This window comes from Myotis nattereri (assembly GCF_964212035.1).
Source record: "Myotis nattereri genome assembly, chromosome: 5".
Classification (NCBI taxonomy): domain Eukaryota; kingdom Metazoa; phylum Chordata; class Mammalia; order Chiroptera; family Vespertilionidae; genus Myotis; species Myotis nattereri.
In genome coordinates this window covers 80,449,823-80,699,319 of record NC_138080.1, presented here as the reverse complement: position 1 = coordinate 80,699,319, position 249,497 = coordinate 80,449,823, and the positions used below count along the sequence as shown (strand labels likewise).

The 249,497-nt window shown below is 41.8% G+C and overlaps 2 protein-coding genes and 3 pseudogenes across 6 annotated transcripts; 4 read left to right on the top strand and 1 right to left on the bottom strand.

Annotated features, from left to right (window-relative positions):
• Positions 1-5,996: 5,996 nt before the first annotated feature.
• Positions 5,997-191,376, bottom strand: CTNNA1 (catenin alpha 1). 2 transcript variants are annotated; one of them, XM_081090774.1, is made up of 18 exons: positions 191,281-191,376; positions 152,263-152,369; positions 149,995-150,190; positions 132,109-132,275; positions 131,472-131,591; positions 123,518-123,787; positions 121,137-121,340; positions 53,740-53,820; positions 48,779-48,931; positions 30,734-30,826; positions 23,765-23,921; positions 15,556-15,756; positions 14,658-14,809; positions 12,191-12,301; positions 10,914-11,095; positions 10,703-10,808; positions 9,117-9,251; positions 5,997-8,487 (listed from the first exon to the last, which is right to left on the bottom strand). In XM_081090774.1, exons 2-18 carry the CDS (start codon positions 152,365-152,367, stop codon positions 8,200-8,202), a joined length of 2,721 nt encoding a protein of 906 aa, XP_080946900.1. In that variant the 5' UTR covers positions 152,368-152,369; positions 191,281-191,376; the 3' UTR covers positions 5,997-8,199. The 2 variants fall into 2 exon arrangements, with proteins under 2 accessions (XP_080946900.1, XP_080946899.1); XM_081090773.1 differs by lacking the exon at positions 191,281-191,376 and adding an exon at positions 189,008-189,084.
• LOC308518961 (H/ACA ribonucleoprotein complex subunit 3-like) lies at positions 21,340-21,535 on the top strand (annotated as a pseudogene). The gene has a single exon. The product of its transcript is annotated as an H/ACA ribonucleoprotein complex subunit 3-like (transcript).
• LRRTM2 (leucine rich repeat transmembrane neuronal 2) lies at positions 75,405-79,715 on the top strand. Its single transcript, XM_081090775.1, has 2 exons — positions 75,405-76,095; positions 76,437-79,715. The coding sequence occupies exons 1-2, from the start codon at positions 76,092-76,094 to the stop codon at positions 77,984-77,986; spliced, it is 1,554 nt and encodes a 517-aa protein (XP_080946901.1). The 5' UTR covers positions 75,405-76,091; the 3' UTR covers positions 77,987-79,715.
• Positions 138,399-138,822, top strand: LOC308519242 (U1 small nuclear ribonucleoprotein C-like; annotated as a pseudogene). Its single transcript has one exon. The product of its transcript is annotated as a U1 small nuclear ribonucleoprotein C-like (transcript).
• On the top strand, positions 174,097-175,800 carry LOC308518960 (large ribosomal subunit protein uL4-like; annotated as a pseudogene). The gene is made up of 2 exons: positions 174,097-174,679; positions 175,101-175,800. The product of its transcript is annotated as a large ribosomal subunit protein uL4-like (transcript).
• Positions 191,377-249,497: the final 58,121 nt, after the last annotated feature.

Genomic DNA, 249,497 nt, shown 5'->3' with positions numbered 1-249,497 from the left:
GCCAGAACATCCACAAATGGGGCTTATCCTGGGAATGCAAGGCTAGTTCAGCTCAATTCCCATATTAATAGATGGAAGAAAGAAACAATCATCTCAATAAATGCAGAAAAATCATTTGAAAAAATTCATTATCAATCATTTATAATAAAAACTCGCAGCAAATTAGGACTAGAAGGGAGCCTCCTTAACCTGATGAAGGGAAACCACATAAAAACCTACAATAAGCATCAAACTTAATGGTCAAAAGACTGACTTCTTTTTCCCTAAGACTGGGAGCAAGGTAAGAATGCCCACTCACCTCTCCTCTTCAATATTGTACCAGAAGTCCTGGGCAATGCCTTAAGGCAAGAAAATGAAATAAAAGGCATTCAGGTTGAAAAAGAAGAAATAAAACTGTCTCTATTGAAGGATAACATGATTTCGAATATAGAAAATCCCGTGAAATGTACAAAAAATGCCCAACTAACAATGAGTTTATCAAGGTCACAAAATGTAAGGTCAATATACAAAAATCAATTGTATTTCTATATGCAAACAATAAAATATTGAAATGGAAATTTAAAAACAATATCACTTATAACAGCATTAGAACAGATGAAATACATGTAAGTCTGACAACATATGGGAAGGATTTTAATGCTGAAAAGTACAAAACACTGATGAAAGAAAAAAAAAAGATATAAATAAATGGAGAGACATACTGAGTTCCTGGGTTGGAAGCCTCAATGTTGTTAAGATATCAGTCAGTCCCTCCAGAATTGACCTATAGAGTCAGTGCAATCCCAACAGGAACTTTTTAGATATCAAGACTCTGATTTGAAAACTTCTATGGAAATCCAAAGGAATTGAAGTAGCTAAACCAATCTTGAAAAAGGAAAAAGTTGGAGAATCACACTTGCTGATTTTAAGACTTGCTACAAAGACTATAGTAATCAAGACACTGCCTAAAGAATAGACACACAGATCAATGAATCACAATAGAGAGTTCAGAAATAGACCCATACAAATATATTTAGTTGATTTTTGACAAAGGTGCAAAGACACTTCAGTGGAGAAAGGATCATCTTTTTAGTAAGTGGTGGTGCAACAACTGGAAAGCCATATTTTAAAAAACAAACCCTGACCTATATCTGTCATGTTATACAAAATTGAACTCAAAAGTAATCAGACCTAAATGAAAAATTATAAAACTTTTAGAAGAAATCTTTGTGGCCTTGAATTAGCCAAAGAGTTCTTAGTTACAACAACCAAAAGCATAATTCATTAAGGAAAAAAAGATGATAAAATTCACTATGTTAAAATTTCTGTGAAAGGAAAAAACAAAAGGCAAGTTACAAGTAGGGAGAAAATATTTACAAATCACATATCTGACAAAGGACTTATATTCAGACTATATAAAGAATACTCAAAACTCATCAGTAATAGTCAATCCAATTTTAAAAAGGCAAAAGATTTGAAATCATTTCACCAAAGAAATGTAGATGACAGATAAGCACATGAAAATATGCTCAGCATCATTAGTTGTTAGGGAAATGCAAAGTAACACCACAAGGCACTACTACACACCCACTAAAATGTCTGAAAAAAATTTAAAAGCCTAAACAAACCAAAAACCTGACAATATCATGTGCTGACAAGGATGCAGAGCAATGTTGCTGGGAATGCAAAATGATGCAGCCACTATGGAAAAACAGTTTGGTAATTTCAGATAAAATTCAACAAACGTATACCTTGCAACACAATCTCACTCCTAGGTGTTTACGCAAGATAAAGGAAAATCTGTGTCAGCTTTACTTGTAAAAATAAAACGACCTGGAAACAAAATGTCCCTCGATGGAGAGTGGGTAGACAAACCGTGGCCCGTCTGCACAGCGCAGCCCTGCTCCACAGTGGGAATGCGTGAACCGCTGCACACAGCTACCTGTGTGCATCTCAAAGGCATTATGCTGATGGAAAGAAGGCAGACTCAAAAGGCTACAGATTGTATAATTCCCTTTACAGGACATCTGGAAAATGCAAAATTATAGAGGAAGGTTTTTGCCAAGACTTAGGATGGGGGAGGGTTCCACTACATTGGTGCTAGAACTGCTCTACACCTTGAATGTGGTGGTGATTACACAACTCTATGTATTTATCAAAACTCACAGAATTGTCCCTTAAAAAGTATAAATTTTACTGTGTGTAAACTTAAAAAATTTTAAAGGTAATTACTACTCAACTTTCCTAATTATTTACAGTCAACCATTATCTATGCTCTGGAGAGGACGTGTCTGTCGCATCTGGGTGGTGCAGACATGCTCCACTGTGGGCACCTGTGCTCCCACGCCCCCTTCCAGATGCCGCCTTTGTGGCGGGAAATCTGATGTGGGAGAATTTACACCATGGACACTGGGAAACGCTACAAATCAAACCTTAAAGTGATGAAGAAAACGTTTTTAAAATGTTAATAATGCTGATTAAAGTGTCATCTATCAGCACAAAAATCTGAAGAAATTGTCTTAGAGTACTTGACAGTTACATGACTTAGCAAAGAAGTCATTCACTGATGAACAAGTGAAACTCCCACAGATGTTTTTGTTTTTTCACTTTGCTCTTACTCCTTAAGGTAAACAAAGTATCAACCAGCATTCCTGTCAGAACCAGGCTCCTTTGTCAATTACAACTGTCAGTTGGCTATGGATGCAGGATTTCAACAAAAATCAGTAGAAGCCTGGTGAGAATCAGTTGGCCATATGGAAGTTGCAGTAAAGAGCATTGTGTATTTTGTTGTTATATGTGAATTGTGTGCCACAATCCTGTTACAGGAGTAAAATGTATATAAACTTATCTCTACACATCCATCCCCTCCCGACTCTGCCCTGGAGAGCTGGTTATGACCCATTTACCCGCACACCAGCACGGCCGAGGGCCCGGGAGAAGAGGACCAGCACCTGACGCCTGGACCACCTCAGCCTCAGAGGTCAGGAGGAGAACGAAGAGATGAGGAGCAGGGATTGGTGAAGGCGGGTCCGCTGGCCCGCCTGATCGGGGCCAATCAGGGCCAGCCGGGCAAGGAAGAGGGGCCACTGGCCGCAGGTGTTTGGCTGGCCCCGCCTCCTGGTCAAACTCCCAGTTGAGGGGACAATTTGCATATTGATTGTGATAGTGGAAATCTAGAGGTTTGACGAGGAGCGGGTGTGTGGGGGGCACCGACTTCACATGCTACTTAGAAGGGACTGGACAGAAGGTGTAGCTGGAGGAGCAGAGGAGGGAAGTGGAGACATGGTCTCAACACTCAACTTAGGCGTCTGTGTCAGGGATGGGGGGGCGGGGGGCGACATGGACTCAAGGGAAGCTTTTTGTATTTGTTTTTTTTTTAAACTATGGGGCCCATTACAACAGTGGTCGCCAACCTTTCGGACCTCACAGACCACCAGTGGTCTGCGGACCACCGGATGGCGGCCACTGTATTAGAACATGTTTTGTATGCTGCTGAGAAAGATCCAGGAGGAAGGAAAACTTGGCAAGGCAGGAAATAGAGGGAAGATTGTGGGGCAAAATCCTTGACCAGGCCCGGATCCAGTGACAAGCCAGGGGGTGCCTTAGCCAGGGACCTGCAGAGTTCCTGCATCTTAACAGACATAGTCCTGAGAACCCCGTGCAGGGATGTGGCAGATGTGGTGGGAGGGAGCATGAGGGAGTTCCCAGCTTGAAGAAGGTGGCGGGGGGAGAGGGGGGGAAATGGAGGGGGCACAGGCCCCTGCACTGCCCTCTGGAACTCCAGAACCTGGGGGTTTTGGAGGAACTGGATCTTGAAGCTGGAAGGGGGTATTGGCTGCTTGCAGCTGTGTGACTTGGGTGTAGCGATTGAGGGGTGGTGGTAGCACTGACACCTCACAGGTTGTAAAGATGAGATGGGGGTGTGGGTGAAGTCCTCCTCTCTTCTTTTAGTGGAGTGACCCTGGCCTGGGTGGATGGAGGTTGAAAGCTGTGCGAATTAAGACAGCAGAGGTGAGAAAGGGCCTGGAAGTATCTGCCCAGGAGTCGCGGGAGGCGGTACAGGGTCAGCAGGCAGCTGCTGCCAGCAAGGAGGAGCGAGCTGGCTCTGCGGTCCTGTGTGCAGGTAGGAGAGCAGGTGAGAGGAGTGGCACACCCAGTGCCAGGCTGGTGAGACGCCGTCGCATATGGAGGTGTCGCTGAGGGTGTGTCAGCCCTGTTGGGAAGCAAAAAGGGGCAGGATACAGTGAGGCCGTCCTGCTTCAGGCTGTTGTCTCTGAGAAGATGGAGGATTTCAGGATGTCTGGGGGGGTGCCTCCTTTTTGCCTTCTAGTACCTTTCGGTTTAAATCAATAAATGGTTTGAATGGTTCAACAGCTATTTCTCAAGCATGTAGGAGACCCTTTGCTGGATAAGGGGGAGCAAGACCAATGCTCTTTGTTCCTCAAAAGAATTCAGGTCAGGCTGTGAGGGCTGGTGCTGCAGTACCAGGGGCCATGCCCAGGGCCAGGCAGCAGTGGCAGCTGCGGGCCAGTGTTTGCAGAGGTTATACTTGGATGATTTTAGGGAATACATGAACACTTATCAAAATGTTATTTTGATATATATTAGAAAAAATGTAACCAGCCCATCAAACATGATTTCAGATACTGCTTAAAGGAGGTACCGTTAAACAAAAGTTAGTCTAAGTATGTAATGGCATTATATTTGGGGTGATGATAAGGGAAAGGTGCTGACCTGGACATCAAGTAATGGGCTCACAGGGGGACCACAGTGTCAGGAGCCACTTCTAGGGGCTCAGTGGGCACAGGTCAGGGGGCAGCCCTGACAGGGGGCGTCATGAGAGGCTTTACTCCTTGGAGGTGTTTCTGGAAGATGCGTTTGCTGCAGGGAGAGGATGGATAATGGATGCTGGGGCTGATGTAGGCCAGTTTAGGAGCCTTTGCAGCACTGAGGGGTGGGGCCGTGGCCTCTGCTGAAGTGGATGGGTTGAGAGGAGGTGGACTGGGGGCCGCTGGGCTACTGGGCTGTAGGGCTTCCAGCAGATCAGGTGAAGCAGCTGAGGACAGACGGGGATCTGGGCTCAAGCCTGGAAGACAATTTTGGAATATGACAAACTGATGGCAACAAAAGCCATGAGAACGTTCCAGAGTGTTGTCATGGATCCTGAGTTGGGGTTGGGGGTGAGTATAGGGAGGCCAAAGCCTTCTGGGTCCAGCCCTATGGGAGTTCCCCGAGATTCAGTCCTTGTCCTGGGCTTTGGAGAGTTGGTGATGAACAAAATCAAGATCCCTCTTCCTGCAAAACTTACAAGAGAAACAGGTGGGCTTGTAACGGTAAAGTTCAGTGCTATAAAGAGAGGGCATGGTAGGATTTTCCGAAGGTCTTTTGGGTAAGGTGATTTGTGGACACACCTGAAGATCTTAAAGCACATGTGTATCTCTGGGGAGTGTTCCAGGCAGTGGAACCACAAGTGCAAAGGGCAAGTGACAAGGGAGAGAGGAGAAGCTAGAGGGCCAAACCGTCACTTCAGACTTTGGCTTTTACTGGGAGATAGAAACTGTTGCTGGTTGGAGCTGAGAGAATGACACAGTCTGACTTGTTTTATAGGGATTACTAGAGGCCCGGTGCTCTGGCGGGGTCCTGCTGGCCCGCCTGATCGGGGCCAATCAGGGCCAGCCGGGCAAGGAAGAGGGGCCACTGGCCACAGGTGGTTGGCTGGCCCCGCCTCCTGGTCGAACTCCCAGTTGAGGGGACAATTTGCATATTGATTGTGGCTGCCCTGGGGAGTAGGGTGTGGGGAACAGTCAAGCCCAGTGGGGAAGTTACTGCAGTGGTCTGGGTTCAGGTGACTGGAAGTCCACCTCCTGGCTTTGGCCTCCTTGTGTTGTGCCCCTCCCACAGCGTACCAGGGGTGGTCTGTGTGACCAACAGAATATAATGGCAGTGATGGGCACATATATGTGGATGTTTTGTGTTAATCCTCACCTGAGGATATTTTTTTGCTTGCTTTTCAGAGAGGATGGAAGGGAGGTAGGGGGAGAAACAGAGAGAAACATTGATGTGAGAGACACATTGACTGGTTGCCTCCCCCATATGCCCAACCTAGGGCGGGTAGTGAACCCACAACCCTGTGCTCTAACCACTTAGCAACACTGGCCAGGGCAGTGCTGGTCATATTATCTTTGAGATCAGGTTTTAAAAAAACCACGACTCCCATCTGGTTATTGTCCTGGATGATTCACTTGAGGGGAGCCAGTGAGCACATCATAAGCTGCTCTGTGGGAGGCCACAGGGCATGGAACCGAGGCCGCCTGCCAGCAGCCAGGAGGGAGTCTGGAAGCAGCTCCCCAGCCCATCTGGCCTTCGGAGAGAGACTGAGCCTCACGCGAGACGGAGTCAGGACCTCACACAGAGCTGTTCCTGGATTCCTGGCCTTCAGAAACTGAGGTAGTAAATGTTTGTTGTTTTAGCTGCGAAGTTTTGGGGTAGTTCGTTACACAGCAATAGGTAACTAATATGATGACCAGGTGAAAGTAAACAGGTGGTTGGACCCACCATACATTTTAAAGATAAGAATTTGAAGAAAAAAAAAATAATTTGGACAGATCGAGAATGAGATATTAAGACATTTATATGGAGAGTTTAGGAGGCAGGCAGTTATAAGTCAGGATACAGGAGAAGGCAGAATTTGGACTGTACATAAAGCCAGGAGTCTGGTTAAGTTTGGAAGAGTGAGTAGAGCCAAAGAGACCTGGGTATTGAGCCCAGGGAAGCACAGCTTTTAATGACTAGGAAACGGCGGTGAAGGAAGACAAAATCAGAATGGAGTGTTCTGGAAGGCAAGTGAGGAACTTCTGAGAGCGGGGCCGTTCACCTGGGCACTTGCACGGTGAGACTGGTAAGATGAGGAAAGAGCCAATCAATCTGGTAATGCTGACAGCTCCCTTAAGGGGGGCGGGAGGAGAGGGGCTGGAATAGTAGAGACACTGCAAGTGAGGAAGAGGGGACAATACACACATATCTCTAAGGAGCTTTGCTGGGAAGGGACATGGCGTTAGGAGGGCTATTTTGGAGGCAGCTGTTATCCTGGTGTGGTAATAAGCTGACAGAAACAACTCAGACGAGAAGGGGGTGATACCCATGGAGGTTCTGACCTTCCCCATGAAGGGTGAACACTTGAGTTCCCAAGGAGCCATAGAAAGCGTCTCCTTGTTGGGACCCTGGGGGCAGATCCGGGAGCTGTTTTATGTAAAACGTGACTGCTGGAGGCAAAGAAAAACGACTTTAACTTCTTGAGCTTGGTTTCAAGGTGGAATTTATTGGGAAAAGTTAGTGTAAAAAAAATTCGAATTCATAAAATTTAAATAGTAAAATTATACCTTGTAGCTATAGTAATCGCTGTATTAATCACAAATAAGGTAATGTCTAAATTATTGCCTAAGCAAATGCTACTTTGTTAGGCTACTGTAGTAAGCCCAAGGCAGGAAACACTGCAATTATTAGAAGTGAGCCCAGTGATGTATCTGCATTTTGAGCTGAACAAAGGGAAACAAGCAAGTTCTGATTATGGCATCATAACATTCTAGCCTGAGGAAAAAAATAAGCAACTTTTTAATACATCCTGCAGCAGAGCACATTAGTGACTGTAACCATGCATCACAATTCTCATTTCACGTCATAGAGAGTAATCAGTGTTCTGCATGATACACTGTTTTACTGAGTTTCATGTGGTTTGTCCCTCTCAGGACCTTTCTAGAAACATATCCTCTCTGGGGACCACTTCCTAAAACACCCAGTTTGCTTGCCCTGGTCATCTTTGGCATTTAATACCAGCCAACCTGCCCAGACCCTGGGCTGGTGGAAGACCCCTCCCTGAAAAAGGGGTGAGTCAGATCTCTCCTTTTCTCAGACCGTAATGCCACACAACTTGGTCAAGAATGTCACTAACAAGTTACTATGGGATTCTCTTTGGTTATGGGATTTTTATTTAAGCTTATAAAAAAATACAGCTAGAAATATGCTCCTGAATTCTGAAAGTATCTGTGACTGACTTAAAGTATGTCCTTGCAAAATGCACCACCTGGCCGGGTCTAACATCTGCCTGTTTCCCGGTGGAATCTAACGTCAGTGCTCTACTTAGCAAATACATCTGAGTGAAGAACAGTGACTGATCTTAAGAGCCCCGATTGGGGGGGGGGGGGGCAGCTGGCTAGGGCAGCCTTAGATGCTGTCCATGGCTCTGAACTCGCTGAGGGCCTGCACAGGGTTCACATGCTTCTTCTGAGACGCCCGTTTAATCTTGGTCTGTGTCTCATCCTGTTTCTCTCTCTTCACCAAGGGCTTTTTCTCAGGCGCCTTCATCTTCCACGACACAGCCGGGAGGTTGAGGGAAGCCATGCCCTGCGACTTCTGGTACTTGGTGGAGGCCACGTAGGAGGCCTTCACTGTCTGCACCACGGCGTTCATCAGGTTCTTGGCGGCCTGGATCAGGGACATGGCGCTGTCCACCTGGGAGACACAAACGTGGGGCATGAGGAGCACAGGCCTGACCTGTAGCCCCAGGGGTGGGTGAGGGGGGAGCCCCCTCCTCCTTCCCTTCAGGGGTGGGCCACAGCCCCATATAATTGGCTGTTCTTATTCAAATACCCTGAAAAGGCCTGTTTCAGATCTTCTGAAGAAATAAAGGGAACAGTAACAAGAATGTATGGAGGCCTGAGTCATTCATGGCCAGGGGCACTGACGTTGTAGCAGGTGACCAAATGGTGTCAATTTCTTTGAAAGGAAATTCCGGGGAATTAATAGAGCCCAGCACACTGAGATCACCTCTTTGCCCTACCCCAGGTGACACGGTAAAGAAACAAGGGGGGGTGGATAATACTGAAGCACTTGGAGAGGTAGAGGAGATTGGAGAAAGCCTTGCTATATCATCTTTGCAATTTTTGAACAGGCTCAATTCTTCTGTGGAGGGAAGATTAAAAATATACCTGCAGCTGAGGTGCAGCCAGCCCTTGGCCTCCAAGGAAGAAACTTCAGGGTTTCCCACAGCTCGCCTTCCCAGTTCAGGGCAGGTAAGGAGTGTATGTGGACAAAGGCCAGACTATTCCCACCACCCACTTCTTTTCACAGATGAAACTTACCCCAGAGACAACCAGCTCCCCACCAAGGTTCTGCACCTCGGCCTTGACTTTGCTGCAGATGTTGAGCTGGTGGCAGTAGAGGGCGATGCGCTGCAGGTAGGCCAGCAGGTCCTGCTTGCAGGCCGAGTCTGGACACTGACGGGAGAATAAGTTTAGCAGAGCACCCAGGCCTGATCTAAACACACCCACCCCCGGGGGCTGTTTCTAAATCTCTGTGTGCCACCAAGAGAGGCGTCCTCTCTCCATGCTGGAGCAAAGGGCCTGAGAGGTGAGTTACCCAATTACCTGGGGCAGTTTGGCTCTAGGCTGCCCTCTGCTTGGGCCCAAGCCCCTAAAGGTGAAAAAAGCCTCAGCAAGAGCTTGGTTCTGAAGAAAAGCCAGAGTGCTCTGAGCTTGCTAACAACCATCCCAACAGCTCTTCTGCTCAATTATGATACACACTGTAAACACCTGGTGAAAGGAGAGGTTCACTTCAGGCAAAGATGGAGGATGAGTGAATCAAAGCGAGAGAACAAGCAGGGGGAGGCTGCGAGGTCTTGACCAGCCACTGGGAAACTGAAGGGCAGCCGCTGCCCAATTCCTGTCTTGCTGCCAAAGCTCAGGGAGCTTTACCCAGAGAAAGAAATACAGAGCACCTCTCAGGTATTTATAGCAAACATTTCCCTCTGGGAGACTGGGCACAGACAAACCTGTAGACCATGCTGGAAATTTTGAATTTAAGAATCTTACGGATCACAGCAGAGCCCTATCAAGACATGCACTTTAGATGAGCGTGTAGGAAGACTGCACTAGCAGCTGTGTGGAGGAGAGAGAGGGAAAGCAGTGAGGAGCAGCCACAAGTACTAGTCCAGGCATGGGCTGTGGAGGTCAGCCTGAGCTGGCTCTGGAAGAGGGGATAAGACTAGATGGTGGCCAGTAGAAGTGTAGCACTAGCACTGGATTGTGGGAAGGAGGGGTTAGGATGACTTCTGAATCTCTGGCTTGAGCGATGAGGCACTGCTGTCCCTCAGCCCAGATGCAGGGTGAGAGGCTTGATACCTCAGGGGAAGGGCTTAGACTGCAGGGAACTGTAACTGAGAAACAGCATCTCCAGTAAATAAGTCTTGTAGCATCAAAAGAAAATGTCAACTCTCCAGGAGGTAGGAACCACATTTTCTGACGTATCACTGCAGGGAATAAAGGGTTTATGAAAGCTGGGTAGTCGAGAACCCACAGCGCTGAGGACACATTATCCTGCTGCTTCTAAGAAGCAGATCCATGAGAAGAGGCTCTCGCACACCTGGGGTCAGCATGGTAGGCTCGGAAGCAGTGCCTGCCCAGAGCTCAAGTTCTGAAGAGAACTAGGAATACACACGTCCCCAGGAGAGGCTAGATTTTAGCTGTTATTCAGGACAGACACACCTCCAGGTATGTTCTCTCAAGAATTATCAAAGAATTATTCAGAAATTCTTAAAACTCTATGCTGGTTGGCAAGTTAAAAACAATTTTTGAGATGAGTGTTGTGTCCCCTGAAAATTATGGTTATTGCTGCCTCAGGAATGGACCAGGCTGGGCTGCCTGAGACCCACGTTAGGTCTGTTACTTACATGGTCTGCGATGGTGCGGCCAAGCTTATCCATCCTGGATCCTGCCTCTGCAATTTTCTTGGCAGCACTGATCACATCTGATGTGTTTTTGAGCGGTCCCTTACCTCTGAAAAAAGAATAAGGATCATTGTACGTGAAGCCCTTCGTAGTTGGCAGTGAGTAGAAAAGAGAAAACGGCTGCCTCTGCGGCTGCGGGCCAGGCACCGCTCACCGGGTGAAGTCGGTCATCTCCATCATGATCATGCACATCTGCTTGGCCAGCACGATGATGTCGTTACCACTGTCGTCCCACTTGGACACTTCAGCATCCAGCTTGCTCTTTTCTTCCTGGAAGCTGGCCACCTGTTCTGCAATCTTTGCTTTTTGCTCTTGGGGAAGCTGAGCCATGATTGCCTAAAATCAGAAGCACAGAAAGCTCTTACATGGAAAGAATGTGACATTCTCAGTACATTAGCCAAAAGCATTTCCACCGAGCAACCTATGACATAGATAGGATAATGCTTTAATAGGTTTCATTTTGCCTGAAGGGCCATTCCCAACCCACTTTTAAGAACAAATTTTAATGTGGAGGAAAACAAGAGTGTAATGGGTACAAGGCTAATGTGGATACTTCGGGATCGCCCAGGAACAGAGCCTGCTTAATTGAGTTCTGCAGAAGTTTCATCCTCTGTCTCCTGTGAGAGCGCAGATGAGAGATGGGCTAATGCTGGTGGCGCTTTCCCAAGCATTTCCTGTGGCCGCATTGCATCTTTAACTTTTCGAGGTGAACTGGAAGTGCCTTTAGAATGTAAATGTTAAAGAAGGCAGGCAGAGAATCTGCTGAGGTATATACACTTTGTATAGCTCAGTAGCATTGACACCTTATCAAAGTAGCACCTGGGCTCTCCCCAAAGTGCTCATGACAAAGTGGGGCCTAAACCAGGGATGTACTCGCTGTTCAAAATATCTGAGAAGTGAGAAAGGACTCCTTAGAAATATTTCTTGGCATCCTCCCCAAAACAAAAATGCTACTGATGGAAGATTTAATGACTCAAATGGATGAAAGGTTCTGACTGATTCTCTTGAATGTACCACTGTTATTTTATTTAACCCATAAGTAAATATTTCAGTGTAACTGACATGGGCTAAGACCGCAATCTTTTTAACCACCATTGTGCCTGATCCTCAGGCTCTCCTGATGCAGGATTGTCATAAACCAAAGCCCCAGGGCACAACTGAGGAGACATTTTGGAGAAACCTACAATTGACTAGCAGGTGCCACAACTTCAGTCCTATGGCCAGAAGAAAAGAGGGAAAATTGGGTTCTCAAAATAGAGTATTTTCCTGGAAAAGAAAAGCTAAGACCTGAGAGGGACAGGGAAGGTCTGCAGAACAAGTTTGTATTTTTTTTTGAGAGACACATTGATTGCTTGCCTCACACACACACCCCAGCTGGGGATTGGGCCTGCAACCCTTTTATGTGTAGGGTGACACTAACTGATTCCTTACCCGGGCACTCTGGCCAGCTATCAACTGGTCATCTTCTGTCTGGACGCTTGTCCTACTGCGGACATCGAAGTCTTCTGTCTCGAAGTCAGAGTCATCCAACTCCTCAGGAGTCTGCCATCAAGAAAGAGATATGAGCCAGATACAACGCAGGCCTCCCGAGCCACTCAGTCCACACCCTGCCTGATGTAGGGGACACCCAGGATTTTCATGTGCAGTATTCTAAACAGATGTGGGTAATAGCTAAAAGCACTTGCTATTCGTTTGAGACCTTGCCTCACAGGTGCACCTGTGGGTGGCTCATCCAACAAACAGTAGGCCAGGGCACCACACCACACTTGCCAAAGGGCCAAGGGATTCCTTTCTGGGGGTTAGGGCTTCAGTTCCCACCCCTGAGTCAAGACTCCCTTTGACATAAGATTTATACTTCTTAATGTACTTCTCCCACAGCTGCATATAAAGACAAAAGATGAGAACTGTCCATCGTAGAAAAGGTATTTTAATTTAAAAATAGAGGTATTTTACACAATATTAGGCAGTTTCTTAACTTTTCCACTTTATGACAAGAAGAACATTAAATGTATTAAATGATACTGGGCCTTCTCTTAGGGTACCAAAGGCTGCTTTGAGGGGTAAAAATAGTGAATTTTTATGTATTTTTTCCTTTGATAAAAGGAAAAGAGAATGTGGCAGGTAAAGTCTAAATACCAAAGGAACTAATTAATGGTCCTAGTTCTGCTTTAATTATGAAATAAAATTCTTATTTTGCACAGCCTCACATGATAAGCTGCTGACTTGAAACATAATGTCATCTGGAAGTCATCAGTAAGGGGGCAGGAGGCAGAACAGCTGTCTGTGACAGGAGGGCAGGCCCTCATCTGCCCCAGGACCTGATCCAAGCCCAGCCCCCAGATTCGCTGTGAGGCTCAAATGAGAGGACGTGTGAGAAGCACCTGAAACCGCCATGTACATGTGCAAAGGCCAGGCCTCTCCCTCAATGGGAAGAGGTGAGAAGAGCAGAGGTGCATGAGACACCGAGAGCACATCAACACAAGATCCCGGAGTGTCCCCGAGTTGGGAGCACAAAACACGACGTCACTATTGCCCATTTTATCCTTCCAGAGCTGGAAGAGGAAGCCAAGCCGGCTGCCTGCCCCTAAGATGTGGTTTCCCACAACCCTACTTGCTTCCTCAGAAAGGACTCTGGAATTCACAAGCACCTCCTGGAGTATGCGGTTTCAGCCACTCAAATCTCCAAAGGCATTAGCCTCCTTCATTAAGGTTTCTTTTACTGTTTCTAGGTGTCTGTCATCATGGAAAGGCTTCTGGAGAAATAGGGCTGTGTTCACTGGCCCCGGTTTATGTGATCCGGGGATCCCTTCACACCACTGAGCTATGGCCTCTGCATAATATGGGTTCTTCTTTAGCAGCAGCAGGACTGAAGAAAGCAAAAGGCTCCACAAGCTCCTGGCTCACCCCAACATGTCAGGGGTGACCTGGGGCCTGCAGGAACAGCCAACCAGGCCATCTCTGAACAGTTCTTTTCCTCCTCACCTCAGAGCAGTACAGTCTTACACTGCATATAAAATGGATCCAGCCTAATGCAACTGCCTTAGAAATGGTCTCTTTCCAGCTGACAGTCCAGCTAGGCTCTGCAGCTGTCAGGCTGAGGGGGTAAAAAGTGAGACAGATCCCCGCCTACCTTGAGGTCTGACTAGCAAACCATGAAGCTGTGAAGGAAGCTCCTCTGATCCAACTAGATCGACAGCAAAGCAGCCACCTATGCTGCGGACAGGGGCTGAGGATGGCTACACACTTATGCTCAGAACAGCATGTGAAGGATGACTGCTATGGGAAAGGCAGCTGCGAGACCCAGGCCGAGCACCCTGGGGATACATTACAGAGGGGTGGGAGCTTCTCAAAACCTGTTTATGCCAACCCAGAGGGGCTGGACTTTCAGATGGTGGGAACTGCTGCTCTCAGAGACGATGGGCCACATGGGGGCCCTGAGCCAGGGAACATGACCAGGGGCTGCCACAGTCGCTCATCCTCACCCTGAACTGGGGTTCTAGCATCCTGCACCCTTCAAAAGGGGGGGGGGGGCTCCATGTGAAGAATAACTTCAACCTGCAATAAGGAATATTCCCTTCTCTGAAATTAACTAAAAAGCCTTTATTTTCTATAGTTTCCCTCTAAGGCCAATGGAAACCTATTTGTGGTGATTGTGTGCTCTAAAACCATCAGGAGCAACTCATACTAGCTCCTGTTCTCAGTCTGAGTTTGGGCTCTAACTTGCAACTAAAAGTCATTTTAGACAATGTAATTAAATATATCTCATTCTAACAGCTTTTAGATTCATGGTTTTAATATATTGCCAATACATCTGCTGAGTTCCAGAATGATGCATTGTTCTCAAGGTTAGCAAATGATAAGAACAAGCTATTAAAACCTCCGAAATGCAGTTACTCACCCTTATCATCAACACCGCTTTCCTGATGTCCCGGATGCCGTCGTACACCAGGCGGGAGGCATCGATAAACTCGTTCTCATCCATGGGCTGGGCGGGGTCCGAGCTGAGGGCTTCCACGGCCGCTTCTACTTGCTCAGTAAAACGCGGCATAACTGCAGAGAAAAGAGGCCCAGCAGACATCATCATTCTAGAGCCCTCCCTGAATCTACCTCACTCAGAAAGAGGCAAGGTGTCTGAGAAGCGCTTCCACTTCTACCTAAGTGAGATTTATGGCTGAAATAAATTAAATGCCATATTTTACAATATTTCAACCAAGACTCGAATCATCCTCTTTGTCTCTGACCAGATTTTACAATAAAGGATTTTGATGGTTGAGAACATTGAAGTAAGGTTAATTTGAGGCCTTAAGAATGGGACCCTCCTTAAATTAGTATTTATTCACTAACAGAAGACTTAACTCCAAAATTAATCTTAAACAGTGCTTTCAGAATTATTTCCTCAGCCCTGGCTGGGCGGTTAGGTTGGTTGGAGCTTCATCCCTCACACCAAAAGGATGCAGGTTCGATTCCCAGTCACAACACACACCTAGTTTGCAGGTTTGATCCTTGGTCGGGGCGTGTATGGGAGGTAACAAATTGATGTTTCCCTTCCTCTCTCTCCAAAATCAACATATCCTCGGGCGAGGATAAAAAAAAGAATTATTCCCCTCATTAATCATGGGACCCACATGAAGGAAACGTGTGCGTGCGGCCTTAATTTGGCTGACCAACTTCTCACAAGTCTAGTGTCCGCCCAGAACACTTAAGGCCTGAGTCCTGGTCTACTTCCCACCCACAGGGCCTGGCCTAGCCCACCCGGGCTGTGTGCGAAGCACCAGTAAGGCAGGGAGTTCCCATACCTGTGTTGGAGAGAAGCTTGGTAGCTTCCAGCACCTTCTCTGTGTAGACCCCTGGCTCATAGTTGTCCATCTCTGAGGTGACTACATGAATGACCCGGGCTGCCCGGCCTCGGATTGCACCAGCTGTGCGGTCTAGCCCGTCCACATCTTTCTCTTGCAGAGCAATGACACATTTGTTCACATCTTCCAATATGTGATTCTCTGAGGAACAAGCAAAGGTGGAATGAGGGAGAAGGCCTTTCAAAAGAAGGGGACAATTTTTTTTTTTGCCTTGAAATTTTTTTTTCAATTATAATTGTTACATAATACATATTAGTTTCAGGGTACAACAGTGATTAGACATTTCTATAACTTACGAAGTGATCACCCCAAATATGTCCAGTACCCACCTGACACCATACATTACATAGTTATTACAACACTGACTGTATTCCCTGTGCTGAAAAGGGGACAGTAACTGTTAGTTGGCATGTACCACTCACCGAGAGCTCGCTGTGCCAGCCACAGCGCCAAAAGCTTTTACACGCATTACTGCACTGAAGAGAAGATTAACTGCTGGATTAACTGTCCCACTGAAACTCAACCTATAATCACCTCCGAGAACAACAATCTTTATTCCAGGTTTAAACAAAGAGCAAAAGGCCCATCTGTAAGGCACAGTTGTTCTGTAAGTCAAGCAGATGATTCAGATAACAGAAACCTCAAGAACTTCTCTTTCCCTTAAATCATCTCACTGACCTTACATATATCCCAAAGTCTAAATTAGAAGAAAAGGTTCACTGTAAGGCTACCTCCCAGGGCCTCACCCCTCCTTCCGGCAGATGCCAGTGGATCCCAAAGTCTAAATTAGAAGAAAAGGTTCACTGTAAGGCTACCTCCCAGGGCCTCACCCCTCCTTCCGGCAGATGCCAGTGGCCGTCAGCACAGCCCAGAGGAGCAGGTGCGGTCAGCAGGGGAAGCCTTCCTGAGGGAGTGTACGGAGGGAACATTTCCTAACCCTACAGGCTGCCGGTGGGCCTGTTGTGGTATTTGTGGAAATCCTTGAATTCTGTGAAGCCCAAAAGTGGCTCCTACCAGTGACAGAGCTGGAATTGGAAGACACACCAAAACTATTTTTCCGGAAAACAATAAAGCTTGACACTAGATCCTGGAGGAAATCTGGTAAAAACATCTTTGCTACAAAACTAAACTATTATCGTATGATCCAGCAAATCACATTCCTTGGAATTTATCCCAAGACAATGAAAACCTGCACATAGATGTTTCTAGCAGCTTTATTCATAAGTGCCAAAACTTGAAAGCAACCAAGATGTCCTTCAAGTGCGTGAACAGATTAACTGTGGTAGATCTAGACAATGGAATATTATTTAGCACTAAAAAGAAATAATGGGGTGGGGATGGGCTACAGGGGTGAATGGGGCGGGGGGGGGAATATTATATTCAACCAAGATTTTTTAAAAATTAAAAAAAAATTAAAGTGCATATAAAAACAATAATTATCAATCATAAATGAATATTACTAAGTGAAGAAAGACAGTCTGAAAAGGCTACATGCTATATGATTCCTACTACATGACATGCTGGAAAAGGCAAAACTATGGCGATAGTAAAAAAAAAAAAAAAAAAAAAATCAGGTTGGAGAGAGGAGGGATGAATAGACAGAGCACAGAGATTTTTTTTTTTTTTTTAGGGCAGGGAATATTTTATCTGATACTATAGTGATGGTCCATTTGTTCAAAACCGTATAATGTAAACCACCAAGAGTGAATAATAATGCACATTATGGACTTTGGGTTATTCAATTTTAACAGATATGCCGCTGCGGTGGGGATGTTGAAAATGGAAAAGGCTGAGCATGTGTGGAAACAGGTATTAGATGGGAAATCTCTACCTTTTAACTTTGCTGTGAACCTAAAAGTTGCTTTAAACACCTTCAAATATTAATAAAATTTTAAAAATGTCCAAGAAAACCCAGAATATAGTAATAACTCCTATTACAAAAGGGAAAAAAAATGACCACAATACAGCTAAGACGACCATAATTTAACGTCTACTAAATTAAAAATTAGACTTGTTCAGGGTACTATTCAAAGAGAAAACATTAAACCTTTTACATAAACAAATTTTAGGGGGGATATTACAAGAATAAATAGATTTGGAGTCCATCAGAAGCATCACTTACATACAAACTCTCTACATATTCATTTTAACTAAACAGAATGGTACTGCACCTGCCCACCACTCTAAGTAGACCTTGTGTTAAAAACTGCTGTGGTGATTTTTCAACTGAATCTAGTAATTTTACACTTGTACCTTATATCTCTAAGAAAAGAAAAAAAAAGTTAAGATGATACTAAATTATAAACCAATGTTTCCTCATATCACTGATTTGTAAGACTCATCCCTGTTTCAGGATTGTTAATACATGGGGGTGGGGGAGCACATCTTAGAATCAACGAAGCATGATTCTTTTTGTGCACTAAACAAAGTGGCCCAACTTCCACCAAGGATTCGCTAACCTTCATCTACACAGCTATGTTTTTAAAAATCAATTTAGACCTTGAATTTATACTGCCTTTCATCCCGATGAATGCAAACCAGGAAAGGGTTTGCCATTCTTTAGCGACAAAGGAAGCCTCTGTTTCAGGAAGCCAACTAAAGTCATATTCTCTACCCTCACCGAACAGCTGTGCCTAGGAAAACCCCAGCCAGCTGAGGCCACCACACACCCAGGACACAGCATCAACCCTGCCCTCCACACTGGTGCCATTGGACATGTGCAAACATGGGAGGGTTGGAGTACCCACACTAACCAGAAATTACTTAAGCTTTAATTGAAATTCCCAGGAAACTTAGCCTGGGTCCATTATGAGTAGACACACCAATCTGTACCCCATTAAAGGCTCTGATTGTTCATTACAGTCTTTTTTGTAGGTGCTTCTAACAAGGAAAAAAGTCACATACATACAACAGTCTATTTATTATGGACACTATTATGTCTTTTTTTCACCTGAAAACCTTTTTAAGTCTATCTCTACAGATCTCGCTCATCTATTTTAATGGCTGTGCAGTCCCTATTAAATAGCTGGAAGGGCCATAAATCACTTACCCAGCCTTCTCTTACACCTTTTGGTTGAAGTGAACATCCTAGTACAGATATTTTGGCAAACATTTGTGTAAATGTCCCTGGGGAAAGTCTCTAGCAACAGGATTACTAAATCAAAGGCATACACGTTTCAAGTAGATGTTTGGTACTTAATTGCCATCTAGGAACCAAGCCAGTTGGCACTCTCCAAAAAAGGATGCATAAACTTATACTTCAGTCTGCAATGCACAGCAGGGCCCATCCTGCATACCCTTTGCTCTGGATATCTTTATTGGTGCAATCTTATGCACACATAGGAGATAATATTAATGTTATACAAAGGACTTACTATATAATAGGAAATATTGTGAGTGCTTGATGTTTAACTAAATGTCAGCTACCTTTTTTTTTAAATCACCATTGCCCTAAACGGTTTGGCTCAGTGGATAGAGCATCAGCCTATGGACTGAAGGGTCCCAGGTTCGATTCCAATTAAGGGCACATGCCTGGGTTGCAGGTTCAATCCCCAGTAGGGAGGGTGCAGGAGGCAGCTGATCAATGATTCTCATCACTGATATTTTTATCTCCCTCACCCTTTCCCTTCCTCTCTGAAATCAATATATATATATTTAAATCATTATTTATATCAATATATATATTTACTTAAATCAATATATATATTTAAATCATTATTTAAATCATTAATTAATGAGGAAACTGAGGCACAGAAGTATTAAGTGACTTGCCTGAGGCCACACAGCTAGTGGGCACTGGAGTCAGAAATCAAATCTAACTTCATCACTACCTATGCCACTTCCTCAAAAGAGGGAAATTTCAGTTTTGCATTTTTTTAAATATATTTTATTGATTTTTTACAGAGAGGAAAGGAGAGAGATAGAGAGTTAAAAACATCGATGAGAGAGAAACATCAATCAGCTGCCTCCTGCACATCTCCCACTGGGGATGTGCCCGCAACCCGGGTACATGCCCTTGACCGGAATCGAACCTGGGACCTTTCAGTCCACAGGGTGACGCTCTATCCACTGAGCCAAACCGGTTTCAGCCAGTTTTGCATTTTTGCTATAAAACACAAAAACAAAAATTTGGTACAGTAATCCTTTTATTTAATGTCCTCCAAATCAGACCAAATTCTTTGGGCACACTGATACATAAGAAAAAAGTACAAATTACCACTCTTGTGTATTGCCCCAAAGTATCTAGTGCAGTATGTTATATGCTTCTAAGAGCATATGGTAAAGCAATGTAATAAACCAATTAGAACCACCTGCATCTTTAAAAGTAAAAAAATTTTAAAAGCAACCAAAACTTCCATGTGTAAGCAGAGTAAATGAATGAGAAAGTAAATTGCATTTCCATGGAAAACATTTATCAAATACAATTCAAATGAAATCCAAACAGTCTTTATCACTTTGTTAAATTTCAAACCACCATCCTTATGGGATCAGCCAATGCAAATACATTCATGATTTGCTGAATGCTCCCTAGTATCCTAAACCAGTGGTCGGCAAACTGCGGCTCACGAGCCACATGCGGCTCTTTGGCCCCTTGAGTGTGGCCATGAAGTTTCAATCGCACTGTACGTGCGTGCCCGCATGTGGTATTTTGTGAAAGAGCCACACTCAAGGGGCCGCAGTTTGCCAACCTCTGCCCCTAAACCATCTCCGATATTTACAAGGCAACATTATGAACAGAACAGCTTGGGGGAAAGGAATCCCCATTTCCTCTTCCCTGAGTGGGGCATGCATGCATCTCTATTTTCAAGTGACATATTGGATATGAGTAACCCAGGTTCTCCTTGCCCTGCAGATTCAGAAAACACTGGCAACAGGGTCTTGGTGGCTTTACAGATGATATGCAAAATGACCGCTACTTTTTGAGCCACAAATTTAGGATATGCCTTGTGATAAGTATAAGGGAAGTTAGGGATCAATGGAACAGAATATCCAGGAACAACAGAACTAACGCAGCATAATAGGGTCCTCTCAGTCCTGATCCCTAAATAACTTCCCCTTGGATAGGCTACAGCAAACATCCAGGCCCCATGGATTCCAAGAGGGAAAGTGAAGGTGGAAAATCATTAGTAGAAATAGTCTATATAAACCCTCACACTGCCAACGGGCCACAAGGCACCAGAATACAGTAGAGAACAACCACTCCAAGGAGTCAAGTGGCATTACCACTTTTCATTTGGCAACATTTTATGAAGCCCACCATCTTAAGGCCCATCCTGCTCGGTTCTCCCCAGACAACCATCACCCATGGTGGGACTTACCTGGTAGCCCCCTGCTCAGAAACTGATGGGACTACTGAAGCACCAGTGTGTGTGAGGGCAAGAGGAATTTGGCCAAGAGGGAAGATCAGCATGAGGCCAAGACATGGCTTCTCATCTAAAGAATGCCCATGACCATGCAGAGTGACACCTGCTCTCCATTCCTTAGTGCATATCCAGAGATGCTTAGCTGCACAAGGATCAAGAACTGGGACCAGTGGGGGCTGCCCAATTAAGTGAGGTTCTCCTCAAGGAGAGCCAGCCAAGACTACCCTACGAGGCTATGTGTCATGACATGGGGAGACCTCTCTAGCTGCCCCTCCCCACACACAAAAACTGCTAATGCTGGGTGAGACCCTCAGTAGACTGAGCTGCAGATGGAATTGGAACCTACTGCTTCAGCAAGATCATGTTTCTCCACTATCACCTCAATGAACAGGGAGACCAGGTCTATACCCTGAAGAAGTTTGATCCTAAGGGACAACAGACCTGCTCGGCCCATCCTGCTCGGTTTCACCCCAGACGGCAAATACTCTCGACACTGAATCACCATCAAGAAATGTTTCAAGGTGCTGATGACCCAGCAACTGCGCCCTGTCCTGTGAAGGTCCCTTAAATTTCATGTCTCTCCTGCCACCTGTGACCCCTCTGAGACTTTCCGAAACCAAGCTTTTCAGTCTTGAGCCTTGAAGCCTTCTTACCACCCTTAGTCTTTGGAATCGGTGTCATCATTACCTTTGATCATGCTTGTGTGAAGCAATCATGGTAGCACCCCCCCTTAACGGGAACAAGTTTAAGTCTGCTTTTCATATTTTGACTGCCACATTAAAATGATTTGAAAGGAAAAAAAAGTGCTAAAGTTGCCATGGATGAGGTAGATACATGAAGGTATAAAAGACTCTGAATGCTAAAAATTAACTGGTTAATGGAGAACTCTGCACAGGCATTTGCTTGTCTGTTCCCTTCATCCTGTGCCCCTAAAAAGCACATCAAAAAATCAGGAATTGTTCATTATTTAATTACTTGACATTGCTAAGCAAGTCTGTGACAAAACATTCGAAAAACACACCGGGGTACACCTATAAAATTTAGATGCTCTAAAAATACCACCACTTTTTGACTAGAAGAATTGTTCTGTGTTTTTATATGCTAAATAGAAACTGTCTAAACTCCTTTCCATCAAGTCAACCCTTATACTTTCCACCGTTGCATAAAAATTGAATATATTACACAGAAGTGCATCTGTTAAAGAACTTTATTTCTCTTTACCATTCTGTTTTATGTCACATACCCTAACCATACTGCCTGGATTTCACTAACCATTACTGCAGAATCCCTTTTGTTCTCTGGTTTGAAGATGTATGAGGGATATTTGATTCTCTTTCATTTTATTTTGCTGTAAGAACTGAAAATCCCTTGAGACAAGCCTGATACACCCACTCTAATCAGGAGAGGGGAAGTTTAGGAATGGCTTAGCTAACTCCAGAGGGGTGCTTTGCATTGAGAATTCTGAATTTGTTGTTTGCTTGAAAGTGTGCTGTGAAGGTAGAATGTTTTTTTCTAAACCTATGAAAAAGACTAATTCAGTACTTCATTGGAAAAACAACGGAAGGCCAAGATTTCCAAAAACAGCCATTTGCTGCATTTTTGGCACCTGCAAAGATGTGCTTCCAAATGAGTGTTTTAAAGTACCAGCATCTGTAATTTGGGGTTCCTGCAGCAGCACGGTTTACACCCTTTTTGAGGTTTATGGATTGCCTGTCCTTACTCTATCAAGTAGAGCCACCAATCCCAAGGAAAGCAGGCAGAGACTGGGAGACATCGGTATGCGGAGCACACTGTCACCTCATGTAGGTCACTGCAGGAGGCTGTGCCGTGCATGTACTTAGGCCCCGCTTCTGTTTCAAGCCCCACTGCCACTCGCACTCCCACATTCCAGCCTGTGGTTCCCTGGGGCAAAAGGTAGTTTCAGCCCTACAACTACCCAGCACTGACTGCCCACACCACTGGCCTCAGGATGTCTGGCATCTTCAGGCAGCAAGCAGTGCAGCCAAGGGCAGCAGAGGATCCATTAAAGGGAGAATGCATTTATACTTAACTCAAAGGAGATGGATTGAAATTTATCTCTGTGCGATAAACAGTGAATTGCAATTGACAGACATCTTCTATATGAATGCAATTTACCATGTTATTACCAGTTTATGTTTATATAATGAAATCAACTGTTTTTGTGAGGTGAATTACCCAGATTTATTTTTTGCAAGTTCATAATTAAAAGGCATTTAAATATTTCCTCTCTGTTTTCTGTCTTTTGAAAAGTAGTCAGTTCAACTATGATCATTTGTGAGGGAGAGAGGAGATTTCCAAGCAAGGAAAAATTGTTTCAAAAAAGAAAGTAAAGGTGATGGTGTGGGATTCCCTTCTCCTAAGTTTCCCTTCTTCACACAGCCTCTACTAGGGTACACGGCATTTTTCTAAACACACAGTAGGAAGACTGGTGGGTGGTCTGGTGCTGTACAGGTCAGTTGCAAAACCCTACTCTTAACAAACAGGGAAAACCCTCTGCCAGCCAGTTTTCTAACTGAAGCTTCTAAGATCAAGACCAGCCCCACCACATGGGAAACAACTCCAATGCCACCTCCCGCTGCTCAGGAGTCTGTGGTAGCTTTTCTTGTTTGTTTGTTTTTTTAATTAAAATGAAAACCAGCACAGTATTAGTGCTACAATAATTTACCTGCCCAGACTTGGGGGTGTTATGATTGCCCATTATTGTACCTTAGGCAAAAGTAATTATGCGCATCCTCACAAGTCTCTCTGGGGAACCAGCTGATTACCTGAGACAGCCAAGAAGTCATCAATGGAAGTGATGTCATCGACAGCATCTGTGAGAACACGGACCTGTTTTTCCCACTGCTCTTTAAAAAGATCCATGTTCTCTTGGGCCAGCTTACTCTGTGGTTTTGCTGCTAAAGCCAATGCAGCATTAATAACCTGCAAAGATCATCAAGTTCAATGTTTACTTTTCAGAGTCATGAAAACAAAACAGGTGGGATAACATGGTCAGTAGAGTGGTGATGGTTTTGTTTCATACGCATTTTACAGGACACATGATACCACACGTTTCACTATAACACAAAGCTGGAATAGAGAAATGTGAATGTAGAAGCAACACATTTGCAATAGAGATACAGTAATACACTGAAAATATGGACAATCACAAACAAATAAAAATATCTAATCTCCCCACTCTCTGATAGCAACTCTATTATATTCCAGGCTTTTTTCTCCTCATATACATATGTATATATGCATGTCAAAAAATACACAATTAGAATTATGTGCTACATAAAACTATCTTATTTCTTTTAAATACTTCTCCATATCATTAAATGTAAGTCTAAAAAATTAACTGTTTATTCCATCTTATGGATGCACATCACTATTTTCCTATTGGAGGATATCTACGTTTGTTCCAGTTACCCACCATTCTTAATAATCTTGTGATACACATTAGGCATTTCAGGTTCTTGATACATTATCAAAGCACAATTGTGAATAATATATTGTATTCTAATTCCAAGCATTTTTCTAACAGGCATATTTGACATATAACAACATAAAGTATAAAATTTGTGAAGTCTAAAAAATTATTTCTTTAAAAAATGGCTTCGAGATAGAATTCACATACCAAACAATTCACCCATTTAAACTGTACAATTCAATGATTTTTAGTATATTCACAGTTGTACAATCATCATCACAATCATAATTTTCATCACTCCAAAAAGAAACCCTATATCCATTAGTAGTCATTTTCCATCAACATTCCTTAACCCTATCTCCTGGCAACCACTACTTAACTTTTTGTCTCTGTGGCTTTGTCAATTCTGGATATTTAATATAAATGAAATGACATTAATATGTGTATTTTTATAACTAGCTTCTTTCACTTAATGGTTCTGAGGTCCATCCACATGCTATAAAATGTATTAGTATTTCATTCCTTTTTATTAATCAACTAGAGGCTTAGTGCATGAATTCGTGAATGGGTGGGGCCCCTTGGCCTGGCCTGCGATCAGGGCAGATCGGGGCAGGGGGAGGGATCACAGGAGGTTGGCCTGTCACAGGAGATTGGCTGTGGGAGCGCACTGACCACCAGGGGGCAGCTCCTGCGTTGAGTGTCTGCCCACTGGTTGTCAGTACATGTTATAGTGACCAGTCGTTTGGTTGACCGGTTGTAACAGCCACTTAGGCTTGTATATATATATATATAGATAGATAGATAATATGCCATTATATGGCTGTATTATATTTATCCATTCACCAGTAGATAGACATTAGAATTGTTTCCACTTTTTGGCCATTATGAATGCTGCTGCTATAAATACATGTTTTTGTGTTTTCATTATTCTTGGGATATAACTATGAGTGGAATTGGTGGATTATATGGTTAACTTTATGTTTAACATTTTGGGAACTGCCTTACTGTTTTCCAAAGCAGCTGTAGCATTTTACATTTCCACCAGCATGTATGAAGGTTCCACTTTCCCCACTTGATTTTTTTTCTAAAATTATTGTTATCCTAGTGGGTGTGAAGTGGTACCTCACTGTGGTTTTGATTTTCATTTCCATGATGGCTAGATGGGTATAGTTCTTTTTATGCACTTACTGACCATTAGTATAAATTCTTTAGAGAAATATCTACTCAGATTCTTGGTATTCACTGAATGAGTAATGAAAGTAGTATGAAAATGAGCTGAGAGAATAATAAATTAAGATTTCTAAGCTCTGGTAGGAAGGGAGTGCTACAGGGTTGGTGAAGGAATTAAGCAAAAGAGAAAAAAGAGAGAACTCAGGGACACAGACAACAGTGTGGTGAATGCGGTGGAGGGATTGGGGGTGGGGGTGGGAGTGGAAGAGGGTATATGGGGGATGAGTGGTGCTGCAAAAAAACCACCAAAATTTTAAAAAATACTAAAAAGTTTAAGTACAAGGTGCTTATGGGTTATTAAAAATAAATGTTTCTAATGCAACTTGAAAGGGAAGCAAAGATAAGAGGAAACTGATGGTGATGGAGTGGAGATCTGGATGAAGCAGAAAAATAGTTATCAAAGAGGCATTTGATAACACAAACTTGATGGTATGAGTTGGGGATGGTTTTTTTCTAGGTAAAATAAGAACCACAGCCCTAACCGGTTTGGCTCAGTGGATAGAGCGTCGGCCTGCGGACTGAAAGGTCTCAGGTTCAATTCCGGTCAAAGGCATGTACCTTGGTTGCAGGCACATCCCCAGTAGGAGGTGTGCAGGAGGCAGCTGACTGATGTTTCTCTCTCATCGATGTTTCTAACTTTCTATCCCTCTCCCTTCCTCTCTGTAAAAAATCAAAATATATTAAAAAAAAAAAAAGAACCAAATAACTACAGGTCATGTGTATAATTCCCAAATGATTGGAGGGATATGCCAAAGAATCAGCCCCCCAAAACTGCAGTTGTAACAAACTGAAGTATTAGACCTGCTAGACTGGTGCAACTGTTCCTCTTTCCCACTAAACAACAGGAAGTGAAAACTATCAAGACAATCAGTAAAAGATTCCAAGGCATATGGGGACTATGCCATCCAGTTAGTAATTACTAATAGCCCACTACTTTCTAAAGTGTATGGGTTTGAATGATAAATTATTTGGAAGAAAAGCCATCCTATCTCTCTTGTGTTATGCTGTGGTCTCTCATATTTTCATCATTTCAAGGCTTGTTTTTTGTCTCTTTTTCTTCTTGCCATTCATTACCACTAGGTGCTTCACCTAGTGGACTATTAACTTCATTAATTAACTCATTAATTCATTCATGTTTCAATGAATCAGAGTGAAACAAGGCCTTGTAAGAATATTTGTCTGAAGAAAATGTTTCCAATGAGAGCCAAGTAAACATAGACCAGGACTTAATTATATGTTTTAAATACTAAGATAATTTTCCCTCACAAAGAGAAAATTGCTTTCTTTTGTTCTGTAATATATCTTATTGCATACAGTATAATGGAGGGACAGCACCTTGCCTAAGGTTAACTTTCTCATTTGACTACAAAACTTTCTCATTTTTACAAAGGACACCTGATAAATGGAACTGCCTTATGATTCAGCGATCCCACTTCTGGGAATTATGTGAAGGAACCCGAACTCTAATTCAAAAGAATATATGCACCCCTAATATTCATTGCAGCATTATTTACAATAGCCAAGATCTGGAAACAGCCCAAGTGTCCATCAGAAGATGAGTGGATAAAAAAGCTGTGGTACATTTATACAATGGCATACTACATGGCCGTAAAAAAGGGAAACTTTACCCTTTGCAACATCATGAATGGACCTGGAGATTATTATGCTGAGTGAAATAAGCCAGTCAGAGAAAGACAAATATCATATGATCTCACTTATATGTTGAATCTAATGTACAAAATAAACGGACAAAATACACACAGAGACATGGAACAGACTGACAGCTGTCAGAGGGGAGGAGAGTTGGAGGGCTGGATGAAAAAGGTGAAGGGATTAAGCAAAAAATACAAACAGTAAACATATACATAACACACAGACACAGATGTGGTGATAATCAGAAGGAAAGGCGGGTGATGGTAGGTGCAGGTGGGCAAAGGGGGCGGGAGGAATGGGGCAGAAAGAGACTTTACTTTGGATGGTGAGCACATGGTGCAGTGTGTACATGATGTGTTACTGAACTGTACACTTGAAGCCTGTATGGTTTTATTAACCAATGTCACCCTGAAAAAGAGAGATCATCTCTAAAATGCCCTCCTCAAATTTTAAAGACTCGATTGTCAGAAACCTGTTGTTGGTGATGAGAACAGCAAATCACCAAAAATGTGGGTGCTTTCTCCCCTCAAACAACAAAATAAAGCCATTTTCAGATTACTTCCTCCTCAAATCAAGTTTAATCTCCAATATTTGAAGTTAAAGTCAAGTGACTACTAAAAAGTTATTATTTTAGAACAGAATTTCCCATTTCCAAAAGTTAATTTTGGTACAGGGGACCTGGAAAATGGGGACAAAAACTCTTCTCTCCGCTCCAGAAAGGAACAATGAGAACTAGGAGCCAACTCCAAACTGTAGGTGGGGCCACTAAAGAGCTGCCACTAGGGAAGCTGCACCCAGCAGAGGGGCCAGGGCTGCCTGAATGCAGGACCCTGGGCATGAAGCACAAAAAAAACCAGCCTGGAAAATCCTAACAGGCATTCCATCCTTAGACAGATGTTGACAGTAGTGTCACAATAAGGAAACATACACTTTAACCCCTAGAGTGCCAGGGAGCGCCATCGCGCTCCTGTCTTTCGCCAAAAGTGCCAGGAGCGCTATCAAAGCTTTGAAATGGCATCCAGTTCTAAGTCTGCTTTTATTAGTGATGATGATATTGCTAAATATGTCAATGTAGTAAAGGTTTCCTTAAGTTTTTGAATATGTAACTTCATTTACTTGTGATTCATAACTTTTTTCCTAAACTGCTGTAAAATCACCAAAAATGCCTTGGCAATTTTAGCATAGTTCCTAGGATATTGGCTGGCACTCAAAGGGTTAATGTAATAACTGTCTATATGCTATAGTATATTAAATACCACCTTAAACTCCTGGTGAATTAACTAACTAATCTAGTTTAGATCATTGGCTTTGACTCGAGTCTGTTATCAAACAAGCCACTGACTGCAGAAGAGAATACCAGAGGGCTAGAAACCCCCCACCCACCCACTCCCATGAGCCTGAGCTCAGTGTCTGCATCAGGATGAAGAGAAAGGAGAGGGCTCCACTCAAATCCCTCTTCCTCAAAGTAACAGCTACCTTGAAGGGGAGAGTCCTTGGAGCATGAAATACATGGACCAAGGCAGGCCACATGCAGCTCCCAAAAGTGTTTGGTTTACCCTCCTCAAAGAATTGCAACATTTTAAAATTTGTTACCAATCATTTAAAATTGAGACTTGACAGAAACATCTGAACTGCTGACTTCTCTTTAAAAATAATGAAAGGACCTCGCAACACGCACATCCCCATTTTCATTAGGCTCTATCTACTAGACTCCTCATGTGATTTTTTTCCCTCGGCTTTAAGATCATTTATATAAATATTCTTGGTAGGTGTGATCAGCATATGTTACCATCTGTTTCAGCCGATATGTGAAAGCATTGTCGCTTTTCAAACATTTAAAAACCTAATGGAGAACTAAAGACATTAAAAACAAATACTGATAGGGCAAAATGGCAAACTTAAGGAGAGAATGCCAAATCTTGAGAAACATGCTTTAAATTTATTTCATACAACTTGGTCATACATTAACTTTCTGGAGGTTATTCAATCCATTGTGTTTATTATCCATCTGTACAGCTAGCAATCACTAGTAGATTTCATCACTGGATTAAAGCTGAGGAACTGTCCATCACATAATGAGGATTCACAAACTGAGCCCATCACACTAATATTTAGATGAAGCAACTCTCATTGGGAAACTAGCCACATGATTGAGAATGACAACAAATGCCCTAAACTAACCTCCATACCAGTTAGGATCTCAAATTAGTAACCGGGTTTACTTATTTCGATCACCTGCCTTGAGTGTCAGGAATTATTTATATGAAAGAGTACTGGACAGAGTATATTTTAAAGTTGGTTGCAGACGTAACACAGAAACTTCCTTCCTGTGATCTCTATTCCATTACTCCAGTTCCCTTGCTTATTCCCATTTATCCGTGGCCACTGCCATCTGGCAGGCCATTTAGAGAGAGGTAAATGTAAATCCTCAAAGTATGCCCATGAGCATTCTCTATCTGGCAAATGGGAGAGGCAACCTCTTCCACTGAAGCAGCATTTACACTGCTTATTTTGCCTGGGAGTGGCAAGGATACCAGGCCACACAAATAGGATCCGTTCCCCTCATGGAATACACCCTTCTTCTATGTGCTTCAGAGTATTTCTCGCTTAACCTAATTCCATCCAGTGTCTTCCAATATGCCATTATAAATGGAGAAAAGTTCTCAAGCTTTTACTTTGGTAGCTGGCTTAATTACATCATTAATATCTATATCATAAAGCTACTTTAGAACATTACAGAGTAAGGGTTCCAGCTCTTGAATCTTTCTCCCTCCTTCCCCAACACAGAAACACCCAAATACTGGGCATTAGGATGGAGGGCAGGTGGGTAGCTATTATACTTTTAGGCTTGTGGGGTGGCCATCATGATTACAGGACTGCCAGGTGTTGCAGGTAGCCCTTCGTTCAAGAAGGATGTAGACTGAATAGTGTGGTCACTGCACACCCACTATTTGCGAACAGTGGAGGACATTATGCATTTTTATTTATTTAAGATGTTTTAATTGATTTTTTTAGAGAGGGGGGAGGGGAAAGAAGGGGGAGAGGGAGAGGGAGAAACATTGATATGAGAGCATAACATCGATTGGCTGCCTCCTGCACACCTCCTACAGCGGATCAAACCCGCAACCCAGGCATGTGCACTGACCGGGAATTGAGCTTGAGGCCTCTCAGTGCACAGGACCATGCCCAACCGAGTCAAACTGGCCAGGGTACTACGCATTTTTAATGAAGGGCAAGAGGATAGAACGTGTGATGCCCTGAGGGAATGTCACTTGAAGTTAAACAAATTTCTCCAAGATTTGCAGACTCTGAATCAGTGTTTTGTCTCTAAGACTTCTATCTAAAAACCTAAAAACAAAACCAACAAAATAAGCCTCATCTCCACTCTAACCAAAATTCAATCTGTTGGTACCTTACAGCATTGCTGGTCATACTTTACCTGAGGGCAAAGGGCTTCTAGCTGGCTCGCAGACATTCGAACAAGCTTTACACCTTCTTCATTGTTTGAAATAGAGCAGGCCAAGTTGGCGACCTAGAAGAAGGAACACATAAAAAGATCTTTGAAGATTTTTCTCTTGGACTGCAAAGAAAAACAAACATACACTTACCCCCATCCCTGACCTTTACAGCTTATAAGGACACGTTTGGTTTTTTTCTAGCTCTGTGCTGAGGAAATTATAGATTCGTAACACAGGTCACACTGTAAGCTGGTGGCCGAACCTTGAAACATCCCACGGCCTGTAACTCACAGGCTTTACGTGGGCTCTAACCTGCCTAAACAGTAACTTCAGACAGAGGTTCTCCTAGTGAGGGCAATAACATGAGAAAAGCTGTGGCATCAAGGGCATCAGGAAAGAATTGTTGATATACTCAAATAAAATGTACTTTGCAGCTGTTCTTGAAGTAAGGAAATAGAAATTCTAAGTTATTATTCTCATTTGACATGTGAATGGATGCTTTTCATTTGAACACAAGGTTATTTTTCAAATAAAAAAATAGCATTAAGAAAACATCAAGGCCATCCTCATCAGAAAAGGAAGAAGAAACAGGGATGATGTTCTATCATTAAGAACAAAACTGTCCTCCAGCTGGGTTCTCAAAAGCACTGACAGCTGGACTCTTTCCTGAACAATGCTATTTCACTCGAACTAAAATCTTTACCTTCCCCTCCAACTCTCAGTGACAGTGCTCATGCCAATCTTTCCAAGCTGTGTCATACTTCCTCTGCTGTAGCTCTGGCTATGCTGAGAATGCTGCTCTGTAGTGACTGCTAGGGCTGTGACCAACTATCCATGTTCCTAAATGAACAGGCTTGCTAATTCCATTAGTAACATGGAGACCAACTGAACACATGGTGGTGAGACACATCTTTCCCCCAGTTTCAAAGTGAATTATGAATGGCAGTTGAATATCAGAGGTACTTTCCAAGAATTTAAATGCCAGAGTAAACAAGGGCAGTGACAATAACCTTTGATTTTTTTTTTCACTCCTCCACCCAATTTAAGCACACAAAGGCACAAGAAAAATTATATACTATTATGGCTGTTGTTTGCTGTGTTACAGTTGGGGATTATCATTTTTCTGTAAGACTGCTAACTATCAGAATCCTGCAATGCTAATCACAAGAAACAAAAGAACGAACATGCATTTAAAAATAAAAGGTAAGGAAACAAAATTAAATCAGGTCTTTAATGTTTAGTGGCCTTCAAAATCACATAAAGAAGTAACAGATATACTCCCTGAAGACTACAATCCTACTTTCTGGTGTTGCCGGGACCTGAGCCAAGAGACACTTTGCTCTTTATGATGACAATTTATAGAGCTGATTGAAGATTCCTATTTGTTTTGAAATTACTACGAAATATGACTAAGCTAAATTTTGTAAACTTTTAAAAAACACTATCCCTCAATTATACATTTTATGATGCTATAATGAAGGAGAAAGCTTAAATTAGATGAGTTCATGAATCTACAACTTCTACTGTCATAAGAAGGAATTTTAAAAACAAATGTAAAATGTGAGGGTGACACTAAACTAGCAGTTTGGAACTAACAGAGACCCCTGTGAGGTGAGTGTACTAATGCCAAGCACCCCGTCCACGCCCACCATTGAAGAGACCAGCCAAATGTTAGCTGCAGAAGGCCTGTCACTGTGTTTCTGCCTTCCATGCTCTAGTCTCTACTCATACACTCTCCTTTCAATTTATGTTCTCCCAATTGTATGAATCTGGAAAAACATATTTAAATTAAGAAGCAAACAGATTATATAAAGTGTTTTCTACTATAGGTCAGACACATGAGTGTGTGTGGCTGAGGGTGAAATGGCTGACTTCTGTAAAGCATCTTTCCTGATATAAATCCTAACAAAACAAAGGTTATGGAAGACTTGTTCTTTATTTTAAAACACCGTTTAAAAACATTTCTAACGTACTGCTGAAGTGGTCATGTTCAACAGGAGCACGCTGCCTGTTCAGGAAGCCACCCTGCCTAACCTGGGAGGAGGCAGCGGGTGCCTGTCACTGACAGTCTTCTCCAGATGGATGCTCAATTCACCCCCCAGGGACAGGCTACTCACTTCTAACAATGACAAATGTGCAAATGCAGTATCTCAACCATAGCTCTCTGGGAGGCTAACCTCATATAGTAGTGCCAGGCTACAGTGAAAACGGGGTGAGGGGAGGGCTTCCTAAATGCCTCCTTCTGGGGCTCTAGGAATCTGGGATGGCAGCTAATACTGAGACTGTGAATTAAAAACACTCAGAGCAGCTAACTCCCAGAGAACTGGCAGAGCTGAGACTTAGTAATGAGCAGTATCTCTACATTTGTTCTGGGAATAAATTATTATATCTTTGTTATCACAGTAACTTGAGGTATTAACAATTTAAATGTCTTTGGTCCTGCTAATCCAAGAGGTAGGCTGAGACTGACACTATGACTACTAGCTTTTAAATGAAGAAGGCCTCCCCCCACCCCCAACTGATTTTAGAGAGAAAGGAAGGGAGAGAGAGCAAGGGAGGGGGAGGAGAGAGCAACAGTGATTTGTTGTTCCACTTATTTACGCATTCATTGGTTGTTTCTTGTATGTGCCCTGTCCGGGGATTGAACCCCAACCTTGACATAAACAGGATGACGCTCTAATCAATTGAGCTACCCGGCCAGGGCATGAAGGCCTCTTTTGCACTGCCTAACCCAGCCGTGGGCAAACTACGGCCCGCGGGCCGGATCCGGCCCGTTTGAAATGAATAAAACTATCGAAATAAAAGACCGTACCCTTTTTTGTAATGATGTTTACTTTGAATTTATATTAGTTCACACAAACACTCCATCCATGCTTTTGTTCCGGCCCTCCGGTCCAGTGTAAGAACCCATTGTGGCCCTCGAGTCAAAAAGTTTGCCCACCCCTGGCCTAACCCATGTAAGTCTGGATCTTGTTAAAGAGCAGAATATTTCAGAAAACTTGCAACTCACTGATAAAAAAAAAAACAGCCCTGGGTTTTTGCTGGTTTCAGGAGTTAGTCCAGTAACAATCTATCTGTGCTGTGAAGGAGACTGTCACAGCCGGGCTGTGTCAGATCAACAAATATGACAATTTGTACATGACAGAAAAACAACTTTTCAGACATTTAGAAAAGCTCCACCTTTACTCCACACCTGATTTTCTTTCCTTAAATAAAATTTATGAAACCAAGTTTGTAGTAATAAAATGTCCCATTATGACTATTTCCCTCTACTGTACATGTACTGATGACTTTAAATAAAGTGCAGATTGTTCAAGTCACATACAGTTCTTCCCACTGCTCTCAGTAACGGCACATGGCTTTACATTCGGATGAAATGTGACACTGCCCCTTACTCTGGAACCTGTGCAGGAAGGTTTTTTCTGTTCTTGGTGATAAATTAATGACCTACTCTAACATCTCATCCATTCTGTGGCATAAAACAAGTAGAAAACTGTGGAAAAGGAAGCTTTAACGTCTAAGTGGTAACATCACGACCTAGGTAAGAGGCCATAAGCTCACAACCTGCATCATTTGCCATTGGCTGCAAGTCAAGCTACCACCTGAGTTTTTGTCTTTAAAATGATTGAGTCTGAACTCTCAAAAAATCCAAAATAATAGTAACTCAACTTTTCCAAACTTGTCGTATATCTGAGAAGTCCCAACTGCATGTCATATAAATTTCAAAACCACTCAAGAAACTTCTAATAATTACTCCCCAACCCACAGGGAAAATGATGATGGAACAGGGGTCAAATCTGCATATTCCCAATTTCCAGAGAAGGGTGCTGGCTACCTTATTAGGAGGAACAAGGTATGTTACCAAAAAATGAAGTATGCATGGGTGATAGAAAAGTTCCACACTGGATTGTGGTGAAGTTTGCATCGTACTGTAAATTTAGTAAAAAAATCACTGAATTGTATACTTAAAATGGGTAATATTTATGTTACATAAATTGTATCTCAATAATGCTGTTTTTGTTTTTATTTTTTAATGCAGGTAAGTGATTAAAGGAAACTGTCAGAGGCTAGAAATGAGAAAGCAGAAATTCAGGCAGGCAAGCAAGCACTGAACACTGTTCACTTGGAGTAGGGTGGGTGGGAGTGGGGTACAAACTATTCTGTGATCAGAACTTGTTTTTTGTTTGTTTTTAATATATTTTTATTGATTCCAGAGAGGAAGAGATAGAAACATCAATGATGAGAGAGAATCATTAATCGGTTGCCTCCTGCACACCCCCCCACAGGGGTTAAAGAATAGAAATTACATTATTTACTTGGCCCAAAAAACTTTCAGGCTTAGGAGGTCATGTGTTAGTAGTACCCCTAAACACCGGGCAGAAGCAAATATAAATGGAAATTTTCTCGGATGAAAGGTGATCTAATCCCAGGCCTCAAAGAATCCCCATATACGAAATGCCAGAATGTGAAGTCACAATAAAAATGCAGAAAGTACATAAGGAAATAAGCCATCTGGGGTAGAGTAAGCAAAAGAACTGAGTAATCAAATCCACAATAACTACAGATACTCACTCAAATGATCACACATGGAATATTAAAACTATTTCTTATGTTAATAGACCTAAAAAAAAAAAAAGTAACCAAAGTAGAGACAAGGAAAAAACACACTCAAAATGACGAGGCAGATTTGAGCCCTCGCCTGTGTGGCTCATCTCATGCACAGTAGGGTTTCAGGTTGGATTCCCAGGCAGGGCACAAATCTAGGTTATGAGTTTGAGCCCCAGGCAGGGTGTAAACGGGAAGCATTTGATGTTTCTCTTAATGTTTTTCTCTCCCACTTTCTTCTCCCTTCCTCTCTTCAGAATCAATGCAAAACATATCCTCAGGTGAGGATTTTTTTTTTTTAATTACTAATGAGGATTAAAAAAAAAACAAGAAAACTAAGCAGATTTGAGAAAGATCAAAATTCAATTTTGCGTGAAAAGTTATAACATCTGGCACTTCCAGAAATTTAAAATAATCTTGACTAAACACTGCTGAAGGAAGAATTACTAACTTGTAAAGTCAAACTTAAGAATTACTTAAAAAAACAATAAAATAGAAATTTCTATAATATAGAAGTCATAAAAGAAATTATGAGACATGCAAGGTAAATTGAGAAGGACTACTATTCAACCATGAGGAATTTCAGAAGGAAAGACAGAAAAAAAATGGAACAGAGGCAATACTTAAATTTTTCAAAGTGAATGAAATTTAAATTTTAGATTTGGGGAGACAAATTCTAAGCAGGATAAATAAAAGAAATCTTCCCCTGGTTGGTTTGGCTTGGTGGTTAGGAGGGTCTAAGTTGGATTCCTGGTCAAGGGCATGTACCATGTCCCAGGGCGTGTGCAGGAGGCAACCTATTGATATCGAGATCTCTCTCTCTCCCTCTCTCTCTCTCTCTCTCTCTCTCTCTCTCTCTCTCTCTCTCTCTCTCTCCGTTCTTTCTCTCTCTCTCTCCCCGCTCCCTTCTTTCCACTATCTCTAAAAATCAATGGAAAAAATATCCCTGGGTGAGGATTAACCACCGCCCCCCCCCCAAAAAAGGTCCACACCCTGACACACTGTAATGAAGCTTTAGAACAACAATGACAAAATTTTTTAAAAAATATATTTTTATTGATTTCAGAGAGGAAAGGAGAAGGAGAGAGAGAGAGAGAAACATCAATGATGAGAGAGAATCACTGATCAGCTGCCTCCTGCATGCCCTCCACTGGGGATCAAGCCTGCACCTGTGCATGCACCCTTGACTAGAATGGAACCTGGCACCCTTTAGTTCACATTATCCACTGAGCCAAACTGGCTAGGGCAAGACAAGATTTTTATCAGCCAGAAAGTAAATACAAATTATGACTGATAACTTTTCAACAGCAACCATGGAAGCCAGAGATAAAGAATATCTTCAGCCCGGGCCAGTTTGGCTCAGTGGATAGAGCATCGGCCTGCAGACTGAAGGGTTCCAGGCTCAATCCCCAGTAGGGGGCGTGCAGGAGGCAGCCAATCCATGACTCTCAATTATCATCATTGATGTTTCTCTCTCTCTCCCCCTTCCTCTCTGAAATCAATAAAAATATATTTTAAAAAAAGAATTAGAGCACAATAAAGACATTAAGTTAAAACAAAAACAACTTAAGAGTATTTACTCCAGACATATCTTCCTCCTTCCCACTAAAGGAATTTCTAATGACTATGCTTCAGGAAGAAGGGAAATAATCTCAGAAGGGAGGTTTAATATGCAAGAAGAAATGGGAAGCAATAAAAATATGGTGTAAGATAAAATTTATGCAAACTTGAAAAAAACAAAGCAATACCAATAGTATCTAATTCAAGGGGCTATAATTTAAGAGAATCAAAATACTGGACAATATTTAAATTGGAGAATGGAGTTAAAACATCCTAAGACAGTGGTCACCAACCTTTCGGACCTCATGGACCACAGACCACCGGTTGGCGACCACTGTTCTAACAGACTTACATTGTTTCAGGAGAAAAAGATACTGATTAACTTTATCCTCTGAGTTAAACATGCTTGCTAAAATAGCCAGTTACCACTAATGAAACAGAGGGTATATGATTTCCAAACAAGAAGGGGGGGAAAAAGAAAAAAGGAAATGGGAAGGCTCAATCAATCCAAAAACAGGAGGAGAAAGAAGGATAGAAACAGAGGAATAAGAAGGAGAGAACAGCCCTGGCTGGTTTGGCTCAGTGGATGGAGCGTCGGGCTGCGGACTGAGGGGTCCCAGGTTCGATTCCGGTGGAGGGCACAGGCCCAGATTGTGGACTCGATCCCCAGTGGGGGGTGTTCAGGAAGCAGCCGATCAATGATTATCTCTCATCATTGGTGTTTCTCTCTCTCTCTCTCTCCCCCGCCCCTCTCCCTTTCTCTGAAATAAATTTTTTTTTTAAAAGAAAGCTTGGACTGTGATATCTTTTTTATTTTTTTTAATATATTTTATTGATTTTTTACAGAGAAGAAGGGAGAGGGACAGAGAGTTAGAAACATCGATGAGAGAGATCGATCAGCTGCCTCCTGCACACCCCCCACTGGGGACGTGCCCGCAACCAAGGTACATGCCCTTGACCGGAATCAAACCTGGGACCCTTGAGTCCGCAGGCCGACGCTCTATCCACTGAGCCAAACCGGTTCGGCTGAAATAAATTTTTTAAAAAATTATAAAAAACAAAAACAAAAAGGAGAGAACAAAATGCAATGGTAAAATGAATCCACGTGTCATAATAATGAATGTATATGTACTAAACTCTCTAACAGAAAAGAAAAATCCTGCTAAGCTGAATAACAACTAAGCATATGCTCTTTACAAGGTAGATTTAAAACATAACAAAACAAAGGTTGAAGTTTATTTTTAAAGAGAAAGCAATGCTGGGATGATCAGGAGAAAGCACACAGACTCACAGCCCTCTGTCCTCCCAATATTGTCACTGGGAGGCTGAAGGCCATATGCTGGTTACCCCTCACCAGATCACAGCTGCCTGGATCTCAACTCAGTAGCAATGGAATGTTATTATCTTGCCTTTTTAGAAGAAACTTACAAGAAAATCATATAGAATCTGTCACTATATGTTAAAATGTTGAGGACCCCCCCCCCACACCTACTTAATCATTAACTGTCCCTTATAGAAAAACCCTACGTAAGGATTCTTTTTTTTAAAATGTTTTTTATTGATTTTTTTTTTTTAAGAGAGAGATGAAGGGAGAGGAATAGAGGGATAGAAACATTGATGAGAGATAAGTGTCATCGATCGGCTGCCTCTTACATGCCCCCTGCTGGGGATCAAGCCCACAACCCAGGTATGTACCCTGACTGGGAACCAGGGACCTCTTGGTTCCTAGGTCGACACTCAATTGCTGAGCCAAGCCAACCAGGCTGTAAGGATTCTTTTTACATTTTATTTTTAGGATAGGCTTATTTTCCCTGGGGGAAAAAGCGGGGGGGGGGGGGGGGCATCCTTCCTCCATTTTAAAGACAAGGACTACACAATTAACTGTTTCATCCTTTTCTCCCTGCTACCAGGAAGTGCAGTGTCAAATCCGAACTCAAGATTGGCAATTATAGATCATAATTGTCTATTACTCTTTTTCTAGGGTCTGGCTTTCTGCATATAACTTATCTTATATGGTTTTATTCTAAATAAGCTATGTCAAATCTAATTTTAGGAAGAGGTAAGATATAACTGTAAGTATCTCTAGCAACAGGATTAGGAGTAGTGGATTTACTAAAACTATTTTAAACAACTTGGATATTTTGTATTTTTAAAAGGGTTTCATTTGTAAATCACCACCCAGATGATACTGTAGTTAGTTCCATTTATGTGGCAACATATATACCACTTTAAAAGTTCCCTATTTATATCTAACTACCTGAATTATCTATTAGTAAAGGTAGAATGGGTGCCTGTCTAAATATTAGTCCATCTGTTCAACTGATGAGGAAATAGGAGGCCTACACTCTTTCCTAAATCAGGGCCAAGGCTGGGCAGAGTGCTTCCTTAACCATCCTTATCAGTAGTCCAAGAGAAAAGAATCCTGATGCTCCTGAGAACAATGTTCACCCACTGCCTTCACTTGACTGTCCCAAAGTTTGACTGGGTGGTTAAGTTCAGCCAAAAATGTTTGTTAGGGGATAAGGTGCTAAAATAGCACATGCAAGACACTTTTGTCACACACAGCCCCATTAATCTGAACTTACTAGACCTTTGAAAATGTGAGAAGACCACACTCAATATGCTGAGAAAATTCTTCTGGCATCTAAGGCTAGCATTCCCCCCAAGAACACCTCACTGCTTTCATGCAAATGTCCTATAGTCCTAAAAAGTTGAAGCTTCATTTAATTTGCTATTTGCAAGAATTTCATCCTATAGTATTATACAGAGGCAATGAGAAAATACCCAAGATATCACAGGTAGATCGTATAAGGTCAGTGTTTAATTCAAATGCTCCTTCCAGTCTTCTTCAAGGCCACTTTACTACACAGTATCAGCATACCACAGAATAAAAGTTAAAATGCAGATCATTCAATTTGCAGTTCAAACACATTTCAAGCCAATAAAGCCATACCCTAGAAGTCCTGGATAATGGGAAATACTTGTAAGGTGGAAGGGGAGCCCCACAAGTAATGATAATCCAGCTCAACAGCAACCAATTACATTTACATTTTGGTTCTTAACTCAAGACAAAGAACAAGATATCATCTTACTGTAGCAAGTTCATTATAATAAGGGGCCCATTTTAATACAATGCCTGGGGCTAAAGGAAAAGAGATACTAAATGATATATAGTTTTTACAGGCAAGATTTCATGAACAGCATTTTTTTCTATTTCACTCTGAATTTGTGAAACTGAAAAGGGGCTCAGAAGAGCAAAATTAAAGGGGAAAACAAATTGATCTTCAGCTACTAAGCTGCTTACAAAGGTGGTGGGCAAAGAATGAAGCAAGTAAAAAGAATATATGGGTGTTGCATTATTGGCAAAAAGGTATTATTTCTGACAGAAAATAAATTTTCACCTTAATACACTTTAAATTGAAGAACAACTTAAAGAAATCATTAACTTAATGTGAGGAAGAGTCAAATATAAAAGGTAGTTATCACTTCCTGAAGTATAGCCATGCCCTTTTATAAACAAACTAGAGGCCCGATGCACGAAATTTATGCAAGGGGCTCAGCTCTAGCAGCCTCGGCTGGCCCATGCTCCGGCCCCTTGCTCTGGCTTTGTCCGGAAGATCGTTCCGCTGTTCAGTCTAATTAGTATTAGCTCTTTATTATATAGGATGAAAACAAAGCCCTCAGTGCTAGAAACAGAAGAAAATGGTGAAGAGAAGTGCTACCCAGCTCACCAACACTGACCCTCCGCTCCTACTCCCCTACTTCCTGGCCTTGGACAGCACAACCTCTACACACCCTTCACATAAGAAAGCAGGCTTCAATGCCTTCAATATGTAGGAAGGTACTGGATTTCACTGACAACTGCTGCACGTGAGTTAGTCAGAGGTCCTAGCCAGACTTTGTGAAAATAAGTTCAGAGCAACCTCACAGCAAACACTGTTACTTGCTTTTTCAAGTAAAATCACAAAAGTCGTTTAATAAGGATCCAATAGGTACCCAGCAGCACACAGCCTTCCGAACAACTGTGTGCACATAGAGGGACTGGAGAAATTTCTCTCTTCATACATAAAACCTCAAGAGTCAGTATGTGGCTTTATTCTTGAAACTAAGCTTGTATTTCCATAATGTGATATACAAAGAAGACACCACTAAAGGTTTCCCTTTCTAAGTGGGTGTTATCCCTAATACTACTCAAAAACTATTAATACATTTGAAGCAACTTTACATGGCACCCCAAATTAAAGCATAACCTTTTTATACTAGTTTATCTGGTCAGAGGGGAAAGTATTTCTATTAAAGCAATAAAGACTTCCACAAACCATATTAGCAAGCGCCAATACATCTGCTCCAATTTTATTTTGGTCACGTATTAAAATGCTGCTTAAATAACAGCTATTGCTAAGCTTCCTTTCAAATGCTGATAAAATGGATAATTTTTTTCACATATAATCTCAGCACCATTTATGCTACATTATAAAGAACATATACACTATATACATTTATTTTGATTGTCACTCTCTCTTTAGAATAAGGTAATCTTATGCTTATTACATTTGAGAACCAGTAGATTCATTCCTCTAATTGCTACTGAGCACCTACTATGTTCCAGGCACTGTTCTAGGCCCATGTTCTAAAAAAACTTACATTCTATTAGAGCATGGTGTCAGGACAGAGAAGAAAAAAATGAAACAAACCCAATAATTTCAGATAGTGAAAAGTGTTATGAGGGATATATATCAGGTGACAGGATGAAAAAAATGGCAAAGGGTGGTATGGAGGGAATGAGGGATACACAAAAACCCCTCTGCAGAAGTAACATTTGGGCAGAGACCTGTATGATGAGAAGTGGACAGAGCATTCCAGGCAGAGGGCCCAGGGAGTGAAGAAGATACGAGGTGGTGACATGTCTGGGTATGGTATGCTTGAAGAGAAAGAAGTACTAGTAGTCTAGCATGGGGGGACTAAAAGGTAAGAAAGACATAGGACAATAGGCAGTTGGAAAGGCAGTCAGGGTACCTTATGGACCATAGTTAAGAATCTGGATTTTAGGATTTTATCCCAATTTTGTCTAAAAGCCATGAAAGGTGATGGTGGGGAGGGTAATATTGATGGGTCCTGAAACAAAGGAATGACATAAAGGTATCAGACTATGCCAGAGAGAGAGAGAGAGAGAGAGAGAGAGAGACTGACTAGAGATGGGCAAAAGTGAAAACAAAAGAATCAATTAGGAGGCTGTTGCAGAAGTCCAGTGAGAGATGATGGCTTGGACTAGGGAGGTAACCATGGAAATAAAGGATATGGAGACTTGTGAATTAATATGGACCATGAAAAATAAATAGGGGGAAAGAAGAATCAAGGATAACAACTAGACTTTTGGCTTGAACAACTAGGTGGGACAATGGCAAATAAAAAGTAAAGGAATATTTCTCAGACTGCTATATGAAATCGTAAAAGACTAAAACAACCTAAATAACCTAGATGCCTCATGATAGGCGACTGGTTACATAAATGGACTAACAAATGTAAGCAATCAATATAAATGCTATAAATGAGTACTTCATAACACAATGAAATGGATATGATAAACAAGGCAAAAACACATTACATCATAAAACATTGATACCACTGGCCTAAAAAACCCCCCACAAATCAGTATATCAATTTTGTAAAGACTTTTCTAAAAAACCAATCCACATATAGATAAAATAAGCATGAATCTACTCCAAAATGTTATTCCTTCTTATTTTTCCAAATTTTCTAAAATGAACTTGTATTTCTTTTATAGTTTTTTTTAAGCTATATTTTTAAATGGTACTGTCCCCTAACGGTATCTAATCTAAATTGGTACTTTAATCTTTTCTCCCCAAACACCTTGCTGCATAGGGATGCTTTCAGAGGCTCTTATCTCTAATAAAGAAGTTGGGTGAATAAGCCTAGCAGTGTTACCATAGAGCAACCCTGGGCAAATTGGCTGGTGAAAGTTTTATGTACATCTAGATCCCTACTGCAGCAATCACACAGCATCCCCAAATGGTTCTGAGAAGAGGCCTGGCTTCACTTCAGTGTCGAAGGGCACATTTTCTAACACCCAATAAATCAGACTATACTCTTTAGGAATCAGCTGTAAGAAGAGTTCATCTATCTGATATACAGCAACATCCAAGTGTTTATGGAGAAAATTAGAGGGGGGAGATGGGGAGATAGAGAGGAAGATATAACTGGAAAGCATAACAGAACCTGCTCTGGGGAGCAGATAGGCATCTGGAATCTACAAAGAAGCTGCTAGAATATAGCTTAGAAATAGCATATATGTGATTTCTATAGTTACCCCAATTTTAATGAGGACACTAAAAAGGAAATGAGGGTAACAGGGTAGACATGTTTTATCTCGATTAATTTAGAGAGCAAGACAAAAAGAAAGGGATTCTTAACTGCCTGAAAGGCCAACTATATGCAAAGAATTGTTCAATCAAGAGAATGATTTCTAGTAGCAAGCTGAAAGGTTCTATTCTATGCCTTGTCCTATATAATAAAAGAGAAACATGCAAATTAACCACCACTCCGTCACTCCACCACACCCACCAGCCAATCAGAGCGACTATGCAAATTAACCCAACAAAGATGGTGGTCAATTTGCATATGCAGGCGTGGAGCAAAGACTGAAGACAACTGAAGATGGCAGTGGCTACGGAGCTGGAGCGAGCAGGAGGCTTGGGTTGCTCCCGGTGATGGAGGAAGCCAAGTTTCCCGCCAGCCCTGGACTCTGCTCAAGGAGTGGCTGGGGGCCTGGGTCACTGGGGGCAACCCAGGCTTCCAGCCTGCCCTGGGCTCCGCTCAAGGAGGGGTTGGGGGCCTGGGTTGCTGGGGGCAATCCAGGCTTCCAGCCAGCCCTAGCCTCTGCTTGAGGAGCTGGAAAACAGAAGGAGGGGCTGGGAGCAGCTGGAGCGGAGAAGCCAAGCCTCGCTGCTGCGGCCGGACCAAAGGCCTGGGTCCCGGGTGCAAGAGGAAAACCGGTGCCGGCAGCCAGGGGAAGGAAGGGCTATTGTGTGAATCTTCGTGCAATGAGCCACTAGTCTTATATAATTTTCTAAACATCAGATTGAATAAAAGAGAAAAGATACTTATTTAAAAGAGAGAAAGAGAGCGAGCGAGAGAGAGCACAGGCGAGCAAGAGAGAGAAGGAGGCCATTATAATACTAAGAGTAATGCCAGCAACATCCTGTCGGGACAGAACATTAGACTGAATCTAAGAAGTATATACTGAGTGACTGTCAAAACCACAGAGAGCCAAACAACAACTGTACCTACACAGACAAGAATGAAGCGGAGGGGACTGAACAGCAGCACCTCTAGAGGGAAAACCCTGGGCTGCCTGTGAGCTCGGTCAAACTACAGACTGTCACTGCCCAAAAAGCTAAAGCCAACCTGGGATACACTGGTCAAGCCTCCTTCTGGAATGATGGGGGCCTTGGTTGCTCTACTCGGTCTGCCTCCCCTCTGGCACAGGTGTTCATAAGGGCTTGTTGAGTGGTCAGCGTTCAGAGAAGAGGCAGGCCTGAGGAAATATCTAGATAAAGTTTATCTAATAGAAATACAATGTGTTACAAAAAATTTAAAAAATTTTCAGTAGCCACATTTTAGAGGGGTGAAGATTAGCAAAAATAATGTATTGTATTTAATCCCAAGATACTACATTTCACATGTAATCAGTATAAAAAGTTAATGAAAGTTTTACATTATTTTCCATACCACATCTTCAATATCTAAAGGGAAGGACTCCTTCTGTAGTGGAAAACTCCAAGAAAACATAAGTGACAATTCAGGGATGTTCCACAGAAGGGATTTATACACCAGAGTGAGACATAGATTCTGTGAGGAAAGAATCCCTCACTGAGGTGTAAAGAGATGGACCCAATTCCCTGGAAAGGACAGAAAACCTGGCTTCCAAATGGGAGAACCTAGAGCAGTGGTTCTCAACCTTGGCTGCACATTAGAATCACCTGGGATCCCTAATGTGCAGCCAAGGTTGAGAACCACTGACCTAGAGGGAAAGGGAGAACAAACAATACGAGGAGTACCAGGTAAGAGTATTAAGTCACTGGGAAATGGCCACAAACAGGAGCTAACAGAGCTGCAAGAAACAAACCTGCCCTGTCTTTCCTCTTTCATTAAGTGTTTATGGCTGCATTAGCAAGCTATCTGAAAACCAGGCACTCCATATACCTTCAAGATTGGGAGGTACTGTATAATAATGTTTGGTCTTAGGCCTGGATTCCTGGGAGAAAACTTCTAAATCTTTGAGATTTCATTAGTCATAGGAAGGTCCTCATTATTCATCATTGGCCCTGACAGTTTATGCTGATGAGGTAACTCCTGGTGGGGGACCTAGATATGTTATGCTAATGGCTGACTGAGGATTGAGACAGGCCACCATGACAACCAAGTTATTCAATCCAGCGGTTCTCAACCTGTGGGTCGCGAACAATGAAAATACATCCTGCAAATCAGATATTTACATTACGATTCATAACAGTAGCAAAATTACAGTTATGAAGTAGCAACGAAAATAATTTTATGGTTGGGGGTCACCACAACATGAGGAACTGTATTAAAGGGTCACGGCATTAAGAAGGTTGAGAACCACTGGTGTAGAGGATTGTGACATTCAGGAAAGCCCAAGCTTCAGGGAAGCAAGGGAAACTGGAGATTGAGTTCAATTAAATCACAGTTTTATCAATCATGCCTACATAATGAAACCCCAAGAAAAATTATGGACACTGAAACTCAGTGGAGCTTCCTAGTTGGCAAGCCATCACTGTATCGGGAGGATAAAGTGCTCTGATTCCAGGGAGAAAACTGTCTTTGAGACTGTTACAGAGAAAGCCACAGGCCCAAAATGGCATCACTCATACTAAAAGCCCACGATACCAAACCCAGACTTTAAATGCAGTTTCAACCTCTCCCAGAAACATAATCTTAATCAACCAGTCTGTGTTTTCTGGTCAACATCAATTAAGTAATCAGTCACATGGGCCCTTCTCCATAACACCCCTTCCCCCCTGCACAGAAAGAAGTGGCAATCTGTTTTTGGGTTCTCTTTCCCCCAGAAATAATCCTTTCTTTTCCTTTGTTAATAGTCCCTGGCCCCACTGTCCCTTCTATAAAACCTTCCATTTTGTACAACCCTTAGAGGGCCCTTCTAGTTGCTAGGTGGGATGCTGCCTGACTCATCAATCTCTTAATAAAGCCATTAGATTTTCAAATCTACTTGGTTGAATTTTGTGTGTTTTCTTAACAAGGCCTTTTCACACTTCACCCTATGTGTCTCTTCATTTGGCTGGTCCCGATTTGTATAATAAAATGTAATCGTAAGTAGCACAGCACTATTCTGAGTTCTATGAGTTGTTCTAGCAAATTATTGAAACTGAAATAAGCCATGGTAACCCTCAAAATCTGTCGCAAGTTAGAAGTGCAGGTGGACTGGGGACCCCCAAACTTGCAGCTGTGGTAACTCCAAGTGGTAAGCTAATAGAACTGTACTGCAGTTATTTTAGGAAAACAAACATCTGATAGAATTCTCAGTGGCTACAGAATCTTTCCTTTCCTGCCAGAGGCCTATCACCACCAGTCCTACCCAACTTTCACACAGCACTCTTACTTCCAAACCCCCAGGAAAAATGGCAAATCTCCCATCAAATCAAAATTGGCTCCATTTAAGAGGGAACTAATGAAAAGAAAGGAAGAAGCCAAGAGATTATCAAAACAGTAACAATGAAGTATTTTACCTTTGCTTGAAACAAGTTCGGGCGTTTTATTATAATATAAAAGTAGTGTGGGGAGGAGAAGCCTTGTCACTGAAGAATAAAGTTCTGCCTTGAGTCAGGAAATTGAGGCTTCTATAATACTTTAAACGCTCATTTTCTTTTCATGTACATATGCAATTATATATCCTAGTGTCTCTATCACCATAGATGTAATTAACTGTTTGCAGAATGGTGCTACAAAGCCTTTGGTTATGACTCAAGCAATGAAAAACCATTTAATACATACATCTGTGTGGGGGATGAGAAGGTGGAGGGCACAGGGAGGGGAGAGAGGTGAGAAAGGGGTCAGAACTGAGTTGCGAGAGGGAACCTAACTCTAAACTCCAAGGCGCCCTCGGTAACTGATGTTCAGAATGAAATGAAAAGTACACGTAAGCATGGACAAAAATCCTGGAAGCAAGGTCTCCAAGGCTACCAGGTCCACCGAATGCTTCTCATGGGAATAAGGCTGTCCACTAAGCCAATAAGCTCAAGTGGCATAGCCTTCATTGTTGGATGGATACAAGCCAGGAAGCCTTAAGACAAGTTATTTAACTCTAAGCTCAAGTTTCCTCACCTGAGAAATGTTGTAGAAAGTACATTGCAGTTGTAGGGTGCTCAGCAAGTGCCAGCTCTGAGACTGAGGATGACAAGGCAGGCCCAAAGGGCCCTCAAACGGCAGTACAGACTAGGGCTTCCCGCTGAGGTTCAGCTACCACACAGAGCCCTGTTCATGCCATTATTGGTACCTGTTGCCCAAGGCCTTGGGCTGGTAGTGTCCTTGCTTCCTACGTCACAGGCATACTTTCTAATATGTAGGCTACTTACAGAGGTTGGCTTTCTGAAGACAATCTTTATACATTTGGAGGTTATACCTCAAGCTGTCATGTAACTATTGTGAACAAGATTATGCTTAATGGAGAGAGAAAATGAAAGTCTTCCCATTTTAATTCCAAATGCCGGAATCATTCCCTTAAAATAGCACACTGACCTATGTATTATATACATAATTAATTCATAATGTTCAAAGAAAACTAGATGTAAAATTAGCAATGCATTTAATGTGATTACTGATGTTTTCCTTGGAATATTTTTATGGTATTAACCTGGCCTAATGTCACTATAAATCCAAACGTACAAGAGATAGATTTTACATACAAGCCCCATTTTCTGTTCTTACATAACAAACTTACAAAATGGTCTATGAAATATCTTTTCCAAATATTAGGTGTTTTACAAAAGGTTACAAAAATAAGTAACTTGGAAAAAAACAAACAAAAAAAGAAAACACACACACACACAAACAAATAACTTGGATATATGCTTACTATGTGTAAAATTTTTTAAATAAAGTAATAATGACTAAATTAAACAATAACATTATTTCAGTTAGCAAAAGGTAAAAGCAACCTAACTTACCTGGAAACTAAATAGCAATTCACTCCTCTTTCTTATCACTTTACAAACCAACCACTTACATACATATTTCTACTATTCAAACATATCTAATTAGCGGCACTGTTAAGGATCAGTGTCTTCAATTTTCAAACAAGCTGACTGAGTCTGTGTCTCAGGTAAAGTGCTAAGCACCTAACATACATCTTTTCTTTTAGACCTTAAAATAATTCCAAGATAGGAATTATTAGCATCCTCATTTTACAGATAAGAAATGAGAATTTGGGGTGGGGTAGTGGGGTAGGGTGGTTATTTGCCAGAATACAAGCCCAGACAGTGTGACTCTGGAGCTCTGCCTTCTAGCCACTACTCCCTTCTATTGTGTCTTGTGAGTTTAGTCATGTCATAATCTACCTTTATTAGCACAACATTAAATAGAAATGTTAAGTTTCCAGGATAGGAATTATCTATATTTAATCATGTACATAATCAATGTAACTGCCCAAAATGGTAGTTTTAGATAAATGTTAGGTAGTAATGATCTTATACATATTGTATATTAGGTGAGCTCCTAAATTTTTTAGCTGATTAAATAATGTGACTAAAAAAATCACCACATTCCATCAAGTTACTTACAATTAATAAAACTGCTAATAGACTTACCTCAATCAATTTGTTGGCATGTTCACGGAAAACTTGGGCATACTCTTTAACTTCTTTCTCATTTCCATTCTTTGCAGCTTCAATCAACACTAAAAGTGGAACGTTGGTTTCCAGGAATGAATCTGACACATGGTCCATGACAGCTTTGCGAAGCTAATAATTAAATTGTAAAAATTTGATTTTATTTTTAACAAGAAGTTACAATGCTTATTTTTCTTATACTTTTAAATCTAATTGAAGCTTATGATAGCTTCGCTGCACTTAAATGAGGATCCTCCCCCCCAATGTGATCCATTCAGTTATATAATCTGCAACATAGGAAACATGATTGCAGAGATAATAGTTTATACCAAGCATGTCAAACTCATGGCCCATGGACTGCATGAGGCCCACAATGAATTTTTTTTAAAATATATTTTATTGATTTTTTACAGAGAGGAAGGAAGAGGGATAGAGGGTTAGAAATATCGATGAGAGAGAAACATCAACCAGCTGACTCCTGCACACCTCCCACCGGCGATGTGCCCGCAACCAAGGTACATGCCCTTGACCGGAATTGAACCCGGAACCCTTCAGTCCACAGGCCAACGGTCTAGCCACTAAGCCAAACCGGTTTGGCACCCACAATGAATATTTTTTTCAGATCAGCCGATATAATGGTATCTAAGAAACATTTTAATAAAAATTTCGTAACTTAATTTTTACAATATCCTGTTACATATAATTATTAATAACAAACTACAACGTTCACTAATGATTGATTACTATAATCGTGTTGCATTCATTTCCCTTACGCGCAGGTACACTGTTTCTCTCCACTAATACTAGCAGTGAATATTTTAGCAGCCGATTGCCACAGCATTAGTCTTGGACTGACTTGTTTGGTGTGTGCAACAGGAAACATTTCGCTTTCGGAGAACAAGAAAAATAGGTTTATTTGCATCACGCTTATTAATTTGTGCAGTTATTCAGTGTCTGGTAAGTTAATGTTCAATAAAATATATTAATTTTTATTAAAATGTTCCATTGTTTTATGTTAATGATTAGTCATTTATTTCAGCCCTTTGTATTCAGCATGTCTCTATCGACCTACGTTTCTATGAAAATGAAGCTTTTGTTTTTTTGTGGCCCACATAAACTTAAACCTTGTTTATTTGGCCTGTGTTAGCCTTTGAGTTGACATGCTTGGTTTAGGCCACAGTTAGAGCATTCCAGCAACAGAATCTCAGTTTTCAACATTAAATTTTTTTCTCTTGGGAATTACAAAGCTTCTATCTTAAAGGAGAAGCAGCTCTGAGTTAAATTGGCACAGAGTGTTGGAATATAGGTATTAGCCTAAATGGCTAAATAAAAATGAGAGGAAAATGTCCTTTCTGGTTTATCTGAACAGGATTATCTCCCTGAACCTTAAAACTGAAAGCTCATCCACCCTGGCCAGGTAGTTCAGTTGGTTGGAGTGTCATCCCATACACTGAAAAGTTGCGGGTTCCATTCCCCGTCAGGGCACATACCTAGGTTGTGGGTTCGAGCCCCAGTTGGGGTACATACGGAAGGCAACCAATCAATGTTTCTCTCTCACATCAACGTATCTTCCTTCCTCTCTAAAATCAGTAAAGACATACCCTTGAGTGAAGAAATAAAACAAAATAAAGTAAAATAAAATAAACTGAAAGGTCATCTTATAACCATTTCTGATACTTCGTCAAAAAAAAAAAAAAGATACAGTCCATCTTTAATTCTGCATTATATCAGACATAACAATAAAATGTCCCTCCATTAAGTATGGAAATTGTATTACTACTACCACTCTTTACGTTTTGATACATTGTTTTATAAATTCAATTTCGGAGATTAGAAATGGCAGAAGAGCCCTAGCCGGTTTCACTCAGTGGCTAGAGCGTCAACCTGTGGACTGAAGGGTCCCAGATTCGATTCCAGTCAGGGCATATATGCCCGGGTTGCCGGCTCGGTCCCCAGTAGGGGGTATGCAGGAGGCAGCCAATCAATGATTCTCATTACTGATGTTTCTCTCTCTCTCTCTCCCTTTCCCTTTCTCTCTGAAATCAATAAAAATATATTTAAAAAAATGATAATAATTAAAAAATGGCAGCAGAGTAAGTGGGTGCTGCATGGACATACTCCCAGGAACAAACTGGTATTACAATTAAAATACAGAAAAACTTCCTGAATAATCAACGGAAAACTTGCAGCAGAGAACCCTGACACCCGAGGACCGAAAGTGGAGACCACATAGAGACGGGTAGGAGGGATGGAGGTGCGAAAGGGCTGGCCCAGTGCCCACAGACAGGAACTGAAGTCCCAGAGAGATATCTCAGCTGTGGGGGGGATGCCACGGAGAATTCTGGAATCCAATCCTGAAGCTGGGCCCTCCAGCAGAGAGCACCATTACCGAGGAGGGTACCCACATAACATCTGGCTATGAAAAGCAGTGGGGTGCTGTCTGCTAGAGAGTAACAGCTGAAAATTCAGGCATCCTGTTAAAGGACCAACGCACAAAGTTCCCTGTGGAGCCACCCACCTTGTGCTCTGGCAGAGGGAGGGTAAAGTGGACTGGAGCTGTGAGCACAGAAGTCAGGACTGGGGCCTCAGGGGATAGAGCTCAGAAAGCAGACACCCCAAGTTTCCTGGGCTGAGTCATTCCCTCAGAGCAGAGGACATCTTTCCCACATAGACATCTGCCTTGCCTGGGGGGAAGACAGTGACACACCCTATTGGAAAACACCTTGCCCTGAAGCCACTTAAGAGATTAAAAGTAACAATTAGCCTCCAGGCAGGAGTAACTGCCCCACCCTGTTGAAAAAATACTCTCACCATACCTGCATACCTGAGGACAATTGCAATGGGGGGGAAGGGGGGAGTTCAAATTAGAATCCTATCAGTCTGTAGGCGGAGGCGGTCTCTGGAAGCTTGATCTAATTAATCAGAAACACTGTCCTGCACTAGGGATTGAGAGGTGTAGAGGATTACCTAAAACATAGTCACAAACCCAGACAGACAACAAAATGAGGAAACAAAGAAACAACCCCCAAATGAAAAAACTACAGAATTCTCCAGAAGAATAGATAAATGAAGCAGAGATAAGAAATTTATCTGATACAGAGTTCAGAGTGATGGTAAAGATGCTCAACAGCATGAAAAAAGATATAGTAACTATGAAAAAAGAACAGTCTGAGATAAAGAATGATTAACACATTGGAAGGAATACACAGCAGATTAGGGGAAGCTGAGGATCAAATCAGTGAATTAGAAGACAGAGCTGAAAATATCACTCAATCAGAAAACCAAAAAGAAAAACCAATTAAAAAACAGAAAAACAGCTTGGGACAATGTGAAATGTAACAATATTAGAATAGTAGGTGTGCCAGAAGAGGCAGAAAGGAAGAAAGGAATAGAGAAGGTATTTGAAGAAATAATGGCAGAAAACTTCTCTAACCTGGTAAAGGAAAAAGTCCACAAGTTCAGGAGGCACAGAGAACCCCAAACAAGAACAACCCAAACAGGCCCACACCCAGTCACATAATTAAAATGACAAAAATTAAAGACAAAGAGAGAATCTTAAAGGCAGCAAGAGAAAAGAAAACTGTTACTTACAAAGGAGTTCCCATAAGGCTGACACCTGATTTCTCATCAGGAACTTCTACATCAGAAGGGAATGGCATAAAGTACTCAAGGTAATGGAAAACAAGATCTGAGACCAAGATTACTATATCCAGCAAGGCTATCATTCAAAATAGTCAAAAAAAGGATAAAGGAGTACATCACCACCAAGCCAGGATTATAAGAAATGCTAAAGGGATTGCTGTAATGAGAAGAAGAAACAGGGAGAAACCTAGCCATACAGAATTAAAATGGTAATAAGTAAATACCTCTCAATAATAACCCTAAATGTAAGTGGACTAAATGCTCCAATCAAAAGGTGTAGGGTAGCTGAATGGATACAAAAACATGACCCAACTATATGCTATAACTACAAGAGACCCACCTCAAAACAAAAGACACACACAGGTTGAGAGTGAAGAGATGGGAAAAAAATTTCTACGCAAATGGAAAAGAAAAAAAAGCTGAAGTAGCAATATTTATATCCAACAAAATAAACTTTAAAATGAAGGCCATCACAAGAGACAACAAAGGTCCCTACATAATACTAAAATGGTTGATCCAACAAGAGGCTATAACCCTGGTAAACATATATGCAAAAACTTCTAGAGGACTTTAATGAAGAGGCTGACAACAATACAGTGATAGTAGGGGACTTTAACACCCCTCTGACTTCACTGGATAGATCTTCCAGACAAAAACTTAACAAGGAAACAGAGACTCAAAATAACACACTGGATCAGATGGATTTAATTGACATTTATAGAACATTTCACCCCAACGCAACAGAATATACATTCTTCTCAAGTGCACATGGATCATTCACAAAGATAGACCACATGTTAGGACACAAAACAAGTCTCTACAAGTTCAAGAAGACTGAAATCATATCAAACATCTTCTATAAATTCAACCTTATCATTTTAAAGAGTAAAAGTTAATTTGATTCCAAAATGTTAATGGAATTATTTAACTTTAAATAAGAAGTTCTTTCCTCTATACCCACCATATGTATCCTGGAAATACATCTCCACCAAGGATCTAAAGGAACTATGAGTGTGTAATTAGAACTGGGCAAGTCAGAAAATAACTAGAATTTCCATATTTACTAATATGTGAGTATCACAAGATCCTTCAGGGTATTTTCAGTTCCCAAGTCATTTTAAATTGATTTTCTTATTTGTATATCCTTTTCACGCTACAGCTAATTTATGCAGTCCATCCCAGTGGGACCATATTAGTCCAGGTCCCCAAGACATTTGATTAGCCATTTAGAAGCTTATGAGCAACAAAACAGACAGAGATAGAACTTGGGAAAGCAATCGGTACTTTCTTTAGCTTACCTGTCTACGCAGGTCCCTGGTCTTCTTGGTCATTTTATCTATTGCAGAATTGAGTGCATCACTTCTTTCTTTACGTCCAGCCTGGAAAAAAAAAAAAAGAAATGCTCCTTTTAGTGATTCACAAAACATTTAATGATAGTCAATAGCTATTTATGTTCAAATTAACATTGAAAAAACAGTCAACATTTTTTAGCCCAAAGTTAGAAAATACGCTGAGGGGAAGTAAGGGAGGATGGGACACAGGGGATCATTTGGCTTTGTTCATAAAAACATAACCTTACAACTCTTACGCTTCACATCATCTGATGATGGGAATTGAGGGAGTTTTATCAAAATAAGAAAAGCCAAGGAACAAGACTAGACTGTCACTTAAAAGTTCCACTTGAAAAATTAAATTTATATTTTAATTCAAGGTTCAGCATACACAAATTTCATTAACAAACCAGCTCTTCTTGAAATGCAAGCTAAAACAGGTTACATCTGATTCTGATGAACTCTGAGATTTGAAAAATGTCAAAATATTAAAGTTGGCACCCAGCACTAAAACAATGTGAAAAACGAATTTTAAAACTAAGATGTACCATGGTGGGTCAAACTTAATAATGAATATTATGGAACTTGAACAAGAATGTGCTGTGAGATTATTTCAGCCATATTTTTTCTTAATTCACGGTTAAGCTTAATGCAGTTGTATTGCACAGAATCAAAATAGATGGTAACAGAAAGGAAAGGGACAAAGGCAATTATCCTTGATAGAGCTAGCCATGTGCTTAGAAATATTTAATAAGACATCTGCGAGGTTAAACTATGAAGTATATCAAAAGTTTTTCCTTATAAAATGCTCAACCAAAAAATGTGGCTCTTTCTGTAAAATACATAGTAATCACAGGAGAGAGACAAACAGGCAAAGGAATTTAACCCAGTTTTCTACCTTTGGGTGCCCTCAAGACATTCTGGTATGGATATGTCATTAGTACATAACCATAACAGCAAATGACTGGTTGGGGATGAGGAGACATGGTTTTGTTTTCTGAGTGCATTTTTATGTATGTTTGTTACTTGCTTTCTCTCTTATCCCCCCTCTCTTAAGTGGGAACAATGACACTTTCCCTCTGCCCCCACTTCTAATGGACTGCTGGAGAAGAGAAGGGATACTGAAGGATATAGGTTTGCAGAGGACAAAAAGGAGACTTAAAAGTTGAAATGTAAGTGATAAATTGATATGGTCACTATCAAATCTAGTCAGGGTCACATTCCTTTCCTTTCGCCGCAATATTCCTTTCCTTTCGCCGCAATATTCCTGTGTTGCCAATAAAATTAAGTAGTCCACTAATATTAATGGGTAAAAAATAAGAGTTTCAACAAAACTGATTTGGTGCTCACTTCAGCAACACATGTATTAAAACTGGAACAATATAGAAAAGATTAGCATGGCCTATGCATAAGGATGACACAAATTCATGAAGCGTTCCATATTTAAAGCAAAATAAAGCGATTCAGGTATGAGAATTTCTACCTGCAGGAATAAACTGTGATTTATTCATAGCCATTAGTAAGAAAAGCATGTGACAAGTATAATTAATTTCTGACAATCTCAAAGATCAAATACCAGGATCTCAGGGAAAGGTATCTGAAATTTAATTAAAAAAAAAAATCAGAAAGAATGTATGCAATCCTATGTTCATAGCAGGACAATATACAATAGCTAAGATCTGGAAATAGCCCACGTGCCCATCAGTAGGTGAGTGGATAAAAATGATGTGGTATGTTAATACCATGGAATACTATGCAGCAGTAATAAAGAAGAATCTCTTACCCTTTGAGAAAGGGACCTGGAGAGTATCATGCTAAGTGAAATAAGTCAGTCAGAGAAAGACAAGTATCACATGATCACACTCATATATGAAATCTAAGTAACAAAATAAACTGATGAACGGAGTGGATGCAGAGATATGGAAGCATGGAACAGAATGCGGAATCTCAGAGGGAAGGGGGCGGGTTAGTCAACCAAAGACCTGGTATGCATATATGTATAGCCCATGGACACAGACAATAGGATGCTGAAGGCCTAGGGCAGGAGCAGGGGAGGGCCGGGGGCAGGCTGGAGGGGAAAATACGTAATACTTTCAACAATAAAACATTTTTTAAAAATTTTAAAAATGGGGTGGGGGAACCCATCACTTCAATTAAAACAAAAAAACAAAAAAATGACCTCCTAATTAATGTTTTAATCAAGAAAGTCTCAGTATATTCCTTAGGTACTCAGCACGCCAAAAAAATTCCTCTATATAAATCCAGTAAAGTCTGTCATTGTTTCTAGCCATGATTTTTGGATATTTGTAATAGATCATTTATTCCAAAAAAACATCTATTATCAGAAACCCAAGGTTGGGTTCAATAACCTCATGAAGGCCCAAGTCCTTGTAACCTCAAGTGCCCAGAAATGTCCTCAATTTGGGTGGAAGGATTTCCTTGGAAAGTTATATAAAAGCAAATCCTTAAAACTGACTTTTGAGGGAATTATAGTCTCACAACAACATTCACTTTAAGATGCAAAACACATCATGAATCTGTTAATTCTTTGTCCAACTACCCTAAAAAATCTATTTGTCTTTCTTGTTACTTAAGGAAATAAGAGGTTTATGCCTCATGAATGAGGAGGGGGCAGTTCAGAAGCATTTATTTACTGAAGCGTTTAGGTTATACTAAAGTCCAGTGATGGCAAACCTATGACACGCGTGTCAGAGGTGACACGCGAACTCGTTATTTGGTTGATTTTTCTTTAAATGGCATTTAAATATATAAAATAAATATCAAAAATATAAGTCTTTGTTTTACTATGGTTGCAAATATCAAAAAATTTCTATATGTGACACAGCACCAGAGTTTTTCAAAATGCTGGCATGCCAAGCTCAAAAGGTTTGGATCACTGTATTAGACAGACCATCTTTTAACTCAAAGCATCCAATCATTTAAAATACAATCAGTGTGAGTATATATGCATACACACACTTATGATGAACCTGATGAAAGTAGAAAGCTGGTTGATTTGTAAAATAAAATTTTACTTGTCTTTGATATTAGATCTGTTTGGATTTTTTATTTCTAGTTTTAGATAGGCCAAAGTAAAGTTGCTCAATGAATCTTTAAAATAACTGACTTTCAGCTCCTGCCTAATTAAGAGACTCTATTCCACTGAGCAGAGAGACCACCTAGGTCAGGGGTGGGCAACCCCTGGCACGCGTGCCAAATATGGCACGCCAATAACTTTTGCTGGCACACGAAACCCTCTCTTATAATCTTCCATTTACAATTCTTTTCTTAATATCGACTTTTTTATTTTTCAGATAAATTCAGTGTAGGTGCATCTTAGATAAATAAATAATTTTACATAACAAGTTATCTTAAAGACCATAGACATAGATTGACGAGAGAGGGGAAGAGCAATTTCTATGCCTCTGCCTTAACTCTTCCTGCCTTCCTAGATCTGACCAGTGTTTTGGTTTCATCCACATACACTTGTGAATCTCAGTGATGAATTTTGTTAAGTCTCGTAATAGGAGTAGCCTGACAGATGAAAGTAGTAGCTCGTGCATATCTCTGAAGGTCACGAAATATAAACCTGATGTAAAATCTCTGTCATCAGTGATGCAGCAGCAAAAGTCCCACTGATATCAAACGGAGCCATAAAGTTTTCTGTCGGACTATCAGTGTACATGTATACATTAAAAAATAAATGCATTTTTCATCATCATCCACTGTGTTTTTGTCGCTCAAATGAATTTTATTATTTTTTCAAGGTTCTTCACATACATACACACCTTAAGCAGGGGTCCTCAAACTATGGCCCGCGGGCCACATGCACATACAAATATTGTATTTGTTCCCATTTTGTTTTTTTACTTCAAAATAAGATATGTGCAGTGTGCATAGGAATTTGTTCATAGTTTTTTTTTTAAACTATTGTCCGACCCTCCAACGGTCTGAGGGACAGTGAACTGGCCCCCTGTTTAAAAAGTTTGAGGACCCCTGACCTTAAGAGATATCAAGTAGGCGTAACATGTTCTCAAAAAATTAGGTTTGGCACGCAGAAGAATTTTGAGTCAGAGATTTTGCTGGTTTTGGCACGCACTCACAAAAAGGTTGCCCACCCCTGACCTAGGCTCACTCAATTTTGTTATGTATGTCCCTGCTAAGCAGTGAGGAACGGGCTTGATAAGAAAAAGATAAGGCATCTTTAAGGTTTTAACATAAAGTTTCTCCTCTGCGAGTAAATATAAGCTGAGCTGAAGAGAGGCAAAGGTTGTTAGCTGGGACAGCCTCTAGCAACAGTTCTGGCAGAGATAGGAAAGAGCTTTCAAAACCCATCTTTAACAGAAGCTTGACGAAGCTCCTCCCCCTTCCTTCATCCTATGTGGACAGACTTCTATTTCTTTAGGCACACTCTTTACTGGGCACATACTCTGCATCCATTGGAGTGGGCAGTATCAGTCATAATCCTTCTTTCAAGGGGTTTATAATCTGAGATAAAATGACACCTAAATTTAGCAATACCCTGTATCATGCTGGGCCTCACAGGAGTTATGCATGACATAATAGTGGGTCAAAGGAATAAGTAAAAGTTATGCAGAGGGTTACATTTAATTTAGGCATTGATTTTTAAAAAGTATTAACTAAAATTTCATGGAGGATTTTATAAATTTTGGAGGTAACATCCGAAAGAACAAGCCTTTTTTTTCTTCCAAAGTATTGCCCCATTTCAGAAAAAGTAAGCATTCTCCCATTAACAAACTCACGACCTCTCCAACCACTCAGACCTTTGCCACAGATGATACCAGGTCTCACTGCTGTGGCTGGCACATATGTCCACTAATTCCTCACCCATAACCTAATCTTCCTCTAAAGGCCCTGACTCCACTCCAACCCTTCCCTCTGGGAAGAGGTAAAATAAGTAACAGTGAGGAAGGGATGAAATATGTCCCTAGCATAGCTGGTAGCATCTCAAGGTGCATTTTAGTCCTTAGAAATAATGTGACAAAGGTTCCCAGGTGAGTCTACAAAAGACTAATCAACCTAAGCACAACATAAACTCAGTGCTTCCAGGGAAAAATACACTGTGAAAATGTCCACAGCACTTCCAGAGAAGGAACATGCTATATGCTAAAGCAGCGGTTCTCAACCTGTGGGTCGTGACCCCTTTGGGGGTCAAACGACCCTTTCACAGGGGTCGCCTAAGACCATCGGAAAACACATATATAATTACATATTGTTTTTGTGATTAATCACTATGCTTTAATTATGTTCAATTTGTAACAATGAAAATACATCCTGCATATCAGATATTTACATAACGATTCATAACAGTAGCAAAATTACAGTTATGAAGTAGCAACGAAAATAATTTTATAGTTGGGGGTCACCACAACATGAGGAACTGTATTAAAGGGTCGCGGCATTACGAAGGTTGAGAACCACTGTGCTAAAGGCTCTACATGGTCCCTTCAGGGAGGGATCTTCTGCCAAAGGCTTCCTTCTCTTCTTACTCTTCACTCTTCCTGTTGGAGCCCAGACATTACCATTACTTTAATGACTATTGTCACTCTTGCCATCTTCCATGCCACGATCCATCTACCCGCATTTTAATTCTTCAGACATGCCATGCTCTCTCTCACCAACCTGGGATATTCTTCCCACATTTCTTCTAATTCCTATCCTACCTCTAGGTGAGATATCATGCTTCCTCTAGCCACCCTCAACTCTGAGTTTGAGTTAAATGCCCCTGTGGAGTGTTCCCATAGCACCTTACACTTACCTTCACAGCCATTTTCAAATCATACCTGTCCCTCTCCCATTGGACATGAATGAAATGAGAAACTAGTGACCAATTAAATACATGTTTAAAAGTCACAGGACTTAAAGTGTGATCTATGTGGCAAATTACCAGACTCCTGATTTCATGTTATTAGTGAAAAGATAAGGCTTTTCAAATAACCCCCAATACTGCTTTCTATCTTCATTTTCATCTAAAGTAAGGCTGGAGAGAGTACCAGAGAATCCAGTGTTTTAACCATGAAACATTTAAGGACTATTTAAAAGAAAACAAGAAGGTGTGATTAAACTCAACAGGAAGGTCTAATTAGATACAATGCCTCCATCAGCCACCAGAACTTAAACCAAATTTAAAAAATAAGAACCATGGCATTCCACAAGACCCATGTCAGAATGGGCATCTGAAGTGCTCTCCATCCCCACCCCCAAGACAATGAGAGAAAGGAATGAAACAGCATCATCAAATACTAGTACAAAAGGGGGGTAGAGCCTTTAAGTAAAACCGGAGGGAGGAAGTGTTATCTAAGGTGCTGTTGGAAAGCTTCAGAAGAATATGGAGCTATAATATTAAAAATACACTCAAGAAAAATGCTTGAAAACCAAAGGAGACTAGCATCTACCTTCATGAGTACAACTAAAATAAAAGGTTGCTGTGGACTGGGCAACACATTCTCGTGCAATAAACATTTGGTGAATAACATGATTAGCAATTTGACCCTGGTTGGTCTACCTGGCCCACAGATGGCTGATGGGCTCTGCATAAGCTAGATAGGTGGTAAGAGTCCCTGGGAGCCTTAGGCAAAGACTAAGTAGCTCAATATTAGAATAGCATGGTTATATATACCTGCATTCCTAAATTCCTTTCCTAAATATTGGCTCTCTAACTGTTCCTAATCATGGAGTACCCTCTCCTTCACTTACAAAGAACATAAGTTTGCCTGTTACCTATTTCATCCTAAAAATTTAATTTAAAAAATGGTAGGGAATGCTAATACTATAGACACCCCATTTTCCTTCTCTTCCCCTCAATAGAGAACAGAAGCTTAGAAATGAGCTTTACTGGTTCGCCTGGGTATTTTCTCAGATGACAGCCAGGCTTGCATACCACCTTTAGATTTTTCTCAGCTCTAAATGTCCTATCAGTTATAATAATGAGCTTAGCTATTTTCAGCTCTGGCCACAGACACATGCTAGAATATGGCTTTTGAGGTATTCCACCATGGTATAACTACACCAGGTCCAGTTTACATGGCTGCTATAGCACAGAACTACAATGAACTGAAACACAATGAATCAAATATGGCACCTTTGCACCAAATTCTGGGATCTCAGAATGAGCATGTGAACTATTCCTTTTTCTTTCAGAGGGAGGGGTGGGGGGAAGAGAGATAAAAATCCATGATTAGCCGAAACCGGTTTGGCTCAAGTGGATAGAGCGTCGGCCTGCGGACTGAAAGGTCCCAGGTTCGATTCCGGTCAAGGGCATGTACCTGGGTTGCGGGCATATCCCCAGTAGGAGATGTGCAGGAGGCAGCTGATCGATGTTTCTCTCTCATCGATGTTTCTAACTCTCTATCTCTCTCCCTTCCTCTCTGTAAAAAATCAATAAAATATATTTAAAAAAAAATCCATGATTAAGAACAGAGAGCCAATATTAAAAGGTTCCTGGCACAAATTGAAGCATGTAGCTGAGATATTCCAAATCCCTTTTGAGACAATAGGTTTCTTCTTTTACTTTTTTGTTAATCCTCACTAGAGGATATTTTTCCCTTTGATTTTTAGAGAGTGGAAGGGAGGAAGGGGAGAGGGAGAGAAAGAGAAAGAGACATTGAGGTGAGAGAGACATCCATTGGCTGCCTCCCACATACACCCCCCCAACTGGGACTGGGATCGAACCTACAATCCAGGTATGTGCCCTTGCCTGGGAATCAAACCTGAGACTCTTCAATGAGTGGATCGACACTGTAACCACTGAGACACACTGGCCAGGGCAGGTTCCTTTCTTCTTAAAAAAAGACAGTAATTGCCCTGGCCAGTGTGGCTCAGTTGGTTGGGTGTTGTCCAATTCACCGAAAGGTTGCCAGTTTGATGCCCAGTCAGGGCACATGCCCAGGTTTCCGGCTCAATCCCTGAAAGGCGGAGTGCACGAGGCAGCCGATTGATGTTTCATTCTCTCTCTCCCTCTCCCTTCCTCTCTCTCTAAAATAGAAGTATTTTTTTTAAAGATAGTAATCATCAACTTGTAAATAGCTGCTATGCATAATAAGCTGGGAAGTTCTGAGAAGCACAAACAGGTATATACTAGTAAAGCAAACAGGTATACAAACTAAATACATAAAGGTCATAGAATAAGACCTCAATTTGGAACTTACTAATAACTCAGAAAAAAGAATCAAAAAACTAAACTGCGGGGATATTTCAAAAGGATTTTCAAATGCTCAGTTAACGGGTAAAATTGGGCTAAGACTTATTAAAAGCCAAGGAATTCTTGGTTTCTATGTTAATTTTTTTAAATAAATCTTCATTGTTCAGATTATTACAGTTGTTCCTTTTTCCCCCCCATAGCTCCCCCCACCCGGTTCCCACCCCACCCCAGGCCCTTTCCCCCTCACTATCCTCGTCCATAGGTGTACGATTTTTTTCCAGTCTCTTCCCGCACCCCCCCCCCTTTCCCCCTGAGAATTAACAGTCCACTCCCTTTCTATGCCCCTGATTCTATTATATTCACCAGTTTATTCTGTTCCTCAGATTATTTATTGACTTGATTTTTAGATTCACTTGTTGATAGGTATGTATTTGTTGTTCATAATTTTTATCTTTACCTTTTTCTTTTTCTTCCTCTTATTAAAGGATACGCCCCAGCATTTCATATAATACTGGTTTGGTGGTGATGAACTCCTTTAGCTTGTTCTTATTTGTGAAGCTCTTTATCTGACCTTCAATTCTGAATGATAACTGTGCTGGATAAAGTAATCTTGGTTGTAGGTTCTTGCTATTCATCAATTTGAATAGTTCTTGCCCCTTCCTTCTGGCCTGCATAGTTTCTGTTGAGAAACCAGCTGACAATTATATGGGTACTCCCTTGTAAGTAACTGTTTTTCTCTTGCTGCTTTTAAGATTCTCTCTTTGTCTTTTACTCTTGGCATTTTAATTATGATGTGTCTTGGTGTGGTCCTCTTTGGATTCCTTTTGTTTGGGGTTCTCTGCGCTTCCTGGACTTGTAAGTCTATTTCTTTCACCAGGTAGGGGAAGTTTTCTGTCATTATTTCTTCAAATAGGTTTTCAATATCTTGCTCTCTCTCTTCTTCTGGCACCCCCATAATTCGGATGTTGGTACGCTTGAAGTTGTCCCAGAGGCTCCTTACACTATCTTCATATTTTTGGATTCTGTTTTCTTTTTGCTTTTCCGGTTGGGTGTTTTTTGCTTCTTCGTATTTCAAATCTTTGACTTGATTCTTGGGATCCTCTAGTCTGCTGTTGGATCTCTGTATATTATTCTTTATTTCAGTCAGTGTATGCTTAATTTCTAAGTGGTCCTTTTTCATATCCTTGAGGGTCTCAACTAAATTTCTCAGAGGTTTCTGGTAGATATTTGAGTAACCTTATAACCGTGGTTTTGAACTCTATATCCAATAGTTTGCTTTCCTCCATTTTTTTTCATTTGTGACCGGTTTCTTTGTCTCTGCATTTTGGCTGCTTCCCTGTGTTGATAATAGAGTGGCTTTGTGTGCTAGGTGTCCTATAGGGCCCAGTGGCTCAGCCTCCCTAATTACCTGAGGTGGACACTCTTGGTGCACCCCTTGCGGGCTGTGTGTACAGTCTTGTTGTAGTTAAGCCTTGATTGCTGTTGGTATCACTGGGAGGAATTGACCACCAGACCAATTGGCTGTGAGGACCAGCTGTGTCCACAGTGGGAGAACTGCTGTGCTGGAGACGATACCCTTATGGGGCAGGACTTGCTTCAGTGGGGCTTTGGTGCTGAGTCTGCCCCTTGAGTGTATCGCTTATGGATACAACTCTTCAGAGTTGTAATCTGTTATGGTCTCACACTGACCACTGGGTACACTGGCTCTTGGATCTCCAAGGAGGTGCAAAGTCAGCCAATGCCTGTGGCCACCCAGCAGGAGCTACAGAGAGATCTGCAGATTCCTCCTCTTTGTTTGGGGTTTGGAAGTGCCCAGATGAGGCCCAGCTGTGAAGCAATGCAGGCTGCTGTCGAGCCTTAGGCCTGCTTTTGGAAGCTTTGATGCTCTTTGACCCAGCAGCAGTTCGTTAGGTTTTAGATCGCAAAAGAACAGGCAATTCATATGCCAAAGCCTCTGCTCACAGCTTGGGTGGGGTTGTAAAGTGGGTGGGGCAGGGTCTCAGGGAATCACCAGGGCAGAGCAAACAGCAATGGCTGCCAATCAGCCCTGCCTCAGAGAGTTCCCCGGGTCTCTGTATCCCGCAACCCCATGCAGTAACAATGATCGCTGCAAGCACCTCTGTGAGAAAGCTGCCCTCGCATTCCTGTCCCAATGCTAGATAGTCCAGTTTTTCTCTGTATGAGTCTGGGTCCCCAGAGTCTCACCTGGAACTGGAGTTCAGAGCAATTGGGAGCGTGCATCTCCCTCCCAATTGAAAAAGACAACAGCACATCCAGTTGCCACCCAGTTTCCACCTCCATACCTCCGCACTTGCGCACCTCCACACCTCCTACCTGTCTCAATGCGCTTTTCTCTTTTCTTCTAGTTGTAGAATTTCCACTCAGCCAGCATTCCCATGGTTCTGGATGATATCCATTTTGTCTTTTAGTTGTAGTTTTGATGTGGTTGTGTGAGACAGCAAGTACAGGTGTGTACCTATGCCACCATCTTGATTCCTTCTATGTTAATTTTTAAAAAACAAGTTTTCTAAAGGGCTCCGATCCTCTTTGCCCTACTTAAGATAATGGGTTAAACATAACAGGGAATCCTTGTTTACAGAAGATTCTACAACATCTTATGTTCACCAACTGGTGCTGGATCTTTGACATAATGTGGCAAGTGTGAGTTTGTTCTAATATTGAAAAAGCTTCTCATCAGTTTAGCCATTCATGAAAATTAAGAATACAGAGCAAAAACCATAAAACCTTTAAAAAACAATGACTACCTTAAACATATGTAAAATATTTGGCAAAGTTAATTTATTTAATAAGGGAAAATGCCTTAAAAAATCTTTAAGAAAATGACCAATTTTAGGAGTGGGGTGTGGGATGAGCAAAAATGAACTGCAGTTTACAGAAAAGAACAAAAATGACAATATACCTATATACAAAATGATGCTCAATTTCACTCATCATTAAAGAGGAACAAATCAAAGAGAGCATTTTTCACCTACTGGATTCCCAATATTTTAAAAGTTTGCTGGCTTCTAATATGGTGTTTGGGGTGGGTGGGCAGGAGAGAGTGTGGGTGGCTAGTACATACTATAGGAAGTATAAAACAGCTTAAAAATTTTTGGAAGGCAATGTGGCAATGTCTATCAATTTTAAAAATGCCCCATAACCCAGCAATTTTATGGTTAGGAACTTATGTCAATATAAACTTGCCTAAGAATGCAAAGACATTTAAAAAGATATTCATTTTACACTGTCTGCAAAAGCTAAAAGTCTCAAAACAAACTACATATCCATAAGTTATAGTATAGCCATATAAGGAGAAAACTGCAGTCTTAGCTACAAACTCATATCTACAAACACACTTGGGGAAAAACTATAAAGCCATTAGACAGACAGACAGAACCTCTCACCCTGCTCCCACATGGAACAAGCAGCAGGACAGAATCAGCTACTACAGGAGCGCAAGCCACATTTCAGCAATATGGGAATAAACCGCAGCCATCATGTTACATGCTGCTATATAGCCTTTCATAAGAAATGATCTCTCTCTCTTTGGGCCAAATTTTTCTTATTGATTTTCTCTGCACTGATGACATCACATGTTGAATATTTTTTGCTTGCCTTAGCACATGTCACTTGTCCCTCTACCCCAGAGTGCATTAAGATGGTTCTGAGGGAATGACATTTCCAAGCTTCAGCAACCAAGACTTGCTAGCATCTAGCCAATATACATGCAGATTTACCCTTTTAAATTTAGCCAATTGGGTCAAAAGCCCTCTAAATTGAAAGGGATTCTTCAAGAAAATATGAATGTGTATCTTACTCTTAATTCTATCCTGTGCAAATGGCTTTGTATATGGCCTGTGGCCATCTATGTAGACAGGAGGAAACAAATATAACTAGAAAGCTACTCAAAATGTAGAGAGGGAAAAACAGGAAGGGCAAATCCAAACTTGGCTGCATTTCAGAATTTAAAGAAAAAAAAGAAGCAGCCTGACTTGCACAGAGGAAGAGGAAAACATGAACATGATGAATCCATTGGAAACAAGAGTAAGTAAAAGGCTTGACAATATAAATTTCTATCAGTCTGTGCGTTAATCAAGAATTCAAGTCTGTTCTGTTTGGTTTGGTTTTATGTCTATGGTGCGAGAAATAAAAGATTTTCATGGTTTAAATGTACCTCTCCCCATGTGAATATTTTCCTTCACCTAATATTCGACTCAGGTGCATCACTCTCGGATTTATTGACAAACTACCTAGCCATGGGCACAGAATACAAGGCTAGCACTGCAGAATTAGGCTGTCACATGATCCTAACACAGCAACATCCCAAGAACAACAAATACCAGAAGCACATGCCTCCAAAACTAGAACCTCAGATTGGCTGATCTCTTCCCCCTGAGATTTGACAAAGAACTTGTATGCATAACCCATGATACAGACAATAGGGTGGCAAAGGCCTGGGGTAGGGGGATAGGGTTGTGGGGGGGCTAGAAGGAGTCAATGGGGGGCAGGGGGGAAAGGGGACATATGTAAGATTCAAATAGCTCAACCAAAAAAGAGAATGAAAGAAGCCCCAAACTTTTTAAGTTGCAGCATCAAAAGGAACACACACTATCACTAGTGTAATCATCACTGTTCCTACTGCTTTCTCAGTTATACTAACCAAAGAACAAAAGGACTTTTAAAAATTAAAATCATTCAAGGATTGGGATGGGAACAGGAAATACAATTTTAAAAAAAAGAACGGGGGTTCTGGCCCTAGCCCGTTTGACTCAGTGGTTGGAGAGATGATCCATGGACCAAAGGGTCCCTGGTTCGATTCGTCAAGGGCACATACCTCAGTTGCAGGCTCAATCCCCAGCCCCAGTTAGGGTGTATGCAGGAGGCAACCAATCAATGTGTCTCTCTCACATTGATGCTTCTCTCTCTCTGACTCTCCCTCTCCCTTCCACTCTGTTTGGAAGGCAATGGAGAAAATATCCTTGGGTGAGGATTAACAACAAATAAAGGGGGGTGGGAGGATTCTGGGAGCCTAATGTGGGGAGTCTTCTTTTTAAAGGCTTTTGAAGGAAAAGATTCCCAGCAACACTGATATACCATACTTACTTACACTCAAAAGTGGTCCCCTGTGACCACAACAGAACTCTAGGAGCCTAAAATGGGTATAGGACCTAAGTAGACACTTCTCCAAAATGGACATACAGAAGGCCAAAAGGCATATGAAAAAGTGCTCAAAGTCACTGATCATCCGAGAGACAAAAATCAAAAGGACAATGAGGTACCACCTCACATCTGTTAGAATGGCTATCATCAACAAAACAACAAACGACAAGTGTTGGCAAGGATGTGGAGAAAAGGGAACCCACGTGCACTGCTGGTGGGAATACAAACTAGTGCAGCCTCTGTGGAAAACAGTTTGGAGTTTCCTCAAAAAATTAAAAATGGAACTACCATTTGACCCAGTGACCTCAGTTATAGAATATATCCCAAGAACTCAGAAACACCCATCAGAAAGAATATATGCACCCCTATATTCCTATCAGTGCAATTAACAATAGCTATCATTTAGAAACAGCCGAAGTGCCCATCAGCAGATGAGTGGATTAAAAAACTAGTACATCTATACAATGGAATACTATGCAGCTGTAAAAAAGAAAACTCTTACCATTGCAATAGCATGTATGGACCTAAAGAGCATTATGCTAAGCGAAATAAGCCAGTCAGAGAAAGATAAGTATTACATGATCTCATATGTGAAATCTAATGAACAACATAAACTGATGAACAAAAGTAGACCCAGAAACATAGAAGCATCAAACAGACTGTCAAACCTTAGATGGGAGGATGGGGGGGAGGGAGGGGGGCTAGTGGGGGGGAGATCAACCAATGAACTTATATGTATACTAGAGGCCCGACGCATGAAATTCGTGCAAAAGTAGGCCTTCCTTCCCCTGGCTGCCGGCACCGGCTTTCCCTCTGGCACCCCCGGACCCGGGTTTCCCTCTAACTGCCGGCAGGCACCCGGGACCCAGGCTTCCCTCGCAGCCTCGGATTCATCTGGAAGGATGGTGGGTCTAATTAGCATATTACACTTTTATTATTATAGACTAGAGGCCTGGTGCACAAAAATGTGTGAACTCGGGGGGAGGGGGGGACCCTCAGCCCGGCCTGTGCCCTCTCGCAGTCTAGGACCCCTCGGGAGATAACGACCTGCTGGCTTAGGCCTGCTCCCCCGTGGCAGAGGGCAGGCCCAATCCCTAGGTGCAGGCCCTGGTCGGGCTCAGAGCAGGGATGATTGGGGAGTTGGGGTGCCACCCCCTGTCATGCACAGAGCAGGGCAGATCAGGAGGTTGCGATGCCACCCTCAGTCACGCTCAGGGTAGGGCCGATTGGGGGGTTGGGCACTGCCCCCGTCACGCACAGAGCAGGGCGGACCAGGGGGTTGGGGCGCTGCCCCTGTCACACACAGAGCAGGGCGGACCAGGGGGTTGGGGCGCCGCACCCTGTCACACTCGGGGCAGGGCCGATGGGGAGGTTATGGCTCTACCCTGTCACACATAGAGCAGGGCCCGTGGGGGTGGTGGGGAGGGGGCTTGGGGCGCCGCCCTCTATCACCCACGGAGCAGGGCTGATCAGGGGATTGGGGCACCGCCACTGTCACACTCAGGGCAGGGACGATGGGGAGGTTATGGCTCTACCCTGTCACACACAGAGCAGGGCTCGTTGGGGGGGGGTGGGGGGGGTTTGGGGCGCCGCACCCTGTCACACACAGAGCAGGGCTGATCAGGGGGTTGGGGCGCCACACCCTGTCACACACAGAGCCGCAGGGCAATCAGGGGGTTGGGGAGCTCCCCCCTATCAGGCACAGAGCAGGGCTGATCAGGGGGTTGGGGAGCCTTCCCCTGTCATGAACAGAGCAGGGCCGATAGGGAGGTTGTGGCCCCGCCCCCTGTCACAGAGCCACAGGGCGATCAGGGGGTTTGGGCGCTGCCCCCTGTCACGCTGATCCTGGTGCCGGGAGGCCTCGTGGCTCCGCTGATCCCGGTGCTGGGAGGCATATTACCCTTTTGCTATATAGGATAGAGGCCTGGTGCACCGGTGGGGGCCAGCTGGTTTGCCCTGAAGGGTGTCCTGGATCAGGGTGGGGGTCCCCACTGGGGTGCCTGGCCAGCCTGGCTGAGGAGCTGATGGCTGTTTGCTGCTGGTCACACCCCCTTCAGGGTGGGGGTCCCCACTGGGGTGCCTGGCCAGTCTGGGTGAGGGGCTGAGGGATGTTTTCAGGCTGGCGGGTGACTGAAGCTCCCAACCCCTCCTTTTTTTCTTTCTTTTTTTTTTTATTCTGGGCCAGCTTTAGCTCTGAGGCTTGGCTCCAGCTCTTAGGCTTCCGCTGCTGAAAGCAGGTATCTGGATTGTTTGGGTTCTATAATCGAAACACTGTTTCAACTCCAGCTCTAAGATCCCGGCCGGCTGAAAGTAGGTTTCTGGGGTTTGTTTAGCTTCTATATTTGTAACAGTGTTTCAAACTGCAAGCTCAGAGGCCGGCAGCAGCAGGTGGGGAACGTTGGAGTCCTCTGTCACTGAAGCAAGCAAGCCTCATGTTCGCTTCCAGCTGCCTGGATGCCGGCCGCCATCTTGGCTGGCAGTTAATTTGCATATTGCCCTGATTAGCCAATGGAAAGGGTAGCGGAGGTACGGCTAATTACCATGTTTCTCTTTTATTAGATAGGATATGCATAACCCATAGACACAGACAATAGGGTTGTGAAGGCTTGGAGGGAAGGGGGTAGGAGAGGGCAATGGGGGGGGGGGGGAGACATAGGTAATACTTTCAATAATAAAGATTTATTTTTAAAAAACAAATAAAACTCCAGGAGCCTAGAATTTTGAATGCTCTTAGATCCTCTAGCTCTACCTGGGACTATCAACTACTCTTGAGCCCACCTCCAACATGACAGATTAGTAAAGCCATTAATCCTTACATATTCTATGTGCTTCAGTCAGATAGATTCTGTTTCTTTCAAAGATAACAAGTTAGTGTTTAGCACCAAACCCCAGTAATTTTTCCTGTTTTTAAAGAGCAAATAAAAAATTTGTAAGAAGTTACACATTTGCCTCCAAATGCATGCATGTTCAAAAGCAGTGAACAATTCCAGGATTTACCATAATCTTCTCGCATCCTCTTTCCCTCCTCCCTCCAAAAAAATAAAGGCTAGTAAAATCCACTTCCTCTAATATAGGCCTTGATACTATATAGGCCCAAGTGGGAAGTTGCCAACCAGGAATCCCAAAAGGTTCTTAGCAAGGAATGTACTCAGACTCATAAAATCTAGGGCCTCTGCCTGGCCAGTGTGGCTCATTGATTGGGTGTCAACCCAGGAACCAAGAGGTCACCAGTTTGATTCCTGGTCAGGGTATATGCCTGGTTTCGGGTTCAATCCCCAGTAAGGGGTGTGCGGAAGGCAGCCGATCAATTATGGTTCTTTCTCATCGATGTTTCTAACTCCTATCCTTTTCCCTTTTCTCTCTAAAAAATCAATAAAATCCTATTTTTAAAAAATCTAGGGCCTCCACCCTAAAGACTATCACTTCTGAAATGCAAAGATATCTTCCAAATGGTGATCAAGACTGGTAGCAACAAGGTATTTTTGCTGATGATTATTTTAGAGAAAGGAAGGGAGAGAGAGAGAAGCATGGATTTGTTGTTCCACTTATTTATGCATTCATTGGTTGATTCTTATATGTGCCCTGACAGGGGATCAAACCCGGAACTTTGGCTTATCATTCAGGTGGGAAACGTCTGGCCCATGGGTCATATAAAACCTGAGAAATCATTTGGTATGGCCCTGTCAAGTCATTAGGCATGAGTTAATTAAATGTTTGACCAACTATACCAGGCTAACTTTTTTTTTATTGTTTAAAGTATTACATATGTCTCCTTTTTCCCCGATTGACACCCCTCCCTGCCACTCCCACCCCCTGGGACAAGCCCCCACTGCCCCAGTGTCCGTGTCCATCGGTTATGCCAGTGATGGCGAACCTATGACATGTGAACTCATTTTTTTGGTTGATTTTTCTTTGTTAAATGGCATTTAAATATATAAAATAAATATCAAAAATATAAGTCTTTGTTTTACTATGGTTGCAAATATCAAAAAATTTCTATATGTGACACGGCACCAGAGTTAAGTTAGGGTTTTTCAAAATGCTGACATGCCAAGCTCAAAAGGTTCACCATCACTAGGTTATGCTAATATGCAAGTATACAAGTCCTTTGGTTGATCTCTTACCCGTCCCCCTCCCATGCCCCCCCGCCCCTCCCCGGCCTTCTCTCTGAGGTTGGACGGTCTGTTCAGTGTTTCTTTGTCTCTGGACCTATTTTTGTTCATCTGTATGTGTTGTTCATTATATCCCACATATGAGTGAGATCATGTGATATTTATCTTTCTCCGACTGTCTTATTTTGCTTAGCATAATGTTCTCCAGGCCCATCCATGCTGTTGCAAATGGTAAGAGTTCCTTCTTTTTTACAGCAATGTATCACAGGCTAATTTTTAAATATATAAGAGGCTAATTTTGTATGGCCTGCAAATGATGTTATAAATATCCAAATGGTCCTTGGCAGAAAAAAGGTTCCCCACCCCTGGCTTATCGAGATGATGCTCTAATCTACTGAGTTGCCTGACCAGGACCCAACAAGGTTTGTTTGTTTGTTTGTTTGAATATGTTTTTATTGATATTTTAGAAAGGGAGGAAAGGAGAGGAAGAGAGAGAGATAAAAACATCGATGAGAAACATTGACCAGCTGCCTCCAGTGCGCCTATTGGGGATTGAGCCGGCAATCCAGGTGTGTGCCCTGACCTGAAATCGAACCAGAAACCTCTCGGTGCATGGGATGACGCTCAACCAACTGAGCCACACCAGCTGGGCCAACAAGATTTATTTTAACATACTTTCCAGAGCACCTCTATGCAAGACCTCTGGTGCTGGAATATGACAATTTTTGGAGTTGGGCATGATTAACAAAACATTTGATCTTTCAGTATAAAGCAAAATCAAGCTCCATCTCTACCACAAAAGAATAAGTGATTCCATGTATATTTCTGTACATGTGCTCTCTAAGTGGAGAAATAATTCTCCCTAATCATCAACACACATTAAAAGCAAACTTTCACATTGAGGAATGCCAGTAACTACAGCACGAAAGCCCTGCTGCTTAACTCAATCTGCTTAAACACATTTAGAAATGGTCAGGTTAGATTTTACTGCTCCTTTGCCTTGTCATGAACAACTAAAGTAATGAAAATTTAAACAGATGATATGAATAGTACCTTTCAGAGGTTGTACTGCCACTTTCAGTCAAAGATATATGTATGCAGAATAAAGCTGTTCTAAAATGAAACCAAGAAATAATTTAATTCAGGAAGAACATGGGTTTCTGTTTAGTTCTCTTTGCTAAAGAAAGGTAAAGATCAAAAAATAATACAAAATTCCAGCCCTAGCCGATTTGGCTCAGTGGATAGAGCATCTGCCTGTGGACTGAAGGGTCCCAGGTTCGATTCTGGTCAAAGGCACATGATCCCCAGTGGGGGGCGTGCAGGAGGCAGCCAATCAATGATTCTCTCTCATCATTGATGTTTCTACCTGTCTTTCCTTCCCACTTCCTCTCTGAAATCAATAAAAATATATTTTAAAAAGAAATAATAATAATAATAATGGTAATAATACAAAATTCCATCAATGGGAACTGTGTGCTCCACCAATTTTGAGACATGCACTATTATTTTCTTTGGTTCCACTGCCTGAATCTTTTGAATCCAAAGAGAGGGCAAGTGGACAAGATGGCTGGTGACCTAGAAGGAATTGTGCAGTCTGGGCACTGTGATACCATATTACTGCCCTCTTTTCCACATGCATAAAAAATAATTAGCTGTGATTCCATTGGTGCTTCTCTGGGCAATTTCTGTTGTGCATAAATCTGTAATAACTGTACTGGGATAATACAAGTATTTCCCATTTTTTAGTATATAAGATGTAGGCCGAGTAACCTAGAGAGCAGAAAGGAGAACCAAGAGTCTAAAAGGAAGGAGATTATTTTCCTTCTAAATTTTCATATATAACTCATTCCTAATCATGGTTGCTCTAATCCAATTGACTCTAATGCTTTTCTCCACATGGAACTAAAGTGGTTACTTCAGGGAAGAATTTAATCCAGCTCCTCCTGCCTGGCAAAGGTTTCTTTCTTTTTTTTTTTTTTTTTATCGAAGGGTGGCTGACTTCAATGCAGACATTTACAGTATCTCAAGAGCTTTTTTTCCTTAAAAAAGTAAATTAAAGAGACCACCTTTATCAGATCCCCCCCATTGGAAGTTTTGGGATCAAGTTCCTGCAGAACAGTAACTTTGAAATCTAAGGTCACAGACCCTCTAAGAATCTGATTAAAGCTCATTCACAGAAAAATGTACAAGCTACAAAATTCCACAAGACAGTCTATGAAGCCAGGTTAAGAACTTTTAGCCTATAGAGAGATAGACTATGGAAAGGCTCAAGGTTAGTCTTGAGCATCCTTGAAGTCTAACAGGAACTCTCCTCTGTTTCTTAACCAGGAAGCAGGAAAATGATAGGAGTACTAATGTGGGCTCATTCCTGAGAATGTGGGGTTCCACTCATGGGCAACTTTGGTTTGAGGGCTTCTCTTTGGCCTGGGGAAACTGTCGTCTAAAACCCTACCTGTCCAATCTTTCCTTCTCCTCTGCTTTCAGAGATGTCAGACCTGCCCTGTGGTCTGAAGACTCTACCAGCCCTCAGAGTATCCCTGCTGTCTTCTTCTTTTTTTTTTTTTTAAATATGTTTTATTGTTTTTTTTACAGAGAGGAAGGGAGAGGGATAGAGAGTTAGAAACATCCATGAGAGAGAAACATCAATCAGCTGCCTCCTGCACACTCCCTACTGGGGATGTGCACCCTTGACCGAAATCGAACCTGGGACCCTTGAGTTCGCAGGCCAACGCTCTATCCACTGAGCCAAACCGGTTAGGGCTCTTCTCTCTTTCTTTATACTTCCCAGGCATTTTCCCTAACAAAACTCATATTTCTAATACCATCTTGGGGTCTGCTTCTAAAACTACACATCTGCAGTTGCTGCATTTTCACACCTTTACACAGGGCCCCAAGGAAGTAGCCTTGAAGTCTTCCAGTTCTTACTCCAGTACCACCAACACAGAATCTATGCCCCTTAAAACAATCACTTTTTAGACATGCCCATAGGATGAAGGCCGTGGAAGCCAACAGGCCAATGATGTTTCACAGACAACATGGGTAGTTTTGAGATTTCTGCCTTCAGGTGTGAAACAAGACCCAAAAAGGCAGCGGTTCTCAACCTATGGGTCGCTACCCCTTTGGCAGTTGAACGACCCTTTCACAGGGGTCGCCTAAGACCATCCTGCATATCAGATATTTACATTACGATTCATAACAGTAGCAACATTACAGTTATGAAGTAGCAATGAAAATAATTTTATGGTTGGGTCACAACATGAGGAACTGTATTTAAAGGGCCAGAAGGTTGAGAACCACTGTAGTAAGGGTACGTGCCAATGGTATAAGAGAAATTGGCATGGAAGGCTAAATCAGTAAGGTAAAATGTGTAACAGGACGTACCTTTGTCAGGCCTGAAAACATGACCCTGACTTCATGCTAAAATAGCTTTCACAACACTAAACATGGAGCTGTACATTCATAACCAAGCTCTGAAAAGTGATAATACTATTCAACAGCGAGAAGATAGAGTTAGGTCAAGTTAAAACACTTAAAGTCAGTTGTTAAGTGTGCCAGTAGGAGCTATTAAGCGTGCAAATAAATGTTCTATTATTTGAGTACCACAATGGCCCAATCCCAGCATCACGGGAGGCTTTCAGTTGAAGGAGTAGGTCTGAGGTAAATACAAGGGATTGTGTTAGATTCAGCCATGCTGTATCACTTTTCCTAAATCATTTCTGTTCCACTGTTAAGGCTTAGGGCATGCAGTATTAAATGACTGTGTCAACCTACCCTTTTCTCCTGTGATAAAACATTATTATAAAATAGTACAGAGGAGAAATCTTTTAAATTAGAGTTTCTCTGAAAGTCTCAAAGAACAAAATAATCAAATGCTTTGCAAGCTTTCCCACCCTTTATTCTTGGTTTGTGGTGTTAAGCTCTTAGTGACAAAGAAGCCAAACCCACATATCTAGTTTACCAACACACTGAAAGCAAATCGTAGTCGTACTTCTATTTTAACCAAGCATGACAACAAGGTGATTGAGTAGCTTCCTAAACTACCAGAGCAGCGGGCAATAACTTGCATAAGCTGGCATTAGATCAGCACTTCATAAATCCTGCAGGCTCCTGACCATTTACATGATCTTTCTATGCAGAATCGGCAGTCTGACACTGGCTCTCACAGGCAATAAAACCATCTCTCTGCTAACCCAACTCACTGTTCAGACGGGTCTTCTTGAATGCAGTCTTTATTACAACCCCACTGCTGCTCCTACACTGAAGAAATAGCATGTTTTTAAGTCAGGAGTTCTTCTTTCTTGCTTTATTGTAATTGGGGGTCTTACAACGACCCGATACTGTTACAAAGCATCATGCTTTATAACAGTAAAGCTTCTGGAAAACCCAAACAAAAGACACGTCACCCGGTGACGTCAGCCTATATACAGTTCTGTGTGGTCGCAGCACATAAGCAAATCCATTCTTGTGCCGTTTCTCGGAAAAGCTTTTCAGTAAATGCACTCATGCTGCTCCAGGAGCTCTTCTCTGCAACAAGCCGCCCATCTGCCATCAACAAGTTAAGACCGAGAGAACTAACAGCTGCGGAAAGGAAAGACTGATGCTTTGATTAACCAGCTGAGCAGTTAGAGGAGGACGAAATTAATAACTTATATTCAGAAGCAATTTAAGGAAACAGAGTGGTCACGAAAAATGAAACCAACACTATTGAGAAGAATATCCTAAGGAAAAAAACAACTCACCCTGCTGGATTAAATTTTACTCAGAAAGCCTGGGACATAGAAAACAGGAAACTGGTCAAAGGCTCCTGCATGTTAGAGCCTTTTACAGACTCACTGCGTTGAGTCTAACAACCGCGACTGAATGCAGCCTCCAATGTGCTCAGAAGAATGGGTAAGTCCATGCATTTATATGCCTTGTACAGTCAGCAACAAATCACGCTTTTTAAAATAAACCACTGAATTCACATTTTATGAGGGGAATCACTGTCACATTTTTGGATCCTGAGGTTTAAGAAAAAGCATATATTGATGATAACAGGCTATGTTTTATCTTCTTAATGGTTTAAGTTTTGTTCCAGTCATACTAGCAAGGTTAATTTTTCTGCAGCAAATGAAAAATAAGTTATATGCAGTGAAATATTTCACCATATTGTTATGTTCATTTCTTAATAGCTCATACGTTCTGCTAAAATATATCCTATCTTCTTGTTTTCCTTAAATTATATTCTGCAGGCTTACATTTCAAGTGGCCATTAGGGGCCCCTATGCTGGCAGCAATATATGCAATGAGTATGGTTTTAAAAATGCTGCCTGCCTTGGGAATGGCGTGTCCACCTAAATGCCGCTGCGAGAAGCAGCTCTTCTACTGCGACTCTCAGGGCTTCCACTCCGTGCCAAACGCCACAGACAAGAGCTCTCTGGGCCTTTCCCTGAGGCACAATCACATCACAGAGCTTGAAAGGGATCAATTTGCCAGCTTCAGTCAACTTACCTGGCTCCACTTAGACCACAATCAAATTTCAACAGTAAAAGAAGATGCTTTTCAAGGACTATATAAACTTAAGGAATTAATCTTAAGCTCCAACAAAATATTTTACTTGCCAAATACAACTTTTACCCAACTGATTAATCTGCAAAATTTGGACCTGTCTTTTAATCAGCTGTCATCTCTGCACCCAGAGCTCTTCTACGGCCTTCGGAAGCTGCAGACCTTGCATTTACGGTCCAACTCCCTGCGGACCATCCCAGTGCGCCTGTTCTGGGACTGCCGTAGTCTGGAGTTTCTAGATTTGAGCACAAACCGTTTGCGAAGTTTGGCTCGAAATGGATTTGCGGGATTAATCAAACTGAGAGAGCTTCACCTAGAGCACAACCAGCTGACGAAGATTAATTTTGCTCATTTCCTACGTCTAAGTAGTCTGCACACGCTCTTCTTACAATGGAACAAAATCAGCAACTTGACATGTGGGATGGAATGGACGTGGGGCACTTTAGAAAAACTAGACCTGACTGGAAATGAAATCAAAGCCATCGATCTGACAGTGTTTGAAATAATGCCTAATCTTAAAATACTCCTAATGGATAACAACAAGTTAAACAGCCTGGATTCCAAGATCTTAAATTCCCTGAGATCCCTCACAACTGTTGGCCTCTCTGGCAATCTGTGGGAATGCAGCCCTAGAATATGTGCTTTGGCCTCCTGGCTGGGCAATTTCCAAGGTCGGTGGGAGCATTCCATCTTATGCCACAGTCCTGACCACACCCAAGGAGAGGATATACTAGATGCAGTCCATGGATTTCAGCTCTGCTGGAATTTATCAGCCACTGTCATCACAGCCATGGCTACAACTTATAAAGATCCAACCACTGAATATACAAAAAGAATAAGCTCATCAAGTTACTATGTGGGAGACAAAGAAATCCCAACTACTGCAGGCACAGCAGTTACTACTGAGGAACACTTTCCCGAACCAGACAATGCCATCTTCACTCAGCGGGTAATTACAGGAACAATGGCTTTATTGTTTTCTTTCTTTTTTATTATTTTTATAGTGTTCATCTCCAGGAAGTGCTGCCCTCCCACTTTAAGAAGAATTAGACAGTGCTCAATGATTCAGAACCACAGGCAGCTCCGATCCCAAACACGACTCCATATGTCAAACATGTCAGACCAAGGACCGTATAATGAATATGAACCCACCCATGAAGGACCCTTCATCATCATTAATGGTTATGGACAGTGCAAGTGTCAGCAACTGCCATACAAAGAATGTGAAGTATAATATCTACCTATCATCAAAAATTACATCAGATAAGTAACCTATTTTACATAGTAGGGGCTAAATATCTAATTTTTAACAATGGTGACATTAAGCCTAATTTTCAAAACCAAGTGGAGACTTAAGTTTTTGAAGTGAAGTGTTTTTAATTTTTTTTTTTATGAAACCATATTTTAAGTGTTAAATGAAGCAATGCTCACATTAATTTGCAATCTTGTTGGAAAGTCTAAAAATGCTTACTTCAAATTAAGGCATTTCATGTATGTGACTATATACTATTGAGTGTAAACATATGCTATTTTTTTTCCTACTGAAAACAGTTTGGAAAGAAGGTACTGAGCAGAAAAAGATATGAATCAATACTTGTTTGATCATTGCTTTCCATCCCAAGTACCACCATTGGCTTGTTGCTTAAAAGGAGACTTAGCAAAGTTCTCTTGTATGATAATTTGGTATTTACTTAAATTTACAATTTACTGCCAGTGTGGGAAGTAGAATTTCATTATGCTATAAAGACTGGTAAATATTAAACACTCTTATTCCAGAGTTTTTGCCTGGGTTAATAGATATTATCAAAGTCCACATCATGAAATTAGAACCCTTTATGTAATTCTAATAAGCTGAGTAACTCTTTAATATATTTAAACAATGAATCCAAGTGAATGTGGAAAAGGTCTCATTACAATGAATTCAATACTAAATGATTACACTGACTTTGTATCATACAGCTCTAGTTTAACTTATAAGGAACATGTTGACCTTTTGTGGCATTTTTAGACAATTATTTTAAACTAGTATTACATTACCATTTTACTTATTAGTTTACTAAATCCTATATTTACATTTATATGTGAAAAAAGATTTAGAAATTATTTTGGAGAGAAAAGAGAGAAACTGAGTCAACTTAATCCTAGGACCTGCTTCCTTTAGTTTGAAAGCACACACAACATTCTCTCCCTTTCTCAACTGTCATGATCTAAGTTGCCTTACAAAGAGGTTTAAACTCTTTCTTCTGTTTTCTTCCTAATCCTCACACCTCAGATCCAAATAAAAAATAATTAGCAACAGGCATAACAATGATTCTTAATAGAATATATATTATAAAGGAACATTAAAAATCACTTTCTAAATGTTATATTCTGAAATCTGGCCTTTTAATAAGGATACATAGTCACATTATAAGAGCAGTTCCTTCCAAGTGAAAGAAACTACAGATTACAGAGCAAACCTTTTTATGGTAAAACACCAACTACATGCTTATACAGCCATGCAGTGGTAACTCAAAGGTGGCATGGAGGGGAGGGAGATGAAAGGGAAAGGCAGCATTTTGAAATCTGACTCACAGAAACGGGTTAGCTGAAGTTAAGAGGCAGCCAAGAGTGAGGCAAATGGGTAGCTAGCTGTACACTATCTACAGGCACCATGACCTACAGCTGAAATGAAGAGGAGGAGGTCCCCTAGTGTTAATATAAACATTCCACAATTAACAAATGATAATGATGCCACACTTTTCATGTGAAAAAGAACCACATGTATTGCGTTTCTTCAATTATGATTTCTATGGAGAAACTGTAACATATTTAAGATTCAGATGCAAGTTACCAATTCACACAGAATATTTCCATAAACAAAGTTCTATGTATGCAGCAGCAAAACCCAAGACATCAGACTACTGACTTGATTCTAGAACAGCCATGGGCAAACTACGGACCGGGCCGGATTCAGCCCATTTGAAATGAATAAAACTAAAAAAAAAAAAAAAAAAAAAAAAAAAAAAAAGACCGTACTCTTTCATGTAAAGATGTTTACTTTGAATTTATATTAGTTCACACAAACACTCCATCCATGCTTTTGTTCCGGCCCTCTGGTCCAGTTTAAGAACCCATTGTGGCCCTCGAGTCAAAAAGTTTGCCCACCCCTGTTCTAGAAGAATGAACATTTTTATAACTGACATTTACAACTGTATGTGAAAAAGGCGAAAATCCTTAGAGAAAACCACTACCATAAAAGAAGTTACCTTTTCCTTAACACGACCATTAAAACATAATATTTTTCATTCAAGGCATATTTTTTCTTCCCTGGACTAAACTGAAAACATGTTAAGACTACAGTTTAACCTATGGGGTTTAATTGTAATTTTTTTTTCTTTTTAATACTAAAGAGAGGGATGTCTGTCTACATTTCAAAAAACACAAAAAACACAAAAACATGTCTCAGTAAAATGCTGACAAGATCACATATTATGGTAAAAATGTATTCTCTGAATTTCTTAAGGTGGGTAAATTAGTTTGGCAAAGTCTCTGTCTGTAAAGTTCAGGTGATCTTGAGCAGGGAGCATTTCATTTCTTGTTAAACCAGATCTTAGGCCTGCCTGGACAGAGACAAAAGCTGATTTAATGGCACAGAGGACAGCTCACCACTTCCCTTCAGGGCTGGATCTGAAACCCCCATTACAAATGAGAGCTCCACAGGTAAAATTTACCAACTCATTTATCAGGCAAACCATGGCCATTTGTCAGAGAAAAGCTTTGTCACAATATTCTGTCCTGAACACATAAGATTCCATTAGCCCTAAAGAATAGCAAAAAAGTATTCTCTATCATTTCCACCACACCAAATTAATTGAAATTGTGAGTAGAAGGGTGAGAAATATTGGCTGGGAATCCCCACATTAATCCTAAAGATTACAGTTAGTAAAATGGACCATTAATCAGCAAAATTCTTAATGTATGTAGAAAAGTAAATTGGAAAAGCAAGCCATTTAATAATTCAGGGAACAGCAGAACCAAGGCCACCCCGGCATACTTTCAAGATGAAAAATAACTGATTTTTTGCCCTGCATATTTTCTTCTTCTTCTTCTTCTTTTTTTTTTTTTTGGTAATGCTCTCTGAGAAAAGCGAGTAACAATGCCAACCAGCATGTCCCCTCTTCATTAAAGCACAAACGTCCCTTTTGAATTGCCTATTGGAGGCAGTATTCCATTTAATTTTGGTCTTTTTGCGTTTCAGTATCAGCACAGATTTGAAGATGAGACTGTTAGTTATATGTGCTCTCTTTACCAACTGGCTAGAGTGGAAGAGCATCGCAGCTACACTGCAGATCCTGCTAACCCAATGTTAGGGCTTTTGTTTTTTGGTTTAGTTTTATCCTCCTCAGTCTCCTCTTCCCACCAACCCCGTTTTTCCCTCCCCCATTTTCAAGATTAGAGGAAAATGGCCACTTATCAAGAACTAGAAAAATAATAAAATCTCTGGAAAAAGAAAAGCTAAAGAAGGTTATATACTGTACCCACCTAGTAATCAAGAGCTAGTTTGGAATCATTTATATTCATTTCTGTAGTTTGCCAGGGATTTCAATCACCTTTACAAAATGAGAGTGGGCTGACAAATTTGCAAATTCACACACAATTCAGAAAGAATACCCACTGCCAACATCAAATAGCAAAGATACTAATTTTTAAGCCAAAAATCTGTACTAACACATGTAATTTCTTAATGTGCCTAAGTTAATTTCTGTACCAATTTAATGAATGGAACTGACTAAACTTCCCAACTCCACTAATTATTAAAATCCATCTGCTTATTCTGATGCTAGTCACCAAGAGCGAGATTCCATCTTTCCAATAAAAATGAGCCCCATGTAACACCAGGTCTGAATCCTAAAATTGAAAAAAGGCATTTCATTTTCTATACTTCCTACACAGAGTCGGGGAGGGGAGAGGGCTATAAATGCTGTTCTCCCTCTAAAGTGTAGCTATCAAAAAAAATTTGAAAGAATAATTTTAGAAGCTGACTTATATGACCATTTTCCTAATAGAGCAATACAGTGACAGACTTGTCTCAAAAATCTGTTTTGAGACATGCTTTTCATATCTTATTGGTTAAAGTGCTTCAACTAGAAAAAGACAAGGGTGATAAGGCCAATAATTTAAAGGAAAACAAACAAACAAACAACAGAAAATGACTGTTTAAGCTTTCATACTATTATTGCAAACATTTGGAAACATCTGCTTCCTTCAACTAACCTAATCCTTCCTTGGTAATTTTTTAAAAAGTTTCATCTATGGAATGTTTTTGAACCTTTCTATCAACACAGATTGGAAACCAAAAGTACAATCCAAACACATTGTGTTTAATCACCTTAAGAGCCATGGGACACACACACACACACACACACACACACACACAAGTGGGTTGGGAGAGAAAATACTATTACATGGGGCAGGCGGGGGGGGGGGGGCGGGGGGGCTTGAGGGAGATAGTTAACAGTGTACTATACAAGAAAGTTTTGTTATTAAAATCGTGTATACTGGAAAAAGTGACTGTCTTTTTTTTTTTTTTTCCAAGCTTTTCCTTGGTAACCTATCATTTTTGACATGTGGAACCTGAAAAACCTTTTGTGACAGATATAGAAACTTAAATGAACAGTTGTTTTGTACCATGTTCTCTATAATGCCAAATATGCCAGCTGATAAAAGGGCAGCTAATCATCACCTGTCTTCATTCAGAGGTAGGCAAAACCAGGCTAAAAAGAAAGTCAAGGGGGGGGGGGGGGTGAAAGGGGAACTGACTAAAAAAACCATCATGCCAATAAATAAGTCATGCAATAAGAAGTTGCTCTGTCATGAGCCTCAGCAAGTGGACAAACAACTGCCCATATTCCCCAACCTCCTTAACCTGCTCCCCAACTTGCCACAGCCTGGGGAGCTTCAAAAAAGGCAGTCAATTGTCTATCCCCAGCAAACAGCAACCTGGCCTCTACCTTGGGGGTTCACTGGGGTACAACCCAGCAGCACACCTTGCACAACACTCCTGGGAGGGATGACCACAGGTACTAAACATGCTGCATTCTCTAGGATCCCTACATGAGCTACTCTACCCTAGATGCCAGCTCACTAAGCATGGATAGGAGAAAGGAAGGCAAGATTTTTTTTAACCAGTATCCCTCAATAGGCATAAGTAAACATCCCCAAGACAGGATGCTATGCCTGGGCAGCAGTGGGGGCAGAAACTGCCCTGGCCTTAGGGAGTTGACTGTCAGGAGTCTGCCATACTTGCCAGGATGCACTTACTGCTTCTCCAGGTCTACAGCACTGCAGCAAGACCAGACAGGCAGAAAGAAACAAGGCTACCCCCTTTCCCATCACCCAGGGATAAGGGAACCAGAGAGGCCAAGAGAGCTCTCGTACCACAAATCTCAGCAGTAACTAGGGCAGAGGCAGGAAGCACAGCACAAAATTTTACTGTCAAACTCATCCAGTATGTACTGGAGGGCATAGGTGATGGTGGTTTCAAATTGTACAAAGGAACAAATTCCTATATTTTTTGGAGTTAAAAGAACAGCTTATTAACATAATTCTCATACATTTTAACCTTGAAAAATCCCATGTAAAGCTACATCTGATTTCCTTATCAGTTATTTTAATTAGTTTTGCCTGAATACCACATCATTCTCAGATTCACACTCAAATTTATAATAGATTTCCTCAAGGTCTGTTTAAATACAGTTTTTTCTTTCTTTAAATATATCTAACCAGCTGGGTACTCAAGTCTTTCTTAAAGAGACAAAATGTAGCACAAATTGTCTTTCACAAAGAGAGAAGGGAAAAAGAGGTGAAAATCATAGCTATTCCAAACATCTTTCCTTAGCATGAGTTCCTCTTTATGATCCACTGTTTGGGGAACACTTTTGACAGAGAGATGTTGAGCTTCCCTTCCCCTATCTGAAGGAAACATTAAAGAGCAAGAGATCTCCAAAGGCGAGTACAAAGTCCACAAAGTGAATATACCATCCCTTCATACATGGAGGCCCAAGAGCAAAGCCTAGCCCAGTGATGGCGAACCTTTTGAGCTCGGCATGTCAGAATTTTGAAAAAACCCTAACTTAACTCTGGTGCCGTGTCACATATAGAAATTTTTTTATATTTGCAACCATAGCATAAAAAAGATTTATATTTTTGACATTTATTTTATATATTTAAATGCCATTTAACAAAGAAAAATCAACCAAAAAAATGAGTTCACGTGTCACCTCTAACACGCGTGTCATAGGTTCACCATCACTGGCCTACCCCATGGTCTCCAACTCAAACCTGCCACTAGAAACCCAACATGAAAGAGGACCTGTGAACAACCCTGACAGCAGGGGCCAATGGCTCCATCACCATCAAAGAGAAAAGGCTCTTCCCACACTTGGGGACTATATAAGTGCAGCCCCAGAGACAATACCCAAGGCTTTTTTACAACTTTTATCCAGAGACTTTACTAAGAACCATAATGCAGAGATGTAAAAATGTCACAAGTTTACCGAATACCCATTCACAATTGTGTTCAGTGAAAAAAAAAACATACACACACACACAACCTCAAGGTTGTTTTTTCTGGAAAATCATCAGATAAAACACTACAGCCATTTATATTAGCCCACCTGTTTCATCATCATGTGAACCAAAAGCTCCCTGTGTGATATATAAAAACATTTTCAATGGCCTGAGCTGCCAAACACATGGAAGGCAACTGGTTACCCATAAAACTTCTGAAAACCATGTATCATTTACATACAACCTACTTTTATAAAGCCAAGTAAACTTAGCATAATACATTAAGTGCAGAATGGTTGAAATAAGAATGTAAAAAGATTAAAAAGGAGGGATTCTTAACTCTAAGGGTGCAGGATATGTTTCACAGGAAGAACCTTTAAAAATAATAATACAAACATTGTGTAGGTCTAGAGATTTCATCAGATCCTAAGGGTTTTGATAACTCACCAAAAAAGCCCTAGTAGAACAATGAAATAGTTATTTCTAGTATACACAAATTTGGCCTTGATCTTCCTGGTGGCCGTGGCAAAGAACAAAGCCAACAGCTTTCAACTGATCCAAGAAGCAAACTGGCCTATTCGGTGGGGAAGACACTTCTTGCATCTGATAAAGGAAGCACACTAGTTTATTTGGGGAGAGCAAAAGTCTATGAATTATTTATAAAAGAGAGTCAGCTACAGGAACAATAAGGAAACATGTCAGACAGTATCTCCAAGGAGGTTTTAGAGAAGACAGACTTATTCTTCATGTCAATCCTTGAAAAAGCTATGGGTAAGGAAACTACAAAAGCATGGTGCATGCTCTGTTGTGATCTAACCTTTGTGGTGACTCAAAACTGGAACCTATAAAGCCAGCAAGAATGAACATGCACCTACTTAGGAGTCCATGTTTCCTCCTTATCACATCCCTGGGACCCAAACTACAGTGTCCCATCACATAAGGAGCATCCAATACATACCTCCTCTACTACATTACAAATCTACACTAGGAGTACAATTTAAAATGAAAAAATGTTCCACTACATCATGAAAAAGAGAAGCATATTTCAGCCATCATCTCTAGTTGTGCTGGTGATATCATAAGCGTGCTCCTTGAAACAGAATCTATAAGATGATAACTAATTTCCTAAGAAAGAACACATTTAAAAAGATAAAGCCTTCACTGATCTAAATAGCTATCAGAAATTTAACTCTTTAAAATTCAAGACATTCCACACGCCATTAGAAAAACCACCTATAATTCAACAGGAACAAGGAGCACAAGGATTGAGTTCTGCTCCACACTTAGGCCTATAATCCTGGACAATCCTTGGGCCTTTCGTTCCTAACAGGAAATTAATAGCAGTAACAACCACAGGGACATTTAATATATGTAAAGTCCTGAGAACAGGCTAGCATAAGTAAACATTCAATAAATGTTTGTTATTTTTAATAGCAAAATGTGGAGAACTAGATGTGACAGATTCAACAAGTAGAGAATACAATCACATTAAAGACATGTTAGACCCTGTATTGCTCCCCAAAACTCTCTACTTTCTAGTCTTACTTCCTCACTAAGTTCACGTATAGTCTCCAAAATAAATACTGATAATTAGTGAGAGCTTTTAACAAGCCAACAGCCTGAAAACATATTTACTACTGATGTAAACCTGACCACATTATCTCATAGTCAAGTAATCTTCTTTATAAAATGTATTATAATATTAGACATGACATTTCTCTAGTCTGGCTTTATGAATCAAGGCTAAATTTCAAAAGATTTAGAAGGAATTCTAAAATTCCTTCTGGGTAAAGTAGTCACTTAATATCAAGTAATGTCTCTTTTCCTTGTTCAATAAAATCATATAGGACAACATACTCTATCCATCATTATAAATACTATTTTTCAAAAGAAATAAACAATCTCATTAATATCACAGCTTGACAATTTTAGAACAAAATACATAAGTGAGAATTAAGGATCACTATGATGTTCCTTTTTTTTTTTTTTTTTGCTTAGAAAAAAAATGTATTTCAAGTCTACCACACCTAATTTAGGAAGCAGCCCCCCCAATCATGACAAATCTGGTTCATAGGCAGACTTGCTAGAATTATTGAGGGGCATGAATAGGGGAGGTATGAGAATTTAAAAACTCAAAGATAACCCACCAGTCCAATGCACACAGGAGGGTTGATTTGTGATTGCTGGATAGTGATCCTCCCTTATTACTAAAATCTCTATTAAATCGAAAGGTTGCTCAGAATTAACCTGTCTGAAAGAATATACACATTTAATCTTATTAGAACCTGCAGATCACATGGCCCAGATTTTTCAAATCAAAAACTTCTTTCTTGGTATTGCCTTTCCAAGATCATGATCCAGTTTATTCAACAAGGAAAATCACTTTATCTCCTCCTTTACCCACAACTTTTCTCTACTTTCTCACATCTTTTGACCCTGGGCTTGCTCTCTTTCTTATTTATCAACACATGAACAAGCTTTTCACATACCTGCTTCTCCTCATGGCTCCCCAAATACCAAATACCAAGAATAATCACTTTATTAAATGAAAAAACATTCAATTGCACCATATTCACTGCTGAGCACTTATCTTCTAAGAAATGTCTCTGATTTTCAAAATATTTCTCAAGCCCACAAAACTGAGTGCCTATAAGCTGCAAACTGATCCATGCAAATTAGGAAATACTACTAGAAACACAATCACTCATCTGCATTGTCCTCTCAGTCTACCCTTCCCTTTATATTGATTCAAGTATCAAATAATATTTATTCAGTTTGCTTTTATTTTCAAAAGACCAGAAATACCAGCCATCTATCTATATACATAAAAGCCTAATATGCTAAGGGTCCGACTGATCAGTCAACCGTTCAATCAACCACTCGACCAGTTGCTATGACACATACTAACCACCAAGGGGCAAATGCTCCGACCGGTAGGAGCTGTTGGGGCCCGGCCAATGGGGACTGGGCAGGACAGGCCGGACACACCCTGGAGCCCTCTGATCAGGGCCGGCCAGCCAACCTTCCACGATCCCTCCCCAGCCAGCTGGCCCCCATCTGCCCCAACTGGTACAGGGCGAGACAGTCCCAATTGGCCCCAATCACTGGCCAGGCCGAGGGACCCCACTCGTGCATGAATTCGTGCACCAGACCTCTAGTTTTAAGAATTATAAAATTTTACTTTTAATAATTAGCACTCACTCCAGCTCTCTGATCAAATAAAATCCCTACCACTCTTTACATCTTTATTTTTTTTAACATATATTTTATTGATTTTTTACAGAGAGGAAGGGAGAGGGATAGAGTTAGAAACATCGATGAGAGAGAAACATCGATCAGCTGCCTCCTGCACACTCCCCACTGGGGATGTGCCTGCAACCAAGGTACATGCCCTTTACTGGAATCAAACCTGGGACCCTTGAGTCTGCAGGCGGACACTCTATCCGCTGAGCCAAACTGGTTAGGGCTCTTCACATCTTTAATATAAGCTAGAGGCCCAGTGCATGAAATTCATGCACTTGGGGGTGGCGGGGAGGGTGTCCCTCAGCCCAGCCTGCACCCTCTTGCAGTCCAGGACCCCTTGGGGGATGTCTGACTGCTCCTGCCACCACTGCTGTGCTTGCCAGCCATGAGCCAGGCTTCTGGGTGAGTGGTGGCTTCCCCTGTGGGAGCGCACTGACCACCAGGGGGCAGCTCCTGCGTTGAGTGTCTGCCCCCTAGTGGTCAGTGTGCGTCACAGCGGCCTTTCATTCTGCCATTCAGTCGATTTGCATATTAGCCTTTTATTATATAGGATAGCTACTTTGCTAGTTTTGTTTGGGGGTGGGAAAAGTGCTTTGGGACACAGAGGAAAGGGAGCAGAAGACATGATAGTGAAAATTTCAAATATGTCAAATTCTTGGGGTAATGATAGGCAGCAACCCTTACTTTTCTCATCTCTGCTCTAAAATTTCATACCAGTTTTGTCAGGACTCCATAGAACTGACCACAAAAACACTGACCTTTCATGTGAAAGTGTGTTCTGCCACTTTTTGCTCAAAAAAAAACAAAAAACACCAGCATCATTCCAAAACCTGCACGTGTCACACACTAAGAACTGAGCTCAGAAGCAGCTCCTCACAGTGCTACTTCTCTCTGATCAACCTCCCTAACTTTCCCCTGAAATTCACCAGGGGGAAAAATGGCAGTGAGAAAAAAAGGAAAAAGAATCTACTACCCTCAACACACTCCTGAAGGGATCTGGGATAGTGCCATAATACCTCATATCCCTATTTTCTCCTGACAATCCCTTCATGTCGGTATGTGCAAAACAGCTCTCTGACACCTGCCACCATCTTCCAACAACTAGAGTCCATTTTATTGTTATGTTAAAACTACCAGTCTAAGATTTATCTACTACTCTACATGAAAACCTAATACCAGGCAGTCAGGAATTTTCTTCCTTTTGATCTAGCATTCCTGAAGTGTCAAAAACATTACAGTGCATAAACAATATCATCATCTAGACCAGGGGTGGGCAAACTTTTTGACTCGAGGGCCACAATGGGTTTTTAAACTGGACCAGAGGGCCGGAACAAAAGCATGGATGGAGTGTTTGTGTGAACTAATATAAATTCAAAGTAAACATCATTACATAAAAGGGTACGGTCTTTTTTTTTTTTTTTTAGTTTTATTCATTTCAAACGGGCTGGATCCAGCCCGCGGGCCATAGTTTGCCCACGGCTGATCTAGACACTCAATTTGTGCTTGCTTAGAATTAGATGTGAGATAAATTACAGAGAGAATGTGAAGAATAGTACAAACTGTAAAGGGTTTACTTAGTCTAGTTGACATTCCTACCAAATACATCACCATCGATTAGTAGGAAATTAAAGATATATTTGTTAAAAACACAAATCTGGCCTGTGGCTGAGCATTGACCTATGAACCAGGAAGTAACGGTTTGATTCCCAGTCAGGGCACATGCCCAGGTTGTGGGCTCGATCCCCAGGGGGCATGCAGAAGGCAGCCAATCAATGGTTCTCTCTCATCATTGATGTTTCTATCTCTACCTCTCCCTTCCTCTCTGTGAAATCAATAAAAAATATATTTAAAAAAACACAACACAAAAATCTATAGGTTTCCCAAAACAATAATCAATATTGTAATGATCTCATCTTCTAAGTATTTTATGTTAAACTAGAGGCCCGGTGCACGTATTTGTGCACTGGTGGGGTCCCCTCAGCCTGGCCAGTGGGGATAGAACCGAAACCAGCTCTCCTGACATCCCCCGAGGGGTCCCGGATTGCGAAAGAGCAGTTCTCAGTTGACACACCCCAAAATCAGGCTCCCTCCTCTCTTGTTCTGGGTTCATCACCCGAGAACCACAGCTGCCAAGTCACCGCAGCTTGGCAGCTCCTGTGTTGATCACCTGCCTCCTGGCGCTCAGTGCGCATCACAGCTACCAGTCGGAGCATATTCCCCCTGGTGGTCACTAAGCATCACAGCTACCAGTTGGATGGTCGCTTAGGCTTATATATATACTAGAGGCCCGGTGAACAAAAATTTGTGCACTCGGGGGTAAGGGGGTGTCCCTCAGCCCAGCCTGTGCCCTCTTGCAGTCTGGAACCCCTCAGGGGATGACCACCTGCTGGCTTAGTCCCGCTCCCCGGGAGATTGGGCCTAAGCTGGCAATCAGACATCCCTCTGGCAGCCCGGCAGCCCTAGGGGGATGTCCACTTGCCAGCAGGGAGCAGACCTAAGCTGCAGTTGGACATCCTTAGCACTGCTAAGGGAGGCAGGAGAGGCACCCACCACCACCGCTGTACCGGCAGCCATCAGCCTGGCTTGTGGCTGAACAGAGCTCCTCCCATGGGAGAGCGCCCTGACCACCAGGGGGCAGCTCCTGCATTGAGCATCTGCCCACTGGTGGTCAGTGTGTGTCATAGTGACCAGTCATTCCCAGTCCTTCTGCTGTTAGGGTCAGTTTGCATATTACCCTGTTACTATATAGGATAGAGGCCTGGTGCACAGGTGGGGGCTGGCTGGTTTGCCCTGAAGGGTGTCCTGGATCAGGGTGGGGGTCCCGCTTGGGTGCCTGGTCAGCTTGGATGAGGAGATGACGGCTATTTGCAGCTGGTCGCACCCTCTTCAGAGTGGGGATCCCCATTGGGGTGCCTGGCCAGCCTGGATGAGGGGATGATGGCTGTTTGCAGTTGGTCACACCCCCTTCAGGGTGGGGGTCCCCACTGGGGTGCCTGGCCAGTCTGGGTGAGGGGCTGAGGGCCGTTTTCAGGCTGGCTAGTGACTGAAGCTCCCAACCTCTCCTTTTTTTATTTATTTTTTTTATTCTGGGATTTATTTACCTTCTATGGCTGTCACTGGAGCTGAGAGCCGGCTTTAGCTCTGAGGCTTGGCTCCAGCTCTAAGACCTCGGCTGTTGAAAGCAGGTCTCTGGGATTTATTTACTTTCTATAATTGAAACACTGCTGCAACTTCAGCTTGGTCGGCTGGCTGAAAGCATGGGGATTGTTTAGCTTTTATATTTGCAACATTGTTTCTTAGACTGCAGCTCAGAGGCCGGCAGCGGCAGGCGGGGAACCTTGACTTCCTCCACCACTGGAGCAAGCAAGCCTCCTGTTTGCTTCAGCTGCCTGGCTGCCGGCCGCCATTAGCCAATGGGAAGGGTAGCGAAGTTACAGTTAATTACCATGTTTCCCTATTATTAGATAGGATAGATTCCTCTGTTTAAACTGGGGAGCAGGGAGAGGCCCCTCTTTATTCTGATGTTATTAACTAGCATTTAAACTAACTGAATTTGCCCAGTAGGCATGGCTCAGTGGTTGAGCGTCGACCTAGGAACCAGGAGGTCACGGTTCGATTCCCAGTCAGGGCATATGCCTGGGTTGCATGCTTGATCCCCAGTTTGGGGCATGCAGGAGGTAACCAATCAATGATTCTCTTTCATCACTGATGTTTCTATCTCTTCCTCTCTGAAATCAATTTTTAAAAAAATTAAATATAAATAAATAAACTAACTAAATTTCCAGTCCTACTATCAACTGAGATTAAGCATACTACAGACAGCACAAATTGGGAAGGAGTGGGATGGGAAAGATTAAGGTTCAGTTTTTACCATGTTAAAGTATTTATTAGCCATTCAAGCAGAGATAAGTTCAGAGTGAAGACTTAGGCTGCAAATATCAGTGAGTAAAGGTATTTAAAGTTAGGAGACTGAATGAGATCACCAAGTGAATGAGAGTAGATGGACAAGAAATTCCAGAACCACACCAGTCTGAGGAATCTATCAAATGCCAGTCAATAAAAGGAGGATGGGTTTTCAAGGGCAGCATCCCCTCAACATCAAAGACACTCAAGCAACGTTCTATTGGAAAACTAGTAAGATTAGGTCAACTTAATTCATTAAAATAATCTGAAACAGTACATATCAAAGGAACTATTACCAATTAAGGATCTGCACACATGATGACTACCATGAGTTCATCATTCATCATACTTCTGAGTATGTTCTCTATGGCAAGTAGGCACTGAAGATAGGCGTGCCCTCAGTGAGGTAAATAAAGAATCTATGAGAGATCATGGAACAATTAGAAAAGCAGGTTTTAATTTGGGGGTTAATGTACAGTTCATGTACTTGAACTATAGGACAGCCAAATATTCAATAAAAAGATCCATGCTAATAAAAGAGTAATATGCTAATTAGACCGGAGACCTTCCGGACGTCCTTCCAGACCAAGCCATGGTGGCGGGGCCAAGGCAGAGGCGGTTAGAGATGATCAGGCCAGGAGGGGAGGGCAGTTGGGGGTGATCAGGCCGGCGGGGGGGGAGGGGGGGGCCAGTTGGGGGCAAGCAGGCTGGCAGTGGGGGGGCGGGGGGAGGACATTTGGGGGCGATCAGGTCGGTGGGGGTGGGGGGCAGTTGGGGGCAAGCAGGCTGGCGGGGGGGGGGGCAGTTGGGGGCAAGCAGGCCATCAGGGAAGGGCAGTTGGGGGCAAGAAGGCCAGCAAGGGGGGGCAGTTGGGGGTGAGAAGTCCGGCAGGCGGGGGGGGGCAGTTGGCGGCGAGGAAGCCGGCAAGGGGGGCAGTTGGGAGAGAGAAGTCCGTCAGTTGGGGGCAAGCAGGCCAGCAGGCAGAGTGTTAGGGGCAATCAGGCAGGCAGGCAGGTAAGCGGTTAGGAGCCAGCGGTCCCGGATTGTGAGAGGGATGTCCCAGATTGGAGAGGGTGCAGGCCTGGCTGAGGGACACTTCCCCCTCACCCCCTGTGCATGAATTTCATGCACTGGGCCACGAGTAACCATATAATTTTCTGTATCTTGACAGAGGTTTGGGTTATAAAGTATGTGTGTGTGTGTGTATGTGTATGTGTGTGTATATCAAAACTCATCAAATAGTACACTTAAAATTTGTACATTTCACTGTGTATAAAATTTACCATTAAAAAGCTGAACTCTAGCCCTGACCAGTTTGGCTCAGTGGATAGAGCATCGGCCTGGGGACTGAAGGGTCCCAGGTTCGATTCCGGTCAAGGGCATGTACCTTGGTTGCGGGCACATCCCCAGTAGGGGGTGTGCAGGAGGCAGCAGATTGATGTTTCTCTCTCATCGATGTTTCTAACTCTCTATCCCTCTCCCTTCCTCTGTAAAAAATCAATAAAATACATTTAAAAAAAAAAAAAAGCTGGACTCTAGTTAATGACATGCATGTTGCAATGATTAGAGGTGTAGTACGCAAGTGTCTGCAACTGACTTTGAAATGCATCAAAACAAAAACATGGATACAGGGTTAGATAAATATGTGATAAAGCAAATATAACTAAACTAGAGGCCCGATGCACATTAGTGCACTCGGGGGGAGGGGCGGTTCTTAGCCCACCTGTGCCCTTTCGCAGTCCGGGAGCCCTTGAGGGATGTCCTACTGCTGTGGAGGCGGGCCACTGCGCTCACCAGCATCAGCCTGGCTTGTGGCTAAGCAACGCTCCCCCTGTGGGAGTGCACTGACCACCAGGGGGCAGCTCCTGCATTGAGCTTCTGTCCCCCGGTGGTCAGTGCGCATCATAGCAACCAGTCGTTCCGCCTGATTTGGTTGATTTGCATATTACCTTTTTATTATATAGGATGTTAATCACAGAATCTAGGAAATGAGTGTGTGTGTGTGTGTGTGTGTGTGTGTGTTCACTGTACAATTCTTTCAGAATCTTTGCTGAAAGAGGCCAATATGAATTCCGCTGTCCTCATGGGATTTAGTTCATGTTCTTAATTAAGTAACCCTGCTTCACACAAAGCATCTTCTATTACTGATTGCATGCCCTGCTAACTTCTGGCTCCAGCAGCAGATATAATAGCAACAACCTCACATAAACTATTTAATCTGTTCCCATGATTGCATAATGTCAAATCCCTGTAACAAATTCCTTATATATTTTTTCACAGTTGCTCTGCTTCTGTGACTAAACCCTGAATGACACAAAGATGTGTGTGTGTGTGTGTGTGTGTAATTAATCTAAGGTGGGGAAAGCATTTTTACCCCAAACAGGAAATCCTCTAGCCATAAAACAAAAGATAAACACATATTCATGAAAATAAAAACAAATTTTGATATGGTGAAAAGAAAGCCATATGCAATGTCAAAGGGCAAATGACAGATTTAGAAAAAATACATGCCACATAGATGGCAAATACTAGGTTAATAGTTGTAATATTCAAAGAGCTCCAGAAATAAAGAAGATACACAAGCCATTAGAAAAATGAGCACAGGTATGAGGTATGAATAGAAAATTAGCAGAATAGCAAGTCCAGTGACCAGACAAGTATATAAAAAAGATCTGAATTCTAAAGTGGTCAGGGAAATGCAAATTAAAGTAGTAATAAGCTATTATTTCATACCCATCAGATTAGAAAAATTAAAACAAGTAATACCTATGTTAGAGAGGCTATGCAGTAAAAACTATTTTCCTACATTGGTGGTAAAACTGCAACTAGTTTGGCCTCTCTTAGAAAATAATTTACCAAGATCCATTCAAATCAAAATATGTATATACCATTCAACCAAGCAATTCAATAGAAATAAAATCCAGAACCTCTCTCACAGAACTAAAGCACAAACACCAGGTACTGCAACAATGTTCATGGTTTAAAAAAATTTTTTAAACAAATGTCTGCAAGAAGAGGGGATTTGTCAAATAATTGATAGTATATACACATCATAAAATATTATTCAGCAATTACAATAATTAATTAGAGATAAACCAGGAGACTTGAAATTATTTTAATGAGGTATTGCTGAAAAAGAAAATGCAGGTTTGTAAATAATAATCCCACTTTGATCAAGCAAACATCTATCCTATATAATAAAAGCCTAATATGCAAATTGTCCCCTTGATGGGGAGTTCGACCACTTGCTATGACATGCGCTGACCACCAGGGGCTGATGTGAAACATAGCAGGCATCAGCGACGCAGCGCTGGCAGCGGGCAGCAGTGGAGGCGCTGCTGGCCCCGATGGGCCCCAACGAGTGGGACCGTGGCAGGATGGTGGAGCAGGTGAGAAGGTGGTGCCAGGCCAAGGCGCATGCAAGTGGGGCCCGATCGCCCCACTCCCAGGCACTGAGGAAGCTGGACGGGGGCCGATGACTTAGGCAGAGGGGGTCTCGCGGGGACCCGGGGCCACAAGGCCCAGAGGTCAGCTGGGACCTGCCCTTCCATGCCAAACACTCGTGCTTTGATTGCTAGCCAGGCCTAGGGACAGAACCCATGCATGAATTTTGTGCACCGGGCCTCTAGTGTACACACACACACACACACACACACACACACATATACACACTAGAGGCCCGGTGCACAAAAATTTGTGCACTCGGGGTAGAGGGTCCCTCAGCCTGGCCTGTGCCTTCTCGCAGTCTGGGACCCCTCGGGGATGACCACCTGCTGGCTTAGGCCTGCTCCCCGGGGGATTGGGCTGAAGCTGGCAATCAGACATCCCTCTGGTAGCCTGGCAGCCCTCGGGGGATGCCCACTTGCCAGCGGGGAGCAGACCTTAGCACTGCTGAGGAGGCAAAAGGGGCTCCCACCACCACCGCTGTACTGGCAGCCATCAGCCTGGCTGTGGCTGAGCAGAACTCCTCCCATGTGAGAGCACCCTGAACACCAGAGGGCAGCTCCTGCATTGAGCGTCTGCTCACTGGTGGTCAGTGTATGTCATAGTGACCAGTCATTCCCAGTCCTTCTGCTGTTAGGGTCAGTTTGCATATTACCCTTTTACTATATAGCAGGGGTCCTCAAACTACGGCCCGTGGGCCACATGCAAATACAAATATTGTATTTGTTCCCGTTTTGTTTTTTTACTTCAAAATAAGATATATGCAGTGTGCACAGGAATTTGTTCATAGTTTTTTTGTTAAACTATAGCCCAGCCCTCCAACAGTCTGAGGGACAGTGAACTGGCCCACTGTTTAAAAAGTTTGAGGACCCTGCTATACAGGATAGAGGCTTGGTGCACAGGTGGGGGCCAGCTGGTTTGCCCTGAAGGGTGTCCCGGATCAGGGTGGGGGTCCCGCTTGGGTGCCTGGCCAGCCTTGATGAGGGGATGATGGCTGTTTGCAGCTGGTCACACCCCCTTCAGGGTGGGTGCCTGGCCAGTCTGGGTGAGGGGCTGAGGGCCACTTTCAGGCTGGCTGGTGACCGAAGCTCCCTACCTCTCCTTTTTTTCTTTTTTTTTTTTAATTCTGGGATTTATTTACCTTCTATGGCTGTCACTGGAGGTGAGAGCCGGCTCCAGCTCTGAGGCCCCGCTCCAGCTTTGAGGCTGCAGTTGGCTGAAAGCAGGTATCTGGGTTTGTTTAGGTTCCATAATTGAAACATTGTTGCCATCACTGCCGCTCTAAGTTCTGAGGCCGAAGCTGGCTGAAAGCAGGTTTCTGGAGCTTGTTTAGCTTCTATAATTGCAACATAGTTGCTTAGAGTGCAGCTCAGAGGCTGGCAGCAGCAGGCGGGGAACCTTGGCTTCCTCCATCACTGGAGCAAGCAAGCCTCCTGTTCGCTTCAGCTGCCGGCGGCCATCTTGGTTGTCAGTTAATTTGCATATCTTGCTGATTAGCCAATGGGAAGGGTAGCGAAGTTACGGTTAATTACCATGTTTCTCTATTATTAGACCAGAGGTCCAGTGCACAAAAATTTGTGCACTCGGGGGGGAGAGGGGGTCCCTCAGCCCGGCCTGTGCCCTCTGCAGTCTGGGACCCCTCGGGAGATAACGACCTGCTGGCTTAGGCCTGCTCCCCCGTGGCAGAGGGCAGGCCCAATCCCTAGGTGCAGCCCCTGGTTGGGAGAGCAGGGCTGATTGGGGAGTTGGGGCGCCGCCCCCTGTCATGCACAGAGCAGGGCAGATCGGGAGGTTGCGATGCCACCCTCAGTCACGCTCAGGGTAGGGCCGATTGGGGGGTTGCGGCGCCACCCCCTGTCACGCACAAAGCAGGGCCAATCGGGGGGTTGGGGCGCTGCCCCCTGTCATGCACAGAGCAGGGCCCATCAGGGGGGTTGGGGCTCCGTACCCTGTCACGCACAGAGCAGGGTCGATCAGGGGGTTGGGAAGATCCCCCCTGTCGTGCACAGAGGAGGGCCTATCAGGGGGTTGGGGCGCCGCACCCTGTCACACACAGAGCCGCAGGGCGATCAGGGACTTTGGGCGCTGCCCCCTGTCACACTGATCCTGGTGCCGGGAGGCCTCTCGGCTCCACTGATCCTGGTGCTTGGAGGCCTCGCGGCTCCTCTGATCCTGGTGCTGGGAGGCACATTACCTTTTACTATATAGGATATTGGCCTGGTGCATGGGTGGGGGCCGGCTGGATTGCCCTGAAGGGTGTCCTGGGTCAGGGTGGGGGTCCCCACTGGGGTGCCTGGCCAGTCTGGGTGAGGGGCTGAGGGATGTTTTCAGGCTGGTGGGTGACTGAAGCTCCCAACCACTCCTTTTTTTCTTTTTCTTTTTTTTTATTCTGGGCCAGCTTTAGCTCTGGCTCCAGGTCTGAGGCCTCTGCTGCTGAAAGCAGGTATCTGGTTTGTTTAGGTTCTATAATCGAGACACTGTATCAACTCCAGCTCTGAGATTCCGGCCGGCTGAAAGCTGGTTTCTGGGGTTTTGTTTAGCTTCTATATTTGTTACAATGCTTCTTAAACTGCAACCTCAGAGGCCGGCAGCGGCAGGCGGGGAACGTTGGCAGTCCTCCGTCACTGAAGCAAGCAAGCCTCATGTTAGCTTCCAGCTGCCTGGCTGCCGGCCGCCATCTTGGCTGGCAGTTAATTTGCATATCGTCCTGATTAGCCAATGGGAAGGGTAGCAGCCGTACGCTAATTACCATGTTTCTCTTTTATTAGATAGGATAGGATAGGAAGGAGATTGGTGATCTATCATATGATAGATCTATCATATCCTGAGCCTACATTTCCCAGGTATAGAAAAAGTACAGAGATATTCATACTATATGCTAACACTGGTTCTTTGGGAGAGGAAGATGTGGGATGGAAGAGAAATCAGTGGAAGGAGGAAGGGGAAAGAAAAGGGGGAAAGAAGAGGGCCCAGCATGGGTATATGGATCCCTCTTATGGAAAAACTGTGTTGTAGGTGTGAATGTTATGAATTTAAAAAGAGGATTATATTTGCCTTTATACAATTTTGTATTGTATAGTTGCACTTGTTACAAGTGAAGCCTGAATTCTTATGCTTATAATATTTTAAAAGGCAATTTAGGCTGTAGGAAGGAACTATAATTAAACTACAGTGGTCATCAGTTTCACTGGGTCCTAGAAAGGAAGTGACAATCATGTAAAAAGAAAAAGAAAAAAAGCAGAAAATGGAAGAAGAAAGGCAGTGGAAAAGAAGATGTACAGTGGAAAGGAGGCTGAAATCATTGTCCTGGACTGCTTCCCAAGAAAGAAGTGAAAGACAGTACTTCCCTAAGCTGGGCCTGGAAGCAGGGAATGTTAATATGGGTGGATGGGGTTTGGTTATTGGCCCACAACCTCACAGGCATGAGAATGCACTGAGGCACTGTTAAAAATACTGCAATATTACACACACACACACACACACACACACACACAGAGGTAATGCCAGACCTCCAGAATTTTAATCCAACACTAACACAGTTGACTGATTAACACCCACATTAACCAGATGTATATGTACTAACTGATCTCCCCTACTATTATAAGCACTAATCATCCATCCCCACAATGACACTATCCTAGTCCATCTTTACTCATATGCAATGCAGCATCACCTCCCAGAATGACCAAGTGCTCAGACCAAACAGACAACCTCCAGAGGATGTGAAGACAAGGGCCCCAGAAGCCCTGGGGTCAGTTACCAGCAGGATAGAAAGGTTCCATGAGATAGGACCCCAATATAGAAAACAAAGATGTTAATGTGGGTTCTCCTCTCCTGATTATTATCTATGACATGCTCTAGACCAGTGGTTCTCAACCTGTGGGTCGCGACCCCTTTGGCAGTTGAACGACCCTTTCACAGGGGTCGCCTAAGACCATCCTGCATATCAGATATTTACATTACGACTCATAACAGTAGCAACATTACAGTTATGAAGTAGCAACGAAAATAATTTTATGGTTGGGTCACAACATGAGGAACTGTATTTAAAGGGCCAGAAGGTTGAGAACCACTGCTCTAGACAGTGTATTTGGTATAATTATCCTTAACCTACATTTCCCAGGTATATATCACTGGTAACATTACATTGCATGTTTTCTATTGGCACAAGGCAGAGAGTACTATTGTTTGTTTGTTTATTGAAAGTCTTCTTTCTTCCTAGAGCATAGCATTCCATTTCACCATGGCTTTAGGTGATGCTCATTATCCCCTAAACTGAATATAAAAAAACTCTGTGCATGGCTAAAGTTAAAGATCCAATATTAGAAAACAGAAACTACTATAAGCCACCAAAAAAGGGCTTATTAGACAGGGTTCATTGTGGTTGTCTTAAAATTTTTATAGTTATAGACAAACTTTAAATCTGTAGAGGTATTGCTATTGGAACTCCAAAACCAGAGAGCATCACTCAAAGTTAAGAAATAACAAATGAAGGTTTTCTGGACAAGAACCAGGGTTAGGGACTTAAAGACCATGGGAGCTTCCAGATATGCAAAAACAAAAGAGACTAAAATGAAATGACAAAACCTTACAAGTTGTTATGGTGAATAAAGACTACTTTAAACCATCTTTGATAAGGTAATAAATTATAAAATGTAAAGAGACCTGATACTCTGGAATAAACATTTCAAAGAAAATAGTAAATGCCTATTGACTATAATACACTAAGATGTGATATCATTAATAGTAATTATTTGTTAGATAGAAGTAACCTCAATGTTATACAGAACAGTCAATTAATAAAGCACCTAACCTAAGGCCACTCCATCTGACTTGGCTGAGAAACAATTCAGACATGAAGCAAGACACAATGATTATATTCCAAAAATGTGAGAACTTCATTGCATTAAGGGACCATAGATGTCACAGTAGAGAGAATAGTAACAGAGGTTTCTGAGACTAAATATCTAAGAAATGAAAGGTCGAGGGCTACGCCCTCTATCTTGCCCCGGCCCGGATCCTCCATTTTTGGGCAGCAGCCATTAGCCATGTGCTCAGCAAGGAGCTTCTTCCCGGAAGCCCAAACCTCTGCTAGCCACACCTAGGATTTCTTTAAACTAACCAATGATAATCAAGGGAAGTGCGCGCCATAGACGCAACCACATCCTGTGTAACAAGACCCCGACTTGCGCCTGGCCAATCAACAGGGCCCACAGTCCTCTCTCCTCCTCTTACTCCAACCCCCCTATAAAACCCCTCTCCCCACAGAACTCTCTCTCTCTCTCTCTGCCTCCTGCTGCTGTGTTGGCGAGTGTGGTGGATGGGGAGCTCGAGCTAGCTCAAATAAAGGCTCTTTTGCTTTTGCATCGGACTCGGCTCCCTGATGGTCTTTTGGGGATCCTGAAATCTGGGCTTAACAAGAAAGAAGCAGGAAAGCAAAGACAAACAGGAAACAGCTTTATTAGGAGTTTAAAAAAAAAAAAAAGAGTGCAGAAAGTTTTGGCCAAAGAAGGTGATATGGAACAATATTCAGTGACCATAAGAGCAAAGTATATACAGTATTTAGGAAAACATTTTATAAAGGAAAAAAGCAGAAGTCAGCAAATTATCATAGTAAAACCTATTTTATAATCAAGTAATATAACTCTCAATACATACACAGATGTAATCTTTAACATGTGTGTGTATGTCTATGTATGTGCTTTAGTGCATCTACATAAAATATTTCTGGAAGGAGACATAAGAAGCTATAAGGAAAGGAAATTCATGGCTAGAGAATAAGAACAAGAAGGAACTCACGATATATGCTCTTTCTTATACCCTTTTAATTTTTAACCATATAAATATACTAGAGGTCTGGTGCACAAAATTAGTGCACGGGGGATGGCGGGAGGGGAGCCCTCAGCCCAGCCTGCACCCTCTCCAATCCGGGAACCCTCGGGGGACATCCCTCTCGCAATCCAGGACTGCTGGCTCTTACCGCTCACCTGCCTGCTTGCCTGATCGCCCCTAACCACTCTCCTTGGCTGGCCATATCCTGTAATTGCTCTCCCCTGCCGCCTGATCGCCCCTAACTGCCTCTGCCTCGGCCCCTGCCACCGTGGCTTTGTCCAGTAGGATGTCCGGAAGGACATCCAGTCTATTAGGTCTAATTACATATTACCCTTTTATTAGTATAGATTGCCTGTGTTAAGAATTTAAAAAAAAACTTTTTATTAGGTATTAAGAAATAATGCAGTCATATGGATCTCAGCTCAACAGAGACCTACCTTTTTCAAAACAAACCTATCAGAGCCAGTAAATGGAACGTTTTCCTATTACTCTTAGCTTTAGTATCATTTCTGAAGCAACTAACCATTGATCCAATGAGCAAGTTCACAGATAACATCTGAAGGCAACTGTTCATATCTCCTAAGTGTAGAGTGATGACTCCAGATAGCCCACATGCTTCACTTCCAAGTCAGCCTAATTTAACTATAAAGATTTTTCTCTTCAGCCATTTTAAAGCTCTAAAGAGAGACAAATATTATAACATGAAAGGAAAAGAAAACTTCTAGACTACCCACTACCTAGTCCTATGTCTTTTTACACTACATAGGACATGCCTAAACGTATTATTTTTGGTTATTTACCTAGCTCAAGGGTATATAAATTCTCTTAAACAATGAGTTAGTAGGTTTATTCTTTAATAAGACCAAAAAAAGTCTTATAATACCAATTTCCTCTAGGGCTGGAAAGATGTTCTAATGAACGAGAGAAAATATAAATACCACTTGTAGAAAATGAACAAGAAAAGAAACTGTATTATTATAGTATTCAAATTTAAAAAATCTATTTCAAATGCAATCACCAATATGTCCAAAATGGGTAGGAAAGAATAATGAAGAGATCTTATACAGCGATGCCTATACAATACACAACTCAGAGAATGAACATTGAGAATCAGGGCCTCCCTTCCCCATGTGTAATAACTCAGAATTAACTATAAAGAAGTATGCCAAAGCAAAATATACATTTTAAAAGTAACGAGAACATATCATGAATCTGGGAATAAGGTCACCAATTCAGGCAAGACAGTTAAGACAAATGGAGAGCAATAAAATAACCTCTGCAACACAGTCAGTAGGGACACACTCGCTAAAAATTAATGCAGTCTTTAGACATTATTAGCAGAATGTACATAAAAAAAAGAAAATTCTCCCTTCTTATCTGACCACTATTGAAGAGAAAGGGGGCGGTAAGTGGAGGGAGAGAAGGAATTAAATGTTTTCACTCAGCAGGATGAGAAATGCAACTACTCTAAGAAATCACTGGAAAGCAGAACAAGTTAAAATAAATTAAAAAACAAAAAAAAACAGAGAACCTTGGAGTTTTAAACCATTCAAAATTCTAAAATTTATTAATAGTAGTAGTATTTTAACCACAAAGACCATTTTACACCCTCGCAACCATGCTGTGTGCACATCACACACTATCATCATTCCAAACTCAGTGTTGAGGCAACTGAGCCGTGGAGGAGTTCAGGTAACTCTTCATGCTTAGTGCAACTGTTAAGAGCTAAACAATGTAGCTTCACAGAAAATCCCTTCCAGGAGAAATTTATCTTAATGCCAATAATCTGTACACATTAGAAAACATGTACTTCAAACATCTCTGGAGGGAAAACAAAGTTTCAAATTAAATAGAGCTTACCACCTCAGTAGAGGGACCACAAAATTCCAGCTAAGCAAAGAGAATTTTAGAGAGATAGAGGAGCCACTTGATGCATCTCCAGAAATACAAGTAACAGTAACTACCCCTGGGGTAATGTCACAACTAATGAGAGATATACTAGCCTATACAATTTGTCATTTTCAGCTTCTACCTTCAACTCCTCAGTCTCAGATAAAGAAGCACCAACTTCATTAGTACCAAGCTCCAACAGCAGCAGTAGAACTGGGGGCTGCCCAAATATTTCCTTTCATAATTCATTGAAAATTTATTTGGGCCAGCAAAGGTAAGCTCCATCTCTCAGAATATCAAGTTAGAGAGAGATTGCCTCCCCCAAAGAGGCTTCACCAGCACTTGCTGACCTGAGGATGACTCTCTTATTTCCGGCACAGTACCTGAAATTCTACTATTAGGCTTCTCTTTGAGAATTTTCTTAAAAAAAAGGGGGGTGGGGGGGAATGCAAGTACCCCCTAATAAAACAATAGTAAAAAGTAAGGGAAAGGAATAATACTTGACTTTCTCAACTGACACTTTCACTAAGGAATTATGACAGCTAAAAAGAAATGCTTTCAGTTCTGAATTTGGTTTTGATGCTTGTTACAGTTTGGTCTGGTAGAAAGCATTAGTAGATAAAAGGAACTAACTACATAGCAAGTTAACATTAATGGGAAAACCCTGGAAAACGTCACTATGGTTAACCTGATCACTTGTTTGTAACTAATTTTATATTACACTAGAGGCCCAGTGCACAGATTCATGCCCTAGTGGGGGGCATGGCCTGTGGGGATCAGCCCACTGTGGGAGTGCCACTCACCCCAGCCTTCTGAGCGGCTGCTCTGCTGTGGGACTACACTGACCACCACGGGCAACTCCTGCATTGAGTGTCGGCCCCCTGGTGGTCAATGCACGTCATAGTACTGGTCGTTTGGCCGACTGGTCGTAATGGTCGCTTAGGCTTTTATATATACACATGGAATAGAGTGAAATTTATTTTCTGCTTGTCAAGTTATTACTGGCTTCTATTATAGAACTGAACAAACTTCTGTGATAAAGCTTCGGGATCACTAAAAGCTATAAGGAGGCTGCCAACTTTGGCCAGCTCTTCATCATAGAAAAGGCTAGCCCCTAGGATTCAGCAAAGTTGGTAGATATGCAGCATCGCTCCACAGGGCAGCAGTAAACCTATAATATCAGCCATGCTGGTCTGGTAGGTGTACCACAGGAAAAGTCATCTGAACCGAACTGAAGATCCATGCTGTTGAGCTGTAAGTACTTCTCACAGAAGTAAAAAGAGCAAAAGTCTATAGTAGGCAAACAAAGTAATTAATGTTGCTTAAAACCAGCCACTTCACTTACAACCTCTGCTGCACTTTTTTGTGCAATTTTCCTTAAAGTTCAAGTGGGCTTAGAATATAGCTTTGTGATAGCAGCACAATTTACAATAGCTAAGATTTGGAAACAGCCTAAATGCCTGTCAGCAGATGAGTGGATCAGAAAACTGTGGTACATCTATACAATGGAATACTATGCTGCTATAAAAAAGAAGGAATTCTTACCATTTGCAACAGCATGGATGGAACTGGAGAGCATTATGCTAAGTGAAATAAGCCAGTCAGTGAAAGAAAAATACCACAGGATCTCACTCATTTATGGATAATAAAGAACATTATAAACTGATGAACAAAAATAGATACAGAGGCAGAGAAGCATCGAACCGACTGTCAAACGACAGCGGGAAGGCTCAGGAGGGTTGGGGGGCGGGGGGAGGTAAGAGATCAACTGAAGGACTTGTATGCATGCATATAAGCATAACCAATGGACGCAAGACCCTGGGAGGGGGGTGAGGGCATGTGACAGGGGGTTGGGGAGGCTGGGGGAAGGTCAATTGGGAAAAGGAGACATATGTACTACTATTTGTAATACTTTAAACAATAAGAAAAATATAGCTTTGTGATATTACTATATATTTATGCACACCATTATTTCAACCCAAAATCCATTTATATTCCTCTGACCTCACACACCTCCCACCGCCCCCCCCCCAAAAAAATTTTTTTTTAAGGTAACTTCATACTGCTTTCAACAGTGGCTGCACCAATCTGCATTTCCAACAGTGGAGTCTAATGAACAAAATGAACTAACAAGCAAAATAGAGACAGACTCATAGCTAGAAAGCTGGCTGACAGCTGGGGGCGGGGAGGGGGGGCGCGGCAGTGGGGGGGAGGGCATGAGAGAGACATAGAGGGATAGAGCAAAAAAGGGAAAAAAAAAAAAAAAAAGGAAAACACAGTGTGGTGCTTGCCTGAGATGGGGAGAGTGGGCAGAGGTGGAAGAGGGTATAGGGGGTGGTGAAAACACAATACAGTGTGCAGATGATGTGTTGTACAATTGTGCACCTGAAACCTATATAATCTTTTTAACCAGTGTTGCACCCAATAAGTTCAATAAAAAGGAAAAAAAAATGTAAAAAGACTGTAATTAATATAAAAACTGATTCATTTTCAGAGTTATATAATCAAATTAGGTTATTATATGCAGAATCTTCAAATTAAAAATAAGTATTTTTAAATGTGATAAATTGGGGGCTAACAATATGCATATTGTTTTGTTTTAAAAATTTCTAGGGGGGGGAGGGAGAGAAAGAGAAAAATATCGATGTGAGAGGGAAACATTAATCGGCTGCCTCATCGGGGATCGAGCCCAACCTAGAGCAGCCCAGGCACATGCCCTGACTGGGAATCAAATCAGTAACCTTTTGGTGCACCCAACCAACTGAGCCACACCCAACCAGGGCACAATATTCATACTGTATGATTCCACCACTCTTTCACAAACACAAAATAAAAATAATAGCTTGAAATAAAACATGTTCTGTATCTAACTTACTTGAGTTTTTCAACTATTTTTGATTCAACAACCCTTAACATGATATATTCATAATTTAAATGAAATAGCCACAGAAAATTGCAGGCCATTAGTCTGTTTGATACAAAGCCAAGAGATCAAAGAGGCCAACTTTGTGCACAATGTAGGCTTTTAATGTAGACGATGTCATTCTGATGGCAATGAGACCCAGGCCTCATTTCAAAAAGGGGACATTACTTCATACAGGGTAAACAAATTACCTTGACTCCTCTAGGAAATATAATTTAAAATACACATCACACCCTAGCCAGTTTGGCTCAGTGGATAGAGTGTCAGCCTGCGGACTGAAGGGTCCCGGGTTCGATTCTGGTCAAGGGCACATGCCTGGATTGTGAGCTCGATCCCCATTAGGGGGCGTGCAGCAGGCAGCCAATCAATGATTCTCTCTCATCCTTGATGTTTCTATTTCTCTCTCCCTCTCTGAAATCAATAAAAATATACCTAAAAAATAAAACCAACATCACATCATTAACATACATACATGTGAAAAAGGATGTTAATATTTTTAAAAAGATTAAATATGCAATTTATTAAGATAACAATTCATATACAATTTACCCAGAAAAGAGTACAATTCATTTTTAGTACATCTACAGATATTTAAAACCATTACCATTAGAACATTTTCATCACCTCCAATTTAGCTATCACATCCTTGCATGTGTATATTTAAGTGCTAAATTTTAAATATCCAGAACATAGTAAACACACTTGATTATAAGTTTAAAATCTCAGAATTTGTTGTCCTTTCCTTAAAAGTAATTTTTAGTGTTCAGTCTAAATTTGCTCCTTATAACTCCAGTATCACAAAAGTATCCATTCTCTTTCAAAAGGTTTTTTTAGATAATTCTTGTTTGTGGAAAAGGGTACTAAGGCAACCAAAACTCCCTCACACATACAAATGCACCACTTTTTAGCACCCACCAACAATTAAAAATACATAAAAACAAAGCCCATAAAAACCTTTTTAAATGTGTTTTAAAATACTACATACATGACAAATAACTGCCTTTATTATATAGTACATGCCTTTCTTGGGTTTAGAAAAGTAGAAACAGGCTCCAAGTCCAACTGTGCCCAACTTATTTAACAGGGCCTTAAAGAATGTTAGACACTCTCTTCCTCCACCCACATTAAATATACACTCCCTAAAACTGTTGATTCACCGGATTCTCAGCTGCCAAAGAAAGTAGACTAGCTTAGTGTTTGACATTTCCTTTTGGCAGTCATTAGTCCTTAATGTGTCACTGTCTAGAGGCTAAACGGAATAGTTTCATTCATTTTCTACTTTAGCATATAATTTTCTTGGGCCCAAAGAAATGTATCAAAGGCTAAATTCACCCTACAAGAAAGTCGTAACTTTCTACACACGAGCAAATTAAAAGGGGAAAAGCTAACAATTCCCAGGATAATGTCAATGAAGAGAATTTTGTTGAACGTCGCCCAACAAAGAGGAAAAGAGAACTGCTTCTAGCCAGTCTTGCTTATAATATGGTGTGGGGAGCTGCTATAGGGTTAAACCTCGGACTGACCTGTTGGCAAAGTCACAAACAAGTCCCAGCTTAGAGGGCACAGTCCTCTTAAGCATAATTAGGCTTGACCTTATAATGCTCCCTAGATCTTACCTGGGAAGCTAGGGCTGAGGGAAGTGCAACAAGAACAAAAACAAGTGAAACTCACAAGAACAGTGTAACTTTGGTAACCACTACCTTGTTTACCTCTGACTATGAAATAAAGGCTCAGCTTGCCTCAAGATCTGTCTCTGTGGCCTCAGCCAGGCAGAGGAAGATCCACGGAGACTAAAGAGAGCTAGAGAGTTCTGTCCCCGTGTAAAACATTCTTCGCCAACTCTGTCCACACCTTTGGGACCCCTGGACAGCTGGGGCATGACCCCAGCAATATGGTTCTTTAATGGTTCTTCATTCCCACCAAGCCAAGATGTTTGTCATCCCCTGCACACTATTTAATTCCTGATTCTAAATCCATTATTGTTTCTACCTTAGCCCATTTCTCCATGACAATCAATGCCAACCATATTTTTCTGCTTTGTATATCCTATTTAATAGTTTTATAGTTTCTCTAGTGCTTTATAATAAAACATTTCCATTTATGCTTTTTTTTTGAACCTCCATTGTACCAACATTATCTCTTCTAAGCCAGAGTTCCTCATTCTTATTTTTGCCCACAAAACAGAACGAAAAAAGGAAAAACGGAGAAAGACAATAGTGGATAGGATGGTTATAGTCAAAAAGGTTTTCTCTAGTTAGAGGCCATGTCTTTTAATAACAGCAAGAGTAAGGAATATGAAATCATGTTGGCTGACAAAATAGTGTTTAACCTACAATTATGTTAAGGCAACTTCTCAATTAATAGGAAACTTGGGAGCCCAGCTGACAAGTCATGCCCTCCTTATACAAAAAAACTCTGATTCTGCCATTTATTATATTCCATTCAATCAAGGTCTAGTAAACAATGTAAATATCAGTACTTAAATTACATAACAGTCAAGTAAATAAGAAACAAAAGGTATGTTACTATATACATGATAGAACTTTAAAAATCTAACTCAGGAAGGCAATGGTTCTGGTAATGCTTGAGGAACTGGACTATGGAATGCCTAGATGATTAAGCAATGACCATTTTTGACCTCCAAAAAAAAGTGATTACTAATAATTTAGCCAAGAAAATTCTACATCATCCAATGATTACACTAGTTACGCCCTTTTTGGAGAAACGAGGGATTTAAATCCACTCTAGTGATAAAGGTACATGTGCACAATAACCCAAGCATAGCTGGGCAACTGGCCTTAGGAGCAGCCAAAGGGGATGCCTAGGGTCCTCCTCTTACCTGGCTGCACCCTTCTCCAATCTCAAATACCTAACCTCTTCTTACTCTCTATGCTGCCTATTTATAGCTGCTACTCAACCACAAATTCACTTTGTCAGGACCCCTCATGATTCTGACTCCACTTAATAGCATAATTTCCTACTTCGGTCCCCATTTACTAACTGCATCATTTTCCCATTATTTTTCCCATACAAATTCCCAACAGAATCGAATTGGCCTAAGAGACATCATAGGTCAATCTATGAACTAAGGATTGAGAAGGGAGCTGGGCAAGATAAAACAAGGCCTTCCTAAGGTTGCAAGACTGGAAATGCCCTCAAAAGGGCTGTAAACATAGCAAGAACTGTACCCTTAAACATGTAATATACTGACACCTGTTCTAACTGTCATACTGATGACAAGATAGCATTTTAAAACATTTTATTATGGGATTTTCCAAACATATCTAAAAGGACTGAGAACAGTAAATGACTTCCTTATGCAACATCTCCAAGCTTTAAAGACCGCCAACTTTCTGTTTTCTTATTTCATTTATCACCCCATTAGTTTTTTGCTGGAATATTCTAAAACAAATCTAAGACCGTGTCATTTCATAAGGCTTCTCTTCTATGTAACATTCCCCATAAACCTATGTTCCTATCTGGATGTTCAAATCTTGTCAAATCTTGACAGTTAAAAGAACTGCCACTTGACTAAAACCTCAAATCAAAAACATATAGCTACTGACATTCATCATCATAACCCTAAATTTAATGTAATTCTTGATTCAGAGTAGTTTTAAGAAAATGGCTCATTTTGCACTGGCTGGGAAAACCTAGTCAAAAGGAATAGGTTGATTCTAGCATCTAGAGTTTGCCAAAATCAAAGAGCTATAGACACTAAATAAGAGCTAGTGAATGCAATGAGTTTTTAAAAACAATGTGACTAGAAATTCCAACTTGAAAATTGAAATTTTTTTCTGAATGCTACAAAATTCAGTATTGCTTTGAAAATGAAAAAAATCCAACAAATGTCTTCCTAAAGCTATGAGTCCATTTTCTCAATTAAGAAATTTTGATAGTTTAAAAAGGATAAGGGGACAAGGATATCCTTTATCATAACAGAAATCACTAAATAAGAGTATATATATGTGAATGATCAACTTTTAAAAACCAAACTATTTTCCCATATAAAAGTTTTTATCTATTTTTCACCAATAATACAGAATCTTAAATGCAACCTTAACAAATATTTTTGCTATGAGCTTTAAAAATTATAATTGATCAAATACTCCCGATTTTTACTATAAAATATTTCAAGTTATTTTACATAGGGAATAATAAGCAATGTTCATGTAGACACAAGAACAAGGGTAAGCCAACATAAATATTTTCATTCCTAGAAGATGAGTTTCATATTTGAATCGTCAAAACCAATAATTCTTCCTAAAAGCAGGGAGACATAATTCAGGACAAGTAAATTAAAGTTAAATTTAAAGGACAATTAGCAAGAAGTCTTGAAATAAGATCCATTCTATTTGGTACATTATTACAAACTGCAAATTACAAAACCAAAAGTTAGAATATCTGCAACTGGAGTAAAACCCGAACAGGAAGGCAATTTCAACACATCTGAAAATAATACTGGTAAGACAATTTACTACCCAGATGTTGTTTCAGCATAAAGCAACTCAAAGGAAATATATTCCCTATAGTATGTCTCCAAACTATGACATTATGAAAAGGCCCTAATGCCATTTGCAGAGAATGACCAAACAAAATCAGTTCTCAGCAGTCTTTGATTCTAAATATCCAAAATTCCACTTTAAAATAAGTAAGCTATTTAGTGACTGTCAAGTACTCACTTAGCATTCACCAGATGTGAACACAAATTCAACCCCAAAATAAACAGAAAGAATAAGGACTTTCACTCAGAGAAGAAAAACATCACATTCCAGACTTTCACCCTTCTATATTCATATTATGACTAAGAAATATGGAAACCATAGTCACTTTCAAGAGAGCAGGTCTGAAATGAGAGAAGAGGGAATTTCCTGGCAGACAGGGCTCTACCTATCCCTGGAAAGAACAATTTGGCAACTCAGCAAGTGTTTATTAACTACCTTAAGTTCTCTAAAACACCTAATTAAAAAAAGAATGTTTTTAAGATCAATGGACATAAAACATTAAGGCAGAAAATTATGACTGATAAGCTTTTACTGTTACATGTTTGTCATATATGGGCAGTCTAAGGTAAACAGTTAACCTCCCAAAACACCTAGCTTACTACATTTAAACAATTATAATTTTAAAGGAACTGATTTCTCATCAACATGACAACTCTGCCAAAAGTAAAGCCTACTCCTTGGACCGAAAAGAATAAATGAGGAAGAAGAACTGTGTAATAATTTCCTAAAATACCAAGTTGTACATGTATAGCACTTCATAGTTTTATGTTCATATCAAATATGGTATCTCCCCTGATTTAAATGAAGAAGAAAGAGACCCTTTCTGTCAGCTGTAATTACACATTTGAACTACAAGATCATGCAGATTGGTGGCTCTTTGCTGCAGGCACAGAACAAGGAACAGAGCTGTCATACAAAGCCAAAAAGGAAGCCTGCCTCTGCCTATCCAAATCCCTTTTCACCTTGTTCTTGGCTACATTTTCTGCTTGTTTCAAAGCATTTTGATATTCATCCCATCCTCATCATTTTACTTGTTTGAGTGGTTCTCTGCACCTTTTAACAAGGTCAGGTAGAGGGGCAGCTATTATTGACCCCATTTTACAGCTGAGACGGCACTGGGGAGGTTACTTGATTAAGCTTTAATGAGTCCTATTCTATGAAGCATCAGCTTATTATCCACCGTCTATGGAATCACATGTGAAAAGCATCATCTGGAGTAACTACAGACTAAAAATCAAAAACCTCAGTTCTAATCTTGAGTATGATCATGGCCAAGTTACTTTTCTAGTTTCAGGCTGTTTTGAAAATGGATGATTCGTTTCAATTCTGGTTAACATTAAATAAACATATTCCACTCTTTCTATACCAGCAGTTCTCAACCTGTGGGTCACGACCCCTTTGGCGGTTGAACGACCCTTTCACAGGGTCGCCTAAGACTATCCTGCATATCAGATATTTACATTACAATTCATAACAGTAGGGACATTACAGTTATGAAATAGCAACGAAAATAATTTTATGGTTGGGTCACAACATGAGGAACTGTATTTAAAGGGCCAGAAGGTTGAGAACCATTATTCTATACCACTGAATGCAATGGAAACAAGAAAGAACTAATGGGATTGGATCTAAACCGGCAGTCATACATCCCCCAAGGAGTCCCAATTGGAGAGGGTGCAGGCCAGGCTGAGGGACACCCCCCACCCCCGTGCACGAATTTCATGCACCGGGCCTCTAATTACTAATAGTAGTATTCTGAGAGGTTACCTTTTAATCCAGAAACATTTTTATATATGAAACCTTTTCAAGCTTGCCTGACATCTAAAGAATAGAAAGTAATACCACAGACAGTCTAATAGCAATGTCTTAGAGGCTAAACCCCTATCCATCTGCGCCTGAAACTAGGCAGGTTTCCATGTCTGCTCCATCATTCTGATTTCAAGAATTGCTCCATTAGGCCAGCACCATTTCATCTAATACATAAACATGCATCTTTTTGCATATAAAAGGTTAAGAACTTGCCTCTTAAAAACTTCAATTCATAATGCCAGAGTAGCATACATAGGAAGTATCTCAAACCTCTTAGAAAGCAATATAAAATACTAGAGGCCCAGTACACGAATTCATGCATGGGTGGGGTCCCTCTGGGTGGCCTGCAGGAATTGGGCCGAAACCCGCAGTCCAACACTACCTGCAGCTCCTACCAGCCACTCCCACTCATCCCGGCCGCACTGTGCCTGACACAGGCTCACGCCCAATCAGTCCCAATCGGGCAATGCTGGCACTGCCACAGCAGCGCTCACCAGCCATGAGCCCTGCATCTGGCACCCTCCCAAGGGGAGTGGCCTGCAGAATCAGGCTGAAACCGGCTCTCCGACATCCCCCAATGGGTCCCAGATTGTGAGAGGGCACAGACCAGGCTGAGGGACCCCACCGGTGCACTATCGGGCCGGGGAGGGACCACAGGAGGGCTCCAGGGTGTGTCCGGTTCATCTTGCTCAGTCCTGATTGGCCGGACCCCAGCAGCAAGTTAACTTACCAGTCGGAGCATCTTTCCCCAATGGTCAGTGCACATCATAGCGACTGGTCAACCAGTTGACTGTCTGCCCCCTAGTGGTCAGTGCACATTATAGAGAGTGGTTCAGCAGCCTTAGCATATCATTAGCATATAATGCTTTGATCAGTTGTTCTGCCATTCAGTCTATTTGCATAGTACCCTTTTATTATATGGGATAACTGGGGTGAGATGTCTTCCTCAGAGTTACATCTTTTTTTTTTTTTTAAATATATTTTATTAATTTTTTACAGAAAGGAAGGGAGAGAGAGATAGAGAGTTAGAAACATCGATGGGAGAGAAACATCAATCAGCCGCCCCCTGCACATCTCCCACTGGGGATGTGCCCGCAACCCAGGCACATGCCCTCGACCGGAATCGAACCCGGGACCCTTCAGTCCGCAGGCCAACGCTCTATCCACTGAGCCAAACCGGTTTCGGCCAGAGTTACATCTTTTAAACCTCTCATTCATAAGAAAATCACACATTAATTTTTGAAAAATAAGGTTTTCAAATTAAATAAATGCTGTTCTGTCAAGAGAAGCAAGTCCTACATTTGCTCAAATTTGGCATTCAATGCAACATCTATATATATCCACATTCTCCCAAATATACTAGGCAACTCACAGAAAAGCTTACACTAACAATCAATAAAATTATAGGCATACAAAGCTACTGAACTATGGACTAGCAATACAGGTGAGTATCTACTGCAGTAAACCTAAGGATTCAAACAAAAATAAAAATTCTAGCATATTATAAAATAAAACTCAGCCCCTGTAGTTGCATTTCACAGAGCCAATTGAAACATCTATATCACTCAATGCCAGTCTAGAATGGGAGGATATGCTAAAAAGCTTTCTTGGTCTCTTAGAAGCAGAAATAGAATAGTGGGGACTAACTATAATTATAAGAACTGTTAATCATGCTCTGTTAACCGTAATTGTTCTGTTCTGATTAGAGAAAGCACATTCTAACCTGGCTGACAGTTGTATGCCCCAGGTCATAGGAGTTAACATTGGAATGTAGTCCATCCTCCTTTTCCAAGAACTGCTTATCATCATGGAAGGATTGACAACCTTGTTGCTGAAACTATCTGGTCTGGGAGGCGCCCGCCCTTCGTGACCCCCTCCCCCAACCCACATTGCCAGCAACCTGTAACCATTATACTGTGCCTACTTCCTCATACCTGTAATTCCTACTTTCCCAGGTAATCTTTGTCCTTCAATATAAGCAGCTGGCATATGGGGAGGGGTATAGCAGATTTTTGTAAATAAATGGCATTATTTGAATAAATGCTCAGATATTATTCAACCCTGTCTCTACTTAATTGGCTCAAGTAGTGACAGGCAGCCCGGACCCATTGGTTGTCTGGTTTCAGTTCTGTTCACTTCAAGCAGCTATACCAGAAACAAATCTATCTTAGTGTGAAGTATTTAATTTCAGAACAGTCAGTCACTTATAAAGTTCTACAGTGGAAAATTCCACCGGCCATTAAAGATGATGATGTAAAATCTTACTTGCTGACTTGCAGAGATATGAAATGATGAAAGTATTAAGAGCTCAGACTTTCAGATCAGAAAAATCTGAGTTCCAATGTCAGCTGTATGTATGTGTAGTTTTACGCAAATAACTCAATAAAAGTCATTATCTGAGTAAAATAGGCAATAATGTATGTCTCTTAGCACAATGGCTAGCATATGGTAAGCCATATAATAATACAGATAATCCTTATTTTTATTGTTTAAAAAAAGAAGTAACAGTAAGAAAGGAACAGATAGGTGTGTATATTCACATGCCCAGAATAAAGCCTGGAATGCTATACTCCAAAAATAGGTGGTAGGATTACAAATGATACATAATGAACACAGAACTTCTGTAATTAGAAAAATATTAGGCTATTTTCATCCTTAAAAAAATTTAAAAATGCAGTCATAAAATAACAGTAACAAACTCTTCGCAGAGTCTTTCAAAGGCTGGGAAACTCTGGCTATGCTAAAATGATTCCAGGAAGTCTTTTTGCAAAACTGAGAAGAGATTAGCATCTAAATTAACTGCTTCCCTTCACTACAATAACAATATATCTTTGAAAGTGAACATTAACTGCATCCTATTCATATATTCCATGTCAAACTATTATCCAAATCAAATAAAAAGTTTATACTTGATACGTTAACATAATGAACCTCCTCAAATACGTACCCATTCCAATACAAAAAAAACCCAATTATTTGTATTCCTCTTTCAGGATTTTGCAATCACTGCATCTACTGTTTGGGGCAAGAACAAAGATAAAATGAACCCTTAAGCAGTAGCATCCTCACCAGGCCCTAAGCTGTACCAATTTTCTTCTGCCTAAAACTATAGTTTAAGCTATAAAATATATACCTAACCTAAATGCCTACATGTATGGATTACTGTTCCATTCTGGGCATTCAATGAAGCTGATATTAAACTCTTATCTACTCACCTTGGCTGGTTGGTTATCCAATAATCAGAACTATCCAAGAGAAATATAATGCAAGCAAGAAACATCACAAACAGGTAAATTTAAGTACAGATATTATTTAACCCAATATGTCAAAAGTATTATCAATGAGCTCTTCGTGAGATATTTTATATTCTTTTCTATGTATTCAGTCGAGTTTGGTGTATAGTTTGTACTTAATTTGGACTAGTCATATTTTAAATACACAATAGGCACATATATGGATACTGGCTCAATATGGATACTCAAGCCCAATCAAGACATGTATGCTTCTTACCAATTATTAAATCCTAACTTCAGTCACTCAACACACTACCATGAACTGCTAAGCAAGTCTGCTTAGGCCAAAACCAAATGAAATTCATTTCAAAGATTGAGGGTCTTCTATATTTCTGACACTGTTAAGTGTTTTCAGTTTGGGTTGTGTGTGGGTTTTGTTTGTTTTATTTGGGGGGGGGGGGTGTTTATTTGGTTTTTGAAGAGTCAGGAGTTGAAGAGACAAATAAGCTTGGTCCCAGTAAGTTCTACTATTGGAAAAACAATTCAAAATACATGCCCTAACAGAGAGAGAAAGGAATGTTATTAAGAACCTGCATATTCCTCAGCAGAATGAAAAGTATGCATAAAGAATTCAGCTGTATAAAGTACAGGGCTCTTCAGAATGAGGTTTTTCACTGACACTGAAATATCTTCAGAAAATGTTATAACACACAACAGGGCTCCAAAGTCAGCTACATATTTAAGGAACAAAAAATTTAATCCATTAACCTGGTAGTCTGTTTTAACCTATTAATTTAATAGCTTAACCCTACTATAGAAATATTTTGTTTATATGCAGAGAACATTAAGAAGGTCAAACTATTTTAAAATCTGAAAACACTTGCATAGAAGAAAGGAAAAAGAACTGGAAATACATATTCCTAAATGTTAATAGTAATGGTGGTTCAGTAATTTAACGTACATGTATGATTTTCAATTATGAAAAAATAAAGTGGCAATAACTTTTTTCAAATTCAATTATATTTCCTTTTAATTCAATCCATTTACTTTTAAACCTTTTAAGATTATGACACCCATGCAAGCTGTTTTTCTTTCTCTAGAACCCTCATGGGCAGAGTAACCTTTGGCTGATAGAGCAGGAACAAATTAAACTTAACCACAATAACCACATTTCATTTCAAGGAAACCTGAAAGTCATTTGTGGAACTACAAAGATCCACTGAATAACCTGAAGGATTTTCATGTTAGGTAAATAGGGGTCAAATGCATTACTTTAAACATCAATATCTCTTAGAGAATCCTAAAGCAAGTTAGCAACAGAGCCAAGAATACCCTCCAACTCTTCAAACCACAATTCAAGCAGGACCATTATTTAAGGCTGCTAGACTCCTGGTCCTTGGAGCCTTTAAAAGGGAGTTTGGCCCTCATCTGATGTTAGAATTAAATTTAAATCTGCTCTGATCTAAAATATCACTTTCACTCACTACTTTATTTCAGTGTATTTGGTTTAATTTTTCTCTACAAATGTCATTTGTATACTGAAAGATCTACAAGTAGAGGTAAACCAACCCATGGCCTCCTCCCCCATAACCTTCTAGAACAGCGGTTCTCAACCTGTGGGTCGCGACCACTTTGGGGGTCAAACGACACTTTCACAGGGGTCACCTAAGACCATCAGAAAACACATATATAATTACATATTGTTTTTGTGATTAATCACTATGCTTTAATTATGTTCAATTTGTAACAATGAAATTGGGGGTCACCACAACATGAGGAACTGCATTAAAGGGTCGCGGCATTAGGAAGGTTGAGAACCACTGTTCTAGAATGTAAGGCAATGAGAGCAAGAATCTTTGTTAATGTATCCTTAAAACTATGAATATCCAAAATTGTTCATTTTATGCATTCTCCCAAGTCAGCATGAGTAGTTATTAAGTACCTCTTCTAGCATTACACTAAACCCTGAAAATAATATTTAAAAAATAATTCCCATCTTTAAAATGCTTAAAACTTAGTTACAGAAGTTACATGGATAAAGGAAATACAATTAAGCAACAATTCAAGGATGTAAACCATTAGGTGCAAAACTTCAAGCAGGGAAAAGATAATGTAGAAAGATACGGTTTAAAATGGCCTTCAGCAAAAGATTGGGGTGAGGGGGGAGTGGGCCTTAAAGAAAAAATAAGTTAGATTTAAACAGGTGGGAGAGAATTTTAAAAACATAATAAACAATGTTCTACTGAAGGCATGAGCTCAGACTACCTGAGCAGGTGGGACAGATAGAAAAATACAGAGTGAATAGAGCCTAATGGAGACAGAAAGGGACAAATGCAGTAAACCATCGGAGCAGCTTCTCCACCTTAATTTAATTATACACTGGAATCACGTAGGAAACTTTAAAAATACTGAAACCTGTTAAGTCTGAGCAAGTAACTGAATCAATACCCCCTCCCCTGGGAACTGACCATTAGGCCACTTCACAATGGACATTCCACTTGCTTAGACCACATTCCACTTGCTAAGACCATTATCTCTCCCCTCAGGATTCCCAGAATCCAGCCCTGCACAGAGAATTCTCTGCCCAGAAAAAGCCCACCAAGAGTCCTTTAAAAACCGCTGACTCCTGTCACTGGGGTGCTGAAGCCATGTAGGCTCAGCTACCTGCTGTGTGGATGATCCAATAAATTCGTTATCCCTCCTTTGGCAACCTAACAACACCTAGATCTCAATCCAGTGATTCTGACTTAACTGGGAGACAACCTAAATACCAGGATTTTTTTTAAAGTTCCCCAGGGAGTCTAATGTGCATCCAAAGTTAAGAACCCATTTCCTTAGAAAGAAACACCAATGTAACTTGGTAAGTAGCAACACAGGATAAGGAAGAAAGACTCAAAAGATTAGTGAAAGATTTTGAGAGATCTATAAAAATACTGACATTACTGAGAAAATCCAGGAAATGAAAAAGTAAAAATATGTGAACTCTTTTGGACTTTACCATACTCTGTCTACAAAGTTCCATGCAGTAAACCAGTTTTAATTAATCCAGACTGTCTCAGTTCTCCACATACCATCATTATTGGCCTAATATTTTTCAACAGAAATAATCAAAACAAAGAGAACCATCTTTTAAAAGTTAAGGTAGAGCTCAATCTAAAGAATATAAAATAAATGCTCCATAAAGTCCTCCTGGGTTTCCCACCAGAAATAATCTCATCCAATTTACAAGTTTAGAAGTACCTAGAGCAGCATTTCCATCAAATGCCCTGTAGAGACCTAGTCTATTTCAGAAAAAAGGAATCAGTGCCTCATTCCTCCTTTTACACAGTGCTCAGCATACTACTTGGCACATGACACATACTCAATATGAACTGACATGCAGACACTGCCAGTTAAGCTCTGATTGTCACCTGAAGTTCTAAATGCTTTTGAATGCTTCCTTAATAAGTAAAAATATATCCCCAGTTGCTTCTGCTTCTTGTAGACCCTTTCACCATTCTAAGCTTCCAAGTGTGCTTTACTGCTCCCCACTGTTAGCCTTTTGACAGAACCTAGCCTGCTCACTGTTACATGAGTTGATACAAGGAAATAAAATATTTTTATCTTTAGAAGAAACATGCCCAGAGACCATCTTTTAAAATATCTTTCTGAATCAAGATCATTTCTTTCAAAACCCCTACCATATTCCTTATATTTCACCCAAACATCAATCACTGTTCTGGTTTTCACTTACATGTTAAATACAGTGTTACGTAAGTATGCTATTATAGTCTCCATGACTTCAGTATAAATGAGTGCTTCCCACCTTTACTTACATCCATGGCTCAAATATCAAGTACTATGTGTCTAATACTCTAGGGAGAAACCAGAAGGTTAGTCATGACCAGGATAACTAGCCCGAAACCTGACCAATCCCAAGACTCAAGGGGTATCTTGTAGGCTGGTTAGGAAGCTCTAATATGTAGCAATGAGAACAGATTTACCACATATTCTCCCCACCAAAGGCTGTTTTTAAAATGGTTTCCTAATCATAACTGCATTGGACACTTTGCACACTTCAGCACTACATGTGATAGCAGATAAGTGATCCACCTACATACCAGGAGTCCTTTGTTTCCATGTATAAATCTCCAACATCGTGAGCCAGACTCCCAAGCTTAGATATGCATTTTTAAATGTGTCCTACGTTTTCACTGTGATTTATCAACCACTTTTTCCTTTTAACTAAGCCTCTCATCTCATTTTTCAGAGGTAGATTGCATATGATCAAAACATGCCAATGGCTTAAAAAACTCAATATGCTTCACTAATTTCACAATATGGTAGAAATAAGATAAACACAGGAAGGCATTCATCTTCACCCTTGGAATTCCATCATTACTCACTATTGTCTGTTCACATATAAGTAAACAAAGATGTATGGCAAATGAACAAATGAGAAAGTACCGAGATCTTTTCCTGAAAAGTATTAAACTGGGAAAAATCACTAGTGAGAACTAATTTGTATTGTCCCTCTTCCCTTCAAATGACTTTATATAATTTTATATTTCATTTATTCCTTCTTTTGTCAGTAAAATATTGGGTACAAGGTCTAAACTACAGTAAGCCTAAATTAATATTAAATAACTAGAATGGAAAAAAAAAGATTAGGGAAGAAAAAGAAAGACATTAACAACAGACCCCCCAAATTTTTTTTAACTAGTATTTTCTATGGCAAAAAAAAGTCAAGTGTCAAATTTCACAGCATCAGGTCTTTTAAATCCAAACTTTAAAAATTCAAAAACACTACTCAGTTTGCCTAATACAGCTCACTTAATAATTTACCTGCTCTGCCCTGTCCAGTTTGGCTCGGTGGATGGAGCATCAGCCTGCTGACTGAGGGGTCCCAGGTTCGATTCTGGTCAAGGGCATGTGCCTTGGTTTTGGGCACATCCCCAGTGGGGGGGGGGGGAGGGGGGGTGCAGGGGGCAGCTGATTGATGTTTCTCTCTCATCGATGTTTCTAACTCTCTATCTCTCTCCCTTCCTCTCTGTAAAAAATCAATGAGGTATATTAAAAAAAAAAATTTTTTTTTACCTGCTCTTACGACATTCTATATAGGTCATGAATAAAATTCAGCAACTACAATGTATATATACATAATATATTTTCAGCATTCTGTTTTGCTCAAAATTAAATGGCCATCTACATGTGATAATAGAATTTTAGGGGTAATGAAGGTGATTATCCTTAGGAGATGTGTGTTGAAATATTTAGAGTTGAAGCAACCCAATGTCTAAAACTCAGTTTCAAATGTTTCATTTAAAAAGGTTGTGTACTGTAACTGGTTTGGCTCAGTGGATAGAGCATCGGCCTATGGACTCAAGGGTCCCAGGTTCGATTCCGGTCAAGGGCATGTACCTTGGTTGCAGGTACATCCCCAGAAGGGGGTGCAGGAGGCAACTGATCGATGTTACTCTCTCATTGATGTTTTTAACTCTCTATCCCTCTTCCTTCCTCTCTGTAAAGAGTCAATAAAATATATTTTTTAAAAAAAGATTGTGTATGTAGACACATATAAGCACATACATTTATATACACAAACATGCACATGTTCTAAGTGTTACTCAGTTAATCTAGATCAAGGATAGAAGGTCGCTCATAGTATTATTTTTATAAATTTAAAAATATTGTAATATTTTTTAGAGAGAAATGGGGATGAGGAGTGGGGGGTGGCAGGAGGAAGAAACGACAATCTGTGTTTCACCCATCCATACATTAATGATTGATTCTTATGTGCCCTGACCGGGAATAGAACCTACAACCTTAGCATATGAGGACAACGCTCCAACCAACTGGGCATCCTGGCCAGGGCCATAAGTTTAACATTTTTCAAAATAAAAAGTTGGGGAGGAAAGGGGCACATAGAAAGCCATTTATCTATTCCTTGAAAATTATGCTTCACCCAAGAGTCAAGGAGCCAAGAACATATTTGCCATTTATACTTAAAACATCTCAGATCCAACATCTGTATGGAAAACTCTTATTTGAAAGAAAAGTTCTGATACTCACATTGCCCATGTACTCCGAGAGCAGATCCTGCAGGGCCTGGCGGACAGCATTACACTCAGCCACAATTCTCTCACGCCGGTCATCACGAGTGCAGGACGAGTCAGCCATCAGGGCAGCCCCACTAATGATGCTTTCCAGGCGCTCCTCCAGGGAAGGCCTAAAGCGCTCCTCGCTGAAGCTCAAGGGGTCCACAATGATTTGTTTCTGCAGAGGAAGCATTATTAAATGTTAATGCTAATCTCTGTTCCCTCCATTATTTCCAGGTGAGGAAAATGCCGATTAGAAACACAAAAATTACAATGCCTGAAAGTTATACTCCTTGACAGATGAGGGGCCTTACTATACAAGTTGGTCTATGGATCACTTCTCGAAGAAGGCACTGGAAGCAGTACTATCCATCTGAATAGGGTCTGGATAAGGTACACCACAAATGGCAAACAAAAATATGTCAGCATAAAAATCATGTTCAATCTACTTAATCTGAACATTTAGAAGCCAGCCTATGTAGTATTAAGTTAAGTTACCAAATGAAAATTACAGGGAAAATAAAAGTTAGCTCTCTTTCTTTTCTATGTACAGAGTATACAACTGCTACACGACACTGGCAGAACTGTTTCACCACAAAAAAATTAATAAAATTGACACCTGTCTTCAAATTTTCAGAATGAAATGCATTTATAATCAATTTCAATGTATATCTCTAAGTTTTCAGTAAGATGGTAGCAATCTGTCCCAAAAAAGCCATTCTATGATATAACTGCCACAGTAAGAATAAGTCCTTCCTATCTCCCCTTCATTCCCTTGACTCCACTTATATCCAGCTTTACCAGTGATGAGTAAGGTCACAAGTAAGCTATGGTACAAGGTCAAATATCAACACCCCCAGGACAGTGGCTATTGGTCTCCCTCCAACTTCTCCACTTGATACAATTTATCCTTATACTGGTAAATGTCTGGGCAACTATTTTACTTTTAATTTTTCTTCATGGGGGCTATGTTCTTATTGAATTAAACTTAAATGCCAAGGTTTTTCTTTAAAAAGCTTGCCCTTTTCCATAAGTGTACATTTCTTCTTTCCCTTTCAAAGAACCTGTTTCAAAATTTAGCATGCATACCTTGAGTTCATTATTAACCTACATTTTAGCTCATCATTTTTCTTACCAGATTAAGTTACTACAGGATTTCTCTGGTCAAAACAGAACACACAATGCATTCTGACCAACAGAAATGAGGAATTAATGGTCCCAGAACTTAAATAGTCATAGCACTGCAACCCACCTGTGATCATTCAGTCCAACCCCCTCACATATGAATTAAGTAGCTTCTGATATTACTCAACTTAGGGCAAAATGTAACTCTTACTGCTTTGAAAGAGACCAATATGTGAGTGGGGAAAACAACAACGCCAGTAAATTATAAGATGTATCATCAGAGTTTGCTATAAAGTCACTTAATGCTTAAGGTTCCAGAGTAAAAATTCAGTTCTAACACCATGTTTTCATAATTTATGAGAAGTACTAAATCATCCATTCATATCAGCAAGGATCAGTTACCCACACCAAAGTACTGAGACAAAGCAAAGGCAAGGAAAAAAATATTAAAAATAGAATGCACTCCATTGTATTGATTCATTACTTTATAGCATTTCCTACTTATGAAAAGATGCTGACAACCTGAAAAGCAATTTTTCTTATGTTAATTAAAATAACAATAAGATTTTTTTGAAAAATCTTAAACTGCTGTCATCTACTGGAACCAGGAGACATTGTGGGTAAAAATTTAAAAAACAAACCCACCAAAAAAAATTAAGAGTAGATACATAGGATAGTGTGTACATAGAATGTATAAGCATCATCTATAAAGGTAATTACATGGCATTATGCTATAAAAGTATTTTAACCCCAAATTTGCTTCCACTTGATTAAATTTTGTCTATTATTACAATTTAGTCATTGAGGAAAACAAGTATATCTCGACAGACAAGATGAAGGCACTTCTGTTTTAGTCATTTATGATGTGTCTTTATTTCCAACCAGACTGTGCATTTGCCTCTGTATCTCCCATAGCTTCCCATCTACCAAAAGGTTAAAATCTTGGTTGAAATAAACTGAACTCATATCCTCAATAAAGAACAACCTTGTAGGAAACACAAGATGCATTAAAGAATTCAGAAGTTTAATCAAACTAAAAAAGAAAAGAAAGAGAAATGCTTTAGGACAAGTCAAGATAAGTAGACTTGATGATTCATAAAATTTTTTTCAACTTAGATTGCATATCTAAGTAGAAACTGAGCTTTCATTAGAAACCTTGATCACATTTCCCCAGAAATCTAACTTTAGGGGATGGTCAAGAGCCTGAAGTTTCCTCCCAGTATAACTTACATCAAAGTTATTGAGCGCATATGCCAGCTCTCCCCCTCCTCCGCCCTGGTGCTGGGAGGCATCATCCGATGCGGTGGCCTGGGCTGCATTGGAAATGCCTGTGACTGCCTGCTGCAGCTGCTTGTATATCAGGTCTCTGTTGGCCTTATAGGCTGCAACATCAGGGTGCTGCAGGCATGCCTGGGAAGCAGTATAGAGAATCGGAACGTTTTTCTGCAGGATTCCTCTGGCTGCAGCCATCTGATCACGATGGCCCACATCTTTCAGTTCCTATAAGAGTAAAGCAATAAATTTTAACAGTTCTATTCATATAAAATTTTGTCGGTAAATATTGAAAGTTAGAATTTTTACTAAATAGACACAATATTTTCATTAAGTCTGGCTTGGAAGCTCATCACAAAGGAGGCAATATATGGCTTAGTAGGTAAGAGTTCAAACTTTTCCAAACCACACAGACCTAGATTTCAATCTCCAGCTCTACTTTTTCCTAACTATTGTGATCTTACTTTAAGTCTCCATGGTCAGTTTTACCTTCTGTAAAATAGAAACAATAATAGTACCTCTCTTATCATTGTATTGAGGATTAAAAGGGATAATGCACATAAAGTACTTAGCACAGCATTAAATAAAAAGTAAAACTTAAAACTGACTAGCATCTTGATTACAGCTATATAAAGATATATGTACCTATTCCAACCAAAATAGAAAAATCATTCAGAGAAATACTTAAAGTAAGATTTATTATAAGGAGTTTTTTATTAAGTTATAAAATTCATTACAGGAGTTTTGTGAAATTTAGGATAAGATACCACAGGTGTACATGAACCAGGTATTCTCCCAAGTACAAGACTCCTCCCCTCCCTTCCCCCTCCCCAAAGACCACCTTAGGACACAGGTCATTAGGCACAAAGCTGAGGCTCACGTGCTCCATACTGAAAATCAAAAGGTTTCTATTTCATTATAATACTCTATGTACATGTGGTCTTAAGTGAAAATGTTCTTTACAATTTCCTTTACCCCATAATTATAGTCTACAGTTAAAAGGATTTTAGGTTTCTCATGGTTTACACTACTAGCCTCTAACTGGTAGACAGGGTGAATATACTAAGTGACAAATAAGTGATACCAACAATAAGCAAGATGTGAAGGGGGTACTTCTGATATCCCCTTGTTACTGAAATTATTCAAACAAATAAAACTAAGTCTTTAGTACCAATAAATGTGGACTGCCACTATAGCAGAGAAATAAGTGACAACCAGAGCTGTCCCAACTCTATTTTATGTGATCACAGAATTTCAATGTTAATGTCACAAAATGAATCCTAAAGTACAAATTAAAATGTGTTAAAAAGAAATACTAAATGTATAAACATGTAAGAGAAAACTGACTAACTTAGAAAGGCCAAAATCAATTACTCAAACTCTGACTCAACTATTTAATGCTCACCTTTCTAGATGAGTTCCTAACTAAGCATTAGAAACACCAAACTCTGAAACTTCATCTCACTATATATTTTAGACTTGTATCTTTATTCAAACCTTGTATGACAGCTTTCTATTCCTCCTAGAATTCTTTTCTCATTTGAAATCTGAATTTGCAAGTAATAGCTCACAGCATTCCAAATGCCCTGTAGCACACCACAGTACATTAGGCTAAATATTCAGAAACAGGACCCTGTGGATTTAGAGAGTCAGTGATCATTTTAAGACTCCAACTATGACAGGGAGCTGAGGCTAACCATTATGCTTAAACAGCTGGTGCACAAATTCTGAGTAGAATTTTTCTAAATGTCTTGCCCTCACCACAATCTCAAGGACTTTTAAGTATGCTAGGAAGGCATTTGCCTTGAAGCACTTGTATTTGTCTTCTGTTTTAATACAAATGTTTTGCAATCAGCTTTGGCATTCTTTGTACCTATAACCTAGATCAGTACAGCTGTTTACAAAAGTTATTAAAGACACTTGTGGTCACCCAAAGTTAATACATAGTGTCTGAATTACTATTCAACGCCTGACTTTCCTAAAGCCACTGCCTGGCCTGGTATGATAAAAGTCTACAATTGAGGCATGGGGGTGGCCGCAGCATGGAGGACGACATGATGGTAATCTCCATGCTGGAGTTCCAGCAGGAACATCACACCTGTTTGCGGGATCACTGAAGTCAGTCAGAGTCACTGGAAGATGGAAGTAGAGACCTAAACCATCCCTGGGAACTGACTGCCATCTGGACTGCAGCCTGGTTTTTAGATCACACCATGTAATTCCTTCCGAGTGTAGGCTCAGTAACATAAATCAGGCACCAACAGGAGTGCTCTTAAATGGAGTATCATATGTTTGCTTAAATAGTTAAAGAGGATATAAAAGAACGTTTTCCTGGAAAATAGCAAGGCTTAGGAGAAGCCCCGGGAGTTCAACCATATGAAATAAAGGTTTAGCTTGAATTTGGAGAATTAAAAACAAAACAACAACAAAAACCTACCTTTCCAAAGACTACATCAGGTTAAATACGCAGAACAGAATCCCCTGGGTTTAAAGAACTAATTATCATCTCAAGATTCAAGCTATGACACGGGGCTAGGGCTAACCATTATGCTAAAGCAGCTGGTGCACATGTTCTGTATGCATTTTCTAAATGTCTTGCCCTCACCACATTGTATCTCTGAATAGATTCCTATTTACCAAGTATTGGGGAATATATTTGAATCTATGACAGCTAAGTATCATCATTTGTCCTAACTGCCAAAGCGCCTTAACTTTCACTATTATTATTTTTTAATCCCCACCTGAGGATGTTGATTTTTTTTTTATTGATTTTAGAGAGAGGAATGCGGGGAGAGAAAAAGAAAGAAATATCAATATAAGAGAGAAACATCCATCGGTTGCATCCCGTACACACCCCGACCGGGTATGAAACCACAATCTAGGTATGTGCCCTGACCCGGAATCAAACCTGCAACCTTTTTGTTGTACGGGACAATGCTCCAACCAACTGAACCACCCGGCTGGAGCACTACTTTCTCTTTAGAACTGCTTTTGTTGTAACACAAAGAAAGTAGAGTTTCTTAAGTACAGATATGAAAATGGACACTATCATAAGACAGCACTATTTACTATAAAAATAATAATCGATGATAAGTATTCTTTTCAAGATAAATAGTGCTTATAAGTAATCCAAATTAGTAGGAAAAGTGAGCTATTAAGCAATATAATATTAGTAAATTACTTATAAAGTAAGAGTCCTTTGGTCTACTTTAATCTTCATGATTCTTCAACTTCACCAATTCAGTTATGTTTCAGGCAGACTCAGGAACAAACAGAAAACACAAGGAAGAAATGACTGCTTTTAATGTAACTGAACCAACATCACATGCAGTTACCAAGAAACAGAAGCTAACTTCTAAGCAACCTATAACACTCTCTCTTACCAAGAGCTGGAAATGCAAGTGGAAGTTTCCTCTCATTTCCCCCTTAATATAAAATTTGATGTCTTCTCTTGGACTCAAATGACTAACCTCTGCCCATCTATTTTACCCTTATCATCAAAGAAAAGCCTAGAGCCTAGTGGAAATTCAGCACTTCTAGTCAGCCAATAATATTCTAGCCCAAGAAAAGTAAAAGATTAGAAACACATGCAGAATTCCATTCCAGGATGGATGTGTAGTACAGGTAAGTGGCTCACTTATTCACTCACTTGTTAAATAAATATTTATTGAGCACTACTATATCCAGGCAATGTTCTAAACACTAAGGATTATGGTAGCTATTTAAACAGACAAAATCCCTGTCCTCTGGAGCCAAAGAGCCCCAATTCAAAACCTGGCTCTACAACTTACTAGATGAATGACCTTGCCAAAATATTTAATCTCTCTGTGCTATATTTCCTTCATCTATTGGAATTAATATCTGATCAATTATAGTATCTACCTTACACCATTTTGTGAAGACTGAGTTTGTGTTTATAAATGGCTTATAACAGTGTTTAGCACACAGTAAACACCTTTTTAGAGTTATTCATTATTTCTAGCAACAGCTCTCACTAGGATGGAACTCCTAGTTTTGTGGACTCTGGTCTCCAAACAATCCCCACCCAGGTCCTTTGAATGAACCCTCAGGGATCCCCAAAAATACTGGGAAGAGAGAATGTGTAAGAATGTGAGTTTTGACATGTGAAAGACTTTGCCAAAAGTTGTAGCAGGTTTCCTGACTATTTTAAAAGGACAGTTTGCACTGAACCCAGACTTTATATGCCTGGAGATGATTTATGGAAGGGAGGGAGGGAGCAAGGAGAGTGGGCAGAAATGGGTGAATGAATAAATGGTTATGTGGACAGGTGGACGGATAGATGGGTGGGTGGGTAGGTGGATGGGTAGATGGAATGATATCCCCTACCCCTGAAGAAACTCTTTTACATGTTTTTGCTCAGAAAAACCTGAAGACATAGATAAATTCCATAGAGCCTATAGACCTTATGAGGTTTAACATTTCCTCAATAGGTGGCTGCTGCTTAAATGATACAAGGGAGGCTAAGGGAGCCAGTATACACATGGAACCCAACACTGCTCTTGAGGAAATATCCCTTTTATGGACTAGGGCTGCCTGCAAAGGTAAGAGAGGCTCAATGAGGAGGTAAATTATTACATACCAAGCCTGGGAACAGATGAAAAAGTCAAAGGTGAAAACAGTCTAGGGCAGCGGTCATCAACTGGTGGCCTGCAGACCACTGGTGGTCCGTGAGGTCCGAAAGGTTGGCGACCGCTGGTTTAAGAAAACCTTTGAAGCAGCGGTCGCCAACCGGTGTTGGTGTCCGCTGGTCTAGGGGACTAAGCATACAGTAATAGAGGAAGTCTGCCAGGAAAAAAGTGTGGAAAAATGGACCAGTTACTGAAGGAGGCCAGTGGGCAATAGGCAAAAGGGAAAATTTCCACCAGGCTGGTACCTTAGGATAAAATGAGTAGCAGTTTACTTCCTAAGAAAAGCACTAGTTTATAAGAATACATACCAAGGCCCAGACCTATGAAAGGCCATTTTATGAACAGGAGGCACACAGGAGCCTATAGCCAGCCTACTCAATGGATTTTATTGTAGGAGGTTAAGGCTAAAGGTTAAAGGTTAAAGAGTTAAACCCGAGGAAATCTATAAATAACCATCACATACTACAAACCCAAAACAAACTTTAAAATGGGAACACGTATCACTCAAGATACCAGCAGTAAACAGATAGTAAAATCAAGCTAGGTAATTCTAAGATGGTTTAGGGACTATGCTACAAAGGTCTGGGCAAAATACAGGGAAACCACAAGGTCATTAGAGCACTTAGGCCTGAAGAGACAAGAGGAAACAGTAGATACCATAATCTAGGGAACAGGTAGGTGTGTGGAGAATACCACCAGACATAGGATATGACTTTTAGACACCCAAGGGCAACCAGCCAGGAGAATAAAACCCCAGCCTCACTCTCCTATGTCCTCTGATCTTCTATTCATGCTCCCATTGGCCAAAGCAACCAAGAGCCAGGGGGCAAAGGAGTCCCTGGATGCAGTCTAGACAGGTGAAGTTCCTAGGGCAGAGAGAAGGATGCACAAGGCCAGAAAACAGATATGGAAGGGCAAACAGAAGATCATCCAGCATGTTAATTAATAACTTCAAGATTTTTATGACATCTTATTTTGGAAATGTTTGAAACTCTTGATGGATTCATGGCACACAGGATTAAAAGTCTGGCAGCATTTCCAGTAAGTTTCTCCAGTAGCATACAAAATTCTGGACTATCATGTTTTATCTCAAGAACAATACTGATTTATTTATCCCACCATTTTACAAAGATATACAACAGTATCAGTCTAAATGTTCTCACTTTCTTCACATAATATTAAGTCTTCATAAACCAAGATATGACTGACTAGGTTTTAAAGCAGTGCTACTATTTGCAAACTTTGTTTTTTAAATATAACTAATATTTATTTCAGGTATTCAAGTGAGCATTTATATCAAGAACATTAAGTAAAATAAATTATAGACATAATTTGGCCAGCCTGTGTTATTTATAGAATTACCATACTATTATATATAACAAGTTCTTCTAAGGCAGTGGTTCTCAACCTTCTGGCCCTTGAAATACAGTTCCTCATGTTGTGACCCAATCATAAAATTTTCATTGCTACTTCATAACTGTAATGTTGCTACTGTTATGAATTGTAATGTAAATATCTGATATGTAGGATGGTCTTAGTCGACCCCTGTGAAAGGGTCGTTTGACCACCAAAGGGGTCGTGACCCACAGGTTGAGAACCGCTGTTCTAAGGATTAATCAGCTCCAGCAAAAGGAAAAAATTACTTGAAATTTATGTGATAGAGACATAAGCCAAGACTAGGACAAATGCTACAAGTACAATGATCATACACTAACTATATTACTCAGACAGTATACCAAATCTCACTATATTATCATATGTAAAAAAAAAACACACACACAAAAAACAACAGGATCTCATATGTGGTACAGATTCAATCTGATCACATCTTCTAGCTTGAAATATGAGCAATAACTACTATTCACCAACTGCCCACTGCCTGGCACTATATTACATATATTTATACTAATGTAAATATGACCAAATGAAAGTTACTAAGAAGTCTTCAGAGCCAAGGCTGTCAAAAACGGGACATTTAGAGTATTGACCCCATTTTTCTCATGTTTGTCAGAGCTCTTGTTGGGTGTTCTGTCCCCAAGAAAACTATCCCCATCCTGGACCATAAGGTAGATCTTCATTACTCTGAGTCAGATATAGTATCTGCTTTCCTCTTACCAATGCTTAGTGAGGAATGGCTATGTTACACAATTCAGATTTAGGGCAAATGTGTTAGGGGCTTCTAGATTATTTGCTTATAGACATAAGGAACAATTCTTTTTTTTCTCACTGGCCATACTGATGTGCATAAATGTCATACCTAAAGCTTCAGCAGCCATCCAGTGCCCGGCACTGAAGATGGCAGTGCTGGCAAATGTCAAGAACCTGGATCCTTGCTGATATTGCAAAGCCTTTAACAATCCTGAAGTCAGAAATATAACTTGCGATTTCTAATAAGTGAGAAAATAAATCCTCCATTGTTAAGTAGTTTTGGAGCTGGCTTTTCTGTGAACTGCAATGTAAAATATCCTAACTGGGTTAGGTATTGGCTAACAATAATAATAATTGATATTTTTCTGGGCTTCTTTAAAAATAGGAATTAAAAGCTTGATCAGGACTATGGAAGTTGTAGGAGGTTGAACAGTGACATATGCATCTCCCCTACAGAACACACACCTAACACACAGCATCCAACAGGAAGGGCACGGGAAGACTTCAAAGCATCCTAATAGCAAAAAAAACCCAAAGATTTAGCAAAGCTTGAAAATAAGAGCATTGATTCACATGCCACATAACACAAATTTCTAACACTATGGAAACTATTAATAGCAATTAATAAGAAATACAGTTGAGCCTTGAATAATGCAGGTGTGAACATCCCCCCACCCCCGCCCCATTCGAAAATCTATGCATAACTAACTAGTTGGTCCTCCACCTCCTCAGATCTAAAATATACATATATAGTGAAAAAATATGGGGAGAGGGGAAAAATCCTTTCTGATATAGAAGTCATTCTGGTATGTCTGAACTGATTTAAGGTTTTTAAAAACCTGAGATAAATTCCATTATCAACTCAAGTTAATCCTCAAATGCACATAACTATTACCTCTCCTACTCTATCACAAATTGCCAAGCTACTTAAAGCAAAATTTTTAAGAGACTAAAAATAAAAGCATAACGTGAATACAACTTAATTTTTAAAATAGTAAAATGTTTTAATGGCACTATATTGGCAGACAGAGGTACTGTAAAACTTAGGTAAAATGAATTTTTCAAACTAGTAATAATATAAATAGTTTTAATATATCCCTAAGTCATGACTATACCTGTTGCCTTTTAGCTGCCATAATGTTCAGTTTATCCACTTCAGGTTTCAGGGCTTTATACTGTATTCCTAAGTCTTGTTCAGTGCCGGCATTCCTCAGTTTCAAGATACCATCTTCCACCTGTTAAATATACCCCCCCAAAAAAAGAAAAATTCTAAGCAATTCTTATATAAAGAATTTTTTATGTTCTGCAACAGCAATTCAGACAGCAATTCAAACTTTCTCTCTAGTTTACATGGCACTCAAACATTTGAGCAGCTACTACATGGGAGCTTTAGGGGAGCTGAAAAGGACAGTATTACTGATTTCTATTTAAAGGACACAATTTAACATATCTTGGTTTCTCAACTCTGGAACTCTACTGGTACAAGGAAATGTTTAATCAGTATTACAAAAAAGAAAGGAGTCAAAACAAAACATTTGCTACAAGTTCTTCATTAGAATCAAGACAACACAGGTCACAGTAGAACCTATATGAAATACAATTAGAATAAAGGAATAAGTGGAAATGAAACAAAAACATCCCTGGTTCATTTAGGTAAATCACTCCATATCCCAAGGAATGCTGAATTAAGTATGGCCAGTAGCACTTTCACTGTGATAGAGAAAACAAATTACAGACACAGCCTGTACTTACAACTTTCAGCTGAACAAGTAATTTGTAGACATCTGCCATGTCAGCCAAAATAAGCAGCCGGGTAACAGCAGAAAGCAAAGCTCGAGCTGCCCGAACCATGTTGCCACGCTTAACAGAAGAGCAGGGATCATCTGCAAACTCTCCCGCAGCACTCTTCATCAAATCACCTGTTTTACAGAATGAAGAAAACAAACAGCAGAAATGAGCCAAACAGCTGTTCTACATTTAAAAAATAAAATAGCCCTGGCCGGTTTGGGTCAGTGGACAGAGCGTCGGCCTGCGGACTGAAGGGTCCTGGGTTTGATTCTGGTCAAGGGCCGTTTGGGTACATGCAGGAGGCAACCAATCGATGTGTTTCTCTCACGTCAATGTTTCTTTCCCTCTCTCTCCCACTCCCTAAAAATCAATGGAAAAATATCCTCGGGTGAGGATTAAAAAAATAAAATAAGTGAAATAAAATAGTTCAAGCTTTGTATATTTCATGCATGAAATTTAGTTTAAGATTTTTATTTTTGTTGTTGTGTTTTTCTTTCGTTTGTTTTAGAACTATTACTAAGAGAAAAGCACCCTCATATGTTGCTAGTGAAAGCACAATATTTGGAAAATGATTTGGTACTATATATCAAAAGTCTTAAAAAATACTTCTTTCCAATAATCTAATAATACTCCTTTCAAAAAGTAACATTATATGTATCCTAAGAAAACTAAATCCAAGATTTGAGTGGGAGAAAAAATGGATCTAATGCAATTTATTCTCACATCCACAGAATTATACAGAAATATAGGAACATTATGCAGGACCACCAACCACACTTCATTAACCATCCCAACTATTTAATGTGTACAGCTCTAACAGTAACAGAGACTCACTGGTATGTGGAAGACAGAGTTCAGTCGCTGGCATTCATTTTTCTCATAGTAAAACATTGCTAAGAATTCAAATGCTCAACAATAAGAATCTAGTTAAATAAACTATGATTTAACTTATAATTGACTATTCTGCAAATATAAACATATATACGAAAAAATGTTAAGGCATATGTTGGAACCTTAAACAGAAAAAAAGAAATTATAAATGTGTGTAATCTGGGTTTAAAAAAGAAAGATTGAAGTAGTAAGGGTTAAAAAAACTACATTTTATATAACAAACAAGTATTATATCCATAATAAAGAAAATTAACCTAAAAACATATACATTTTACTATAGTTATTAGGAATATCCAGCTTACATAACCCTAAAATACAGTGCTAAAAATTTATATATAACATTTCCTAGAAACTTGTAAAATAACACAGTTTTTGTCATTCATTTCTATTAGTAATCATTTAGGTGCCTATATCGTCCCTCTTTTCTTATAACTGGAAACAACTAGAGGACCAGGGCTATGTCTGTTCCACCAGTTATACTGTTAGTACCTATATGGTGACTGTTTATGTACTTGGAGAATCATATACTTCTTCCCTTGACTGAATGTGTCCACTTCAGATTAAAGCTTAAAGGCCATTCACTCTTGCTTCTCTTCCACAAATGTAAAAACGTACACTCTCAAGAAACCTAGCCACTTCTGAAGAGATCTACTAAATTTCTCCTATCAAATTTACTTGGATAACATGAGCTGCTGGGGGTGCAGGTGGGAATTCATCCTCAGATTCATATATTAATTAGGTTTAGAAGCACCATATATACTAAGAATAAAGACAGGCTTGGGCTCTGCATATCTCTTAAGTCAGAAATAACTCACAATGAAGAATCTCACAGTTAAAAGTTTTTTTCTGTATGTAAAATACACAGATATGAAGATACAGACATATGGTAACTATTATGTGGATACATGACATTAAAATGTTACCTCATGGTACTTAAAAAGACAGAGCACATTTATTTATTTATTCATTTATTTATTTATTTAACAAATATTTGAACACCCACAATACATCAAAGACTGTATGAAGTGTAGTGATATAGTGCACAAGAAACAACCCATATCCTCAAGGAGCTCTATGGAAGGGGAAAGACAGACAAGCAAACAATTAAAAGCTAATTAAGACAAGGCACCTATACTCGAAGGGCTCACAAATTAGCATGTATCACAATGCAATCAGACTTACAATGGCACTGTGGACATGGTGCTATGGGAAGATAGTAGGAAAAGCTATTTACTCATAGAAGAAGTTGTCTCAAAAGCCTTACAGAAAAAGATTTTTGCCTTAGGTAATATTAATATTAAACAAGAGATACAATAAATAGAATTTCACCTATTTATTGAGAGCTTCCTCATTACACACTAAAACAAACAATTTCACTGGCAGGTGAACAAAGCTAAACAAGACTATCTCTCCTTTCAAGCGGTTTAGTCCAGAAAAGAGGAATGTGATTATACAGAAATCATGTAGCATGTTAACATACAAGCTATAAGAAATGCACGAAGTACTACAAGGTTTCAAAGGAGGAGATACTAATGACCAGCAAGTTTTATAGAAGACAAGGCACTCTGAAATAGACTCTGCCCTCCAAGGATAGGAAGGACTTTGGGCAGTGGAGTTAAAAGAATTAGCACTTTAAAAAACGAAAAAGCAACATAATAATATCCAACATTTATTAAATGTCCACTCTATGGCACTATCACATTTTATTTAATCATTATCAACCACCTAGAAAGTTAGGCTAATATTAGCCCTTCTTTACAAATAAGACAACTAAAACGTAGGTTAACTAACTTAATCACAGTTACCTAATAGTAAATGTGTACAACCAGGTTTTGTAATTCCAATGCTTGTATTCTTATAACCACTTATCAAGATGAGGTATATAAAAAGAAGGCATGTCTGGGAGCTGAGTTCTCAAATTAATGGAAGATGGGGATGGAGAGAGTACCAAGAAGAATCCCTGAACCAAAGAGCAAATTCAAAACCATATATACACAAGATTAACCTAACAAAAGTAATACAATAGCCCTAACCCGTTTGGCTCAGTGGATAGAGCGTCGGCCTGCAGACTGAAGGGTCCCAGGTTCTATTCCGGTCAAGGGCATGTACCTTGGTTGCGGGCACATCCCCAGTAGGGGGTGTGCAGCTGATCGATGTTTCTCTCTCATCGATGTTTATAACTCTCTATCCCTCTCCCTTCCTCTCCGTAAAAACTCAATAAAATATATTTAATTTTTTAAAAAAGTAATACAATAAACCTAACCAGAGAGATAGGTCAGAAAGCTACAGTGAGAGCCCAGGAAAGAAAAGTAAATTATAAAGGGAGGGGTCAAGCCCTGGCTGGGTGGCTCAGTTGGTTGGAGCACCATCCTGTGCACCAAAAGGTTTCAGGTTCAATTCCTGGTCAGGGCACATACCTAGGTTTCTGGTTCAATCCTCATTTGGGGCACATATAAGAGGCAACCAATGGATGTTTCTCTTTCACATTGATGTTTCTCTCTCCCTTCTCCTCTCCCTCCTTCCTTTCTTCCCTCCCTCCCTCCCCTTTCCTCTCTTTAAAAAAAAAACACAACAAAAACAAAAACAAAACAATTAAAAAAGACCATATCCTCGGGTGAAAATTAAAACAATTTAAGTAAAAAATAAAGGCAGGAGTCAAATTATATGATAACCTTTGATTATGAAGAGTGAAGGAAAAGAAAGCATCAAAGATTACTTAAAGGTTTCAAACTAGGGTTATCCTGAGACAGAAAAGAGAGCCAGAGCACTGTATGACTGCACATAAATTAGGGAAACTTAAAAAGAAAAGAAAGCTGGAGCTCTTGACATTGTGAATTTGAGGAGAAATACTCTATGACAATAGAAACGAAGAGAACCAAAATGATGAACTGTCAAAAACAAGAAGACAAGAATTTGCAAGAGAAAACTGGTCAACAAAAATCAAATGCATATATACAGATCAATGAAAGAGAACTGAGAACCCAGAAATATAGTTAATTAAATTTCAACAAGGCTGGCAATACCACTTCATAGGGGAAGAAATAGTCTTTTCAACAAATATTGATAGGACAGCTGGATATCCATATACAAAAGAAGAAAGTTGGACTCCTACCTCACACCATATACTTTCAAAATAGATCAAAACCTAAATGTGGAGCTACAACTATAAAACACTTATAAGAAAACACTGATAGAAGTTTTCATGACCTCTAGCAATGGTTTCTTAACTATGACACCAAAAGCATAAACAGAAGAAAAAATAAATTAAACATCATCAAAATTTAAAATTTTGTCCTTCAAAGGCCACTATCAAGAAAATGAAAAGACCCACAGAGTGGAAGAAAATTTTTGAAAACCATATACCTGATAAGAATCTAGTATCCACAACATATAAAGAACTTTCACAATAAAAAGATAAATAATACAATTTAAAATAGGCAAAGGAATTATATATACATTTCTCCAAAGAAGATACATATATGGCTAATAAGAACATGAAAAAATGTTCAATAGCCATAAGGACAATGCACACCAAAATCACAATGAGATATCACTTCATATAACCAAAAACGCAGATGCTGGTGACTATGTGGAGAAATTGAAAACTTCATATTCCATTGGTGGAAAAGTAAAATGATACAGCCACTTTGGAAATTCCTCAAAACATTAAATGTAGAGTTACCATGTGACCAGCAATTCCACTCCTAAGTATATATCCAAGAGAACTGAAAACATGTCTACACAAAAAATTTATACATGAATAAGTTCACAGCAGGACTGCTCATAATAGATGAAATGTGGAAACAACCCAAACATCTACCACTAATGTATGGATAAACAAAATGTGGTATTTGTGCACACTGGAATCATGCAAGGTGAGGACTGGAGGTATTTACCTTCCAGGAGTGCTGTGGATATGAAACCAAATGTTCTCAGAGTGCTTAGAACAGTGCATGCTCTCCCATGCTATCTACTATCACTGTTGGAATTAATTACAGATAGACTGAGGGGGAGAGAAAGGCAAAAAGACAATAAAGACATAACTGAAAATTGAATACTCTAGACTACAAAGAGAAACACACATAACAGGACCACAGAAGGAAATGACAGTCATAAAATGAGAAGGAGGAATTCTTGTACCCTCAGATAATAAGTGAAAGTAGAGACAGCAAGAGACTTCCAGTTGGGGGAATCTCCATTTTCTCAGAAACAGTCTATGAGGCTCTCCTAAAAAATGAGCAGGGTGTCAATAGAAACAAGAGGTGAGGATATTGGAAGAAACTGAAGCAGTTACTATTGGAAATAAAAAGAAGTGTTAACCTGAGGTAAATGTAAGAACTGTGGCAGAACTGGATGAATTTAAAGTAGTTTCCTTAAAACTATAGTCCAACTAAATGAATCAAAATTCTCCAATTGACTAGCTTATATTTGAATAGACTAGTGAAAAGTCTTATAACTTTAAATGTAATGTTCATCACTTAACCTCGCTGTACTAATTCCTCATTTTCCACCAACTCTAATTTCTCTTTCACTATAACTTCCTCCTCCCCTCCTCCTCCTCCACCTTCTCAATTCTCATTTCCACCAGGTTCTTCTTAAACAGTTTCATGCCTTTGACAGCTAGCATATCATTCCAAAATAATATTGGGTCAAATGACAACAAATATGTGGAACTGAAAGAAACAAAGTAAATGAAAGATATTTACATCCACTCTAATCTCTTTTAACTCACAGCCATAATAATGGCAAATCCTTAATTCATGAATAACATTCAAATTTTCTCTACTCAAAAAACAATGAACAAATTTGTAAACAGCCACTAGCGAAAACCAAGGACCTCAAATTTCTCTTAACGGTCATCTCTGTAAAAGGAATATGACACTAAAAGTGACTGGAGATGTTTAATATGTCCTATATAATAAAAGGCTAATATGCAAATCGATCGAACGGTGGAATGGCTCGTCGCTACAATATGCACTAACCACTCACGGGCAGACACTCAACGTAGTAGCTGTCCCCTGGTGGTCAGTGTGCTCCCACAGGGGAAGCACCACTCAGCCAGAAGCCGGGCTCACGGCTGGTGAGTGCAGCGGCAGTGGCAGGAGCCTCTCCCGCCTCCATGGCAGTGCTAAGGATGTCCAACTGCCGGCTTCGGCCCGCTCCTCGCAGGAAGCGGGCCAAAGACGTCGGTTGGATATCCCCCAAGGGCTCACGGACTGCAAGAGGGCACAGGCTGGGCTGAGGGACTCCCACCCACCCACCCAGTGCACGAATTTCATGTACCAAGCCTCTAGTTAAAATTATACAGGTCATTTCCAGCAGCATGGAATGGAGTGACCAATGGTCTGCAGAACAACTTGCCCATGTTTTATTGTGACTACTGTGATACATGCCTCACCCATGACTCTACATCTATAAAAAAAGACACATTGCACTGGTAGGAAACACAAAAAGAATGTGAAAAACAACTATCAGAAATGAATGAAAGAGTAGGCTCAGAGCCTTATTGACAAAACAACAGAGCATTTCCGCAAGGAAAGATACCCCCTACTCCATTCTCGGTTCCTCCTTCTGCAGGGGGCAATGATCCCACCTCCCCCCACCCCCCTCACCTCCAGTCTTCTAGATCCTCCTACTCCTGGTATGATGCCAGTGGGACCTGCTCCTGAAATGAAGCTGCCTATGGGAGGGCACATACAATGATGCTTGGGCCCCCAATGATGAGACCTCCCACCAGTCCCATGATGGTGCCCCACTCCACCAGAAATGACTCAACCAGAGAGATAAGGAAATAGGGGAGTCTCTTTCTATCAGTTTTATATTACTTGTTCTACTTCACCAGGAGTTCGTGGTACTATGACTCTGGGTGTTTTCTAATAGAAAACAAGAACACAAAGATTCACTCCCTCTTCCTATCAAAGAGAGAACAGTTTTGGAGGGGAGTAGTGGGCCAAAAAATAAAGCAATTTTCATTTGTGTTGTGAAATGAGAAAATAAATTTGTCAATTCTTTTTAGTTTAAAAAAAAACAAGAAAACATATAGCCCAGCTGGTGTGGCTCAGTGGTTGAGCTTCAACCTATGAATTGGGAGGTCTAGGTTCAATTCCTGGTTAGGGCACATGCCTGGGTTGTGGGCTCAATCCCCAGTAGGGGGCGTGCATGAGGCAGTTAATCAATGATTCTCATCATTGATGTTTCTATCTCTCTTTCACTCTCCCTTCTTCTCTGAAATCAATAAAAATATTTTTTTAAAAACACAAAACAATATATATAAAAAATCAAGAGTCCTTTAAAAACAATAAAATATAACAAGTTTATATTTGTTTAAGCATAGTTGTAAGAGTTATCAAAAGCACTCTTTTCTCATACAAAAAGGCAAATTGGGAAAACTGAGGAAGATAAGTAATCTGTCCACAGTCACATGATCAGCAGTAAAGGTTGATTATATAACTGGGTCTTCTGGCCTGGTCCCAATTGTCTCTAGTCAACTACACTACATTTGGTATTAACTAAGACATAAAAAAGATGAAACTTAAGAACCCACTACTATTGTTCTATCTGTCATGAAATCAGATCTGTCAATATACTCATCCACTGGCATTCTCCCCTCACTAAGCTGAAGACAAAAGTTAAGTTCCTCTGGAGCAAAACAAGAACAAAGGGCAACTGTAAAGGAAGTAAACAAAAAAACACAGAGTTCTACATTAGAACAGGACAAGATCAAGACCTCTCTAAAGCATCAAATATCTTGAGTGAATGATCTTCAAAGCAATCCAACTTTTTAAAAAGTTATAAGGAAAGGACAGGTCTAAAAACTGTAGGTGTTTGTGTGCATGAGAGAGAGACAGTAAAAATAAAAAAAGAAAGCTTGGTTTTTCTTTTTTAACATGAGCCTAGAAGACATGAGATATTCTATTATGCTGTTCCTTTAAAACAAATAATGTCACAAAATAATGTTAATGAATATACACTTGACCCTTGAACAAGGGTTTGCACAGGTCCACATAAACGTAACTTTTTTTTTTTTTCCAATAAATACCTGAACTGTTTCAATCTGCAGTTGGGAGTCCACAGATAAGGAAGAAATACTGTATGCACAGATCTATGCCATTTTATATAGAGGATTTGAGCATCCTCGGATTTTGGTATCTGTGCCAGGGGTCCTGGAACCAATACCCAGCAGATACCAAGAGACAACTAAGTTATGAGGGAGTCAAATGCAGCTGTGTGTCTTTCAGTTGCTTTATCTCTACCTGTTTTCCATAAAATGAGAATACCATCTGCCACTTCACTGGGTTGTTTTGAAAATTAAATGAGGTAATAAATGTGAAGCTCAACAAATACTTCCATGCCACTTTCACACTACCTATCTACTATCTTCAATTCTTAAATCTGTTCAGAACATGATCATTGTACATACACCAATTGTTTCTTACATTTTTAGAAATAAAGTCATGCTAGCAATTTTCCTAAAGCATGAAGGAAAAACTAGCTTTTAATTTGTAATGTTGAAGCAGTAAAGAGGGAGCCTCCTTCACTCATTCTCCATAGCGTAAAAAGTAGTAAAAACTAACTGGTCCTTTTATGGTAATAGCTACAAACAAAGCTTGACTTACAGTAGTTTACTTGCTGGACAGACACATCATAATTAAAATGCCAAGGAAAAAAGACAAAGAGAAAATCTGAAAAGCAGCAAGAGAAAAGCAGTTAGTTACCTACAAGGGAGTGCCCATACGACTGTCAGCTGATTTCTCAACAGAAACTATGCAGGCCACAAGGGAGTGGCAAGAAATATTCAAAGTGATGAATAGCAAGAACCTACAACCAAGATTACTCTACCCAGCAAAGCTATCATTTAGAATTGAAGGTCAGATAAAGAGCTTCACAGACAAGAAAAAACTAAAGGAGTTCATCACCACCAAACCGGTATTATATGAAATGCTGAAAGGTATTCTTTAAGAAGAGGAAGAAGAAAAAGGTAAAGATAAAAATTATGAACAACGAAGTGACAACAAATACATATCTATCAACAAGTGAATCTAAAAATCAAATGAATAAAAAATCTGACAAACAGAATAAACTGGTGAATAGAACAGAATCAGGGGCATAGAAAGGGAATGGACTGACAATTCTGAGGGGGGAAGGGAGTGTGAGGGGTTCAGGAAGAGACTAGACAAAAATTGTACACCTATGGACAAGGGCAGTGGGGGTGGGGTAAGGACAGGGGGTGGGGTGGGAACTGGGTGGAGGGGAACTATGGGGGGGGGGAGAGGAACAACTGTAATAATCTGAACAATAAAGATTTATTTAAAAAAAAAAAGCTTGACTTATAGTAGTTCTACTTGCTGGGCATTAACTTTTCCATCTTTTTTTTTTTAAAAGAAGAAATTAAGCCAACCTGAGGTTCTTTCCTGTTTTTAGCAACTTGTCATCTGCCTCACATATCCCATTTACAACTCCACATACAAAAAAGTTCACTTCATACTTCAAGAACAGCTCCCAACCACAATGCCATAGGGAGGGTCCTACGTAAATAGCTCTACAGCCTTCAAAAGTCCTCCAAGGAGATCCAATAAGATAGAGCAAAATAATACTAAGGATACTTCTAATATGCTCATTTCTACCTTGAGGTCCAAAAAAAAAATAAGAATTTTGTCCGCCCAGCAGAGGAACATGGCTTATCTTCTGTAAAAGTACATAATCCATCCATTCCAGGTATCTTTATTAATGGGAAAAAATTTTATTTGCACCTTAAATAGCAGATATGGGACAATTTATACTGCACAATGAGATTGGAGAACACAATATGTTTATGTTATAAAGATGGGATGAGGAAGACCACACCAATAAACACGATAATATTAACAGAGGTAGTATATCATGAGGTGACATAGCCTGAGGGTGATTATTTCCTGCTGTTTATGTTCGTGTGCTTTCCTTAAATTTTCTATTACACACACACACACAAAAGAAAAGTTTTTAAATGATCAAAAAATGTAAAATATCTTTAATTCATGTCTATGACACATAAAACTCAGGGTTTCCTAGAAAAGAATAACCTAAATCACTCAAAATGTCTATATACAAAATATTTTTTCTACGGTATAAAAAACTCATGGCAATTAGAGTCACTGCAAAAAGAAAAAGTAAAATTAGCATACATTATGAAATATGAATTCTTTGTGAATCATCTGTCTTGAACACTTATCTAAAACATAGATGGTAAAATAAGGGGGAGGAGGCATATGCAGCCCAATCACACGTCATTATATTTTGTTTAGTTGCTGTAGAAGTTCAACTGTTACAGAGACTTTAAATAGACATTTCTTAAATAAAACATTTTATGAGAGCATACTGTTTGTTATCAATTGCCAAATCCAACAAAGTTGTTTTTAGACATCCACCTGAATGTGCTTTTGAGAAGCAGCAAAAAACAGCCTTGTGTGGAAATGACAGAAGCTTCCGGAATAGTTAAAAGACATTTACCATCAACATGTTCAAATTATTTATTCATTTCAGAAGCAATTTCATGGCCATTAAGTGGAATTCTAATTCCTCTTCTCCCACAGGTTTCCCAGGTGCCCGTGCTCAAGTTTCTTTTGTCTCTTTACCTTAAAATGATTTTAAAAGTTTTTTTCTGCCCTGACTGGTTTGCTCAGTGGATAGAGCGTCGGCCTGCGGACTGAAGGGTCCCAGGTTCGATTCTGGTCAAGGGCATGTACCTTGGTTGCGAGCACATCCCCAGTAGGGGGTGTGCAGGAGGCAGCTGATCAATGTTTCTCTCTCATCAATGTTCCTACCTCTCTATCCCTTTCCCTTCCTCTCTGTAAAAAATATTTTTTTTAAAAAAAAAGGTTTTTTCTCCTCAGACAAATATCTCATACTACACTTGTTATCAATTACAGCCCTCAGTCTTGTATTTTTTACCGAAGTCGTTTTTTTTATCTTTATTGTTGAAAGTATTACAGATATCCCCTTTGTTTTTTCCACTGATCCTCTCCCACCCTGCACCTGCCCCTCCCAGACCTTCACTACACTATCAGCTGTGTCCACAGGCTATGCATATATACATACATGCACATAAGTTTCCCAGTTAATTTCTCCACAGCCTTCAGTCTTTAAAATAAAAGCTGTCCTGCTCAGCCAGTGTGGTTCAATGATTGAGTGTCCACCTATGAACCAGGAAGTCACGATTCTATTCCCAGTCAGGGCAAACGCCGGGGGTTGCAGGCTCATTCCCCAGTGTGGGGCATGTATGAGGCAGCCAATCAAGGATTCTCTCTCGTCGCTGATGCTTCTCTCTCTCCCTCTCCCTTCCTCTCTGAAATAAATAAAAATATTCAAAATAAAAATAATATATAATAAAAACTGTCCTATTTACCACACTCCTTTTAAATATTTGAAAAGTGAATAAAACTCTGACCATAACATTAGAGAAGTCTTTGGTTTTTCTGGTTCAAAACAGACTCCTTAAGTCATATTACTCTGTAGACGATATTATTCAGTCATTAAAAATTACATTGTAGAGAGCCAGAGGAGGGGAGGGGAGGGAATATATATATTTTTGCTATCAATTGCCAAAAGAATTTTGTCAGCCCAGCAGAGGAACATGGCTTATCTTCTGTAAAGTACATAATCCACCCATTCCAGGTATGTGTGTGTGTGTGTGTGTGTGTGTGTGTATATATATATATATATATATATATATATATATATATATGAATATATATATATATATATATATATATATATATATATGTGAATGTAATAGAAGTAATCCTGTTACTTGCAGAATTTTAGTATTTCCTGTAACTGTGATATCATACTATGTTAGTACAATTGTGGCAATAATATTATACTTAAAATCCTTTTTTCTTGAAATATTAATGTTTATTGCATGTAATATTATATTTAAGATCATTTTTCTTAAAAAGTATATATATTTAAAAATTACACTGTAGGAATATTAATATTTAAAGATGTTCAGGATCCACAGTGAAAAAAAATGACAAAATGAAGCAAAATATATTTCTATCCACATGAATACATTCATAAAAAACAAACTGGAAGAGTTTAGACCAAAATGTTAAACATTGGTTTCACCTCTGGGTAACAAAAATTATAGCTAATTTTTATTTTCTTCTTTTTGCTCTTACTATTAAAAGCATGTATACTGCAGAAAATTACTTTTGTTTAAAGAAAAAATGTTTCAAATTCCACCCACCCAGGAAATAGCCAGAGGAAAGGGAGGAAAAAAAGAGCAAGCCAGCAAGCAACATCACAGGTAAGTCTGTTATAACACCGCCCCCAACTCCCATATTTAATGGTTTGCCATCTTTTTACAAAACAGAAAATAAAAACCATTCAGCCCTGGATTTTGAATATCTAAAACTCCCCTATCATGGGATTCCTAATTCTTGAAAGTTACTTTTTTAGTGCCATATCTCCACGCATTAAACTACTTTACACCAAATTCTCTTAAATACATTTGATTAAATTTAGGATCTCATCAGAAAATGACACAATTATTTTTATCATTCCACCAACTTTTACTTTACAAGATAATAAACTGACAGGGCCAAGGCTTCACAAAATTATTTGCTACTCCAAGATAATCAAGAATTAACACCCATTTCCCAAGCTGTCCCACTCCCTTTCCCTCCCCTCTTCCCCAATTTTTAAAATTCATTTTCCATAGTCTGGTAATAAGACATTTTCCCCATTTGTCAATTAAGAGAAACTGGCAATATAACTGCAAAGGATACCAAATTTCATAGTCCTATGGGAAGGAGCCAAATGGTGATATTTATCTGGCATAACCCACCTGCCCTATGATATGATGAATCTGAATAAAACATTTAATCCTTCCCACCTTTGCCTTTCCGTTCATCAATGGGTGATATCTGGCAAAAATCACAGACCCCTGATACCTCCATAATTATAGATAAAGTGACAATTCTTTGAAAGAAGCTTTAAGTGAACTTGAGTCAATGTGTATCTTTTGAAAAATCAACCCAGGAAATAAACATTTAAAAGCCCATCAGAATCTGTTCAAAACATACCCAGAAAAACTCTTAAATTACATCCTTCCCCATCCCATGGCAGTAAGGAACAGAGCGTAGAAATTCCGACTTTTAACAGTCAACAGAAGAGACTGATTTTATCAAAAACATTAAAATAGAGTACCACACATATTCATGTTCTTCTACTAATTCAAGCATGCCCTACTGTCATTCAGAAACACTCCAAAGAGAGGCACTTACATCCTGATTACCCATTCAAATAAATGCATAACATGCATTTCAACTTGGGAATCACTTTAAGAAATTAACTAGTAGACACCACGTTACTGCAACATCATGATTGAAGTCATGCCAAAGTCAAAACTGTAATACCTGAGATAACTTCCTCAGGTACATTGGATACCAGGAAATAATATTATTTGCTGTAGTATTATTATCCTGGTTAGTGTTATTTTTGTTTTACAAGATTAAAAAAAAAAAAAAAAGAGGAGCAATTTCAAAATCACAGCAAACATTATAATTTAATAAGTTCATTTTCCTTTCCTCACTTTCAAGCCAGCTACACCAGAATCTGAGTCTCTGCAGAGCAGCATATGCTCACACAAGGGTAGTGATCCAGAAACAGACAGCATCCTTGACACATTCCAAGTCAAAGAAAAAACAGCCTCCACACTAGAGACTTACAGTTTAAGTCAGACAGACAACTTTAAGACATAAAACACCTGAATGGCAACCAGCTAATGATTTTTTGGAATTTATATTTAGCTTTTTCTGCTCAGGTTAAATGAAGAGCAAAAGAAAATGGATTAAATTGTGAGAGTAGAGAAATGGGGGTCAATAATGAACAAGTGTTAAATTAATCACAGTCTTCAGGAACATATGAAGGGTAGGAACTGGAGTGGGAGCACTTCTTAACAACAGACCCAGCCATTAGGGGATCACATGAAGAGGTATCCACAAAAGTAAGAGGAGAAAACAGGAAGAAAAATCTACCAAAATGGCAAGGGGAAAAGGCAGGATAACAAATGAGAAGCCAGACTCAAAAGCAAGAAGAGAATGAGAAAAACCAGCTTCTTTCTTGTTAGGTTTAATTTCTTGTGATTACACTAATCTGAAATCCTAATTAACTTAACTTTAAGCTTTCAAAATGTTAAATGTTTCTCTGATACTGCTCTTCCAGAGCATTATTAGCATTTTTTGAAACCCATACTCAACATTCTAGATAGGAATACTTGTCATTTTTCTCCTGTGAAATATTCAAGAGCCCATATATAAGATCAAGCTCATAGCGATAACCTGATTAAAACCACACTAACAAGACCAGACAAATTAAAATGCAATCTCTCTCACACCCACACAAAGCTCCTCAAAGCTATATTTCAAGTCTTTACACCATAAACTTAGCAAACCCAGACTCTACTCTGTCTCCTGTCTACCTCTCAAACAATCACTGACAGCTGCTTTGTCCTGATCACATCTGCCTCTTAACATCTATTTTCCAGGCTGCCTATATTAGATGTGAATATATCAGTCTGAAGCTATCAACATCTGCACTGGACAGGCTACCAATTTTCACCTTCCTCAATCTGATTCTAGTCAGTTGCCAGGGAGAAAATTATGCCTCAAGAGCTTGACAGCTTGTGCTCAATATCCATCCTTTTGTCAAGGATAAAATTTATCATTTTCCTTAAAATTGCCTTGCCAAGATTCATAATAAGTATATATATGTGTGTGTGTGTGTATGTATGTATATATATATATGTATATATATATATCCACAAACATATGTGTATGTGTATATATATATATATATATATATCCACAAACATATATATACACACATACTTATATATGTACGTACATACACACACACTTCACCATATGTATGCCTTTTTTTCCCCTATATAGAAATCATTGAAGCTATACCAAGGAAGATGGCATCTTTGTCTTCAAGTTCACTACACAATTACTGAAATATATAAAAGAATGTCTCTTAATTAGTATCAATTAAAAACCCTCACTGCCTATCCCTTCTTTATGACAATGTTCTAAGAGACCATCAGTTTTAACTGACTGGGAAATTCTGTGCTTTCAAGATTTAAAAAGCTAAGAAATTATCTGTGCAATAAGACCATTAAAGAGTATGTCCATCAATCAACTATAGCTGTTAAAATAACACAGATGCTACCAAACTCAATAGTTTTAACTCTACTGTTTTAGTAGACCAATAAGTAATGCTTTCTTGCTCTAAAAATGACAAGACACTTTCTACAGGAAAAAAAAAAAAAAAAAGGTTCTTGTAACCGTTGAGACTTAGTATTGAATAACATTGATTGTTCTCAGGGATTTGAAGTCCTACTTCTACTCAAAAAACAATGCACTTTCACTATAATCAAAGTTTACCTAGCCAAAACCGGTTTGGCTCAGTAGACAGAGCGTCGGCCTGCGGACTGAAAGGTCCCAGGTTCAATTCTGGTCAAGGGCATGTACCTGGGTTGCAGGCACATCCCCAGTGGGAGATGTGCAGGAGGCAGCTGATCGATGTTTCTCTCTCATCGATGTTTCTAACTCTCTATCTCTCTCCCTTCCTCTCTAAAAAATCAATAAAATATATTTAAATAAAAAAAAAAAGTTTACCTAAAATGAAATAATGATCTGAAAACCAAAACTTGAAAAGAATACTTTCAAAAAAATCCTAAGACAAATAGTGCCTAAACATAAATAGACATGAAAGGGGGGAAACTACAAGCCAAACATTAAAGTATTTGCTTTCTATTTATTGGATGAGGAATTTACTTTCACCTTCTAGCCATTTGGAGAGAAGGTATATGTAGGTGTCACTATTAAATGTTTTTTCAATATTGGAGAAGAGGCTGCAGTGAATTATCCAGATGTTTTCATGTTGTCTACCATGTAAATAACAGTACATACATGAGAGGTAACAGGTTGTGATTAGTGGTATGGCAGTCATGGAAGAAAAATCAAGCCAAATGGCCTGGAAGGCAGTAAAAGTCACTGTCTTTAGCTACAATCCTTGCTCTGTTCAACAGAATTCTACCACCTTTTCCAAGACTACCATAAATCTGGTCCCACCGTTAAAACCATTACAGACACATGCAATCATGTCTTGATTTTCAACTCCAAGTTAATCCTACCTCTGCAAAACCACCAGAAACTAGGAAAAGAATGGGAAGATTCTTCCTCTGAACCCCCAAGAAATAGTCAACCCTGACACGTTGATTTCATATATCTGGCCAACAGATATGTAAGAGAATAAATTTCTGTTGTTCTATGCCACTAAGTTTATAGTAACTTATATGTTACTAAAGGCCCGGTGCATGAAATGTGTGCGCTGGGGGGAGGTGGGGGGCGGGTCCCTCAGCCCAGCCTGCGCCCAAGGTCCGGGACCCCTTGCTCCTTACCGCCCACCTGCTCACTGCTCCTTACCACTTGGCTCACTGCTCCTTAGCACTGTTGCAGAGGCAGGAGAGGTTCCCGCCACCATCACTGCGCTCACCAGCTGTGAGCCCAGCTTCTGGCTGAGCGAACTCTCCCTGAGGGAGCACACTGACCACCAAGAGGCAGCTCCTGCGTTAAGCATCTGCCCCATCGTAGTCAGTGTGCATCATAACAACAGCTTGTTCTGGTCATTCGGCCATAATGGTCGCTTAGGCTTTTATTATGTAGACTAAAGGCCCAGTGCACGAAATTTGTGCACTGGTAGGGTCCCTAGCAGCTGGCAGCTGCCAGCCGGGGCCTCCTTCCCTTCCCCCAGCCGACCCCGCCCCCTGGTCGAACTCCCGGATGACCTCCCGATGGAGGGGACAATTTGAATACTACTCTTTTATTAAATAGGATTGCAGCCCTGGGAAACTAATACATCCAATTAGCTAGTATTATGGAATTTAAATAGTCTCATCATTTGCAGTATGAGAATATTTATCTTCAGCCTGAAAACTGAGAAAAATATTTAGTTCACAAATTCAGAAAAACTAAAGATAGCATCGCCCATTTAATGCATTGTCTCTTTTCGGGTACTGACACAGGTATGAATTTGACATTAAGACTCTAATGGACAATGCATGCACATTGCTGTCAGCCATCAGAGATCCACTGAGGTGCTCACAAAGCCCAGTAACACAAATTTAACACAAACCTGTAGGGCGCCACTATAGGGTTAAGCCTTGTACTGACCTGTTGGCAAAGCCACAAACAAGTCCCAGCTTAGAGGGCACAGCCCTCTTAGCATAATTAGGCTTGACCTTATGACGCTCCCTAGATCTTATCTGGGTAGCTAATGGGCTGAGGGAGATGTAGCAAGTGCTGCCAAAACAAGTGAAACTCACAAGAACATTGTAACTCTGTTGACCACTACCTTGTTTACCTCTGGCTATATACTAAAGGCTCAGCTTGCCATCTGGATCTCTCTCTGTGGCCTTAGCCAGGCACAGGCGATCCACCTACACCCAGCTTATTGTCTTTGTCTTTTCTACATCCTTCTCTAACCCCCCCTCAGGCTCACCAAACCCTTAGCTGTGCTGGCCCGGCACAATTTCCAGAATTGCAGGACATTTTTATATTTTATCACCCCTATGTCTTCAGCATGAACTAAAAAGAGATACTGCATAGGATGACATGTAAACTTCTGCCCCATTTATTTTTTATCAAATTGACAACATTTCTAAGACTCAACTTTTACTTGGAACACCCATGAGAAGTGAATTCAAATTCTCCAAAAAAATTGTTCCTTTGTTACTATCTCTCCTGATTAAAATTTAAGCCTGCACAACTTAATATATCTCTAATAACTGAATATGATTGATTAAAGCAACTGGCAAACATAAAAATGAAAATATTGACCACAAAAAGTCACCTTCCAGGATTAATTTTCTAAAAAGGACTGCCCCTCTATATATAAAAAGCAATATTAACCTACCTTGTTTTCGAACATCTTCTACAGCAGCCACAAGCTCCTCCTTGAGAAACTGACTCTCCTTTGCAATTTTATCCCCTTTGTCCAAGAAATTCTCAGTTGCTTGTTCAACAGATGCAGCCAAAACATGGGCCTTCTTAGAACGACCTCTCTTCTTATTAGAGGGCCCCTTGCTATTAGTATTTACCAAAGTCGTAACCTAAAAGTTTCATTTTTAAAAATTAAACTACAGTCAGTTAAAATGAAAATAACAGACTAACAGCTTCTAAAATAGCAAAAATAAATTATTCATAACATCACATTTATGACATTCCATCAAGCACTAACAAATAACACACAACTCTCTCCATGTTTAAAACATACAGTAATGATACTCTAGTTTCTCAAATAATTTAGCTCTTATGTATAAGAAATATAATATCTTAATTCCTCAAATATGAATATTAGATTTTCGTTATCTTATAAATTAAAAACTGATTAGAAACAAGTTAGATATCTCTACTCTGTCATTAAGAAGTTGCAGGGAGTCAGGAGGAGTAGAATAGGATAAGGGGGGATAAATGGTGATGAAAAGAAACTTAATTTAGGGTGGTGAACACACAATATAATATACAGATGATATATTATAGAATTGTATACTTGAAACTTGTATAATCATATTAATCAATGTCACCCCAACAAATTCAATTTTTTTTAAGAGTTCCAGAAAGAGGTCAACACTAAATTCAGTTTTAACTGAAGATCACATTTTTCCCATTTTCAACCTGTGTAAAATGTTTTAAGATAACTTACTTCTGAAATCTTTTTACTGTTTTTTCACACAAATTTCAGCAATTAATTAGTGAAGACCCTTAAGAAAGGAAGGAACAACTGCCCAAAGTAGCCTATCACAATGGTGTTTTGAGTCCAAGAACAGTAACCATCATCCTATCCTATATCCTATATAATACAGAGGTAATATGCAAATGGACCCTCACTCCATCACGCCATCACAAAATGGCTGCGCCCACAGTGGAGGCAGGGTTCCCATAATGAGCCGTAACAAGCAATCAGCAGGGACCTAAGGCTGCGTGGCGCCGGGGCGGGGGACCTGAGGCTGCAACCCCGCCTCAAGGCTGGACCGGGGGACCTGAGGGTGCGCTCCCCACCCGGCGCCAGGTCGGGGGACCTGAGCCTATGCCCCCCACCCAGCGGGGCTTGACAGGTGCCCTGAGGCTGCACCCCCCCACCTGATGGGGCTTGATGGGGGAGGGGCTGGCTGGGGCTGGATCTCATCCAATGGTGGTGGGGGCCAGCCAGGTCTGAGTCTCGCGTGATTTCAAGGTGCACGCGGGTGGGTAGGGACTTGACTCTGGGTCCCGTGGCGTGCCCCAGACTCCTGACAGGAGGAAGATTTTCATATACATTTTACTAATTTTCTTTCATCTCTGACACTTCTATTATAGAGAAAGGGCAAGTAGCAATATTAAAATATTTCCTCTAGCCCTAGCCGGTTTGGCTCAGTGGATAGAGCATCAGCCTGTGGACTGAAGGGTCCCAGGTTCGATTCCGGTCAAGGGCACTTGCCAGGTTGCGGGCTCAATCCCCAGTAGGGGGCATGCAGGAGGCAACCGAGCCATGATTCTCTTTCATCATGGATGTTTCTATCTCTCTTTCCCCTTCTCCCTTCCTCTCTGAAATCAATAAAAATATTTTAAAAAAAATATATTTCCTCTAATTAATTCCCTTTTAATGTGCACAAATTCATGCACCGGGCCACTAGTAAATACATATAATACTAGATAATCTATAGGATGAAGATGACTGAAGATTTGTTATTAGAGTAATCTGTCACACAAAAGATTTACTAAGAGTTATAGTAGATGGGCTCCAAGAAAGTAAATATACCTGAGTCTGACCACACACTCCTACATATTTTAAAAATTATATATGTGCACATGTACATGTATATATACATATAATACTAGTTTATATTTATCAGTTGAAACAGAATTTTTTAAAAAGATAGCACATGCCACTACATTTTGACTATCTACCTCTCTCTCTCACTCACACTAGTAAACTGTGCCAGAACACTAAACGTGCATATCTAGTTGCTAACAGTTAATGAAATGCCATCCCACTATGATATTTGTATTTGTAACAAGCACCATCAACCTAAACTCAAACACTCAAATTAAACCTTTAAACTAAATAACTTTGTTCTATGTTTGTTACTGCTATGAAACCATGTTACAATAACTATGTATGAATTTGATTTCAGATGCTTACCTGTGTAACAAGAGGCTCCAACAGTCTTTCAACTGCCAGAGTCCTGATCTCTAGACTTTTGGGGTCCCATTTGAAGTTTATGTTGCCTGTGTGAACTGCAGTCATTTCTAAAAGAGAAACAAAAAGTCAATGTCAGACAAACATCAAACGCAAACATGAAATATGTAACAAATCTCCTACATAGGGACTTTTATATCATATTTTATATCAAGGAAAGCTACGTTCACAAGATGGAAAAAATTCTTACTAGCCTATACATGAGGGCCCAATAACTCTTACAACCTCTTAAGATTTCGAGTTTACAAACATTAGGGGTACCATAAGAAGGTATTCCCAAACATATAGAGCTTTTCCCTTTGGGCTTCTCTGGCACCAAAGCATTTCTTTCAGTATTTCCATGCCAACTTAGAAGTAGGATGAAAAGCTAAAGTGAATGAACCCTAATACAAAAGATTCTCATTTTGAAAAACATTAATCAGTTGCCTCCTGCATGCTCCCCAAACAGGGATCAAACCCAAAACCTGGGCATGTGCCCAGACTGGGAATCGAGCCCACTACCTTCTGGTGTAGGGGACAATGTTCAACCAATTTAGCCACATTGGCCAGGACTATAGTACATTATTATCTAAATGATACACCTCACTTCGTTTTTTGATGGATTCCTAGAGAACATCTTTTTTAAAAAAAAATATATTTCTTTATTGATTTCAGAGAGGAAGGAAGACGGAGAGAGAGATAGAAACATCAATGATAAGAGAATCATTGATTGGCTGCCTCCTGCACGCCCTACTGGGGATCAAGCCCGCAACCCAGGCATGTGCCCTTGGCCAGAATCGAACCTGGGACTCTTCAGTCCACAGGCTGATGCTCTATCCACTGAGCCAAACTGGCTAGGGCCCTAGAGAACATCTTGTCTTACTCTATATTAAAACATAAGGTTTAAAAAGGTCTTCTGCCCTCTGCACCTGCAACTATTATCACTCATAGCCAGGAGAAATTCCAAGTCACACTTAGTCAAATATCACTGTATCAGTATTAAGATAAATTTCCATTAGACAGAGGCATTAAGACTTCAACAAAAATACCAAGCAGTTAGTGTTTGCTTCTAAAAGTAATGCCTTAAAAATTAAATTTTTAAAAAGACAGGAGAGGTATATAGTTGAGGTAATCACTAATATAAACTTTCCAGACAACACACTGTTGATAGAACTTTAAAACCATAAAAGGATGCATTCTTATGACCCAAAAATTCACTTCTAGAATTTTACTCTAAATGTAATATTGGGTGAAAGTTTACTGAAAAACTGAATATTTACAATGTCTCATGGTAACTCCGAAGAGACTACTGATTTCAAAGGGGGTAAAATATAACTTTAGAGAAACCTGGCAGACCACCTTAATCAAGTGGTCAAAATTAACATCCCTAATAATGGTACAAATTGACATCATGTACCTCCTGATATGATGCACCCTGAGAAAGGATACATAACTTTCTGTGGTACTATCTACGAAAATAATATAACTTCAATTTCGTCATGAGGAAACATCAAACTCACAGTGAGGGACATGCTATAAAATAACTTCAAAAACGTAGCCTTAGGTGCTGTCACCTAAGGCTGTGCTACAAGAAGGCCTATGGCGGCGAACGAGGCCTGTGCAGCCAAATATGTAACACGCAGCCCTTTCCAGAGAAAAGGCCCCAGATCCCTGGATCCTTTTCAAGCCTACAGTTCCTGTCATTGTTTCTAGAACTAGAATCCACAAAGCAGGATTAAAATGGTGGCAGAGTAGGAGGATGCTCCCAGGAACAGCTGGAATTACAACTGAAATATGGAAAGGCTGCCCTAACTGGTTTGGCTCAGTGGATAGAGTGTGGGCCTGCGGACTGAAAGGTCCCAGATTCCATTCCGGCCAAAGGCATGTACCTTGCTTGTGGGCACATCCCTGGTGGGGGGTGTGCAGGAGGCAGCTGATCAATGTTCCTCTCTCATCGATGTTTCTAACTCTCTGTCCCTCTCTCTTCCTCTCTGTAAAAAAAATCAATAAAATATGTTTTTAAAAAAAGAAATATGGAAAGGCTTCCTGAATAATCGATGGAAAACTCACAGGAGAGAACCCTGATACCCAAGGACTGAAGGTGAAGACCACATGGAGACTGGTAGGAGAGGTGGAGGAATCAAAAGGGCTGGCCGAGCACGCAGACAGCAGCTGAAGTCTCAGAAAGATATCTCAGCTGTGCCACTGAGAACTCTGGGATCTAATCCTGAAGCTGAGCCCCCCAGCAGAGAGCACCAAACTGAGGAGGGTACCCACATATCATCTGGCTGTGAAAAGCAGTGGGGTGCTGTCTGCCAGGGAGTGGCAACTGAAAGTTTGAGCACCCTCTTAAAGGGCCAACCCACAAAGAATTCCCTGTGGAGGCACCCACCTTGTGCTCTGGCAGAGGAAGGGTGAAGTGGACTAGAGCTGTGAGAGCAGAACCCAGGACTGGGGACTCGGGGGGATAGAGCTCAGAAGGCAGACACCCCAAGTTTCCTGTGCTGCCATTCTTTCATACATCCCAGAGGACATCTTTCCCACATAGACACCTGCCTTGCCTGGGGGGAAGACACACCCTATTGGAAAACACCTTGCCCTGAGGCCACTTAAGAGATTAAAGTAACAATTAGCCTCCAGACAGGAGCAACTGCCCCACCCTGTTGAAAAAACTCTCACCACACCTGAGGACAATTACCTGGGAGCAATTCAAATAGGAATCCTATTAGTCTCTAAGCCAATGGTTCTCAACTTGTGGTTTGCGACCCCTTTGGGAGTTGAACGACCCTTTCACAGGGGTCACCTAAATACATCCTGCATATCAGATATTTACATTACAATTCATAACAGTAGCAACATTACAGTTATGAAGTAGCAATGAAAATAATTTTATGGTTGGGGGTCACCACAACATGAGAAACTGTATTAAAGGGTCGCAGCATTAGGAAGGTTGAGAACCACTGCTCTAGACAGAGGTGGTCTCTAGAGGCTTTGAGTCTTTGTCTGATCCAATTAGTCAGAAACTGCCTTTAACACTGTTCTGCACTAGAGATTGAGAGGTGTAGAGGATTTACCTAAAACTTAGTCACAAACCCAGACAGACAACAAAATGAGGAAACAAAGAACCTCCAAATGAAAGAACTAATGAATTCTCCAGAAGAAGAGGTAAATGAAGCAGAGATAAAAAAAAAAATTTATCTGAAACAGAGTTCAGAGTAATGATGGTAAAGATGCTCAACAGCATGAAAAAATATATAGTAATATGAAAAAAGAACAATGTGAGATAAAGAATGACATAACACATTGGAAGAAATGCACAGCAGATTAGGGCAGTGGTTGGCAAACTTATTAGTCAACAGAGCCAAATATCAACAGTACAACAATTGAAATTTCTTTTGAGAGCCAAATTTTTTAAACTTAAACTATATAGTAGGTACATTGTTATTAACTTAATTAGGGTACTCCTAAGGTTTAGGAAGAGCTACACTCAAGGGGCCAAAGAGCCGCAGTTTGCCGACCACAGATTAGGGGAAGCTGAGGATCAAATCAGTGAATTAGTAGAGTTGAAAATATTACTCAATTAGAGAACCGAAAACAAAAAACTACTAAAAAAACAGGAGGACAGCTTGAGAGAGCTGTGGGACAATGTGAAACATAACAATATTAGAATAGTAGGTGTGCCAGAAGAGGCAGAAAGGAAGAAAGGGATAGAGAAGGTATTTGAAGAAATGATAGAAAACTTCCCTAACCTGGTAAAGGAAAAAGTCACACAAGTTCAGGAGGCACAGAGAACCCCAAACAAGAACAACCCAAACAGATCCACACCCAGTCACATCATAATTAAAATTAAAGACAAAGAGAGAATCTTAAAGGCAGCAAGAGAAAAGAAAACTGTTACCTACAAAGGAGTTCCCATAAGGCTGACACCTGATTTCTCATCAGAAACTCTACAGGCCAGAAGGGAATGGCATAAAGTACTCAAGGTAATGGAAAGCAAGGATCTGGGACAAGATTATTATTCAAAATAAACTGTCAAATAAAGAGCTTCCCAGAGGAAAAAAAAAAAAAAAAGGCTAAAGGAGTTCATCACCACCAAGCCAGCATTAGAAAAAATGCTAAAGGGACTGCTGTAAGGGATTGCTCAGAAGAAGAAACAGAGAGAAACCTAGCCATACAGAATTAAAATGGCTATAAATAAGTACTCTCAATAATAACCCTAAATAAATGGGTTAAATGCTCCAATCAAAAGGTGTAGGGTACCTGAATGAATACAAAAACATGACCCAATTATATGCTGTCTACAAGAGACCCACCTCAAAACAAGACACACACAGGATGAAAGTGAAGGGATGAAAAATATTTTCCATGCAAATGGAAAAGAAAAAAAAGCTGAAGTAGCAATACTCATATCCAACAAAATAGACTTGAAAAGCATCATGCTAAGCGAAATAAGCAAGTCGGAGAAAGATAAATATCATATGATCTCACTCATTTGTGGAATATAATGAACAACATAAATTGATGAACAAAAACAGAGCCACAGGGGGGAAAAATACTCTAGAATATAATAGAAGTAATCCTGTTTTTTTGCAGATTTTTAATATTTCCTACAACTTTTGTGATATCATACTATGTTAGTGCAGTTTTGGTAACGTTATCATATTTAAAATCCTTTTATTCTTGAAATATTAATGTTTATTGCATTTAATATTATATGTAAGATCATTTTTCTTGAATAATTGGTGTTTACTGCATGTAACATTATCATATTTAAAATCGTTTTTCTTGAAATATTAAGGTTTGTTACATGTAATATTATTATATTTAAAATCGTTTTTCTTGAAATAAAAACTTAAAAAAAACCACTAAGCAAACAAAAAAACATGTAGTCTTCAAAGATGTCAAGGTAAGAAAAACAAAGATAAATTGAAAAATTCTTCCAGATTAAAGGAGGCTAAAAAGACATGATAACTAAATGCTATAATTCTGGACTCAAATTGTACTAGAAGAAAAAAATATTGAGACGATAAAATTTGAAAATGGATTATGAATTAGATAATAGCATTATATCAATGTTAAATTTTCAGTTTTTCATCATTATATTGTAGTTATGTCCTTGTATCATATAATGGGCATGATGTCTGCAATGTTCATATATTGCAGAAAAAAATAATTAAATCCTATATAATAAAAGGCTAATATGCAAATCAACCTAACAGGGGAACCACCGGTCACTATGACATGCACTGACCACCAGGGGAGCGCCGCTCAGCCAGAAACCAGGACATCCCCTGAGGGCTCCCAGATTGCAAGAGGGCAACAGGCCGGGCTGAGTGACCACCCCCGTCCCCTGTCGAGTGCACAAATTTCATGAACTGAGCCTCTAATATAAATATATATACAGAGAGAAATGGAAAATAGGACAGAGAGTTAGATGAAGAGAGAAGGGAGTGAGAGAGGAAGGACGGGAGGGGAAGGAAAAGGAGGGAAATGGGAAAAATGGGACAGGAAGGGAGAAGGGATGGAGAGAATGAAAGGGGCAGGAGGAGAGAAGAAGGGAGGAGGAATAGAGAGGAAGGGGAAAGCGAAGAAGGTAAAAGGAGAAGGAGAACAGAGGAAGAGAAGAGAGAGATATCTTCAAATGTGGCTAGTGTGGCTGAGGAATTGATTTTTAAATTTTATTTAATTTCAATTAATGTTAAAATCTGTTTTTAAATGATGACCAGAAAAAAAGATTATAAAATGATGACTAGGACAAGATAGAAAAGCACATGTCTGTGACTAGCCCACTCTTAACAACTTTAATATAAAAATATCTGTATAGCCCTAGCTGGTTTGGCTCAGTGGAGAGAGCACTGGCCTGCAGACTGAAGGGTCCCAGGTTTGATTCTGGTCATGGGCACATGCCTGGGTTACGGGCTCGATCCCCAGTAGGGGGTGTGCAGGAGGCAGCCAATCGATGATTCTCTCTCATCACTGATGTTTCTCTCTCTCTCTCTCTCTCTCTCTCTCCTCTCTGAAATCAATAAAAATATATTTTTAAAAAAATTTGTATATCATCTGCCATAAATGCATGCCTGAGTGACAATGAATAGCTGGACTCCATTAGATATTGCTGAAAATATCAGCAAAGGTATCATTTAATATTTCACCAAGACTTATCTAAGCATCAAAAAATTCTAGAATAATTGGAGACGGAGTGCCAAAAGGGATTTGGATTTTGGATTTGCTTAATCTGGTAATACAGAATGCCAGTTTCCAGGGAATTTGTTTCATTACAAGTGGGCAAATATGCTCTCTACACTGATATGTCAGGCCTATACTTTGGTTTTTAAAGGTTATTTTTTCACTAATCTGATGAGCCCAAATCAGTAAACTTTAGAAGATGGAGTGCTCTAGATTGCTAAAGGGCTAATAACAGTTCAAGCAAATGTCATCAAATGTCACAGATAAGACATTTTAGAAAGAATGATTTATCCCATGGATTCTGCACTCCTGTATCCTAGCATTCCACAGTCACTGCATCAACTAACACAAATATAACAGAAAACTCTTCAAGGGTTGTAGGAGGGAGCCAAGAAATAAATGAAGCCAGCTGAAGTGGTCATGTGGTCACATTTGTTTTAATTCTTAAGCAAGTACAGCAAACAATTCGTGTTCCCAAAGAAATAAACTCTTCCTATTTTTTTTTCTTCTTCTTGAAATAAAAAAGCCTTCTTCAAAAGCAGGAGCCCAGGGAAGGGCAGTTAGCTAAACCCCAGCTTGGGGCAAAGCCCTAGGTCTGAGGACGCTGTAACTTCTGAAAACCTGCAAATCAAGCAGCGTACACACGCATTCCTATTGCTTTAGAACCGAAGCTCAGGCCCTTCTCCTACATAAGCAAAACTGAGAACCAAACCCCCGCCAGTGTGGTGCAGTTGGTTGAGAGACATCCCATGCACCAAGAGGTTGCCAGTTCTGTTTAGCACACATGCCCAGGTTTCAGGCTCGATCTCCAGTAGGGGGCATGCAGGAGGCAGCTGATCTATGTTTTTCTCTCATGATGTTCCTCTCTCTCCATCCCCCTCCTCTCTAAAAATCAATAAGCTTATTTTTTTAAAAAAATTAAAAAACTGAGAACCAAGATGAGCATTCTGGTCTGAGAAATAGGGTCTCAGGTTTAGGGAAGCTGTGGAGCAGAAGGAACGCTGTTTGGAGATACCTGGAAGGAGGAAAGAAGGAGGAAGCTGCCCAAGGTGAGCATGCAAAGAATGGGCCAGCCCCATCAGGGGAAAAGGCTTCTGATACTTAAAGAACAAGGCTCCCTTAAGATTTGTACAGCCCTGGCTGGTTTTTCTCAGTGGTCAGAGCGTCATCCTGTAAACCGAGGGTCGTGGGTTTGATTCCCAGTCGAGGGCAAGTACCTTGGTAGGAAGTTCCAGAGCCCTGGTACGGGTGCTTGCGGAAGGCAACCAATCAATCCATGTGTCTCTGTCACATCAATGTTTCTCTCTCTCTCTTTCCCCCGCTCCTCCCTCTCTTCCACTCTCCCCAGAAATCAATGGAAAAAAATATACTCAAGTGAAGATTAAAAAAAATATTTGGACAGCCCGGCCAGCATGGCTCAGTGGTTAAGCATCAACCTTATGCACCAAGAAGTCGCTGGTTTGATTCCCGGTCAGGGCACATGCCCAGATTGCGGGCTCAATCCACGCAACCAATCAATGATTCTCTCTCATCACTGATATTTCCCATCTCTCTCTCCCTCTCCCTTCCTCTCTGAAACCAATAAAAATATATTAAAGAAAAAAAAGATTTGTACAGATGTTGATAATTTAAAATGTTCTCATTTTTTAAAAAAAGCCTGCTTTGTCTTCTCTTTTCCAAATTTTGACACTTTAGGGTAAAAAATAATTTCACTTTCTTCTTAACTCTAACCAAGGCAAAGTATAAGCACAATAATGAATTGCCAATGACATCTGAGTCTGAGGAGACTGTTAGGAGGGGCCAGGACTGATTAATCAGGAAAACTTGCCCAGCTGCCCATCAGCTCCAAACAATCTTTGTGATGTAGGTCTAGGGTTAGCAAGTCGTCCAATTTTTCAAGAGATCCAGAGATTCAGGTTTTTATGTGAAATCTTCCAACTTTAACATTACCAACTAGTTCAAAAAAATTTTACCATTGTGTGGGACAAGCAAACGTGTCTGAAAAGTAGGTTTGCCCTGTTTGTCAATACTTTGCAACCACTGAACAAGACTCTCCCCTAAAATCCCTTCCATTTCTACATTCCAGAATTCCACATTCCCTTAAGTAATTAATATCTCTGAGAAGTCTCTAGCCTCCCCATAAAAATTCAACAGAGGCAGACTCCCACTAAAGGTGTTAGGCAAAGGACTCAATCATTCACTAACATCGAGAAACTTGAAATATACTGACACTTGAAAACTGGAAACCCATTCAGTGTGTTTTCAAGTCTTTCAATTACCATCATGGAAGTAGACTGCCTTGTACGGCATCTTTAATCAAAGGCCCTGCCAAGAATGATACTGAACATTATTAAACTACAGAGCCAAGTTATGCTTTTGGTGACCCCAACCCTAAAAGGATTCCAAAAAGTAGTGGAGTATTTAAAATCTAATGAGAATATGTTCTCTGGAAAGAACATGGCTTCTGGTACCAGCTTTGCCATTAACTTATTATCTGATCTTGGGCAATCACTTCACCTCTCTGGGTCCTCAATTTTCTCATCTATAAAATGAAAGGGGTTGAATTTCAGGCTCTACGCCCTTCCAGCCCTGAAATTCTAGTATTCCTTTCATTTATATTATCTCTCCATAGCCTCTATATTGTTTTATTGAGTGTAATTTTCCCCAGGTTTCGCCTGTGGTCTTCCTAGCTAGATTTTAAGTTTAAGGAGGATAACTATGCTTATGTTTCTTTATATCCCTTAAGTTGCTGGCAAATAAAGGTGTTTTATGCAGAACAGACACAGTATTGGTTTAACTGAATTAATGCAACCTGATTTTAAAATATTTACAAGCCTACCAAGACAAAGCTCCTGCCTTAATCTTACTCATATCTTCTGCTTCTCTACAATTAATGATATTGTTTAGAGTAGCTAAACAAATAAGTTTCAAACTCTTGGCAGTTTCTAAGTTTTCCAATTAACTTACAGAGCACTCCTTCACAAGATCTATTACAAAACCTACTAAAGCTAGCCAACCTTAATGAATTACAACAACCTTAGGTTTTTACAGGAGAAATCATGCTTAGTGGAATTAAATAAAAAGTTAAACTGTATTCAGTCTTAATTACCTTATAAAGAGCAATCCCAGCTATAAAGCAAAAGTTAACTATAAATTCAGAAAGGGGCAGAGATGAAGGAGTTTGACCAGCAATCTTTTATGACAGAGAAATGAGGAAGCAAGCAGAAAATAAAAGCATAGCTCCATCAGAACTAAGGAAGCTGATTGTTGGCAAACTGCCTCGTTAGTGCAAAGAGCTCCACACCTACTTCAAAGACTTTAAATGTTCATTTACATTTAAAATGTACACTCTCAGACAACTCTTGTAGCAATATTTTTGCCAATATATCTCCTCAGGCAAGGGAAACAAAAGGAAAAAAGAAACAAATGGGACTACATCAAACTAAAAAGCTTCTGCACAGCAAAAGAATCATCGACAAAATGAAAAGGGAATCCACTGAATGGGACAACATATTTATCAATGATACATCTGAAAAGGGGTTAATTTCCAATATGTATAAAGAATTTGTACAACGCAACACCAAGAGACAGACAATCCAATTTAAAAACAGGCAAAGGACCTGAATAGACAAATGGCAACAGACATATGAAAAAATGCTTACGTCACTAATCATCAGAGAGATGCCAATTAAAACCACAAGGTATTACCTCACATCTGCCAGGATGGTTACCATCAATAAACCAACAAACAACAGGTGCTAGCGAGGATGTGGAGAATGTGCACTGTGGGTGGGAATGAAGACTGGTACAGTCGCTGTGGAAAAGAGTATGGAGTTTTCTCAAAAAATTAAATATGGAACTGCTTAACTCATCGGTTCCATTTCTGGGAATATAGCTAAAGAAATCCGAAACTCTAATTCAAGAGAATATATGTACCACTAAGTTCATTGCAGCGTTATTTTTTTAAAATATATTTTATTGATTTTCTACAAAGAGGAAGGAAGAGGGAAAGAGAGTTGGAAACATCGATGAGAGAGAAACATCGATCAGCTGCCTCCTGCACACTCCCCACTGGGGATGTGCCCTCAACCAAGGTACATGCCCTTTACTGGAATTGAACCTGGGACCCTTGAGTCCACAGGCTGATGCTCTATCCACTAAGTCAAACCGGTTAGGGCATTGCAGCGTTATTTACAATAGCCAAGATCTGGAAACAGCTCAAGTGCCCATCAGAAAATGAGTGGATAAAAAAAGATATGGTACATTTAGAAAATGGAATACTATGCGGCCATAAAAAAAAGAAGGAAATCCTACCCTTTGCAACAACATGGATGGACCTGGAGATTATTGTGCTAAGTGAGATATGCCAGTCAGAAAATATGCTATATGATCTCACTTACATGTGAACTCTAACAAAATAAACTGACACAAAATACAGAGGCATAGATACATGGAATAGACTGACAGCTGTCAGAGGGGAGGGGGGCTTTCAGGGGCTGGATGAAAGAAGGTGAAGGGATTAACCAAAAAACATACATACATAACACAGACCACAGTATGGAAATAGCCAGAGAGAAAGATGGGGTGGTGGGGGAGGAGGTGGACAAAGGGAAGAAAATGGAGATGGAAAGAGACTGCTTGGGGCAATGGACACCCGATACAGTGTATAGATGATGTTTTATTGAGTTGTATACTTAAAATCTGTTTGATTTTGCAAACCAATGTCACCCCAATAAATTGAGTTAAAATAAAGACAAATTGTTTAAAAAAAAATAATACATAATCAGAGTAGTAAAATGTTTCCCATTTACTGCAGAGTGACGGAATTCATCATTTATATGTGGTCAACCCATCATATACAAACACGTTTTATACTAGGCACTTATATGGCACATAGACGCTGTCACACTCCTTCCAGTTATACAAATCTATGAGAAAAACAACACTTGGCTAGATCTTTATTATTTTTAAAGATTATGATTATAATTATTTTCAAACATAATTATATTTAATCATAATAAAACATTTAATCACTCTCATTTTATTCTTTATTTTCTTGAGGCAATGGGACACAAAATTTATCAAAAACACTAAGCAAAAGGCAAAATGTAAACCTTTAAAAACTGTCAACCATTTAGCCACTCAATCATCAAATATTTGAGTGCCTTCACCCTAGAGGCACTATTCCAGACAGCACAGAACAAGGCTACAAACTCTGCCTTCATGAAAAATACAAGGTAGTAATGGCATAAATAAGACAGGTATCAGTGCTAGGAAAAACATTTTTAAGAGGGCAATGGTAATGAAATTATGTAGGGTTCCTTCAAGGGCCTTTCTTTCTTGATAACATTAGAAAGTCAAGGAAGAGGCAATCAAGTGAGTATCTAGGGCAGCTGTGGGCAAACTACGGCCTGTGGGCCGGATCCGGCCCATTTGAAATGAATAAAACTAAAAAAAAAAAAAAAAGACCGTACCCTTTTATGTAATGATGTTTATTTTGAATTTATATCAGTTCACACAAACACTCCATCCATGCTTTTGTTCCGTCCCTCCGGTCCAGTTTAAGAACCCATTGTGGCCCTCGAGTCAAAAAGTTTGCCCACCCCTGATCTAGGGGGAAGAGCACTGCAGACAGAAGTAACAGACAAGGCAGCATCTCCTAGGACTTAGGGAAAAAAAACAATGTGGCTAGAGCATAGAACAAGAATAGGTGAGAGATCAAGTGGCGGGGGGGCGGGGGGGGCTCCAGAGTTACTGAAGTGACTATTTGCATTAAGAACTGGATATCTATGTTATTTACTTAGCTTTCACCCCATATGATTTAGACCATTAACAATGGAAGTGTTTAACAGAAAGCTACAGTAAACTCTAACAGACAACTGATTATGGATACACAGGAGGTCTCTGCTTCCATAAGAAACTGGACGCTTCTGTTCTGAAAAGAAAAAGATGAAACCAGCATCTGGACTGGAGGCACAAAAGAAAAAGAGAGACAAAAGGAAAGAGAGGTTGTGTTGTAGAACAATGGGACTACAAGGCAGAGAAACTTTAACACAGCTGAGGAGAACCCCACAGGAAGAAGAGGACTATAGTTTTCTTGGAGAGCCAGGAGAAAAGATGCCTGCACTTGACTAGAGTCTAGGAAGTTAACCAGACTGAGAAAACAAGAAAGAATTGTATTGTAGAACATATACCTTTGATAACCTATTTTGTCATTCATGAAATGGTAAATAACTGACCAATTTTCATGTCCCAGGATCCTGCTAGGTGCTAGGGACACAAAGACTAATTAGAAACCCCAACCAGATCATCACAGCAATTAATGATTAAGTACAAAAGGAACCAGGTGCCTTTACAATGGAGAAATTTGGCAGATGCCACTTAAGCAGTGTTTAAACTTAGCATCACCATCAGGGGTACAACCTGCCAACAACTGCAATACCCTGAGAAAGAGTCATCTTCACATAGGTAGTATCCTGCCAAACGTGGAAACAATCAGACAAATTCAAATGCAGGACATCTATAAAACTAGCCTAAACTCTCCAAAAGTGTTAGTGTATTGGGGGAGGGGGGTTTAAAGGCTGAAAGTCAAAACTAAAGAAACATGACATCTAAATGCAGTATGTGATCTTTTACTAATTCCTGGATTTAAAAAAAAACAACAACAACTATAAAGGGCATCACTGGGACAACTGGTGGAATTTATATGAATATGGACTGTGCATGAGAGCAATACTTCTGGGAATCTTGTTAAAAGGCATATTCTGATTCAGTAGGTCTGGGGTAGGAAGAGTCTGCATTTCTCACAAGTGTCCCAGGAAAGCTGACATTGGTTCTTAGGCCACTCTTTAAAAGGAACTAAATAATGTTATTCCTAGGCATTACATACTGAAGAACTTAAGGGTGAAGTACCCTGGTATCTACAGTTTACTTTCAAATGCCTCTGAAAAAAATGTTTATATAGAGGAATTGTGCAAATTTGAAAATGTTAATAATTGGTTAATCTACATGAATTGATAAATTAAGTGTTCATTGTATTATTCTTTCAACTTTTCTGTACATTTAAAGATTCTTTCTTTAAGTTGGGGAAAAATGCTCACAGTCTAGACAGGAAAATAGTTACAATACAACAGAAAGTATGAAGTTACAAATTGCTCCATCAGTGCACAAGAGGAGTGCCCAGGAAAGAATTCCCAACTGGCCACCAAGTCCTCACTCAGGATCCAATGTACAGATGGAGTTAGGGGGCAGCTGTTTCAGGTTCTGCAAAGGGGCAACAACACTAGAGAACTTTGACACCTTCCAAGAACCACAAATGTGAGTGAAAAAAAGATGATGAAGAGTGAGATGGCAGAGGATAAGGCTGAAAGATAAGCAAAATAGTTAAGAGATTTGGATTTCACCTTTCTTAATTTAAAAATACTTTGGGACATTCTATTCTTACTTATTAGTATTCTTACTGTTTATACTAGTTACTTAAGAAATCCTGAACATCACCACCACCACCACCACCACTCAAAAATGGAACCCCCCCCCCAAAAAATGGAACAAACCCCACCTTACAGTTACCATAGTGAAGGTTAAAAGCAACTAGCAAGTGCGTTCCTAACCATTGTGGCATTTCCCCAATCTAAATGAGTTCACACACACAACTGAAGAGATGAGTTCCTCAAAACTCCAAAGGCCCCAAACTAAGCATCTTCTTTCCAATCTATTCCCCTTGTGGCCTTCCCCATCTTCACTGACCAAAGCTCCACCAAATCAGGGTCCCTTAGAAAGAGATTCTAGAATCCCCTCTCCTCCTCTTCCCTCCCCCTCCTCTGTACCTCAGTAAATATCTCACTCTACTAACCCTTCCCGTTCTCAAGGCTGTGGCATAGGTCCTGGTTTAGACGGTATACCTAGGAGTCTTCTAACAACCCTAGTAATCTGCTTCCACAGACAAGATGAAGCCAAAACTCCTTTGAACAAACATGACCCACGCTAGCTATCAGCCTCATAACCTGCCTCCACTCCATGAAACTCTTCTCCAGTGCATGTGCGTGCCTCCAGAGCTCTGTATAAGCAAGCCCCTTTCCTCTGCTCAGAGAACCCTTCCAGACTTTTCCATCTTCCTTCAAGACTTACACAAATGTCCTCTGCTTCTGTTCACTCTTTCCTGGGTTCCCCCACAATACTTTACAAGCATCTCATTTCTATTACAGCTCTTGCCACAGAGCACTATATTAGTGTGTCTATCTCCCAAGAAACTGAAAGCTCTTTGAGCACAGGGACCATGGCTTTTTTAGGCACGGTAACTTTCATCTAATAACATTTTATACCTTATTAATTGAATTGGCTCAACTGTTTTAGGTTTCATCTAGCATGAAGAAAGAAATAAGAAATGTCTCTTATTATAGATTAGTAAAAATGGGTATAGATTGCTAATTTTTGACTATCAAGTGATATTACTAAGGCTAATCCCATTCGTTTGTAAACCCCTTGAGGCTATTAGCAATGGGTGACTCCCACATTAAAATCTCCCCCAACACCTGCTTTGAAATGCAGACTTACAATCTATCCTATCTAATAAAAGAGAAACATGGTAATTAGCTTACGTCTGCTACCCTTCCCATTGGCTAATCAGGGTGATATGCAAATTAACTGCCAGCCAAGATGGCGGCCGGCAGCCAGGCAGCTTGAAGCGAACATTAGGCTTACTTGCTTCAGTGACGGAGGACTCCCAACGTTCCCCGCCTGCCGCTGCCGGCCTCTGAGCTTGCAGTTTGAAACATTCTTACAAATATAGAAGCTAACCAAAACCCCAGAAACCTGCTTTAAGCCGGCCGGGATCTCAGAGCTGGAGTTGATACAGTGTTTCGATTATAGAACCCAAACAAACCAGATACCTGCTTTCAGCAGCAGAAGCCTCAGAGCTGGAGCCAGAGCTAAAGCTGGCCCAGAATAAAAAAGAAAAGAGAAAAAGGAGCATTTGGGAGCTTCAGTCACCCGCCAGCCTGAAAACAGCCCTCAGCCCCTCACCCAGACTGGCTAGGCACCCCAGTGGGGACCTCCACCCTGAAGAGTGTGTGACCAGCTGCAAACAGCCATCATCTCCTCGCCCAGGCTGGCCAGGCACCCCAGTGGGGACCCCCACCCTGAAGGGTGTGTGACCAGCTGCAAACAGCCATCATCCCCTCACCCAGGCTGGCCAGGCACCCCAGTGGGGACCCACACCCTGAAAGGGGTATGACCAGCTGCAAACAGCTATCATCCCCTCATCCAGGCTGGCCAGGCACCCCAGTGGGGACCCCCACACTGATCCAGGACACCCTTTAGGGCAAACCAGCCGGCCCCCACCCATGCACCAGGCCTCTATCCTATATAGTAAAAGGGTAATATGCCTCCCAGCACCGGGATCAGCGTGACAGGGGGCAGCGCCCAAACCCCCTGATCGCCCTGCGGCTCTGTGTGTGACAGGGGGCGGGGCCACAACCTCCCTATCTGCCCTGCTCTGTTCGTGACAGGGGAAGGTGCCCCAACCCCCAGATCAGCCCTGCTCTGTGGGTGACAGGATGTGGCGCCCCCGCCCCCACGGGCCCTGCTGTGTGTGTGACGGGGTAGAGCCATAGCCTCCCCATAGGCCCTGCCCTGAGTGTGAGAGTGGCGGCGCCCCAACCCCCAGATCCGCCCTGCTCTGTGACAGGGGGCGGTGCCCCAACTCCCCTATCGGCCCTACTCTGTGAATGACGGGGGGAGCTCCTCAACCCCCTGATGGGCCCTGCTCTGTGCGTGGCAGGGGGTGGCGCCGCAACTTCCCCATCGATCCTGCCTTGAGTGTGACAGGGGGCGGTGCCCCAACCCCCCAATCGGCCGTACCCTGAGCGTGACTAGGGGCGGCATCGCAACCTCCCGATCTGCCCTGCTCTGTGCATGACAGGGGGCGGCGCCCCAACTCCCCAATTGGCCCTGCTCTGAGCCCGACCAGGGGATGCACCTAGGGATTGGGCCTGCCCTCTGCCACCCAGGAGCAGGCCTAAGCCAGCAGGTCGTTATCTCCCAAGGGGTCCCAGACTGCAAGAGGGCACAGGCCGTGCTGAGGGACTGCCCCCCGCCCCCGTGCACAAATTTTTGTGCACCGGGCCTCTAGTATATATATGAAAGGCTAATATGCTAAGTGTCCCTCTACCCATTCAACCGGTCGCTATGGCACACACTGACCACCAGGGGGCAGATGCTCAACACAGGAGCTGCAGTAACTTGGCAGCAGCAGTTCTCGGGCTTCTCAGGTGACACACCCTGAAACCAGAGAGGAGGGAGCCCAATTCCTCGTGGGGCCACGTGATTCCACCTTTGGCCGTGGGTTATGTTGTTGCTGGGGCACTGTGAGCCCCGAATCTGGTTTACTGCACACTTGCATTTGCGTGCCACACCCTGTACGACAGCAACTTTGCAGAGTGCCCTCTCCCACTCTGGGTCCCCTCGGGGATGTAGGAGAGCCGGTTTTGGCCTAATCCCCACAGGCCAGGCTGAGGGACCCCCACCAGCCAGAGGGACCCCACTCACTCCACAGATGCTAGGGAAGGACTGTGGAAGGTTGGCTCGAGGGCATGTCCAGCCCATCTCGCCCAGTCCGCCCCACCGGCCACCTTCTAATTAATTTCCTTTCAATGTGCATGAATCCATGCACCTTGTCACTAGTAAAGGTTTAATATTTAATTGAACCCTTCCCATGACAGTTCAGATATAGCAAATTAAATACTTCCTTAGACCCTGACTCAATAAAGATACCCAAAAAAATCACATCTTTCACTGGTCTTAATGACCCTAAAGAAGCTTAAATTTTTCTCAAGGGTTGCCATCTTTCACTTCTTTGGATTTTTCCCCCCTTCTCCCAAGCTATCAAGCTCACATTTTACTTAGCACTTCTCTGCAAAATGACAGGTTTCTAAAGATACACTTCAAAGTCAGTCCAGAGCTTTTCTGAGAACACGATGACCTCAGGTCCAAGGAAGCAAGAAAATAACAGATGATTATAAGAAACCTTTGTCAATTTAGAGATTCCCCAGGAATAGAGTATTTTCATGAATACTGACATGTCAGTAATAACTTACCCTTTCAGCTTCTGCCTTATTCACTGCACTATCATTTTTCACAAACCATGATTAAGAGTCTGAATTAACACGGAAATATTTAACATTATGAAATATTCAATATACCATGAAGAATAGTAACAATGCATCTTTGCTTGGAAAGAAAGCAGGTTTCGAAGCTGCACAAGGCAAATGGACTATTAACAAAAACTCCTATCCTTCATGTCACTAGCAATGGTCCACAATAAATGCATTTTCTGAGTTATGATAGCACTTTCACTTTCAAGAACAGTCTACAGTCTAACCTGGTTAATAAACCAGTACAGGATTATGTAACTTGATAATTAACCAGGCTTCAAATTCACACCTTCAACTCATAATGTCAAATACTAGCAAAATAAAATAAACCATAGCAATAAAACATTTTCAAAATATAACTGATGATTTATTTATGTATAACAATATTTAATAATAAAAAATCTCAGAAAAAGAAAATGAGGGAAATCCACAGCTCAATATAATGAAATGGAATAGTCAAAACAATCCAGGAAAAAACTAGCCTTCAAATTATCAACTAAAGAATAAGAGTAGTTATTTAACATTAAGATTAAATTAGATTAAATTATTCATTACAAAATATTTTTTCATATGTTTTTACTGATTTTTAGATAGAGATAGAAATATCAATCGGCTGCCTCCTGCATGTCCCTTACTGGGGATTGAGCCTGAAACCCAGGCACAGGAATCGAACCAGTGATCTCTTGGTTCATGGGTCGACACTCAACTACTAAGTCACACCAGACAGGCTCATTACAAAATTTTAATGCAAATGGTAAGTTCTTTTCTCTGTAAAGCCCTCAAAGTCTTAAAAAAAAATCTCACAATTATAGTAACTTCTATAATTCCCTCTCTTCTTTTACTATAATGGGAACAGGGACCAGATAACAAGACACTTTAAAAATCAAATCACACTATCCATATAATAGTTGTTCCATATGCTCAAGTCTTTGTTACAAATATTTAGAATAACACTTGAAGAGTCCTTTCAAACTGTATTTACATTATGTGCATTACTCCAAACTTGCAAGCAGTGATAAAGCACAAATTAATCCAAATCAAAAAGTGGGGTTGACAGATGACAGATGAGTCCATCAGAAAGTAAAAAGAAATGCATGTTAATTTCAAGCTCCATTAGAAATGGGGTTGGGGCATGCTTGCACAAGGATAAGAAATAAGTTTCACAGTTATAAAAAAAAAACTAAAGAAGAAAATAATGAACATTTAGAGGCTCCAACAGAGAAAGGGCAATGTTGAAGTTTTATTTGAAGTGTGGTTATTTCTGCACACTTTGAACTTTCAATAATGGATAAATTTAGTATAGTGCTCTTGCAAGTGAGCAAACAGAGTGACATAGGGCAAGTCAAGCCAGACTGTCCACTTCCCCAAAATGTTAAGCCCGCTAAACCCGTGGCCACAACATGGGTGTGCTGAGCACGCTACCAAGTTGCACAAGCAACACCTTCCAGGTCCGCAAGCAAGCACACCAGCATCTGGGCAAATTTTCAGAACTAATGCTCTGAGATTCTCCCAGATGCCTGATATGTTTAACTTCTTAAAAGAAAACAGGAGATACTAATAAAACTTAAAGCCTCCAATATGTACAATATAACCAAAATTCCTCTAAGTCTTCTAAGGGTATGGCTTCACAATCATTCATGAGGAAAATATGATTTGGACTGGGAAAGCAAAAAGGATAAACGATTCCACATCTTTCACTGTTTGTTTATTCTATACTAGAGGCACAGTGCACAAAATTCATGCACAGGTAGGGTCCCTAGCGGTTGCTGGCTGCCAGCCGGGGCTTCCCTTCCTGCAGTTGGCCAGCTGGCCCTGGCCCCTGGTTGAGGGGACAATTTGCATATTAGGCTTTTATTATATAGCATACAAAAACTAGCAAAAATATACACTGTGAATGAATTTATTTTTTAACTGTTTCTTTTTTTCACCTCTTACATGCAGCAAAATGCACTCTGATGTACTATTCTGAGTTTTGACAAATTCACAGTTGTGCAATCACCTCCACAATCAAAATACAGAAAAGTTAAAGGGCTTTATTTTAACAACAGCACGTACATACAACTAAACCATAGAATTTAAGTGCACAAAATATTATTAGCTTCAAATGCTAATTTGGTCCATCAACTTACTACAAAGCTACAGTAATCTGAACACTGTGGTACTGGCATAGAGAAAAACAGAACCAACAAAATAGAATGGGGCCCAGAAACAAGCATCCACATCTACTGTATAGTCAAATGATATTTGACAAGGGTGTCAAGATTATTCAATGAGGAAAGGACAGACTTCTCAACAAATGATGCTGAGAAAACTGTAAATCCAACTGGAAAAGGATGAAATTGGACCGTTATCTAATATCATATACAAATATTCATTCGAAATGGATCAAAGACCTAAATGTAGGAGCTAAAACAATAAAACTCTTAGAAGAAAACATAGGGCAAAAGATTCATGACACTGGATTTGTCAATGATTTCTTAGATATGACACCAAAGAAAATAATAGGTATATTGGACTTCAAAATGAAAATGTTTGAGTATCAAAGGACATGAACAAAATGAAAAGGCAACCCAGTTAATGGAAGAAAATATTTGCAAATCATATATGTGATAAAGGATTATGTTGTTTTTTATTGATTGCAGAGAGAGGAAGGGAGAGGGAGAGAGAGACAGAAACATCAATGATGAAAATCATCGATTGGCTGCCTCCTGAATGACCCCTACTAGGGATTGAGCCTACAAACCAGGCATGTGCCCTAACTGGGAATCGAACCGTGACCCCCTGGTTTATGGGTCGACACTCAACCACTGAGCCACACTGGTGGTGCTGTGATAAAGGATTAACATCTAGAATAGAGAACTCCTAAAATTTAAACAATTAAAATACCAAACAACCTGCCCTAGCTGGTTTGGCTCAGTGGATAGAACGTCAGCCTCCAGACTGAAGGGTCCCAGGTTCGATTCCGGTCAAGGGCACATGCCCGGGTTGCGAGCTTGATCCCAGTGGGGGGCGTGCAAGAGGCAGCCAATCAGTGATTATCTCATCGTTGATGTTTCTCTCTCTCCCTCTCCCTTCCTCCCTGAAATCATTAAAAATATATTCTTTTTAAAAATACCAAACGACCTGATTATGTGCAAAAGACTTGAATAGACATTTCTCCAGAAATACACAAATGGTCAAAAACACATGAAAAGATACTCAGCACCACTAATCATTACAGAAATGCAATTCAAAACTACAATGAGATACCATTTCACATTCATTAGGATGGCTACTACAAAAAGAAAGTACATGTTGGTAAGGATGTGAAGAAATTAGAATTCTTGTGCACTGCTGGTAGGAATGTAAAATGGTATAGCTACTGTACAACAGTATGGTGGTTCCTAAAAAAAATTAGAAATAAATTTACTTTATAATCAAACAATTCCACTTCTGGGTATATATTCAAAATAACTGAAAGCAGGGTTTCAAAGAGATATTTGTACACCTGTGTTCTAGCAGCATTATTAACAGTAGCTAAAATTTTGCAATCTAAGTGTGCATCAACAAATGAATGGAGCCAAAACCGGTTTGGCTCAGTGGATAGAGCGTCGGCCTGCGGACTGAAAGGTCCCAGGTTCGATTCCGGTCAGGGGCATGTGCCTGGGTTGCGGGCACATCTCCAGTATATGTGCAGGAGGCGGCTGATCGATGTTTCTCTCTCATCGATGTTTCTGACTCTCTGTCTCTCTCCCTTCCTCTCTGTAAAAAATCAATAAAATATATTTTTAAAAAAAAAAAAAAACAAATGAATGGATAAACAAAATGGGTTGTATGTATACAGTAAAGTATTATTCAGCCTTAAAAAGGAAGGAAACTCTGGTACATGCTTCAACATGGATGAATCTTGAAGACATTATGCTAAGTGATATAAGCCCAACACAAAGGAATATATGTTTCCATTTCTGAAGTACCTAGAATAGGCAAATTCATAGAGAAAGAATGAACAGAGTATACCAGGGACTAGGGAAAGGGTAAGATGAGGAGTACCTGTTTAATGCAGCGGTCGCCAACCTTTCGGATCTCACGGACCACCAGCTGTCCACAGATCACCGGTTGGCGACCGCTGTTTTAATGGGTAAAGAGTTCCTATTTAGAATGATGAAAAAGTTCTGAAAATGAATATTGATGATGGTTGCACAACACTTAATGCCACTGAACTGAACACTTGAAAATGGTTAAAATGGTAAATTTTGTTATGTATATTTAACCACAATAAAAACTTTTCTAAAGTGTAGCAAGTCTTCCCACCTCCCCCTACCCGGGAATTCCACTTCTAAGAAGTTACCCTAAAGAAATAATCAAGCATGGGCAAAAGATTTACCTACAAATTAAAGCAGCTCTGGAAACAAACTAAATGTCTAACTTATCAAAGAAGCTACATAATAAAGTAGAAGGGGATCATTAATATGTTACTTTTTCCTATGGGAGCCACCGGGTAGATAGGAGTGTGGCCTTCTCCTCTCATGCCATGGCATGTGCTCCTCTACTAATATCAGTGTACTCTAAAAAGGTGGAGTCATCAGGCAAAAAAGTAACTTTGCCTGCTGCGTTCAAGGCTCCTATTCGACCAGATATTGTGAACTTTGCTCACACCAACTTGAACAAAAGCAACAGATGGCCCTAAGCTGTCAGTGAATTGGCAGATTATCAAAACATGCTGAGTCTTGGGGTACTGTGGCTCAAATCTCCAGGGTTGGAGGTGGTCAAACTCGTTATTCTGGCCAGGATGCTTTTGGAAATATGTGTTATGGAGGCTGCATGTTTGCACCAACTAAAACCTGGCGCCATTGGCACTGCAGAATGAACACAACACAGAAGCGATATGCCATGTTCTCTACCCTGGCTGCCTCAGCCTTCTCAGCACTAGTCATGTCTAAAGGTCATCATATTGGGGAAGTTTCTGAACTTCCTTTGGTGGTGGAAGATAAAGTTGAAGGCTACAAGAAAACTAAAGAGGCCGATTTGCTTCTTAAGAAACTTAAGACCTGGACTTATATCAAAAAGTGAATGAGAGCTAATGAGAAACGGTCATCATATCCAGCACAGGGGACCTTGCATCATCTATGACCAGCCATGGGCAAACTACGGCCCGCGGGCCGGATCCGGCCCGTTTGAAATGAATAAAACTAAAAAAATAAAAAGACCATACCCTTTTATGTAATGATGTTTACTTTGAATTTATATTAGTTCACACAAACACTCCATCCATGCTTTTGTTCCGGCCCTCCGGTCCAGTTTAAGAACCCACTGTGGCCCTCGAGTCAAAAAGTTTGCCCACCCCTGATCTATGACAGTGGTCGGCAAATTCATTAGTCAACAGAGCCAACAGTACAACGATTGAAATTTCTTTTGAGAGCTAAATTTTTTAAACTATATAAGTAGGTACATTGTTATTAACTTAATTAGGGTACTCCTAAGGCTTAGGAAGAGCCACACTCAAGGGGCCAAAGAGCCGTATGTGGCTCGCGAGCCAGTTTGCTGACCACCGAATTCTATGAGGACAATGGTATCAAAGCCTTCAGAAGAATCATCCCTGGAATTATTCTGCTTCATGTAAGCAAACTGAACATTTTGAAACTTGCTCCTGGTGGGGATGTGGGCCATTTCTGCATTTGGATTGAAAGTGCTTTCCACAAATTAAGATGATCTGTATGGCACCTGGCGTAAAGCTGCCTCCCTCAATAGTAACTACAACCTTCCCATTCACAAGAAGCTCAATACATATTTTAGCAGAATCTTGAAATGCCCAGCCAAAGCATTACAAAAGAAGATTCATGGCAGAGTACTAAAAAAGAATCCACTGGAAAACCCGATAATCATGTTGACGCTAAACCCATATACAAAGACCATGCACCGGAGCACCATTCTTCATCAGGCCTAGAACCACAACCTCCAGATGGATAAAGCAGCAGCAGTAGCTGCTGCAGTGCTAGAAATCAAATTAGATCAGAAGGAGGTTCCAGGCAAGACCCCTGTGGTAGGGAAGAAAGGAAAGAAGGCTGTTGGCATCATGAAGCAGAAATTTTGGGTGGGGAAAAAAGCTACAGCTACCAAGAAACCAGCAGCTGAAAAGAAGTCCACAGAAAAGAAGCCCACTACAGAAGAAAAGACGCTTGTGGCATAAATTTAAATGTTTATTCCATAAAGGTCAAATCACTTTGCACAGCTAATCCTATCTAATAATAGAGAAACATGGTAATTAACCATAACTTCGCTACCCTTCCCATTGGCTAATCAGCGAGATATGCAAATTAACTGCCAGCCAAGATGGCGGCCGGCAGCCAGGCAGCTGAAGCGAACATGAACATGAGGCTTACTTACTCCAGTGATGGAGGAAGTCAACGTTCCTGCCGGCCGCAGCTCAGCTCTGAGCTCCGGATGAAACAATGTTGCAATTATAGAACCTAAACAAACCCCAGAAACCTGCTTTCAGCCAGCACGGCCTCAGAGCTTAGAGTGGCCAGTGATGGCAACAGAGTTTCAATTATAGAATCTAAACAAACCCAGGTACCTGCTTTCAGCCGGCAACGGTCTCAGAGCTGGAGCCTGCTCTCAGCTCCAGTGACAGCTATAGAAGGTAAATTAATCCCAGAATTAAAAAAGAAAAAAGAAAAAAGGAGAGGCTGGGAGCTTCAGTCGCCCACCAGCCTGAAAACAGCCCTTAGCCCTTCACCCACACTGGCCAGGCACCCCATTGGGGACCACCACCCTCAAGGGGGTGTAACCAGCTGCAAACGGCCATTATCCCCTCATCCAGACCGGCCAGGCATCCCAGTGGGGACCCCCACCCTGAAGGGTGTGTGACCAGCTGCAAACAGCCATCATCCCCTCATCCAGACTGGCCAGGCACCCAAGCTGGACCCCCACCCTGAAGGGGGTGTGACCAGCTGCAAACAGCCATCATCCCATCATCCAGGCTGGCCAGGCACCCAAGCAGGACCCCCACCCTGATCCGGACACCCTTCAGGGCAAACCAGCCAGCCCCCACCTGTGCACCAGGCCTCTACCCTATATAGTAAACGGGTAATATGGAAACTGACCCTAACAGCAGGACTGGGAATGACTGATCACTATGACACACACTGACCACCATGGGGCAGATGCTCAATGCAGAAGCTGCCCTCTGGTGGTCAGGGCGCTCTCACATGGAAGGAGCTCTGCTCAGCCACAAGCCAGGCTGATGGCTGCCAGTACAGCGGTGGTGGTGGGAGCCTCTCCTGCCTCCTCAGCAGCGCTAAGGATGTCCGACTGCAGTTTAGGCCTGCTCCCTGCTGGCAAGTGGACATCCCCCAAGGGCTGCCGGGCTGCCAGAGGGATGTCTGATTGCCATCTTAGGCCCAATCCCCTGGGGAGCGGGCCTAAGCCAGCAGGTGGTCATCCCCTGAGGGGTCCCAGACTGCGAGAGGGCACAGGCCGGGCTGAGGGGCTCATCTTACTCCCGAGTGCACAAATTTTTGTGCACCGGGCCTCTAGTCTATATATATAAAAGGCTAAGTGTCTGTCCGTCCAGTAGCTATGATGCACACTGACCACCAGGGGGGCAGACACTCAACACAGGAGCTGCTATGACACACACTGGCCATTTACAAAGAAACGGCACTGCAGACCTGGTGCCAACAAAGCAATACTCGGCTTCCCCCAAGTGGGACGCAGGCCCTACCACCATCCCGGAGTGACAGCCCACCAAATCATAGCCAACGCTGCCGAGACCCCATGGAACAAAATGTGGCCCACAGCCCAGCCCAGAAACAGTGGCTGTGGGCGCCAGGTAATAACATCACATAGCAAAACCAGCTTCCTCTCCCTAGTGATTAGCCTACTTGGAGTTTCTTCAGCCCAGAAACCCGACTTGCTTTATAGCCAGGTGCAAACATTTTACAGTTTGACCAAATGTTTGTGAAGCATTTTCCCGTGCCTCATCTCATTTGATTCTCACAGAAGTCCTGGAGTAGGTAGATAGGAGACTTGGTGGAATCTTATTTTCTTTTCATTAGCAAGATGTGAATAGCAATATTAAAATATTTCTTCTAATTAATTTTTCAATGTGCACAAATCCATGCACCGAGACCCTAGATTTGAATAAAAACCTGATCAAAGGCAAAAAAAAACTGCTATGTTAGCATTGTGCAATTAATCATATTTCATCAATTCTAAAACATGGGCATTTCACATTTTTAAGTCAAAAATCTGGATTATCTTACAACTGATGGCATTTCCTAGTTTTTTGGCAGTCTTTCTTTTTTCTTAGCGGTACAAAAGGTTAATCTTAAGCTACTAACACAGGAAATGTTCAAGTAACGATCCATGGACAGATTACAAAAAGCATAAGGTGACATCTTGTTTTTATAAAAGCTATACATAATCAATATACAAGATTAGAGGCTATACATCAGAATATTAACAGTACTTATCTCTAGGTGATATAAATGAGCTTTACTTAAGAAAAAAATAAATTTTTTTAAACTTTAATAAACTGGGTATAAAGCCATTCACCCCCATATCAACATGACACAATTCTACATATAACATTAAGTACATCTACTATAACTAATTCAGTATTTACTGAGTATCTGCTATGGGTTTAGAACTAAGTCAGGTATCACAGGAGACAAGGATTTACAAAAGAATGTAATTGCCTTGAAGCTCAGCATCTGACAAAAGAATTTACAGTCTAGATACAGTGGTTCTCAACCTTCTGGCCTTTTAAGTACAGTCCCTCATGTTGAGACCCAACCATAAAATTATTTTTGTTGCTACTTCATAACTGTAATGTTGCTACTGTTATGAATTGTAATGTAAATATCTGATATGCAGGATGGTCTTAGGCGACACCTGTGAAAGGGTCGTTCAACTGCCAAAGGGGTCATGACCCACAGGTTGAGAACCACTGGAGAAGAATCTCAAGGAAGGTAAATCAGCAACTTAATGCTATTTAAATACTTAACTAGTTCACTGGTTTTATTTATGGGACAACCCACTTAATATGGATGAAAATTTGTACTGTCCAGCACTCCAAAACTGAAAGAATAAATTAGCATTTTAACACATAGAGGCTAAAATAAATATCTATACATATAAAAGGCTAATATGCTAAGTGTCCATCCGACCGGTAGTTATGATGCACACTGACCACCAGGGGGCAGATGCTCAACGCAGGAACTGCCGAGTTAGTGACTTGGCAGCAGTGGTTCTTGGGTGACGCACCTCGAAACCAGAGAGGAGGGAGCCCGATTCCTCACGGGGCTGCATGATTCCACCTTCAGCCGTGAGTTATGTTGTTGCTGGGGCACTGTTGGCCCCGAATCTGGTTTACTGCACACCTGTGTTTGCGTTCCACACCCTGTACAACAGCAACTCTGCAGAGTGCTCTATCCCACTCTGGGGCCCCTCGGGGATGTTGGAGAGCCGGTTTCAGCCTGATCCACGCAGGCCAGGCCGAGGGACCCCACCTGCCAGAGGGACCCTGCTCACTCCGCAGATGCCCTTGAAGCCTCGGCACCACCCCAGGTGCAGCCGGCCAGGGAGGGACCACGGGAGGTTGGCTCCAGGGCGAATCCAGCCTGTCTCACCCAGTCCCACCCCACCAGTCACCTTCTAATTAATTTCCTTTCGATGTGCACAAATCCATGCACCAGGTCACTAGTCCTTTATAAATCATCTTATTCATTACACAGACGACAAAGTTCACTCTCAGGCTGGTACTCATAAGATTAAAAACTCAAAAAAGCACATAATCACCAGCCATCAGGTAATCCTATATAATAAAACCCTAATACGCAAATCGACCAAACAACGGATGGACTGAACAGCGAATGACCAGTCGCTATGATGTGTACTGACCACCAGGGGGCAGATGCTCAATGCAGGAGCTGCCCTGGTGGTCAGTGTGCTCCCACAGGGAGAATGCCGCTTAGGCAGAAGCTGGGCTAACAGCTGGTGAGCACAGTGCTAAGGACCTCTCAGAGGATGTCCAGCCGGCAGTTGGACATCCCCCAAGGGGTTCCGGACTATGAGAGGACACAGGCTGGGCTGAGGGACCCCCCACCACCCCACCCCAGTGCACGGATGTCATGCACCAGGCCTCTAGTAGACATATAATCAATGACAAATTAGCAACAGCAAAAGATACCCTACCACATAACTTTTTATTGTTTACTAGAGGCCTGGTGCAGAAAAATTCATGCACTCGGGGCAGGGAGCCTCTCAGCCCAGCCAGCACTCTCTCACAATCCAGAACCCCTTGGGTAGGGTCTAGAGACCCATCGCAGCATGGCTCTGGTTCCCCGGGCCTGTGGGCCAGGGAGGAGGGACCAAGATTCCCAGATCGCAGCATGGCTCTGGCTCCCCAGAGCCTGCATGTGGGGGGAGGGACCAAGAGGCCAGTCAGATCGCAGCATGGCTCTGGTTCCCCGGAGCCTGCAGGCAGGAGGAGGGACCCAGAGGCCAGTCTGATGGCAGCATGGCTCCGTTCCCACAGCTCCCTCCCACCGCCACACCGCAGGCAGTCGGGACCCAGGGGACCCAGGACTGACTTCCGCCACGCCAGCCAGTGCCCTAGCCTGGTATTCAGTCGTCCATCCAGACGTTTAGGTCGTGACGGACCCTGGCTCTTTATACATTAGGATTATGACTTATTAAGAATTTCTTTTTTTAATTCTCTCCCCAGGTCTTCCTTGCTTACCATGTGTTCACTGTGCTGAAAAGGAAAGTGGCTACAAAGGAACCTAGTTCCTGCTCTCAAGGTTCCCACAGTTCAGCTGAAGGGGGAAGAGAGAGAGAACAGGAGAAAAGCTCCATGACATTGGATATGGCTATGATCTCTTAGATATGACACCAAAAGTATAGGCAACAAAAGAAAAAAATAGATAAACTGAACTTGACAAAAAGTTAAAGTCAAAGGACATTATCAGCAGGGTAAAAAGACAACCTATAAAATGGGAAAAAGTATTTGCAAATCATATATGATAAGGGATTAATATTCAGAATATTTTAGCCCAGCTGGTGTCACTCAGTGGTTGAGCATTGACCCATGAACCAGGGTCAATTACCAGGGCACCTGCCTGGGTTGAAGGCTCAATCCCCAGTAGGGGGCGTGCAGGAGGCAGCCAATCAATGATTCTCTCTCATCATTGATGTGTTGATTCTCTCTCATCATTGATGTGTCTATCTCTCTCTCCCTCTCCCTTCCTTTCTGAAATCAATGAAAACATTGTTTTAAATATTCAGATTATTTTTAAAACTCTTACAACACAACAACTAAAAAATAAACTTTTTTGAGTCAAAGTGATAGGGAAAGGGGCACATAATAGTAATAGAACCACAGTTGTTTAATGATTATTAATCTTACAGACCCTGGAAAACTGGAGGATGTGTTGCAAGAAGAAAAGCAGGGCTATAAAAAGACACCTTGGAGTCCAGATGGGTCCATTTCTCAGAAAAGAAAATACATTTTGAGAGCAGACCAAGGACAGGACACACTTTGACTTGACTGCTGGACTCAGACCCTCTCTGGGAGTTTGCCTCAGGAATGCTGACCATTCTCGGGACCCAGGAACATGCTGAGCTATGTTTAACATCATAGAAGATTAACTACCTTGTTATCGGATTTCAAGATCCTGGAAAGAGATGCACAGACCATGGACCCTGCACCTTTATACTGGCCCTCTTCCCCTTGTACATAGCCCTTCTTCCTTATCGCTATTCCTTATCTAATAAAAGAGAAACATGCAAATTGACCGTACCTCTGCTACACCCACAAGCCAAACCCACCAGCCAATCAGGAGCGACTATGCAAATAAACCCAACCAAGACAGGGGCGGCCACGGAGCTGGAGCGAACAGGAGGCTTGGGTTGCCCCTGGCGATGGAGGAAGCCAAGCTTCCCGCCTGCCCTGGCAGGCTGTGGGCTCTGCTCAAGGCTACAAAGTTTCAATTATAGAAGATAAATAAATCCCAGATACCTACTTCCAGCCACTGTAACCTCCACTCAAGGAGGGTCTGGGAGCCTGGGTTGCCCAGGGCCATGGCCAGACTGCAAACAGCCCTCAGCCCCTCACCCAGACTGGCCAGGCACCCCAGCGGGGACCCCCACCCTGAAGGGGTGTGACCAGCTTGAAAACAGCCCTCAACCCCTTACCCAGGCTGGCCACACACCCCCAGTGGGGACCCTCACCCCATAGGGGTGTGGCCGGCCTGCAAACCACCACAGGCCCCTCGCCCAGGCTACCCCATGCCCCAAGGGAACCCCCACCATGATCCAGGACACCCTTCAGGGCAAACCAGCCAGCCCCCACCCATGCACCAGGCCTCTGTCTATACTAATAAAAGGGTAATATGCTAATTAGACTGGGAGACCTTCCAGGAGACCTTCCAGACGTTCTTCTGGACAAAGCCATGGTGGCAGGGCCGAGGTAGAGGTAGTTAGAGGCCAAGAGGGGAGGGCAGTTGTGGGTGATCAGGCTGGTGGGGGGCGGGGCCATTGAGGGTAAGCAGACCAGCAGAGGGGCCAGTTGGGGCAAGCAGGCCACCAGTGGGGGTCAGTTGGAGGTGATCAGGACAGTGGGGGGGGGGGCAGTTTGGAGTGAGAAGGCCAGCAGGGGGGCAGTTGGGGGCGAGCAGGCTAACAGGGGGCAGTTGGGGGTGAGCAGGCGGCAGGCAGAGTGGTTAGGGGCAATCAGGCAGGCAGGTGAGCAGTTAGGAGGCAGCAATCTCGGATTGCAAGAGGGATGTCCAACTGCCGGTTTAGGCCCGATCCCTGTAAACCAGCAGCAGTGCATCCTTCGAGGGGTCCCAGATTGGAGAGGGTGCAGGCCAGGCTGAGGAACACCCCCTCCGCCATGCATGAATTTCGTGCACCAGGCCACTAGTCTATAATAATAAAGGGATAATATGCTAATCAGACAGGATAGACCAGACATCTTCCCGACATCCTTCCTGACAAAGTCAGGGGCATGGCCGGCCTGCAAACCGCCCACGACCCCTCGCCCAGGCCAGCCCCTCCCCCAGCAGGAACCCCCACTCCAATTGGGGGTGTGGCCGGCCTGCAAACCCCCAGCAGCCCTTCACCCAGGCCAGCCCCTCCCCCAGCAGGGACCCCCCCCACCCCCCGCTCCAATCTGGGGCTGCCTTCAGGGCAGGCCAGCCAACTCCCACTTGTGCACCAGGCTTCTATCCTATATAATAAAAGGGTAATATGCAAATTGACCCTAAGAGCAGAACGATCACTGGACCAGTCACTATGAGGCACACTGACCACCTCTTGGTCCCCTTCCCTGGTCAGCAGGCTCCGATCGCCTGATGGCTACCCGTGGCGGGGGCGGGACTGGTGAGTGGGCAGGAACAGCTGACCTCTCGGTCCCTTCCCCTAGCCATCAGGCACCGATCACCCGATGGCCAATGGGGAACTGGGGATGGGTGGCAGCAGGAGGCAGGGCTGGCTGTGGGTATCTGGGGAAGATGGCCCTGATCACAGGCCAGGCCTAGGGACTGTACCCACACACAAATTTTGTGCGCCAAGCCTCTAGTCTGTCTGTGTGTGTGTGTGTGTGTGTGTGTGTGTATATCCCCAGCAACCGGATGGCGGAATGACCAGAACGACTGGAACGACCAGTGGCTATGACGCACACTGTGGCAGCCAATCAGCCTGATCCAGGCCCCAATTGACCCTCCTCCCCTCAATCGGTGGCTGGGCCGGCCGGCCAATGACCTGCAGCCCCTGCCCCTCGCCAGGCCCCCATCAGGGCTGGCCAGCCCGACCCCACCTGTGCACAAATTGTGCACCTGGCCTCTAGTCCCTATATAATCAGCCAGCTAATGGGGTATGGGAGAGCAGAATTTTTAGGATGACATGCTCTCTCCAAAATACCAGCATTATTGGAATAAACACTCACATATGATTCAACCCTGTCTCTGCTTAATTTGGCTCAAGTAGTGGCAGGCAGCCTCAGAACTGTTTAGTGTCCATTATCAAAGGACATTATCAACAGGGTAAAAAGACAACCTATAAAATGGGAGAAAATATTTGTAAGTCATATATCTAATAAGAAATTAATATCCAATTGAAAGAACTCGTACAACTCAACAACAACAAAAACAACCTGATTAAATTAGGCAAAGGAGTTGGAGATTTCTTCAAAGAAAATATACAAATGGACAATAAACAAATTAAAAAAATGCTCAACATCACTAATCATTAGAGAAAGGCAAATCAAACCCACAATGAGCTATCACCTCACATCCATTAGATGGCTATTTTATTAAATAAATAAATAAAACAAGTGTTGGTGAGCATGTGGAGAAATTGGAACCCTAATATAAATCTGGTAAAATTGTAAACTGGAACAGCTACTGTGAAAACAGTATGGCAGTTCCTCAAAAATATAAGCATAAAATTATGATATGACCCAGAAATTCCACTTCTGGTAATATATTCAAAAGACTTAAAAGCAGGAATGCAAATACTTATTTGTACAAACATGTTCAGAGCAACATTCCTAAGTGCCAAAAAGTGGAAGCAACCCAAGTGTCCAACAATAGATAAATAAATAATGGAATATTATTCAGCCTTAAAAAGAAATTCTGACACATGCTACAACACAGGTGACCCTTAAAGGTATCCTGCTAAGTAAAATAAGCCAGGCGCAAAAGTACAAATACTGTATAATGCACTTATATGAGGCACCTACAATAGTCAAATTCAAGTAGGCAAAAAGTACAATCGTGGTTGCCAGGGGTTGGGGGACAGGAAAAGGAAATTATTATTTAATGAATGTGTATTTCAGCACACACAAAAACAGGATATATGAGTGAGAATATCATAATCAGGTGCAAATTTTAGAATTTCAGATAAATTAAAGATCACTTTCAGCAATGATAACCAATGTCTCAATGAAAACAAACATGTTAATCAGCCTTGAGAGATGGGCAGCATTTGTGTCAAAGAAGAATGGAATATCCAGTACAAATGCCCAGCAAAGGACATGTAGCAACAATTTATAGTAGAAAATAGCCTAAAAAAGTAAGTTAGGGTCAGAATTTAGAAGACCTTGAGTGCCAATGCCAATCTAAGAGCCTAACCAGTGCAACAACAACATAGCAGTAAGTTTCTCAAATGAGAGTATTGCTTGTATGGAAAAGACAAAATGATTGAAGGGGAAGACAGGAAGAAATTCAACTAACTTCGGCAATTACTTACAGAGCAAACTTAATGTCTCAGTAAGTATTTGCAACCTACAATAGCATACGTACCACCACCTTCACTAGGGGAAAAAGAGGGGTGTTCCAGGCATAGAAAAAAATAAAAAGTGAAGGGCGAGGAAGGGTTGGTAGTGACTGCAATGGAACAAAAAGGGATCCCCGGAGTACTGGTAATTTTCTGTTTCTTGATCTGGACGGTGGATATGGGTGGTATTCACTCAAATAATTCCTTAAGCAGGTACTCATGATTTGAATACTTTCTACATGTATATTATACTTTTATTTATGTTATACTTTAATGTCTTAAAAATTTTATCAAAATTAAAGGCCTAGCTCTGGCCAGTGATTCAATTGACTGGAGCAACATCCCGTGCACCCAAAGGTTGCAGGTTTGACTCCTGGTCGGGGCACATACCTACGTTGCAGTTTAATCGACGTTTCTCTCTCACATTATTCTCTTTCTCTTTCTCTTTCTCTTTTTCTCTCTCTCCTCCTCTCTCCCCTCTCTCTCCCATCCTCCCTCCCTTTCTTCTTAATGAAATCAATAAAAACAAATCCTCTGGTAAGGGTTAAAAAAAAAAATAAAGGCCTAGACCCCCCCTTCTAAAAAAACCCCAGCTGGAAGTCATACCTTAAAAATATTTACCAAACAGTATAAAAGATGCAACCACAGAATTTGTACAAGGTACCTAAGAAGCACTGAGATCCAAGAAAAAACCCTGAGGCAGCCAAGTCTAAGGTGGGTTTTAAAGAATAAATGAGTTTGTCAGATGGATGAGGGGGAAAAGAGGGGTGCAGAAAAATATATATAAAAGGCAACAAACAGAACAATTTATCCAGAAAACAAGTAGTTTCATATATAAAAGAATAAAAGTTCTAAGATAAAAGGATAACCTAAACTAGAGTAAAAACATAGAGACTGGAAAAAGTATTTATATAAGATGGAGAAGAAGTCATCTTTGATTAGATCTGGATAGAAAGGAAGAGTGAAATGGACATGGTTCTCAATTTGCCCAAAACAGCAATATGGTATTTAAGGTCCTCCATAATCCGATTGTTTCCTCATCTACCATAGTCCCACCCACAAGCTATACTCCAGACAGAAAAGACTCTCTCTTCCTTCACTCAACAAAGTATCTAATTTGCACTCCACAACTCCTACTATGCCAAAGACTAAAGGCTATCCATCCCTCTCTTCAAGATGCTCACAGGTTCACTTAATAGCAGGAAAGGCAAAGACAGACATCAATAAATAGTATAGTACAATGGAGTACACCATCCGGTGAGAAGAGGTTTGCTACCAGAAAGTAAAGTGCTGATTTGAGTCCAGAGATATTATTAAGAGTTCATCATGAAAATGATGGAATATAAATGGGGAAGGAGTGGTATTCTTGCAGGGTGCATCACTGAGGAAACAAGTTACAGATGAGCCTAGACCACCTACATCCAATCCATATTTAAGCCCTATCTCATTTCTCCAAAATACAGCTCCTTCATCTCTAACACCTTCACTACATCATCCTAGCTTAACTCCCTACTTCCACTTGTATACAAATACAAGCCCTGCAAGCACTAGTGCTAGTGATCTTAAAAAGAAAATCAGAGCATGAAACGCTCTACAATGACTTCTTACAGTAAAATCCAAACATGTGACCTGGCATTTCCTGGCAATCTCATGCAGGCCTCTCCTCACCCCAAAAGTATTCAAGCTACACGGGTCTTCTCTTAGGTCTCTAACTAAACACATGGAGCTCTTTCCTGTCTCAGGACTTCTACACAGCACAGGACCAGAGGACCCTGTTCCCTCTGTTCAGATCTTCAATAGCATACATACCACGACCCCAACAACCAGGTATGTCACATTATTGTTCCGTTCTCAAAGAAATTCCAGTGCCCTGCCAATTACTGATCTCCACCACTGGTTTAGGTCTCCAGAAAAAAAAGGTGTCTCATTTTGGGCATGCTGAGTTTGAGAAGCCCCTGGAACAACATGTAGTTCTCTTGTGCACAGTTGACCATGGGGTCAGGTAAGACCTTTACTCAAAATAGAAAGTTGGGCCCTAGCCAGTTTGACTCAGTGGACAGAGAGTCGGACTGCCAGAGTGAAGGGTCCCAGGTTTGATTCCTGGTCAAGGACACATGCCTAGGTGGTGGGATCGATCCCCAGTAGGGGGTGTGCAGGAGCAGCCGATCAATGATTCTCATAATTGATGTTTCTCTCTCTCTCCCTTCATATCTGAAATCAATAAATATATTATTTTTTACTTTTTTAAAAATGTGTTACTTTATTTTAAAAAAAAAATAGAAACTTTAGGACTGGCTGGTGTGGCTCAGTGGTTGAGTGGCAACCTTATGAACCAGAAGGTCAAGGTACATGCCCCGGTTGTGGGCTCGATCCCCAGTAGGTTGTGTCCAAGAGGCAGCCGATCAATGATTCTCTCTCGTTATTGATGTTTCTTTTTCTCTCTCCCTCTCTAAAATCAATAAAAATATTTTTTAAATAAAAAAGTAGAACCTTGGACTTTAGCATGTCAGTTTGATGACAGGAAGACTGTGCAGAGAAGTGATTCTCAACTTGGATGAAGAAGGCACCCCTGATCTCCAAGTCACTGTACGGAATGAGATTGAGATATTCCTTATGGGAGTGAGGGCAATGCCACATCAATGGTGTGAAGGGCTGAGCTATACAGGAGAGAATCCTAGCTGTGAGTGGGCTGGGGGGAGGGACGGGGGAGAGAGCCAAGAGAAGAGGGCAAACCAGAAGCCAGTCGTATCACAATTCCACAGACTCCCATACTCTTTCATACTTCCTCCCTTGGCCTAACTCTACTCGTTTTCATCCAGTTCAAATGCCACCCCCTCCTAGAAGCTTTTCTGGCCTAATCCAAAGAAAACTAGCCCCCGTCTTCGTACCTCTACAAGTTTCCCTTATTATGTAAGATCTGACCCACACACAGGTTTCTCATCAGTACTGTTATGGCGCTTCATGCGATCTGCCTGCCTTGCTCTACACCTGGGTGTGTGCCGTCCTGATCACACTGACAGCTCTCGGGGTAGAGACCGTACCTTAATCGTCTGTGGGCCCTTAAGAAAGTGGGGGGGGGGGGGGGGGAATTACTGTTTAACTTAATAAAAGTCAAGGAGGGTAAATAAGTGGGCAGAGATCGTGGATAACTTCTCCTCTCTTATAAAACAAAACAAAACATCATTCCCTTCAACATAAATATGAAATACCCTTAGTTTTGTCGGAGACTTAACATATTCTCTTCTAACTTAGTGTTAACTTCGGTACAAACCAAACAAAAATGTTAAAAAGACGCCGGAGGACAAGAAGAGGGTGTCAGTTCTGGACGTGAGCCAACCGCCGCCTGCATTACTGGGAAGCCATTCCTGCCAGGCCAAGGTGAGGCATTCAGTCGACATTTTCCTTTCAAAGTCAACCAAAAAGCCTCTAACGCCCCTGGAGAGCTAGAACGAACCCGAGCTGAGAGTTTCCTGGGCCTGAGAAGTCGCCTCCGAGGGTTAACTCGGTCCCCGCCCGGTCCGCGCGGGTGTGGCGCGCCGGCCCCGCCGACGGGTCGGGGAAAGCAAGCGCACGAACTTTCGCGCTCGCTCGCGCGGGGGAGGCGGCGTGCGGACCCGGCGACGTCCCGGCCAGCTGACCGGGCAAGTTCGGGGGCGGGGGGGCGGCGGCCACGGAAACCACAAACCACAATCACTTCCCCGGAAAACTCCGTTCCAGAACCTTCCCGTGCCGGGACCTGCGCGCAGATTCCTCCCCGAAAGGCAGCCCAGGGGGCCAGCGCGGGCCGGGCGCGCGCCCCGAGGCCACTTGAACAAAGTTTGGGAACCGGGAGAAAGTTTCCCGAGAGGAAGCGCGGCGGCCGTGCGGTCGGGGCTGAGGCTCGCTGGGCTCCGCCGCCGGGGCTCCGCCGCCGTGGCCCCTCAACTTCCCGAGCGCCGGCCCAGGCCGACCCCGCCCCGGCCGCCAGGGCCCAGGCCCGAGGCCCCGCCGGGGAAGCGGGCCGGCCGCGCCCGCCCGGAGCCCGATTCCCCGCGGCGTCGCGGAGGACACGGCGCCCCGCCCGCAGGGCCCCTCGGCCCCGCTAGGGAGCTCCCAGCCCGGCCGAGAGTTACCTGCGGCGAACGGGACGAGCGCAGGAAAATTCCCGAGGCTCCACACTGACGGACGCCGCTTTGTCTCCCTCCCGTCCGGCTCCAAGGAGGAAGTCGGCCGCCCGACGCCCCCGCCCCCGGCCCGCCCCCCACCCGTGGCCCCCGCCCCGCGGCCCGGGCGCCGCCCGCCCTTCCCGGCACCTCCCTCCGGCGCGCTCTTCCAGTCGCCTCCCGCCTTTGCCCTGCTTTCCCGGCCCTCGCTTTGGGGACCGAGCCCCCGACCAAGAGAGCTTGGAGACGCCGGGCCAGGACCCCCAAAAGGACCTCTTGAACCCCGCCCTTCACCCCACAGTTACCTCATTCCAGGCCCCTAGCGGCTTCTCAGGCCGGGAGTGACCCCAGAGGAAGGAGGAGCGGTGATTCCTGGAACAGCGAGAGTGGGCGGGAGGGCAGGTGAGTCACCGCGCGGCACACAGGTGAGTCTCCGGGCGCGGCCGGCGCAGGCCCGTCCCTGGCTGCTGCTTCAAGGACCTGGGCACCGGCCTCTGAGGAGCCCCTGGCTCCCAGAAAGGTGCCCTAGGCCCACCCCCTGTTTTACAAGAGAAACGGAGGCCTCGCAGCTCGAGGCGGAGTGGCACAAGAACCGACCCTAGGGACCTCCGAATGCGAGAGGGAAGCCCTTCTGGAAATCATCCGCTCACTTGACAGACGAGGAAACCAAAACCGCCTAGCTTCTATCCCTATCCCTCCCGCCATTTAGGGAATTTTATTCCCACTATCTCCCGTACCTTCCTGGTGAACGCTCAAAAGAACAAAACACACTACAAAGCAAACAAAACAAGATTACATAGTCACTGTCAGCCCCGTAGGGTGATGAACAAGGTTGATTTCAGTATTGGGCTATAAATCCAAAATAATGCAAGGCAATGGCCACTGCTGACTTAGTACTGAGTACTGAGCAGGGTGCTAGGGAGACCTGCCCTCAGCATGTCCACCCTTTACTACTCACACCTCCCTCCTCCTCCCCCTGGGAAATGCAAACTCCTGGAAGACAGGAGCTGTATCCCCGATAGCACTCAGCACAATGCTCAGCCCCTAGGCCAGTGGTTCTCAGCCTTCCGAATGCCGCGACCCTTTAATGCAGTTCCTCATGTTGTGGTGACCCCCAATTTCATTGTTACAAGTTGAACATAATTAAAGCATGGTGATTAATCACAAAAACAATATGTAATTATATATGTGTTTTCCGATGGTCTTAGGCGACCCCTGTGAAAGGGTCTTTCAACCCCCAAAGGAGTCGCGACCCACAGGTTGAGAACCGCTGCCCTAGGAAGTGCCCAGTTAACATCTGTGGATGAATGTGCCCAAAACCTTAACAAGGCCATTCTTCTCCTATTACACTCCGTCCTGTTTCTAACTTCAGAATATTTGCTCCTTTGGTCGCTCCTGCCTGGAGTGGGCATGGCTTCCCCAGCACTACACTTGGCTACCTAAAAATATAGTAGTCAATCAACAAATATTTGATTGAACTAACAAAAGATAGAGTTAAAGGATTATGCTCCATAACTTTGTATATCCATCACTTCACTTAGGACTAGCTACTTAATTTGTGAGGCCCCTTGTTCAAAAATTAACAATTTCAAGACACCAACAGCAGAGTATTAAACCAAGCATGAGGTCTTTCTAAGCAGGGGGCCCTGCTACAAAAGTTGATTGTTTGTATCCCCCAAAATTCATACATTGCAAACCTATTGCCCAAGGTGATGGTATTAGGCGATCAGCCTTTGCAGAGTGATTAGGTCATGAGAGCTTGGTGCCTTATTTAAAATTTAAAAAAAAAAAAAAGGCCCCAAAGAGATCCCCTCCCCCTTCTGCCATGTGAAGACACTGCAAGAAAGCTCTGACTATGAACCAGGAAGAAAGCTCTCACCAAAACATTACCATGCTGGCCTGCCTGGCATGGCTCAGCTGGTTGAGTGTCAACCCATGAACCAAGAGGTCACAGTTCAATTCCTGATCAGGGCATATATATGCCCAGGTTGTGGGCTGGATTCCCAGAGTGGAGCATGCAGAAGGCAGCTGGTCAATTACTCTCTCTTATCACTGATGTTTCTCCTCCCTTTCTCTCAGAAATCAATAAAAATATATATTTTTTAAAAATGACCATGCTGGACTTTCCAACCTCCAGAATTGTTAGCAATAAGTTTCTGACCCTGGCTGATTTGGCTCAGTGGATAGAGCGTCGGCCTGAGGACTGAAAGGTCCCAGGTTCAATTCCAGTCAGGGGCATGTACCTTGGTTGCGGGCACATCCCCAGTGGGAGGTGTGCAGGAGGCCGCTGATTGATGTTTTTCTCTCGTCTGTGTTTCTGACTCTCTGTCGCTCTCTCTTCCTCTCTGTAAAAAAAAATCAATAAAATTTATTTTAAAAAAATAAATAAGTAAGTTTCTGTTCTTAAACTATCCAGTCTGTGGTATTTTTGTTATAGCAACACGAATGGACTAAGACAGTCCCTAGATATGAAAGTACAAGGTTTATTTGGTGAAAAGAAGGGTCAGGTAGCAGAAAGAATACGATGAGAGACTTGCAGTATACCCCAGCTAAGGGGAGTCAGTTCCCTACCTCTGAGAAACTTGAAAAGCTTACTAGGAAAGACTTGATAGGTCCCAGGCACTTGCTACCTGCTGGGGAAGCAGCAGTGAATAAAAATGACTTGATCCCTGATAAACTAAAAAAGAATGTCAACGCCCTAACTGGTTTGGCTCAGTGGATAGAGCGTCAGCCTGCGGATCAAGGGTCCCAGGTTCAATTCCAGTCAAGGGCATGTACCTGGGTTTCGGGCACATCCCCAGTAGGGAGTGTGCAGGAGGCAGCTGATCGATCTTTCTCTCTCAGCGATGTTTCTAGCTCTCTATCCCTCCCCCTTCCTCTCTGTAAAAAAATCAATAAAATATATTTTAAAAAAAATAAGAAGGTCAAAGTGGAGATAGGGGAGAGATGCAAGTAGATTTGGGGAGGGGGGCTTAACCTAATCTAGGGTTCAGTGACATAAGGAAGTGACCTTTATGCTCTGACCCACTCCATTTAGATGTTAATACTCATCTCCTCCATCAAAACTGCTTTTATCAAGATCCCTGATAACCTCCATGATGCCAAATCTAGTGGTCAGTCTCTGTCCATGGTTGACTTCATTTGATCACTCTCCTCCTTGAAATGCTGTCTTCACTGGGCCTCCAAGGCACCAGGCTATTCTGATTTCCCCCCAACCTCCCTCACTGCAACTTCTTAGTCTCCTTAATCCTCCCAACCTGCACATGGTAGAGCAGCAGTTCTCAAAGTGCAATCTGAGGACTCCTGAGATCTTTTCAGGGGGTAGTAAGGTAAAAACTATTTTTGTAAAAATATTAAAATACCAGTTGCCTTTTTCACTCCCAATCTTTCATGGTACACATTTGAGTGTTCCACAAGCTACATGATATATGATACCGCATCTCATGAAATGCAGAAGCAAATATAAGAACCCAGCTACCTTTTCACTAAATGAGACATTAAAGAGATTCACAAAAATGCAAAACAATGACATCCCTCAATTTTATTTTCTTTTATAAAACATTATTTTTCTTTTTAAAATGTTGTATGATAACATGTAATAATACAGTAAACATTGATAAACTCACATTAACAAAAGCTCTTTAAGATCCTCTAAAATTTTTAAGAGTATTAAAGGATCTTGAGATCAAAAAGTTTAAATACTGCTGTTAGAGTGTCCCACGCTCCACCCCTGGACCTCTTTTTCTGTCTGCCAGCAACCGTGTCTGTCTGCCATCTCATCCAGTCTGTATCTCATGTTTCTATCTCAACCTGAACCTTTCCCCTGAATTCTGAACTCCCATATCCAGCTCCTGACTGGGTCCCTCCCACTTGGATATCCAGTAGGCATCTAGGCATCTCACACTTGGTGTGTCTATATGTCCAAAACTGATTTCCTGATCTCTGTTTAAACTTGCTAATCCCACAATTTCCTTATTTCATTAAATGGCAACTCAGTTTTTCTACTTGTTTAGGCCAAAAACTTTTGAGTTATCCAAAGTTTTCTTTCTCTCACACATTTCATGTCTGATTTCTCAGGACATTCTGGGCTTCTACCTTCAAAATATATTTAGAATCCACCAACTTTTTACCATCTCTGCGGTTACCATCCTGAATCAATCCAATATCCATCATTTAGCTTGAATTTCACAGGAACCTACTAACTGGTCTCCCCACTTCTGCCCTTGCTTCCCTCGGTCTAATCTCAATTCAATGACTGGGGAGATCCTATTAAAATGGAAATCAGAACATGTCACTCCTACTCTGCCCAAACCCTCCAATGACTCCTGTCTCACTTAGTAAATGGCAAGGTCCTTATAAGGGCCTCCAGAACTCACCTGCCCCCTACACACTCCTCTGACACACTGGCCTCTTTACTATTCCTGGAACACAGCAGGCAGACTCTTACTTAGAGCCTTTACTTTCTGCCTGGAATGCTCTCCTCCAAATAGCTGCCTGACTCACTCTCTCACCTCCCCCAGGTCTTTGCTCAGCTGTCGCTTTCTCATGGTGAGGCTTTCTCTTAGCCACCCTATGTAGAATTGTAACCCATTCCCCCCACATCCCATCCCTCCTTACTTGCTTTATATCCTCCTTAGGGTGTATCACCACCTGACATATAAAGTCATTATGTATATTTACTAGAGGCCAGGTGTACAAATTCATGCACCAATGGGGTTCCTCAGCCTGGCCTGCGGGATCAGGCCAAAACTGGCTCTCCAACATCCCCCAAGGGGTCCTGGATTGCAAGAGGGTGCAGGCCAGGCCAAGGGACCCCACCCTTCAGCCAGACACCAGCAGCAAGCTAATCTACCAGTTGGAGCGTCTGCCCCCTGGTGGTCAGTACACATCATAGCGAGCAGTTGAGCAGCCTTAGCATATCATTAGCATATTACACTTTGATTGAATAGATGAACAGACACTTAGCATATTAGGCTTTTATTATATAGGATTATTATATAGAATAGTCATATATATACATATATCTGAATATGTATATTTCATATTTTTAATTTATTGTGTTCTCCTGTCTTTGTCCCACTAGAATTTAAGCCCCATAAGAGCTAGAATTCTTGTTTGTTTTGTTCAGTACTATGTCCCTGGTGCCTAGAATAGTGCCTGGCACATTAGCAGGTCTCTCAATCAATATTAGTTAAATGAATGAAAAAAATAGTAAATGGGATCTAGAAAAGGCATTGACAAGGTGATTAGGGAGGGAAGGAAAGGGTTCTATTCTAAACAAGCACATTTGAAGGCCCTGAGTCCCAGGAAAAGAAGTTCTGTAATTCAGGAGCTGGTGAGGTAGGCAGAGGCCAGACTAGACAGGGTTTTTTATAAGGCTTTAAACTTCATTGTGAGGGAAAACCACAAAGAATTTTAAACAAAGAAATAACATGACCATATTTTGGTTTTTTTTAATTCACTTTGAAAAACAGATTGTAAAGCAATACACATAATATTCCTTTTATGTTTAAACAATGAATACATATTTGTTTTAATGCTTTTCTCTCATAGCAGCTGAGCCATTTAAAACATATCATCTGTTCAAAACCTCCAGTTCTTCCCATCTCACTCTGAATAAAATTTATATTATCTTTCCCAGCAACTCAGACCCAACTTTGGCTTTTCCCTCCATCTTTCCACTCTAATCCACACTGGGGTCCTAGACATTCCCATGACACATCAAGCACTTTCCTGCCTCAGGGCCTTTACATTTCCAGTTCCCTCTGCTTGAAATGGTCTTCTCCCTCTTGTACATTTTTCCCCTTAGTTCACTCCATGGCTTCCTTCAGATTTCTGCTCAAATGTCACCTTGTCCTAAAGGCTTTCCCTTACCACCTTTGTAAAATAATACTAGCACCAACTTCCCTTCCTTCCCTTCTCATTGTGTTTCTTTACCCTACTGTACTTCATAGCTTTTGTCATCACCTAATACATTATATGCTTATTTATTTATTTATTTATTTATTTATGTATTTATTGCTGTTTTCCCCAATGGAATATAGTATCATTAAAGCAGATATTTTTCTCTTCTGTTCACTGTTGTGATTCCAGCACCTGGAACTGTGCCTGGCAGGTAACAGATTCTCAGTTGAATGAATAGTTACATGTCTGTAAGGATACTCAGCTAAGTATGACAGTGGTTAAATGCAGGAGGGGATAGAGGGACTTTTAGGTTTACTGTATATAGAATAGCATATAATATATTAAGTGTTATGGGATGGGAAAAAAGCAGGTAGATTTGGAAGCTATGCAAAAGGACAGAGGATCCTCAGCCTTACAAGTGGATTGGATATAAAAGTTTCAGACTTGATCAGCTGAGGAAATAGTGGTGCCATTTACCCAGATGGAGAGCCCTGGAGGTAAAGCGCATAGGGGTGGAGGGTGGAAAATAATGTAGACAGAGGGCTATTTTTGGTCATGCTTAGTTTTAGTGCCTACCAAACCTCTAAGAGGAGATGGCCTGTAGACGGGTATGTCCAGATCTGATCTCAGGAAAGACCTCAGTGGAGCTAGAATTGTGGGAGTCACCGGCACCTGGGGAATATACAGCAAGAAGAGGTGGAGCCAAGGACCAACATCCAAGAAGAGGAGCCAGAACAGGAGACTGAATTCCCCTCTGCAACCCAGATCCCTCATCTCCTTTCCTAAAATGCACCAAATCCTTTCCCACAGTTAGGGTCTTTGCATTTACTGTACCTACTACTTGAAAATCATTTTGCCCTAACTCTTCAGCTTGCCTCCTTCTTACTCTGTTTTTTTTAATTAAATATTTCACTTAACGTCTTATATATTGGATTTTTTAAGACTATTTATATTGGGGTTTTTTCCAACCTATAAGCCATCTTAAAGATTTTTTTTTTAGAGAAAAATTGAGAAGAAGATACAGAGATCTCCCATATAACCCATGTCCCCACACATGCATGGCCTCCCCCATTACCATCCCCCACCAGAGTAGTACATTTGTTAAAACTGATGAACCTATTGACACACCATAATCGCCCAAAGTCCATAGTTTATGTTCATTCTTGTACATCAACCAGTTGGGACAAATGTGTAATAACACTGCCCTAAAAATCTTCTGTGCTCTGCCTGTTTGTCACTCCACACCATTTCTCATTCCTCAGGGCCAGTTTTGATACTACCTGGTCAGAGAGGCCTTCCCTGACCACACTCCCCCACATCCCAGTAATTGTCCACCACATTACTGCATTTCTAATCTTTATAGCATTCATCCCTTTTTAGAATCGTCTTGTTTGCCTACTGGTTTACTTTCTGTCTCCTACATTAGACCATAAGCTCCAAGAAGACAGGAATTTTGTCCTACTTTTTCACTTCTCTGCTCCTATAACTTAATACAATGCCTAGAACATAAAATGTACTTTAAAACTATTTGCAGAAAGAATAAATGGCCATGGATATAGGAGGAAAAAACATGTCATTGAAACCAAGGACTTAGTCACTAATATCAACTGATGACATCTGGGTTGAAACTTCAGGTTTCAATTTACTTCAGGTTACTGAACATAGTGCACATAATCACGAGAGATAAGCTGCACCAAGAATGTCAAGGGGGAGGAAAAAAATCTAAAAAAGTAAATCGGCAAGATTTTATGTAGTATTCTAAAAAATAACACAATGTCAAAATGCAATAAAGATGAATATTAGATATTCTCTACATTATGAGGGCTTCATTATTATTTATATACATTGTGTTGTTAAATAGCTTTACCGTTTACAAAGCACTCTTCTGAATGTGACCTCATTTGAGTCACTCCACATTTCTTCTGGAAGGTAGAATCAAAATGAGTGAAGATCCAAGAATGAAGAAGATGAGAACTGACTTGGAAGCTTTAGTATGAAAAATTGGAAAATTTTTACCTCTTGTTGTGACCATGAAATGATGAGCATCCATCCCTTCTCCCATTAAGTTCCAAAGAAGAAATCAAAGAAACTCTTGTCTTAGCCTGGGAAAAGCCAACAAAGAAGGTCAGATTTGGACAAGAGTCAATAAACCAGAGTGGGACCACATCGTAGTCAAAAGCAATTGGATGCCCAGTGACCCTGGTTGCCTTTCAGTTACTTTCTGATGGGTTGGGGGGAAGGCAGTAAAGCCTGTCCATCCTGGTAGTTTTACTTATTAGCTTAGCTATCATTAGGGTATTTTCCTCATTTCTGTGTAGCTCAGTAATGCACAACTCTGACAGCACATTAGAATCACCATGAGAGCTTATCCTATATAATAAAAGCCTAATATGCAAACTGTCTCCTCGGGCAGTCGTTCAACCAGGAGACCGGGAGTTCAATCACTCGCTATGATGTGCACTGACCACCAGGGGGTAGTGCGGAACATGACGAGCATCGCTGCAACCTCTCACCGGCTACCTGGGGGCTGGGGTAACGGGGATGGAGATGTGGTGAGAATGCAGGGTGTCCACCAAGCTTGCTCTCATTCCCCATTACCCTCCCCCAGGACATCAGGGCTCATGCACTGAGGAAGTCTCACCCCACACCCACACAGCATCTTCTGGGTGAGCCAGGCCACAGCCGCTGAGACCGCAGGGGCCAGTCAGGCTCCCTGTGGGTTTGCACAGGAGCCAGTCTGCAAGGCCAGCTGGGAGAGAGCACACTGCCCACCCCGCTTCTGTGCGGCACCACTGGGTGGCCCAGAGGCCCATGCTGCACCCCATCCTGTGGCATCCAGCTGTGCTTACTGCATCTCCGTGTGGGAACTCAGGCGGAGTGGGACACATGGGGGTTCAGGGGCCCAGGTGCTGCCCAGGGCCCAGAGGTCAGCTGGGACCTGCCCTTCCACACCAAACGCTTGTGCTTCGATCACTGGCCAGGGCTAGGGACCTTACCTGTGCACTAATATATATATGAAAGGCTAATATGCAAAGTGTCCTCTCAGGAGTTCGACTGCTCACTATGATGTGCGCTGACCACCAGGGGGTGGCGCGGAATGAAGGAAGGCCCTGATCGGCCCTGATTGCCAGCCAGACCTAGGGACCCTACCCATGCACAAATTTCATGCACTGAGCCTCTAGTTAAAATATGATATACAGAGACCACCCCCAGAGGTTCCTTTCAATTGTTGTTAAGTAGGGACTAGATATTTTAAAAAATTTATTGACTTTAAAAAGAGAGGAAGGGAGAAGGAGAGAGAAATACATCGATTTCTTTTGTTCCACTTATTTATGCATTCATTCATTGATATTTTTTAAGAAATTTTATGTGCAATCTTCAGTAGTTTTTTTTTAAATATATTTTTATTGACTTCAGAGAGGAAGGGAGAGGGAAGAGAGTGATACAAACATCAACAATGTGAGAGAATCATTGATTACCTCCTGCAGGCCCTCTACTGGGGATCAAGCCCACAACCCAGGCATGTGCCCTTGACTGGAATCGAACCCAGGACCCTTCAGTCCACAGGCCAAAGCTCTATCCACTAAGCCAAACCAGCTAGGGCCATTGGTTGATTCTTGTATGTGTCCTATGTGGGGATTGAACACACAACCTTGGAGTACTGGGGCAATGCTCTAGGTTAGGGACAACGAATTTTTAAAATCTTAGCATCCCTGGGTGATCCTAATGTGCATCCAGAGTTGAGAATCACTGATACCTACTCTAAGCTTGAGCCTGAAAACAAAGTAAAATATACTTAACACTCATTCATTAATTCACTTGCTCATACAATATTATTTTAACACTCAAATAATAATAGCTCATATTTATCAAGTCTTTGGTACATGCCAGCTCTGTGCTAAGAGCTATACATTTTATCCAAGCCTTTTACCAATCCTAAGGTAGTTACTATTGCATTCCTCATCCTGTAAACTCGAAAACAGGATCGGGTCACACTGGGAGTTTGTGGCAGTGCTGGAACCTAGATCTGCCAGAATTCAGAACCAGGCTCTTCACCACCTCGACTTAGCCTCTGAAATATCAATGGCTTTCTGAAAATCTTTGTTGAAAAAGCCACATTTAAAATAGTTTCCATGTCAAAACTATACCATGACTGAGGTTATTTAAATGTCTGATTTATGCTGTATACATTATGTCTGTTTGCACAGCTTTAAGTAGTTTGACAAGGGGTTAGTTGGGAGCTTTTGGCATGGAGGTAGGAGTAGGAATGGAGAGGGGCTTATTTCCCTTCCAGGCCTCTTCTAATAGAGAATGCTGTTGGTTTTAACCAGTGAGTTAAATTTTAAATAAAAGAACCTAACTTGCCCTAACCGGTTTGGCTTAGTGGATAGAGCATTGGCCTGTGGACTGAAAGGTCCCAGGTTCGATTCTGGCCAAGGGCATGTACCTTGGTTGCGGGCACATCCCCAGTGGGGGGTGTGCAGGAGGCAGCTGATCAATGTTTCTCTCTCATCGATGTTTCTAACTCTCTATCCCTCTCCTTTCCTCTCTGTGAAAAATCAATAAAATATATTAAAAAAAAAAAAAAGAACCTAACTTATTCCATCCTGCGTGGCTCAGTGGTTGAGCGTCAACCTATGAACCAGGAGGTCACTCTTCAATTCCTGGTCAGGGCACATGCCTGGGTTGTGAGCTCAATCCCCAGTGTGGGGCGTGTAGGAGGCAGCCAATCAATGATTCTCTCTCATCATTGATGTTTCTCTCTCTCTTCCCCTCTCCCTTCCTCTCTGAAATCAATTAAAAAAAAAAAAAGAAGAACCCAACTCAAGCACTTGACACTTATGAAAACTGTGTAAGGGTTTCTTTATTCAGGTTATTCTTCTTCCCTACAGAAAATGAAATCAACATTTAGTTCTTAAAACCAATAAGCAGTAGGTGTTCATGATTCTTTCCTCTCTCATATGATCAAAGATATGTACACAAAAACAAACACTTCCCACCCTTTTACGCTCATATTTTTGTTGATAACAACGGAGTAAGAGAACCTAAAAGGAAAAAAGTTACACTGTGGCAGCCAAGCAAAATTATATCTAAAAAGAAATATTTTTAAAAGGGGAGGAAGCTGGAGGAACGGGATTGTGCTTTATTCGTCTCTTTCAAGTATCAGTAGGCTTTATTATGGAAACTTGATTGTTTGTATTCACCATTCTAAAAATTCCCTTTTTGTCTGGCATTTTTAGATTTTTGTAGGCATATGGAAAGTGCTATCAAAATCATTGTTACATTGTAATATAAACTTAATTTCATTAATACCCTTTAGATCTCAGATGTATTGGTAAATGAATTATTTGTCTCCATTGATTGCTTCTGTTGCATAACAATTTTTCTAAATTCCAAGAAACTTTGAGAAAAAGACAACCTGTTGGAACACAGCAGAGAGATACATCATTCAGGAATCTTTGCATGCCCCTTACATTCCCATATGGGCATTCTGAATACAGAAGAAAAAGTGGAAAGAAGAAAAGCTGGGGCCATCTTTGTTTCGGGTTTACCCAGGGTGAATTTGATTCTGGGTTGACTGGAGTCAGAGCTGAATAGGCTCTGGGACTCCTGGACTCCATGAGCTCACAGTGGAATTTGGCAGCATATTCTGTCCTGGCTCCTTCCATTAGTTCTGAGCAGTCCTGTTTCTTAATTTATTTAATCACAATAAATCGTTCTTCTGTTTGCCTGTGAGTCTGGCAAGACCAGCCCATCCATCACAGAAGGCTATTGTCATATTCATTCATTCATCCATTTATTTGCTCATTCGACCAATATTTTTGAGCACCTACTATGTGACATTTATTGTATTAGACTCTAGCAATGCAGTAGTGAGCAGCCCTCATGAAATTTACATTCTAGAGAGAGGAAGACAGTAAGAAAAAATTAAATGAACAATATGATTTCAAATAGGCATAAGTGCTAAGAGTGATAGGAAGGAGGCATGATCATATAGGTAGAGGGGTAAAGAATGACTTCACTGAAAAGGTGATGTTTGAGCTGAGACTTGAATGACTAGAACAAGCTCTGTGATGGGGCAGAATATCCCAGAGCAGGAAATAACAAGTGAAAAGTCCCTAGGGTAGGAATAAAGAACAGAAGAAAGGCCAGTGTGCTGAGAGGTAGTAAATGAGGAAAACAATAGTACTTGATGAGGTCAGAAAAGTATGTAGGTAGTACGGAGTTTGGGATGTCCTTTAAGACAATGGGAAACCCCTGGGGGATTAAACAGTGGAGTTAACATGATCTTATTTGCATTTTTAAAAGGTTACTTTGCTGTATTAGGAATGAAGTATAAGGGAATGTGAGTGAGTGCTTGCCATTCATTCATTCATTTATTCATCTATTCAAAAATATTGAGTGCCTAATTGCCAGGCAGTGTGCCAAGCTCTGGGAAATCATGATGGGCAAAACATCATTCTTCCCCTCAAGGAGCTTACAAGACAGCTGGAGAGAGACAGAGAAGTATGTAGGCTCTTACAAAATAATGAGCTAAGTGCTATGCTGGAAGTAATCTCCATGTGTTATGGGAGGAATTCATTCATTCATTCATTTAGTAAATATTTATGTGCCAAGCTCTTGGGATGCACTGGTGAGCTAAACAGACAAGGCACATACCCCCATGGTGTTTACAGATTAGTAGAGGAGACGGGCGTTAATTAAATACTCTCCCAGACCTGTCATTATCCTTTGTGATATGAACTATGAATGGAAAATAATGTGAGAATGTGTAAGAGGGAAGCCTGGTATAGTCTGGGAGGACTCAGGAGGCCTGAGGGATGAGCTGCAGGTAAGTAGTTAAATAAGTTTTTAAAAAAGGATAGGAAGTTTTTTCAGTTATTCCTCAATAAAGCTTAGATAGATAGATAGATAGATAGATAGATAGATAGATAGATAGATAGACAGACAGACAGACAGACAGACAGACAGACAGGAGGGGAAGAGTGGTATGGGCCTACTGAGCTCAAGCTCCCTCTCTGTGGGTCAGAAAAGGCCTGAAAGACAAGGAGTTAGCCAGGCGTAGGGGATTTGGAGGGGAAGGGAAGGCATTCCAGAGCAAGGAAACAGCTTGTGCAAAGGCATGGGGGCAACAGAACATAGTGAATTCTGGGGAAAAGCAAGGTGTTCAGTACGGCTGGGTTATAGAAAGGAACAAGAAGATAAAAGAGAATGGAGAAGTGACGAGGATTAGAATCATGCCATGCTAATAAATTCTTTTGAACTTCATTCTGGGGACAGCAAGGAACTGCTAAACAGTGTCAAGCAGGAGAATAACCAGGCCGCATGGAATATTAGAAACTTCTCTGGACACAGAGAGGAAACTGGGCTGAGGCCCCACAACATGCCACACTTTATCTAACAGAAAAGATCCTATGGAAAATTTGCTTCATGCCCTCAGTGAAATCTTTTTTGAGATTTTCTGGGTTGATCAACAACCAGTTTAGCAAAAGACATTGGCCACCCTTTTACTGCCTCCCTACCGCCCACAACCCAGCCCAGGATGGCAGGAGTCATGAATTTGAAAAACAATGTTTGTTGATTGACTAGATAGAAAAATATGGTTCAGAGAAAGATGGATTAGGAAACTATGGCATTTTTATGGAAGTGGTAGGCGGGGTTGTCATAAATCTAGAACTACAGAGAGGCAGCTCCTTCATATGGGTCAAACCAGGAAAATAATACCCTATTGAATTCTGATAACTAAGAAGAAAAGTGAGTGGTTATGGCCAAGAAGACCTTGTTTCTCACCATCCATGTACTTCCAAGTGGGCAATAACTGTTAATTCATGGGTGAGAAGTACAGGAGTATTCTTCCTATCACCTCTGGCAGGATCAATCAAGGAGGTCTGGGAGAAGTGCCAGCTAAAGTTTGTACAGTCCTTCCCACTCCACCAGGCACATCCTCAAACCTTGTCTCACTAGCGTCTGGGGGGAAGGAAAGTAGGTTTCATCCAACCAGTGAGGCTCACAGACGTCCAGCAGCCTGCCCGAGGAGACACCACTAGGAGTGAATTGCTCTTTAGCTTTGCCTTTATTCTGCTATTTGGGAGACCTTAACATGCTCATCCAAGCCTTACTTACTAAGCTCCTAGAAATATAATCATTATTGTCTAAAATACAGAACAGCAGAATGTGTAATTAGATGCTTTCAATAAAGTCCCTTTGGATAATGCTGATGAAGATGATGGCATTTTTTACAATGATGACGATGAAAATGCCATCCTTGAAGACAAGGGTCAGGAGGGAATCCTTATCTTACAATGAAGCCAGAGTCAGCACCACAGGCAAAGGGCTGATCAGAATGCAGCATTGCCTAGCAGCTGACCTGGACTCTCCCATTGGGCCACCTGTGACTTGACTTCTTACTGACTGTGTGGTCTCACCAAGCCTCAGTTTCCCCATCTCTAAATGGAGAGATTATTACCTGACTCTTAGGGTTGTTGGGAGGCTCTTTTGAAGTAGTCTCTGTGAAGCATTATCATGGTGCCTACCTGAAAAAAAATATGCTTCATGATGATACTAGCAAACTCTTACAAACAGTATACTTTATGACAGGCAATGTTCTAAGTACTTTACAACTCATTTATGTGATGCCCTATAAGGTAGCTACCAACATCAACATCCCTGTTTTCTAGATAAAGAAATTAAGGCCCAGGGAAGTTGAATCATTTTTCCATAGTCTCAGAGTCAGAAAGTGTCAGAGCTGGGTGCTGAAACAGACGGTTGAGTCCAGAGGCACTGCACAGCTAAGGCAGCCATGCAGAGGCACTGCACAGATTTCCCTTTGAGAGAACTGTTACAGCAAGCAGAGTTCACTCACCTGGGGTTTCATCACAGCATCCATACCAAGGCCATGCTTCCTCTTGGCTTCTCTCAGCCCATAATTAAGCACAACTGGAATACCAGAGTTGGACCATTCCTGCCCAACACGGGACTCCTCTGATGGGCAAATGTTCTGTGTGTGTGATAAAATATACATAACATAAAGTTTACTATTTTAACCATTTTTAACTGTACAGTTCAGTGGCACTAAGGACATTCACATTGTTGTGAAGCTATCACCACCATTCTTCTTCAGAACATTTTCATTTTCCCTATCTGAAACTCCATACCCATTAAATATTAACTTCCAATTCCCCCCTCCCCGCATCTCCTGGCAACCACCATTCTACTTTCTATCTCTATGAATTTGATTACTCTAGGTGGAATCATACAATGTTTATCCTTTTGTGACCAGCTTATTTTGCATAGCATAATGTTTTCAAGGTTCAGAGATCTTGTAACATGTCAGAATTCCCTTCCTTTTAAGGCTGAATAATATTTCATAATATATGTTTACCACATTTTGTTAATCCTTTCATCAGAGGGGCAACCTTTGCTCAGGGGCTCCCAATCAGCCTGCCTGAGACTTTTTCAGAACTGTACTACAGTCTGAAGCTCTTCTTACCCTATCATCCCTAATTGCTCATCTCCTTTTCTAGATTGTTAAACCTGCATCTTAGTTGAAGACTCTCATTATCTTCCCCAGCTCCCTCTCACTTTTTCCTTCACAGATGCTCCCCCATTAACCTCCTGCACGCCTAATCTCATCTTGGTGTCTGTTTCTCAGAGGACCATACTGTCACAACAGCATAATATCTTTTATATTTATCTTTACTGTTGAAAGTATTGCAGATGTCCCCCACCCCCCACCATTGACTCCTTCCATCTTTCTCCCATCCCCTCCCCAGGCCTTCCCACACTATTGTCTGTCCATGGGCTACGCATATATACATATAAATTCATTGGTTAATCTCTTCCCATCCCCCTCCCCCTGCCCTCTGATATATGTCAGTCTATTCCATGCTGCAGTGCCTCTGAAACTTTTTTGTTCATCAGTTTATTTTGTTCATTAGATTTCACATATAAGTGAAATCATGGGATACTTGTCTTTCTCAGACTGACAACAGTCTAATCTTAATAAACATTATTTATCACTTATTTTTTGGGAAGGGGAAGAGGCATTTAAAGCAAATTTGTAAAAAGAATTTAAGGCAGCTATATAATTGTGCATGGTATATACTTCTTTTTTTTTTCTTTCTTTCTTTTAATTAAATCTTTATTGTTCAGATTATTACATTTGTTCCTCTTTTTTCCCTCCCATAACTCCCCTCCTCCCAGTTCCCACCCCACCCTCCGCCCTCACTCCCCACCCACTGTCCTCATCCATAGGTGCACGATTTTTGTCCAGTCTCTTCCCGCATCTCCCACACCCCTTTCCCCCCCAAGAATAGTCAGTCCATTCCCTTTCTATGTCCCTGATTCTATTATAATCAACAGTTCATTCTGTTCATCAGATTATTTATTCACTTGATTCTTAGATTCACTTGTTGATAGATGCATATTTGTTGTTCATAATTTGTATCTTTACCTTTTTCTTCCTCTTCTTAAAGGATACCTTTCAGCATTTCATATAATGCTGGTTTGGTGGTGATGAACTCCTTTAGCTTTTCCTTATCTGTGAAGCACTTTATCTGACCTTCAATTCTGAATGATAGCTTTGCTGGATAAAGTAATCTTGGTTGTAGGTTCTTGGTATTCATCACTTTGAATATTTCTTGCCACTCCCTTCTGGCCTGCAAAGTTTCTGTTGAGAAATCAGCTGACAGTCGTATGGGTATTCCCTTGTAGGTAACTGAGTTTCTTTCTCTTGCTGCTTTTAAGATTCTCTCTTTGTCTTTTGCTCTTGGCATTTTAATTATGATGTGCCTTGGTGTGGTCCTCTTTGGATTCCTTTTGTTTGGGGTTCTCCGCGCTTCTTGGACCTGTAAGTCCATTTCTTTCACCAGGTGGGGGAAGTTTTCTGTCATTATTTCTTCAAATAGGTTTTCAATATCTTGCTCTCTCTCATCTTCTGGCACCCCTATAATTCTGATGTTGGTACGCTTGAAGCTGTCCCAGAGGCTCCTTACACTATCCTCGCATTTTTGGATTCTTTTTTCATTTTGCTTTTCCGGTTGGGTGTTTTTTGCTTCCTCGCATTTCAAATCATTGACTTGATTCTTGCGCTCCTCTGGTCTGTTGTCGGGAGTCTGTATAATATTCGTTATTTCAGTCCGTGTATGCTTAATTTCTAGGTGGTTCCCCAATATACGATCGAGGGTCTCATTAGTTTTCTTGTAGATCTCATTAAGTTTATCGGCGGCTTCTAAACAGTTCTTGAGAGACCTTAAAAGTGTGGTTCTGAACTCTATATCTTCCATTGACAACTTTGTCCTGTTTCTTTGTCTCCGCATTTTGTTATGCTTCCTTGATGCACCCCCTAGTGGTCTTTGTTCGTGGTCTTATAGTTAAATCTTGATTGTTGTAGCTAATTCCAGGGAGGGTTTGACCTCCAGGCCAAGTGGCTATGAGAATCAGCTGTGTCAGCAGTGAGAGAACTTCTGTCCTCTAGGGAGGTGCTAATCTGGCATTTGCCTGAGGCTATCCGGCAAATGCCTCTTTGCAGGGCTTGGGCGGGGCGGTTCGCACAGGATCAACAGGGTGGGCCGGAGAGAGCAGTTATGGCGGCTCTCAGTCCTGCCCCCAGGAGCTCTGCCTCTCTGAGTCCCAGCACCCGCTGCAAAGCTCGGAGAGAAAGCTGCACTCGCTCTGACCGAAGCCAGGCAGTCCCGCTTCTCCCGTTTGAGTCTGGGTCCCTAAAGACTCGCCTGTATCTGGAGCTCAGAGTCTGCGACTCCCTCCCGATTGAAAACGCCAACCGCGCCCTCCGCCGCCAGCCCGCTCCGCGCACTCCGCACCTCAGACTTTGACTTCAGCACTGCGCCTCCTCTGAGTGTCCGTATGCGTTTCTCTTTCCTCCTAGTTGTAGGACTTCCACTCAGCCAGCGTTCCTGTGGTTCTGGGTGATGTCCCTTCCGTTTTTTGGTTTCAGTTTTGAAGTAGTTGTTCAAGGCAGCAAACTCCGGCGTTAACCTATGCCGCCATCTTGGTTCTCTCCTCGGTATATACTTCTTTTGTTATAAATATCTCATCATCGAAAAGTTAGGAAATACACAGAAGTAAAAAGAAGAAATTAATCACCTATATTCTACTACCCCAGATTGTTTTTAACCATTACTGTCATTACTGTTTCATTTTGGGGTAGATCACTCTAAATGCTTATCTCTACATATGCAGTATCCATTTCTTTTTAAGGAAACCGGTTTCTCCAGAATAAACTGATTGCAGATGACTCTATGAAGCTTGGATTCTAAAAATTAGTTATGAATGCATTCATTCATCCATTCATTTAACACATAATTATCAAATAGCTACCAAGCATCAGGCCCTGCACTAGACACAAGGGATACAAGACACAGATCCTGCCTGCAGAAAGCATGCAGCCTACTAGAACCATAGACACATTTCCAGGCAGTTATACTATACTACTGTGTGGACTCGGAGCAGGGCCATCCAGCCCAGCTTGATTTCTTGGACAAAGTGGTGGCTAAGTCAAGGAGTTAACCAGGCAAAAGAGAGGAAATTTTAAGAGGTATTGTGAAGCTAGAACCTACGTAAAGGAAGCTATGAATAATAGGTTTGGTTGTCTAAGGAACAGCTGACTCTGCCCATGAGTGCCAAAAATGACGTGTGTGTGTGTGTGTGTGTGTGTGTGTGTGTGTGTAGCTCAGACTGAGCAAGGGATAAGATCTTAACCAGTCAAATAATGTTGAGCAGAGGTTCTCAATGGAGAAAACAGATACCCAGGAACCCACCAGAGGATAGAAACTAACCGATCCCCAACCTTAAACTGAAAATATTGGATAAGCCTTCAGCTCTCTGAAGGCACAGATGGGGGCTTCTCCACCTCTGCGGAGTCAATAGGCCCAAGACAATACCAAGTACAAAAAGAACCCTTGGTTGTAACTGGTGCCCATAGCATCATTATTTCTCAGCCTAAAGAGGCCCTAGGCAACAGGAAGACACTCTGGACTATGCTGGCATCATCCTAAGCCTCTTAGAAGTGCACTTGGTTCAACATGAAGTATGGAGTCTAGTATCATAGAAGTGATAAAGAAAAAATATGAAGGTCCAGTTTTTCTGAATTATTTATCAAGTAGAGGCCTGGTGCACGAAATTTCATGCACTTGGGGTGGGGGAGGGGTCCCTCAGTCCAGCCTGCGGCCTGAGTCCTCTCGCAGTCCAGGAGCCCTTGGGGAGCAGGCCTAAACCATCAGTTGGACATCCTTAGCGCTGCTGCGGAGGCAGGAGAGGCACCTGCCACCGCTGCTGTGCTTGCCAGCTGTGAGCCTAGCTTCTGGCTGAAATGTACGCCCCCCTGTGGGAGTGCACTGACCACCAGGGAGCAGCTCCTGTGTTGAGCATCTGCCCTTTGGTGGTTAGTGTGCATCGTAACTACCGGTAATTCCACTGTTCTGTCGATTTGCATATTAGCCTTTTATCATATAGGATAGCAGCAGCAGCACTGCCCATCACAGAATTTCCAAGAGAGGCTGTAGATCAGCAGAAAGTAAGTATTGTTTCGAATACTGTTCTGATGTTAACTTTTTTCTGATTGGCAGCAGTCGACATCATATTTTCTGCATCCTGTAATTCTTGTTGGCCAAGTTCCATTTTGACATATGGGTATAAATAACATTATTCAATGAGATAATAGCAAAAGGGCTCAATGTGTGCTGACAGGAACCATCATTTCATTAAATGTGAATGGCTTTACAATGTAACGGGTTTTTTAAAAAAGCAGTAGACAATCATGGTGTGGTATTTATAGGTACACAGGTGAGGCAGGTGCCCACACATGCCACCACATCCCTCTGAATGGTAAAGACAGCTCCTCACTTTGCCCAGGCTGGGAGGGGATGGGCTTCAATGACCTGGCAGTACTTCCTCAGTGTTACCTTCCCTGAGAGTCAGGAAGCCCTCTCCCACTCCCACCTCCAAATTCTATGCTCGGTGAAGCATCTGCCAGCAAGTGTCATAGGGAGTCAAGGCCTATCTCTGTGGTCAGTGAGGCCTAAGCACTGAAAGGGACAGGCACACACCCAGTCCTGGCAGATGGACCCAGTAAGATAGGCAACCACAGACACCAGTTTGGCCAGGGGGTCTGCATGTCCTGCCCATGAAAGAAATGTCACTCCCACCTGTCTCAGGAAAATGCCTGTGTGGGGGTTGTCATTGGGTGGGTGAACACCCACTGGTCTTCTCAGCCAATTTGACAGTGAGGGTAAAAATACCACCAGCCACATCATTTTCCAAAATTAAGGGTGATGCTATAGCAAATGTATGCAGATGTATACAGACACAGATGGGAACAAGTGTATTTAATTGTAAATGAGTCAGAATGGAGCAAATGAGATTTCCCTTATATTTGGGTTCCAAAAATTATAGAGAAAATGTGCCTGAGGCAGAAACAAACCAAAAAATAAATAAATAATAAATAACGAATCACACACACACAAGAGGGTAGGTTGTTGAGTTGGGAGCCACACGAGAGGGAACCTTTGGCATCTTGAAAGCTAGGGTAACTTTAGTCTCCTCTGGGGGTTATGAAAGTCCCCTGGCTCTCGGAGGCCCCAAGGTGACCAAAGTGCTAATGGGATGAGCACAGACACAGACAGCAGGACTCACCGTGCCTCAGCCTCATCTGGCTTATCGGTGCCAGAGAAAGTGGGGAAAGCAATGGAGGGCTATAATGGACTGTCCCCAGGGAGGGAGCGAAGAGCCAGCTTCTGTGATCTCAGAGAACCGAACTGAGGCAGGGAAAAGGAAAGGGAGGAAAAGCGTATCGACCTAGCTCCCTGAGGCCAGGGAGAGAAGAATAATGACAGAATAATACTTCTTGCTTGGAAAGCACCATTTCTCTCAACAGCTTTAAGGAGGGCACATACTAGAGTGCCGGGCTCTTGGTAGATGTTCAGGGAAAAGGAAAGGAAAGAGAAAGGATGAAAGAAGGAAAAATACGTCATCCTGCAAGTCCCTCCCATATTTGTGGACTGAAAGGAAGAACAGTGGAAGCAAAAAGGCAGATTGCCCAAGTAAAAGGGACCTCCCTTGAGGTTCAGGGAGATGTGGGGGATGGGCAGGAAAGTACTGGCCAGGGGTCTGCATGTTCTGCCAGGCCTCCTATGCCTCTATGCTCATCCCCTCCACAGGCAGCAGCCTGGAATTTATATCTACCCTCATGCCTGAGCAATTGTAATTTGCTCCTCAAAGAACAGAGAACATTGGTTTCATCACAGCAGGGGAATATCCCCAGGGACAGCATCCTGACACACAGGCAGAAAGCTTTGTGCATTAGAGCTCAGCACCTCCTAGGCAACTAAGAAATGCCTGTGAGTAGATGAATGTATGAATGAATGCATGCATACATGCATGAACACAACAAAGACTCTTTCCCCACCCAAATACTGTCTCGCTCTGGTTGGAGCCTTTTACCTCTCCCTCACCAGGCTTGTTTCCTCTGTGTACTGTTGATTTGCTGCCTCCCCACCTTGAGAAGCAGCAAAGCCAGACTTTTTCCTGGGGCCCAGCTCACCTGGCAGGAGCATTCCAAGAAGGCATGAAGCACAAAGCCTCCAGTTGGGAAAAGGGCAAAGAGAACTTTCATCCCAGCCACCCTGCATTCTTTCATCACATTTGCAGTCCTTGCCTTATCTCCCCAGAAAGTCCAGAGGGGCCAGATTGGCCTTGTTGACATTTGACCCAAGCTTCCCACCCCCACTCCCCAGCTCACTCTCATCCCTACCTGGGATGTCAACCTTGAAGAAAGCCCATACTGTATGCCTGGTGGTATGCAGGTCAGCTCCCGGGAGGGATCCTTGTGCTCAGAGTACCACACACCCAGGAGAGTATATGCCTCAGTTCTGCAAGTCATCTGAGCCACCCAACCTGCTAGATGCCGGTGGATACAAAAACAAAGAGGAAAATGAAGACACCCCACACAGCCCAGCTGTGAGCAGCCCAGCATCAGCACTGCAGCTCCAGTCTGCCACATGCCAGCCTGGTGGAAGGGTTTGTTTAAAATGCAAAGAGCCTGCTACAAGCTGAGGCCGATGGCTGCTTTTCACGGGCCTTATTACAATACTGGCTTCTGAAAAAAGCTCAGGGCCCAACCTGTGCCCGTTTTCTGTAACCTGCCTCCCTCTCCCTGCCTTTGCCTTCTGTGTCTGATTCTGCATTATGTGTTCTGCTTTCTAGCTCCTCCATCTTCCTCCCTCTTGTTTTTCTTCTTCCTCCTCTTTCTTTTCTTCCCTCTTTCTCATCTGTTCTATTTGCTCAGCACTTTACAGCTTAGGCAGCTCTTCCAGACACATCAGACACAAAAAGATGAGTTCAAGGGTATATGGGACAGAGCAGAGACTGTGGCATATACCAAACGAGGCAATTAGAAGGTAGGTTATAAACAGATGGAAAAAAGAGACAGAGGCTCTGTTAACATAATAACCACCAGAAGTATGCCAGAAGAGGGAAAGCACCTTGTAGACGCTTCATCGCAGTGCTGGGCTTTGAAAAAGCAGCCCCTGTCTTTCATTTCCAACAAGCAAGACCTAAGACTGACATCTATGCTTGTGTTTTTGTGAGATGTCTGTCTTGATTTTGGTTCCCCTAAAACAGATTCTAAAACAAAAGTTCAAAGGGAAATAATTTACTAGTATTTGGGAGGTGATTCCAGGAAATGCTGGTAAGGGAGTAAGAAAGTGAGACGAAGAGGGGAAGGAAGCCACAGAAGGGTGGGCTATAAGGTGTAACTACATGGACAACTGGAGCTCAGATTTGCTGGAACTTTGGAAGACAATATAGAAGGTGCCTCATGGGGTGAGGAGGCTGGGCTATACATACACTTCTGTCATTGGTTGAGAGCTGCTTCCAGAGCTGAGCCATTAACTCCCTGGCACTTCCCATTTTCCCTGTACAGAGGCCAAGGAGTTCCTGTGCCCAAAACAAAGCCCTCAGGTATTTGCATGTAGAGGTGAGCACTGAGAGAATTTGAGCAGGGCAACAGCAACATTTGCTGCAAACTGCCATAGTTTTACAATCAACTTGAGCCAATTTGAGTGGGTTTCTGTTCCTTGAAACTAAACAGCCCCGCAGCAAGATACCGCCCCCCCCCCCCTTCCCTCATCATTCCTAGTAGTTAGGCAAGGCAGTGCAAAGCTCCCTCACTCCTCCTTTCTCTTGTCCCTGTGGCCTTACAAAGTCCCTCTTCTCCACCTCAAAGTCTTTGAATTTTCACCCATTCTTTTTTTTTTTAAATATATTTTTATTGATTTTTTACAGAGAGGAAGGGAGAGGGATAGAGAGTTAGAAACATCGATGAGAGAGAAACATCGACCAGCTGCCTCCTGCACACCTCCCACTGGAGATGTGCCTGCAACCAAGGTATATGCCCTTGACCGGAATCGAACCTGGGACCTTTCAGTCCGCAGGCCGATGCTCTATCCACCAAGCCAAACCGGTTTTGGCCACCCATTCTTTTTTCCTTTGCTCTGGGCTTGGAATATTTTCCTTCCACCTGACCTTTTGTACACACACACATACACCCTGCTTCCTCCAAGACTGTGCTGTTACCAGCTCCCCTCCTTGAATGAGGAGAGTGTTCCAGGCAGCTGAAACAGAAAGAGTCCGCACATAAACTGGACCTGAGGGTGCCCTGACCAATGGCTTCTGTTCACCCACAGTACAAAGTCCACATTCCTGAGCCTGGAAGGCAGATGTCTTTTCCTATGTGTTACATTAATGAACAAATATTTATCGAGAGCTTTATTATATACCAGACATAGGCCAGGCACCAGGAAGAGCAGTGAATAAGACAAACACAGTTACACAGCCCCAGTCCTCATAGAGTTTACAGCATATTAGGGGTGAAGACAGGGTGGAGATCATAGGAAGTTTGCCCTTCTCTGAACCAAAAAGCTTTCAGGGGAGGAGCCCAGAACCACCTGTCCTCCTGATTTCTGTGCCCCATCATAAGCATCTCTATGGAGAAACTGAGACTTCCAGCAAAAAGCCACATCAGTAACATCTTAGAAGTAGATCCTCCAGCCTGTCAGGCCTTCAGAGGGCTGCAGACCCAGTTGATGCAACCTTCCGAGAGACCCTGAGCCAGAACCACCTTGCTAAGCTGCTCCCTGACTTCTGACCCCCAGACCGTGTGAGATAATAAATGTTTATTTTTAAACCATTATATTTGGGGGTAATTTATTACAGCAACAGATAACTAATATACCACCTTTCACCTTATCACCTTGTTGATATCCAGTGCCTTTCTGCTTGTCCCATATGGTTCTCATTGTCCACCTGCTCACCAGCATCTCTTGGTGCCCAACAGAAAGTATTATGACATGATTCCAAAGGTGCTTTCAAAGCCTTAAAGTTAGCTAAAACCCTGCACACTCTTCTTTCCCTTAGCAAATTTCCCCTTAATTTATGTTTCCTCATACAATTCAAAGGGGCGGGGGAAGAAGCTATAAGTTCCTGATTCATTTACACTCAGCTCTTCCTGTGGCCTTGTGAGAGTGATTTGGTGTGAGAGAGGTCTCTCTCTGAGCCCCTTAGAGCTTCTACTTTCTCTGTGAACAAAAGAAGAGAGCTTGCCAAAAGCAAATGGAACTTGGACTTCAAAAAAATAGTAGTTGAATTTTAAATCTGGAATTTGTGTTCTCTGAGTGGGCTCCAAGCCTGAAAGCTTCCTTGCCTTCCTCTGATTCAGACTCTCGGCCTCATCGGACGGCTCTTTCCATCAGAGATATGCAAACACTTCTGTGGGTGGTTTCCTTGAAGGGCATAAAGAAAGGACACACTTAAACACAAAATTACCTTAGAGCTTTAAGTGCAAGGCTTGGATGTTCATAGGACAGAATCATAAGGCTAGCTTCTCTATCTTGGACTTGGTTTTCCATTTTTTGCTTTAATTTTCTATCCTGAGAAATAGCTCTGAAAATTCCTAAGGATTATTAAACCACCTTTCTGCCCCAGGTCACCACCCTAAGATTTGGCATTGAGGGATGATTTCTCCATACATAAGACAGAAAAGACAGAAGCATTTTTAGTTACACTGGCAACACTGGTTGTGTTCTCTCCTCTGCAGTGCAAATTATTCTGAAAGGAGATGGTGAATACAGAAAACTATTGAGTCCATACTATGCACAAGATTGTTATTTCTTTTCTCATAGGAACCAAGTGAGGGAAGATTTGGTGATAGTTTTAGAACATGGCTTCAAATTATTTGCTCTTCCTCTCGCTGAGAGGAGGGGTCTATTCTGTGTCCTCTCCCCTTGAATCTGAGCAGGCTGGTGACTTCTTTGACTATGGAGTATGGTGGAAGTGATGCTCTGTGACTCCCAAGGCCAGGTAATAAAAGGCCTTGAAGTTTCTGCTTTGTAGGCCGGGACACTCACTCTTGGAACCTGGAGTCATCAGGTAAGAAGTCCCAGACTCCAGAGGCCACCATGCTGTGAGGAAGCCCAAGCTACATGGAGAGGCCATGAATAGATGTTCTTGTCAACAGTCACAACTGAGAAAAGTTTCACGTTATCCTTGCTGAAGTCCCAAACATCATGAAGAAGAAACAACCAATCCCCACTGTGCCTTGTCCAAATTACTGACTCTCAGAATCTGTGAGCATGACAAATTGTTGTTTTTTAAAGTGTAATTGACATACATCATATTAATTTCAGGTGTAAAACATAATGCTTTGACATTTGTATACACTACAAAGTGATGACCACAATAGCATACCATATTTTTATTCCTGTTGTGCAGATGTGGAAACTGAGACTTGGAGAAATTAAGTTTTAAGGCTAGTAAGTGACAGAATGATGATTTGAACTCAGGTCTCTGACTATAAAGCTCATTGTTTTTTCGATAGGGACCCAATCATGGACAGGATATCAGAATTAGCTGGGTTATGGGGTTGAGGAGAACCATATAGTTGTACTTCTCCTCAGTTGAACCACACCTCAAATCCTGTACTCATCTTCCCTCTGGGCAGACAGGTTCACATACTGCAACTCCTGGGGACATTTGGCAAAGATTAATCCAACTTCTTTTATTAATTATCGTCTGATACTGATCCTGGAGAGCAGGAGCAGAATACCTGAGTCTGAAGGCCTCATCTCCGGTAGGTCATATCTGTATGCTAATACCAGACTGACCATTTTTCAGGCAGATCCTGACCTCCAGGAGAAGCTCTGAGCTAGCAACCCTCTGAGGAACAACCAAAAGCCCTTTGAAGATTGACTTTTTAAAAATCTGGTTAAAAAATCTGGGTCCACCTGTGAGGTGGAAGTGAGGCATGTTGGGTCCTTCGTGTCCTGTGGGGAGAGGATATGGGGTCTCTCCTCTCCCTTCTTTGTTTACAATGGTGCTGAGGGTTTCATTTCATTAGTTTTATAAAGTCTCTGGAGGCACAAGATGCCAGGTGCTATAATAAGTGTGAAATTGAACTACCTTTTCATAAAAAAAAAATCCAACCTCAGAGATTTAAGTGCTGAAAATCTTCTTGTAAAAGGGAGAAACCCTATTGTCAACTTTAAATAAATTGCAAGTGAAGCATGATCAGGCAACAACTTATCACCACAAGTCCTCTCGGGAGTTCTCACTCCCCAGCAAGAGACAGTCAGTAAGAACTCAGTCCAGGAAGGGGGCTGGATGGAAGCCACAGTCCTACTATCTCTCATGGCTGGGGCCTTCCAATGGTCCATCTTTTTTCACCAGAATGTATCATTCTCCCTATAGAGGCTCACCATCCCACTCTGCCGGCAGACCTTCAACAGCTTCCCCACATCCTCTCAGCCCCCTTTCCCTGCACAATAATATCTGGTGAATGCTGTAGGCCAAGCTTTACAAAGGTTCAGCCCTGACCATTAACCTTTAAAGAGCAAAATGCCAATAGTGTATGGCATACTTTCTATTTATAGCTGCTTTTTCAGATCACAAGGTAATAGGCAAAGAGAGAATTTTGCTTTAATAACAAGCAGGTACTTAGAATTAATGCAGAGGAGAAAAGGCCATGAAGGGATCTGAGCAAGCCATGGAAAATCCAGGTCAAGCACAGGAGGTGTTGGGAAGCATACTACAAGAGGAGTCTGGAGCCAAAGCTACTAGGAGCAGCGTTGGCCAATTTTACAGGGAAGGGAAATCAGCATTTACTGAGCTCTTACTATGTGTCAGGTGTCATGCACAATATTTTGCATACATTATGTGTTCCTCATTTCAAACCTGTGAGGTCCCATTTATAAATGAGTAAACAGAGGCTTAGAGAAAAAGTAATTAACTGACATTACTTGCCCCAAATCACACGGCTAGTGTGGGAGGGGCCTGGGATTCAAATCCAGATTAGTTTACTCCACATTCTTATTTTATCTACTGCTGGAGAAAAGTATTTATTATTTTTTTTAATTAATCTTTATTGTTGAGATTATTACAGATGTCCCTCTTTTTTCCCCCCATAGCTCCCCTCCACCCGGTTCCCACCCCACCCCAGGTCCTCACCACCCTATTGTCTGTGTCTATAAGTAATGCATACATGCATATAAGATCTTTGTCTAATCTCTTCCCACACCCCCCATACCTCCTTCCCTCTGAGAATCATCAGTTTGTTCCATTTCCATGCCCCTGATTCTATTCCATTCACCAATTTATTCTGTTCATCAGATTTTTTATTCATTTGATTTTTAGATTCAATTGTTGATAGATATGTATTTGTTGTCACTTTGTTGTTGATATTTGTTATATTTACCTTTTTCTTTTCCTTCCTCTTCTTAAAAAATACCCTTCAGCATTTCATATAATACTGGTTTGGTGGTGATGAACTCCTTTAGCTTGTTCTTATCTGTGAAGCTCTTTATCTGACCTTCAATTCTGAATGATAACTGTGCTGGGTAAAGTAATCTTGGTTGTAGGTTCTTGCTATTCATCACTTTGAATATTTCTTGCCCCTCCCTTCTGGCCTGCATAGTTTCTGTTAAGAAATCAGCTGACAGTCATATGGGCACTCCCTTGTAGGTAACTAACTGCTTTTCTCTTGCTGCTTTCAGATTCTCTCTTTGTCTTTTTCCCTTGGCATTTTAATTATGATGTGTCTTGGTGTGGTCCTCTTTGGAGTCCTCTTGTTTGGGGTTCTCTGCGTTTCCTGGACTTGTAAGTCTATTTCTTTCACCAGGTAGGGAAAGTTTTCTGTCATTATTTCTTCAAATACGTTATCAATATCTTGCTCTCTCTCTTCTTCTGGCAATCCCATAATTCAGATGTTGATATGCTTGAAGTTGTCCCAGAAGCGCCTTACAGTAGGTATCTTCATATTCTTGGATTCTTTTTTCTTTTTGTTTCTGGTTGTGTGTTTTTTGCTTCCTCGTATTTTAAATCATTGATTTGATTCTCAGGATCCTCTAGTCCAGTGGTCGGCAAACTGCGGCTCGCAAGTCACATGTGGCTCTTTGGCCCCTTGTGTGTGGCTTTTCCACAAAATACCACGTGCGGGTGCGCACATACAGTGCGATTAAAACTTCATGGTCATTTGCAGAAGGCAGTATTTTGTGGAAGAGTCACACTCAAGGGGCCAAAGAGCCGCATGTGGCTAGCGAGCCGTAGTTTGCCGAGCCGCAGTTTGCCGACCACTGCTCTAGTCTACTGTTGAATCACTGTATACTATTCTTTATTTCTGTCAGTGTATGCTTAATTTCTGACTGGTCCGTTCCCATTTTTTTTTTTTTTTTTTTTTGGTATTCTCACTAAGATTCTTGAAAGTCTCAGTAAGTTCCTTGGAAGTTTCTAGAAGATTCTTGAGTAACCTTATCACTGTAGTTTTGAACTCTATATCCAGTAGTTTGCTTTCTTCCATTTCTTTCATTTGTGACATGTTTCTTTGTCTCCGCATTTTGCTGCTTCCCTGTGTTTGTTTCTATGTACTGGGTAGCTGTTAAGTCTCCTTGAGTTGATAGAGTGGCCTTGTGTAGTAGGTGTCCTATAGGGCTTAGCCTCCCCAATCACCTGAGATGGACACTCTTGGTGCACCTCTTTGTGGGCTGTGTGCACAGTCTTATAGTTGAGCCTTAATTGATGTTGGTGTCACTGGGAGGAATTGACCTCCAGGCCAATTGGCTGTGGGGACCAGCTGAGACTACAGTGGGAAAGCTGCTGTGCAGGAGACACCCTTATGGAGCAGGACTTGCTTCGGTGGGGCTTTGGTGCTCATTGAGTCTGCCCCTTGAATGTGTCGCTTATGAATTTGAAGAGTTGTAATCTGGTATGGTCTCACACTGACCACTGGGCTCTTGGGTCTCCAGGGAGGTGCAAACTCAGCTACTGCATGGGGCCATCCATAAGGAGCTACAGAGAAATCTGAAGATTCCTCCTCTTTGTATTGGGTTTGAAAGTAGCCAGACAAGGCCCAGCTGTGAAGCAAGGCAGGCTGGTGCTGATGCCGGGCCTTGGGCCTTTTATTGATAGGTTTGGGGCTCCCTGACCCAGCTGAAGCTTGTTTGACAGATATTTAGCCTGAGAAAGGACAGAACATTCATATGCAAAAGCTGCTACACACAGCTTGGGTGGGGTTGTAAATTGGGTGGAGCAGGGTCTCTGGGAATCACCAGGGTGGAGCAAACAGAAATGGCTGCCCTGCACTAGGGAGGTCCCAGCAAGGGAACAATGACTGCTGCGAGGACCTCCATCTGGAAGAAAGCTGTCTTCGAGTTTCTGCCTCGATGCTAGATAGTCCAATTTCTCCCTGTATGTGTCTGGGTCCCCTCGAGTCTCGCCTGGCACTGGAGCTCAGAGCAAGTGGAAGCTTGTATCTCCCTCCCAATTAAAAAAGCAGCACACTCAAGTGCCAGCCCTTTCTGCACCTCTACACCTCCTACCAGTCTCAATGTGCTTTCTTCTTTACCTCTCTAGTTGTAGTACTTCCACTCAGCCAGCTTTCCCTGTCATTCTGGATGATAGTTGTTATGTATGTTAGTTGTAATTTTGATGTGGTTGTGGGAGGCAGCAAGTACAGGTGTTTACCTATGCCGCCATCTTGGTTCTCCATATTTAATATTCTTGCCTTTGCACACATCCCAGTGTGAGATCTCCACTCTCCTCAAAATGAAAAAAAAAAAAAAGGAATAAACTTTGTCCCTAACATGCTTATAGAATGACCTGAATGAAAGGATCTTTTATACCCCTTGAGAAGATTGGCACCAACTTATCAGCGCAAGTCCTCTCTGGAGCTCTCACTCCCCAGCAAGGGACAGGCAAGCCAAAAATTTAAGAACCATTTTCAATTCCTTTCTTTCTCTTATCCTATATAATAAAAGGCTAATATGCAAATCAATTTAACCGCAGAATGACCGGTCGCTATGATGCACACTGACCACCAGGGGGCAGACGCTCAATGCAGGAGCTGCCCCCTGGTGGTCAGTGCACTCCCACAGGGAGAGCACCACTCAGCCAGAAGCCACTGCTCATGACTGGCATGTAGCAGTGACGGGGGAGCCTCTCTCACGTCCATGGCAGTTGGACATCTCCTGAGGGCTAAAGGACCCCCCCCCCCCACTCCGTGCACAAATTTTGTGCACCGGGCCTCTAGTACTCTATAATATTCAATTCATCAGCTTGTTGCCTCTACTTCAAGATATATCCAGAATCTAACCATTTCTCACCATCCCCAGTGCTACCACCTCATCCAAATGCCCATTGTCTATAATTTGGACTATTGCATTCCTAAATTAGTCTTCCTACTTCAATTCTCACTCCTTTTTTGTCTATATTTTATGCACAATATTTAGAATTGCACTGTATAATACAGTAGCCTCTATGTACCTGTGGCTATTTAAATATAAATTTAAATTAATTAGAATTAAATAATAACTAGGTTATTACAACGGTATCAAACCTAGTTATTAGTAACAGGAAAGGAGTAAAGGAAGCTACAGCCTTATGTATCTGTTCCCTGCAGATCGGGGGGTGGGGGGGAAGGAACTGGAGAGCAGGGAGATAAACACATACCTAGTAAAGTTGGTGGGGGGTCGGGGGGGGGGGGAAGACTAGCAAAGGTGCTTACTATCTGTCACACCTAGGAAGAAGTCATTGGTCAGAATAGGTATAGCCACTGCAAGGGCGAGAAATTTGGGATATTTAATCCCTAAACAAAGAGTTTGCTCTCTTGTTCCTCTTGTGCTCTGGTGCTCTTGGTTGACTCCTGGCTTGCAGGGCTCTCTTGCTCCTGCTCCCCTGCATTGGGTCTCTCTCTGCCGACCCCCTCACACAATGGACTAATGGACTGTAACTAGCCTAATGGAGAACTGGACCCGGCTGCAACATGGAACGGAAGCTCTGGGCACTGGCATTGCTTTTAGCTCTACTGAATTCCCAACTCCACTTCTTTCAGAACTGGACTAGGGGAAATGGGATTTTGGAAACCCAGGGATATAATTCCACGCAAATAAAAAGCACTCACTTCCCATGCAAGTCTCAGAAAATTCTTTTTCTTGAGGTATTGTAAGGACTCCACTCCACAGTAAGCACTCAGTGAGGAAAGGGATACTCCAATTTCCCAGATAACAAAAGCACCTGAAGGGCAGGAAGTGTTTTGTATTTCTTTTTTAATCCCCAAGCCTCTCCTCCCCACATGACAGCATATGTAACAGATGGTCATGAAATGTATGTTGCTTAATTTATTCCACCCTAGCCTCCTTTCAGGAGACCACCCATTAGATTCTATCAAGCTGAGCTTGGAACAGGGGTGGTTAAAGGAACTGTGAAGAAACTGCCCAGGGAGGATTTTTGTTGGTAGCAATTGTCCTCCCAGAGCTTTCAGGGGTCCCACTGCAGGGAACCATTAACTTTCATCTGAGCAGATGGAAACCAACTCTGTCCCCGACCAATGCCCAGAAGGTGGGGAGTCCCCAGGCAGTGGAGAAAGGCAGGCACAGAACCCTGAATGGTGTGCCAGCAGTAGGCCCCAGGAAGGATGCAGCAGCTCATGTAGTGAGGCCCCTTGTAAGATATATTACCATTACAAACTTAATGGACCAGAAAGGGGGAAAATTAACATAAATTACCTTCTGCTGAAGTCCTGCCTTCCTTGGCAGCTAAAGAAAAAGTTCAGTGTGGTGCCAGAGGAATATTGGGCCTTGGGAAGCAGAGGTCTTCATGGGCTAAAACATCACCTCTGACTCTCCCTCAAAAACAGTAACTCCCCAATCATCCGAGCCTAGTAACAAAGTATGTAGGGCAAGTGGCACAGAGCCGCTGGTTTTACTTATGCTGCTTTCTAGTGCTTTGTGCAGTGCGGGCTTTATATAGCTTTTGCTGGGTGTGCAATGCTCCTTGAGGAGATGGTAACTTCTTCCTAGCTGAGGAACTTTTGGGGTGTTCCTGAACCCCACTGGGCTTCCTTAAGTCCTTATAGTGAGTAAGAAAGTCGTCTTTATTAGGAAACTACCTTCAAGGACTCTTTAAATGTCAAACATATATCTCTTTGCACTTCCTATACCTCACTCCCCCACGCCAGTGAAGCTTAGCAAGAGAACAGAATTCCTGTTTCCAGGGTTGCGGGAAAGAAAGAGATGTGAGAAGATGTTGATGAAAAATGGGTGTACACAGCAAGGCAGCAAGCTGGCATTAGAGAGGAAAAGTTGGACAATGGCTGAGAGATGTCCAGTGGCAGGAATGACCAGCGAACTTTATTTATTTTTAATATATTTTTATTGATTTCAGAGAGGAAGAGAGAGGGGGAGAGAGTTAGATACATCAATGATGAGAGGGAATCGGCTACCTCCTGCACTCCCCATACTGGGGATCAAGCCCACAACCCAGGCATGTGCCCTTGACGGGAATCGAACCTGGGACCCTTCAGTCCATAGGCCTATGCTCTATCCACTGAGCCAAACCAGCTAGGGCTGAGGGACTTTAAATAACAGCGATGCCCGAGACACAATATTAAGTTGTTGGCTGTGTGGTACATGGCCCCTTCTGTTTCCCACAAGCTTTTAGTGAGTCTACTACATATAGTCATTAACTAGAGGTGCTTTAGAAAGTGAAGAGATATTGGCAACATGAGAATGATAGCATTATAATTACCTAGTTATTAATAACAGGAAAGGAGCAAAGAGAAGGCCAAATATTATAGGCATATCATTTGGGCAGCTTCATCAGGAAGCTAAAGCTTTATATTCCCCAGGGAGCCACCAGTGTCTTCCCTACAGATCTCTCTGGAAAAAGGACTGGACAGGGAGGAGAATAGACTCACGCCCAATAAAGTCGGGGTGACACTGGGAAGGTACTTGTCAGTCACACCTGGGAACAGGTCATTGGCCAGAATGGGCATGGCCATGGCAAGGGCATAAAATTTGGGATATTTAATCCCCTAAACAAAGGCATTTGTTCTCTTGTTGGTCTTAGTTTCTCTTGGTTCCTCTTGGTATGTTGCACTTGACTCCTGGATTGTGATGCTCTCTCGCTCCCGCTTCCTGGCATTCACAAACCCCACACACAATGGACTAGTAGACTGAAACTAGCCTGATGTTGAACTGGACCTGGCTGCAACATGGAATGAAAACTGGATACTGGCTTTGCTTCTAGCGTTAGTGAAACCCCAGCTACTCTTCTTCTATGACTGGAATAGGACTTTGTAGACCCAGGGATGTAATTCCACTCAAGTAAAAATCACTTATCCTCCCGTGCGAGTCTCAGAAAATTCTTTTTCTTGAGATATTGTAAGGACCCCACCCTCAGCACCCAGTGGGAAAGGAAATACCCAGTTTCCCCGGATAACAAGAGGAGAAAGCAACAAGGCACATAGTAGGTCAAGAATTCAGCAGAAACAGGTAATAAAAGCAAATAATTTTATTGGAAATAATGGAGTGGCAGGTACAGTGCTAAGTGCTTTATATTTGTATATTGTTTGTAACTCATTTAATGCTATACCAACCCTGCAAAGGAGGAACTTTGACTATCCCCATTTTATATACAAGGAAACTGAGGCATAAAGTTAAATAACTAATACAAGGTCATACCACAAGTAAGTGGCAAAGCTGGGATGTGAACCCAGGCTTCAAACCCATTCTCTTAAACACTACACACTACTGCCCCTCAAGAATTCCCAAAGACAGAGTTCAGGACGCGGGTTTCCTATTGTACTGGGGGTTGGGGACAACATGAGGTGGGTCCTTCTAGCCAAACACAGAGGGAAAGATGACCCCAGGACGCTGAGAGACTTGGAGAAACTCAAGAGTCCAATAGTTGGATACATTTAAATTAGGAAGACAGGGCCAGGTGATGCCCAAAGTTCTTTCCTGGATTAAGGATCTGTGAGACCAAGATAGGGGTCCTGCTATGGAATAGGTTGTGACGTTGTGGAGAGAACACACACCTGGAAGAAGTAAAATATCTATGGAACAGTCAGAGAGCCTATAAGGCAGTAAAGGATCTAGTGAAAGGTCTTTTGGTCAAAATGATGTATGTTAGATGAAATGCTTTAGCAAAAGAAAAAAACAGAGAGATTTCATGGAGGGGGTGGCCTCCTGCAGAGCAGTAGGGTCATGAGGCTCTGGAGTCTCATTTCAAGTACTTCCCAGTCCTAGCCACCTTTATTCAGGCTCCTCCCTCACTCTCTTTCCTTCCATTTCCCAGACTTCCTCTTATCAAATCAGCAAAACACAGGAAGTACTGTGTGGAGAGTTGGGAGCAGAATGGTCAAGAACTAGGTTGGTCAGTGAGTCAGCAGGGAAATGACCTACAAAGGCTCTGGTTCCTGAAAATGGTCTGCAGGCTCAAAATGAAGAAAAACGTGGACTTTCCATTCCGAATCCTTTGCTAAACTTTTGTTTTTTAATTGAGATATAATTCATGTATGTGAATCATATAATAGTATCACATATGATACTATTTTTTAAAAAATTTTATTGATTGATTTTAGAGAGGGAGAGAAAGAGATAGATAGATAGATAGATAGATAGATAGATAGATAGAAAACATTGATATGTTGCTCCACTTATTTATGCATTCATTGGTTGCTTCTTGTATGTGCCCTAACCAGGGATCGAACCCACAACCTTGGAGCATCAGGACGATGCTCCAACCAACTGAGCTACTTGGCCAGGGCAGCATAATACTATTTTAAAATGTACAATTTTTTTTTAATATCCATAAAATTGTGCAACCATCACCACAATCTAACACTAGAACATTTTATCACCCCAGAAAGAAACCCTGTATCCATTAGCAGTCACTCCTCATTTCCCACTCATCCCAGCCCTGGCCACCACTATCTACTTCCTATCTGTATGACTTTGCCTATTCTGAATATTTCATATCAAGGGAATCATATACTGTGTGGCCTTTTGTGTCTGGCTTCTTTTATTTTGCACAATACTTTCAAGGTTCATCTATATTGTGCAGGTATCAGTACCGGATTCCTACTGGTTCCTGGCTCCAGCAGCTTCTGTTTCAGGTAAACTAACCTGTATTCTATGTATTTACCTGTTTCTCTAGTTTTAGGGTGGCAGTTTGTCCTGTGACCTTGGTTTCTAATGGATTCCAGAAAACTTTCCAGTTTTTTCAGCTTAAAAAAATTTTTCTTGTATTGATTTTTTTTAGAGAGAGAGAGGAAAGGAAAGGAAGAGAGGGAGAGAGGGAGAGAGGGAGGGAGGGTAGAAGGGAGCGAGGGAGGGAGGGACTTGTTGTTCCACTTATTTATACATTAATTGGTTGATTCTTGTTTGTGCCCTGACCAGGGATGGAACCCGAAACCTTGATATATCAGGATGATGCTCTAACCAACAGAGCTACCCAGCCAAGACTGTTCAGCATTTTTCTTATTATGAGGCAGCTGGGATTTTGACTGGAACTGAGTTGAATCTGTAGATTTATTTTGGGGGTATGACCATCTTAACAATTGAGTCTTCTATGAACGTGGAATGTTTTTCCATATATTTAAGTTTTCTTTAATTTCTTTAAACAATATTTTTTATTTTTCATTGTACCTTTGTTTAACTTTCGTCTCTCCCTGACTCAGCTTCTGCAGAGTTGAAGGGTTAAGATGTGAGAAGGGGTAGAGCAAGTTGTCATTATTTCTTAGCTAGGGGCAAGACCAGGACTCCCCTGAGATGACCCATGTTGGGTGCTGGGCAGTTACCTAAGAGCCTTCATGCTGAAGTGCTGGGCACAGTTGTTAGCACCAACCTGGCACTGTCCCACTCTGGGCCACTCACTGACTCTGCTCTTGAATGCTGAGATGGAAAATCTGTCAGTCTCACTATTCCAGGAAAGCTCTTCTTCTTGGGCCAGCGTTGGAGCAGCAGCCCAGTGACCCTGAAGTCTGGTCCCCAGATCTTACGTGCCCTTGGAATTTCTCTTGTCGAAAGACAATGTGCCTTCTCCAGGAATGTCATTGGCAGAGAGGACAACCATGCAAATGTATTTCCAAGCCTTCCCCTAATCACATCAAAGTCCTTTGCAAGGAGTCTTCTGGCCTAACTGGAGTTTGATAATTACAAATTATTTCTAAAAGAAATGCTGACTGTGGGAAGGCAGGTTAGAGAAAATTTGATTTATATTAAAGCCATGGTCAGGTCATCATGAACCCTCAGGGTTTATTTTTCCATCACTTCCTCCCTGGTTCCCCCACCTCCCTTTTTGGCCTGGCTGGGCTGGAGTCTAGCCTAATACAAATAACAGCATTAAAATAAAATCATGCAAAAGCTCAGGGGAGCGTGCCTGAGTAATGGAGAAGATTATAAGCTTGGACAACTACCCCAGCCCTCTCCTTTTACTCCCCCAAGGCAGGCGAAAGTTCACAACTGATTTGGGATTCCTTCTAACAGTAATCAGGAGGAAAACTATTGCTTAAGAGGTTTAAGAAAAAAAATTTGTAATAATGTACCAGATCGCTATCATTCCACTGACACTCAGTCCCTGCATCTCTGAAGTAATTTCCACTTTCTAAGTTATAATGGGGGGAGCTGTGGGTATAGAACAGAATAAAGAGATAAAGCCATGAGAGATAAACCAACACAGGGGTGGCTCTGTTCATTTGTTTATTCACTCACTCATTCATTCATTCACCAAACATCTGAGAGCTGACTGTCCCAGGCACTGTGGTGGCTGCAGAAGATGTAGAGATGAAGGAAGTGGAAAATGGAAGGTAGAGAGGAAGTAGTCATCTCATCTCTGCCTCAAGAAGCTGGGAAGTAGAGCTACAAATTCATCACTTAAAAAAGAAAGAAACATAAGAAACATAAAAAAGAAAAAAACATTAAGTAGAGAGGAGGGAGGAGGGTTGTCCTATCCTAGAAGAGGGCTTTGAATGGACAACTAGGTTGGTCTTAGAGAACTGATTCTATGGACACAGGGTCTGGCTTGAGGGGTGCAGAAGATGATCAAAAGATTATGAAGGCCAAGCTGGTGTGGCTCAGTGGTTGAGGAACCTAAAGGTTCCTGGTTCAATCCCCAGTAGGGAGCGTGCAAGGAGCAGCTGATTGATAATGTTCCTCTCTCATTGATGTTTCTATCTCTCTATCCCTCTCCCTTCCCCTCTCTCTAAAAATCAATAAAAATATTTTTTTAAAAATCATTAACTTAAAAAAAAAGATTATGAAGGAAAATCAAGAGTGTCTAAACCTAAAGTGTAACATTTGGTAGAAGCTGCCACCCATAACATGGAACTTCTCCTTGTCTACCTAAAGAAATGATGAAAATAAGGAAAAGAATGGTTGAGAAGGGTCTGACTCTAGAGTTATGTGGAGAAGTGTCAGGGTCACAGCTCTCACTGGAGTAGCAGCAGCAGCATTCCCTTCTACTGCAAATCACTTGAGAGCATCTGGGGGCTGTTTTAGCATATTACCACAAAAATTCTATGGCTTTTTATTGTTGGGAATGGTGGCCATATTTTCGGCTCCCCCAGGGCCTGGATGTATGGTGAGAGCCATCTCTCAAATCTCCTCTCAGTGTTAAACGGATTGCTGCATTTCCAGGCTTAATTGTCCTCCCCGGCTAAAAGCACTCTGCCAGTAATGAAAATACATCCCCTCTTTTTATCAAGAGAAAAAGATAATAGCTCAGCCAGCTTTAGCTTACATTTCATTGAACATCAGCCTAGCTTGTTTCTAAGGACATCTCTGATGTGAAGTACAGAAAGCTGCTGGGGGGCTGGGAGACAATGAGGTAAAGTCTGGGGGAAGGAAGGGCAAAAGGATGCCCAAGGATGCCCTCCTTATGCAGCTTTCCAAAATGATACCATCCTTTCCCAAGAAGCTAGGATGTGACTATTCAAAAATTTCAAACCCCTTCATTTCTCATGGAACAGGAATGACAGCTGTAGCAATAATAATAACTGGCATATTACATTTTTCAAAGGACATGCCAATCTTTTTACATTTGGTCTTTACAACTGCCCTGAAGGACTAGCAGAACAAATGTTGTATCATTTCTATAGATAATGAAATGAAGACTTCAAGAAGGGAAGTGACTTACCCAGTGTCATCAGTCAGTGTTTGAGTCAGTGTCTGATATCTGAACAGTCTTTCTATAACTCCACACCCAGAGATGGGGTGGCACCTCTAGTGGGGGTAGTTCTGGAGGGAGTAACTGGTGCAAAATGGGGTAAGGCTTACAGAGACTTACACATTTCTGAAAGATTACATTTGAAGAACCTGAAACAAGTTTTGCATTTCCTCAGTTCCATCTCCATAAGCTCCTCCTATACCAGTGCTCCAGCCACACTGGCCTCCTATGGCCAATATTCTTGAGCACCAACTACAGCAAGCTGTGCTCCACTTCTTCCTGACTCACAGAAACCTGCTTTTACTCTCAGAAGCCTGGTTTTTGTCAAAATTTGGGAGCACTGGTTCTACAACAAAGTTTAGTAGAAGCTAGGCCGCTCCCCCGCCCAATTCTAAACCAATCTGAGTCATTTATTCCTCTTGATCACTTTAGGAATGAGTATGTGATGAATTTTGTTATGTTGTGATATCTGAAATGTGTAGAGAAAGCTTCACAGAGTCAAGGGAAGGATTTCCTTGTTCTGAAAGGGAAGGGTATGTCCTCTGCCTCTCTCTGCCTGTGAATACCAAGAATGAGGAAGTTGTATGAGGTTGGAGCTTTAGCAGTCAGCTTGGCATCTGGAAGGAAGTCACCACAAGAGGGTGGCTGAACAGAAAGAAGGGAATAGTCTGCCCCTAGATCAGCGATTTTCAACCGGTGTGTTGCAAGAATTTTAAAAGCATGCAGTATCTGAATACTTAGTCACATGGTAGGCAGTTAGACAGGCTTGAGCAGAGCAAGGATGAAAGGCCAGGTACACACAGAAGGTCACTAGGGTGGAAAGCCCTGGGTACCTAGTAAGGAGCAAATCTGGGCTGGAACCTCGCCCCCAAGGTGACCTTTCCTCCCCTAGCGTATTGTTGGTCATGCAGTTTGGATCCTTCCCTGGAATGTTGCTAGTCATTTGCGTTAAACCCCCTTAGAGGGGGAACTAATAAGGGGGCCAGAAAATAGCCTTTAAGCATTAAATCCCCAGGACAATGAGGTTCTGACCTTTTATCTAATACATCTAGGCCTCAGTTGTGTTTCAGCTCCAGGCCCAGAAAAGCAGCAAAACCAGACAAGCCCCTTCATGGCTGCCTCAGGACCAGCTACATTCACTAATGATCCCCCTGCCTTGGTGCCAACCAATCAGTGGAGACCTAGGGACATACCTGGAAAGCTAATGAATATTCTATTGAGATCCTCCCCTGAAGACCTCTAGATAAAATCCCCCAAGACAGAATCGCTCTCTCTCCCCCTCCCTCCCTCCCTCCCTCCCTTCCTCCCTCCCTCCCTCCCTCCTCTCTCTCCCTCTCTCACACACACACACACACACACACAGCCTGTGACTTACCCACTCACATTTTCCTTGCCTCTCTCTTTCTCCCGAGTTCTAAGGGCCCCTCTTTTTGCCCCTGTAACTTGTTTCCTAAGCCCATTTCTTCTACAGTTCACTGCTTCTACCTCTGTGACTGTCAAAACTAACTTTCTCTTATAAATTTGAGTCTTGGTTCTGAATTCTTCTCTAAGCCAGAACTCAAGAACTGAGGTTGCTGAACTGAGCTCCAATCGCCAATAACAACTGGTGCTGCTTTCACTGGCAACAGTCAGGGGCACTAACTTCTTTTCACTTAGACTGTCAAATTAAAAAATGACAACAGCCAACACAGTAATAGCCATCCAGTGTGAATGAACCAAAATTATACTTTTGTCAGATCAGCAAAAAATATAATGTATATTTTGGTGTGCCGCAGAATTTTAGTAATTAGTTTATGTGTGCCATGAGATGAGAAAGGTTGAAAATAGCTGCCCTGGGTGATGTTGATTTGCTCAATTTAAAATTCTACCCTTTTTACCCCCCAAGCTTCTTTATGTGAGGTAATAAAAGTCCTTCTTTTTGTGCCATTTCGAATTTGCAGCAACTTCTCTTTCTTTCCACTGAAAGTGTTCTACATGATACGCCTCCTTTCTGCTCCTCAAACTCTCCAAACTCTTTCTCATTTCAGAGTTGTTCCCACTGTCTGGGACCCTTTTCCAGAGATGTTTACATTGTTATCTCCTTGTCATTCAGGCCTCAGCTCAAATGTCACTTTTCCAGAGAGACATTCTATGAACTACCCAATCTAAACCAATTTTCTAGTCACTGTTTTCATTTTAGCACTTGTTAGCATCAAAAATCATGTTTTTGTTTGTGTTTTGCTTGTTTATTGTCTATTTTCCTCAGTTGAGTGAAAGCTTCATGTGAGTAAGAATTGTGCCTCCTTGCTCACTGCTGTGTTTCTAGCACCTGGCACAGAGCCTACCACATAGTAGGTGCTCAATAAACATCTGGTGAATGAATAAATGAATCCTAAAGACAATCCCACCATGCTGCTCCTCAGTCTACCTCTCCTCCATGGCTGCTGGGGTAATGTGTATGTACCTTGGCCTTTCATCAATTCCTTTTACAAAAATCTAAATCTCAGAGCCAGTAAGAAATAAAGAAGGCAGCAGAGAAGAAAAACATCATAAAATCAAAATTATTTTAGGCTTAAATATAAAAGGAGAGAGGCTGATTGCTTAACATATGTAGATCTATGCAAATTATCATACAAATTAACTAGGGAGAAGGCTGAAGTAGTGGAAAGTCCAGAGTGCCTTGCTGAATATGTTTTCCTTCTCACCAGGAAGTAGTACCCATTTCTTAGGCTCAGAAAGTGAGTGTGCTGGCATACAGTGAGAGAAAAATCAATTGAGAGTTACAAAAGTAAAAAAAAAAAAATTTAATTTAGTTGTTGGTTTTTTCTAAGAGATAGAAATAAAAAACACTCCACTTATCGACTAAGTAGTAAGAACAGAAAGCATAAAACTCTATTCAGTTTTATATGATGGCCAACTAAGATTACAGAGGAAGAGGGAGAAGGGAAACAGACAAACGAAGAGGAAGGAAGAGATTGAAAACAACCCCCAAATTACCCATATTCTTCAGAAGTGAGGACATTATCTATGTGATGATAATTCTTCATATTCACAGAAAACAAACACACACAAAAACCTCTCACACAAACAGCCCTCTGGGTTAAAGAAAAAAAAAAAGAGAAAGATACATCTTCAGAATTTGTTATTAAACCTGTCTTAATTCCTACCTAAAATGTGTTTGGCGACTATTTGGGGGGCACACATGTCATGGGATTTGAAATAGGTGCTGGGGAACATCTGAGAATAAGATGTGGGCACAGTACCTGCCCTCCTGGGCTTGCATTTTATCAGGTTCTCTATTCTAATTTTCAAAGAGGAAACACCTTTACCTGCCTTCTCTATAAAAAAAAAAAAATCATTCATCTCATTTACAGAGGAAAAGGTCCACTTTTTGGAGCCCCACATTGCTGCTATTAAGGAGATGAGTGCCCTGTCACAATTTCCCACAGCTAAGTACCCATGGAATTGCCTTTTGGCAAAGATCTCAAGGGGATGCCAACCTTACATGCTGGATTTCCTAGGATGTTACTAATTTCAAACATTTGAACCAATGTCTCCCTCAGCTCTGGAGCTATCACTCTGGCCACCCCATTACCTCACTTCAGTCACTACAATAGTCTCCTGACTGGTCTCCCTACTCCCAACCTTGCCTTCCTTCTCTCTATGTACCATCTGTTCAAATCTATGACAGAGCTGGCCTCTTTGCTGCAACTCTGCAATGGCTTCCTGTTTACTCAAGAGTCCCTACAATGGACTAGAGGCCTATAATCCTATTCCTCCAATCTCCTCTTCTCCTCCACTCCCTTCTGTCACTCAGCTCCAGCCACACATCACCTACAATTAGTCTTTTTTTTTTTTAATTGATGAGAGAGAGAGAAATGTCGATCTGTTCTACTTATTCATACATTCATTGGTTGACTCTTGTATGTATCCTGACTGGGGATTGAACCCACAACCCTGGTATATCGGAAGGATGCTCTAACCAACTGAGCTACCCAGCCAGGGCTCCACATTAGTCTTTGTACCCGGCAACTCTCTCCCCAGAGTACCGCCTCCTACATCCCCCAAATTCCTATGGCTGAATTTCTCACCTTTCATGTCTTGACTCAACTGTCACCTTCTCATGCCCTTCTCAACTACTCCTCTGCCCTGCATACATCCTATCCACTTTCCTGGCTTGATTTTTTTCCATAGCTCTTAATCACTCTCTAGTTTATTGCATATTTCACTCATTCGTCTTGTTTATTATCAGTCTCTCCCCCATAGAAAAAAAGCTCCAGGAGAGTCAGGATTTGTGTCTGCTTTGTTCACTGCTGTATCCTCAGTGCCTTGAAGAGTGACTGACAAATTAGGCACTCGAAAAGTATTTGTCAATAGTCCTTTGGTTTAAATTGACTTAGTTTTATGGGAAATGCGACTATATTCTTCTCATTTCTGTCATTTTACAGAGGACCAGGGAAAACTTCATCAAAGGTTCAGCTTAGTCCTCACACTTATAATTGGGAAGCCCTGGCCCAGAAGCTATCATCCCTGGAGACAAACCCTGGCCCTGAACCCCAAACCAGGCCCAGAAGGGGTGGTCCTCTTTGATGCTCAGCAATCATAGGCTAGGTGCCTAAACAGCAGTGACAGAGCCTCCTCCTAAATGCAGGCAGATTTACTTTGCAGACGGTGAAGATGCATTTTAATTTGTTGATGTGAAATCTTAATTGAACTAAACTGCTAGAGGTAGTCTCTGTTCTCTGTCGAAGTCTTAATTTAGTTGGCAAAACAAGATATCATCAGAGGAAAATCACAGGCAAACTTCCGTGCCCAGAGGGTTTCAGGAACACCCTTCTGCGTTTGGAGGTGTGTTGGTGTATGATTAGCACAAGCATGAACCCCATCCACACAACTCAGGATGCCAACTTGGTTTTCCAGGGATACTCAGGGGGCATCACATGGGCTCAGACACATGGATCTCCCCAAAGCAGCCAGGCTAACACTGCTCCTTTCCTGTATTCTACTATATGTTCTATTCTTAGTGCTATAAGAGGAAAGAGATGAGGGATTTCTCACCTGAAGGTATATAAGTGTGGGAGGTGCCAGCTCTATCACTCACTTGCTGTGGGACCTTTAGCAGGCCACTTCCCCTACCTGGGCTGTGGTTTCTCCACCTGTGTAACAAAGAGGTTGGAATCCATGACCCTAAAGGCTTCAATTGCTAAGATACCATGTATGACTCTCCCAGGACCCTCAGGCCTGTGTCAGCATCCAAGGTGAGCTCTTTACTCTTGTCCACCAAATCCCTACTGAGCTCTTGGCCATACATATGTATACACCAATGATCTCACTGTCTCCTATAGGAGGTCAAGGCACAGGCCTTTCACTAATGTAGCCTTATCCCTTACCCACAGAATCTCAGGCTGTGATTCTGGTTATGCCCCTGAGAGAGAGAGGCCTTAGGAATCCTTCTCTTGATGACAGAGGCCCACTCCATTCCTTTCCCAGACCTCTGCCCCCATGGAGCCTTCTACACTTGCTATTTGTCTTACCCTGGTAGTTTCTATTTAAGACGCCTGTCCATATTTGGAGAAGCTCCAAGCTCACCTTCAGCTGCAGCTACCAAACAGTCAGAGGTAAATAACCTGAGGCAGTTGGCAGGAATCAGCCCCACTGGCAGTTCAGCTCAGGTTCCTGAATTATATTATTCCAAGGACAGTCTCTGTAAGGGAGTTCCCAAGGAAGTGACTCAGACCTTAGTATCTCCCTCTGACGCACAGCTGTTAAAGGTCTGGGGTAGCTTCCTTGAGGGTCAAATTCCTGAGCTGGTAGGTCCTCACTCTGGTAATTCATTGGCTGGGTTGCAGGTCAAAGTACCTGCATTTAGTCACTGGTTCTTCTCATGCTAGGAATCAGGCGCCAGGAAGTTTAGCAAAGAGACAATGCCATGTAGAAGGAAGATCACCTTTGCAATAGGAATCACCTGGCAAGTCCCTTCAGCTCACTGAACCTATTTCTTCATCTGTTAGGTAAGGATAACACCTACCTCAGAGAACTGTTGGGAGAACTAGGTGCTATAATGCTTCTAGAGTGCCTAGCACTGTGCCTGGTCCAGAGACCATACTCCCCAAATGGCAGCAGTTGTGTTATCACAGTGCTTGGCATCCAGAAGTTGCTCAGTAAATGCAATTGTGATCATCACCCACCAGAAGACAGGCAGAGCTGCCGAGCTCCTTTCAACTCTTTAGAGATGGTAGCAAACTGCAGATCATGCAGACACCTTCCTGAGGTTCCTTTCTCCCTAAATTCTTCTGTCTTACTCTGCTTCCCCGAAAACTCTGATAGCTGGTTGGTGGTGTCATGGCATTTGGGAGATAAACTGTGAGTCTGCCTCCTTCTACCCTTGGTGGAAGCTGGAGATGGCTTTTTCCTATCAGGATAGAAGATTTAAGGATGTTAACATAAAGCCAGTGGGGCTTCTTGCACAGGCAGGGCCTCAACTTAGGAGCAGCCTTCCTTGGGGTGGGGTATTTTGTAGAGACTAGCCTCAGCTTTTGGTTAGGTAAGACTCTTCCTACTCAAAGTGTCAGAAACCTCCCTCAGATTCTTAAGCAAAAACTGAATGTGTTGACTCTCAAACTTGGGGAAGATTCTAATCAAAGGATCAAAGAAAGCCTAGAACCAAGGCCACAGGGACTGGAACCAGGGACTCAGCATGTAGGGGCATGCTCTCCCATAAGAAAATAAAACCTGGTGGTGTGGTAGAGACTGGGTTCACTTTATGTTGGGAGGCCTCTAAAGGTCAGTTATAGGCAGATCTATGGATGGGCAGTCAAAGCAGAGGTAATATAATAGCCAGTGCAAAGGTCCTAAGTCAGGAATGAATTTGCTCAAGGAACAGAAGGAAACTAGTGTGGGTGGAAAGCAGTGAGCCAGGAAGAGAACAAAGAGAGATGATAGCCAAGAAGGAGGCAGGGGCCAGATCACAAAGAATCTTGTAGGACAAATTATGGCATTTTTCAAAAGATACTGTTATGACTCCTAAAGCTTCTACTCTGATCACTTCTGTTCTCATTTGATTGGTCAAAGCAAGCCACATAACAAAACTTGGTAGCAATGGGGTGATGAAGTAGCCTCCTTCCACAGAGGTACTGGAAGTTGCATGGTGATATTTGGAGATGTATAACACTTTTATAGAGAGGAAAAGCAAATAATTGTAAAAAATAATATCACCCTGGCCAGTTTGGCTCAATGGCTAGAGTGTCAGCCTGCGGACTGAAAGGTCCCGGGTTCGATTGTGGTCAAAGGCATATGCCCAGGTTGCAGGCTCGATCCCTACCGGGGGCATGCAGGAGGCAGCCAATCAATGGTTCTCTGTCATCATTGTTGTTTCTACCTCTCTCTCCCTCTTTCTTCCTCCCTGAAATCAATAAAAATATATAACAAAACAAAAACAAAACAAAACAAGGGTTAGAAGCATGTAAGCACTCATATACAATAGAAAGTGACCAGAGTTCTATGATTCAGGGCATTAGGAGTCAGAGGGGACAGCAATACTCTCCAGTTGGGAAAATGAGAAGGCTTTTTGGAGGAAGTGGCCTTTGGGCTGGGTTTTGAACAACACTAGAATATCTAGATGTATATAGATGAAAAAGGCAGGGCATACTAGCAGGAGAGTATGAGAAAGCCATAAAAGAGGTAAAGTAGGATGCTTACACAGGGAATGCTGAATGGTTTAGTTAGCCAAAAGCAGCGGAATTGGGAGGAAATAATGGAGAGCAAGATGAGTCTGTCTGCCAGCCTCTGAGAGCACATAGAAGCTCTCATGCCCACCCCATCTAACTGCCCAAACAGGGCTGCCTGCAGTGGTTGGTAAGTTAGTCCAGAGCATGCTAGCCTTTGGCTGGACTCTTCTGCCCTTCTTGGCTTTGTCAAACCAAGGTCCCAGCCCAGAGCCAGCTTCTCTCTCTCAAACCTCTTTCAAAATTTTGTTGGAAATTGTTCTCCCAATGTTCTTACACAGGTTTTTATGGATTTTCTGTTTGTTTCCTCTGCCTGTGTCAGCCAGTCTGATATCCAAAAGATACTCTCAAATTAGATGTTAAAGACAAAAAAAAAGAAAAAAGAAGTCTTCCAAAGGCAGGGAGACGGGCGGGACGACAAGGTGACATCCGTGCGAAGCGAGCCTCAGTCTCCATCCTGCTGGCTTCTCTCTTCCACTGCAGCAGTAAGATGAGTTTTTGTTTTGTTGAGAATAAAATCCCATAATTTATTTTGCTCATAATGTCATAAAAGAAAAATATATTGGCTCTTTATAGTTGCATATTCCAGTGTGACTTTCATTGTTTTTTTGGATTCAGTTTATCACTATAGCAATGATTTTAGTTAAATGCTTATGTAACAGAAACATTCTGCTTCTTATTATGTGATAAGAATGTGATGATCAGTAAAATTAATTTTATAATAACCTTATTTGTTTTCTTTGTAGTTATCAAATGCAGTACACAGATAGAAGGTTTTGTGAGAGTGGGTCCTGGCTTATTGGAATTAATGAGCTGCCCACATGGTGGGCATGTGGTCTAATTGATACGGGCCCTGAGCATGTTTGCACTTTTAATCATTAATGCCCTGTGGCCTGCTGGAAGCATGGAAAGAAACAGGCTGACTAGGACATGACAGAAGACAAGGGCAAGGCCACAGGGGGCCTCCCACTGTCCAGGAGGGACCTGCCTAAAGGCACAAGTGAAGCTCACGGCCAGGCAGGGATATTTCTCCAATGTCAAACATTTTTTTTTATTATTATTATTAGTTAAGGTATTACAAATGTGTCCTCATCCCCCCCATTAACCCCCAACCTCCCCCCCACACACAAACTCATGCTCCCATCCCCCTGTTGTCCATGTCCATTGGTTTGGCTTATATACATGTATACAAGTCCTTCGGTTGATCTCTTCCCCTTACCCCCGCCCTCCCCTACTTTCCTTCTGGGGATTGATAGCCTGATCGCTGTCCAATATCAAGCATTTTAGTAGGTGCCAGGCCACATCTCAGGCCTAAGGAGAGACTTGCATATCCCTCATTCCATCATTCATTCACCAAAAATATGGATTAAGCACCAACTTTGTGCCAGGCATTGGTTACAGTAATAAACAAGACAGACAGCTTTCTGTGCTTTCAGAGTTTCATTATAGTCTGGGAAGCATACAATAAACAAGGAATAAATCAGCAAGATAAGGTCAGTTAGTAATACGTGCTCAGTCAGGGCACATGCCCAGCGTGTGGGCTCAATCCCTTGTAGGGGCGTGCAGGAGGCAGCTGATCAATGTTTTGCTCTCACATCGATATTTCTCTCTCTCTCTCTCTCTCTCTCTCTCTCTCTCTCTCTCGCTCTCTCAATAAAATTTTTTAAAAAATAAAAAACAAACTAGCCCCACCCAATTTGGCTCAGTGGATAGGGTGTCAGCCTGCAGACTGAAGGGTCCTGGGTTTGATTCCCGTGAAGGGCATGTACCGTGTTTGCAGACTTGATCCCCAGCCCTGGTGGGGGAGCGTGCAGGAGGCAACCAATCGATGTGTCTCTCTTATATCAATGTTTTTCTTTTTTTTCCTCTCTCTCTGTCCCTCCCCCTCCCTTCCACACTCTCTGAAAATCAATGGAAAGGTGTTCTCAGTTGAGGATTAACAAAACAAACAAAAACTAAAAGGAACTAGGAAAGTTGTAGAATGTTTATGAAGGAAATTATATAGTTAAGCTGAATAATGAATTTAATTCAGTAAGTGAATTTAAAGATCAAAAGTAAGCTAACACACACCCTGGCTGGTGTGGCTCAGTTGGTTGAGTGTCATCCTGTATATCAAAAGGCCACCAGTTGGAATCTGGTTAGATCACATACCCAGGTTGTGGGGACCCTGGGGAATCCCAGCCCTGGTGCTCAGGATGCATAAGGAGGCAACTGATTGATGTTTCTCTCATATATATGTTTCTCTCTCTAAGATCAATTTAAAAAAAATTTTTTTTTCTCCCTTGACCTCATTCATATAACAGAGGACAAGGCATTTATGGGATTCATTCCTTTATTTCTTTCATAATATCTGTTGAAGCCAACTTTGAGCCAGGCCTGTACCCAGGCTGAGATGCGGAGATGAATAGGAGTGGTTTCTGCCCTCAGATATTAATCTGATCAGATCTTGTTGTAATGACTGTATCACAGTTTGAGATCATCCTAGATAAGATTTTGGGTTAGGCTAGGGATGAGGGCAGGAAGATCAAGTAGTTCACCCTTGCTGGTATCAGTACCCTCCATGATGTAGACAAAGTTGTGTGTGAAGAACGAAGAAGATGGCGTTCCAATGAGGTCACAAGAAGAAGGGTGAAGGTTTGGGACAGTCCCTAAGGGGAATAGAAATATTGTGACTAAAAGTTTCAAGTTTTTAAGCCCAGACAACTGAACAGTGAAGATTGTGTTGATAGAAATGGGAGCTATTTGGGGGGAAACTTGGGAGAATGGGAGGAACATTGTAGAGCATGTTAAATGTGGGGCAATAACAGGGAACCAATAAGAACAAGTCCCACAGGTGATGCGACTATTTCATGGGTACATGGCTGTCAAAAGCCAGCATCCTCTCCAGCCTCCAGACTGCATAACAGAGCAAGGGGGGGGGGGGGGGAGAAACCGATGAGAGGTTCAGTGCTTGCTGTGGGAGAGTCTCTAAGCGCCGAGTGACATGGGCTAAAAGGTCTAAAAATTATTTTTTAAAGTAAGCTAATACAGAGTTGGAGTTTGGTTCTTTTCCACTTTGTTAAAAGGGCAAGGATTTTCCTCTTACTTTCCAGATAAAAACAAACTTAATTTTCATAAAGCAATTTGGTAATTATACTTTCATAGGCAATATGGAGGCACTTATATTGTTCTCCCTACCTGATACCTCCAGAATTTGAAAACTATTAATGAGCGAATATTATTTCCATGGCAATATGTTTGTTTGCATGAATGTGATAAGAATCTGACTTCTTTATAATAGGACACATAAAACCAATTTCCAATTGTGGTTTTATTAACAAGGACTTTGACTGGAATGTCATGTCTGAGAGAGACATGCCTAGACTCTAGATGTCACCAGAAAACTTTAAAGAATGAAGAATGACTTTGAAGCCAATAAAAGCCTCTTGGAGAAATGGCCTGGTACCTCACTTATTCACATTGTTCATGGCAATCTTTCCAGGTAAGGAATGGAGGTTGCTTTCCTGAGAGATGGCAAGGAGAGAACCTCAAGACATTTTGGGGACCCCAAGAACTTGAGGACTCCATCCAAACCTGTAGTAGGTATTGCAGGCAGAGCCTGAAGGCAACTGTGTGGCTTGGCTTCTTTGCCCTCAGAGGCTTACTGAAGCTCAATCTTGAAATTCCTTATAAAATTCCAGCAGAGTGTATTTAAGAAACATCAATGATGAGAGAGAGAGAATCACAATCAGCTGCCTCCCGCACATCCCCCACTGGGATTGAGCCCACAACCTGGGCATGTACCCAGATCAGGAATCTAACCATGACTTCCTGGTTCATAGGTCGACACTCAACTATTAAGCCACACTGCCCCAGCAGTATGGACATTTTTTAAAAATATATTTTTATTGGTTACAGAGAGGAAGGGAGAGATAGAGATAGAAACATAAATGATGAGAGAGAATCATTGATCGGCTGTCTCCTGCACGCCCCTACTGGGGATCGAGCCCGCAACCCAGGCATGTGCCCTGGACCGGAATCGAACCAGGGACCTTTCAGTACGCAGGCCGACGCTCTATCATTGAGCCAAACTAACTATGGCCAGTATGGGCATTTTAATGATGTTAATTCTACCAATCCATGAACACGGTGTATTTTTCCACTTGTTTGTATCTTCCTCTATCTCTTTTTCAACGTCCTGTAATTTTCCGAGTACAAGTCTTTTACCTCCTTGGTTAAGTTTATTCCTAAGTATCTTAATTTTTTTGTTGTTGCAATGGTAAATAGGATTGTTTGTTTAGTTTCTCTTTCTGAGAATTCATTAGAGCATAAAAATGCCATCAATTTCTGGGTGTTTATTTTGTATCCTGCTACATTACCAAATTCTCTAAAATCAATAAAAATATATTTTAAAAAATTATGATGGCTTGCTCATCTTGCATAAGTATATATCTACCTAGCTAATTATCATAAAAGGAATACCAGTTTTTAATTTGCATAGGTTTGCTTCACAGCAGGTCTACCTTTTTCATAATAAATTAAATCAGGATTAAAACATTACCAAAAAATAATTCCCTCCAGGGTTGTGGAGGATAGAATTGACACTGAAGAGTTGTAACCCACTCCTCCATTCTTTTAATATTGTTTCTGTTAAATATGTTTTTATAAAAGAGGAATTATTAACTAATATGTAACCACAGATTACCAGTATATTTGTGTAAAAGTTCCGGAAACTAGCTTCAGGGAAGGAGGATGACTTCAACAACTGGACATTCTGGCTCCAGGAGACTTGCTAACTCTCAATCATAAAAACCAGACCTCTGCTTGACCAGTTTCAAGATAATCATTGGAATGGACTGTGCTGACTTACACGCAGAGAACCTTCAACCCCCGCCCCCTTGATTTCTTTGTTTGTTCTGCTTTCCCTCTCCCTCCTGATAAAAACCCCTGCCTGTACTGAGATGTTAAGATGGACTTTGGGACAAGAGTTCCCCAGCATTTGAATAAACTGCTTTCCTTCTCACCAGCCTATGTCTCACAAATTTGGCTTTCATTGTGGTAAGCAGCCGAACCTGCATTAAGTTACGACGACTCTTTGGATCAAGAATTTGGACAGACACAGTGGGGTATGTCTTGTCTCTGTTCCACAGTGTTTGTGGCCTCCTCTGGAAAGACTAGAAGGATGTAGGTCTGTGGACAGCTAGTGGCTGGATCACCAAAGGCTCCTCTACTTACATATCTTATGCTGACCGGGGTTGACCTGAAGATGAGGACTGGAGGCCAGAGTGGCTGCACAGAGCCTCTGCTAGGTGGTCTGGCTTCCCTACAACATGGCAGCCACAAGGTAGTCGGACTTCCTCTGTGGTGGTTCAGGACTCTAATCATTGGTTTTTCAGCGAACAAGGTGGAAGCTGCATCTCCTTTTATGACCAAACATCAGAAGTTTCTCCACATCATTTATGCTGCAACCCATGGTCTATAATCCATAATCTACAAAGAGCCAAAAGCCCACCAAACTAAAGAGAAAAGGAGCTATATTCCACCTCTTAGCATGGAAAACAAAAAGGTTCTAGAAGAGCATATAGGATGGAAAATATTATAGTCATTTTTGCAAAATAAAATCTGCCACAGGTGTGTATATTAGAACCCATGGGCCTGGGACCTTGCCAGCCATCCTAAGAAGACATGGTTTGAGCTCTCTGAAGAAGATGGGGCCAAAGATACATGTTCCTGTATGTGCCCTACCTTAACATTCAGAGGACCCTCCCCAAAACCCCAAAAGAGAGGAAATCTGTGGCTGGAGTAAGGCCTCAGATAGTATACTGATGAATACTCAGGGACGTGTCACATTAGGGTTAGAGAACTAGAAACTGCTAGGGAGTCTTATCACATCTGACACTGGTTAATGATGATGATGGTGGTGGTAAGATATTTATTGAGGGCCTATCTGGGACCAGGCACTTAAATATAATCTTTCTCATTAAACCTCCAAAGGAAATGTAGAGCCTTAAATGCACATCTTAGAAAAGAAAAAAGATGGAAAATTAATGAGCTAAAGATCTATCTTAATAAGTTAGAAAGAAACACAGCACAATAAACTCAAAGAAAATAGAAGGAAGTAGCACCATGAAGAATAGAAATTGAAGAAATAGAAAACAAATAAGCAGCAGAGAGGATCAGCCAAGCCAAAAGCCAATTCTGTGAAAACTGATAAAACTGATGATACTGATCAAGAAAAAGCTGAAACAAGACAAAAATAAACAATGTCAGGAATGAAAAGAGGGATATTGCTATGGATACTTCAGGCATTAGGAAGAAAATAAGAGGATATTATGAATAAAATTTGTACCAATAAAAGATATATGTGAAATAACAAATTGCTCTAAATATATAACTTACTAATACTGACTCAATTTGAAATAGGAAATTTGAATAATCCTATAACCATTATAGAAATTAAATCAGAAGTAAAAAAATCTTCCACAAAGGAAACATAGGCTTCACTAGAGAGCTCTAATTCTTTAAACACCCCATGAGAGAAATAGGATTCCCTTCTTCAAACAAGAGAACTGGAGCTTTGGGAGTTCAAGCAACTTGCCTAAGGGCCCAGAGCTGGTAAGTACCAAAGCCAAGCTTTGAACCCTGGCTGGCCTGGCTCAAATCTACAAAGTTCAGCCACTGACATTCCACAACCTCCTCTTCAAACGCTAGCAGCATATATGTGGACAAGACCTTGATGCAAAAAAACAAAAAAGCATAAACAGATTTCAGATTTGCAGAGGTGGAAGTTAAAGCTCTTTCTGCCCAGGGAAGCCCTAGAAACTAAAAATCGGATTATATCCACATATAATCAGATTATTCCCAGGACCCCAATCCACCATCCTTCAAGACCTATTCAAATGCCACCATCTTCTCTGTGGTGGTGACATTTGAGTAAGTCTTCCCCTAAGTCCCATAGCTTCCCAGCCGCCCGCACCCTTAGATATCCACAGGACTATATCTGGGCCTCTTTTATGCATTGTCTGCTGAAGATCATTCTCACTAATGTATTCCAACCTTGAAAATGCATGACTCCCTAAGAATACAGACCCTAATTTGAGAAACCTGCATTAAAAAGTTAAATGTTGTTATTCTAAGTCATCACTGGGACTTTGAAAATTGTAAGGTAGTTCTTGTAGCCATCTAGACCACCCAGAGCATATTCTTCCCCCCGCCCCGATTGGTTTGAGAGAGAGAGAGAAGCATCCATTTGTTGTTCCACTTATTTATGCATTCATTGGTTGATTCTTGTTAAGTGCCTAAGTCGGTATGGAACTGGCAACCTTGGCGTATAAGGATGATGCTCTAACCAACTGAGCTAGCTGGCTAGGGCCCCAGAGCATATTCTTGTTAAAAGGCATTTTAAAGATATTCATGAAAATAAAAACTAAAAATTTAAATATTCACATAGCAAACTTTGTGATCCCCGAATATAGATTTTATCTTTCTAACAGGCCTGAACTGCTCCATGATATAATGTAGGATTTCATCATCACTCTAAATCAAAATAAAATCCAACTTAAGTACTGTGGAACACTATATTATTGTTCCATCTCTTTCCTCCTGCCTAGTAACAGGATTATATATCCACATTCTTTGCCAGGTAACTTTGGAGTTTTCTTCTGTGGATAAAGTGTTTTTCTCCAACCCTTGACTCTATGACTTGTTTTGACCAGTGGTATTTCGGCAGACTTGACATAAGCAGAAGCTTAAAATGAGCTTGCACATTGGGGCTGTTACTCTTGTGCTTTTTCTTTCTCCATGAGATAAAACATTCCCTAACTAGCCTGCTGGTCCTAGGAAACGGGTGAGACACATGGAGCAGAGCCAAACCTCCCCAGCCAAAGCCAGCCTATAAGCAATTGGCCCCCAGCTGGGCCCCAAGCACAAGAGCTAAATAAATGCTTACTGTTGTATGCAGTGAAATATGGTGATTGTTATACAGCATTATTGTAGCCATTGTTAACTGATATAAGCCCCTTCTTACCAAGATTACTAAGTCCTCAATTCATGTCAGTTGCCACAGTTGTGCCCTCTGCCTGGGCTGGGGTATGTATGACATACATCTGAAGGTGCAGGTTCTGAAGCTGCTCTATCCTCTCTGAAAAGTCCAGCCACAGAGACCTTTGCCAAGGATCCCAGAATTGTGATCCTTTGTGCTCAGGCCTCATAGGCACCCACGGCTTTCAGTGATTACCTAAGTTTGATTCTCATGTCTATAACTTTGGGCAATTCTTTTGCCTCATTTATAAAATGGAAACAATGTAGGAAAAAAAACACACAAAAAATGGAAACAATGATATTACTTATTTCATAGAGTTCTTGTGAGGAATAAATGAATATATATAAAGTGCTTACCATAGTGCTGAGCATATAGTGTGAATACTGGTTGTTACTATTGTTATGTATTTGTTTGCCCAAATAATCTTTCTAGGTCGCCTCATCTCAAAAGACCTGCAGTCAGGTGAGCTCAGTCCCTCTGCTCTGGTGGAATTCATACCTTCATTCCCATTCTAGTCTTGAGAATTCCAACTAACCCTCCTGAGTTGGGCCCACCCCTCTTCAAACTGGGAAGAAGCTACCAATCCTAATCTCTTTAGGAAAGCTTGTGTTGAATTGTCCTCTGGGTAGTCTGCTGCTTACAGTTTCCCCTTTCTACCCAGAAACATACAAATCCTCGTGGGGCTCAAGAAAGTCCAAACCTCTGGCCCTGGCCAGTGTGGCCCAGTTGGTTGTCGTGTTGTCCCATATGCCAACGTGTGGGTTCCATCCGTCAGGGGAAACACAAGGAGCAATCAATGAATGCATAAATAACTGGAACAACAAATCAGTGTCTCTCTCTCTCTCTTTCTGTCAAAAAATCTCTTAAAAAATAGAGAGAGCGAGAGAGAGAAAGGAGAGAGAGAGAGAGAGAGAGGGAGGGAGGGAGGGAGGGAGGGAGGGAGGGAGGGAGGGAGAGAGAGAGAGAGAGAGAGAGAAAGAAAGAAAGAAAGAAAGAAAGAAAGAAAGAAAGAAAGAAAGAAAGAAAGAAAGAAAGAAAGAAAGAAAGACTGACTGACTGTCAGGCTTTTCCCCCAGGAGGGGTGGAATGCTTTTCATTCCTTTGAGGTGAACCTGCAGCTGAGAAAAACTAGACAAGGTTATTTTCCCAGTAAGTCATCCTGCTACATCTAATTCTCAATAAATCTTCATTGCTAGACTGTGAATTCTTTGTCTATGTTTTATTCACTGTGTACCTCCAGAGCTTAGTAGAGAACCCACACTTAGTAGGTGGGTGATAAATGTTGGGTAAATGAATGAAAGAATAATATGGGTTATAGGACCAAGACAATTGTCAAACCAGGGGTGGAGAAATAAACAGGAGCATCCACTGTGTTCTCAGGCTCATACACAAAGGCCCATACAGGAAAAATACCAAGACATCTTAGTCCCCAAAGACTTACGTCTACAAAGGAAATAAAGTCAACCACACAAATCATTTGCTCTGTCCCACATAAGTAAGAGAGGCCACTGAGGTGCTTGATTCAGAAGCAGCTGTGGAGAGGCTCAGGAAAGAAAGAGGCAGGATGTGGCCCAAGATTTTAAGGGCTGAGAGGGGTTCAGACACTCAGCAGAGGGCTAGCAGCTTATCAGGTGCCCAAGAACATCATGAGCAAAGGCACAACACAGGAAAGAGTTTGCTATTTGTGGAAAATAACAAGAAGACCAGCCTGACCTGGCTGTTGAACTTGTGATAGGGAGTCATGGCATAGGAGATAAGTGTGGCTATTTCAGGCTGTGACCTGAGTGTGGAGAGCTGGAAGACAGACTGGGAGTGCTTCTTTTTGAGTCAGGCAACGAAGAACAGGTTCCTAAGATGAGGTGTGTGACAAGCATCCACTAGCAACGGGAGCTCTCTTTCATTTTCATTCCAGAACTAGATGAGATTTGCATCCAAGCCAGAGATTCCAGACATGAACCCACTAGAGACAAACCCCTCAGCTCCTAGAAAAATGTGGAATTTTTATTGGTGAGAATGTTTGGTTGCAAGCAACAGAAAAACTTTAGCTAATTGAAACAAAAAAAAATGATTATACTAGAAAGAAATGGGGCAGCTCACAGAATCAAAGAAAATACTGAAGAGGCTCAGTGTGGCTCAGTGGTTGTGTGTCCACTTATGAGCCAGGAGGTTGCAGTTCAATTCCTGGACAGGGCACATGCCTGGGTTACGAGCTCAATCCCCAGTGGGGGTGTGCAGGAGGCAACTGATCATACTGTCATCGTTGATGTTTCTATCTCCCTTTCCCTTCCTCTCTGAAATAAAAATATATTTATTTATTTAATTTTTAAATATGTTTATTGCTTTCAGAGAGGAAGGGAGACAGGGAGAGAGACAGAAACATCAATGATAAGAGAATATCGATCAGCTGCCCCTTGCACACCCCACACTGGTGATTGAGCCCACAATCCAGGCATGTGCCCTGACCTGGAATCAAACTGTGAACTCCTGGTTCATAGGTTGATGTTCAACCACTGAGCCACAATGGCTGGGCAATAAAAATATATTTTAAAAAAGAAAAGAAAATACTGAAGAGGCTGTTCTAGGAAGATGAGGAACCAGGACAGTGAAATCAAGGGAACTGGGGCTCAGAAACAATCTCTTCAGGGTGCTATCTGGGGGATAAATGAATTCTATTTTCATGTCATTGCATTCAAGATTCAAGGGAGAAAGACCCTCTGATTGGCCTAGCTTAGGTTGCATGCTAACTCCTTGGCCAAGGAATTGAGGCAGTCTTCAATAATAGTCTACCAAGATTATAACTACTAAAGTAGTGCCCCAAGCCAAATCCCCAAAGCTGGTGCCAGGGGAAATGAATGCTAGACAGGTCAAAACAGTAGTCTTCTACTACCAAGTGTGTGCACTGGTAGAACCTAGGGCCCAGTTGGTCCTGGATGCTGGGGAGAGAGGAAGAATAAACAGTTACCTAAACTGGTAGGTATATGTGATGGTTAATTTTATGCGTCAACTTGACTGGAACACAGGGTGGTCAGATATCCAGTTAAACATTATTACCCACCCACATTGTCAAGGGCAATCTGTTTCACTTTAGTCTACCAATTCAAGCGCTAATTTCCTCCAGAAACACCTTCATAGATACACGCAGAAATGATGTTTCATCAGATATCTGGGCATCACATGTCCCAGTCAAGTTGACACATAAAATTAACCAATCTTTTGAAGACCCAAGTAAAACAAAAAGGTGGAAGAAAGTTGAATTCTCTCTCTGCCTGACTGTATGAACTGGGACATCAGTCTTCTCCTGCCTTCAGTGCTCCTGGTTCTCAGGTCTTCAGTTCCAGACTGGAATCTGTATCATCACCTCTCAGGTTCTCAGGCCTTCAGGGTACAGACTAACTTCCCAGGGTCTCCAGCTTGCAGATGGTAAATCATGGGACTTCTTAGCCACCATAATTGTGTGAACCAATTCTCGATAATAAATCTGATTTCCAATTTTATATCTATAGCTATATTTATATCTATAGCTCCTATTGGTTCTGTTTCTCTGGAGAACCCTGAATGACACAGTACACATTTGTGACTGAATTCCTAGGCTTCAGAGCTTCGAGTACACCTCAATCTCTTCCCTTAGGAACTTTAGGGAGACCCAGGATGAGAAATGAGCTGGTGTGGGGAAGGGACCAATTAAGGTTCAAGGTGGAAACCCAGGACAGTGTTGGACCCATGGAATTTACTAATTTAATAGTTCTAAGGGGGAGGAGGAAGGGCCTTAGCATTTCTAGGATAAGTCAAGCAAGAATAGGCCCTTTCTTAGTTTTTGAGATGCTGAGTGGGTCAGAGTGCCCCCTCCGCTGCCCCCCCCCCCCCCAGCTCTCCAGGTTCCTCAGATCAAAATGGAATTTCAGATAATAAGGGACAGATCCAGATAGGGGAGAAGCAGGGGAAAACCCCTTGCCTCATCTAGTTGAAAGAGACTCAAATGGAGGCAAGGGTTTGTTAGGAAAGTGTAATTACCCAGCCTGGCATAAGGAGAATGGGGCCATCTGGGAATCCTGATCCTAAGCAGCTGAGGTAGAGGTAGACACAGGACAACTGAAATCCTCCCCACATGGTTGGGGCATCCCCTGAGCCTGGCCCAGACCAGGCCCACCTAGCCTGAGAGATGCTATGGGTTCTGAGCACAGATGGCATAGGAACTTATAAGCTTTTTAGGAACCAGGTAGGGACAAGGCAGGCCCAGGGACAGGTGACATCAGGATGAGAAGATGAGAATGTTCTTCTCTGCTTTGCTCAGTACTCCAGGTAGCTATGAATTCCTAGGCTCTGGACTGTAATGCCCTGGCTCTCCACCCTCAGCTCCCTACTGGGTTTGGCCAATGGGAGGCACTGGCAGGTGTCAATCTGCTCTGCTGGACGTCAGTGTTGGCAGCAGCTATATTCCTTTACACAAGGCCACAGCTCCTGTAGGACCAGGGCTCTCCCACATACAGGTCTCACCAGGTACTAGCAACACCACTCCCTGCTTTACCCCTTTCCCATCAAGCCAAGAACTGTTAGTCTTTCTTCTGTGGCTAGGCCCTGGGTGTCTCTGTATCCTTTGTTGCTTCCTGTAACCCAGCCCAGGAAGTATTCCCTTCATTAGCTTCTCTTCAACTTACCTCCTGAGTGTGCTATCTCTTTTCTGCAGGGCCCCTGCCAGGTACAGCCTGTTACTGTGGCACGGCAGTATGGAAACTCTCTGTTCACCCTGGCCCCTTGGTGGTTGTCCCTCCCCAGGGCTGCCTCAGATCAACCAACAATCAAAGAATCTCAAGTGTTTTCTGGTATTAGGCAGAGCCCTTAAAAAGTTATTCTGTCACCTCCTTGCCTCTTCACAGGAAGATTAACAGGGCAGAAACTGGCCAGCCCAGGAAAGGCCTTTGGCCAAGCAAAGGCCCCCTGGCTTTAGTTGCCCACCAGAATGGGATCTCTCCCCTTCAGCCCTGCCTCAGTTACTCCTGTTGCTTTCTCATTCTGTTCCTGTCCCCGCCATAGACTCTTTCCATCAGGGAAGCTGGGCGTTCCTTTATAATCTACCCCTAAACTTTAGATGTCTTGCAATTACCTCCTGTTTTATCCAGAGATAATCCTTGCTTTCTCCCACCCCCTTCAGAACATGGAGTGGTGAGGGAACAGGGAAGAAGACTGTGATCCTTCTCTGAGTATTATACTCCCACCCCAGACCTTGGTTTACCCAGGAAGCAGCAGGCAGGGGGAGGCCTGTCTCAGACTGAAGACAAGACAGCTGCTCATTAAGGAAGCTGAGATCTGAGGGAGGTGACTAATGGTGTCAGGAGCAGAGCCCAGCATGAGCAGAGAAATGAGCAACAGTGTTAGAATTGAGTGTGGGAGAAAAGAGAAGACAGAAGAGACAGTGTGCAAAGCAGGCAGGGCTCTCACTCCCAAAGGATTCTCGCAGGATAAAACAAAACTAGCCTGACCCCATCCCTCCTGGAGCTGTCATTTTAGAAAAGAGAACTAATCTGTCACCTTGTGTGGAACAAGAGGTGGCTGGGACATGGCTTGGGGAAAAAAAGGAGTTCTACAGAAAGTAACCTCACGGGGTGATATGATCATAAATTCCTAACTGGGCAGGTCATGGTGGGGAGTCACATTGCGAGCATATAACTTTTTTAGTAAAACATTTATCTTTGCCTAAGGAAGCCCTCTCTGGCCATTGTGTTTGTGCATCCAAGTTAACACACTTTTGAAATAAGCATAAGAGAGCACATAATCTTGTTAGCCATCCCGTAATCCAATCCCCACCAGGCTTTCCCTCACCTCCAGGTAATCTTCCTTATGCTCCCTCCTTAACTTCAAATGCATAAGAAAAAGCTGCAAAGCTGCCATTCTCCAGACATTTGAGATCTTGCTTCCTGGTAATTTTCCTCAGTTTTGCACAAAGAAATTCATAAAAATACTCTATAAGTTTGGACATTTCTTATGTCAACAAGGAGTACAGGCAAGCATGTTTATTCACTTATTTCACAAATATTTATGAGTCCTACTACTTACTGAGACCAGCAGTGAATCAAACAACATAATCCCTGCTTCAAAGGAGCTTACTTCCTGATGCATTTAAAATACAAACTCTCGCCGAAACCGGTTTGTCTCAGTGGATAGAGCGTCGGCCTGCAGACTGAAAGGTCCCAGGTTCGATTCCGGTCAAGGGCATGTACCTGGGTTGCGGGCACATCCCCAGTAGGAGATGTGCAGGAGGCAGCTGATCGATGTTTCTCTCTCATCGATGTTTCTAACTCTCTATCTCTCTCCCTTCCTCTCTGTCAAA

Bases quoted from the DNA above. Each gene is read 5' to 3' on its own strand.
- CTNNA1 (XM_081090774.1), bottom strand. From the start codon at position 152,367: ATGACTGCAGTTCACACAGGCAACATAAACTTCAAATGGGACCCCAAA. The intron at 9,252-10,702 runs GTAAGTAACAGA...TTCTCCCGTCAG, and splicing joins GCCGCACCATCGCAGACCAT to TGTCCAGACTCGGCCTGCAA. The intron at 8,488-9,116 runs GTAAGTTTCATC...TGTGTCTCCCAG, and splicing joins GGGAGCTGGTTGTCTCTGGG to GTGGACAGCGCCATGTCCCT.